Source organism: Astatotilapia calliptera, chromosome 22 (genome assembly GCF_900246225.1).
Source record: "Astatotilapia calliptera chromosome 22, fAstCal1.2, whole genome shotgun sequence".
Lineage (NCBI taxonomy): Eukaryota > Metazoa > Chordata > Actinopteri > Cichliformes > Cichlidae > Astatotilapia > Astatotilapia calliptera.
In genome coordinates, this window is record NC_039322.1 from 17991490 (window position 1) to 18243185 (window position 251696).

The window sequence follows — 251696 nt, forward strand, 5'->3', positions numbered from 1 at the left end:
GAACACCAAAGTAATTGCTTAAAGGAGCTTCTTCGACATCTTTAAGAGTTTTAAACAAATGTCTGTCCTCCTCCAGAAAATCTTATGTATGCAAACAGGCGTTGCAACTTCATATCTTGTGCGCGTTTTTTTTTCCCATTTTGACAGCGAATGCGCACCTGCGGACCACTTATGTGCAGCCGCGGTTATATAGCTCGTCATATTGCAGCCACAGAAATTCTTTTGTCCATGAAACCATAAAGCTGCACTTTCTTTTTGCCTTATAGTCTGATTTGTCATAACTTTTCCGTTTTGTGGTAAGCTTTTCTTTGGCTGTCACTTCTTCACCCTGACCTGTCTTATTTGGCTCAGCAGAACTAAAATTTATATCCCGCTGCTTTTACACACACTCACATAAGCTCAGCGATTCTCTGCGCGATCAACCTCTCACATGTTTAAGCTTGCTGCGGGAGATTTCACTTGTCATGTTTGCATAGTAAGCTAACGATTGATAAGACGATGTCAGAGGAATTGGTGCGCAAATTATCATCACTCACAGATCAGTGCTGTCGCTCTCTATACACAGTTCGCGCGATTGCAAAGTGAAAGAAAAAAACAAGCGCAAATTCAAACGCGATTTCAGTATGTCACATATTGACAGTGGCTCACCGATGCCAATGACATAATTACCCAGCTACATTTCCGAAAGAATGCAAAAGCATTGACATATATTTTTCCTTCCTACAATAGCCCGACGGGCAGGGAAGAGATAGATTTTGGTAGCCCGACTGGAAAAATCGCTAGCCCCGGGACGTCGGGCTAGCGATATTGCGAGCCCTGTATCTGATTGAGGAATCACTCATCTTTGGAAAAGAGAGTTTATTACAGAGAAATGGCTCTTTCCAAAATAAAAGCTATACTATCCGCTTCTTCTGGGCTATATTCTCAGCAGCATATTGTAGCGGGTCAGGGCTGTTCGGGGTTCTGTTTGTACAGTTATGTTTTGTTTATGTTGCCATAGTGACGGGTGACGCCCTCTCGCTGCGACGGTGTGTCCTTCCGGGGTCAGAGGGCGCCCTGTGTGTTGTTGTTGTTGCTGCTGTGCGGTTGCCGCACTGAGCAGTTAGCTAGCGGCAGTGTTCTTCTGCAGATGTCAATAAACGGCTGTGCTCCCTGGCTAGCTCACGGGAAGCAAGACCAAACGACACCTCAGTCTCCTCCTTGTCTCAGCTCGCCACAATATTAAACATATCAGGTCCCCATAAGGAGAATCATGTGCTAACGGCTGTCTAAATGACTCGGGTAAAGTTTGTAGCATGCATGCTTGTTGTTTTTGTCTGCTTCCACTTGTCTTTGCACTAGGATGATGTCGGCGTAAATGTGCAGTCATATTCGTTGTGTTCCCACTAGTGCTGTCAGCGTTAATCTCGTTGAAATGACGTTAACGCCACAACACGGCAAATCTCCGTTAACGAGCTACCCCTGATCGCCCTGTGCGTGGGGCTAGATGGCCAACACGTTAACGAGCTAACTGCGCTAACCCACTAATTCCCACCCATGTAATTGAGCATTGCGTGGCACATCCAACATACTGTTTTACTTTAGTCCATGACGCGCTTACCTTCAGGGTCATATGTCACATGAAAACCAAAATAATTCCAAACGCCAGATCTGAATGAGGGTGGGGGAGGTTCAATTTTCCATGTTGCAAGGAGAGCTTAACTTCTGTCTCGCTAGCTTGCCCTGCGCTCTTCCTTCTGAAGATGCTGTCTGTGTTGAACGCTCAGTGGATCTGCGCTCAACACAGACAGCATCGTCAGAAGGAAAGTTGATAAAATAAATTACAAATTTTGTATTGTTCATACATATGCGAACCGAACCGAAAGCACTGTATCGAACGGTTTAATATCGATACGAGTATGTTGCACCCCTAATATATATATATATATATATATATATATATAATATATATATTTTTTTTTTTTTTTATTGTGTGTTAGTAGCAAGCTGAGGATTCAAAACACAATACTGGAAGTTAGTGTGATTTGAATGTCGGGACATGACACAGTCTAAATGTAAATGGATCCTAAAAACATTGAATGAATGTAAAACGGGGTATGTGGGGTATGTCTTTGAGGAGGGGGAAATTGGACAGTAGAAGGAGGGAAAATGAAAAGTGAAGCAAAAAATAAAAGTACAGATCAATCTGGGCAGGTCCTCTGTGTTCTGTATGCTCTGATGCTCCTAAAACTCTGATGTATAAAGAATAATGAAAGTAACAGCAGATCTGCTCTTTGTTCTTTAGACATGTATTGCTAATATCCATTTTGAAAATACTTTGCCAATTTTTCAGGATGGGAGTTTGTACCACGTCCACAGCCAGAAGTGTGTTGAGGCAATAGACAATACAGACAACGGGACACCAGCACCCTCACTCCAACCCTGCTCTGATAGCCTCCACCAGAAGTGGTTCTTTGAAGAGAAAATGTAATACTCCAACCCTAGGATATGTTTTTCTTAACCTTAACGGACGTCAAATGAGGTTGTGCTTCCTTTCAAACTTAAACCTCCTATAAATTCTTGCTCACTGGGTGAAATCTATCTGTATTTACTTTCTACAGTACTTACTGGATACTGCATATACACTTGTTGGGAAAACCAAGCCTATAGGACTATGCATTATTTTTCTCATTAAAGAGATGTTTGGAAACTAGTGCTGCTTTGCACATGGGAATATTTTTGGGGGGCTGTTTTTCATTTACCTACTCCACGCCTGTTGCAGTCTTTTAGTTTGCATGCAAAGCTTTACCCAGAAAGAGGGAAAGGCACAAAGAAAGCTGTGCATCCATATAGAAAGAAAACAGCGGCTTCATAAATCTGTCAGCAAACTCTGACCATCTTACGAGCTAGCATCTGGAATTGCAGTGATGTTCAGAGGCATGTCATGAGGCGTTATTTTATATTCTTGTCTTATCCTCTAGAGGGGGCTAAATCTCCTTTCTGTACATTCCCTTCTTGTATTGGGCTCTCTTTCTGAGTAGGAAGTGGAACAATTTTTCAGGTATTTAGTTGAGAGCCTTTTCAGGACATTTAAAGTGCTTGTCACTCCTTGCTACGTACCAGGGACTTAATAAAAAAAAAAGGCATTGTGCAAGTACCTAGTACCTCTTCAACGTAATCACCAACTACTGATAACAGGAGAATCTCCATATGTATTCTGTTCTTGTGTGCTTTGTAGGAATATGAATCTGAGGTAAAAATGGCTTAGACCGTTTTGCTAGCTTTTAAAATAATTTTTTTTCCCCAGCATAATTCTGTTTTGTGCTCTTTAATGAAATGCAGCTTGAAAAGACTAAATTATAGCCATAATTTAAGGATTCACTTCATGTGGTGTGTCAAGTATGTTTTTAAATGATTTATTTTAGAGATGAGTTTAATTATTGTGTAATTTTGAGGCAATTCGTATGCACAGACGTGGAAGCGTTCTCCCTTACGAATCGCTCTGTGGGGTTGCCCTGATCTCGTTCTGTGTCCATCTGTTAGGCTCAGAAAACTATAGATCCCTCTGAAGCGCCGCTGTGGTCACTAGTGTGGCTGCCCTGCAGGCTCTGCAGGGAGTCCAAGGGGAACACAGTGGAGGAGCAGACGGTTGTCGGTGTCTTCAGGCTGCTGGGATGCCAGATGGTTTCCTGATTGATTCTCTGGTCCTCTTCAAATTCTTTATCACCCCTTCTTTCTATGTGTGTCAAAGGTGTTCAGTGGAGGGCTTATCTTTTGGACTCGCGCCAGCCAAATCCTCCTCAGATGAATACTTGTATACTTGTGTGCTTTGGGTTTGATTTATGAACATAAGACATAAAGAGCAGAGTTTGTGACAGCAGAAGCAGATAATGGAGGAGATTGAATGAAGCAATTTGCGACCTTTTTTCTCACCATTAACCTTCTCAGGCTGTTTGCCCATCAGTCTGAAAGGAGTTCTGTTATAAACTGATGTTAGGGGACTTTTGTGCTGAAATGGATTTTTGTTATTGATTGAGAATATATGCTCATAAAATGAAAGAGTAGGAAAAGAAAAAGACATTTTATACAGTGTCATTGCTGTGACTTGAGCAGTCAAGATCCCTTCTGTTGCCAAATTGAATGAATATAAGGCCTCAGTCACACAGGCATAAAGACCTGTTGGTGACCATCTGGCAACAACCGGTCACAAGGGAAAAATGTGTATTCCTCGACAGGTTGCAGATGGTTGCTGGAGGATGCTAGCAGTGGCTGTGAAATTGATTGCTAAAACTCCATGGAAACAGGCCCAAGAGACCGGTCAGTGAGTGAAAACCTTGAGTTTGCTTCGGTTGCAGGCAGTTTGTCGCTAGTTGGTTGGTAAATGTAATCTTGGCTAGAAATACTCACACACTATTTGTCAAGTGGTTGTGAAACTGTGACCAGTGTGACGCAAACAAGACATGGAGAACGTTTACCTTTAAAGCACCTTTCAAAAAATGTTAGTTGCAGTGGTAAGGCACAACTTTTTCTTTGAAGGCAAATGTTCTTTTTCTCTGGTTTGCATCACATTCTTTCAAGTTTCACAGTGTGTTCGCAGACAAGTCGGTGTATTTTATGAAAACTGACCAAAACAATTGCAAGAATGTTTTTGGTGCACCACCCTTTTTGAAAATAATCTGACCTAGCGACAGTCAGCAACTCCTAGAAACCTTTTGCCAACTAGTTGGGGAGTACACATTTTGTCTTAGCAACCAGAGGTTGCCAGTGGTTCACTGACCGGCCCCTTAGGCCTGTGTGATTCAGGCCTAAGATGATAAGATGCTACAAGAGTCTGCAGCTCTGAACGTGCATTGACAGTTTCATTGCACTGTGCAGCTTTTAACTTGAACCATCGCACATTTATTGCATATCAAGTCAGAAAAAAACAGTAGATTTAAAAAAAAATAATGGGTTTAAGTTTACAGTAGTCCATAAAAGTTTTTTTAAGAGTATGCATAGTACATTATTGTGTGGACAGTGCTAAGTGATACGTGAAGTGTACCAAATGATCAGTAGGAAACTTCACAAAAGGAGGAAATTTGACTCAGGACTGTATATGTTGTAAGGCTAAAACGGTGATAGTGGGTCGACCTGCTCTCCATAGAAGAGCACTCTATGCCTTTTGTAAGTTTGAAGCATCTTGCATGGAATTCATAGTCCACGGCAATCTTAGGCTCTTCTTTGCCTAGCTTTCCACGGCTTTAGTGTCGATCATGCATGATCGGTGAAATAGCCCGTTTGATGCATTGCTAATGCTTTATGTGTTAAACACTTAAGAAGTGGCAGCTCTTCAATTTTCCATCAGTTTACATCTTTGGCCTAAGTGGAGGGTAAATATTCTCTCGGTATTAAAAAGGGTTATTTATTGTCCCCTGTAGCCATCTGTTATTCCAACCATGCCCTATGTAGTAAAACATTTTTACTGTGATGTTATATTTTTGTATGCTAATTTGTTACGGTGCAAGCTGCAGCAATAACATTGATATTTTGAGAGTTTAGAGTTATATCTCTGCGGCAGGACATATAGAGTTTTATATCAACCAAATGCATGTCATTAATACAGATTTTCCAGGGATCTGTTGTAGCACTTGAACCTGTAAAGTGGATGATTGCATTGTGACCATGCAGCGCTATTGTATGATATCATGCAAAAAATACCGTCTTTTGGCCTTCCGTTTACTAATGTGGTAAATATGCACTAATAATAATGCAAGAATTCAAAGACCATGTCTGCTGTAATAATGCCGTCAGTAACTCCAGTGGCCTTATATTGTAATTAAATAATTGACGAATGTAATGAATGAATTGTTTTTTTTTCTTTTAATAATTAGTAGATCTAATAAATGGACTACATTTGATGTCATTGTGCCGGCTTTTTTTTAATATATATGTGTGTGTGTGTGTATATGTATATATATATATATATATATGTATATATATATATATGTGTATATATATATATATATATATATATATATAAATAAATTGTTGTGATTTATCATTTCCTAACATGTCTTTTTTGTCTTTTGAAATGTGTATTAACATTGGAAACGCTTCAACAAAACATACGAAAAATATTTTCACCATCTCCCATTGTCTTATCAATTAAGCTGTGACTCATCCACATCCACTATGATTAAAACAGGCTATCATTCACACGAAACTGCTGGAGATGCAAATCAAGATGCTCAGAGGATAATGAGAGAAGAAAAGGGAAGATATGGGGGGGTAAGTTTTTCCAACCATATCTGATTGGAATGATCACCAGCTGCTGAGCGAGATGGTAAAATGTTGCACCCGTGCCAAGTCGCTGTTGCCTTCGATATTGACACTCTGCCCTGCAGTCTCTCTCAATTAGTCATTGATGGTGCGCGGCTTTTTAGGATTACAGGGTGTGTCTTTGTGTCACTACTTGCAACTTTGTTTTTCCTTTTTAGGAAGCTTTTATATTCAATTAGACATGCTAACAATACACAACTTGTTGCTCTTTCACCGAAACAGAAAATGTAGTTCTATGCCAGTGTTTGGTGGGAAAAAACGGCACGAGACGAGCTTGTTTCTCTCGCGCATACTCTGATGGAAAACTTGCCAAAACGTCATATTCTGAAAATGCTGGCATGCCAGCAATCAGCTGCTTCCTGGTAAGAGCTGCAGAAGTCTTTGATGCTGCCGTCTCTGGTATTGTCTTGTCCTAATCTTTTGTGTACCTCTCTTTGAAATAAGTGGTACAAAATAGCCCTTTTGTTGAATTTCTGAAAAATTTAAAATGCGCCCGCAGTAGCACTGTATGTTGTCACAGTCTGTTCGCTCAGTGTAGAGCTAATTTTTGATCCAGTGTGGCATACATGCAGCACTACACTCTCTCACACCCCATATGTGTCTTTAATGATAATACAAAACAAGGCTCCCTGCGGTGCAAGTCTTTGGAGATGCTCAGGCTTCAGTTGTCAGGGATGCAAAAGAAACTATAGGAGGAGGAACACACACACACACACTCAAACACACTGATTGGAAGCCTTTTTCACACTGCATGTCAGTTTGGTTTATGTAATCCGCAATACCCAGAACGGCTCAGGAGCAGTGGCTGCTGGCAGCGTACATTAGATGACACACTTTCACTTTCAGGAGGGGCTCCAGACTGTGCGGAAAACATGTGAGGCCTAGATACAGAGATAGAATCAAAGAAGAAAGCAGCACGACGTCCGTGAAGTCTCTCAGTTGGTAAAATCTGTAACAACCAGCACCAACTCTTCCTTCACTTCAGCAGCCGTTCGTGCAGCGTTGTAGCAATATTTGCTTGGTCGTCTCATTTTCATTATCCTCGAATTCGGCTTAGGAGAGAGAAACTTGGAAAGTAATTAACTTTCCCAAATTTTAATGCTACAGAAGTACAAAAGCGTTAATGCAGCTGTTCAAAGACTTAATGCAATTTACTGTGCAGAAAATCAAGGCGAGCCGTCTTCAAATAAAAGTTAATGTGAGTGTTTAAAAAGAGTCTTATTAGAACACACAGAACAAGGAAACAAATGTTTGATGATACGTTTCTAAATACTTCCTGGGTCGAATTCACCAGTGTGCCTCAATTTAAAGCCGTTTCCAGCCTACTTCAATGTAAGGATCAAACTCCTCTAATCCACGTCTGTGAAATCGGCCAATACAGCATCAAAGGCAGAGTACTTGTTGCTTATTGGGCTTTAATCACCCCTACTGTTTTCCAGTAGAATTGGACTAGACCAAAAACTCGCTCAAGGAATATTTTAGTAATCTTGGCTTTTCCAAATGCAATGAAGTTTTGTGTGTGCGATGCAGTGATTTCAATCCAAGATTTACACACACAGCCAAGGCCTTCCTGGAGTTAATTGATAATTTACCAAACTTTCATTTTCCCACTGAACAATTTTTATGATCTAATTCTCAGTCTCAACTGTTTGAACATAAGTATAAATCATTAAAACCAGTAAAAGGGAATATTTGACTTTAATCATGAGCCACAGTTTTTCAATTATTGTCACAGTCGGAGCGAAGCTGTAAATTAGCAGACCAAAAAAAGACATGAGTGGACTAGGCATTCGCAATGAGTCACTTGTCACTTACACAGCTGATTCTGATCAACGATGCTCTGTTGCAGAGTGACAACAGGTGGTTTTTCTTTTCAACCATGATCGTCATGTTGAAGCTGTTCTTGATTTGATGCATCTGGAGGTTTTATCCACGGTGGCAGAGAGGGACACCCCCCCCCCCCCCCCCCCCCCCCATGTTTAAGGCTGACATATCTAAACTGTTTGGTAAATTGCCATGAAATTGGTTCCAGATATAATTGATGAATACTAATGACTTTGGTGATCACTTGATTTTTCCTGTCACCAGCAGGTCAATTTATTTTCACATCTTCTACATGATGGGTACACAAATTAAAGCTTAACTTTTGCTAAAGTTAGCCCTTACTTATAACTCTTGGATATAAACCTTGTAAAATTTTCCTATTTTACAATATAAAATGAAAATTTTAACATCCTAGTCCGAAACCTGCTTTCGGTGTGTATTATCTTTTGGAGCAATTATCCAAAAATTGTACGGCTTGTAACACCTTTTTAGGGGATTGTCATTCAGTTTCTGGTGAGTGAAGATCTAATATCATGTCAGGTACTTATTAATTAGCAGAAATGTGTGTCCGGGCCCTGTACCCATAAGGTCTATCAGTGTAACTTGTTGAACAACCTTGCTAGCATTAGCTGATACAGGTAGCAAGGTTATGATAACAGTGCTAACATAGCTATTTGTTTTACAGCCTGCAATCATGACATGTGTGTGGGGTTTTTTATAGGACTTTCCCACTTCAGAAATAAAATCTGATGGTTATCGATTTTGATGTGCAGTCAAATGTGAAAATTTAAATGAGCTGATCGGCTATGCGACCAAGATATTTTATGTTTTGGATTTTAGCCTAGCACAGTGTTTGAATTCTAATCATAAATTATAAGCATATGTTTTTTCATCTGTTTGTAATCACTTCATATGATTATGTTATGGCTTTTTTTCTTTTTCTTTTTATTATGGAACAATTTAAAAAATCTGAAAAAGTCTCTTTATTTATTCAGAAAACAGTCTAGATATATTATGCCATGAATATATGCTAGTGTCATCATCACTTGACTACATTTCTGTCAATGGATGTCACCACAAACACAAATACAAAGGACATATGTATTTGATTGTGAGTGTTTTTTTTAGTCACAGTAGGGCTTTACTTTGCGGCATTATTGATTTCCTGCTTCTCAGACAGAAAAAGGTCAGATTAGAGGTCCAAAGTTTAAATAGAGATAATAATGGACATTTGATCATTACATTTCTTTTTTAAAACTCTTTGTGCACAGTTTCATCAATACTGAATGTGTAGTTTAGAAATTGGCCATTTGAAAACAGGCACCTATCCTGATTTAGGGCATTTTCCATGGAATTTAGGTGTCAAAATGTAATTAATTAATTTCTGGCTTCAGTTAAGTTATGATCTTACTGTGAATTCTCACCTAGCAACATACCATGAAAACTAGCACCAACCAGCATCATTTTCAGATTCATCCATCCATCCATCCATTTTCTTCTGCTTATCCTTGTCAGGGTTGGGGGTGGGTGGGTCTAGAGCAGAGGTCCCCAATCCCAGTCCCTGCAGGTTTTAGATGTGTCCTTGATCCATCACAGCTGATTTAAATGGATAAATTACCTTCTCAACATGTCTTGAAGTTCTCCAGAGGCCTGGTAATGAGCTAACCATTTTATTCAGGTGTGTTGACCCAGGGTGAGACCTAAAACCTGCAGGGACACCGGTCTTTGTGGACTGGGATTGGGGACCCCTGGTCTAGAGCCTACATTTTCAGTTTCAGTTACTCCAAAATAGCAAAGTTTGACTACACCCATTTCAGAAGTGTTTTGGGCTGTAGATCAGTGCTGTCGGTCTAAAATGTTCATCTCTATTTACTCCGCAGAACTGTCTGCTGTATTTCGCTCTCCTTTGCTCCTCTGACATGGCCGTGAGCCTGGTGAGCAATAAATCTATTATTTTAGAGCCTTCGGTTTCAGCTGTGTGGCCAAATCTAGAGTAAAACACTGCAGTCGTGTGAGGCACATTTAATAACGACGAATTTTGCAGTTTGTTGTTGGCTTTGTAAAACAGCACAATAAAGATCGCATGGGATATTTATGGTGACACTGCAGATGGTTTTAATTATGAGAAGCACTTCCACGGTGGGAAAGAGGAGAACAGCACATATCACACCTGTCGTCTAATAAATGGAGCCTGTCACTCTGTTTCTCTCCCACAGCAGAGTGACGTGGGAGAGCCTAAAAAAAATAAACAGGTGTTATTTATAATGTAAATAACTCTACACTATACTTTGGTTCCTTTTTGTGCTCATTTTCTATGTTGAAGTCAACCCCTTCCGACTTTAGCGGAGTTGCTTCGTGCTGTTTTCTTTCCTGCTGGATGCCATGTTGAAGCCTGTCTAAGAGCAAATCATACTGAACAAAAAATGATGTTATTTTGCTAAAAGAGAACACCAGAGTCATATCAATTCACACGCCGGCAGACTGTGATTTTTCACAGCCTCCCCCAACATAGCCTACATGGACAGAATACCTCTTTAATGTGTTCCTACGAGATAAAATGCTTCCACAGGCGATTAACCATTCCACCCCACTCCCATTCATTTCACTTCATCAGATTACTTGATTGCTTGCTAAATGGACTGCCTCTCTCCTCCAGGAAAATACACTGTATGTATTTCCTTTGGACAAAGTGACAGAGGGTTGATTTATTTTCCCTCGCATACTGTGCTTTTAGGCATTTCATCAGTCTTAGTTCAGTTCAGTCAACTGAACTTCAGGTTTGAGCCGCGGGTTTATATAATTCCAAGAGATATTTTATATGTAGGTCCACACAGTGGCCCTGAGCTGTTTTTGGAGTTTCAGGCTGTGAATAGTGAAATTTTTGAACTGTCTCTACTTTATAAAGTATAAATGAATTAAACAGGGATTCGTACTTTTCTTCCAATCCAATAGTTGTTCTTCTACATTGTGGTTCAAACCCCACGGCGACACAAACACGAAGCACAGGGTAATGAATACCACTCATATATATGACCATGAAATCCAAGACTGGAAGTATGAGGAAGCAGCTGGTCGAGAGGCAACAAAATCCAGCTCAAAATAAAGCTCATTAATAATGAGGTTCTGTCTGTTATGTAAGTTAAATCTGTATAAAAAAACAAAAACAAAAAAAGGTAAGTTGCAGTTGTGTGTGCGAGTTAGTGAGCTTCAGAGGATCTGGTGAGCAGATTTTGTGATCACTTAAAAGACCCAGGCCAGCTGTTTCCTCCTCCTCCTCCTCAAAAAAAAAAAAGTGTACTTATTCCAAAAATATCAAACTAATTCAGCATGTAGCACACTCAAAGGAAAATGGATTATCTCTCTCTGAGCCAGACCATTAACGACCTAGGTGCAAGGCTATTGATATAATGTAACTCGTAGACTTGTGAAATTATGTGAATACAGCGCTGCTCAGAAAAAGGCCGGACAAGATCCCCCCGTTTAACGCTGTGCTCTCATTGTGTTCCCGAGAGATGAAATAAGTCTTACGCCTTGACGTGCTCCTGAATCCAAGTGCTAAAGACACTGACATTGCTTTTCACAGTGTATGATTAAATTGAATTCTGCCTTCTCTTGAGGCGCTTTTTCACTTAAGGTGGGGGAGGTTAGTGATGCAGGTCAAATGAACAGATCCCTTGCTGTCTGGGTTTATTCATGTGTGAATTTAACGCCTCATCACTTTGCAGAGGCTGCGTCAGCTGTGTAAGCTAATTGTGATTGTCTATCACATGTGGAACACACACGCAAACACGAGCATGCATGAGTGTGTGTTTGTGTGCCGACTGCAGCCTGACACGCTGGTCTCAGAAACGTGTTATCCGTGTTATGTTTTACTCAGCGGTCTGCTTGAGATGCGGTATTACCAGATTTAGGGCATATTCTGAGTGAAAATGTATTTTACTCGCAGGGAATTAATTATTGTAGTCTATTAATCTTATCTGTTGGTGCAGAGGCAATGGATAAAAACTGAGTAGGAACAAAAAAAGAAAGAAGTAGGAGCAGTCAAGCTCCAAGCTGGGAGATGGCTAATGTTCTTTAAAGGGAGAAGCAGCACTTAGAGTTCTTTAGCAGCCACCAAGTCTGGGAGGAGGGGAAAAGGAAGAAAAAAAAACTATCTCTACTTCTGCATAATTCATTGCTGATGTGGTGATGATGTGCTCGGTCAGACAGACAACCAACATACCCTGGCAATGGAAATGTAACTTAGATTGATACAGCACACACGGTGTTAATCATTTAAATCATTGAGCTGATTAATCAGATGTCTCAATGTGGTTATTCTCCCATAAATGATGCTTTTTTTGTGAGTATCCTTTCTAAATGAAGCAGTTTTTAGTTATTTAGTTATTCCCCCCCCACTAAAACTCCTTCTGCAGCTCTTCCATCATTTATGCGGTCATTTCTCTTGAAGTCCTAACATTTTAACATGCTCTTTTCTGTTAATAAGGGGCTTTCAATCTCATGATCCTCAAGTATGATCTGGCACAGATCATGAATGCAGCTTGCTGACAAAGCAGTTTGATTTATTTATTTATTTTTACAAAGGCAAGAAAAAGGCTGCATCACGGATGTGCAGCTGAAAAATCTGGAGCAATGCAAGGCTGGTGTAGCTCAGTTGGTTGAGCTGGTAGGCCTGTTTTTCTTCTCTCTTTTTCTCCCACTTTTCCTGTCTAATCTATTACCAGGACAGCGAAAGGGTTGAAATCCAATATATATGAATGGGTTTGAACCCTGACACCTCATAGCAGAGATGCGCCTCACAATTTCATAAATGGCACCGTACGTGAATATAAGAGTGTTTCAAAGGCCTTCTGTGCTTCTGAACTCGGCTGCATACAGATAGCACTGGTTGTAGACTCTTACCTATAGACTATAAAGGATGCTGATCTTAACACATGGAACCAGTGTGTTTGGCAGCAAAGCATTATGGGTGCAGAGTTCCATGAATGCCAAAACAGGGGGGTGCTCTGTCAGTGAGCCAAGTCACTGACCTTTCCAGCGTGCTGATCGATAAGGCTTAGCAATGCAGGGCTCCGGAATCCTCTCAGCAGAGAGACAAGAAGCAGGAGGCTCCCACTGTCAGATGATGGCTAATTGCCTTTGGTTGCTAACCTCACCTGTTCCTGCTTGGTGGGGGTCTCCATGGTATGACAGAGCCCCCCCTCCTGCCTCCTGGGTCCTTCTGTGGAGCGTGGGTCCCCAAATCGTGGGGGAAGTTCAATGCATTTCTGCTGGGTAACGTAAGATGGCATACATGGTGTAGATACTTTACACAAGCTCTTTACAATACAAGGATAGTAAGTAGTAACCATAATGTACTTTTTATACTTTTGAGTCGAATAAGCCTTGTGTAAATACTGTGCTGAGAAATAATGTGTGTTATTAAAGGGAACACAATCTCGCTGGATAGGAACATTTTGTACGTTCTTTTCACCCTTGAAAGCTAAACTACAAGTGTAGTGCAGAGGACGCAGCTCTTTATAAATGCCCAGTTCAGTACTCCAAAGTGACAGGTGAGCAATGCTCAGCGGGTAGTGGTATGTAAATGGTGCATGTAGGACCGCGCTCATTGAGCCCCGCATGCTGGTAATGAGCCTGCAGACATGTGGAGGAGTGGCAGCGAGCAGGGCCAACTCCTCTTACTGCCTAACTCTGCTTTCATTGCCCTGCTTTCATCAAGCTCAAGTGTCACAGCTATTAGACCTTTGTGCAATGTTTAAGGGGGGGAAGCTGAATGTGCCAGCACGGTTGGCTAGGTTACTTCCAAACTGCTTCCCACAGCAGCTCTTTGATTAACTACTCAAAATGATGATTAGCCTGAAGCATTTTGATTTCTTAAACATATTGCATGAATAAACGCGGTCCCTTTTAGTTTAACGTCTTGTGTGTCGCTTTGCCGATAAATCCCTCGAATGCGACACTACCAGTCCATGTTGCAGATTCTGAAGCGGTAATTCTGCACCAGATAACACAATGACAACTGCCTTCCACCGTGCACATGTGTAAACGAAACATCTGAAATGAAGTCTTTTTCTCAGGATGAGAACGATAAAAGGTTTCACTTCTTACATAATTGATTGTACAAGCGAGTGGAATCCACTTTCATGAGTCACCGCCTTATGTAAAACACGTGAACACACATTTTAATTCTTCTTCTGTTCTTTAAAGTCATCACTTTTGTTGTTCTGCTTTAAACCTTTAATGCTATTTGCCCTCAGATTTTTAAATCTGCGCCAGGGCTATTGCAGGGCACCTAGTCACATCTGTCTCTGGTCCTTGCAGATCCCAAACAAAGTCTCAGTAGACGTCAATGTTGTAAACAGGAAGTGTATTCCTTTCTCTACTAGGAAAGTTTCATGATGCAAACACACGCAAGATGTGAAATGGGGACACACAGTCTATTGAGTGAACACAGAGGAAGACTACGGAGCTCCTGCCAGAGAGTAGCCAGTGAGTGAGTGGCAGGTGGCCTGGCCCCAGGGACTCCTAATGAAGAGTCTGCCTGCCTGCTTATCGATCCAGCCACATCATCTGATCTGATGCCATCTTGACTGGCAGAATAGGGATGGCCTTAATGGGCACCTGGGGCCAGACAAACAGAAAACAACGTGCCTGTAATGTTCAGATTTTGATATGTGTTGGAGGATCGTGCGTTTACTTCCTTTGTGACTTGCTGTGGTGGCGGAAACTACTACGGAGCACTTGGAGACGTGCTTATTTGAGTGGGTGCTGTATTATATGAGTCACTTTCTTCAATGTTAAACCGCTTTCTCATCTTTTGTTGCAGCAACATAAAAAGACGAGGCAGCGGAGACAACAGCTGTCCACTGCCTGTCACACTGCAAGAATGCATTCCTTATCTACTGTCCGGCATAATCACACACGCTGTGACTGTGTAGCCACGTTTCCATCACTTCAAAGGGCATCACATCAAATTACATTATTTTTAAATTTCTTTTGCAGGCTTACTGTAACGCTGTCTCTAATGACTGTTAATAATCTCAACCCGTACCCTAACCTTAAACCACGTCTTCCTGAAAAAACTGATGATTTATGTTGTGGGAATAGTTTTTGTACCCCAGAGGAAGGTGGGTACCCACAATGTGACTGTGTGTACAGATTTATGTCATGTTCAGACCCCCAACACCCCCCACCCACCCCCGCCTCCACCGTCGCCACCACATGCACACATACACACACCTCTGCCATCACAGATGCTCCTTCAGGCTCATTATTTCTGGGACTGTCACTGTGTGGCATGCTGTGTTGGTTGGGTAATGCATCTTAAGCCTTAGCTATCAAATATGAATGAAGCGCTGACTTCCTCATCTATCTTTCATGGATTTCATTTGTTAAGCTATTTGCCTGCGAAAATATTTTTGGATGTTCCCTTACTGTTGTGAATAATGTGCTCGAACAGCAGCGGCCACTCTATTAGTGAACTGAACGTAATGTCCCGGGTTATGTGATCGTGTATATAGTTAAAACCTTTGCGTACATGTCTCTTCATCACTGATGAACATCACTGATTTTAACTATCACTGATAGGTAAAATGTTCATCAGCCTTTTTGCGTGGCGTCATGATTAAGACTACATAATATACAATAGTTTAATGTGCTGGAGAGTGTAAGTGAACAATTTACTCTGTCTGTGAGCTTGTCCCTTTTACTTATGCTGAGTGAGTTAGTTTGTGTCTCTTTATGCAATAGTAGGCTGCCTGTGCATGCATTTGTGCATGTGCCTTTGTACACCTTCTTGTCACTTACCATGCATTAGTGAGAGGGTGAATGAACTCAAATGTTTTATGTGCATACTGTTGTTAAACATGTTTGCATATCAGCTTACAGTGCTTTCGTGTTAAAGGGGAGTATCGTTCAGCATGTATTATGTATTTTCACTGGCTCACGACAAATGTGCCATGATATAATGCATGTGCATCGAATATAATGCATGTAATAAAATTCATTGTCCATCCATCCATCCATTCGCATCCGCTTATCCTTTTCAGGGACGCGGGGGGCGCTGGAGCCTATCCCAGCCGTCATAGGGCGAGAGGCGGGGTACACCCTGGACAGGTCGCCAGTCTGTTGCAGGGCCAACACACAGAGACAGACAACCATTCGCACTCACATTCACTCGCACATTCACACCTATGGGCAATACAATTCATTGTATTATATATAATAAACTTTATTTAATGAGCACCTTTCAAAAACGAAGTTTGTGTTTTGCAAGCTGAGATGGGAAACAGCAAATAAAATATTTAAGAGGAGATAAAGGTGAAACAACATTGGCTACAGGTACGGTATACATTTTAGGACATCGCCAGGTCTCAAGAAAAAATTTGTCAGGTGTCAGACAAAAAATTGTCAGGTCTCAGTTGTCAGGAAAAAAGTTGTCAGGTATCAGACAAAAAATTGTCAGGTCTCAGTTCTCAAGAAAAAACATTGGACATTGGAATGCCCAGTGCAGTAGCAAATCGCTCGTGCTTCACTGCACAAGCTGGACCCACAGAGTCTGCTAAGGTTTGTCACAGCCATATTACATCTGATATTTATATAAACCCATTTAGAGTGAGGTCCATGTAAATTTACCATTCTCTATTTGTTTATCTTCTGACAGCGTAAGATTACAAGTGTTCTCCAAAGCTTCCTTTGCCTGTTAGACGTGTGAATGCTGCAGACCATCAGGGAGTGTACGGTCCATCAAGCCCACAGAACAGAGCCGGACTGGAATTTGTCAGTTCATGAACTGATGGCATTCATTTCAATCCTGTTTGTAAGAGCAATCATGTGTCCTGTAGGTGCCATTGTGGATTGCTGGTCATAAAGATATCTGGTGCCAGTAATCAAAGAGACAATGCCCCAAGATAGATTCATTTCAATTATGCAACACCTTCGATTTGATGACAAGGACACACGGGCTGAACAGGTGAAAACAGATAAATTTGCGGTGATCTCCGACATCTGGACACGCTTCAACAAGAACTGTGCTAAGAGTTTCACTCCAGGAGAACACATGACCATAGATGAACAGCTGTTCCCTACCAAGGTTTGTTGTCCATTCACACAGTATATCGCAACCAAGCCAGACAAATTTGGGATCAAGAACGTGGTCATGAAACTGATGGAGCCGTTTTTGGATGATGGGAGAAACGTCACAACAGACAATTTCTTTACTTCACTGTCACTGTCGCACAGACTGCTGCAGCGCAAAACGCCGTTATGGGGCACGGTGAATAAAGTCTGGCATGAACTTACTCAACTTGTGCGGTGAATGCCTACATTTTGTACAAGGCATGTACAGGGTGGACAGGCAAAAGAAGATTGTTTCTGAGTCTTCTAGCTCAGGAACTTTGTTGCCGATTCATGTAGCACAAGGAAATATTAGCACAGACGCATGCTGCTGAAGCTGCTGCAGCTGCTGTGCCAGGGACTGTAAAGACAACGCAGTGCCAGTGGAATTTACGCAAATTTGCGCAGGGCTAGTAAATCTAGTAGTAGGGACTCGCACCAGGGAAAAAAAGGCTCAGTAATTCTAGTGTTAAGGTGTGAAACAGCTGTGTACTGCCTTTTGTTCCTGGAGAAGGTATTTAACTGAGAGCCATGCTAGGCTCAGGGAGACTCTGCTGACCGTCTGTCCCGCAGTCATGCAGGGACTTCATCAAGCTTGGTTGTCTGTTCTTTGTGTGTTTTGATTAAAGAATGTTAGCTACCGCTCACCGCTCGTCAGGCTTTATTTAAATGGAAAACTTCCACAACAAAATGGCGTTGTCGACATGATAGTCCATGTGGTCGCTGAACAACGGTTTCGTGGACGGGCTGATCACCCCTGAGGGAAAAGGTACCTTTGTCCTACCAGCTGTTGAAGCAAAGGAAATGGAGGAGTCATGGAGTCGTGTGTTTCAGTTACCACCGAGATCATCAACTTTGAGGGGACTCCTGCAGATGGGTGAGTTGTAGCTAACTTTGTATACAGTCATGAGGAGTTTTTTGTCTGGCCGAGCCGTGAAGTGCTTGCTGCTCCGGAGTTTGAGTCTCTGGGAGGAAAATCCTGGGGTTCGAGCCCCCAGGCTTGTGTTCGGTTCCGGTGTTGTGCAAAGAAAAGCAATCGTCTGCCAGAAAGTAATTGCAAAAACACCGGTCCATCACAGGGAACGGTGGTTCGAGTCCATTGTTGATAATCACGTCTGCACAATACAGTGTGCGGAGTGACGGTATTTTAGCACTTTTCTGCCGAGAAGGGAAGAAGGCCATTGCAGGGGACGCTCTGAATGTAAATATGGGATCTAGATCCAGTGGCGGCGGACGTTTCACCCAGCGGCCAGAGATAAAATTCAATATTTGACTGTATGGTAAGAAATGTGAGTGCAAGTATGTTGTGAGATGAAAGAGAATGGTTGTGTGGGAAACGTTGATGTGTGTGTAAAAACACTGAAAAATGGGGTTAAAAATCTTGAAAATTGGGAACAAAAATAAGAAAAGAAAAGAAAAGAAAAGAGAGGAGAGGAGTGTAGAAATGTGTGTAAAAGTTGCTTCCAACTAGCGGGAGAAGGTGGTACACCAGCTCCCCTAGGGTGGACACACACACACACAAAATTAGCAGAATTGTTGATAAAAATAAGCAATAAAATAGGAAGAGGGTTTGGTGTTTTTCAGCGTAGGGCAACTATAATCTCTCTGGGTTTTTAAGAAAAGGGAGTTCAGAACCAGAGAGGGGAGATGTGTTGTTTAAGGAATAAGAAGAATGATCAAAATGTCTCAGTGTGTCACTTGCAGGTGAAGAGCAGACCTGGATCAATTTTCCACGTGCAGCACTCGGAAGAAAATTATAGGTTAACACCATTAGAAACACTCAAGCCAGGTTTTGGCTGAATTATTTTACAGCTTAACTTCCATGTGTTTGTCACCCTGAGAACACAAGCTCCAAGAATCTCTCCCTGAAGACAAGAAATGCAGTTCCAGAACAACGAGATGGATCTCAAGAGCTCCCAGCAGCATCCTGAGCAGTGAAGAAAAGGTCCAGCAGCAGCAGCTGTGCAAGACAGCGGTAGCAAGGAGAAAATTGGCATCATCATGACTGGATGGATGGATGTGCATTTCCAACGAGCTGCAACTTCACTGTGTGTAAATGGACCTTTGAAAAGACTGCCTGAGTTGGACATTTCCCAGTTTTGGAGAAAATGGCAAGATGAGACAGTGGAAAACACAGGACAACTGATATGTCTGTGAAGGTTCTCAGTCATCCAGGTCATCGTAGTCAAAGAAGCTTGCAAAGAAAAGCGTCTGGACTTCTTTAAGTTGCTTGAAGACATTTCACCTCTCATCCGAGAAGCTTCTTCAGTTCTAAGGTCAAATGGTGGAGAGTCCCAGATATAAACCTAGTGGGAGTGACCCCCCACAGAGGGACAAAAGGACCCCCTGATGATCCTCTAATTGCCTGAGCCAAGGTGTGAAATTGGGTGTGGGACCCAATCAGCCAGGGTTTCGGGTGTCTTCAAGCAACTTAAAGAAGTCCAGACGCTTTTCTTTGCAAGCTCCTTTGACAGGACAACTGACTTTCACTGGACTGCTGCAAGGGGGGGAGATGAGATGAGACCACAGTGGAAGGAGCAGGGGAGGACATGGAGGAAGGCTGTTTTAGTGTGGGAAATGAAATTTGGGTTTAGGAAACTGGGGAAGAAAAAACAACTGCCTTACGTGGAGAATTGAAAAGTGTCTGGAGCACCGCAAAGAGGAGAGGTACACAAAAATTACACAAACAGAAAAATGCATTAATCCTACTAACACAAACACACATGCAATGAAGCTCATGAAGATCAAACAGTATTTTAAGCATGCATTTCTGTTACCATCATCTTGTCCAGTTCACTTAGCAGGTTAAGAAGTGATACATAGACTAGTGAACTAGTATTATTTTTGGGGAAGGATGATTGAATCATAGCAGGGATGAACAGAATGCTGCAGGGGGGGTCAGATGAGTGGAGACTAATAGATTATTGAGTTTCTTGTTCCTGATGTGTGGGGGAGGTCTTATCATGACACACATCTGGTTACATGGGAAGAAACTCATCATCTAATAGAATATTGTTGTTGTGTGAGGTGTGACTGGTGGATGAAAGTTTTGGGGATTTACTTGGCTGATGCATTTTCTTTTGGTACCACTTTGAACCTGCCAGTTTTGATCTATCATTCTAAGAGAGTACGCTTAGACAAGCCCTAAAACTAGGCCTTCATATTTTTTGATGTTAACAATGCACTGAGATTTTGTGTTTGGCAATTTTCTCTTCTAAAAGCAGGCCTGCAAGATCGGAATCGAAAGCGCTACACAACATGTTGAACAATCTCCCGAGCCCATTTTATTTTGGAGGAGCTTCTCCAAAATAAAATGGGCTCGGGAGAAAGCCACTTATTTGGGACAATCAGAAAACAAGTCCCTGCCAAAAAGGATTCACGAGATAATCCAGTCTAAATTGTTTTTTTTCTTTTTTGAAATGGCGTCTTTGCTGGCAGTAGAAACTTATTGCGTCACGAGAGGTTCTACTGTCAGCAAATAACAAATGGGGACTGACTGGACTGGTCCGGGGAAGCTTTCATTTTTAAATTGCAGAGACCGTGACATGAGGGATATGGAAGGATTGACTGAGGCGCAGATGCAGACCATGACCAGGAGAGAAGGCTTCAAGAGGACCAGTGAGAAGCAGGGACCATCTCCAGGACAACTGACAAACGACAGTGGACTGCACCACTGGGCTTCCAGGAGATTGTCATGAGATTGTGAACAGCAAAACCTTAAAATAAAGTGAAAGAGATTCGGCGTTGAGGAAGACAACTAAGGTGTACGACATGCTCTGCCTTAAATCTTCCGCGGCGTTGGAACAGAAACTGAGGAATGGAGAGAGCGTGCCAAGCTCCAAAGGTGACAGCGCAGAGGGAGATCAGCGTTGGAATTATGACTCTGTAAATGGCACAGACACCAGGAGCCATGACTGTGACTGGGAATGACCACCTCATGCTGTTCACTTTGCCATGCAAAGTATGTCCTCAAACTCGATGCTGCTGGGTCACTTCTTTCTCAGCAGTCTGCTCCAGAATCCCCTCCTGTCCTCGGCTTGCTTTTCTTTTGCCTTCAGCTCTTTTAAGGTTTTGTTGAGCTGCTCCTTGGCATCTTTAAAATTTTAACTGCAAAATGACCTGATGAAAACAGTACCACATGTGCTGTAGTGAAAGCTGCAGCTGTTTTATTGATAAAGTTAAACACAAAAAAACAAAAGGATTAATCACCCATGTAACTGTGTCACTATATATCAGCATTAACAGGACCTCAGTTTGTATCTCAGACCTGCACAGCTTCCGTTTTAAACACTTGATGTACTCAGCTGCATAAAGAGCATGTCTGAGTTTCTCTAACACAATTAAATAAAACCTGATGAAGGTCAAAGGTCACAGTTTTCACAGTTTTTTGCAGATAGTGTGTTATTTACCATAAAGTGATGCAGAGTTATTCATGCCAGAGTAACCAGAGAGGATCATATCTTTTTAAATATATAACTTTCTACAGGACTGAATATAATATCTTTATGTAAAAGTCCGGAGCCTCTGGGGAGTATCCGAGTATTTATAACATTACACAAACCAAAGGTCTCCATCACAGTGTTCATGAAATGCTGGGTTTATCCATCTTCTGGGGCGGGTCTATAGAGGAGCTCTGAAGATTTCCCTGTGAGGGAGCTGCTGGTGAAGATCATGAGTCTGCTTGATCAATGCGATGAGCTTCAGTGTTCCTGGTGTTTCTTAAATGATGCCTCTTTCAGTGGGTCAACAGAACTTCTGGCACAGGACAGCTGTGATGAAAGAAAGGGAAGAAGTTTCTCCAAACCTCTGGACCCAGAAACCCAGCTTGGTCCTGATGGTCTCCCTCACTAGTTTCTCTCCAGGGTGAATGTAGCTGTTATACATAATATGGATTATTATTAAATGAAAAAAACACATTAGACTACACTATTGAAACCTTCTGCTGCTGTTTTTAAAGTTTCCATGTTACCAGGATGTAGACTAGAGATTTAAACAGTTTTAGATCCATTACACTCAGTCTTAAATGTTAAAATCTCAAAGGACAGCATTATATTTTTGATATTAACAGTAACTCTGGGCTTCTGTGGAGTGTGTAGCCGATCTCATCGCTGTCTAAAAATGGATAAAAAAACCCAAAAGAAGTGCTGAATCCTTCAATAACACAGACCAGAGGTGTGGACTCGAGTCACATGACTTGGACTCGAGTCAGACTCGAGTCATTAATTTTATGACTTTAGACTTGACTTGAAAAAATGTTCTAAGACTTGTGACTTGACTTGGACTTTTACACCAATGACTTGGGACTTGAATTGGACTTGAACCGGTTTACTTGAAAAGACTTGATATTTTACCCCAAATATAAAATTTAACATGCATATTATATAGAGATTGAAAATGTGACGTCATTCACGGGTAGAACCGCAAAGGATTCTGGGAACTCGTGGCAAGAGGTGCTAGCGCACGCAGGCTTTCAATTGAAATCAGTCACACAGCGATAAAAAGAAACACAAAAATGTCAAGAAGCCGTTGTATTATTAACTGCAATAGCCGGTCGCATGACAGCCACGGGAAGCCGACGGGTAAAGAGATCGGTTGTTATCGGATTACGTCGTTGAAGAGAAATTGTTCGAGCCATGTTTCCGAAGTAACAAAGACCCGACGGATGGCCTGGATTGCAGCCATTCAAAGATCAAATATAACGTCCTAGAACACTCCAGCTCACAGGTTAGTCTGCTCCAAGCATTTACACAAAGGTCAGTCTGCTGTTGTAGTTAATGCGTCATTTTTCTTAACATAATTGGTGATATAGGTTACAAGCAAGTCTGGCGCTGAACAGAAATTGTCGTGCTATGCTCCTTTATTTATTGTGCATAAATAGTGAATTATCCTGACACAATATTGCGTTTCGCTTCTGTTATTATGGTACACTGACAAAAACACATACTTTTATTCACAGGATAAAACAGGTTTTTTGTATCACTAATTGCCCAGTACGATTACAGCATACAGTATTATTGTCACTGCTACATTTCTGTGATGGGTACCAGAAATTATTTCCACTACTAATTAATTACCGTTGAGCTCAAAGGTTATATTAATAAACGGTTAACGAATGTGTATTTATGAAGACGATTTGTGAGACTGGTAAACTTATGATACGTACGATGGTCTTTCGTTCTACACGGTGCATTTCAAGGTCCTGTACCCATCCGTCGGTAAACTGTACCTGGGCTTGTTGCAGTGACCTGAAGTTACTAAACTTCATGAGTGTATGCACTCACTCCAAGAAGCGTATAATTATAAATATGCATATAAATATGCTAAGATGAGATAGCTGACTTCATCTAACTAGCAAATGTTTTCCAGGCTACGTTGGTGATACAGTTTTTTTTAATGTGTATGATATTTTTGTCATGCGATTTTAAAGCCGGTCCTACAACCACATCCAAGAATAACATGCAGCGTATCTCAGAACTGTCGGTGAAAATTATTCTTGGAGCTAGGTTTAATTGAGCTGCATTTTAAAGAGGTGCAATTTCACAATTTGTGTATATTTTCTAAGTTCACTATTTTGTCATGTGTTGAGAAAAACACAGATTTTAAAATTACATGGTCTAATATTTACATTTAGCATAACTGCAACATTATTTTTTCGTTTGTTTTTTTTAAAGACTCGAAAGGACTTGAAATTCAAAGTTTCAGACTTGTGACTTGACTCGGACTTTTACACCAGTGACTTGAGACTCGACTCTGACTTGCCTGACATTACTTGAGACTTGACTTGAGACTTGAGGATAAAGACTTGAGACTTACTTGAGACTTGCAAAACAATGACTTGGTCCCACCTCTGACACAGACTATTAGAGTAGCAGCTGTCTGTGTGAAGCACTTGCTGCAGGGTTGCGCCATGAATGTATTCAGCTGCCAACAAAAAGCAGGACTCAGTGCAGGCAACTGCCATGAGTCTGACGATGTTGGGGTGAGACAGTCTCCTAATAAAACAGAAACATCTCCGAATAAAAAACAAAAAAATCACATTTCACCACTGTCGCTAGCTAGAATGAATTAGCCAGACAAAAATAGTACTGATTTGGTTTCGTACAAAACTAGCTTTCCTTCTCTGATATGTAACTTTCACAACATACTGTAACCGCAACTTAATATAAGAAGCAGGGGCAGGGTTGGAATTGTGACATAAAAAACCCCCCAAAGATCACTAAAAGAAATTTAATTTGTAATTCTAAATAAATTCTAAATGCATTTAGGACGTTTTTTTACTCACTTTATGTCTCTTCTTTTTTTCTCTCCTACAACATAGGTTACAATTACATTAGCATGACCAATTATGCAAATTAGGCAATGACGTCATTTAGCGACTTCTAGCGACTTTTAGGACAGCCAATAGCGATTTTCCTTACTGAGGAGTTGGCAACACTGGTCCCATTTGACAAGCCTCTCACTTCCGGCCTTTAAGCGGCCCTTGTGGACCGTTAAGGCTGTGCACTTTAAGGCTGCAGACCCTGAATTGTGTCGTTAGGAGCCTGAACCGCAGTAAAACTCTGGTGAGGTCAATGACCTTACGCTCTCCCACTGTCACACGTTGATGACGTATTTGGAAATCAATTCGGGTGGGACCAGTGTTGCCAACTCCTCAGTAAGAAAAATCGCTATTGGTTGTCCTAAAAGTCACTAGAAGTCGCTAAATGATGTCATTTCCTAATTTGCATAATTGGTCATGCTAATATAATTGTAACCTACGCTGTTGGAGAGAGAAATAACATCGCGGTAGAGACATGAAGTCAGTAAAAAACGTCTTAAATGCATTTAGAATTTATTTAGAACTACAAATTAAATTTCTTTTAGCAATTATTGTTTTTTTAATGTCACAATTCCAACCCTGCTCCTTTATCCGAGCTTGGACCGGCAAAAGTGACCCGAAACAGGCACTCTGGTGGAGTTATTGTGGGTGTGTAGTTTTAAACTTTGTGGTCCACAAAACAACATAACAGTAAAAGAACTGACTGCGTTACAGTCAGTGCAGGAGCCCTGCCCTGATAGCAGCTGGGGGAGGGCTATCCTCCGCCTGTGAGCGCTTTGGCACGGGCGAGGTGCCCACCGCAGCACCCGCTGCTTATTGAGAGTAAGAGCGATACGAGCTTTCATGTCAAAAAGTCGTCATAAATAAGTCTCTAATAACGCCAGAAAAAGTCGCCAGATTTGTTGCTAGTCACGTTTCAGAAAAAAAGTCGCTAAGGTGGTCTGAAAACTCGCTAAATATAGCAACAAAGTCGCTAAGTTGGCAACACTGGGTGGGACATGACAACACCACCACCTGCAGGAAGATTTTCTCTCTGGTACCTTGTGTTCTGATACCTGACAACTTTTTTCTTGAGAACTGAGACCTGACAATTTTTTGTCTGATACCTGACAACTTTTTTCTTGAGAACTGAGACCTGACAATTTTTTGTCTGATACCTGACAACTTTTTTCTTGAGAACTGAGACCTGACATTTTTTTGTCTGATACCTGACAACTTTTTTCTTGAGACCTGACGATGTCCTAAAATGTTCACCGTATACAGGAGTACTGGCAGCACATGGAGATTAAAAGTGAAGAACAATTTTTTTTTAATTCAAGGCAAATATAAAATAAATTAAAAATTATCACTTGGAGAAGGTGATTGAACAGTTACAAAGGATGATGTAGTAATAACTCAAAACCAGCACAGAGAAAGCCTATGAAAATATGTCTTTATGAGGGATTTAGAGGACTAGCTTGAGCTTGTTGATCTCATCTCCTCAGACTAGTAGTTCAGAAAAAGCCTGGTGTGGGATGACCAGCAGAGCCTTGGCTGAAGACCTCAGGTCATGACCATGGGTGTATGTGAAATACAGTTTGGTATGAGCTCTAGAATCTTTAAATCAGGTCTAAAATGAACGGGTAGCCACTGAAGAGAAGCTAAAATAAGAGTGGATCAGGTACAGTTTGTATTAACTTTTTTGGCTCAGGCAAGTGTATAGTGACTTGTAGCAGTTTAATCCAGAGATAAAAACATGTATCAATGTCTCCGGATTTATTTTTGATGAAGCTGAGCTTAACTTACTAAAATAACATGGGTGAGATAACTGACATGCTTATAAAAGCTGAGGTGGTTGTCAAAGACACCAAGGTTTTTACAATATTGGCCTAACTTCATTAGTGAGGAGCTCAGATGTTTAGATGTGTGTGTGTGGTTGATGCATCAGGGCCAGTAACTATTACAGTCTGTGCCATCCAGCGTTTAATATCTCAGATCATTCAGAGCATTTAGTTTAGGAATGCTACTGTGGTTTAAAGAGATGAACAGCAGATACAGTGTGCAAACAAGTGGGATGTCGGCAACATGGCTGCCCAGAAGTTTTCTATAAATCTGAACTGGTGAACAGATCGTCAGCTCGATAATTAGGGCCCGGGGTGACCAGAGAGCACAGTGAACGAGCTCGTAAGAAAGCCATCCAGCGTCTCAGAGTGACGCTGAAAAACTAGTTCATGCTTTTATTACTTCCAGGCTGGACTACTGTAATTCATTATTATCAGGATGTCCAAAAAACTCACTGAAAAGCCTTCAGCTAATCCAAAATGCTGCAGCAAGAGTACTGACAGGGACTAGAAAGAGAGAGCATATTTCTCCTGTTTTGGCTTCCCTTCATTGGCTTCCTGTTAAATCCAGAATTGAATTCAAAATCCTGCTCCTCACATACAAGGTCTTAAATAATCAGGCCCCATCTTATCTTAATGACCTTGTAGTACCATATCACCCTATTAGAGCACTTCGCTCTCGCTCTGCAGGCCTACTTGTTGTTCCTAGAGTATTTAAAAGTAGAATGGGAGTCAGAGCCTTCAGTTTTCAGGCCCCTCTTCTGTGGAACCAGCTTCCAGTTTGGATTCGGGAGACAGACACTATCTCTACTTTCAAGATTAGACTTAAAACTTTCCTTTTTGCTAAAGCATATAGTTAGGGCTGGACCAGGTGACCCTGAATCCTCCCTTAGTTATGCTGCAATAGACGTAGGCTGCCGGGGGATTCCCATGATGCATTGAGTTTTTCCTTTCCAGTCACCTTTCTCACTCACTATGTATTAATAGACCTCTCTGCATTGAATCATATCTGTTATTAACCTCTGTCTCTCTTCCACAGCATGTCTTTTATCCTGTCTTCCTTCTCTCACCCCAACCGGTCGCAGCAGATGGCCGCTCCTCCCTGAGCCTGGTTCTGCTGGAGGTTTCTTCCTGTTAAAAGGGAGTTTTTCCTTCCCACTGTCGCCAAAGTGCTTGCTCATAGGGGGTCATATGATTGTTGGGTTTTTCTCTGTATCTATGAAGCGCCTTGAGGCGACTTTTGTTGTGATTTGGCGCTATATACATAAAATTGAATTGAATTGAATTGAACATGTTTGGTTTGATTATGTTGATCATTCCTAGTATTCCTGATGACAGAACTGACCATATGATCATTACTCAGTTTAACCCCCCTCTAGCATGGAAAAATCAATCATACAATTATAAAATTATTTATTTTGCAATAATCACTAATTTATTAATTTATTAGCACAATAGCCTAAATTCATCTTTGCTCAGTTGCTGATATAAATCATAAAAATCCCCCACGTTTGACATTTTTAAATTCACAACACACAACAAATGCTATTTTTTTTCTGTTTCAGAATGATTCACAGATGTATTAAAGCATAACCTGTCCACCCCGTTGCCGCTATTTACAGTATAAACTTGTATTTCTTGTAATTTTGATCATATAGTTGAAAAGGTTGTGCATCACATGAGTAATAATGGCTGACTTAAGCACAAACGGTCCTTCTTCTGCTGTTCATCCTGTTGCTGTTTGCACAGTAAATATGGGCACACAGTAGTAGGAGGGTTGGTCATTGATGTGATATAAATATTTCTAATACTTTATGGTTATTATTTTTATTTAATAGATTTGTGGAACTTTTAAACCTTTACAGGATTGGACAGGGTTAGTTAGGGATGATTCAAATGTCAAGTTCAAAGGGCATTTCATCTACTGAAATTTTACTTAATTTACTTTGTAGCCATAAAATCAAATCAAAACTGTATTTTAGAAAAAGTTCACAAGTGTGGCATCTTGTTTTTAATCCATCCTCTCTAAGGCCTTTGTTTGTAAAGTAGCTGATCACAGAGACTGTAATGGATTTCTAGAGACAAAAAAACATTACGGAGCCATTAGGATGAAATCATCAGGAAGCAATCCACAAGCAATCAGTGATCAATATACGTGCTGGTTCTCAGAGGCGTTGGGGCATGTCTTGTGTCCATTAATACAATTTCCCCAAGTGCTCTTCATTCACTACATCTTTATCACAGAGAGCCACGCCGATCAGCCCACACATAAATCATCCAGTGGGTTTTAACCCCTTTAGAGCACGCACCTCTTTGTCTTGCTGGATGGAAAGATGGTTGTGTATAATTAATGCTGGTGGGGTGAGTCGAGGTGTTAGGTCTTAGAAATCTGCCGCACACCCCTTCTATCTCTGAGCATGTGCGCTGCAGGGCGGCACATGCTCACGCATCAGCATCTGTCATTAACTTGACCCAGAGAAATGCCTTGATTTCTTTTCCTGTGCCTCTTTTGTCTGCAACTTATTCTCCAACTCTCTCTCATTTCCCCCTCGATTCCTCCTTTTGAACTCTCTGCTCTCTCTTTGCTCTTCTCCTTATCGCCCTTTCACTCTCCTACAGTACACTTCCTACTCAGAATTTGTTTGGTGAAGAATATTATGCTTGCGATGAATGTGAGTGTGTTCATCGGATAATATATATATATATATATATTCTTTTTGCTTGCCTTTGTGTGTTTGGATCTCTTCATACCCACTAATTAGAATGACAGTTTCTATTAATAGTTTGGGGCTAATGTGCAAAAGCGTGACTCTGGCTTTCTTGTGAGCTCGTTCACTGTGCTCTCTGGTCACCCCGGGCCCTAATTATCGAGCTGACGATCTGACATCCGACCACTAAAACAGAGACGACACATTGACATATTGTCACATCCAACTTTAGCCTGGATCTTTTTAAACTTGAGGTTATGCTCCATTCCACAGACTGGTTTTATCTTTGCTAGTCGTGCCTAAGAATTTATGAACGTTTGCTTAGAAACTGTATGATAAAACTGGGTTCTCCTATATCTGAAAATCTTTGAACAGAAAATTCATTGCTTGTATATATAATTAATAGTTTGCAGATTATGCTTTCAGAGAATTCTGCATGACGGAAGAGATCAATCAATCAGAGATAAGAGGGCAGTGGACAGTGGGTGTGGTAGCCTTTCACTAGCCTATGTATTATTGATTTCATTCCAAATGTGGTATGATAATACTGCTGCCACATGTTGCTATAGTAAGTATGAAGTACACTCATTAGCATACACATATACTGAAAGGATGATATCTTATTTTGTGGATCCAGCTTCTGTCTGTTTTCTTTGTCCAAAAGCAGATAATTTCCTTGTTTTCCCTTCAAGAAGAACCTTTGCAGCTATCATACACACTTTTTGCAAATCCATGGTTCACCGTTACACCAAACGCAATATTTTGATGAAAATACGATCTGCATATTTGCTTTGTATACACAGTCACATTTACTTGCGATACGTTCAACCTTCAGGCATGTGGAATTGCTGTTAAAATGATCATCTTTGCTCTTGGAGCTCCTATGCTGTAGATGACGTTAGAAAGATTCATTGTAAGTGTGATTATGTAAGACACGGTTCTTGCTATTACTAGGACTTGACAGTAATCAAAATAGTGTCCTCCCACAGCACAGCTGCAACTGAAGCTCCTTTGAAGGCAGTGGCCTACTTTATGCAGTCTCTTCTCATACTCTTGATTTAATTTCAGAATGGAATAAGAAAGGCTGCGATAACCCCTTTGACCAGGACAAATGTAGCCTGCCCATTCAAGATTATCTCTCCAGGGTGCACAGCAGAGAGCAACCTTTAAATCAGAAACACACAGTGTATTTTTTGGGGCCATTTGGAGACAATGGGCCTGCAAAATCCTACAGGCTTTATTTTCTATAGTGGTGTTTGTTCAAGAAATTGGCCACACTGCATGTCATGTTTTGACACTTTTGCTGTAATTATTACATTCAAGCTACCAGGTGCCTGGGCTGAAGGAAAAAAATGTGTTGCCATATCAATTCAACCATTACAAGGTGGGCAAGTGGATGAGAATCCCCTTATTTTCTGGGAAAACAATTCTGTCCTCCTCTATGCATGATTATAGAGATAACCATATAACATTAAATAATATAATATGTGTACTCTCAGCTGTGATGGTGATTATATGCGCAAAACAATACATTCTGAAGTTTGGAAAAAGTGGACTCCCCCTCATGTGCTTCACAGTGGTTTGGTCCACTGCCTGCCATTCCTAAACTCCTATACTTTGCAGTGATGAACCTCTAAAACAAAGGGTTGTGAGACATTGTTCTTATTGCCTACTGTTCAGTAGCACAAGTTGAAACCAGACTGCATTTTGTCAGCTTCATTACCTCCCAGTTGAATCATGCAGTTGCCATATTGTTACAGGGTAGCTACGTCTCCTAATAGTGTTTTTGTAGGTAGGAGTTCCGCTCACAATTAAAATCATTATAATTTGCTGAATTTCCAAGCAATTTCTAAGTGATTTCCCTGGTATTTATTTTTGATAGAATTCTCTAATTTCCAACACCCCTGCTGGCCACATATCTAAGCATCTGTTTTTCTTGTTGAAGATAAATAGCAGCCACACTGAAAACCCCTGTAGGCCACAGACAACAGTTGCTGCTGAATAAAATGCTATATATTTGTTTTATGTCTGCAGAATGTGATAATATTCCAATTCTGGCAAAATGTTACTTATTTCCCAAGTTGACTTAAACCAAACAAACGCCTGTAGTGACACTGGATCCTGTGATAGTACTTAAAATTATTCAAAGGGTTTCGGGAAACCCTGGCTGATTGGGACCCACACCCAGTTTCACACCTTGGCTCAGGCGATTAGAGGATCATCAGGGGGTCCTTTTGTCCCTCTGTGGGGGGTTACTCCCACTAGGTTTATATCTGGGACTCTCCACCATTTGACCTTAGAACTGAAGAAGCTTCTCGGATGAGAGGTGAAACGTCTTCAAGCAACTTAAAGAAGTCCAGACGCTTTTCTTTGCAAGCTTCTTTGACTACGATGACCTGGATGACTGAGAACCTTCACAGACATACTTAAAATTATCAACTATAATACATTATAGTAAAAATAATACTCACACAGTAAAAATACTAAACTATTACACAAAATTATCCTGGTTTGCTGACAAACAGAGGAAACCTGCTCATGTGTAATGGAGCAAAGCCCTAACTGTACGCCCCAGTTACTTTCGGTGTTTAGTAGTTTTCTCTACCTTGATATCTACGGGCTGATTTATGTTTCAGCTGAATCAAAGTCTTTAATGATAATGCTACCTAACAAATAAGGATATATTAGAACTAAATTTAGCAGTTCTAATCTATTTAATATATATATAAGTATAGTCACTGTACTGTGCAAAATTTTACTAACTTACTTACTTAGTTCTTTGCTTGGTTAGCTGTTTTAATTCTTGATATTAAGTGTTAAGCTAGTCACATTAGCTTGACAATTACTATCAAGTTTTAAACCTAGCAGTGAGATTGATCTACTGCCAACTGGTAACATCTTTTTTGTCCTTCACCCCCAGCTGGTCTCAACAGATGCCCCTCCTCCCCTGGTTTTATCAGAGGGTTCTTCCTATTAAAAGGGAGTTTTCCCTTCCCACTGTCACCAAGTGCTTGCTCATAGAGGGTTATATGATTGTTTGGGGTTTACTCTCTGTTATTGTTGGGCGGTTACCTGACAATATGAGGCGACTGTTGTTATAATTCGGTGCTATACAAATAAAATTGGATTGAATTGAATCTGTCTGATGAATTCAGTCTAGCTACCTTTGGACTCTTGGTATATTATACAACAGCTACTGAAAAGCAATTCAGTGCATTTAGACAAGTAGACATGGCCAAGACATCTTACTGAAGTTCAAATTGAGAAGAATGGGAAAGAGATCTAAGTGACTCTGAATGTGGCATGCTTGTTGGTGACAACAAGGCAACATTCAGAAGGTAGCATCAAAATTTGATGTAAACAACATGAAACCATTGGATCCATCCTGCCTTGGATCAGTACTGTAGATACAGGTTGTTGGTAAAATGTATTTTATAGCATTGAGTAAAAGCACCTTATTTCAGCATCACTCTGTCCAGCTTTAGCTTGAGTCAATTCTAAGCCGAATGGCTGCTAAAAGTGAGGATATACACAGCCCTATAAGACCAGTACCCTTAGCCCCAGGTTACAAGGCCGTGTCCTGCTGTTAGTGGTCTGTAATCTGATCACTACATGGTGGTGTGATGTTTAAATTCAGTTTCTTGTATTTCAAGACAGCTGCATTGGATTGGATTAATGCAGTTATGAAGAACCTAAAAGCTTTTTTCTTGAACATTTTAAAATACGCTTCTTTTATGTATTCTTTAACCTGCTGAAAACTTGGTGTGCCATGGGCCTAAACTATCCCTATATGAGTATATTTACGAATGGTTAATATTATCCTTGTGGGATATTTTAAAGGGACTTATTGTGCTAATTTCATTATCTTACTGTGAGCCTTGATGCAGGTTCTCAATTAATTCAGTGTCCAAAAAAGCTTTTTTTTTTAGCTCCTCCCTTTCTTTCTATTAATTGGCTGCCCCTCGCAACCAAAAAGGTTTAAACAGGAAGTAGTTGGGGATGATTAGAGCCAGAACTGTTTGCCTGCGATGACCTTTTGACTGCAAAGAAGGATATCCACTCCCACTGTGATTACACAATACGAAAAACTGCCTGAAGTTGAGAATTTAAAGCAGTTTGAAGCAATAAATTGCATGCACATATGCTGGTATAAATATTTTAAACTTTGCCTATGTTTAATAGGAACATACACCACTGTAACAGTATGCTACAGAAACTAATAAAAAGCATATGGTCACACATGACATATACAGTAAGTGGGTAAATCAAGGTCATAAGAAGTTTCAGTGGCAAGTTTTCCAACAAATCCAATGCGATACATGCCTTTTTCTTGAACCCAGAGGGAAATTTCTTAGTTGATAGTCTGTGGTCTTTTCATGTTTTCCAACTTCATAAAACATGCATTCTCTACTGCCTTGCATGGAGCACGCTGTGCTGAAAAATCGCTCTTCAACTTGTTGGTATGCATGGAATTTGCAGGACTGTGACTGCAGATTCTGAAACCAATTATTCAAATAGCTGCCACTGTAACTGGCAGGGCAAGCGTGTCGAGAACAAGGGAAAGAAGCATCTCAGAGATTCATAATAAAATGTGCCCTCCCTATGCAGTGGATTTGCATTCTGAGATAAAGTCCGTGTCCTTGGGTTGGAGTTTTAAAATCTGTCATATCTGGGATGACTCGAAACCACGATGCTGATCTGGACTAAATGAAGGTCTGCCCTATCTTTTGCTTCCTGGCATATCAGTGCAGCCTTTTCATGGTGCTGTTTTTATGTTCAAGGATGTGGAATGTGATGCCAAGTTAAACTGAGCCTCTATTACTTACAAATAGAAATTAACATAACAGCCCTCTGCGGTTAAATGGTGAATTAGGGACAGGATGGATGGATATGTAGCCTTTCCACCTTCCCCCACTTCAGACTCTGCAGAAATATTCAGTGTGATTGAATTATAAGAAAAAAAAAGTTACTGATTGGGTGTCCAGTAAATCAGCCTTAAGTTTAGGCTGTTTGATTTCTGCTTTCTTACATACAAAACTGACTCAAGATATACTCAAGCACAACCATATGAACTATTTATCTCATTCTGAATGGCTGGCATTTAGAATTCATAGAGCATCCTGTAGCATATTGTCAGAGTTTTGGTGAGAGATGTCCACAGGCCACCCCATTAATCTCTATTAAACAGGGACGATGTCAGCCACATCTATATCTGTGTACGTGGATTGGATGATGCATTTGAGAGACTTTGTAAATTTGCATAAAAACTTGTTTTTGTTTTGTTTCCTGGTGATCTCTAAATGCATTATTACCCCAAACCAAACAAATCTGATATAGTCAAACACATTCACCCTACGCAAAAGCTGTTGTCCAAGCTGTTACATGTCACTGAATCCGCAGTCATAAAATTTCATCTTTGATTGCTCAAGTACCAACATCTGCATAATTATTTCACTGCGTGCCCTTCATACCGTGCGAGTATGTTCTCATTAGTGATGATATATTGGTTTGACATCTCGCTTAGTGAGGACGGGTAGATTGGAAGGCTGTGATTGAAACCTTAATGAATGATTCATAATCAGAAATGAAATGTACATTTTCATTTGGGAATCTGCAATCATTAGCTGGACACCCCATTAGCCGGACAGCATTTCTACATTTGGAAAAAAGAAAAGTAGCAATTTCTATGTAGAGGTCTTGATTGATTATACCTGAAAATGTCTGTAGGCACTGTTAAAATATAATCCATATTTTATTTGCAAATTTCCAGCACATGTTATTTCCAGTTGAAGTACTTTTTCCTCGCCTTGGATTTAAAGAGTTACGTTGCTCATGGATTTGAGGTCCACATCATTTCTACTGTACTTCATATTTCATGTTTGAAGCCATCTCAGTACTGGACGGTTGTTTTGAGCGGAGGATTGTTGTTTTGTGCAAAACAAACAGATGGGCCAGTGACTTGACCTACTTCTTCATCTGGACTTCTGAGTAGAAAAAAAGGAAAACTATCAAGAAGAGGGAAAATACAGCGCTGTGTGGATGAATGCAAAGCATATAGTATTTATTATTTTTGATTTAACTCACTTCCTTTATTTGAGCGTTTTCTTGACTGTTTTGTACTCTTTTGACCTTTAATTGGAGCCAACTTGAGTTTTTCTTCTATTTTTAGCTCGTTGTTGATTAGCTTAAATGTGTCTGACCTCACAGGCCAAAAGGTGGGTCAAAACAGTAATCAGCCTCAGACAAAAAATGTGTTTTACTATTGGTGTTCCCACAATTAAGATGTCTTATTTTAGGTAAACATTTCATGCAAATCATATACTGGTCAGAAAGACAGAAAGAGAGAGATGTAGATTCCAGCATTCCTCCAGGGCTATAACAAATTTCCTTTGTGTGACATGTGATTGGAGCTTCTTGGACTTGTAATAAGTGACCCATGTTGTAAGAACTATGGTCAATATGGCAGAGGCCTATTGACCGTGAGAGTTCAATGCTTTAAATCCATAACGGTGAAGGAAATTGGCTGTGTTAAGGCGTTAGATTCAGATCATGATCAGGAGTGTTTTCTATGCAAAGCTTATTTCATACTGCCCACTTTTTGATGCCAGCTGAGCCTACAGAGGGAGTTCATTTGGAAAGATGTAATGCTTTCATGTGGTTTATTTTAATGCTACTGCTTATCTGCTTATCCTTGGAAGGATGATTAAAAATACGGAATTACCAGCATTGTTTAAAATGGGAAAGACCCGCATGTTTTCAGCTGTGTTGCACTTTGGACAACTCATCATGGAAGTAAAGCTGTTGCCTCATCCCCGTTGTTTTGCAAATGTAGAGCAAAGCTCAGTTCGCACCTCTGACTTTCCAATGAGACAATATTCGTGCCATGCGCCACATTGGGAAAATACATTATATTCTCATTTGTGCTTCATTCATATGCTCCTCCCCCCCCCCCCCCCCATTTTTTTTTTCATTTTTTAAAATGTAATGTTCATTGTAACTGTGGATGTGATACTGTGACTGTGTAGGTCAAACTGCCTTTGTTTTGAGATACGTTTGAAGCTGATGACTTGAAAGGCCTCCGTATTTTTTCCCACATGTGGTGAAGAGTTACCCGCGGCAGCATATTCTCTTCTCTTCCCACGCGTGTTTAACAATACCAGGAAATGTGCTGCGAGCTATTGCGTCGACTGGCTTTTTTCTTTTTTATTGGGGAGGGGGAACCACTTTCCTTTCCTGCCGGAGAAATGTAATGTTTGCACATATTGGACATGAATAAGAAAGCGTATCCTCTGCCCTGAGGCTGTACAGGTAAAGGGCTAATGTACACGTGACAATGGAAGAAGAGACAACTTCAGCTACGCTACCGCCGAATGCTATTCCGTACCGTGCGCTGTCCATGGTGCTGAAATACTTCCTCGTTACTCCAATATATTGCAGTGTTTTCCAAGTATTTTACATATTTATGTAGTTATTTTTTTAATTATTGTTGGTAATAATAATAATAATAATAATAATAATAATAATAATAATAATTCCTCTCACATCCATCCATCCATCCATCCATCCATCCCAGATTCTGTATGTGTTGTTTGTTTAACAGTGGTTTCCAGACTGACGCCATCATATCACGAGGTTCGGCATTCCTAATGAGTAACTAAAAATACAAGAATTACTTTTGATGTCACTTGTGACAGTACAATTCACAGCTACGAGCCTCCACATGCATACACCTCATAGGTTTTAACTGGCCTGCTCCATGCATGTCTGACATGTGGCCTGTCTCTTAGATGTAATAGCCCAGTAAAACACCCTCGGCTGTCAGGCCTCCGACGAGTCTGTCCTGCATAAAACCTATGCAGCCTTCCCACCACGCTGCTGTATATCCGTCTCACCCTCCTCCCCTTCCCTTTCTCGTTTCCTCTCCTCCTCCACATTCAGTGCTCCCTCTTGCGCGTACGGTGAGCAGCAGCAGCGGCAGCAGCAAAGGCTTCAGCGCTTCTCTGACGCACCATCGGAGAGGAGATTCACAGTCCCACAGGCTGTCAACGCAGACGCTCTCGACATCTCCTCCCCAGACCTCTGCGGTCAAGCTTTCAGCATCAGCCTTGTTTGTTTTTAGTCTTTTCCCCCCATCTCCCTCCCATATCTTGACATTTGTCCGCCTGAGCGCCGTATTTGGTGGGGATGCCCACAGTTGGCATCTCTTGGCTGGGAATTTACTTCGGAGTTGATTTTGTATCTGCAAGAACTGTCAACACGAGTGATTAATTTGTATCCCGAAATTGCCAGATTTTTTTAAAATTTTTTTTTAGGGGGGGGGGGGGGGGCATCCTTCAGAACATTTTTTGTTCTTTATACAAGTGGTTCAGATTAAAGGTGAAAAGGGGGGGTTGTAGAATGAGAGGGTTGTTTGGACAGGAGATCGTTTGGATGACGGACACCGAGAGGCAGTAGCTCTCCCTCTGCAAAGCGAATCTCTGCGCCCTTGGAATATTCTCACAGAGGCACGGTTACACAGTAGAAATATTTTCTCAGTTTGCAGTCGTAATCCACGGGACGAGTTTGCCCACTGCAGGGGCTGCTGCGGCTTTTGCGTCTGTTCTGTTTTGAATTCATATCTCCTTGACGGACGGGCGCGTGAGGATCCCGGACGAGCCCGAATTTGCAATGCCCGAGCAGTGAGGGCACGGTGGGATTTCATTTGGTCACCCTGTACAGTAGCATGGCTCCAGCCCGGAGGGACTGCAGCGGCTGGGAGATGTTCCTCCCGACGGGATGTCTGCTCCTCTCTGTTTTGCTATTTCACCCTGCTCTAACCAAGGTGTGCAACGACCGCACCAAACACGGACAGGACAACAGCTGGTTCACCAGGGACGGGGAAAACTTGCCCATAATGGTTCTTATGCCCATGAACGAGTCGGCCCTGATGAGCAGCATCAGCCAAGGAATCGAGCCGGCGGTTCAGCTGGCCATCCAACACATAAGGGAGTCCGGGAAGTACTCGTTCTCACTCATCACCAAAATATACGACACCGAGGTAAACATGCAGACTAAATCTGCTCACTAAGCTGCCGCCGGCTGGCTCGGGCGTGCTTGAAACATTTGTATATGGCTTGTATGTGTGTATTTGCCTATGTGGGGGCGCGCGCGCGAACAGTCAGCTTGTGCACGTGTGTATGGCGCGCGCATTGCCCCGCAGAGCTCCACCGAGTGTCCCTCCAAAGGGGTTCTGTTATGCTTGGCATCTGCGAAGCCTCGTTGTTTTTGGCGAAGGTGTTTTTTTCTTCTTCAGTGCGCAAAAGTCAACTGTAGGTGTGCCCCCCCACACACACACACTCACGAACATGATGTAGCCTACGTGTCTGCCTCGTCCTCCTCATTTTAGCTGCTGTCGCTGGTAGTTGATAGGGCATTTAAAATGCAAGGTGCCATCACAAGGCTCTGCTTTATCTGGGTACTCTAGAGGCACACTTTTCAATGCTTTAATGGTTACTGCAATCTCTGCTATTCGCCATCACCAACCAGTGATTTAACGTTTTTTATTTTAAATGTTTTTAAAATCACAGCATCCGATCTTTGTTTCTGCAGTGGCCACTTTATAAGCGGGCTTTCAGTCATGAATCAGTGTAGCTTTCTAACGATTAAAGGGGCTGGTTCTCCTCGTGCCTGAAGATGGCGGTAATTGGTTGTACGATTTCTCCTGAATCCTGGCACCCTTGAAAAGAGCAGAACATCACAGTGTTCAAGCTCCAAATTAAGATCAATTTATTTGATAACGCTAACAACTCCAGCTGAAGTCCTCTTGAAGTTGCCAAAAGTGTAGACAATAGCTTGTTCTCCATAATCTATTTACACTTCAGTTATTTGACTCAACAGTATAGTGGTCCTTTAGGCTTAAGTAACGTCTATGCTTTTGAGCGCACACTGTGCAGCTGAGGGGTTTAATTTACCATCAACCTGCTTCCTTGATAGTTTGTCAAATTTCTATGAATTTCAGCGAGACAAGTAGAGGTTGAATGAACTGCAACTCTATTCATCTGTTTTATAGGTCGAGCCAGATCTGTTTTATTGTGCCACCTGTCCCGCTGCCTTAGAAATCAGCAGGTTTTCCTTACCGTGTGGGCACAGGTGTGTCCATGTGAAAGAGCACGCGCATCTCTGTTGACAGGGGTAAGCCCTCAGAGGCGCATGTGCTCAGACCTTGGGATTAATGTGCTGTTATGAGAGTTATGATTTTTCTCCTTCTATTCCCCTGGAGAGAAAGATGAGCTGGAAGCAAGAGGTCAGTGGGCCAGCCTGACACATGCTTGCTGGAAATGTCTGGTAGTGATGCCAGCTTTCTAATACTGGGAAGGCATGAGAACATTTTTATTTGATCACTTTGTGGCCAAAGGCTAAACTCCATTGCTCTATAAAAACCCAATGGCATTTCAGGGTGGTTTTCCCAGATGGGGCAAATGAAACTCCCAAGTTCTGGTCATGTTTTTGAAAACGACTAAGTAAGACTATTAGATGCCAGCAGTGAAACTTCTGTATTATTCTTTTAACAGCAGATCTCATAAATGCGTTGTTAAGCTGCTAACAGACTGCAGGCATCCTTGGTTGTAAAAACTAGGAAAAAATAAAATTAAAAAAGAGAGAAAAAGAATGTCCTCCAAATAGCTTATAGTATATTTACATGTGGAATCATGTGGCTCAGGACGCTGTGGTTAAAGTAAACAAGAGGCCAAGTGCAAATTGAAGCATATCACCGCTACTGAATATTCTTATTGTATGTTTGCAGAAAATAAAGAAACTGAGACTTTGGGGAAAATATGATTCCACTAACATCTGAAGATATAAGATGCTATTATTGTTTGTGAACACTTGTTTGTGTCTGAACAATAATAAGCATGTACAGCTAGAGAAGACCTTTGCCTGGGAGGGGGATATCACTGTAGTGCTGATTATATTGCTTTCACCCGCTGACTCACTTATAGGACCAATAATGTGACATCCGTGATGGTTGTGCTATTGCCTATATATGCGTTTTCATTGTACATTTCTTGCAATATCATTTTTAACTTACACACAAAGGAATGACCTAAACACACACTCACAAACAAAGGGATGGACCCAACTTTCCACCAAGCACATGCTTGTCAGAAAATAATACATGCATGAGTGCGTTTGTTGCAGCTAGCAGCAGGCCAAGTGTGTGCCTGCGTTGTGCTTGTACACATGTGTCTGTGTTTGTGTGGGCACTGGGATTTAGCCCTGCAGATGTAAGTAATCAGTCCCCGAGCACAGGCTCTTTATCCCTTTATCCCCTGTCAGTGGAGCCATGGGTTAACTGAGCAGGCCTGGTCCATCCTTGTGCAGTGTGGGGCTGGGTGGTGGTGGTGTAGATGACAGTGAGGCACTCAGGAGCTGTCCTGCAGTAAAAGGCCGCAGAGTTGAGGCTGGTGAGCTAGTGTTTGGTGGATTGAAGAGGCAGCTAATGGAAGTAGAGCAGATATTCTGCCTTGGTGGTTTCAAATTAGTCTGATCAGACTGACAACCAACTCTTGAGATGTTTCAGCAGCACAGACAATTCAGCAGGCTGAGACAATTTCACATGAAAATACAGCCTTACTTAAAAAAAAACAAAAAAACAGAGCATTTGAGGTAGAAAAGAAGCAGGATGGATTATATCAACTAGAAGGCTTAGCGGTGGAGCAGGAGTTGGTCCTTTACTGCAGCTAGATGTGTGAGTGTGGATTTTTAGTGTAACCATGGACTGATACTGTAACTCTGCAGGCTTAGAGGATCAAAGCTTTGGAGAGGACAGGAGGCACTGGAAGAGGATGGAAGGGAGACTTTGGGCAATGAAAGGGTTCTAGGCTAAGCTACGCTAGTTCACCGGCTTATAGGATGAGTGACAGGCCCTTGAGAGGGGCCACTCAGGGAAATATCCCATTTTAGCAGAACGGTGATGGAAAGTTTTTGAATTGCAGTGACAACTTTTATTCAGCTTGAATCGTATGAGACAAAAAGCTATAAAATCAACAAGGCAAAGGTTAATACCGTGAAAATTCTAAGTGAAGCGTTGTGAATTTGAAATAATTCATTCATACACACTTAGAACTCTAGGGTAATCGCTGGACTTTGATACCTATATTCTTACAGCGAAGAGTGAACTCATCAGTAGAAACACAACGACAACGAGTTTGTTGCAGTTTGAGATGCGCATCTTGACCGTGTCCAGTGCACCGCGTACAGTATACAGCTATTTCTGTTCTGCTAGAAGTGACCTATGTTTAGAGACGCCGCACACAGCTGCAGTATAAGCCGCTTCCCCTTTTCTTCTCAGAGGGCTAAATGCGACATGTCACATTTAAGCTTGTGATGGCGAGCCCGAAACCACAGTACAGTAGTCTTGTCCACGGGATGCTGAGCACCCCCACCCCCCGCTTAGTGTGTGTAAGGCATTCTGTCATTTTGTCACAAGAAGTTACGTTTTCAGTGAAAAGCCATTTTCATAATGGAGGTTACTGTTCTGCTAAGCATAGGTCTTGAGTCAAAGCGAGCTGGTTCAATGCTGATACTCTTGGTGGGGTTGAGGAAAATTTGTTTTAGCAACAGCTCTTTGTTTGTTTTGTTGGCCATTTATTTTTGTAGTTATTTGGGGGAGAGCCTCTTAGAGTACCATCCAATGAACTTACTGTTTCACACGCTGAACTCAGCTTTAAGATTCTTTGTATAATAACCTTACACATACAAATGAAGTTCCACCTTTAAAAGTCTTGTATTTTCAAAAGGGGTCTGATGTATGCCATGTGTTATTTAAATGTGTGACACCTGCAGCATTTAGTGCCAAAGTGGTGACCTGGGAGGGTCAGCAAAGATTGCCTGTCACCATTCCTGGGAGAGGGTGAATGTTCAGCGTGAGCAGGGAAAAGCAGCATGTGGCAGTTCTGGCGCTCTCTGGGCATATAGAAAGTGCTGAGTGTGGTTGTATTCACTGACCCGACACAGATAGTGGGGATCAATGCGCAGCGGCCCTTCTCATAGAACGAACAGGATCTCAGGGGAGAATCAGAGAGTGAGGCGAGAGGGAAAGAGATGCGTAGGGCTGTTAGATGGAGATCCCGAAATAGGATTATATCATCTTCTGTGCAGGAAGAGGAAATGGCCAGCCTCTTAATTCATATTGGATCCTAATGTAATGCTGTTTGCATTGTTTCTGTCAGGCAAGTACTTTAATGGCTATTTGGGAAAAAAAAGAAAAAAGAAAAAAAGAGAGAAAGCAATTACTGCATGTAATGAGGTATGCATAATAGATCCGTAACAGGCTCCAAAGATCTTGTGTTACGTATATCCCCTCAGAAATTGATCACAGTGTTTTCTTTATTTGAATGTTTTCACACTGTGATTTAACAAAATGAAAGAAGCATGGGTCACAGTTTAATAAATATGCCAAATCTGAGCATTAATTGCTGACCTTTGTCTGAGTCAGCCTGCCAGTGGCCTGGAGGGCTTGAGCGAGACAAATAGCAAATGTGAACTTTCTTGATGAAAGGCTCTTTACGCGCCCCGAAGCTGGCTTTACAACAGATATTGTGACACACAAGTACACACAGAATATTTCGCATAAATGAAACACACAAAAAGGCATGCAGCGCATTCACGCCTACATATGGTCACGGCTGTTGTCGATTGGCACCCCTGCAGCACTGCCTGAGGTCAGGATATTGTAGTCACTTGAGCAGTTAGACATGAAGTGTTGTTCATCTCCGGAAAAAGGAAAATGGACCCGCGGGTTCATCAGACCGAGTTATGCAACGTCAATTTGGGCTTTTCCTTGACAGATTTAAGTCTCCTCCCTGTTGTATTTTTTTACTATCAAATGGTTGGAAATAATAAGAAAATGGAATGATTTCTGTCAAAGAAAGATAGCACGCTCATTGTCTGTTATCCCTAGAATCATGCTTACTACCATGTTATTACCCCCTAAGGACCTACTGTGAGCCAGGAAAAGCCTTGGAAAATCATTTAAAAAATCTTTTGTACCATGCATCTTAAATACACTGAATGATTAATGTAAATATTTGTCAAAGGATGCAAAGTTTGCATGAAAGACAATAAAGAATGCCTTTTTTTGAGCATCCACACTCCAGAACTTTCAGAACTACTTGTTCCCTGTGCCCATCTCTTATACACCAACACTTTTTAATCACAATGGACCTGACCTTTTGACCACACTTTTCTGCTTCTCCCAGATGTTATTCCAAAGCTTACAAAGAGAAAAAAAGCCCTGTTTGACTTCTTCTTTTATCTGGTACATTGCTTCACACAGACCTCCTTTCTAATGTCTTAATTGCACAATGCTGTATTTGACATTGCTGGTGTTTTGACCACTAAAATTCAATGAGCGAGTTCAAGTGTGGCAAAAACAAATTAGAGCCCGCAGCTTGCATTTGCCTAGTGCAGATTAAAGCATGTTTGACGGATTCTTATTGTTTGCGCTTGTGTGTTGCTAATTTGATGGCGTAAGAGAGCTTGCACGGTCTTGTATATATTGTCTGCGCTTTCATGCTGCTTTTATGCCCGATGCGCTGACCCAATCAGGCTAATCACGTGAGAGGCAGCGGCGTAATTCCATTGTAAAAGCACTCTAAGCAAGTCCTGTTGGTTGCTTGCAAAGCAATCAGAATGTGTGTTTGCACTTGAGTGCTGCTGGAGGTTGGGGAAAGGATGGGAAATAGTCTGTGCACTGGATGTGTGGGTGGAGGTACTTATGTATATCTCTGTGGTTGGTGAACGTGATTGACCGAATGGTGATGGACTGAATCACCCCGCGCTGATATTGTTAAAATCAGGCACTTACACTGGAGCCTTCCACTGAAATAGAACACAGCAAAACTGCTGCTGTTAAAGGCATCAGGCATCACATTGTTAAAAGTATATTCTTGTTAATTTAGATCTTTATTAGCACACTGAAATAGAACATATAGAGCCAAGTAGCCTATTTTTAGTCCAAGATTGTTGATGTTGTAGTCAGTGGACTGTGCTGTAGTGTGTGCAATCATTTTGGTGTTCCATAAATGGGCATATGCGAGTATATATCAGTGCAAGCACTTGGGTAACCGTCTTTACCAAAAACACTAAACCCCAATAATGATCTGTCACTATATCTAAATATACTCTAGCATTGTGTGTCACCTTAAACAATGAATCCAGCATCTAAATCTGCATACGTCGCTCTGACTTCACTGCATCTTAATTACAGCCAGTCGGAGCGGTGGTGTAGTAAAAGCGTTAATGAATTCAGCTCGTGATAATCAATTAGTTTTCAAATTAATTTGTCATTGTCAAATTTTAATCTTCCTTTCTTTATGCCTTCCTATTGTGCTTTCGCAGCAGATGCTATGATGAGACATCTGTTGGCATGCCCCCCTTACTCATCTTTTTCTTTCTTTCTTCAATGACTCTACTGTCATTGAGATGCACAATGACTCCAAAAGGTGGCAAACCAGGCATCTGGTTGCCATTAACATTAAACAAACAATTTCAGTACAAACCGTACAGCTGAATGACGGACACCCAGGAGGTAGAAAATGGGTGGGAGGATCAATGGGGAGGTGGGAGAGGCAGAAAATAGTGACTTGAGGAGGAGGAGTTAAGGGAGATATAGCGTGAGGCGGCTAAACGGGAGAAAAAATACAAGTTTAAAAAGCTGGGAAATGGATGAAAATCTCTCATCTTTATTCAGTGCTGCTGAAAACACTGACAAGATGGCTGCTGCCATGTTGAGCACAACACTACGTCAGTCTGTCTGGCTGCCTCTGCTGGTGCATCTATAAAGTTGCCACTGATCACCAGCCAAGCCATTTGCGCAGGCAATTAGCACAGCAAATGTTTATCTGCTACTGTACTGCAAACTGTTTAAAAAGTCACTCTTAGCTCCCAAATGTGGCGTGCGCACGATGGTTTCTGCACTTTTTAGGTTTCCAAATAATACTTAAGATGTTCTAATCTATTTATTGATCCTGTTTTCTGCAAACAAAACCTCAAAAGAGGACCAGGAAAATATGTGTTTGCGTGCTTATGGTTACCAACCCCAAGAGAGGTTTCTTGCTGCGGCACGTCTGGAGAATTTCCATCACTAAACGGCCTCGTATGTATGCAAGGGTGACACACATAAAATTCCTTCTCTTGTAATTATTTCGTCTTTAACCCCCCCAAAAAGCAGACCGTGACCAAGGTCCTACTACTGCAGATGACCTTTTTAAATAATGACTTGTGTTCTGCCCAATATCGCCCTTGTCAGCTGTTATTATGCCTCAATCCTGCAAATTTTCCATCCCCTCACTCCATCACTGTCGGCTTCTCTCACTCCTCATCAATCCTCCACCCCCTCACGTACGCACACATACTCACAGACATCGCATTCACCTCCCTGTCTTTCTCCCGTGAGTGGACAGAAATGAAAGGATTACCGTGGAATGGGTGTGCTGTTGTCATTAGAGATTGGACAAATACTCTGTGCATGTCCCTGTCTGTCGCTCTCTCAAGGGGACCCAGCAAAGAGCAATAAGCAGAGAGAGTCTGTCCTTTCTGCTCCTGTAATTACATTAAAGCTCGTGTAATTCTTGGCCAAAAAGCCAACAAAATATTGCCTGCGTCTTGGGAGGAGATGCACGCATGTGGGTACACAGTCGTGTGACCTGGCCTAAAGTATGCCCGCCATGAGAAAGTGACTTCATACAGGTGGACGTTTTCAGCCACTTCACGCCAAAGAATAATAGCCTTTCTTGCTTAATCGCCATCTACACTTGCAGATAGTCTTGCAGGCTTTCTCTATCATGGCTGCACATACACACACACACACACACACACACACACACACACACACACACACACACACTAGACTTGATCAGCTACTGCTGTTGCACTAACAAAGATAATATAAAAACATGTTATTGCAAGAAAATGTGTATTACTTGCTGATAACCCAGCACACTTGACCAGTTAAGAGGGCAGGACTATGTACTATGAAGCAAGTTCGACTTGGCTTTGCGTTAGCTAGCTCAACAAAACATAAAACCTAATAACAGATAATGGATATCGAGTTTTCTGCTTCGGGCTCTCACATAAAAGGGGGCATTTGAATCATGTTCCATACAAATTAAGCTGATAGTCCATTAAAAAGGAACAGGTCATGGACAGTTATAAAGGATCTGAACCCCCCCTCACAAAAAACAAAAACAGTAATTCGTGTGCTGCAGATAAAGCAAGAGAGCAACGCAGTGGAAGATTATCAGTCTCGTTAAATAAGTTAATATATTGATTTTACCAGTGCACTCTCGGTGCTGGTGTTTATTTCTAACGTGATAGCTGCACATTAGAGCTCTGAAACATTAAACTGGATCCATTTAAACATTATCTCTCAAGAAGTGCATTTAGGTCTGATACTGTCATGAAGTCAATATTAAAAACATTTTGTTTTGTTTTTTTGCCAAATCAAAGTAAAATTGATCTTATTGATTTACCACACCCTTGTTACTAATGCATGGCTCAACAGGTTGGCATACTGGATATAAGCTATTCTCTCAGCTGAGAATCTCTGTTACTGTTGGAGTCTATTATCAAAAGATAAGAGAAAATGTGGCACCTTGTGACCCTTGAAAACCAAAAGTTTCAACATAACCTGTTAACATAATGTTAACATAAGAGCATAACTTGCCAAAGAGAAAGAAGAGCTGCCCATGTGACATTGAATTGTCTGACTTTATGCTCAGCACACCTTGTTAAACCATCAATCTCTCTTCGTAACACGGCCCAAAGGTCCAGTGCAGTTTGGTCAAAACGCTTTGCTCAAATGGCGTTTTAATACCATCTGTTTCCACACAATATGATTATTTATCCACGTGATACCATCATGAAACATATTAGTGAGTAATTGTTGTTCTCCAATGGTTCACATAGCTTTTCTCGCAATGTTCCAGTAGAACACAGCAGTGGAGCCTATAATGGAAGCCTACTACTGTTGAAAAGCAATTAAAGAATGCCATTAAACTATTAAACAATAATGTGAATACTGAACTCTATGATGTATACATTGTATACATGATGTATACATGATGACTCTGGAGAACAAATTATGGTAATATACAGGAGACTAGGAGAATTTTCGCATCAAATTTTTAAAGTGGTTGTGAGCAATAGTTCTCTAGTCTTTCTGGAGGTCTTTCAAGAACTTTGAATGCCCTTCAAGAAGCCTGGAAGACTATTCCTGAAGACTACTTGAAGAAATAACAAAGTGTTTTGTCGTATATACTGTAATTCCATTTATGATTGTACATTTTAAGTTTTTTTCCTCTATTTTCCTAGCAAAATATAAATAAACGAGGGCTGCCTTAAGACTTTTGCACAGTATTGTATATTAGCTTTTTGAACAATATATCATGCTTCCATTTCTTTTGTGTGCAGTTTATATTTTGTGGCCATCAAACATTGTGGTTTGGCATGTTTTTCTTGTAATTGATATAATTACATTTTGACTTATTACATGTGCTGAAAATGAGCACTGAAAATGTAACCGTCAGGATTTGTTTCAGGTAGCGGACTCCAGCGTGCATCCACGTGCCACACTGCACATCTCTGCTCGGCAGTCTCTGATACACATCAGACCTTTGTCCATTTGCCGTCCGCACATGGTGGATACTATTTCCCCATCCGCGATTACTGGGCCCTGTTAGCGAAAAGCAGTTGGTGAGCCCATTGTGAGCCAAGAGCGATAACAACAGACAGTAGAATCACAGATGTAACCTGCGCACACACACACACACACACACACACACACACACACACACACACACACACACACACACACACACACACACACACACCCAGCCACTCTGCCTAAGTGCCCATGCACAGTAGCAATGGTATACACATCTGTCATGCCCATCCAAAGCAGGCAATCATGTCGTATGCGATCACAAAAGGCTGTGCAATGATGATAAGAGATTATTTCCAACCAGGCTCTATCTGCTGTGACTCAGTCCTAATCTTTGTGCATGTATATGTTTCTGCGTGTGCGTGTGTGTGCACATGTGTGTGTCATCATGGATGGATAGTTTGATAAATGAATAGCAAAACAGATTACATTGTTCTTTCTTATGTTGTATCAGTGGAATTGTGTTTTGTCAGAGCGTTTTGCTTTAAGCATTTCCATTTGGCAAACAAACCCCAATGCACAGCCTCTCTCACACACACATACAGACACACACACACACACACACACACACACAGCATACCGTTACTCACACCATTGCACACTGCCGCTACACTGCAAAAGTTGCTCTTGGCTGCTCTACATGTTGCAATGAAAAAAAAGTTAATACATTGCTAAACAAACCATGTTACAGGCAATAGAGCAGGGACTGAGGCTGTAAAGAGCAGTTAGTGTTACAGAGCTTGTTGCTGATAGATCGGGATCGGGGCCCTGGTTGGACTGACCTGCAGTTGCCCGTCTGACTAATGAACTGCTACTGTAAGCCAGGAGCCTTTTATTACCCTTTTTATAGAGAGAAGAGGAGCGGCAGTGTATGTTTTTACCAGTCGGCTCATTCCTTTGCACAAATGAACATACACGTGCAACAAACCTAAGCCCAGAACTGTTGATCGCTCAGGCTTTATAAAGAGCCTAAAATAAACCACAGACGCGATCTGTTGGGAAATGTTGTCTCAAACTGAACCTTGCAGGAACATCTTCGAGTCAAGTGTTTGTTCAGGTTTTGTGTACTCACATCGATCACGACAGAATGTGTGCGATTAGGTGTTAAGCAGCAACCTAATGCTTCATAACGTAAAAGGATAGTGAAAGTGATTTTTAGTGATGAAGCTGAGAGCCACAGATGTCGGCTTTTTAGCATTCAATCCCAAATGCTTAGATGTACTTTGGACCAAATCTACATGGTGATTAAACCGAATAGATGCAGGCAAATATTTGACCAATGATCAAGGGATAGAAACACTAGTATCCTTGCCATCTTAGAGTTTCCTGTGATGCTCACGTCGATCAGCAGTCTGTCTGGACCGATGGATTGTCGACTTGAGCAAATGTCTTCGGATATGCAGGATGCAAACGAGCGCCTTTTTGACGTCTTGCAAATAAATTGCAATCTCAAGAATCAAAAGGACCCCACAGTATGCTCTGGAGGATTCAGTCTGTACTTCAAGAAGTGCACTTGAAGAAGATGAGTGCAATCATGAAATGCACTTTCTGACCTAGATTATGTGTAAATCATCCTCTGAACACTGAACATATTCTGAATCCTTACACTAAAGTATAAGCGTAAGCATTTGAAAGCCCTTTAGATATTAATATATGTATATGGATAATATTAATTCATACCCACACATTAAAAAAAAGCTGGATGAACAACAACTAATGCATCGACAGTTTCAGCAGATTTTTTCACATCATTTCTAAAGACCTTAAATAACACATTGATAAGCAGGATTTAAAAATACTTTTAGAAAGTTTAAACATCTAAATATATTTCTATGTTTTTAAAAGTAAAATCAGGAAATGGTAATTGACATGTTTAATATAGACTGAGCGGATATACATAGTATAATCTAATAAGCCTCATCTCAGACGGTCTTATCTGGTGATAACACTATTTTCCTGATTAGATGCTCTCACTTCCATGCTGATTTCATGCCTCCATCCAAATGCAGACCAGTCTTTGCCAGAAAGCAGCTCTTCTGTTCGTGTGTATTGATTTCATGGCTAAAAACAGGGTGATGGCAGAACGCCTGTTCCATTCTTCCTATTGGGAAACATCCAAGAACAACTGCTGCCACCCTTTTTGCTACGACTTAAAAACGGGCAGCTTGTTGGCAGTATGAATTCACCTACACCTTTTCTTTCATTCATTATATACCATCAGCTAAATCGCATTTTAAGTAGTCCTTTAAATGTGTCCTATTTTCATTTGATATCTGACAGGACATTTTTCAATAGTATTTCATAGCCGCAGTGAAACGCCTTAGAAATGAACTCCTGGGGTTTTCACCAATGCTGCCATAGAACTGGCCTTGTCAGCCATCTTTTATTAAACCCTTCAATTATGTTTGAAATTGTAAAGAAAATGATCATCTTGGGTGAACATCACTAACGATAATCACTCAGCTATATACTGTAAAGCAATTAAATCCCCAAGGTATACAATAAATCGAAGTGCTGAAGTGACATAAAAGTAAAAGTTCATTCTGGGAGGAAACTGGCGTTTTACAGTGCAAGAATCTCCCTGTCATGTATCATTCCTGCGTTTCCTGCTGTGATGGTTATTTGGCTTTCAGAACCATTTATTGCCTTAGATTGATGTGGCCAATGAACAGGGATAGCTGGTTAGGCTGATGACACCCCAAGCTGTGAGAAGTAAGGATGTCTATCATGTTAATTCAATAGAAAGCAGTTGGATAGTGAGTGAGATTTCATTATTCCAAGTAAAGGATATAATTCAAGGCAAAGCGCAACAAGCTGCCTGTTCGGTCAACTGTGACATTCTTGGAGTTGCAGTAGTTTTTACAGTGTAAAATTTGCAAACCAAACAATCCAAATGCTAATTTTAAAGGTCCTCTCCATGCCAGGGGCTCTAGTTCCATTTTGCAGACTCTTTAAAAGGAAAAACCAACTCATGTCCACTCTGAGCTACAGTTCATGTTGCACTAATTACTACCCTTATTAGTATTCTAGTGGAACATCAGCAATTAAAATAACCATTAAAACCAGAAGGATCTCCTGCAGCGAGGCTTAAAAGAGGAAAACAGGAACATGTAACATGTATGTTTTATTAGTTGTTTCCAATGTTCAGCACACAAATGGGTAAAAGGTGTAATATGTCTTTCGAACGTATGTAAATTATGTTGAAACGGGGCATCGTGTAGGGGAAGCGCTCTGCACATGCCATGCGTTTGTTCGTGAGGTTGGTAAACCTGCTAACTGCATATACCGCAGAGGTAGAGGTGGACGTGATCACAGCTGATGCACGTCGTCTGCTCTACATAATGTTGGAGCTTTGATCATACAACCTCACACTTAGTCCGCAAACAAAGGCGCACGGACCCGAAAGGATGAGTGTGTGCTCGAGTTTTTGTGCGCTCGTTGACAATCTCTGAATTTTACAAAAAGCAAGGCACACTATCCAGAGGTTGTGCGCATGAATATTTAAAGGTGGCATGCTAAACAACTCTCCGGTGCTGACCTGTTGCTGCGTGTATTCTTATTGAATAAGTAAACGTGCCTCATATTTACAACATCACTGCTTTTATGATGCATGAATCAGAATTATACATGGTCCCCGGTGGTTGTTGGCAGCCTCCCTCTACATAAATATTATCTGTGTGCCCCGACTCTGTGCTGCTCTGTTGACTTGCTCTTACACACAAGGGAGCTTCTATTGATTTCTAGAAGGCCTTCATGGTGACTTCTTAAGCTAACAGGAATCGCATTTTCAAAAATGGGCCTTCCACTGCTGTTTTTGTTCAAAACGCCTCCTTCTGTGCGTGTTTCCTCAAGTACGCCGCTATTTAACTTTACTTAACTTTAGCCAGTGGATTTTCCTGTTATTCGCTCTAGTTTTGTGGAAGAGGCTTTTATGTGTCACATTTTAAATTTCTTGTCGCAAAGTGAACAAAAAGTGGACTTAGAGTGTAAATAAAAGGAGGCACACTGTAATGACAGTATTGCTATTGTTTAATAGTTGTACTTTAATGTTAAAAAACAAGTGTTAAAAGGGTTAGACCTAGGTTTTTATAATGTTATTATATTGAAATATGCCTGCATACTCTTTTCAAGCTGTCAATGACGTTGCATCGAAGAGGGAATCAGCGTTAGCCCGGCTGTTCCTCGAGGCAGAGTGTGTGACAACGGCGGCAAAAGGACTGCGGGTTCGCGACCATATCTTTCTTTCTTTTTTTGATGGAGGGCAATGGTAAATGCCAACGATGTCTGAAAAAGAAAGGTCTTCTAATCTCTGATGGTACATGGAATAAGCTGTGACAGATGGAAAAAAGCATTGCCAGCCACAATTTATGGAGGCGAAGCTGAGAGGAACAGAGTTAATACTAGGAGAAAAGAAGGTGGCAACATGGAGAGAGGCAAAGCAAGGCATGACTGGAAGCAGAACTACTAATTTGAAGTGTAGCACTGTGCCAATAAGCTAGTGGTACTATGATTATCAGGTGTGCAGTAAATTTGGCAATCGAGCTTCCGGTAAAGATTCAAAATGAGGTGTATTTGATGCTTAATTTTCTGGTGATTAAATGCAAAAGTAAAAATACATGCAAAAACAAAACAAGGAAAGGAAAGGAAGAAAAACAAGGCTAAAAACATCAAAGAAAAACCCCAAAATAATGAGAAAAATTGCAAATCTGGAGAAGATTTTACCACCCGTAGCTCCCAAATCACTGTGGATTTACAGCTCTTCAGTCTGAACATATTAGAAGAGAAAGTTTTGGGTGAAGTCATGTTGCATGTCACAGCTTTCTCCCACCACAACAAAGGCAGACCAAGAATAATGTTAGCGCCTATTTAATCAATTTATTCATGAGGGTAATTGAAATATTAACACGGCAGGCTCGACACCTGAGACCGAATGTCTTCAATGCTCAGATCCTGCTCGACTCACTGAGGAAATTATGTTTTATTTACACACGTGACACCATCCCTTGGACTGTTTGAAATTTGATTTATATAAGATATCAGTTGTTAAAGCGATCTAAATAATTTAAAGCCTGAGTAATGGTGAAAACACAATCTCAAGTGAAGAAGAAGAAGAGGAGGATATGGTGGGGTAATAAGCACAAAGAGCACAGGTGAGGAGAGGAGAGAAGATGTGATGTGAAGACGGTTTAGAGAAAAGAGGATTTTGGGGAGAGGAGGATGGTAGCTTAGTCAGAAATGAGCGACAGCTGGATGTGACTGGTATGAACACAACCTGGCATGTTTACCCCTTTCTAACGCCACGAGAGCAGCGCCGGAACAAGGCAGTGAAAATCAGACAGAGGCACAACACTTTTGCATCTGAGAACAGTTTGATGCGAACACACCTAGCCTTCTCTTTTCAGGCACATGGCTTTAGGTTCTCCAACATTTCAGCATCCGTGTGTCATTTTGGGAGTTAATTGCACTGATATGCGTCTGTGCGTGTGGTGTGCACGGTTGTCTGTGCCTCTAAGGTAGTCATTTGGGGTTGCTGGCTGGGGAGCGAAAAGAAACAAGACAAGTGTGTGGAGCTTGTTGAGGGGTGTTCTCAGACAGGCGTGGGGAGGGGGGCAGGCCTGCAGAGGATTGGGGTGGAGGGTGGGGGAGCTCGGAGGCCATGTGCTGCTACTGTCACATGTCGCGCTTGGCACTGTAACGGGCGAGCGGTAGGCGGGCGAGGAAAACACCACCTACAGGGACTGTGGGCGTGGGGGCTGGATGAGCAGGATGGCTGCAAAGCTGGCGTTTATTCCTCAGGCTTTATCAGAGGGAAAAAATGAAACGCGGGGAGATGGATCTGCCACTAACAATTATAGTAGTAGCACTCTCTGCCTGTGCGTGCCAGAGAGAGAGAGAGAGAGATGTATTCCTTACACGTTATGCGTGGTATTGAAGCTATGCATCACCTCGCATATTGACATACACATTTTTTCTTTGTTTGTATTTTTTCCTCCAAAAAACTGGCTTAAAAAATGCATTTAATTAATTTAATTTTAGTTATGATGCAAATGCACTTGCACTGTTTTCTGGTTTTATACATGGATGAGGTTGCGTTACCAAGTACATTTTGATGTTCAGATTAACAGTCCTTCATAGAACACTCTTTATTTAAGCCTGCCTTTAAGCGTAGGTTCAGTTTTTTCACAAAAGGAAAAACTTCTCTAGTTTGGGATTTTTATATACGCGAACAGTAGTTTCTATATTATTTTTCTTATTTGGCATTGTGTGAAAAAACCAAACCAAACCAAAACAAGAACTGTTCCCTTCTTTGAAATGTACTATTAATAGCAGGACCGACAGGTGCGGGGCTTTTTAAATGATGCCCGGTCTCATTTAGATCAAGAGGCATCTCAAGTAAGATCAAAGGAACACAGACACATGTAGGCTCAGTGTGTCACAGAAAAGGGGGAATATATTCTGTATGTAAATGAGTTACTTCTGCATTTCAGATTCACTTGAGAAATATCTAAAAATGGATTATAAATACAGAGCGAGAGCGAGCAGCAGAGAAACACAGCAGGATTAGGAAAAGTAAAATTAAGAAAGAGGAAAACATGGAGCTCTATAATCTCCAGAGGAAGCCTGGCTGTGTGTGCATTCATGCTTTTCCTGAATGTAAAGTACATGTCAGTACGCTCAGTGTGAGCAGTAATACACAGAAGCGCAGACGAGGTTCCCATAGAAACACCTGCCTTTTTTTTAAACCCATAAATGCGAACAACCCTCACTTCTTTGAAGACCACCGTTTCCCCATCACCCTTCCTGCTCGGTGTTTGATCCTCTAGGCAACCAGCAATCCACACCCCCACACTTGTATTACAACATCCCTTGTTCCCTCTTTAATTTCTTCACCCCCATCCATCCCTTTGGCTGCCCTTCCCTCTGCCACCTCTTTTTTGGTAGTGATGAATGTCTGCTGAGTGTGTTGTACAGCAGCCTGGAGGAAATATTCTGCCACACATCAAGATTATTAGTGTTTAAGCCAAGAATCCTCATGCTGTCATGTTTCCTGATTATTATGTAAGTGATTGATTAACCTAATGCAACCCTTTTGCTGCCACCACTCTCTGTGGTGTCATTTTGCAAATATTTGCCTTCTCCCATTGCACTATGTGTTAAAACCTGTTGCACTATTGATTAACACACCCACAGAATCAATGCCTTTAAAGTAATGCTCCTTTTGTTCACATGGGTCACTGCTAGAGGGGGTGGCATTAAGAGGTCTTGACTGATTATTTATTAAGCAATAAATACAGAGTGTATTTACAGTTTCAGAGCATTAATGTCCTATGCACAGTAAAAACCCCAAAAAACAAGCATTTAACTGTACAATAGATTTTTTCTATTAAAAATACACATTATAAAAAGAGAAAGAGAATAAATGATCATTAAAAAACAGAAACGACTGTAAAGAACAAGACTAAGAATAGAAGAAACAAAATAGAAATTGAAGTTATGCAAAATATATATTAATAAAATTAAAAGAATCTAAGCTGCAACAGAGAGCACTGTGGAGTCACTCCTCTTTTAATTTATTTTATTTGCTTCCAGGCAGCTGGACATTGTTGTAATTCTTAAAATGATTTTGTTCTCCAGACTTAATGGAGGACATTGGCTGCTTTGTCACTCATTTTCAGTCCCGTACCTGACCATTTTCAGAGGCTGTTTTCTTTGTTGGTTAAGCGACTTAATAGTGACCTAACTCAAGGGATGAACCAGTGTTGTGTCTACACATGACAGATATGTTTGCAAACAAAAACAAACAAACAAACAAACCAAAATGTTATAGCCCCCATTTTTTAGTGGAATTTATTAAAAATGATAACAGTTTAACAGGCATAAAAATAGAATGTTTGCATGAACAAGGTGAACCCCAAAGAACTATTAGCATGGTGCACAGAGCATCCTAAATGATAAGATGGCATGTCCTTGAATAATAGGAAAAATTCCAGCAAAGATGTGACAAATCTTGTGTTTGTCAAAACTTTAACAAAAATGGTCTCAGTGGAAAGGATGCTGCCAAGAAGTCGTTTCTAAAGGAAACAGGGAAAAAGGCCAAATTACACAAGAACTTGATTTAAAACCATCGGTGACAGCTCTCACAGACTGATAAATCCAAATTTTGAATCCAAAGTTTCATGATCCATGTGGGCGATCATGGCTCAAGAGTTGGGAGTTCGCCTTGTAATCGGAAGGTTGCCGGTTCGAACCCCGGCTTGGACAGTCTCGGTCGTTGTGTCCTTGGGCAAGACACTTCACCCGTTGCCTACTGGTGGTGGTCAGAGGGCCCGGTGGCGCCAGTGTCCAGCAGCCTTGCCTCTGTCAGTGCGCCCCAGGGTGGCTGTGGCTACAATGTAGCCACAGCCTCACCAGTGTGAGAATGTGTGTGTGAATGGGTGGATGACTGGATATGTAAAGTGCTTTGGGGTCCTTAGGGACTAGTAAAGCGCTATATAAATACAGGCCATTTACCATTTACCAAAGTTTGATTCAAATCACCGCAACTGTGAAGGCGAAGCCATCTGTAAAACATGGTGGAGGCTCTGTCATGGTTTGAGGCTGTTTTAGGGATCCTCTCCAAACTGATGAAATTATGAATGTGGAAAATTTATTTTATATTTTACCATCTAGAAAACATCTGTTCCTAAAGATGCTAATGCAATAAAAAGCATACCTAGACAGAAAAACTATCAGTCATGGATTGGACTCCCCAGAGAACAAACCTCAACATTATTGAAGCGGTGTGGGTGAGGCGAGGCTGCTGGACACTGGCACCATCAGGCCCTCTGACCACCACCAGTAGGCAACGGGTGACGTGTATTGGCCAAGGACACAACGACCGAGACTGTCCGTCAACCTTCCAATTACAAGATGAACTCCCAACTCTTGAGCCACGATCACCTGAAAATGTTTTTTGGCAATTAAATTTACATAATAACCCTCCAACTGAGATTATCACATTTCCAGTATACAATTAAGCAGATACAATCTCTGGTGTCAACAGAGGTCAGTAATGATAATAATAATAATAATGAATGCGACTAAACACTTGGCAACATCCTTTAAAATGGGTAATTTTAAGCAGCTGGTCGGCACCGAGGAACATTTGTTGTTTCTTGTTGCGTGTCTGCGCTCCTGTGCTGGGATTGAAAAGGAAGGAGAGAAAGAGATTTCTTGGATTTAATCTGCTTCTAACTTTCTCTGAACAGAGCATTAAACTGCTTTGCAAAGTCTGAGAGAGAATCACTCTCTTTCTAATCTGCTGATTTGGCCCTTGGTGAGATTAGTGGGTGATGGTTTAGAATGAGACAGAGAGAAGGCTGGAGAGACATGAACGCAGAGAGGGATGAGGGAGCAAAGTGAAGTGAGAACTGTGGGAAGAAATAAGACAAAAAGCTGGAGGAATACTTTTAGTCTTCATTCAAAATTTATGAGATTTTCATCTGGGGTGGGGCTTTTGGTCAGTGGGTTAGTGGAGGTCACACTAACTTGCTCTCTTTTAATGAAGCTGTTGACACCACACTTCCTTACGGCTCCCATTCACACAGCTGATTAATTCTACAGGCTGAAACTGTCACTCTTATTATCACGGCCATAAAACTCGCTGTGTTGTGCAGTTATGGCTGACAAACTGCGAGATATCTCAAATATGTTATTTTCTCGAGCCCCAGACAACGGTCTTTTTTTTATGTGAAATTACGATGAGTGTCTCATATAAATACATTTTAACCATACTCATGTTGCACTGCTGTTTTCATCCCGAAAGGCAAAATTTGCTGCGGACTTATCCTTGGACCCCGATACCAGTGATGGATTCAAGTTTTGACGACCGCACTGAGTCGAGAGTTTCATTTATTTATTTTTTATCACAACAATAATTCTTTCTACTTCATCACTTATCCCACATAGCCCAAAAACATCAAGGTGGGTTTAAGTTCAAGCACCTCTTTCATGCTTTCAAAGATTCACAGAGTGATGAAGGGCTCTATTTTTCATGTGTGGAGGGGAACTTGAGGGACAAATATGAAATGAAAGGATATTCCTGGGGCTTTCCTCCCCTAGGGGATCTGGCTAAGGTCCCCCCCCCCCCCCCACACACACACACTCACTCCTCATTTGTCAGCCCTATTTGTCTTGCCCGGTCAAGCCCATTCATCTGGCTCACAACTGCCATAAGTATGGTAGTGCTATATATATGTGTAGCTATGATTCAAAGCTTGGTCTTATTACTCGGTTGCACTACTTGAATGCATTACAGCACAAACACAGCATCTCTTTTTTTTGCCTGTGTGTCTTTACATGATTTTCCTAATCAAAAACACAGAGCTGTACACCCGGTAGCAGCGCCAGTATCTAACTAGACTTTCCTTTGTATCTCCTGCCAAAATATACCTTATATACACATGCCAGTAGCTCCGTGCATGTTCAGTTGACTCCGTCTTTCATCTATACTCATATTTGTGTGTTTAAATAACATACAGTGTATCATTTCTCTCCACACAATACCCTGGGTGTGCAAATTGCCCTTTGCATAAAAACATGAATAATGAAAATCTGTAAATTTTCTCTCCCCCCTCTTCCTTCAGCATGGCTGTTTGAAGCATGGCTAATATGAAGTGTTTTTAACCTGCAGGGCTGAGAGATAGGAAAGCTCTAATGAGCCAGGATTGCTACTAAAGTGTGTTTTCTTTTGTCTGTGTGTGTCTGCCATCATACATTTCCTTGGTGTGTTGTTTTTCTGGGCATGTTTTGTTTTGTTCTTCGTGTGTGTGGAAGGCAGACGATCTCTCCCGCAATGCTTGGGCATGACAGTTAGGAGGGAGGCGAGCGTGTTTCTACCAAGCCGTAGTCCCAAGTTTCATTAACTCAGTCAGTATCCCAGAGCAATGTATCACAAGAGAGGAGAGAAAACAGCGAGAAAGGCACGAAAATAGTAAGGGGGAAAAACAGCGTAAAAAAGTAGGAGGGAAGACAGAGGGAAGAGTTCAGAAGATAATACACGCACCTGAACCCAGCCGGAGGGGCCCTTTGCTGGCAGCTGAGGTTGTAGTTACACCACACGCACACACATGGCCGGAATCAAGCACGCACACCCCTCGAAAACTCTTTCCCGCTTACACAAACACACACTCTGCTCAAACCCCCAACAAGCCGGGCCCCGTTCCACACCAGTGGCTAAAAAGACGGGGAGCGCAGCTGACACTTGTGCCGAGGAGAGGAAGAGCAAACACAGCCAGCTCCCCCTCCCTCGCTCCTCCCCTTCCAAGTGCTGCTGATGCTGCTGCTTTTATAGTCCTCGCTCCTTCTGCAAGTCATTTAACATTTCATAGCAGTAATGCACGGCCCTCTCCTGGGTTGAGAGTCACAGCACTGGTTTATTCATCAGACCTGAACAATTTAGCCAGAAGTGGATAGTCAGATTTGAGGCTGGAGAGAGAAAGAGAGGGATGTTGGTGCGTGTTAGTGATTTATGGCTGCTGCAAACAGAGAAAAAAAAATATTGCTTTGCTAAAGCTACAAGGACCGCAAAGTCAGATCATCTTGGTTGTGGAAAAACCGCACTTAAAATAATCTCTTTTAAAAAATTACAATAAATTCATCATCTTTTTATATCTTCACAATTCCCCTTTTCATGCTCTCTAATTAGCGCCCTCCTGTTTGTCCTCTTCTCTCTTCATTGTTTTTTCCCCCTTCTTCCAGCCTTCTCTGTCAGGAGGAGTATGGGGAACTAGTGTTTTCTCATTAAGTTAGCACAACACTCTAATATCTGTCCAGATGCCCATTAGTCCAGCAGCTTGGCCCAACTGATGAGAACACAGATCAGAGGGCAGACAGTCCAAGTCCCCACTGGCTCTTGTCTGATAAAACATCCTGTTTCTCTAGTGATGTCGGAACGAAGCACTCAGTTGCTTGTGACGAAGCCACAAAGAGGCATCTCCAAAGGGCTTACAGAGGGGTGGGAAAATATTTTCCATGCAGATTGTTGGGCTTACCGAATAGTTGACACAGAGTACTCATCCTAAACAGCATGGCACTCATTTTTGTTGTTATTCCAGCAGTAAAACCCCACCATTTTTATGTTTCTGTGTTACTGCTAAATGCTTATTTCCAGTTCTTTTTACTCTGCAACATTTTTACCACCCTACTCCTGCGTATCCTCACCTTTGTGAATAATTTTAAGTTTCATACTTGGAACACAGAAGAATCCCTGTAGTATTGCACAGTGGGGGGAAAATCCTTACAAACAGATTGCATTTCACTAAAAACAGTCAATCAGTATCATATCTGTTTGTATTGCATTTTTATCCACCTCCTTCAACCACCTGCCTTTGCCTTTTTTTCTCCTGTTCTTTCTCTGCCTGATCTTGTGTTTTGTAAAATTTTCCATCCACCTATTCACTTCTGCTTATCCAATTCAGGAATTCATATTTACATATATGTATATATATACATATATACATATATTAGGGGTGCAACAATACTCGCATCGATATTGAACCGTTCGATACAGTGCTTTCGGTTCGGTAAGCATGTGTATCGAACAATACAAAATTTCTGATTTATTTTATCAACTTTTCTTCTGACGATGCTGTCTGTGTTGAGCGCTCAGTGGATCTGCGTTCGACTACTCTGCCCGCCTAGGCTGCACTGTCGAGCGCAGATCCACTGAGCGCAGCGCAAGCTAGCGAGACAGAAGCTAAGCTCGTTGCAACATGGCAACTGCCTCAACGCTACCCGAAATTGAACCTCCCCCACCCTCATTCAGATCTGGCGTTTGGAACTATCTTGGTTTTCATGTGTAGCATGACCCTGATGGTAAGAGCGTCATGGACAAAAGTAAAACAGTATGTTGGATGTGCCACGCAAGGCTCATTTGGTGGGAACTAGTGCGTTAGTGCAGTTAGCTTGTTGACGCCGTCCAGTCCCACGCACGGGGCGATCCGCGGTAACTCGTTAACGGAGATTTGCCGCGTTATGGGGTTAATGTCATTTTAACGAGATTAACGCTGACAGCACTAGTGGGAACACAACGAATATGACTGCACATTTACTCCGACATCATCCTAGTGCAAAGACAAGTGGAAGCAGACAAAAACAACAAGCACACATGCTACAAACCCGAGTCATTTAGACAGCCGTTAGCACGTGATTCTCCTTATGGGGACCTGATATGTTTAATATGCTGCTGAGAATATATCCCAGAAGAAGCGTATAGTATAGCTTTTATTTTTGAAAGAGCCATTTCTCTGTAATAAACTCTCTTTTCCAAAGATGAGTGATTTCTCGATCAGATAGATTTTTTTTTATTATTTTGTTGTTTCAGCAACATTAAATTTAAAAACTGTACTTTTGAGTTAAAATATATATTTATAATTTTAATAAATGACAAATTAAAAAGGCATGAACATTTTTTTGTATCGAAAAAATATTGAACCGTGACACCAAAGTATCAAACCGAACCGTGAATTTTGTGTATCGTTGCACCCCTAATATATATGTAAGTAAGTAAGTAAGTAAAACTTTATTTATATAGCACCTTTCAAGATAAAAATCACAAAGTGCTTCACAGAAGCTAAAACCTAAAAATAAAAATCAACCAAAAGCAAGTTTAAAAAGATGGGTTTTTAGCTGTTTTTTAAAAGCCCACAAGAGTCCACAGATCTCAGGCTCAAAGGGAGAGAGTTCCACAATCTGGGGGCCACAGTTCCAAAAGCTTTGTCGCCTTTTGTTTTCAGCCTCGTGTGTTGGACAACAAGCAAGCCCTGGTCACATGACCTCAGGGACCTGCTGGGAATGTATGGATGTAAAAGTTCACTTATATATGTTGGTGCTTGTCCATGCAGGGCCCTGAAAGTCAAGGTCAAAACCTTAAACTGGATTGTGAATTTAACGGGGAGCCAGTGCAGCTGAATCAGCAGGGGTGTGACATGGGAAAACTTGGAGGACTTGGTCAGAAGCTTTGCAGCAGCGTTCTGAACAACTTGTAGACGCTCCAAAGAGGCTTTACATAAACAAGTAAACAAAGAATTACAATAGTCCAGACGAGATGAAACAAATGCATGAATGACAATTTCTAATTCGGAGTGCGATACAATGGGACTCAGCTTAGCAATGTTTCTCAAGTGATAAAAACAGGAGCGAACCAAAGATTTTACATGGGCATCCAAAGTCAGAGCTGAGTCAATACTAACACCAAGGCTCTTGATAGATGGTTTTGCAAATGTAGCAAGTGGACCCAAGTTTTCCATAACACTAGGTACAAAATTTTTAGGAGCACAAACAAGAACTTCAGTCTTCTCCTCATTTAGTTGAAGAAAGTTTCCAGCCATCCAACATCTAATGGAATCTATGCACTTATGCAAAATCTGTAGCTTGGAAACATCATGGGGCTTAAAGGAGATATATAACCAAATATCATCTGCATAGCAGTGATATGAAATGTCCTTAAAAGTGCTCAATAAGTGTTGAAGAAGAAGTTAATACAGTAAGAACAATAAAGGCCCCAAAACTGAACCTTGTGGCACACCATAGGCAAGAAAAGTAGAAGAGGAACTGTACTTAGAGGTAGCCACAGAAAAGGATCGTTCATGCAAATAGGATTCAAACCAGTCCAAAGCAGCCCCTGATATACCCACCCAGTGTCTCAGCCTATCTAGCAGAATATGATTGTCCACAGTATCAAAGGCGGAGGTCAGGTCCAACATCAACAGAACGGAGTATTCTCCTGCATCACATCTCATCAAAATGTCGTCGGAGACTCTAAGAAGTGTAGTTTCAGTAGAGTGAGCTCTACGAAAGCCAGATTGGAATTTATCCATAATGCTGTATTCATCTAGAACAGCTATAAGCTGCTTAGCCACAACCTTTTCTAAAATCTTAGAAATGAACGGTAATTTTGAAATCGGTCTGTAGCTACTGAGAAGAGAAGCAGCAAACTTAGGTTTTTTTTTTAACAGTGGGTGAATAACAGCATTCTTACAATAAACAGGGACCTGACCAGAAACCAGTGAGGTATTGATAATTGTGAGCACACAGGGACCAATAGACTGAAAGACATTGTATATATATACTTGCAACAAACTCATTTTTTGCTCAGCTCAAACAGCGTCTTCAATATGTTTACACATTCAACTAACAACCCTCCTTTATCCTATTTTTTTTTTTTTTACCATTGTCTTTATTTAATTATTTAATTACTAATTCAAATATTATTGTTACTGCTGTCAACACTTGAAACTCTGCTGCTCTTGTTATTATTCATAATTATACTTTGTGTTGTGTTATTTTCAGCTGACAGTAATGACATGCATGCAAGTTTTGATGGTTTCACTTTATTGGTTCTTCGTTGTGTATTTCCACTTTAGGCTGTTGTCTGTATTGCTCTGTTTTTGCTTCCTGGTTTTTTGATATTTCACTTTTTGTCTATGCTAGGTGTCAAACTAAATAGGGATGGGGGAGAATCACCTTGGCAGACATCTTCTTTTTCTAATTCCTCACAATTCAAAGTGTCTTCTTGAGACAACAGAGACACTGAGGGCAGGAAGCGAGGGACTGAGGCAAAGATCAGTGGGAACTGGCATGGCAAAAGGAAGTCAGCTGGGACCCCCAGAGCCTAGTGATTCATCACCAAATGAATAAACCGCGTACACAATCATGCATCCATCCACGTGCGCACACAGATTCATATAAGCTAACGTGCACGTGGGAAGACGTGCGTGTACTGACAGACACAGGTTCTGTTTGTAGGATGTCAGGACACATCACTGTCACGGCTCGTCTCCGTCCTTCTCTGAAAAGAGAGGACAAGTCTAAATTGGAGATGGAGCCCGCGATCTGTTTTTCAGTGTCATTCTTTGTTATTGGTTCATTGGTTTGCTTCAGTCGACCTCAACATCTTTGCAGTAGCTGCGAACCTGCAGTGTTTTGTGTTAAATGCATGTTTTACAGGGGCAGGGATAGCTCAGTAGGTAAAGTGGTCGCCCCATGATCGGAAGGTCGGCGGTTCGAATCCACTTAACGGCTACCCTGAGGTACCCCTGAGCAAGGTACCGTCCCTACACACTGCTCCCCGGGCGCCTGCTTAGTGGGCTGCCCACTGCTTCACTGAGTGAATGGGTCAAATGCAGAGAAAAAAAAACAAGTAATTTCCCCATGGGGATCAATAAAGTATCCGTTATTATTATTATTATTACATTGTTAATATGAAGAAAGCCAAGTCTATTTTTCACCATTTCTTTTACTGTAGAAAGATTCTATACTATAAGTTATTTGTCTGTCTCTGTCGTATTTCTTTACAGCTTTTTTGTATTGCCAGAGATTTCTAGTTGCTCGGCGTACTTACTTCCTCCAATTTATGTGTGTTTCTGCTCGTCATTTCATCTCGCGGTGAAGCAGTTGTGTTAACGCTTCTTGTTTTAAAATGCGCTCTAAAAATAAAATGACTTGATTTGACTGAAGCTGAGGTCTCATTTTCACGGACAGCTAAAAAACAGAAGTAACAGGTGACGTCAAGCTCGCGGAGCTGGTTTTGATGACGAGTTGAAACCAAAAGAATAAAAGCAGAGATTTTCTTTGACACGTGGAGCTATAGCGTGCACAGAGGCACACTTTGTGTAGGCTCATTTCCTTCCTGATGAAACACACTCTCTTGAAACATTTTTACTGGTGATGATTTGTGATAGAGGATATTGTTATCGATCCCTCTCTATGCCTCTGTGTGTGCGTGCGTGTGTGTCTTTGTATGAGTCATGCATCTGATTGTACATCCCCTGAGAAAAGCTTTTGAGATGTTTCCGTTTATTTATAACAAGTGCAGTGTACACCAGCCATGTTTAACCCACAGAAATGGCCAGAGAAGTCTGCCTGCTTTAAAAACCAGTTCATATAGGGTTTCAACAGCATGCAGTGATATTACGTCATTGGTTGCCACTGTCTATATGCAGCCTGGAAATAATGGTCCGTGTTTCCAGTCACACATTATTGGTCCCTTTCCAAGCTCATCATCTCTGTATGCTAACAACTGTATTAGACAGTCACTTGCAGCATCCCCACTCTGCATGCGTAGTTGGATCAGATATACTGTGCACTAAGTGCCTTAGGCTGACTTCGCTCTTCTCTGAGACCAGACCTGGTGACACCATAGAGCACAGAATGACACTTGGAAACATTAATGCCAAAAAGTGTCGCATGTGTTCTATGTAAGGCGCTTGTATGTATAATGAACAGGATTACATTAACATAGCATTCAAGTATATGCATGTGAGAGAAGCTAGAGCATCAGCACTTTGAACCTGCATCATCATTTGGCCATAAAGAACGTTTTAACCCTGGGGACTGGTAAACTTCTCTGTGTGTGACTAACATTACTTCACTGCAACAAACAACAGAATAAGCATTTTCAGTCACTTCGTCCAACATCAAAAAAGAGCAACCTCAGGCATCACGAGTCCCAGAATGTCTTGTAAGCTACAGCTTTCTTTTGTTGTAGGTGGGATTTATGTTTGAAGGGCAAAATGAACATACTGTTTTTGAACCTACTTGTGAAAAAGTCAAGGGAAGTGAGATCATTTCAAATGAGCATTTGTTTTAAGTTGATGTACGGGGGAGCGTGAAAAAATGTGCCCATGACAGAGGATCTCCGAACCTGCAGATTGTGCATGAATAATTTGTGGAACATCACACAAACATGAGTTCAAGGTGTTGATGTGACCCCTCCAATATTTCCCAGATGTCACGTCTAGTCATGCATCTGTGCTGGAGATCAAGGCCTAAGTAGAAAAGGCTGTTCTGGCGGCACAAGGTGAAGAAACACGATATTAGTCTGTTGCTTTTAATGTTGTGCCTTGTTGTTGAACGGCCTGTCATTGATAAACTGACACTTAATTAACAAGAAGAAAAAAAAAGGAAACTCCTGGGTTTCTGTTGCTTCTGCCTTTTTTTTGCACCCTGCTAAAGGTTGCTAGCTGGCTCAAGCTGACACAACAGCCGTGTTCAAAAAACAAAAACCAACTACAAACAAGCCACGCTTAATTTTATTGAAATAAAAAGATTAATTTTAGCAAGATAGCACTTTACTTTCTTAATATTGGACATTATTTTCATGGATCTTTCCCCCCTAGTCTTCTATGCTTTGAAAATGCATAGGTATAATAATGCATTTTTCATCTATAGTACAGTGCAGATTAATTTACCCTTTTTTGTGTCTTTAGAGGAAAATTTGGTTATGATCTCTCCCTCATGTCTGGCTGATGCATGGAGTTTATAAAGCTTAATGGCCAGAATATTGCAGTACAGTTACTGAGCTCACTGTTCGAGCGTGGGGACAAGTTTACGGTGTGGACAAGGCAGAGAAACAATTCTGACTGACAGAGGAAATTGTGTAAAATTAACATCTTTATCTGCATTTATTCTTAGACATAATGGCCACGTATCCAATTCTCAAGTTCTGAGAAGGCAGTTCTCTGTCCAAATAGTTTTTGGAAATGCATACAGGCCTTTGGTTGACTCACAATAGGTGATTATATTTTCCAAAGGAATGACATCACAGATTAAAGTCTACAGATAGCGATTGTTACAGTGAGTGGGCAGCTTCATGTGCACAAAGTCAGAATATCGATCTCTGTGCGTACATATGTGCGAGAGTGGGCTGCAGTGATAACAGTCATGGCTCTAATTGCCAGTGCCTCTGAGCATTTCAAACATTTCTGGTTATCGGCAACAAGCTCAGGCGGCGCCTGTGTGACAAACACCCGTGTGCAGTTTTGTGATGAGTTGGTTCACTTAAAATATTTTGAACTTTTGCAACCATGGAGACGGCAGCATCCAGTGAAATTTTTATTTTTATTTTTTTTGGAGGGGGCGCTTTCATTGTTACTCACGTTCTTTCTATCATTGCTGTCAGCCTCTGCTTTCTCACACGCAGAAAAACCCGCAGACGAGAAAAGAACCCAAAACACGTCAGTGCACGTCACGCAACGCACACACGCGCGCTTAACAAAGGCACAAACACATGGGTGCTGCAAATGCCGTCACACAAAACCCTTTCTCCTAAACACCAGCAATGCAGTTAACCCCTTCAACAGGTTCTCTGTTGCCATGGCAACGTGCTGCAGGCTGACCGAGCAGGATGTGACTAAAAAGAAAAAACCCTTTTTCCTCGGCGACCGGTGGAGACATCCAGAAACATCAGATGGCTCGGGTGCATGTGTTTGTATTTGCGTGCAGAAAGTGAATGAGCTCATGTGTCAACGTGTTAAGTATCTCATCACTTCCACCAATGATGAAACCGGCCGTAAGTGAGGGGCGGGGTTGTTCCTTTGTGACTGACATTACTCTTTGTTCTGTGAAAAACAACCAACTCGCATGCACGTTCAGGCAATCAGTGGCACAGTTTACCCTTGTTACCCCTCCACCCCCACCACCTCTCCACCCCAGTGACTGTGGCCATCATTATCTTACCACTGGTTAGTTCGAGCAGCCTCGTGCTTCTTCTGCATCTCTGTGGATGAGCGGATGCGAGTCAGAGAAAGACAGAGTCATGAGCCAGTTCCCTCTGTATTCTTCTCTCCCATGTTTCTGCCCACGCGCTGCCTTCCACCCACATTATCGCAACAGCGATGGAACTTTTCTGCCTCCTCCCTTGCTCGTTTTCTCGTTCTCTCTTCATGTTCTCTTCCTGTCACGCTTCCTTCCACTATTTGCACCTTTTGTTTCTCGCACACTCTTTGTTTGTCATTCCTGAACTCTACCTTCTTCATTCTGACATTTTTTTTCTTTGTTTAATTCTGTCCTCCATCCCACCCTCACGCTGTTTTTCTGATATAGAGCACATTAAAAAAAAAAAACATTCTCTGTCTCTGTGTGTGTTTGTGTGTGTTTGTGTGTGTATCAACCATTTGCCTCCTTCACAGCAAAACTCAGAGATTGTCTATGAGAATTTGGAGTCTCCACTGTCAATGGAATGTCGTCACAGTACTTCTGTTAAAGCTTTTTCTAGTAAAGTAACCTCGAGATGGAAAAAGCATCATTATGTGATACAAAAGGGAGGTATATAGTTACAATATTCAACTACAGAGCTTTTTTTTTTTTTTTTAAAGCCGCTAGTGTGAACATATAGCTCTGAATTTCAACAATACACATTTTTCCACAACACAGTAGCTAAGCTCAGTCCTCAGTACAATAGCACACAACCCCTACAATATTCAGCAACTCCATTACGCTATCAGAGCTATAGCATCACGAGTGGGTGAAAATGAGACGCGAGCAGTTTTATCCGATCACAACCCAGTGGAGGTACCTCATCAAAGGCCTTCTGGCCTGGCCTGCTCCCCTGGGGGCATTGCCATCCTCCTGGAGACACATCAAACACATGAAAGAAGAACCTCCAGAGTTGCACTCCTTTCCCTCCATCACAGGAGTCCACATTTATCATCATAGCTGAATGGCAGGTATTTCCAGTGAAGCTTTGTGAAAAAAAACTTGCTGGAACGGCCACAGATTCTTTTGTGTCGTTGTGTTCGACTTTTATGGCGCTTTAAGGCACGACTGCATATTTAAATGCAGCTTTCACTTCTGAGTTTGATCGGATCAGCAAGCAGAACATGAATGTTTTCTTCAGCAAGTCAGAAGAGCCGCTGAAAGAAAACAATTCTACGCTTTGAAGAAGTGAAGCTGTTTGTCTTTTTCTTTTCTCTAGTTTTTTTGAGCAGCACAGATTTTTTTTCTATGCTATGGTTTGTTAGGAATGATGCAACAGTACGTCTCCTATCCACCCGTGCCGCATATTCGTAGGAACATCTCACGTGCTCCATAATGTATTCTACCATAATCTCACCTGCAGTGTGCTTTCATATTGACATCTGTAGCAAACATTCACAAGGAGGGGTGCAGAGATGCAGCCATCTTGGACTCAGTGGTGCATGCCAATGTCTGCCTGATGAGTTCACAGAGGAAGCAGTTCATCTTCCTCCACTGTTATTTTATTCATTACTGCTTGTCGACGAGGGGAACACACACACACACACACACATGAACACATGATGGGCAGATAAGCAGCAAACAACACAGTAAACATCTTTATGTAATGTTGTGTCCCCTCTTATCTTTTTCCTCTTTTTAAAATCTCAGTTTTTTGTCATTATTTTTGCCCCTTAATGGTTATTCTTGGTTATCTGCTTCATACATCTCCTATTTATATTGCATGCCACTTAGGCCCATTACAGATGGTTGAGGCTTTTAAACACGTCTTTAAATAGTAGCTCTGAAGCCGTCTGAGGATTAAATGGAAGTATAAGAACCCTGCTGCCTGCGGTGGCGCTTGTCTGCTTTGTGTTTGTCTCGTATTCTGTCACTTTGACACGATTGCCTCTCCTCTCCTTACTTGTGGCGGGGGCAATTAGGAGTGAACCCCCGGGCCAGTTGCCGTTGAGGATTTTCGGATTTTCTCACTTGCGCAAACAGCGTGAGGTGCACGTGTGCACACAAACTGAAATGCAAAGAGGAAAAGGTGGCAAGCACAAAGGGGCAGCAGAGCACTGTGTTCAAGCCCTTGAGGTGTCGTTATTTCAATGTTGCTTCTTTGTCTTGGTATGACAGGTTTCATGTGAGGGGCTGTTGGTTCACTGCGAAACAAAACAAAAAAAAAAAGCCACTGGGCATTGTGGAGTCAAGAGAGGAGGTGAAGAAGAGAAGGAGTGTTCTGTAGCTGCCTGGTAGCCCATGCTTACCAGAGCTCAGCAACACTCATTAAGCTGAGCTGCCTTTGCTGTAAAAGTTTGGGAGATTCAAACCAGAGGAGACTCCTAACCCTCCGCCTGCAGGCCAAAACACCCTCTGAATTAGATTATATCTCCCTGGCTTTTTCCTGAGATGTAAATAAGTTTTGATTTGCCTTCACTGTGGTCAGGCATGCAGGGTCATATTGTAAGAGCAGTCTAAGGCTGCTTTTAGAGAGTGATACTCTGCAAGGTAATGTGCTGAAATGTTGGACTTAAATGCAAACAACAGTCTTCAGTTAAAACAATTAGCGTAGCTCTGATTTGGATTGTTGTTAAATTGCATGCTTGCAATGAGTTATATAGACCTGGATGATACCACTCTGAGCCTGTTTTGCCACTCACTGAAGTACAGCAGAAATTCAGAGATTTTTCTGGTATTTTAAGATCTTTCCAACATTAAAAAGTATTTTAAAGCTCTTTGTCTGATTAAAAAAATGCTTAAAAAGTTTTAAAAAATCAGCCAAAAAAGGAGTGCGTGAAAAAAAAAAACCCCAATGTGTTTGAAATAGCATGTTTTGTGCTTGCTTTACTGACCACTACCTCCTCATGCTGTTAGCTGTGACTATAAAGGTTGTCATTATTCTTCAAAGACATGAAAACGTGTGACTTTTTTTGTTCTTTTTACATGAAATACAAGCTGAGGTATGCTGACACGTGTATTGTTTGCCGTGCACAATATCTACACATTTCATCAGTCCCTTTCCTTTAGCTGTGAAGTTTTTGTCTAGTTGCATCAGTTCCTTCTTTCATTATCTGACGCAAGAGCCGAGCGTGAGCCTGTACGCCGGTTTTACACGGCTCGACTTTGTACCCATTGTTGAGTAAAAGCTTTTTGTTTCAGAGCGTCTGCCAAAATTTGAAAAGTGCGTTCATTCTGATTGACTAGAATATGTTCTGGTGACACTGCTGTGAGTTATTAATGTCCTGTTCCCACATGTCAAACAACACAACCTGCATCTGCAGTTTGTTGAGTGATTCAGATTGCCATATTGCTGTCAATGATACAGAAACAGTCGTGCAGTCACAAATTTTAGGTGTGAAAAAAACGATGTCGATCTGATATTCATATATAGCTACAGAAAAAACACAAAATATGACCCCACCTTACTAAACAGACTTTTTATTTCAGGCTGAATAAATAATATGATGGCTGTTCAGTCCGGAGCTACACTTACTGGAAAATATGTTAAGAATAAGGCTACGTTCACACTGCAGGCCTTAATTGATCAAATCCGATTTATTTTTCTGGTTGTTCACACTACAAATAAAATGTGGCAGCAAACGCGCTCTCGTGTGAACGGTTCACGGCCCTCAAAGCGGCCCGCATGCGCAAAAGAAGACGTCACACACAACGCGCGCTGTTTACGGAAGTAAAAATGGCGGCTACAGAGCTAGCAGGTGTTGTTGCAGCAGTCTGTTTCTGCACAGTCTGCACCGACAGAATTTAGACAAATTAATTAGAGAAAGAAGGACACTGAGAAAAAAGAGAACCCGTGCTTTAACAATGGTCTTGTTTTGAGCAGTGGCTGCTACCTCCGTGCAGAGGTATATATGGACACGGAGTCATCTCCCCATATGCTAATCAAGTCCAAAACCTCAGTTTCTGTCCATTGACTCGCTCCGTCTCCAGTTTCCGCCGCCATGCTTTCTCGTTTGTCTTTTCTGACGCTGATAATTGGCTTCTGTCTTGTGTCAGTGACGTAAAAGACGGATTTAATGAGACATGACCATTCAAGCAGCAGTCGCTTTCTAAAACATCAGATATGTATCGGATTCAGTACCACATACAAAAGTGACCTAGATCGGATTTGAAAATATCGGATTTGTGCCGTTCAAACTGTCATACCATGATCGGATATGGGTCGCATAGGGTCAAAAAAGTCGGATTTGAGGCGCTTTTGCCTGCAGTGTGAAGGTAGCCTAAGTCACTTAAGATGTGGCATGTACATTTCACTGCAGAGATCCATATGTCTAAATCCAGGATCATATATCTTCTGTTGCTTTATTGAAGGCAAGGCCAAGAATGCCGAGGAAGGAACGGATTCCTTATTGATTTTTCAAATTTTTATTTTCTCTTTCACAGAGAGGTCAGAGGTCAAGATGTCAGCACATGCAAAAGGACTTTGACTCCTTTGTTTGCTAAGATGATATGTAGACAAATCTAGTAAATTCAATACTAAATAGGTGCATATTACACATATATTTTAGGAGTTAAAAGTGCAATTTTCTGAGAGCATGTGCCCAGTGTGACATTGTTGGTGTCAGTGTGTGTTGACTGTCCATCAGTGACACGCTAGGGACAATACTGAAATATGAAATATGTTTCCCTCTTGCTTCATTCCCCTCCTATGCACACACATCTCTGTCTCTCCTATATGCAGTCCTGCTGACTTTTGTTGGCACAGAAACTGAAGGCGGCTAGCACTATTTGATTTATTTATTAGGTGGCATTCGATGCTGGCCCTAAGCCTGTCTTTAAGCCTAGCCTCTTACAGTGTATTCTTATTGACAGCATTTGTGCACTTTATTAATATAAAATTTTGATATTCTGACAGATACGAATCCCCAGAGGATACCTGTAGTTTTCTACTTTACCAAAAATATTCTCTTTACTTTTATCTCCACCTTTGGCAGGAAGACAGTGATTGTTTGTGCTGTGGCAGATTTCTGATTTTCAACTGGAGTTTCAAAAATGCATCTTTTCAGGACTACAGCGAAATACTGTGTGCATAGATTGCACTTTTTAACATTTACTTAGTTTGGATCTAATAGGTCTGGCAAAAAAAAGAGGTTCTGATGACACGAGAAATAATTCTCCTGCACTGTCTCAAACTGCACCCAGTACTGAAACAGTACTGTGAAAAACCTCGCTCTCAGTGATGGGAAAACATGTGCAGTGATTTATTGAAACGTGTGGAAAGTTACTTGGAAATACAGCATATAAGGGATGTTTTTATATATATATGTTTGGTATGACTAACTTTATTATTTAACACAGCTTGAACTCTCTTAGAAAAGTGTTTCTGTCATGTCTCCAGGCTTCTTGGAGAACATTCAAAGCTCTTCTGTGGATGTTGGCTGTCTTTTATACTCATCTCCATCAAGATTATCTCACACTGCTTCAGTAATGTTAAGGTCCAGACTCTGGGGAGGCCGATCCATGACTAATAGTGGTCCACTGTGTGTTTTTCTATCCTGGTGTGCTTTTACTGCACTGCTGATGTGTTTGGAAGCATTGTCTTGATGAAAAATAGAAGTCGTTGCAATCAGACTCTTTGCAGATGCTATTGCATGGTGGATTAAATTCTAAAGGCACTTTTCTGCATTCAGAATTTTAACAATTTTAAACAACGGCCAACAGCACTGGCTGACGTGCAGCCCGAAACTATGACAGAGCCTCCACTGTGTTTTACAGATGGCTGTAGACACTCACTGTTGTACCTATTTTGTAACAGCTGCTGCAGCAGAATTGAACCAAATATTTGAAATTAGGATTCATCACTCCATCGGACCTGTTGGTACATATTAGTTACCTCATATAATGCTGAGGAAGAACTCAGCCTGCCGTACACTTACCTCCGAGTAGATTAGGTGCACGGTAAGGTCGTTGGGAGCTTTTCTCCACCTTATAACGAACAACACACCTCTTTCTTTCTCCGAGACTCTAAAAGCCACGTAGCAGTTAGGGCTGTGAAGCAATTGTATCATTTTATAATATATACAGGGCCCAGATGTGCCCTACATGTGATCTCAGTCCTCGGGCACAGAGTGGGCTGCCCACTGTGGGTCTTGTGGGTCTGCCCACAGTTCCCCCACACAGGTCCCCTAGGGCCTATATTTGCTGGGGTAGAGCTTCTGAGCAGCTGACAGACACGTATCACCTGGGCACACGGTGACGTGAAATACCACAGTGTTAAAGGCCATCCTCTCTGCCATCTTTCCGACTGACTTTAACTTGCGCACCGACACGACCATAACATCTGATAAATTTCCCTGTTATGCAGCAGCTTGCCAAGGATTCAGAAGGAGACATTGCAAATGTTTCAGAGATTTTCTTTTCTCTCTATTTTTGTCAAAACAAAACGACTTAAACTGCAAGACTCACTATAAACAGATGTACAGTTATTAGAAATAAACTGGATGAATTGATTAGCTTTATCTCGTTTATTTTTTCCAGTCTTGCATTAAAAGCTGTCCTCTATGTGGTTTCTTACATGCAATTTAAAATTAGCCCTTTTACTCTCTTTTAAGTAATTCACACGCACACACGCATGCAGTGATGCAGTTACAAAGAGTCACTGGCGATGACTGTCATTTGTGGTCCCCTGGGTGGATCAGTGGTCAGAGATTGGGATGTAACAGAGGGAGACTATAATTGTGATCTACTCAATTATTAATCTATGGATGAACTCAATACCCGGAGTGAGGCGGAGAGAATGCTCGGTTGACAGGAAACATAGCTGTGAATCTCTAAACGAAATGTGCTTTCAGAGCGTTTATAAAGGGAACATTACATTCTTTCAGTAGAATTTCGTGTCCTTAATTTAATTCTTGGATGTACGGTAATAAAGCCTTTACAAAAGTCCTTGTAACATTGCCCCACTGTGCAAAGGTAACATGTCTTGATTGCTTCTCTATTGTCAGGAGGCATGCCGGCACTTATCTCACCAGTGTTCACTTTGTAACCTCACTATTCAAGTCATTCAGCTCATCTGGCAGTAGAGTGTATCTTTAGAGATAGCATCGCCAACCAGCCCAGCTTTGTTGATACGAAACAAAATAATTCTCTCGCTTTTATTTTAGCTGGACTTGAGCTAAACTGCGCATTTCTTACAAGCTCACTCACACCGGCACGTATTCACTAAACGGATTATAACTGCACTATAACTTCATAAACATCCTCCAGAAAATGAGGAGCCATCATGAATGTAACCGCCAGAGATTGCATTTTTATCCCATGTTGTGTTTACATACCAGCAGAACCACCTTTGATGGGATTAGAATCACTAAAGATGTGCTATAGCCAGCCTGGGAAGCTGCTAGCAGGAGAATGTGCAGGGATTTATGCATTTTTGATGCAGCGTGGGGAGGAGTGGAACTCTGAAAACGCTGCATGACCTACTTAGAGAGCCATGGAATTCAGACGAGTCGTCATGGCACAAAAAAGGAGGAAAATCTTTCTCTCACTTTCTGTTTGTGTGTATGACACAGTGATGTATTCAGAGTGTGCGCGCCCCTGTGCACTTTTTTTTTGTTGCCTGCTGGTGTTAATGAGCAAGGGCTTTCACACGGTCGCACATACATAAAGTACGGAGTAACCAGAGCGTGCTTTCACTGCTTAAATTTCTCCCTTTACTTTGCATTAAAGTATGTGTCCTGCTTCATTGGATGGAGCTTAGTTCAAGCCATTCAGCCTGTTTTATTTAAAAGCCTCTGTAATAAGAGCCTTCTGACATCCTGCAACACTTCTGCCCACAATCTACTGAGATGGCATCTGGCTGGCTGTAGACAGGTGCATACACACACACACACACACACACACACACACTGGGCTAACAACTGCTTCTTCCTCTGTCCCCATCTAAGGGAAAAATGCAATTTTCTTTGTGACATGGCCTTGTACATAAATTAATTTTCCTTTGCAGTCTAGGCCCTTCTCTCCCTCCTCTTCCCATCACCCCTCTCTCTTTTTCTTGGTAGCTATGGAAACACAGTATTGTACGTCAGCTTCTCAAACCAGACGGCATTGTCCAAGTGCTCGGGCTGTCACATTCCTGCTTCACTGTCACCCTGTAGGGCGAGAGAAGGGGTCGGGTCTCCAGTGGCTTTCCAGTCACCTCAATGGAGGCTAGTCAATAAGCGATTCATTAGAAAAGACAAGCGCTCACAGTCAGTGTCTTTAACTGGAGTGTTTATTTGGTCCGGAAATTAGCCATTGTGAGACAATAGTCGACCACCTGGTTGGATGGTTTGTGTGTATGCGTGTGCATGTGTGAGTGTTTGTGCGTTGCTCCTCATGATTGATGATTGTTTGTGGACACTGTTGGCATGGCCCCCAGCTTGGTTAAATATGCACTGGTTGATGAAGCCCAGGGCTCATGTTGTTTGTGTGTGTGCGAGTGTGTGTCTGCATGTGTCAGTGACAGGGAGTACACGTGTGCTAGTATGTGCTAGAGGCTCAGTAATGACTTGGTCTTAAAAAAAATCACATTTTTTGAGTTAATAACAACATTCATTCTGGTAAAGCAAAAAATCGGTAAAGGCGTTAAGATTAGTTAGAAATCCCTCGTACTCGTTCTGCATGCTGCGCTTCACATCTCTATTTTCTCCCTCTCACCAAGATGTCATCATCCATCACATTCAACAACCAATCTGCAGTCCTCTGTGCTTTCCTGCCACCGACTATTTAATCAGTTCTTAACTAATGCTGATGATTGATAAGCACATTTGCTTTCCATATTACACCAGTCCGCTCTTTCAAAACACCCTTTGAAAAAATAAGGTTAGGTGATTAACTAAAAAACTAATTGGACCGAGCAGAAAACTGCAACGCTGACATCTAGACAAGATGCGTTAATGATGCAACGCTTGCAGCCGTGACCCTTAATAACTTTAAACCTCCTGGAGACCAGAGGAGAGAGGGAGGGAAGGGGCAGACGAGCGGTTGCGTGCGATAGTTGAAACAGAGAGAGCAGCGGGTGGCACAGGACTAGAGATGTGAGAAACTGTAAGACAGAAAAAGAGAAGAGAGGATAAAAAAATGATGATGAAAATGAGATCGTGAAAGAAGACTTGGTGGAGGAGAAAAGTTTAAAGAATGAAAGATAGGTCTTAAATATACAAGGCCAGGATTCCTGGGAGGCGGCGTTGTGCTGTAACAAGATTGATGTGCGTGGACAGAAGGATCCTTAGGCTGCAGAGAGGGACAGCCTGAACTGTGTTCTGCTCTATTGTACTAAGCACAGACACACACACACACACACACACACACACACACACACACACACACACACACACACACACACACACACACGCACGCCTCCATGCACCCACTCACAGTTTTTTGAATCCAGCTCTACACTACACTTATGCCCACACTTGCCAGACTCCCATCTGTCTTCCGTGGAATAAAAAGTTGACTCTTCTTTAAAAAGTTGTCAGTAGATGGTCCTCGTAATTTGGAGTAGGATGACTAATCTGCCATTGTCTGTCCTTTGAGGCCTGACTAAATGTCAACAGTAATGTCTGCATCTTTCTTCGCTCGACGGGCAGCTGTGAAATAACCAGTAGTAAAGTAATAGGAAGGACTACTGGCAATGTCATCTGGACACAGAGTCTTAAACACGACTTGTGTAATAATTAAAAGTGCCTTTCGAAGAGACGAAGCTAAACTAAATTGCGAGTAAATTCCCATTATGGGTCACATGTTAGACATTAATGAAAACATCGTGTCAAAATCGTGATAGGTGAAGCTGCAGAAAAGAAAAGCGCATGAACTGTTTTGAACTCCCCTGTTTTTCCTCGCATCATTTAACCATTTACCCACTCTATTCTTCCTGAACTGATTTTAGTCTGGCTCTGGAGCAGCTTTTTCCGGAATAACCCAGGTGGTGTCACAAAGGTTATCTCAAACTAGGAGACATTGAGTTAGAAAGATCTGGGCTGTGGTCGAATAGTCAAAATAATGACTTCCTTTGTCTTTTTTCCTACGTTTTCTTAACCCTGATAGAAAATGTCCATGAAAGATGAATGAAAGACGTGTCACTTCATTGCCAAGACTGTAACTTTAAAAAAGGGCAACATTAAGCTTACCAGACACATCGATTTATTTATGGTAGAAGAAGAAGAAGCACATCACATGATGATCCCTGTTGAGTTTTTGATTTTCACAATGGTTGGATGGTGTTTAGCTTCAGCATGAAGTACAGTGTTATCGGCTTTCCTTTCATAAAAGATCCAGTGTATCCTAAGTTTAAGGAGGTAACACTGTGCACTAACAGAATGATACTAGCTCTTAACGTAGCTGCCACACAGGTACTTCCAGGTCACTTCACCCAGTTAGGGACCTTCCTAACCAAAACTGACTATTTGACTGCAACCCTGCATTTTTACCAGACTGATAAATCTAATTTACCCTTCTTTAATAAATTGCTGAAGTAGTCTGAAGTGTCTTAATTTGCACCATGTGTTTTCACGTCCGGTAAAAAAATCATATTGACAGTAACTTGCACTTTAGATACAGTATTCTATAGTTTCTTAGAAAGTGTAGTTTAGCAGTGTTAACCACAAAACCTTGGCTGTCATGCTAATGTCCATAAGTTGAGTTGATAAATAGGCTAATTAGTTGAACAAAACAGAATTAATACACAGAAATTATTTGACATTTAGCAATACATTGTCATACAGAAGGACTGACTAACCTTTAAACATTGCCATATATTTGTATAAGTTAGAAGTTTTCTGGTGGCTTGTTAACTTAACTGCTACATTTAAACTATGGAAAACATCAAACCTGGCTCTTCAGCTTCACTCTCCAGGTCATAGTCTATTGGGCAGTTGAATTGATGCAGACCGCCTTGTTCGTGTATCTTTTCAAAGTGGTATTTCACCTCTTTTTCCTTATCTAATGAGTGAAAGCGAGTGACGGTCTGCACGTTTTGCAGACAGCATTATATGAGGTAAATACGTTGGAGGGGGCTTATAAAAGTGGAGGCAGGGACTTTTAAATGTGAAACGTTTGAAAGCAAAGGGCAGCAACATCCAGGAGGACTTGTAAATTTTTCGCTCTGAGAGATTCATAAAGATTGCGAGGCTGAGGCACTGGGATTGGATTGGTTTCATACTTTCACACAGTTGTTGTCCATAAAGCTTTAATATCCCCAATTGACAAGACATATATGAGGAATTTTATGTGCTCATTTTACAGGCTTTTTCAGTTGACAAAAACTCAAACATTATCTAACAACTATCTTGAAGGGTAACAATTTTTCATGTGGAGTTCATTTTAGGTTGTGCTGTCAGCGATAAAACAAATAAAAGCTGATACGAGAAATGCCCTGATCCAAAACTGAGCATGGTGCAATTTGTAGCAGAGAACCTCTCCCGCCTCCCCTAAAAAAAGAAGTGTTACCAAATTTGCTGGGATGTCCTCTCTCTGCCGTAAGAATGGACAGATATTGCACTGTTAACCAGAACTGTCCTCCTTTGTTCCACCTCTTTCTCTTTTACCTCCTCTGCATTACTGAATTCATCCATGGGACAAAGTGAAGGGTCTTTGGGGGCCACAAAATAATTGACTTGATAATGGGCTCCCTCCTTCTTTCTTCCTCACACTCTTCATCCATATTACTCTTCTCCTTTACTATTTAGCAGATTCTTCAGCTGGGGCACCAGCCTGCATGCCCAAGTATCTTTAGGTAAGTATTCTTGGTGTGATGGATGCGTGAACCTTAAGTTAAAAGTGCTTAGGCATAGAAAAAAAGCACTTATTTAATTGAAAGTGCTTTGAGTGCTCACCTTGAGTCCAAAAGTGCGTAATACCACTGTATTTTCCATCATACTCTTTTCCCTGATTTTGAGGGATAACACATATATAGTGAATGAAATTTATACATAGAATTCAAAACAGGACAAAAATAATATATTTTTATGTGCATGAACTGGCCAATCACTCAGCATAAGTACTGTATAAAAGTCTTCAGTCACCCTGAAGTTGTTTATATTTTGCTTCCATGGAGACAGATTTTTTTTTAATTTAAAAAAATGGTCTCCAGGATTTCTCAAGGTCTTCCAGAGTGTCTCCGTGGACATTCATCTGTTTTTTTTTACCTGACCACTTTTAAAAGAATGATTTTTGTTTGTCAAGCCACTTAAAAATGATCTGTAAAGGATTCAAGCATAAAAAAGGCGCCTAGCTTATTAGGAAAACAAGTAATATGTCTATATATAATAGACAATTTCGCTAAAAACCCATTATATCTTTATGCATTTGACAAAAACACAAAATTTGTTCCCATTTCAAGTGGAGGACAAAGAAGCGGCAGGCCTAATAAACTATCTACAGCAGATGAACAGTATCTGAAAGTCATGTCCTTACAAAATAATAAGTAGAAATCCAGCGAAGCCCTAACATAGGATCTGAGAGATGCATCTTGCCCTTCATTTTGTATGTATGACTCACTGAAACTTCATCAGAAATGGTCTCAGTGGAAGGGTGGCTAAGAAGAAAAGACATAAAATCAGCGGCAACAGGTTTTTGGTTGGAATGATCATTAATATGTATTTGTCTACAGCTATCTGCGAAACAAAGAAGAGCTTTGGGATGTCTTTCAAGACACCTGGAGTACTGAAGTCTACTTAAAGAAACTACAAGAGACTTCTATGTATGTCTGCAATGGTTGAACCTATTTTGCATTTTCTAACAATAATTAGAGAAACTAGGGGTGGCTTAAGACTTTTGCACAGCGCTATAAATATTATACATATATTTAAAATCCTTTATTGAACTACAAAGTAGCAAAAGGAAATAGCTCTGTGTTGTTATTAGCGCCCTAAAATCTGTGCACATTTTCCCTGTAAACAAACTGCATAATGAAAAAGAAAAAGTTTGATTTTTTCCCTCAGTCCTCCCTCATCTCATCTGCATCCATCACCTCCTCGGGGACTAATCATTTGAGGTGGATTTCACTTTGGTCTGTCCCTCTCACTGGGCAGCACAACATGTTCCAGCTGTTGTCAGGCCTTGTCGAAAGCACAACAGCCTGTAATAGGCTTAACACAGCGTCTGCTTTCTGCTCTGCTCAGATTGCTAATAAAGGTGCAATGTGTTCACTCTGATTTTAGTTCCATTGGCCAATTTGAGGTTTTCTCTGATTCGTGAGTGAGCAGATGTGCGTGTTATTGTTTGTCAGAGATTAAAATTTTGCATGAAATTTAGGTAAGGATGATAATTTATCTAGTTGGTTTTGTTTGAGGATGAGCATGAGCACAGAGGGAGAATTTTGTGTGTGGGAGTGAAGGAAAGTGAAAAAGAGCGAAAGAGACTTGTCACCACTAAAGAGGCTTCCAACATGCCATCATGGTTATCCTGGTGGCCATCTGAGCTCTCCAGAAAGCGAGAGATAGATTGACTGCAATAACAAGAGCCAGACGGCACAGAGAGAGGAGGAGATGGAGGGCAAACAACTATCAGCTTGAGCAGCCCAGTCAGTCTCTAGCAGTGGATTTTAAAGGCCAGTCTCTCCCCAGACAAGAAGTGGGTGCCTCAGTTTTTTTCCCTGTGTGTTGCAGGCATGCATTGTTAAGGGAACAGATTGAGGGGGGAAAAAAGCCCAACTCCATCACTCCTTCCTGCTCTCAGTTTACTTCATCCACTCTCACTCAATCAATGTGTACTCTGTTCGGATACTCCGGGGCCTGCTGTTTAAATGTTACCACAAGGAGTCTTGCCTATGCTTGCAGCATACTGAAGTCATCTTCATTCTCTCCACTTGTTCCCCCTGTTTTCACTTTCTTGTAGCACTTTTCCAAGTATCTGAACGAAAGCTTTGTCTGTTGGCTCCCTAAGACTGTGAATTACCTGTCAGCCTTATCTTCCCTTGGTCATTTAAGAAAGAGAAAGAAAAGGAGGCATGGTGGGTGATGTGTTACACCCCAGTGGACCTCTGAATTGCCCAAGAGTTCAGTGATGGGGAACAAATCGCTCTAGCTTCTTGAAGATCTTAGGTGCAGATGTATCCTGGAGAGATAAGCAGCAGGAAACACTGACCTTAAATGACACCACATGAACTCAAAGTAGCATGTGGTGAAGATATTATACCGTCACTGTCTTTATGCTGAAATTGTAGGCCTTCATTGGACTGCTGCAGACTAATTCAGTGCAGCAGTCCATACTCGTGATTCTTCCTCCTCTTCCGACGGTAGCTGGTATTGACAGCCATGACAGTTTAGAGGATTAGTTGGGTTTGTACATGGTGAAAGAGATAATCTTCTTTAGATCTGACCTATTGGGTGCTAACTCTATAGGGCTTTATAATGCCAAGCATATGTTTTAGCAATCGCTGGATTCATCCTGGCGCACATTTCCTCTCCTGGCTCGGGGATGTGAAAGTAATTCAGTGTGGAGTGTGTGCAGGAGGCAGCTGGTACAAGAGTCCAGCTTCTTGCATGTGCTGTGCCAGTGCTGGATGGACAGGAAAGCATGCTGCATGAGGCAGGCAGGGTGGATGTGTATCTGTGTACCTTTAAAAGGACTTCAACAGCATGCTACAGTAACACTAAGAAAAACAGTGGTTGTAGACCAAAATGCACAATCAAAATTTCTGCGAGAGCTTGCAGTGAAATTGCGACCATGCTGCCTTTGAGATGTTTGCTTTAAACACTCACAGCTAGTTGCTGTCTTCCAAGCAATTTTGATGCATCGAGATGGCAATAAAATAGAATTGACATGGAGTCAGTCTGCTCTCAGTGTGCTGTTGATTTGAGGTTGAATAGGGTCATTTTACATTGACGTTAGGATTTGTGATAATACTGCAAATCGCGAATGTGCTGCTGTCTAAATACACAGAAATTCACAATAACCAAAAGTTCACATCAACTAACTAAGAGTCCAGCTCTGAATTATACTTGCTTTAACCCTCTGTAACTATCGACAGATTATGGCGTAAACAGGCTGCGACGCTATTATGCAAGGTTTTGATTAAAATTAAATGATGCATGCAATTTATCACATGGAACAAGTAAAAATGCATTTTACCGTGACACAGAGAGAGAGACTATTTCCTCACAGGCTAATTGAGTGAGTGTAGTTTATGAGAAGCACAATAGCGCAGGCTAATGACATCGTACAGAGATCAGCAAGGACGAATATCAGTAGCTTTGTGTAAAGGCCATTGTGATGCAGATGTGACAGTGACAACGTGCTGAGATTTGACAGAAAACTTTGCTTTTAGGACTATAACTAGTACTGTAACCAGAATTCAACCAGTTGTCAGGAAGCTGGGTCAAGTCCCTTGTTATATATGGTTATTTGCAGTCCTTTGCTGATCTGTCTGAGATAGATTGCAGCCTGTCCAAGTTGGTATGTGACTCTTTGGAGACAGAAAAACTGGTCACCCAGAGGTTGAGGGTGTTGCATTTTCAACCTCTAGGAAACCATGAACAATGAAAAAAAATCAGTTCAGTCACCAGGCAACCGCTGATGAAATATGCATGATGCTATTGTAATAACATGTGCATAAACTTAATTCATAAAGCCATATATTCTGAGGTGGGAGTTTGCTGTCAATGATCACCTGTGCTGTTGACCTTGTCAGGAAAAAATGAGCAGTAGTATGAGCAGAGCAGAGCAGAATGCTTCTGACATCAGATCAGGCTCTTCCCTCTCTGTTTCTCTCTATTGTCCTCTGTCTTTATCACTCGCCCTCGCATGTATGTGAATGTGCTATACAGGGCCTCAGGTTGCTGATTTGGGTTCAGTAAATTGCCATTAGATGAGGGACAGGTGCAGCTGCCTCTGGAGCGTTAACAAGGCATTTCATCATGGTTAGCTCCAGCCTGGTGCTCTGATCAGCTCTTGTTCTATTCTCAAAAACACGCATATGCACACCTACAGACGACAAGCATAGATACACCTTGGTGGCCTCTGCAGTGTCTTCCTGCGTGTAGTGACAGTGAGTTGGAAAATTTCACTCTCAAGCGTTTAGCTTATTATGCTTGTAGAAATGTGGCTGGCTCTTCGTAGGGAGGGCAGGTTAATTTACCTGTGGAAATTAATTAAGGAGTAATTAATTATCACTTAGGAATTTGAGTAATTGCTGAGCCTTAAAAAAAACAGTCCCCAAAAGTGATCTTCTTTTTTTAAATTATTCCTGAGTTTTTTTTCTATTAAGGTTTATTAAGTGCATTTGGAATCATATTGTAAAGTGCCTTAAAAGGATGTTATATACTTCCTTTAATGCTCTGTAACTATTGCTGGATTATGGTATAAACAGGCATTGATGCATGCTCATCTTTAAAGGCGTGCTATTACCCAAGGTTTTGATTAAAATTAAATGATGCATGTAATTTATCACATGGAACAAGTAAAAATGTATTTCACCATGACACACGGAGAGGCTATTTCCTCACAGGCTAATTGACTTTAGTTTGTTACTAGCACAATAGCAGCAGGTTAATGTCATTGTACACTGAACAACAAGGATGAATATCAGTAGCTTTGTGTAAAGGTCATCGTGGAGGGGATGCAGTAGTGACAATAGTGTTGAGGAGCATTTGAAATAAACTGGTCTTTCTGTAATATACTGTCAATGGAAGGGTTGTGGTGCAATCTCATCGCACTGAAATCTTAAATATTAATCTGAGGGAGAAGATTTTTGTAAAAACAAATGCAACAACTCAGACTATTTATATATCTTTAAAAATATTTTCTAAATCCAGCAAGTGAATTCAAACACCTGTGAGGTTTTCGTGTTTGTGCTGTACGAAGGGCGCATGTTGTACGATTCTGTGATCAGACTGATATGCATCCCTTGAGTCCCATTTCTAGGTTCTTCTGCCATTAACCCCCACCCCACACCCAACACCAACAGCACACAAACCTTCCTTGGCTGTCTCCCTAGGCAGTCAAACAGATTACTACGGACGTTAACCCCATCGATCTGCTCCGAATGGCCTCCAAATGCCAGGAATTAGATTTCAGACTGGAGGAGAGGGAAATAAAGTGCTGTAGTATTTCTTACTGCTCTCCTACTGAGTTAAGTGCTGCTATACTTTCCCGTTGTAGCAGTTTTGGAGCTTATGTATGTTTTACATGAGAATGATATCTGTGACAGCTTTTACCCTATTTAGAATAAACTAGCATCAAAGATACAGACTCCATCCAAGTCCTGGTGGAAGCAAGTCTCACCACTCAGCAGCCATCTTTGAAATGCCTCTGGGCAGTTATTTGGGAATTTATTTTAAACACCCTACCTGAAAAAATGTGAAATGTCAGTGTCTGTGGAATGAAAACGGATTGAAAAAACACTTTTCCGCAGAAAAAGGGGAAATGCTGTGCTATTCATGAGCACAGTTAATTAGGCTTCTTAAGTGTAAGTAAGCCATGAGAAGTACGACACTATGCTAACAAGTGGATATGCAAAGTTGTGGACCACCACCGTTTGTCTATGCAACAAAATGAGTGACTCTTTGGGGGCAGGGGCTGGATAGCCGCCATCTTTGCTGTTACAGTGTTCTCTGATAGATTTCTATTCACGAGTTCTTGAGTGCCACGTCTCTACCAAAACCTGTTTGTAACCTATTAGAAAGCCTCGAAAAAGTCATCACTATAGAACAGAGTTGTGCACAGAGAAAATGGTTGTGTATTGGAAACGAATGCCATTATGAGATTCAAAGATTTTAAATATAATCACTTAAAAACTACTTTAGGTTTGACATTTAAATTTACTTTTTCCCTACTTAATGGACTGTAGGCAAATGTGCATTGTGTGACTTCTAAGCATCACAGAGAGCCTGTGAATGAATCTCACGCTCACGAATTACTCTATTGTGAGCTTATAATGGAGGGCAGGCTCATAACACTGGTTGAATGCTTTATTAGTGTATGGCTAATATCAGGCTTATACCTCTTCTCTCCTGTCTTTCTCACCCTCTATTCAACTGCTTGCTTCACCCACCATCACTTTCACTGTGTCGTTACTCTTTGTGGCTTATTATACTCGGCTGCCTCTCCTGTTTATCCTGCTTTGTCTGTCCAACTTCTACGGTGTTGCTGGAGATGAATAAGTATTGATTAATGTCTGGGTCGTTGTGCTACCTAACGAGAGACTAAATATAGCCGTTGCTACAACGGCCCTGCCGCGGCACCTCACTCATCTAGCGCACAAAAGTGTGAATAGTCACGCCGTTGGCATGACAACACACTGGTCAAGGCTCTGTGAGCAGAGCACAGTAGATTGCGGGCATGCATGGCCTTCAGATTTAAGAGCACATGAATGAAAAGTGGAAAGCTGAATGATCAGCTGATGAAGTAATTTGCTGAAAGAGAAACAAGCCTCAATCAATCGCTTAAGTCATGTAATTGTTTAAGCCATTGATCAAGCAATAATCCAAAACACTCTTTAGTCCCAGCTGCTTAATTTTGCAAGTTTGCAAGATCTTTGGATATTTGTGATAGCTAGGAAAGAGAAGCAATTTAGAAATGTTCTTTGTTTGTTTGTTTCTTTCACAGTTTTCCTTCTCCATGCTTTACGGTGGTTGCAGTTCCTCCAAAGTCAAACTGAGGCCCACTCCAAAAAAAAGAGCAAATCCTCACAGATTTCCAGATCAAACTTCTTAATTCGAAGCAGAAATAAAAATGTTGACAGCATGGCACAAAAGCAGCTGTGGTTTTACAGCTAATATCCCCCTTTGTGTCACCTTTATAAGGAGGCAAGTTTTTCTGTTATACCCTTATCAGGACACAGCTGTTTAACTGTAAGTGTAAATGATCGCTCTCCTGCTAGGTATCACCTCACCTATGTGAACATTGTACTGCTTTCTGGTGTGGTTTTAATATAGCTACAAATACTAGCATTTAACTAACTGTGCAAAAGGACTGTGCAAAAAATCTGTTTGGGGGGGTCATTTTAGCATGTTGCTAATATATCATGCATAATTCAACCTAGATAGTAGATATAGATTTGATTTGATTTTTATGAAGTTAAAATGATAGGATACTTTTATAAAGTGTAACAGGTGTGTAAATGCGGAAAATATACCTCATACATACCACCTTATGATCTATTATCTTAGTCTGGTGCTAGGTGGTAGCTAGGCAACATGACTATGTCATAATATTTGAATTAGATAAGAACTATTAGCTCCTGCTGGTCCAAGAGGAGTTTTCGGGCAAAGAAACACGCATGAACAAAGAACTTGTGTGTTTTAGTCAGATGTTACTCAAATATTTGTTGATATTCTCAAATATCTTCTCTTCTGGACTCAATGCTAAAACTGAGGATTCAGAATATGAGTTCATAATCTGGTGGGTGACAACATGGAGGCTACGTTAACATGCTCTTGTCTTAACCAATGCACTTTGATGCATATGTATGCACATGTACTTGTACACAAGTAGACTGTGCTGTTGTTGCAAGACAGTTTTATTTGGTGCAGAAAGACTAAAGAACATTATTCTTTGCCACCTACAGTACATTGTCACTTCTCATAATAAATCAGCTTAAGCCTACTGTATCTCCAAGCCCTATTGTGCTCATGATGACAAGTTTAGTTGCCCACATTTCTTTTCATGTTGCTTGGTAACCAATTAAAAGTCACAATCCTTCAGTACCAGCCCACCTTGTTATGGCCAGATGCAGGGAAATGAATATTTTCTTTAATAGCCTGCTGTTTCATTCAGCTGTATTGCGAGGATAAGAAATACCCACTGTGTCTAATCACATCTTCTCCCTCTCATTTCACTCGAGGCATATTTGCAATTGTGTCTATTTTTGACCGCCATTATAGCATGGATTTTTCTCTACTGGGATGCATAGAGGAAAACGTATCTCTACCAGTTAACTGTCATCTACTTTAAAAACAACAAAGGCAACAAAAGAGTCTGAGTTGGTCCTAGCACATGATTAAATCCTACTGAATGCAAGAATGTTGGTCCAGCAGTTGATGGTGCGACTTACAAGGAAGTTGTTTGTGTCCTCCACTGCAGCTTGACCTGGCAAATGATTTGAGGTGTCCCAGATTATCATGTTCCTATCAAAAATAAGGGAAAAAGAAGAACGAAACCATGGATACAAGGGCAGAAATGATCACGTAAAGTGAAGCCATGACACCTGCAACACAACTTAATAGCCTTGTTCACGTATCAAAGCATTTGTTGGTTAGAAATCTCATTCCTTCACATTCGATTTTCAGTTTTTCAATCTGCGTTGTGGAGCGCGTTTGCTCAGTGGAAAATTTCATTCAGTAGCTGGTTGATGGCTAACAAGGTCAAATGACTCTCCGGATAAGATGGACTGTGTCAGAGGAAACAAATACAGACATATACACACACCACCTGCCAGTCAGTCACTCCATCTCTGAATTGAGTAGCAATAATAGAAGATTGAGGTTTGGAGTGTTTACTGCTGATAGGAATATCATTACAACTGTGGAAATCAAAGAATCGCAGCAAAACCGGTTAGCCAGTTCATATAACAATCAATTGAAACCTACACAGTGTTTTTCCCTCTTTGCTCATTTTTCTCTCTCTCCTCCTTTCACACAATCTTTTCCTCTTGTTGCTATAGTGACGTAAAATGGCTGCATTTTGCAGCGTTGGGCTGGAACAGGGGAACGCTCCTGCAGCCTGTGAGCTACATTGTTTTACATTTGACTTATCACTTCCTTTCCCCGTTACCATTACTGTTTTTACAACAATAACTAAATACAAAGATCCCCTTTCTCCATGACTTCATCTTCTCTCTTCATCTTCTGCCTCGCTGTAGCTCACGACGCCTCTCTCTGTGTTTGCAGTGCGACAATGCCAAGGGGCTGAGGGCCTTCTTTGATGCCATTTGTTACGGGCCCAAACACCTGATGATCTTCGGCGGCGTCTGCCCCTCTGTAACATCCATCATTGCAGAGTCCTTGGAAGGATGGAATCTGGTGCAGGTAGGAGCTGTACTCCATGTCATCATGCACGAGTGTGTATGACTGTGTACAGTATGTAGTCTTAATATCATGTTATTACACGTGAACTCCTGTCTACACACTTTAAAAAAAGAAATCTGGGTATTTCCAGGAAACCTGACTTTGCTTAGGTTCTAGAAATTCCTATTCTGTAGGTGTTTTGGTGGACAGATAGGTCTTAAGATTTCAAAGGGGTTCCAACTCATAGCTTAATCCTTCATTAACCTTGCCAGGGTGAATGTCTAATTGGCAATGCTGTAATCCTCGAAATCCCCCTCCCATTTTACAATCAGAGGCAGAGTCAAAATGGTTTGAACCAACAGTACCATGACCAAAAATCAGTTGTGAAAAATGTGAGAACCATTTTACTTAACACTTAGGCTTAAGTAGAGGAAACACGTTATAAAATGATTGTCAAATCATGAGACAGACTGATCACATTGCAGTAAAATGTTGCCTTGCACAGGTGAAAAGATATATTTTGGGGTGTTTTATGATTGGTATGAGCTAAAGTGTTTTGGCCAATAAACTTCTTAGGCAATATAATAAAAGTGATCCTGTCATACTGCTTCCTTCCAATTTCTAAATAGCATTTTGTGCCATTAACTGTTGTGAGTTACGTGTTGTGGTTGCTCAGTGTGGATATTAAACGTCACTAATTCTTGTATCGGGAAAACTTTTGACCCCCAGAGTTATTGCTTGTGCCTACATTTGCTCTACCAAAGAGGGGAAACGCATGCTTTCAAAGAATACAATTCATTGTCTGCAAATGCTGCAAAGGTTATCAAGCACAGATAAGAAAGAAGTGGAGTTTGTGCTTGGAAGAGATAGTGTAATTCAAGAGGCTGTGTTTTGAACTGAATGTCACATTACGTGGAATATATTTCCTCCATTTGCGGTTGCTGTGAATGCTTTACACAGTCCGTTTTTTGCTCACTGTCTTGTTCGGGTCACTCATGAGTGAAAAGAGTTAGGAATAAAAGGATGACTAATTGTTTTGGGGGGTTTTTTACGCTGTGTTTGCTTTCTTTTGGTGGTAATGATCCCAGTTGAGAAAGATGGTTCAGGTCATAGTTGAATGTTAAGTGTTTATCTGTTGGTTTGCATGTATGTCTAATTGCTTATCTATTCACTTGCTTTTTTTTTGACAGTGATACCTTAGAGATGCAATCTTCTGCTCTGCAGAACACTGTGTTGGTACAGTTTGTTCCACAGAGCACTTTACCAAGTAGCCCATTTTCTGCTGTCATTACAAAGAGCAACACCAACAAATTCATGTCAGCCTGATCCCAAATGCACACAGTGACTATGTCTGAATATCACATAGCAAGTGACTGGGAGAGAGTTTTAAATGAATAGCTAAAACCAAAGCAATCAAATAGCCTTTTCTTTTTGGGACAGCAGACATGCAGGTGCAAGGAAACTTTGATTAAATACATTTTTCAATCAGCATCTGTCCAGCATAATACTAAGACTTAACTTATCTTGTTACAGGTGTCTTTTTAAAAGCACGAGTCATAATTATCTGCTGTTTTTTTTTAAATTAAAGGATCTAATCTGTGTGCATCTCTTTATAGGCAAGTAGGTGTTTATATATAGAATTGTACATTCTCGTTTGTAGGTGTGGTATCAGAAGTTGAGGTTACTGTTCTCAGATGCGAGCTATCTTTGCAGGCCTAAGCTGCATCCTCATTAGAGTATGAGTCATCAACCAGCCATACTGTGAGCTGGAAATCTGCTCAATATTTGTCCCTGGACATAGAAAACACACCACATAGGTTTTGTTTGTTTTACAGACCCTAAATGCAGAGTAAGGTGGCAGCTTTCTATTTCGTTAGCTGGAGCGTGCATTGAGGTTAGTTAGACACAGGCCTGTGTGCTCCTAATCAGTGTTTTCTGCACACGGTGTTTGTGTATATGCATGTGTGTGAAACTGAGTGAAGGCTTACATTATTATGAGAGACATGCAACTTGTTTGGTGGTATTACTTCAAACTAAAAACAGGGGTTGAAAAAGAGGGATTGAAAGGAAGGGTCTAACAAAGGGAACCCAAAGAGGAATGGGAGAGGGGATGAGAAATGATGAAACGAGAAAGGTTTGAATCCTGCACCTCACAATTTTTAATGTGCCATGTCAATGGGAGTCTGTTTTTAAAGCTGTGAATTCTGTCACCCTGCTTACTTATTACCAAGCCCTGGCACTGCTTCTACAAAACTTGAGCTGGAGAATTTTCCATCGTGATTTTATGGGCCAGGCTTAACAAGCTCATCATTTCCACATCAAAACAGGGAGCTGGCAGATACTATCTACAGTGGCGATAGCTGAGAGAACAACTACTCCTGTAAGAAGCTTAATCATACACCCATAAAAATAGCGTTCAATCAGTGTTGATGCCTAATGAAGTCAGCTTGAAACGGCTCAACAAAAATAAACTCTGACTGCACGTCCTTTCACTGCAGTCTACACGCAAGACTTGGATGTACATACTTGCATTTAATGCAGAGCAGATGTAGATCAGTGTTTATAATTTTTAGCCAGAGATTCAGTAGCCAGTATTTTCTTATTGGCAATCAATAAAATGGTGTCTACAAACATAAGAGACCTCCTGTAAGAGTGTTAGGGATAAGCAGAGTTATGAAACGATGGAGGAAAGAGCAAAAAATATTCAAGAAGCCAATTTGTACAGTAACTTATCTTCTCTGCGCAATTTGACAGTTTATCCATGATAAAGCCAAAACCTCAAGCCATGATCCCTTCAAAAATAGTTTTCTGCATTCTGTGTTACAATTTAATTATCAACTTTCCCCCTTGCAAATCCCGAGAGCTCAGTCAGCAGAAAAGTTCCACTAACTGTTCCTAGTATATCAGTCTGCAGAAATACCACAAAACGAATGAGTGCAGACCAATGCCAAGATAGTTAAAGAACATAAATGTCATTTTTTGTAACTGTTCCCCTCTCAAATCTGTTCATTTTTAAAAATACTTAACTAAAATCAGACAATGGGATAACACTATTAGTGGCTGTGGGTGCTGTGTGATTATCACCTGGTCTCTGCTTTGCAGTTGGACAGACTTTAAATAAAAGGTAGACGTAGCCACCATAATTTCACCAATTTGTTTGAAGCCTCAAACTGAATGAGATGCAATGACTGAGAAACGTATGCACTCTCATATAAGTAGCCACTTATAATTGACAAGGTAGCCACACCGTAAAGAACACCCTGCTTCGGGGTTATTTGACTCTAAATGAGGCCATGAAAAAAAAGCAATTGAGATTATGAACTCAATAAGAAAATGTTTACTGATGTCATAAATCCAGTGAGAAACTGGGTCATTTTTCCAATATCTAATTTTTTGCTCTCAGAGGAGTCGACCCTTGCTGCCTTTTAAAAGGCCCAGAGTGAGACTATGTCCACCTTTTATAAAAGCCTGGTGGTCAGCGGTCCCCTTTAAAATTTTAAGAGTCTTTTGCTGGAGGTAAATGAAAAAAAAAAAATCCAGCATGTATCACATCTAGATGGTGACAAGTCTGCTAGTAGCATATTGTTACCCTTTTCCTGTACAGTACTAGAGGACTGATGCGTTCAGCGGATGTTTGGATTCTGACTCATGGCTCGTGTCGGAGATGCCTGTTCGCCGACCTCCTTCCCCAAGCGGCTTTGCTAGGCTCTTTATTTACAGTCACATTTTGTAATGCGTACTGTACATGTGCTAAAATGACTGCCCAAGGAAATTAAAATGGTGGATAAGAATACTACCCGGGCCAGTGGACAGATGGCGTGGAATAGATTGAGGGAATGATGGAGGAACAGACAGGCAGGGGCAGAAAGACTTTAATAGGCTAAAATTGAAATTCAAAGAAGCGGGGCAAGACGCAGCTGCGTTTGTGAGCCGCTATCAGCCACAAATGCAGCTGATTGCTGTGTTTTTATATCTGTGAGACAATGGATGTTGAAGCCATCTTCTTGGCAACCATCTTGGTGAGTGATTAACCTTGTGTTCTCCTCACCATGAAATTATATAATGCCAGAAAGCATTTGGCAAGGTTTTTAAATAGTTGCTGGCACAGATATCTGCAGCATGCTCTTCACGCTCTCTCTCTCCTTTTCCCCCCCATCGTTTTAAGTTCGGAGGTCTTTTTTTGTTCTTCGCAGCAGCAGTTGCGCCTATTTTCTGTAAATGGTTCACTGCGTGCCAGGAAGTAGCCATGGCCCATCCTGGCTCCAGTTGCTTGCCCCTGCTCACTCACCAATTAGGCCTATCAGCGGTCGCACTGTTCATTTTTCAGCCACGTCAAGTGTGTAATGAAAAATTATGCTTCCTGATCATTTTGCCTCTTGTAATTTGGTCGAGAAAGAAAAGACAAAGGAGCCCCGTCCTTCATAACTGATAAATCTGATACATGTTTTAGAGCACAGCTTTGGTGACATGTTTTATATGTTAATTGCAAAGCAAACTAGGTTAAACATGAACAGAAATCCTACCTCACCATTAGCTCTGTCACTGTTTTTAGATGAGCTATTCCCCAGTGTCCCTCGCCGTGATGTAAAGCGCTAAACCTGTGATTTATTTATCTTCCGGGGACACTGAATAATGAAGTCAATATTTTGGAGGAGGAAAAAGTGGATGCGCTTTCTGAAAGTATTTTGGTCAAGACCTGGACATAGAGCTAATATTTACCCGCATATGAAGCTCATTTTTCTTCGGCATCTTCCATATTGATTGGCAACGCTTCATTAAACCAGGCAATTTAGGGACACAGAAGTTGCATCCCTCCTTTATGAGTGCAGCATTGTTGTCTTTTAAGGCTGCACTATCTCTTTGGTGTCTTTTCCCCCCCCAGTTTTATTTTGTTCACTCTCCTTGAGTGCTACACTGGGTGTTTCAATAAAACATGCGATGCCTAGCACTGCAGTATTCTGCCTTACTTACGTCAAATCCTCCTGTGTACCGTATCAATATTTCATCACTTTCAGAGTTTAGGCTAAAATAACAGAGTGCACGGGCAGAGCTGGTGTGAGCATCACAACAGATCATCATATATCGCAAAATTACACGTGTGAAGTCCAGTTTATTATTTCGCCCGTGTTCTGAGTGCGTTCTTTGTTTTAGTCAGTGGGTGAGTAAAAGTTTCATGACTTCCCCAAATGCTTTCTGCTTGCTAAGTAGTAGCACAGTCTGATTTCTGATCATCAATATCTTCCTTGATGTTGGGCCCTCGTGAAGAGGACTATATGAGAAAAAATTACAAACTGCTTGACAGAACAAAAAAGGCGACACCCGGGGGAAGTAAGAAGTGGTGTCCCTCACTCTCTCTGAGCCAAGATTAGATTTAAGTTATTGCCTGAACTGGCCGGAGAAGCGCTTGACGTCACTGTTACCTTTGAACGGACAGAGGCTTGATTCTGTTGTGTAATGCACAGGCCTATATGTGGAGTTAACATTTGGAAAACGAGTGGGAGGATGAGTCAACAGCCTTTGTCATAAGCTGTGAACTAGTCCAGATTTATGGGACAGACTGCTGATGAGGTTAAACGAAGGAAATGTTGACATTTAAAGCAATGCCAATTCTAAAGCAAAACAGCCATATTCTCAACAGCTACTTTATTAGGTACACCGTGTCAGCACTATGTCGTACTCCATTTTTGCCTTAATTTGTCATGGCACAGATTCAACAAGGTGCTGGACACGTGCCTCAGAGATTTTGGTCTGTATTGACATGATAGCATCACACAGTTACTGTAGATTTGTCATTTACACATCCACGATATGAATCTCCCATAACACTGCATTGAAAATGTGCTCTTTTGGATTGAGATCAGTGACTGTGGAGGTCATTTGAGTGCAGTGAACTCATTGAAATGTACAAGAAACCAGTTTGAGATCATTTGAGCTTTGTGACATGGTGTGTTATCCTGCCGGAAGCAGCCATCAGAGATGGGTTTACTGTGGTCATAAAGGGATGGACTTGGTTAGCAATAATAGTCTAGTAGGCTGTGCTAAGTGATGCTCACTTTGTACCAAAGTGTGCCACGAAAATATCCCCTATGCTGTTATACCATCAGCAGCAGCCTGAGCTGTTGATACAAGAAAGGATGGATCTATTCTTTTATGTTGTTTACAAAATTGCGACTCTGTGATTCACATCGATACTCATTAGAGCGGGCAACATTTTTCAGTTTTATATTGTCCAGTTTTAGTGAGCCAGTATGAATTGTAGGCTCAGTTTCCTAATCCTACACGACACCCATTGTGCTCTTGTGCTGCTATAGCCCCTCTGCTTCAAGGTTCGACATGCTGTGTGAGATGCTCTCCTGCAAACCTTGGTGGTAATGAGTGGTTATTTGTGTCACTGTTACCCGTCTATCAGTTACAAGCAGTGTGGCGAGTCTCCGCCTGTCACCTCTGGCATCTTCACCCAGAGAACTGGCGCTCACTGGATATTTTTTCTCTTTTTTGGATTCTTCTGTGTAAATCAAAGTGATGATTGTGCAGGACAATCCCAGCCGATCAGCAGTTTCTTAAAAACTCATTCTGATGCCCAATTTGAACTTCAGCAGATCCTCTTGACCACAGGTGTCGAACTCCAGGCCTCGAGGGCCGGTGTCCTGCAGGTTTCATGTGTGTCCTTGATTCAACACAGCTGATTTAAATGGCTAAATGACCTCCTCAACATGTCTTGAAGTTCTCCAGAGGCCTGGTAATGAACTCATCATGTGATTCAGGTGTGTTGACCCAGGGTGAGATCTGAAACCTGCAGGACACCGGCCCTCGAGGCCTGGAGTTCGACACCCCTGCTCTTGACCATGTCTACATGCAAAAATGCACTGAGCTGCATGTGCACTTTGGCAGCTGGTGAGTGTATGTAAAAATAGGAAGACTTCGTATGTGTTTTTTCATTGAGTGACTGTGTCAGAGTTTCTGTAATTTGTCACCAGAGGCAACAACAACAACAACAAAAAAAATGGGGCTGAAGAAAAGATTAATTACATGCTTTACTGTGCATTAATCAGACATGCTTGGTCATGAATGCTGTGTGCTGTTGGAGAAACACCAGCATGTAGCGTAAAGCAGATCTCTCTCTCTCACTCTCTCACACACACACACACACACACACACACACACACACACACACACACACACACAGAGTTGTACCTATTCACAGTGTCGAATGCACGCGATTTGACAGGAAACGCAGTCATTAGTTAATTAGGAACATTTGTTGAATACGGCGCTAACGTGTTGCAACTGTTGGTGTCACATATTGAATAAACATGCTAGTTCAGAGGCACTCAAAAAGAACAAGAGCTTTGACAGAAGCTCTTGCTGCTTCTTTTCTTCCTGAGGAAGTGGAAACAACAAGTGGAAACAGTTCTTCTTTCTTGCTCTTTATCACTGACACAACTCTTCAACACCAAGGTCTACGAGACACATTCAAAAAGAATACACAATGAGTACATGCTGAATTCCACCCTGGCATTCGAGTATCATTCTCCCAGTAGTTTTCTGGTGGAGGGTGTGTAAAAAGAAAATCATCGTGTCACATTCATAGCACTAATGATGGTGCGGGACGTGCCAGCCACAAGCACCAATAAACAAACTAGATGCATTCATAGTTCGTGCTTGTTTTTGATGTTTCGCATAGGGACTTTAACATGCACACCCACCCACCCCTCTTTTTGTGTGCCCCCCAATCCCGGTTCTTTTCCCGTTTCTCACTTTTCTCTTTTGGGGTTTCCAGGCTTTGATATTTCTTATTTAGGTCATAGACTCCATAGCACTTTGAAAAGATAGCTGGGTGTATACAACTTTCCCTTCTAGATGAAAATAAAGCTTTGAACAAGAAAATCCTCTGATAAATTTAATTTGTTATTAATCTTTATCTAAAATTAATTGACTGTAATAACTTGAGATCAGACGCATGTAAAAGTTGACTCTGCTTTGATTTAGCAGGACAATATGCATCTTTTTTTTTTTAGCAAGATACTTCACTTTTTTAATCAGGCTACAATATAGTTAGTTTTTAAAAAGGCACCACAAGAGAGAACCTGAAGGAGAAATTATTTCAGGGCACAGTGTAGAAACAAAAAGAGAACTCAGCAGAAAAAACATACATTAGGCAACACAAACACAAGTATTTTAAAGATATTTTAGAGGGTAAAATCAAGGTTTATTCCAAAATATCAGCAAAAGAATGCCAGGAATACAAATAATTTCACAGTAGGAGTAAATAAAGAAGACAAACAAGTTTGGAAAAGGTTTTCTTAGTTGCAAAGTAGAGAAAATCCAGTAAAACCAATGTCATTAATCTATAACTTGCCTCTGTGGTTTATATCACAGTTTTGGATTATGCCTAATGTTGGTGTCTGTGTACCTCTTGAGGTGAACAACTTTTTGGTCTTTTCTTGAATCTAATTAATGGTATTTAGGCCGTTTTAAAAAACGATTTTTTTAACATTTCATGTAGTCAGAAAACCTTTACAAACCCCTTAAAAGAATGTTGTTACCCCATTCAACTCCATTTCCTTCAGTTTTTTTCCTCCACTTTAAGGACAGTTTAGAATCATGGAACCCAAAAATTTGTTGTTGGAAATTAGCTTCTCTGAGGCAGGCATTAGGAAGATCCTTTGAAACTATATCAAAAACAAGGGCAGACTAGCTGAGCAATTGAACATCAAAGAGAACCCAGCTCCATTACAAGCTATTAAAACCATAACGGCTGCTTGGAAAGAGTGAAGCTTAGAGGATCGATAAAGGGCAGTTTAACTGTCTGACACAGCTCACTAATATCTGAGGCATCAACTCTCATTCAGAGAGAGACTGAAGGAGAGAGGGGGGGGGGGGGGGGGATAAAATGAATGAGAGAGAAAAAAAATAGAAGTTAGTGGATAAGAGAGCGGAAATGGAAAGCGGGAAAGACTCTTATTACTGAGTGCTTTCCATCCTCCATTGCTCCCCTTTGTCTTCCTTCTCTCACCAATCCCTGATGTACAGTATTCTTGTACTGTGATGATATAACCTGATTTTACAGTAGAACGGCCATAAGCATAATTCTTTCCCTATACACACAGCACACATTAGCACCAACACGCTATCGAACTAGATGATGAGCATCTACTTATGCAGACGGGAAAACTGCTTTAACTTATGATGTATATATTTTCATTCCTGCTTTTAATTTCAAACATAGCAACATGTACAGCAAAGTATTGCACAATAAGCAGCTGTGCATGTGATGCTTGCACGAACCTATTATGCTAACTGCACTCAAACTGTAATATCACTCCCATATAAAATTGCACCCGTCTGAAAACTGATGAAAGTGTTTTGTTTGACAAACACCAGATCTAGGCAGAGAGGCTTAAAGATTCTCTCCACCTCCTTACTTGATTAAATTCCTTTTCCCTTTTTGTCACTTTATTCTGCCGTTCTTTCCTCCCACGCGATCCTCTTTCTCTTTATCGGGGCATCAGAATGCGGAAGCGTTAAGCCTCCTTGAGATTGATACTGAGCTCAATGCTATTTTTATTCCCTACTGGTGCAGTCATTGAATACCTTTCCTTTTCACCTGCGGCTACAAATGGAATCCAGTATGATAAGTCATGATAAACGATAATGTCTTTCTAGCTTTAGGCCACTTTAACTTATTCCCAAAAGACAAACACCTAACAAAATTGTGTAAACGCTATTTTCTGGCTATATTCGCATACAAAGTTACACAGGTCATTCATATCTTTGATTGTTTTAAAGATCGAATACCCTTTGTGTAGTTATTTCTCCAGTTTTCATCAATGCTAGTTCTTTTTCTATCTTAAATGATTCTGTATAGGTTCCATGGTGAAGACACGCTTCTCTTTAGGCTAACAACTTTTCTCGAATCCTACTGCCAGTTGGTGTCCTCTTTGAACAGCTGTGGCACTCAGGCTTAGATTCAGGCAGACAAACAATTGCTCAGATGAATAAATAAACTAGCCCATACTTGCACAGATGCAGAAGCAGATATGTGCATGTGCAATTTGCATGTAGACTGGCTTGCACATTTCCCAATGCCATCGCTCACATCACTCTCTCTCTCCCTTCTTTTCTTTCTAGTCCTCTTCGCTCTCTCTCTCTCTCGCTCTTTTTCCTCCCCCATCTCAGTCTTTCCTGTAACAAAAGGGGTCTTCCTTTTCAAAGGGCCTCAGAAAACCTTGGGCACAAAAAGCAGGAATTGCTATAATTGGCAAAAACGTGGTGAAGCGTTTGGCATGAGGAACTCTCATATTCCAATTATGCTGACAGAAATATGGGCTTGCACCATTTCAGAATGCAGACAAACATGGCAAGGAAACTACTCACTACTCATGAATAGTCATAACATGCTCTCTGCTGCATTACGGTGAGTTTAAGTGTCACATTTGTCAAAAGATTTTGCTTTGTAGCCACAGCATCACATTCACATGCAAATCGGTAGCATGATGTGCATGCTGAAAATGACAGGGCAGTTTCTTTGTGTAGCACGAAGGTAGACAACTTCAAATTGAACCCTTTAAAGTTTGCTTTATGGTTTCTACCTGATACCGTTATGTTGCTTTACGGCAGGCATTTCTTTATGATTCTATCCTTCACAGCATGCATACGAGATTGAAAATGTAACACATCTACCAGTATATTTCCCCGCGCCCCACAGAATGTTTTGGTTTATTTGAAGCACAGTAGCTACTCAAAATACACTCTCATGTCATCTGATGTCCTGCTGGAAGGTGAACCTCCGCCCCAGTATCAAGTCTTTTACAGACTCCAAGAGGTTTTCTTCCAAGATTGCCCTGTATTTGGCTCCATCCATCTTGGTGTGTTCAGAGTGATGTGCAGAGTTAGTTTTCTGCCACACATAGCGTTTTGCATTTTGGCCAAAAAGTTCCATTTTGGTCTCATCTGACCAGATCACCTTCTTCCACATGTTTGCTGTGTCCCCCACATGGCTTGTGGCAAACTCCAAACGGGACATCTTATGGTTTTCTGTTAACAATGGCTTTCTTCTTGCCACTCTTCCATAAAAACCAACTTGTGCAGTGCACGACTAATAGTTGTCCTATGGACAGATTCCCCACCTGAGCTGTAGATCTCTGCAGCTCGTCCAGAGTCACCATGGGCCTCTTGGCTGCATTTCTGATCAGCGCTCTCCTTGTTCAGCCTGTGAGTTTAGGTGGACGGCCTTGTCTTGGTAGGTATACAGTTGTGCCATACTCCTTCTATTTCTGAATGATGGCTTAAACAGTGCTCTGTGGGATGTTCAAAGCTTGGGAAATCTTTTTGTAGCCTAAGCCTGCTTTAAATTTCTCAATAGCTTTATACCTGACCTGTCTGGTGTGTTCTTTGGACTTCATGGTGTTGTTGCTCCCAATATTCTCTTAGACAACCTCTGAGGCCGTCACAGAGCAGCTGTATTTGTACTGACATTAGATCACACACAGGTGCACTCTATTAGCACTCATCAGGCAATGTCTATGGGCAACTGACAGCACTCTGAATAATTACGCACACCCCACTTTGCAGTTATTTATTTGTAAAAAATGTTTGGAAGCATGTATGATTTTCGTTCCACTTCTCACATGTACACCACTTTGTATTGGTCTTTCACGTGGAAATCCAATACAATTGATTCATGTTTGTGGCTGTAATGTGACAAAATGTGGGAAAGTTCAAGGGGGGGCGAATACTTTTGAAAGCCACTGTACATTTTTATTGCTATGCAGATGATATAAGAATGTCTTAAGAATGCAAGAATGTCTTAACACAATAAAGACCTGGATGACCTCCAATTTCATCTTTCTAAATTCAGATATAAATCTATTCCATGGGATTTTTTAAAATCTATTTTTTGTTCTGCCTTCTTCCCATCAGCCCCAACCGGTTCTGCTCGAGTTTTCTTCTCGTTAAAAGGGAGTTTCTTCTTCCCACTGTTGCCAATTCCTTGTTCACAGGGGGTTGTTTGATTGTTTGGGTTTTCTCTATTGTAGAATCTTTACCTTACAATATAAAGTGCTTTGAGGCAACTCCTGTTGTGATTTGGTGCTAAATAAATAACAGTGAATTGAACTGAATTAATAATGAATTTATGGAAATACACTTGGTTTAAGTGCCGCAGACCTAATTTCCTGTCAACAAAATCATTAATAAATAACAAAACTCAGCATAACAGATTTTCTGTTTAGCAAGTTGATTTCTATCCACATTGGAGATCTTAGTCTGGAATTTGTTAAGAAGACGAGCTGTCTAAACAGCTGCAAGAATACTGGAAGGTCTTCTACACACTATATAACTGCCATTGCTTTGGGGTATGTGAAGTGTGTTTTATATATAAATACCCTGAGTTGCTGGCAGCACTGCACAGTGCACTGTTTAAAATTTTAATTCAAACCTTTTAGTGGTTTGCAAGCAGGAGGGCCTGGGAGACAAAGCAGGGAGAGCAGCACAGCCAGCTCATTAGTGCAGAGTGGAGTTTGTCTGTCTTTGAACATGTCTCTCTCACACTCATCGGTGTGCCTACAATAAACTTACGTATGGCTATGTGCACAAAAAAACATCACACAGGTGCACAGATGATTCCGTGCCCAAACAAAAACACATGTACTGTGTATGTATGTGGCTTTTCTCATACATATACCTCCACATTATAACGCAAGCTGCCTTGTTGTGTATTCGCATATCTGATGACTGCTGAACTCCACAGGTTGGCAGAAGAAAAAAGGGAAAGTGGGGCAGAATGTTCTTAAACACTGAGCTCAAAATGTGCATATGGTTGGATCTCCTTGAACAACAACGCATATACACACACTCACAGACTCACTGTCTAGGTAGATGCATTCTCAGCTTGTACCAACCTTTAAATTTATAAATACCCCTGTGGTATTAAAAGCGAGTTTGTGTTTGATGTGGAGCTCTGAGCTTTTTTACATCCTAATGCATCAGAACTGTTTCCTGTCATGCTGTCTTCTGTTGGCTGCTGCTTTTTAGCTACTGCTATCTTTTAAAAACAAAAAATGACTTGACTTAGAACTAACTTCCATCATACAACAATAGATTTTACTTGATAGAACTTGTTTCAGTGTTATTTAGTGTTTTGTAATGTTAACCATGCTATATATTGGGTTTTAGCAGGTTTTGTCACATCTGCTGCTTTGTCTTCTTTTTTTAGATACATTTCATGCATTAAACATGGAGATAGTTTTATTTTTTTTGGTTCTGTTAAGCTGAATGTCATTATTTTATTCATGCATGAATAATTATCTGCGTCTGTTTATTTATTTTTAAGATTTAGCAAAAAAATATATAAATGGATCTTGGTTCTGGGTACAATATAAGACTCACAAACAACTGTAAGTTTTTAATATGATTAGCTTGTTGTGTGGATGCCGAAAGGCATCCACACTATTGTTTTCCTGTTTCTCTTTATTCTTTATCCTTTATTGTGTGGATGCCTTAATAGGCATCCACACTATTGAGTTCCTGTTTCTCTTTATTCTTTATTATTCCGGGTGTTTCCGTACACTTTTTGCCGTGGAACTACTCCCACAGTTTTCATCCGATTTTCGCCATTCAAACTTTAAAAAATTCTGCTCTTTCTGCTAATGCCGGCTATGACTTTTGGTGCTCATAACTTCTATACTTTTTGAGATATTGATTTTTTTTTTGCAATATTTTTTGCCCATTTCTGCCATATCATCAGTGGCCTCACTGATTTTCCTTGCCGGCTTGACCTGTGTTTTAGCTCAGTGAGATGAGCATCCGTTCTCAGACTGGGTGGCCCGGGTTCAAATCCCGCTTATGGCAACATTTCTTTCAGTCAATACTTAAACTTTTTTTTAACTCTTTTCAACACAAATTTAAGCTTTTTCACCCCTTTTCAGCACAATTTTGAGTTTTTTCACCACTTATCCTCTTTTCAGCAGAATTCTTCTGATTGAAGTCTTTTCAGCAAAATTTTGAGTTTTTTCTGCTGTTTTCAGCACAAATACCAGCTTTTTCAGCTGTTTTCAGCAAAAACCTCTTTTCAGCAGAATTCTGCTCATTCAACTCTTTTCAGCAGAATTCTGCTCATTCAACTCTTTTCAGCAAAATTTTCAGTTTTTTCTGCTGTTTTCAGAAAAAAACATTTTTCAGTTAAATTCTGCTGATTGAACTCTTTTCAGAAGAAATTTTGCTGATTGAACCCTTTTCAGCAAAATATTCAGAGTTTTCACCTCTTTTCTGCCCAAATTCTGCTTATTCACCTCTTCTGAAACATTTTCAGCCTTTCCACCTCTTATCAGCACAATTCTCAGCCTCTTCTGCTCATTTCAGCACAATTGTCAGTCTCTCCACCTCTATTTGTGAGAATGACTGTGGCGCAGTGAGATGAGAACCTCCCTTGAGTACCAGCAGGGCCAGGTTCGAATCCCGCTCCGGGCAATATATATTTTTTTTTTCAACTTTTTCAGCTTTTTTCAGCAGACATCCTCAGCGTAAAGGCATCCACACAGCATTTTCGCAGGAAATGCAAATTTTTCTAGTTATTCTTCAAGTTGCCACTTTCTTTGCCGCTTAACTACTCCCTCAGTTTTCAGCCGTTTTTCACCATTCAAACTCTAAACTGTTCAGCTCTTTCTCCTGATGCCTGCTATGACTTTTGGTAGTCATAACTTTTATACTTTTTCAGATATTAAGCTTTTTATGTCATTTTTTGGCCCATTTTGCTGAATAGGACCACATTATCAGTGTGATCACAGGTTTTGCTTGCTTGGCTGAGCCATGTTTTAGCTCAGTGAGATAAGCAGCCGTTCTCAGAGTAGGAGGCCCGGGTTCAAATCCGGGTTGTGGCAACATTTCTTTCACTTAACAGTTAAACTTTTTTAACTCTTTTCAACACAAATTTCAGCTTTTTCACCGCTTATCAGCACAATTTTCAGTTTTTTCTGATGTTTTCAGCACAAATCCAAGCTTTTTAAGCTGTTTTCAGCAAAAAACCTCTTTTCAGCAGAAATTCTGCTCATTCAACTCTTTTCAGCAGAAATTCTGCTGATTAAACTCTTTTCAGCAGAAATTCTTCTTATTCACCTCTTATCAGCACAATTCTCAGCCTCTTCTGCTCATTTCAGCACAATTATCAGTCTCTCCACCTCGTCTTTGTCAGAAAGATGTTGGCGCAGTGAGATGAGAACCTGCCTTGAGTACCAGAAGGGCCAGGTTCGAATCCTGCTCAGAGCAACATTCTTTGCTTTTTTTTTTTTCAATTTTTTCAGCTTTTTTCAGCAGACATCTTCAGCGTTAAGGCATCCACACAGCATTTTCGCAGGAAATGCAAATTTTTCTAGTTTAATATTATGCCCCTGTTACGGGTCCCAAGGATGAAGACCACGATGACAAATATGTTACCTGTAAAAGCAGGTGAAGAGCGGAGTAAGGAAGACACGATGCGTCTCTGCTTTCCTCGAGAACGTGTCTGAGGAAGCAGCGGAAGGTGGGCTCCACTTACTGCACCCCGAAACCCCGGAGCAAGCACCAAAGTTCCGCCCTCACTGCTTTCTAACATAAAATGAATCCCTATTACATGGATTTTCTATCCTCTTAAAGAACTGAAAATAAATACATATAGCAATGAAAAATGTCCCGTTACATGAGTGTTTACACAAAATAACATTAATGTGGTCATTCCCTCACAGGGGTGCCACACACTCCCCTACAACAAAAGTGGCTCCTGACACTTGAAACAAATTTGCACTTCCAATCTCTGCATTCTCGTCAAATTTCAGACAGTGAATAATCAAAACCCTTAAATTAAAACTTCAAGCACTTAGGAATGTTTGGTTCTCTAGGATTAGGTAACCACCGTAGTTTAGGGCTTCTTCCTAATAACTACATATGGGGTAGAGAAGAGAGATATATGGGAACTGGACGACCGGTGGGCCTTGGAATGAAGATAGGCTTGGTTGTGGGGGCCACAGGGTGGCTGAAGGCACGAGGTAAGTATCTACCATGTTTACAGTGGGCCGTGACTGGTATGTTGGATGACCTAGAGATGAATAGGTGAGCATTTGGCCTGGACGCCTGTGTCGGGTGGATCGCCTCAGTGGGGCAGGTGAGTTAGACTGAGAGTCTCCTACCTGCTCATCACAGCACTCATGTCGAGGTAACTCAGGTTCCACTTCTGACTGAGGCAAGCTAAGGGCTGCCGAACTGTTACTCCCCTCACGGTCACACTGGTGAGTCTCAACTTCATCTCCATTCTCAGGTGCCATGGGACCCCCTCTTCCTAATGGACCTCCTTTGTGGGCTCCAGCCACCTCTGACAGATTCTCAACAATGTCCTCGGCATCTATCACAGGTGTCCTTCGTCCTGGCTCTTCAAGATCTCTCGGGCTCAGAACAGATCCTCCTTCAAACTGAGCCTGCGTCTGCCTACCCGGTTCCAATCTGTCCTGGCTGACAGCCTGTTTCTCGGAAGGGACGGTTGTTCTGAACTCAGCCTGGATTGGTGGTACCCTCAGCCAGTAGCCACTACCCGGGTCATCATCTGAATCAGAGGTCTCAGCATTTTCTATCCGTCCTTCCCTGTCTTTACCCCTCACTCGAGCATTGGTCTGTTTGTGAGTCGATCTTAAGGTTAGTTTAGTTGGTTGTGGTGGGAACTCTACTGGCAAATCATTGACCAAGAGGAGCAAGTTCCGGTGCAGGGTCCGAGTCCTTCCCTGGTCATTACCCTCTGGATGGACGACATACACTGGGTTATCCGAAGCCTGTTCCTTGACCACATACAGTGGGGCAAAAAAGTATTTAGTCAGCCACCGATTGTGCAAGTTCCCCCACTTAAAATGATGACAGAGGTCAGTAATTTGCACCAGAGGTACACTGCAACTGTGAGAGACAGAATGTGAAAAGAAAATCCATGAATTCACATGGTAGGATTTGTAAAGAATTTATTCGTAAATTAGGGTGGAAAATAAGTATTTGGTCACCTCAAACAAGGAAAATCTCTGGCTCTCACAGACCTGTAACGTCTTCTGTAAGAAGCTTTTCTGTCCCCCACTCGTTACCTGTATGAATGGCACCTGTTTGAACTCATCATCTGTATAAAAGACACCTGTCCACAGCCTCAAACAGTCAGACTCCAAACTCCGCCATGGCCAAGACCAAAGAGCTTTCGAAGGACACCAGGAAAAGTATTGTAGACCTGCACCAGACTGGGAAGAGTGAATCTACAATAGGCAAGCAGCTTGGTGTGAAAAAATCAACTGTGGGAGCAATCATCAGAAAATGGAAGACATACAAGACCACTGATAATCTCCCTCGATCTGGGGCTCCACGCAAGATCTCATCCCGTGGGGTCAAAATGATCATGAGAACGGTGAGCAAAGATCCCAGAACCACACGGGGGGACCTGGTGAATGACCTGCAGAGAGCTGGGACCAAAGTAACAAAGGTCACCATCAGTAACACACTACAACGGCAGGGAATCAAATCCCGCAGTGCCAGACGTGTTCCGCTGCTGAAGCCAGTGCATGTCCAGGCCCGTCTGAAGTTTGCCAGAGAGCACATGGATGATACAGCAGAGGATTGGGAGAATGTCATGTGGTCAGATGAAACCAAAGTAGAACTTTTTGGTATAAACTCAACTCGTCGTGTTTGGAGGAAGAAGAATACTGAGTTGCATCCCAAGAACACCATACCTACTGTGAAGCATGGGGGTGGAAACATCATGCTATGGGGCTGTTTTTCTGCCAAGGGGACAGGACGACTGATCCGTGTTAAGGACAGAATGAATGGGGCCATGTATCGTGAGATTTTGAGCCAAAACCTCCTTCCATCAGTGAGAACTTTGAAGATGAAACGAGGCTGGGTCTTCCAACATGACAATGATCCAAAACACACCACCCGGGCAACAAAGGAGTGGCTCCGTAAGAAGCATTTGAAAGTCCTGGAGTGGCCTAGCCAGTCTCCAGACCTCAACCCCATAGAAAATCTGTGGCTGGAGTTGAAAGTCCGTGTTGCTCGGCGACAGCCCCAAAACATCACTGCTCTCGAGAAGATCTGCATGGAGGAATGGGCCAAAATACCAGCTACTGTGTGTGCAAACCTGGTAAAGACCTATAGTAAACGTTTGACCTCTGTTATTGCCAACAAAGGTTATGTTACAAAGTATTGAGTTGTATTTTTGTTATTGACCAAATACTTATTTTCCACCCTGATTTACGAATAAATTCTTTACAAATCCTACCATGTGGATTCATGGATTTTTTTTTTCACATTCTGTCTCTCACAGTTGCAGTGTACCTCTGGTGCAAATTACTGACCTCTGTCATCATTTTAGGTGGGGGAACTTGCACAATCGGTGGCTGACTAAATACTTTTTTGCCCCACTGTATATCCTGTTCTCCCAGTAGGAGCGTAATTTGCCAGGCCCACCCCGCTCGCCTAGGTTCCTCACCAACACTCTGTCCCCTGGTTTCAGTACCACTCCCCTCACCTTCTGATCATAGTACGACTTCCCCTTAGCACTAGCCGAAAGGCTATTTTTGGTGGCAACCTGATAGGCCTCTGTCATTCTCTTACGCCACTTTTCAGCATACCCCCCGTGCGACACTGGTTCAGTTTCCTCAACCAGGCCGAACAGCAGATTGACCGGAAGGCGGGGGTGACAGCCAAAAAGCAAGAAATGTGGGGAATAACCAGTGGACTCATGACGAGTACAGTTATATGCGTGTACAACCTGTGGGAGATGATCTTTCCATGTTTCCTTTTCTTTGTCTGTCAGGGTATGCAACATCTGCAGCAAGGTGCGGTTGAATCGTTCTGCAGGATTACCCTGGGGGTGGTATGGGGATGTCCGAGAATGACCAACCCCTGAGAGCTGCCCAAGAGTTCGGAAGAGCTCATTTTAGAACTCTCGCCCCTGATCGTGATGGAGTTTGTTGGGGAACCCGAAGCGAGGTATAAAATCATTGTAGATCCGCTCGGCTGCAGTCCGCCCGGATTTGTTCTTGGTCGGGTAGGCCTGAGCGAACCGTGTAAAGTGGTCGACCACCACCAAAATGTATTCATACCCGCCTTTGCTTTTCTCAAGATGTAGGTAGTCTATACAGACAAGTTCAAGCGGTGAGTTGGACTTCAGGTTGCCCATGGGTGCACGCACATGAACTGTGGGTTTCTTTTGTTTAATGCAACAGCATTTCTTAGTGACGTAGTCCTCTATGCACCTCTTCATGTGAGGCCAATAGAACCTTTCTCGTGCGAGATGGAGGACCCTCTCAGTACCGACATGACCCATCTGGTCATGAAGATGTTTCAATACCATAGGCTGGTACAGGAGAGGTAGGACTAGTTGTTTCCGTTCAGGGTGTTCGTCTGTACAAGATTCCACTTTCGAGGTGTAATCGGTCCCACTCGCGGAGGAGTTTACAAGCAGATCCTTCTAACGACCTCCTGATACTCTCACTGAGTCTGACATTAGACTCTTTAAGTCTGATGACCTCCTTCATCGTGGGGTCATCCCTTTGTGCCTGCATCAGGTCATCAGGTTTGACTTCCTGGAGAGCCGCGCCTGGCTGCAGCATGACGTCCTGGGAGGACGTCATGCAACTTCTTTCTGCTGGGCTACTCTTGCTCCCTCCCAAGCCGCTCTCACCACCTCCTGTGACAACTCTTTGGTGCACACTGACGCAAGGTTGTTCACATCCAGAGGAACGCGGGACAGCGTGTCGGCATCTATGTTTGTTTTTCCTGGCCTGTATTTGGTGCTAAATCGGAAATCAGACAATTCCCCAACCCATCGATGACCAACTGCGTTCAGCTTAGCTGTGCTCATGATATACGTAAGCGGGTTATTGTCTGTGTAAATGGTGAAGTGTGGTGCATAGAACAGATAATCTCTGAACTTTTCGCACACTGCCCATTTAAGAGCCAGGAACTCCAACTTGCCACTGTGCAGGTGGTAGTTCCGTTCAGCAGGCGACAGGGTTCGTGATCCATAGCCAATGGCGCGCAACTTCCCGCCCTGCTGTTGGTAGAGTACAGCGCCCAGTCCCTGCTCGGATGCATCAGTGTGCAAAACAAAGGGTTGGTCAAAGTCTGGATATGCTAGCACTGGAGGATGGACTAGCATGTCGACCAGTTGTTCCAGTACCCTCTGATGCTCAGGAGTCCAGTCTATGGGCGCCCTTGATGGCATTTGGGGCCCTTTGGTTTTACTCTGATGGCCACGAGTGGGCCGTTCTGAAGACTTGCTCTGGAGTAGCTCGTACAGTGGCTGAGCTATCCTCGAGAAGTTCTGTATGAAAGAGCGATAGTAGCTAAGGAAGCCCAGGACCCGCCTCAGATCACCTACTGTCTGTGGTGACTTGGTCTTCAGGGCCAAGACAGCCTCCAGATCCTTTGGGTCAATCCTGACGCCCTCAGCGCTAACTAAGCGCCCCACGTAACGAACTTCTGCTTTAAAAAGCTCACACTTCTCAGGCCGCAGCTTCACACCGTGGACCTGTAGGACCTGAAGCACTTTGCGGACCACCTCGACATGGGCTTCAAAAGACTGTGAGTAACAGAGGATGTCGTCAAGGTATGGTACGCAACAGTCATCCCTCAGCGAACTTAAGATCTCTTCCATACTTCTCTGGAAGGCGGCGGGTGCATTAGTGAGCCCAAACGGGATTCTCACCCATTCGTATAGGCCCCAGGGTGTGGTGAAGGCGGTGAGATGGCGGGAGCCTTCATCCACAAACCCCTGGTGGTAAGCCTTGCCTTGATCAAGGATGCTGAACCAGGAGTATCCCCCTAAGGTGTCAAGCAGGTCGCGTATCCGAGGTAGTGGGTGTCGGTCCGGAACCGTTTTCTGGTTCAATAGACGGTAGTCTATGCAAAGACGGAGTGAACCGTCTTTCTTCCGTACACACACGATGGGAGCAGCATAAGAGGACTTGGATCTTACTATCCATCCCTTCACCAGGAGGTCTTGCACGTACTCTTTAACCTCCCGTAGCAGCGGCTTAGGTATGGAAGTATATGCTCTCTGCACTGGTATGTCATCCTTTAGGTTTATCACCATTTTCAGATCAGGATTACAACCAATATCATTCCCATCCCTTGCAAAGGCCCTGCACTCGTCGAACAACATTCTCTCCACAATCTCTTTTTGTTCCTCCTCCAAATGTTCAAGGTTCACTGGCGGTTGCCATGACGTTGGGAGAGGTTCAGCTGGCTCCACCGTTACCTCGCGAACTGTTATGGTAGGTTGGGACTCGTTTGGGGCCTCGGCCTCCACAATACGTTCAACCGGCTGTAGGGTGCCCAGGGCCGTCTTCCTCGTCAAGGTGATATCATGTTTGGTGTCGTTACTCAGGGCAATGGCGACGTACAGCTTAGCTGGATTCTGTATTTCAACTAACCCCGTCCAGACATCCAACTGCTCTAGGGCCTGATTACCCTCATCAGCCTCAAACAGCACCAAACAATCAGGTGGATTCATGAATGATGGAACCCGGCACTTTACCCAGGTGACCTGTCCAGCAGGGATAATCACATCCCTTTCACCTGTTCTCAAGCGCCCTTGCGTCATGTTTGGCTCTGCTGTCTGGATGAAGCTTACGACCACCTCAGCTTTCTCAGGGGGAAGACAGATGGCATTGCACAGCAAGGTAACAAGAGTAGGTATCAACCGCTCTGGTTGCCCCTCAATGATCTGTTCCAAGACATTGAAACCGATCAATGGTTTGTCCATTGGCAAAGTACTGACGAGGACCGGAGTACTGACGGAGAGGCTGGGGTCTTCACCCCCCGGTAAGTTGATCATGATGGGTACCCAGCCATCAAATGGTATGGTTTCCCCATTGACTGCGCACACTTTCAACTCATCAATTTCCTCGATGATCTCTGACAGAGGTCGCATGACTAAGTCAGGCAAGTATCTGTCTTTCCAATCTCGACTTATGATGCTAACTTGAGCACCTGTGTCAAGTAGTGCTTTCACTGCTAAGCCATTCAAATTACACTGTATGAGAGCTTTCTTACCGATTAGCTTAGCAACTGCCCCACGTTTAGTGTGGGGTGTCATAACACCAGACGTAGCGAGTGCCTCACCCTGCTGCCGGTTAACTCCTGATGTGACTGGTGAGGGGAGACTGGGTTTGCTACTGTTAAGGCTAGGTTGGGTCCTCACCTCCCTTAAGCGCTCACTGTGGGGCTCTCTTTTGGACTCGGTCACTGGGCGCCCCGCTGCAGAGACCGGTTCACATTTCCCTGGTTCTTAGATTTTTTTAAGCAGCCAACCGCCCTGTGACCCTCTTCCCCACAGATGAAGCAATGGCAACAATCTGGACGGTTCTGTTCAACACAGTTTGGACACCCAAAGGTTTTGTCTTTTCTGTTTCTGGATCTGTTTTGTGAGTATGGGTTCGCTAGGTCTGAGGCTCGTGCTAGAGTCTGTTGTCTCATTGCCTCCACCAGCCCAGCGAGCTCATTAACTTTAGCTGTGAGTTCTTTAATCGGGTCAGTCTTAGTTATGTCAACTGGTCGGTCTTGCTTACTACATTCCTGGATGGTGTTGAGCTCAGACTGAGCACTATGCGCGTTAGTTGTGTTCTGTCGACGGGACGAGCCTATTCTCTTTTGCCTCTCACTTTCCTCACTAGTGATTCTCATTATGTGGCGCAAAATTGTTTCATCACTCACCTCTCCGCTTGACAACAGAGGTTTTAACTCTCGCCTAATGTCACTGTGCTTATACCCAAGCCCCTGGTAGACTGAGTGCAAGAAAACATCCTGAACAGTAGCTGGACTGTACTTTATGCCTGCATCAGACATTTTGGATGTGAAGAGGACCCGCTGCTTCAACCCTATCACCCGGTAGAGAAACTGCTGTGGTGTCTCACTCTCGTCTTGTCTGGCACACATTAATTCCTGAAAGAGTTCTGTACTATTTTTCTCTCTTAGGTGGGCCTGGAGGAACCCCTTCAGTTCAAGTACAGTCAAATCGTCTTTATTGATTAGCATATCTTTAAAAGTTCCAGGCTTTATTATCCTGAGCACTCCACGAACTATCTCTGCGTCAGGGAAGCCTTCTCTAATCCCCTCATCCATCTGTTTGCAAATGTTGTTGTAGCTAATGTCGGATGAATGGTCACCAACTTGACCCCCTTGTACTCTAAATTCTCTTCTCTGGAGATAAGAGAGGTCTCTCAGAGAGATCATCCCCTCACGAGTGGGCTGGGCCCGTGACTGCCCGGGTGGGTTGGGTTGAAATGGGTCGCTCTGTGTTAGGTTAGCTTGAACTAGCAAACCTGTTGGCTGTCGAGGTGACTGTTCAGTGGGGACCATTACACTTTGTCTCAGTTTTTTACCAAGCGCCTCATAGCTATTTAACATCTCCTGCAGCTCAGTGTTAGTGATATCAGAGATAGAGCTGGCTAGACCAGTCAGACTAGTTGTACCTGCAACTGGCGGCCAGTTAACCATGTTAGCTATCGTGGTCACCGGAACAGGTTGCGTAGGACTATCACCCATGCCACTTGAGGGGTGAGCTGGTTGCAGAGTTTGTGTAAGTGTCTGTGTAACAGGTGAATCTGCATACTCACTATCATCACATACTTGTCGATTTTCAATCACATCATCAATGAAGTCCTTTAACATTAGCAAGTCCACCATCCCACCATCTTCTGCCTCAAGCAGTGGCTTACTGTACATGAAAGAACTGATGTGGTCAAAGCAGCCCTCCTGGTCTGTTGCGTCGAGCTCTGGCTGACCCGGGTCCGCTGGACCCACCTTCTTAGCGACCTTGTAGAGTTCTCCCACTGACAGGGTGAGTAGGCTTCTCCTAATGTCCCACACTAGGCTCTTCCTCCCGCCCTCGGCCATGGCTGCAACTCCTTGCTGTCCCTCTCAATGGGCCACTCAGCACGACGATGGATCAGTCTCGGCTCCAACTCTCAGCTCGCTCAGCCAGCATCAGCTCGCTCAGCCAGCATCAGCTCGCGTCCTGGTCCCAGATGTCATTTATGGATCAGCCCCGACCGCAAGGTGGCGCCGATCCCGGACGAGCCCCCAAGATTTGTTACGGGTCCCAAGGATGAAGACCACGATGACAAATATGTTACCTGTAAAAGCAGGTGAAGAGCGGAGTAAGGAAGACACGATGCGTCTCTGCTTTCCTCCAGAACATGTCTGAGGAAGCAGCGGAAGGTGGGCTCCACTTACTGCACCCCGAAACCCCGGAGCAAGCACCAAAGTTCCGCCCTCACTGCTTTCTAACATAAAATGAATCCCTATTACATGGATTTTCTATCCTCTTAAAGAACTGAAAATAAATACATATAGCAATGAAAAATGTCCCGTTACATGAGTGTTTACACAAAATAACATTAATGTGGTCATTCCCTCACAGGGGTGCCACACCCCCATGGGTCATAACATGTTTGTTTTTTTGTTATTGCCTACAGGATGCTTCATATTCAGCAAGTGGTCCAATATTAAATGTTGTCTCCTGCAGCTGAAGAGGTCATACTTCATTTTTAGTTCAAAGGTGTCCTGTGGTACTTCACAGAACATCTGTGCGAAGACTTTTGCACTGATGATAGAACTTTCAGTCTTTAGTTTTATGGAATCAAGCATGAAATGTAGCTAGAATGTGACTGCAGTAAAACTGGAGTAATTATTCATCGTCCTAAATGATGATTAGTGTCAAAGTACCCTCAGCACTTGGACTGTTAAACTGCTTCCTGTCATGGTTAAGGTATTTCACTGCTGAAACAAGATCCACTACAGCAAACACTTTTGGATTAGTATCATTATATATATATATATCTATATCTCTCTATCTATATATATATATATATATATATATATATAGCATGCCGAGGGTCAGATCATGTGTACATATGCAAAGAAATTGATACAATGCACCAGTTTTCCAGTTTTCAATAATACAGAATGGATTTCTTTCATTAAATAACACACTCTGGTACTTATCCCCAAGAAACACTGTAAAAGGTTGCGAAGGAAGATGTGAGACGTGGAATTTCATTGGCCGTGTTACCTGATATTTACCACTCAATAGGTTAACGCCAAGGGGGGTCACTGCTCCCTGTGGAGTGGCGTCGTGCATTTTTAAAGAGAAAGCACACACTAACCAGCAGGATGCCAGCTTCCTCTCTCAGCGTTCGGAAGCGCTCATAAACACACCATCGCTGACCTTTACCTCCAATAAACACCATTAAATATGAAAAAGGACATAATTGAAAGTAACCACACTGTCGCTTTCTTCTTTTTCTGCATGCACACACACACATTTGCACACTTAAGAAAGCCAGAGCTTTGCACACATTACCTGGCTTGCTACTTGGCTGATAATAATAATAACAGTATTAATAGTCTTGACATTTTCTGTCATCTCATTAGGGAACACTGCAAACATCACACACAGAGACGAGCCTTTGATGGTACCTAAAAATACGAGAATACCTAACTTTACATGGTAAACTGACCACCCAGACCAAGCTGGTTTCCATCACCCGTCTTGCCTCCTCACCTCACGTTCAGTCCAGAGGGCGTTTTAAAGGATGAAGAAGTGTGCTTGAGACTAATCACAAACAATCACAGCGAGAGGATTCATAGAGGCAATCAAAAGAAACACTGGCTCACTGGTGAGGGTGAAATATTTATTTTGTCCATTGATTTGTTTTCTGAACAATTCCCTCTTTCACCGATCATCCACATGTACTGACTCCTCCCTAAACTCTCCAACTTGTTTTCATTGATCTGACAGGAAGTGAGTGTGACAGAGTGAGCTTGCATGGGGTTGGAATAGAAATTTCATTTGGGCTGGGTGTTTATCCTGCAGAGGTAAACTTTGATTTCAGGCTCTGTTGTGGCATTACTTCCTTTTCCCCCACTGGCAGAAAACAGAGAGAGTAATCAGCTTAATTGGTATAATTATGGGGTAAGCAGTGAACCCTTGAACACACGCCTCTGCTTTCCGAGACGGATATTGCAGATTATGGGGGTAAAGTTCTCTTCATCAGCATTTAGCTGGGTCTCCTTTGTCTATGAATGGGGATTATGTGGAACACATTTATAATAGAGAAAACAGATGATCCAATACAGTGACCAGTATTTTTTGTGAAAATTACTAAGGCCCATTTTTCCACTGTCACAATGCCATTAAATAAATACAGTTTATTCCCAAATAAAAAGCCTTGTGTTGACTCGTATTAGAGCGTAGTTTGCATAAATACTGTTTTACCGTGTTGCCATGTGTAAACAGCAATCTTTCTAAAGACAGACGAACCAGTCTGTAAAAGAGCAGGTATAAAATGCACAACATTTACAACTCACCTGAACCATTCCAATGGTGCACCACTCATTTAATGCTATCTCATTAGAACACATTTGTAATGCTACCCTATTCTGTCTTTGGTGCATCATATTCAAGGGTATTTCACGTTACTAAATGTTGGACTGCAAGCCCACCTCACGCTTTGTCTGTGTCTCTCTTTCGCTCTTTTTTGCAACCCAGGAGATGGAATTTTAAAACTTGACAGTCCTCTTTGAGCCAGCCTTTTGGCCCCTGCAGGTCTCTGTAAATTGAAAAGTCAGAGAGAGTAAAGAAGCAGGCAAAGGTAAGATAGAGAGAGGAAGGCCATGAAAGAGAGGGAGAGAGTTTTCTATATAGCAGGACGGCCTTTGTATTCCCCTATAGCAAGATCTTGGCCACTTCTTTTTCTCTTCTCTCTCGCTCTCGCTCGCTGCTCAATGAACTGACCCTCTGCTGCAGAAGCCAGATGCTATCAGATGTCCTCAATGAAGAATTCTACCTGTGTTGGAGGCAGGTCTTTGAAAATGAAATGAATCCCCGGACCGGTTCCTGTTTTTTCAGACCTCTCAAAAGCATATTTCACAGTTAAAGCTGCTTCATGGCCACCATTTGAAGAGTAATTGAAAATCCATGGCTGATTGACTCAGACCCTTGGTAATTAATTTTCCTTTAGTTGCAGGGCTCCAAGACCAGCTCTCACATCTGTTCTATGTAATGGTTCTTTTACCGCACTGGTACTATTAACATACAGTGGTTTAGGTCTGCTTTGATAAATGGATGGCTGATATCTACCAATTAACTGTTCCAAATATTACAGATTTAACATACTGAAGAGCAGACCAGTAGACTGTCTCGAGGAATTGCCTTTTGGCTGTGTATACCAAGTGGTTTATTGGTCCAGACACATATCTGTGGTCACCAGAAATTTGAGGGGCAGCACACTGTTGCCTCACACAAGAAGTCCCTAGGTTCCAATCAACTCTCAGGTAAGTCATTTTGTAGGGGGTTTCTATATCACCCTTGTTCTCCCAGCGTCCTCCCACAGTCCAAAGACCTGCAGTTAGTGGGGTTAGGCTAACTGGTGATTCTAAGTTGACTGTCTCCCATAAGTGCATATAAACACAAGTGCAACAAGTTATTCTTGCAAATATTATAGTAGTATAATAGTTGCATTTCTTAGGGACACCATCCCTATCATCGCTATTATCTACAAATCATACCAAGCTTCACAGGGACTTGTTTTAGGAAAGAACCTATTTTACATGGTGAAGTTTTCCTTCTTTCCCTCTGTCCTTTCCTCCTCTGCTCGATGTGTGAGAATGCCTAATTTGAAATTCTGTAGGCAGAAACTCACAATGTAAAGGTCTTAACCCTGGCTCATTTCCAGTCCTTTTGTTTAGTCCTCTTAACTTGACTCTTTTCAAGTACCTAATACCTCAGTGACTTATAGCTTGGTGCTCAAGGTTCCTGCTGCTCTACTGCCCCTCCTTAGGGCAACTGAACTGTTCTTCAAATGTTTCAGAGGGTTGGCAAACATCCACCTGTTTAGAGGCAAAGCAACAAGCATAACTGAAGGACATTTAGGTGAAGACATCATTGGAGTATTTAAATGTGAGAGCCATAGCTTAGCTGCTCTGGTGATTACTAGAGAGAAAGAAATTGCACTTTAGGTACAAGATGAGATACCACAGGGTAGAAGAATATTGTTGCTTTTAAATGGGAAATTGCACCCAGACGTTTTTGGGTTTATGTGACTTTGATACAGGGATCATGAAGGCCACCAAAATCCACCTTTATGTTCTCCACAAAAACAAGATCAAAGGAAATGACATCTACGCAAAAAACCGAAGAAGGAGTTACAGCAGTGATATCTGAGAGTTCAGCAAAAGGAGGAGAGGGAGAAACCTAATGGCATGTCTCACATTGATCGACCTTGGAGCCTGTGTCTTGGAGATGAGTCGCTGATATACGCAGCATGCTGAGTATGGGAATGGTCAGCATTGACATCCAAGTCACGTTTGCAACGGAGTGTTGTATGGCGCTATAATCACGGTCAGCCTATAGAAGAAAGAGACAAAGGAGGAGAGAGAAGAGGTGCGCGGCAGGCAGCTCAGCTGAAGGTCTTCTTCAAAACAATTGTGCTAGAATAAAAAAAGAAATTTTTCGGACTTGCTCCACGCAGTGGCTGACATTTGATTTTGTCGATAAAGACAACATGTAGTTATAACTATCATGTAATGGTGTGGGCGTATTTTCACTCATTATTTGCTACTTTACAACAGGTCTGCATAGGAGGCGTAACATTAAGAGCTTAGCAGCTCCTATTGAATATGTTTACACAGAAGACATCAGGCACAGTGTTGAACTTAGCTGTTCACAGACTCAGGCCAGGACTGGTACACAGGAAATTCAATTAAAATATGACTAGAGGTGCATTAAGGGGCATATCGCACATAATATACATGCTGTTTTGTGTTTTCTCTGTAGACACAGCTTTAAATATCTCACCAGCACTTATCCGCCACACTTGATACAGTACTTGTACACGGGGAATTTAAAGGCACTGCACATTTTCCCGTAAATGTTTTGCAGATTTCAGTTTTTTGTCCTTGCCAGTAATATTTTATATTCACGGCTCTGGGTACAGAAATGATGCAGTCCACCTTGAGTAGAGACTTCTGAGATTATAATAAGACTGACTAAATCATGTTTGTATTACATCTGGTGCATAAGTTGCACAGCTTTTGGGAAGTAGTTTCATGCCATTCTGTATGCGAACTATTTCTGGCATCCTCATGTGAGTTTGAACTTCTATGCGTCCTTTTGTTTTTTAAAGGCAGTTTCTTTGGGGTTGATTTGGGTAAATGTTGTCAGGGTATCAAGACTAGGTCAGGCTATTGAGGCTTAGGTTAGAAAAGCCAATTATCAAAGAGATGAGAACTTTATTATGACTGATACAAATGGCTAATTGAAAAATAAACCTAGTGTGACCTGCCTTTTGACTGTGATGGTAATTTGCATCTTTAACTTCTTTCTGAGGTATTTAAGCTCTTTTTTCTTTCCTTAGTATAATATATGGCATCAAACCTGTGTCAGGGTTATGTCGTTGTGCACATAGAGCAAGACTTTCCTCCAGAATAGAGGAACAAAGTTGTTGCGAGTGGCTCAGGAACATGTCGGCTAATTAAGTGCTCTTCTCTCTTTTGTAGTAAATGTTTCTTCTCTGTCAAGCCACATTTTTTTTAACTATATCTTGAGGGCTAAAAAGCAAAATGCCCAAAATAAGGGTCAATGTTTGAAATCTATTCGTTTAATGCTACCTGAGGAATTTGTATTACCCGCTGTTCCATTGTCTGTAGACTCAGAAAGACCTTTTACGAGTGACAGTAAGATTTGGATAATGCATCTTTGTGGCTCAAGTGGCCCTGGTGTTGCATGGTCCTATTGAGTTCAGACTCACCTCTGTCAAACCTCAAAGAACTGCGGATCCACGGAGGTGAGGAGAAAACTTGGCCATTTGCTTCTCTTAGATGTATCCATGTGTTGCAAAGGCAAAGGGCTCACCAGCCCCCAGACATGCTCCAGGGAGGTGGATGGTTCTTCCACTCCTTCAAAGCTCAGTCAAACTGAGTAGAAGTAAGATGCAGCGATGAGCTTAAGCTCATTGTGCAGCTCTCACAGAGAAATGTGTGGTGGCCCTGAAAAACACCAACAAATAGAAAAATGCTGAAAAAGGACAAAACAAATAGAAGTCAATTAAAACACAGAAGAAATTGAAATGAATTCCACAAAAGCTCCTAAAACCAGAAAAAAAGACTCACAAAACACAACAGAAGTGTTTTTGGGGAGACAATAAAGTGACGGAACAGTTGCTGAAGTGAAAAGCAAATAGCCAATCTAAAGTATTACATGAATCATGTGAAAAACACACATTACCAGCATCTTTTTATCGTCAACACTGTAAAATCCTCTGCTTCTTTAAAACATGCCTCAGTGCAATCCTTCACATATTTTAGTTCCTGTCACTTCTCCAGCTGTTACATCGCGTTATTGTCTCCACTATGTCTATTTTTTTCTACTTCCTTTATGTTTTATTCAACGTTTGGTGCTGTTTTTCTACTTTCTGGTGTTTTTTTAATTCCAGTGCATTTGACTGGATTTGAAATGCAAGCTGGGAAAACAAATTTATCTGCAAATACTTCTCAAATCTAAGCCACGTCCATGTCTTTGTAAATATATGTGTGTGTTCGATGACACAATAAAAAAACGAGTACCTTAGTGGACTGTAGGACTGTAAAGGTTCACTCTAATAACTCTATCACTGAAAACAATGAAAAGCCAAACTTTCAGATATTCTACCCAATATTAAATGCATGTATGGAAATCAATAACCCCAAGAAACATGATAAAACAGCATGGTTGATACCCACTACTGCTGCTAGTTTTGCTCCCAAGCTACATCCATTCATTGACTCCTTTCAGCTACACAGAGCCTGACCCACATCCACAACAAAAAGCCCCCAAATGGAAAACATAACCTTTTGACCTGTAATCATAATTCCACCAGTAAACAACCTTTCCCAGCATGGGTTCAAATAGTTCCAAAGGGTAAATTTAAAAACGTGTAGTACCTTTGTTTTCTCAAAGAGAATGCTTGGGGAGAAAACAAATGAAAAAATGAAAATGGAAAGAAAAATAGCAGTTTTTATGGAAAACACGTGTTCTGATAAGCAGAGTCGTTGCCCAAAGGAATGAACAGCTTTGGAGCTGAAGAGATAATCTGAAATTCCTTCTTCTCTCTGGTGAAACCAGCAAGTGTAGCTTCCCCTAAGGGTGAATTAGGTTTCACAGCAGAGTAATGCTTTTTGTGAATATCAAATAAAGGTACTAATATAGTCAGACAGCAGAGAGAAATGAGAAAAGGAGAAAGGAGATGCTACTCTGGAATATCATTTAAATGCATGCATGTTGCCTGTGTTAAATAGTAGTTTCATGTGTCAGAGAGGTGTTTTCAGTATAGCTACAACAGTGAGAACAACACTGGAAGTCACTTTTATTATCCTGTTCCTTTGTGAAGCTGCTGTTGTAGAAAAAAAAATACTCCGAGTAACGAAGATAGAGCCCTAAACGTGGTCTTCTTCTTTTTTTTCTTTTTTTTTTAAAGGACTATGTTATGTGAAGCGTGTAGGTGGCACTCATCAGACGATTATCGGATGCCAATGAGTGATCCAGGATAGTGCAGATGTAACCAATGGAAGAGCAGGAGGCGGATGCTCTTCAGTTTGCAAACCAACGCAGGTTCTTTCTTGTGCTCTCTAGAGGGCCATCCCTGGCGATTAAAAACAGAGGCAGTGTAGGAATGTACTAAACATGAAGAGGAGACATTATGTGATTTAAATGAAATTTAGCTTAATTCTATAAGCTAAAAGTAATTGTACAAACTGGGCAATCTGCTGATGATCAGCGGTCCAACTGTCTCATTGGTGTTTGAGAGGGGTTCATTCACCATGGGTCTAAGATGTTTTTGACTACAGAAAACAAACAAATAAACAAAAAAACAAAAAGGCTTTTGAGAGCTGCAGTGTGCATTGGACATGGGCTGAGGGCGATGTGGAGGAAGAGATGGAAAAAGCAAAGCAGAGGAGGTGGAGAGGAATGTAGAAGATACTTTCTGTGAGTTTCTTGATAGGCCAAGATTGGAAACAAAGCAAATACTACAGCAAAGTGAAATCCCAATAAATCAGCTAACGCAGATAGCTGCGTTTAATGACACATCAGGCTCAGTCTCAGTGGCTAATTGTGGACAGGATTTGTTAAGGTCTTTATTCTCTCACTGCATCTTAATTGTGTTAGACGCACCTTTTCTTTTTTCTTTTTCTGTAAATCACAGGCATATATGTTTTATGTTCCTTTATGATACATATATACTACGAGTAATAAGTCCTGATTATGAGGCAGTTGTTCAGTGTGTCATAAGATTTATACTATAACTATAGAATAAGGAGAAAATATGCTGTGAATAAGAGTGCAGACGGCTACGAATCAAGGATGAAATATTATATGCCAGTTTAGGTGAGGTCAGCTTAGATACTTTACTATAAATGGTGCATCAGTTTGTTTTGTAAAAGAAGATATGAATGAATCATTTCAGTGATGATAGTCACAGTCAAAGGGGAAGGAAATATCCCTCTTACTGTTACTGGGCAAGAGACCCTGACAGGTCGCCCAACCATCACAGTGCAAACTCAGAGAGACAGATAAACATTCACACCTAAAGCCAATTTAGAAGCAATGATTAACCTAACGTGGATATTTTGGGGCTGTGAAAGGAAGGTTTTCGGAACAATCCTTGCAGATTAGGAGCCAGGACCTTCTTGACCTGTATTGTCTGGCAAAGAGCACTGGTGAGACCGGGGCATGCTTACCTGTTTGGGGGTCTGGGGAGATTGGACCATGGATCTACACCTTGAGCTTTTTGTCTTGTTGGGAGAGGGCACTATGTTGGTACACACTTGGTCAGCAGCATCCACAAGCGTTCCTAGCACTGTAATGAGATAACCACTTCACCTAATGATTTAATAGTTCCTTTTCTAGTTGCCTGCTTGGACTTGTTACACAGAAACCCTGAAAACCAGGACACTACCCAGCCTCAGGAGAGTGTTGTCCCTGACTGAGCGAAGCCGCAGGGCACAGATCCCCTCGGGTTCTAGAGGAATAATCTGTTAACAGTTGCACAGCGTACCCATGTTTGACCACATTTTATTATACACACCTGTTCCCCAACCTTATTCAGCTCGAGTGTTTTTCTGGGCCACTGCGACCACACTCACACACCGTGGTGCTGATGGAGTCAGGCAGGGATGTAAGTGGATCAGAGATATCGACTCTGTTAGCAGTTTCATTTTTGTAGAGTCTTATTTTTTCAAAGATGTGTGTTTTTGTCTAGGCTTTTTTTGCGTGTGAATAATGCTTTGTGGATGAATACTTTTTAACTGACTCACTGCAGAATCTGTGCTCACAAGAATAGCTTTCAGGTCTTTAGAATGGATAGGGTGCTGTTAAAGGGGCCCTATTATTGAATGTAATGTAAATCTCTGCACGCTATCCACAGCTTTTTGTGTCTATTTAAAAAAAAAAACTTTTTAAAAACCATTTATCATTTGATACATGCTGCTGGTGAAAACTCAACTTTTCCTAGTGTTGTTGCTGTTTTTTATTGCTCACGTGTTGTGAGGAAATACCATGTGATGTGTTTATCGCAGAGCTAGTGGAGACGCATTAGGGTTAGCTCAGGTAAAATACTGTACCCAGTGTTTCTGTGCTAAACTAACCCCCACACAGCAAATCTTCAGCCTTCCTCTTTCCTCATGATAAATGTGATATGATGGAGTCAGCATGTGGTAAAACTCCATGCCTCACTCGAGATAGTCATACTGTTGAGAATCAACTCCCACGTACTGCATTTAACATTTTCACACATTTTTACACACGTCAATGGGAAAAATCCGTCACGTCTGTTTCATAAACTTTGAAAATTAATATTTATTATTGTTATATCCTTTATTTAGCCAAGAAAAAAGATCTTTTTCTAGAGAGACCTGGTCAAGAGGGCAACAGAAATTACAAACAGTGTCTTACCTCTTTAGATACTGGCCAGGTGCATTCATAAAGAGCAGATCACCACAATCCAGTGAAGGCAAAAAAGTTGCAGAAATCAAATTACTGATTACTGGCATTATGTTAACCTTCATAACATTCATAGGGCTGTTTTCTAACACCTAATTATGGCATGGCATTTAAGAGAGCACAAACATGTCCCTAAAAATTGCAAAATAACTGTTGCAATTGCATGAACATTCGTGTAATATTACATGTAATGTAACTGATGTTATGCATTCACTATTAATAAGAACTTGTTAGAGAAAAGAGTGAAATCACTTAGGTGGAAATCTGTGCTATAAATGCTACACCGTAGGTATAGAGACTTGTGAGTGATAGTAGGAGGTGCACAGGTAAACAGATTGGAGTGAAGCGAACACTCTGAATAAACTCAAGTTAAACAAACATGAAACAGCAACAGTAATTAACAGTCAATTACCAGTCAAAAGATGAAGAGAAGTGGGTCTTTCAGCAGGATAATCACATGAAGCCTACCAGCTGCTGGAAGAATGTTTATCCCAGTAGAAAGCTGAAGTCGAAGAGTTAAATTTCCATCCTGAGAAATTCAAGCACCTTTAGCAACACAAGACTTTACCTCCTGTACAGCTTGAAACACTTCTTTGAAAAGTGTTTCCCACATTTTTCCCTGTTCATATACATAGCAGTCACTTTAATAAGAGCAAACTACCATGAGCCCTGACCTGCACAGAGATTTTCTAGAGTTATTGAGGTCCTTTCCACTTGGATATACTGATATCTAAAGGCATGTTATACTTTTTTTTATCTCTTCCCCAGCTGTAAGCAGAGAAAGACTAGCCCTGCAAATCAAATTAGCTGTAGGATTACACTGTTTTACCTTTTTTGTGAATGGAAGTAGGGAGAGAGTGAAAGGGAACGAAAAAAGGCTCGGTGGTCTGAGTACTTTTAACTTCTGGATGATTTTTTTTTTCATGGATATATAAACAAATTACACCGATCCTCTCAGCACAAGGCTCGGGACAATCAATGGAACTCCAGCAGAGCGGCGGCACTGTAATAGACTTCATATTGCCTTACCTCTCTAATGGAATCCTTTGCATGAGCAACCACGTCTGAAGTCTGGTACCGACATCCACACATACCCAGAAATACAGTACAGGCAAATGAACGCGCGCACACACGCACACACATAGTGAAGGCAGAACAGTAATGGACTTATCAGACTGATTCAGTCTTGATATCTGAAAGTTAAATCGGTACCCCGAAAACATGTTTGAAACCTCAATGCCATCTGCCAAGTTAAAACTGATCCTGGCCTGGCACCACAGCAAAAACTCATTTGCTTTATGAATTCCTTAAACCAACCCAACCTTTGTCATCTTGTTGGCTGCAAAATCATTGATTGAGGAATTATAACTGAGACATATTTGGTGTGAGGCCTTTTCCAGATAAGAATCAGTAAGGCTTTAACGGATGTGCGAAAATACAGAGTCAAGATTTATAATACCAATAATCTTTATGAAAAATAGAGGAAGAAAACAAAGTTACAAGTGATATAAAGCATCTCATTGTTTAATGGAACAGAAAGCACCTGTTTCTCTTGTTAAAAGGATTTGGATCAATTTTGCGGAGCTTTAAGTGTTTGAGAAATCAGTGCCATCTCATTTTCTTATCCTGCTTTGCATGAAAACATCTTGTGTCCTTGAAGAGTGGGTGAAAAAATGCAGTCAAAACTATCTTATTATTTCCAGCATCATCCTCTGTCTTTAGCTGTGTTTTCTTTTCTATTCTCTCCTACGTGTTTTGTCTATTGTGTGTTTCATTTATTTGTGGCCATCAACAGCAACCGAACCAAAAAGCAAGGGTAAGAGTCACATCTGAAAATTATTCAGCTAAATAGGCCTGATAGATTCCTGTAAGTATGGGCTGTAAAAGCTTTCTTTAGAGGGAGCGGGAGAGAGAGAGTCTCCGTGTCTGGCAACTTAAAATATAGTAATTTGCGAATGCTGGCTGTCTTCAGTGAAATGTTTGCCCACTCACAGCAGAAATTGCCTGTGTGTGGGCTTCCCATGCACTGGCCATACATAACCTGCTATAGAGTGAAAATTACATGGTGCAGTTTATTGGCTCTTCTAGCAAATATTTTAATAGTTCACTGAGCATCAGTAAAGGTGTGCATTTCCTGTCAGGGCAAAGGGTTTTTTTTCCCTGTGAAGGATTTCCATGCCATTTCCTTATACAGGAAAATAAATCATCTAAAAGTACACAAATACAGTATATATTTGGTCAAGAAACATTAAAGAAAAATTAAAAATCTACCAAACCCTTAGAATTACTTAAAATATTTATTATAGTTTTTCTACAAGAAGAGTTTCACGACCCAAAACAAATAAATGAAGACATGCTGGGAGCCACTTGGGCAGCGCTGTGCTACCCACAACTCACCAAATATGTCTTACTGCAAACCAAAATGTTATATCTGTGTCTGTCCCAGAGTGTGTGTGGAGAGGACCTCACCAAAGGTGCGAGCCTCCCAACAACATGGCTCTTTGCCTTACTAAAGGGGAAAACTTGACAAAAACATATGAATAACTCCCAAGAAACCAAATAAAACAAAAAATTAAAAAAAATCTATTTTTTTGTTTTGTTAAAAAAAGAAACAAACTAAAAACACATTTTTAAGGCATTTTCCCCAACATAATTACAGTCATTAATTTATCACATGAAAACAGTTTTCTTACTCTTAGCATGAACCAATATTTAAACATATATAAAAACAAACAAACAAAAGCGTTGCTACAACTATTGAACTTCAGATATGAGGCCAGTGGGAGCCAGTATAGCCGTGTGATTGTTGAAGGGACATGGGTTTCAATTGGCCTTAGACCAGCGGTCCCCAACCCTGGGGCCACCGGTCCGTGACTCGTTTGGTTCTGGGCCGCGACAGTTGAGGCTCGGTTGGGAAATTTATGGTTTTCAGGGGTTTTATTGGTTTTTATAGTTTTTTTATTAAAAAATTGTTTTTATTTTATTGTCGGTTTCTCTGGGTCTTTTCCCGTGTGTTATGAACAAATCTTAAATCTTTTGGTACCGGCACTGGTTTTATTTTGTTGTATTTATCCACGACACCTAAAAGGCTGGTTCGTGAAAATATTGTCAGACATAAACCGGTCTGTGGCACAAAAAAGGTTGGGGACCGCTGCCTTAGATCATTTCCTGTGTTTCATTCCCCCTCAATTTCTCACCCTTTCCTGTCTAACCCTACCATCCTGTCAAAAAAGGCTAACGGCTACAGCTGTTCTTACTTTGACAAACACAGGGTTCAATATTTTGTGGTGACGGTGCTCCGTTAGATCCCAATGGCACCAACTTTTCTGGTAGAAAATCATCTTTATACTATGTGCTGCTTTTTTTCTACAATCAATTATTAATATTCACAATTACGTGTCTTTTTTTTTATTACAAAAGTGAAGAGTGAGTGAAGGTAAAACTAACAAGTGGCTCCAGACCCACCGTTTCCCTTTCAACAGTCAGGTTAATAGAGGACTTAATGCTGACTTTATATTTCTCGTTGCAGATATGAGAGGGATAATAATCTGTTTTATCACCACAACCTAAAACATCGAGAAGTGTTTAAACTCTCTCAGAAACTAGTCTCTTCTTTACAATCCCATCATTCCTAATTAAGTACCTAGTTAAATATTTAGACAGGTTATAGTGATTTTCAACCTGGTGGCAGATGAAATTCTGTATGTGGAAGAAACTACAAATTTAACCCCATTCAAGTTTCAGATTGATACTCTTTGGCAGGAATATCAGTTTATTTTATTTTAAAAATGATAATGTCATTGTTTTTTTTACAGTGTGTTCAGTACAACTTGGGCAAGCTTGTGCAATGTAATCCCCTGCCTCGCCAAAGGAATTGCTGTATAGAGCAATGCACAGGAGGAGGAGGGAGGACAGAAAGAAACAATAATGGTCTCTGCAGTTCAGCATCTGCTCATTAATCATTCATTGGCAGCCAAGTGGCAGCAGCAGGGAACACTGTGAGATTTCAGGTTACGGTATCAAATCTCGGTTTATAAATAGAATAGTTATGGAGCAAGTTGGCAGAATACCATCACTCAAAGCCCCCCTCCTCCCACAGGTTCCTGAGTATTCACAGAATTTTTTGTCTAGGTTTTGGCTAGTATGTAACCAGACTTTTACTTAAAAGAAAATTTTGTATGAAATATGTATGAAGAACATTTGTCTCCCTCTCTTAGACATTTATGAAATGTCACATAGCCGTTTTACGTATAAGCTACAGCTGTTAGCTAACTTTTCCAGCTGTAGCTTAAACGAGCGTTCTCTCCCTTCATTTCGCACCAAGTCATGTCAACGTCTGATGTGTACACGGCACCGCGATTGATAAGAAAATGCTTTCCCCAGTCTTGTTTGTGATAGCGATGCTTCACTGCCACTCATCTCCGTCGTTCAAGGACAGCCTGTCGGCTGATGAAGAATGGCAGAGTCCTAGAGTATAAGCTCATCTCGTGGCAGAGGTGATGAGAGGGGGATGTTCGATCTTTCCTGCCTCGCACTCCCAGAGACATGCTGGTGACAAGTGACACCTTCTATTGATTAATGCTCCATGGAAATGCCATATCTAATATGCGACGCAGATACACTACTACACTACACTGTACAACAAAAAGGCTCTTATGAATTAATTGTTGAATTGACACGGGACTGCTTCTTGCTCGTCTGTCTCATTTCACTTGCCGCTTGACTTAATGACTCAGTATTTCTACTTGGCAAATGTGATCATTTCCAGAAAGCCAAGCACTGAGGTTAGAATTAAGTCACCAGGTTTACTCCACTATTCAACCCGTGCCAGTGATGTAGCTTTAAGTGGGCAGCTTTAGGGATGACTGGTAACATTTTAACCTGAACTCAAACACTTTTACAACTCACCAGTAAGTGCGATGAGCAGCTATCAGCCTATTGATGACTAACTGAGGCATTAAACCAGATGTTTGAGCCTTGGAATTTCAATTATTCTGCTGTAAATTGACTCTGGTAGAACACCGAATTTGGTCCTCCTGCTATTTTCCTTCTTCTGTTCTCAGCCTTTTCAGTTTCTCTTTGAACATGTTGTTCTTCAAACTTTAGCACATGTCTTTGATATCTGGGTTTGGTAACGGGGGATGGAGGGCTTAGAAAAAGAGGTATTTCATACAAAGGTGAGATGTCTGTACATGGAGGTCTGGAGTACCTGCAACACGTAAATGAATGCTTCTCTTGGCTGCATTTCATTGCCAGCGCATGTGTGACTGAATGCATGCACGGGGCAATTCAAACAGAAGGTTGAATTCTTTCACAAGACTGGTTTAATGCCAATGCACATGTGCGCAAGATCAATCCTACTCTTAAACTTTAGAGGAAGAAATATTTTTAACCACACCACAGCTCCTGTTGTCATCCTTAGACTCTCTTTTGTTCACAAAGGTGCTATGCATCTGGCAGTCCAATGTCTTTGTGACTCTGAGCCAGATACAGATATGAAAATCAGAATCAGAAATAATTTATTAATCCCAGAGGAAATTGTGTAAGGGAAAGCATAAATGCTGTAAATGACAGTCAGAGATAAGACAAGCAAAGAATGAAAGCCACCGACCCCAGATAAGAGTAATGTGGTTGGGTGTTGTGCAGGGCCAGAAAGCATAAGCAGGACATCAGTCAATCAGTGTGTGTGGGTGGATGTACATGTTGGCTCCAACATTAGCTACAACATGATTGACATGTTAGAGCAGGGGATGCAGCAGGCCGTAAGCTGTGAGAAAAGAGACGACCACCACATCACTCAGCTGTCAAGAGGCTAGTTATTGGGTAAAGTATGTGATGTACAGTATCCTGCTACACGTTATGGCAGGGTCCATGTCACAGTCTCGTCTGGGCTGACAGCGTGAATTTATTTTTTCAGGACTATAAGGAGTCCTCCACAAATGACACAGACATTCTGCACAGTTTTTTGAAACAGGGTCTGCGTTTTAAAAAACAGGTCTTGCAACATTTATTTTTAAGGACATGTCGACCTATAGTGTCAGTACCGGAATACGTTGTTATCAGGCGTGTCTGTCAAACTATACGGAAAAGGTTGAGATCTTTTGAGACTCTAAGAAGGGTGGATGAAATATTTTTTGGATTCTGTGAACTTTTCAGTGAAATGGTGTACAGATTACTTATAGGAATATCAGGCAAACACATCTCATTTTGTAATTAGTCATTCCAGTTGATGTGTTACATTTTTATTCCTCTGTATGACAGCTTTGATAAGTGTGCAGAAGTGCTTTAAATTGGCTTCTTTCTTATGGCCAGTATAGGTCGACTCCTCTAGCTGCAAAAAAAGAAAAGTGTGATTGTTCCTTTCATCAGTCATCTCAGTAACCAAGTTTCCAATTAGTTTATGCTCAATGTAGTTTCATATTGAGTACAACTTGTTCAATCTGTAAATTTTGTAGATCCTCACAAGGAGAATAAAGTGAAGTAAGGCTTAGCCTGGGCCAGTCTTGTGGCTGACAAGTCATTGCAATCCAAGTGTGCAGTATCCCACACTTTCTCAGTCAGATCAACCTCTCAGCCAAATACTCAGCTCGAGGTTTGAACATGGGTGACCTCATATTGACCGAATTTCCTTGGAATGCCCTTGGAATTGAAATACGTTAAGGTCCAGTTTATGATTATTATTATTATTATTAGTGGTAGTAAAATTAGTTTTAAGGTGATTAAGTAATAGTGCTATTGACATTGATAAAACATTCTATTATTAATATGATGAAGGTGATGTGGTCCATGCTGCACAGCTGTATAAGTAAGTCAAAAGCCAGATGGTGTAAACTGTAAAAGGCTTAATGATAGACTGTTTGTATGTGCTGTGTACCTCACTATGTACTGACACAAAGTTTTTCAAGCTTGTGTAGGGAGCTGTAACGCTTGCGTGAACTTTCGCTTTCCTTATTGTGTGTGCTACAAGCACATCAGATCTTTCCTGGTATCCAAGCAGTAGTATGTTTTCCATCGTGCTCATGTTGCAGAGCTAATTTGCAGTGAAGTTGAGCCGACTGACTCCTCTCCATTAAACATCTAACTTACCCGACTAAAATGAGATGACTTTGCTGAGCTGCCTACTGCCCGTTTCTATAACTGGAGGAAATGGGTTGCTGTTTTTCTCTAGCACACGCTTGACTGAGCTATATGATGATCTGGTATGATGTGATCATATGCTTGTGTGCGTGTAGAGCAGTGTGACACGAAGAGCACTATATCTTTTCTTTTCTTTTCTTTTCCCCTTGTTCGCATCTTTCAGTCCTTTTGCTTTCTCTCCACTTTCATACATGATTCTTTTATCACCTCTCGCTTCTCGCTAAATTTCTCCACTATCTACCTGCAGTATTCTTCTTTTTCTCCCTCCTCCATCACATCCATAATGAATTTGGGTCTGTGGTCTGTGTGGGGTTCAAAGCTTCTCCTTACTGTTGCCTCCCCAACTGGGTGCTCCCATGGTGCACCAAATGCCTCTCTTGAATATTGAATAAACCCCACGACCACCTCCGTGCTTTCTAATCAACATCGCCACTATTTTCTAACTATTACTCTGCACGGGGGCCTGGTGCTCTGGAGGATGGATGGGCTTTGAATCTGTTGTGTTGTGAGTGAAGGTAGAGATAATAGACACAGGCAGGTTGAGCATTTGAGGTTGTTTTATGCAATTCCATTTTGATTACAAAGCCTTCCCTCTCAGCTATAGAAAGTACCTTTAGAAAGTACTTGATCAATGTCTCATACTCGATTGCATGCATGTACTTGATTGCTTGTATATAACATTCACTGTGGCCCCAGACTGCCCGCAGAAATAGAAGCTATATTATGCAGGAAATTCATAAAGTACTTCTTTTTGCAAGATCGCTAATATTGCAAAACATCCATATTCAGAATTCATCATTGAATATTTTGTCCAGGAGTGCTTCCTTTAGCACCATGTTGAATTGACTTTAAGCCGATTGATCGACTGAATATGACTGAATGACTGAATGTTAGTAGAGATCATTCATTGCCTTGTGAATGACTTTTGCTTCTAATTATATCTCACTGATATACTGACTTGTAAGGGAAAAATTATATAGTTAAACATTTTTACGTTGAGAGCAGTGGGATTTTTAAAACATGTGTTTTAGTTGTGCACATGCTCTGTGTTGAAATACTGAGCACTGCTTTTCCCCAACACTTGGACTTATTGATATCTTCACTTAACTTAACAGCTACTGGATCAGAGTTAAACATTAATCAGATAACATACATTTCCTCTAAGTGTGAGCCATATGCTCAGTTTTTGTGCAACTATATGTCTTTTTCTGTGTAGTACTCATTGGTGCATTCTGTCTGTTGTCCAAATCCACTGTTGGTACAAAAACACGCGAGGTATCATTGGTGTTGTTTAGCTATCATTCATGTTTTATCCAACTTCTCTGTGAAAGCCAAAGGCCAACCTCACAATTAGCACCAGCAGATCCTTTTGCAAAACAGTCCCACTAGGGACAATCAATCCTATTAGGCCTGCCAAATATAAACAGTTACACTCATGCATTTTCCTTATTTCTTATGGTGGTACGGCTATAATTGCACTTTAATTTGTACATCATTGATAACCAATCCCATGCCAAATCGGGAAAATGCATTGCAGATGATGCAAAGAGACAGTTTAAGAACTAACCAAGGTGATCTGCCCTTTAGTCTGCATTTTTATGTTGCTGCAGACACACAATGTGTTACAATTTATTAAGTTTCCAGCACCACATTCACAGGCTATCAACTTACCTTTCAGTTTTCATATTGTAACATATAGACTGATGCTGCTATCTATCTTTGATAGGCCAGCATGGCCTAGTAATATTGCATGACAGATATATCAGCCTGGCTCTATTACTATGTGCCCGTTAGCTGTAATATTCAGTGGCTGTGTTATTACATGGTTATCGACATAATATAAGCACCTACCTAAGCCTAAAATATTTGACTCCACTCACTTCACTGAGCTGATTGGCTCCAGAAAATTAGAGGAGAAGCAATGATTAGACTGTGAGCAACAGAAGTCGGACTATCATCGCTGTCACTGCTGTTAAGCAGTGAGCTGTGGTTTCTGGTGATTGGTTAGGGAAAATTAAGCCCCCTCCACCGTGGAAATCAGTTAACATGAAGGCAATGTATGAATGAAGATGGAAACAGAGTGAAACGTGTTGACACTTCGGTCTGGTATCAGGCAACAGAGAAACAACAAGTGACAGGCTGAGAAGTTAAGTGCCAGGCAATTAGATGCAGAAACACATATTCACTGAACTATAATGAATAAGCAGCAAAATTCCTATCTTGCTACCTTTTATTTTCTATTCTGGGCCCTCCTGTCATTTTTTCATTCAAACATGAACATAAAACTAGCTTGATTGTGCCTTGAATAAGTTCAAACTGAGAAGCAGCCAAGCTTTTGTATTCACTTTAAATAGACTGTGATAAGCAGCTGTGTGTTCAGAAAGTCTAAATAGATCACCACTGTGATGTATCCGTGATTCACCTCATCTTCAGACTAACATTATTTCTCAGTAGGGCCAGGCGGATCCCCAGTCGTGTTACTGAGAGCATGTGACCTTGTAGGGTGATGAGAGGAAGAACCTGCCGGGAGCCCTTTGCCACAGTTTTAATTATTTTGTAGTTTGGTGGGATCTGAAAGAAAGATGGCCTTAGTGTGATTGTTTGTGTCAGTATGTGAATGCATAAGCCTTAACCTGTCCATGATCTGAGTGTACATGCACACTGTAGTGTAAATCTGACATCAGTGCTCTCCACCAAAAACCCTTCTATTTGTGACGGTCCTCTTTTAAACCTCTTACATAACCCACTACTCTCAGATGTGTGATATCATGGAACTATTTTTGGTTTTTCCTCTGAAAAAGGCTAGTCAGAGTTAGACAAAGACTTGTCTATCCTTTAAATAATACGCTGGATAAATCCCTCTCATCTTTACACTTTTAATACACTGTCCTGAATTGCCCAAGCTCCAGTTAGCGGCAGCGCTGTCCTTAAATAATGCTGTGGTTCGTTGAAATGTCAGGAAAAAGCTAATGAACTGAAAACTAGAGAAGAAAAAGGTTTATAAAAAAAAAGGTCTTTAAAAAATAGTCTTCCAACCAAACAAAAAATGCAACTGAATAAATGCTAAAAATAAGTAAAATCAAGCCCTGCTCCTGCTTGCATGTGGACTTAAGCCACTTGCGTCCTTTGAACCCTCTGACCTGGATTCAGTGTGCAAAAAGAATTGTTTTTAAGAGAGTGTTAATATGCCTGATGACATGGTTAGACCTTGATATTACTGTTTGCTTTTCATGGCCAGTTTTTATTTACACTGAGAGGACCAAATGATTCTGTGCCAGCACTGAGTTTATTTAATAAAAATGATATTACACCTTTATTACTCAAACACATCTATGGCCGCGTATTTATGATCTCTAAAAGATCAAGTTTTACCTCTAAGAACACAAGAATGACAAATTGATTACTTGTAAATGCTATGTTTTAATTGCATTTTTCTGTGTGTTAACATGAACCGAAAAGCATGCTTTCCTTGTGAAAAGTGGAAAAAAAAAAGAATATTTTATCCCAAATGTGTTTCTCCGATATTTTTGTGACACCGAAACATGCTGACAGAATGATGCTGCATTGCTGATTTTTTTTTATTTTTTATGATTGATTTCATGTTTTGTAAAGCCTTTTCTCAGCCCTTAACTGACCTCATAAACTGATAATACCAGAGGGGTCAACGGTTACAATTGCTCATGACTCGATGAAATCTACCACTTATGTTATTTTCTCTCCAAACAAAAATTTATTGGTTGACCAGCAACAAAAGCATGGGTTTGCTGGTCTTTCTGTCAGTCTCCTGAGACTTTCTGTTAAGCGTTATAACAGATGAAGCAAAAATAAAATTGTACAAAGAGCACAAACAACTCCTGCAAAAGAGAATAACCCCTGTGAACCTAAAACACCTTGGGGATGGCGAAAAATGTTGCAGAGAAGCAATCATAAGAGGACTGGTTTAAAAATTCCATTAGCTCTTATTGTAGATCCGTGGACGTATCTCCCAGTGTGGGTGTACCAAATAGCCTTAGCTAAATGGAGATTAAGGCAATGCTGGAAAGACCCCTTGAAGCCCTTTAAGACTGGTGTGTAATTTTGGATTTAGCAGTGGTTGCGAGATAAAGGCCTTTCTTTCTGCCTAATTGATGGCTGTAATCCATGTGTTGTTTTAAAAACCTGTCTCACTGATGTGCGAACACAAACCCCTGTGGCTCTGTGCAGAAAGTGGTGATTTAGTGGGCCAAACTGAGGGTCTCCTACTGGTTGGAGGAAGACTTTTATATTTGGGGATCTGCTGTAATGGAAACCCTGCAATTTGGGTACTGTAAATGGGTCAGATGTTGTTTTTGTTTTTTATTTGCTTTTAAGAAGCACAAACCCTTTTCATCACATTACTGTTTAACCACAATATTAGGATATCCAGTCCTCTTTTAAAATTGCTTTACTTTTGAATTATATTTGACTTGATCTTTAAGTTACGCTCTCATATTCTCAGTCAGTTACCTTTAAACAATGCTAAAGTACATTTCCAGTAATAACAAGTCATCAGCAAGTGTACTATTATAACTGCAGCACAGCAACTAATGAAGAGTGAAGATGTCTAGAAGTGGATGGAGGCTTAATGAGAAGATCACATTCATCACCAAAGTTAGGAGGTGCTTGAACTCCTCAACGCTTTAGTACACTTTTCGGAAATCTACTGATGCACCTTTTGGTCTCAGTCAGAATAATATCCTTGGGTTGATCACTATCATGAATCACAAGTTCTGCTTAATCTCTACAAAGTATGTAATTAACCCTGCGCTGATTCATATCGCTCATTAAATTAACACAAATAGGACATTGAAAATAGAGCACACTGTCTTATTATCTCAGCTCAGCTGCTGGTGCCTAAATGTTAAAGTACCTCTCAAATCTCTGCTCTGACAGTTATTCATGGCTTTTAAAGACGTATGCACAATATCAAAGACATGCCTGTGTCCATTATTTAAAAGCCACGGTGGCGATGGTGTCACAATTTTCGGAATATAATGATATGATGCTTCCTGTACGGTAGTACTATACATTCAAACGAAATGTGAAAGGCTAAATTAAATGATAAAATGACAGGTCTTTGTCTGTGTGGGCGCACGCTGTTTCTTATATGGGAAATTCTAATGCTAATGCAAAAATTAATTACAGCCATGTTTGCCTTTGGATGAAATTTATGACCTATTGTTGAAAATGTGCTACAATGTGGGAGAGAGAGAATAAAACTTGATTAGCATAGAAATGACAAATGAAAGGTGGGGTGGGTGGAGAGTTGTGACTTTTGTTGGTAAATAGCTTGTTTTAGACTGAGAGGAGGCTTTAAATGGATATACTTGTATTTTAGAGAGGCAGCTGTGCAGGGGAAATGCATCAAGAACATGGTTTCATGAAACAAATTACTAAATAACTCTCAACTTTTAGTTATACACCCAAGTATACTGCCATATGGGTTATGCTCGCTTGCCACATCCCGATTTCATTTCATCAGCTATGGAAAAATACTACATAGTCGGGTCCACTTTGTCTTTGTGAGCCTTTGATTTACCAGAGATGTGCCTCAAAAATGCTTAGACTGCATCTGTTGACGCAGACTTGTCTGTAAAAAGGCAATTATTGAGTGAGGTTCAGCACATTTGATTTTTATTTAAGTGGGTGTCTGTGTGTGTTTGTCAGTGCTGATTCAAAATGCCTACATTTGAAGACAAGAAATGCTTTTAACTTACCAACACGGAGATGAATTAAATTGCTAAGCTGCTTTTCCCTTTTCATCAAAACGTACATAAACACATAAGAACGGGCACCCACAAATCTAAACCTACCATATTCGAGCTGCCGTGTGGTCCAGACTGCTTGAGGATGACAGACAGCTTCCTCAACCAACTGTCAACATCTCCCAGCGAAAGCCTCAGGAGATTCTAGGCATTTTCTAGTAAACCATTTCTCTTGCAGAGACCTGGTAACCCACTGCAGAAAAATAGAGCATAAACACCATTCTGATGTGGAGATGATGGTGTTAGCTAGGCCATGTCATCAGAAGTGAGAATAACTCCATCATAAGGCATCTCTACATTCAACACCAGAGAGAAACACGACAAAGGCTGACCTAAAAACACAGCATGGTGTCCTCTAAAGCTACAACACCATCAAAAAAGACAGACAAAAGTGAAGATCCTTTGTGTAATACTGCGCAAAAGTCTTGAGTCCCTACTCATTTCTTAATATTTTGTCAGGAACCCCAAACCATGACAGAAAATCCACCATGTTTTACAGATGTCTGTAGATGCTCACTCTTTTACCTCTTTCCTGACGTCCCACACATATCGACAACAGTTCGTACCAACAGTTTCAAATTTGGATTCATTAATCTATAAGACCTCTTGCCACTGATTTTCAGTCCAGTTCTTGTGTAATTTGGCATACCTCAGCCTTTGCTCCCTGTTTTCCTTCCTTAAAAACAGCTTCTTGACACATACCCGTGCATTGAGACTATTTCCGATGAGGCTTCAGTGAATAGTAGGTGGATCAACTTAAGGGAAAGATACATCTCTCGGGTACTTCATCAGCTTTTTGCTGGATTTCTTAAGAACATGACTTTCAGATACTGGTAATCTGCCGTAGACGTTTATTTATTTTGGCCTCGCATTTCTTCTTTTGTCCTCCACTCGTCCAGCTTCCTCAAAAAACACACTCCACGCAGTGCAGAGAGAGATATGCCAAGTTTTCAGCTAATAGCTGTTTGCGAGTCACTTTGTTGGTGCCAAAATAATATTTTATGCCTGTCAAACTGAGTTATCAGCTATTGAAAATGGAAGAAATTCTTAGTTTTTGCAGCAGACTGCTAGCAACAAAATACCTCAACATAAAGAAATGGGGGTGGAGGTGTGTAAAGAGCTTTGCACAGTACTCTACCTGTCCTACATGGCAGACAAATAGCATTCTGGACACTAGAAGACACATAAATACACAACCAGTATGAAAAGTCATCCATTTGCGGGTCATCAGTTCTTTATGAATGAGTGTCACATTCTCATGATTTAAACCCTGAACTGACAGCGGTCACTGAACCTGCCTTCCACTTCATAAGAGTCAACGACACATTCTTAAACAGTGCCACTAACAACAGTAGCTCAAGTGAAACCAACACAGTCTGACATTTTGCTGTCGGGATTACTCGTGATTGTTACGTTTACCCCTAACTGATGGACTCCATGCTCACTATATTACTTCTTCCTTTTTTCCATTACAGCTATCCTTTGCAGCGACAACTCCTGTTCTAGCAGACAAGAAAAAATACCCCAACTTCTTCCGCACTGTTCCGTCAGACAATGCCGTGAACCCAGCGGTGGTGAAGTTTCTCAACTACTACAACTGGAGCCGTGTGGGGACCCTCACACAGGACGTTCAGAGGTTCTCAGAGGTCAGTTCGTGCTGTTTTCATAAATATACTTTTCTTTTTTTTCCAACGCTGTTAATGCTCCATGTTTAGTATTGACCAAAAGTTCAAGCAGTTCACTAAAACAAATCCATCATCTATATCAAAGACTACAGTGGCACCACCTTGTCATAAATATTAAAACTAGGTGAAGTTCAGTGTATTTGATTGATAGTGAAAATACCCTTAACGGTTGGAATGAATACTTTTTCTTATTACATTTCTACTTATTGTGGATAAAATATACATTTACCAGGTGTGAGAGGAGTTAAAATCTCCCACTGGTCGAAGGATATGCACATAATTAATAACATGGCTTTGCATTATTGCCTTCAGCACTCTCAGTCCCAACAGGGATTCTTGTTTAGCAGGCATTTGTTCTTTTTTAAGTTTGCGCGATAACAGTGCTGTTTACCAGCGTTTATGTGTGCCGTCCTCCTATCGCCTCTCACTGGGAGACATGTTTTTATTTTCTGAAGGTAGAGGTTAAATCACAAAACAGTGACTATATTATCATTCAAGGAGATTTCCATCTTGGCTTATTCAGATGAGGAAGCCAGTAGAAATAACACTCTTATTACTACTTTAAAACAAATCACCACTCACATGTAGATGGATTAGATGGAAATTATTTAGGCTTTGTGCACTGTACAGCTGTCACTAATGAATGATTATTCTCCAGTCACATGAAAGGATGCACACTGGATTATTAGGGAATGTAAAGGTTAAAAAAAAGATGAACAAACATTTCCATCCACTGGTCAAGGAACAGATGAAGGCAGAACAAAACCAAAAAACATGACTTGTAGTTGAGGGCAATGTCCCAGTTTGTTGGCTCCACCTCCAGAAATCCGACACAGATTTTTCCACTTCTTTTGACCAAATGGAAGCGTCGTGTGCACCTCCTGTCTGTGCGTGTGATTGTGTTTTTCTCTAACTTACTAAAACGAATGAGTTGACATTCACATCCTGCTGCTCTCTCTAGCTCTCCATTTGAACATATATATCTGTAGTAGCTTCTGTGTATATAACTGAGACCAACCACACTTATATCCTTATTTTTAACACCCATGTCCCTTAGACTTCCGTTGTTGTAGTAGTAGTAGTAGTATTTATTTATTGTCATTGTCAAGAACAATGAAATTGCGTTTGGGGCTTCCATACAACCCAAAAAAAGAAGAAAATAATAAATACCCCTTAAAACCCAAGTGTACATATTTAACCCAGTGTGACTCCAATGCAATAAGACAATCCTTAGCAATAATGTTCGTAGAAATTCAGACAAAGACCTGAGAAACCGGTTGCAGTTCAAAAATAAATATAAATACAGTTTATTGCATGTATAAAGAGATAGTTCTTACTGAAGATAAACCAGCCCTCGACATCAAAGACGGTGACGCGCTGGGAAAATATTTCTAAAATATGTCCTGCATCGCCTCCAAAACTGAATTGCTGCTCCAGCTGGAAGCAAATTCTGAGAACTGCATGATATTTAGTTCCTATTATATTTACTACGTTCCATCTGTTCTTTTTGATGTTCCTCTCCCATTAAATACGCAGAATGCTGAATCCAGCCTACATTACTAGAGCTGGCAGAAGTAATGCATGGATAGATGAAGAACATTATCTGTGTTGACTCAGCACTTGTAGCTAACTCTCTTATGACAATGTTGGAGCTGAAATATATCTCAAAGCTGGAGGACGTATTTTGGAAGCTGTGGCAAGTTGGATTTCAGCTCAGGAACAGGAGGCGCACAATCGTTTGCACACCATGCAAAAATCCCTTCTATTATTAAAAGCAGCTAGCAGCTTTTTAATATAAGAGAAATGGGAGAAACAACATTCAAATTGATCCACACCATTAGCTAAAGATATTAAAAGCTTAAAATCATATTATACCAAAATGGATGCTAACTAGCGAGACAAACACATTCCTGTTTGTAGGAGGGTTGAACATTAGGAAACATATCGATTTATCACACGTTTGGAGAACTACACAAACTCATGGCACAAACATATCACGTCGGCAGCACAGGAACATTCTCCTAAAAGAGCCTTGTCAGAGGCATTGAAAGCATGAATTTGAGAAACATATTGTGAGCTCTTGCCTCCAGGCACTGGTTGAAAACAAAGTGCTCAGCGGCTAAAGGGTGGGTTGTGGAAGTGGGGGTGTGTATAAGAAGTCTCACTGCAAATCTCAGAGAGACCAAATCCCTTTATCGCTCCCCTCCTGAAAGCACCAAGGAGCTTAGGACGGGTGCAAGACAGACGGCACGATTCAATCAACCTGCCACGAGATTGGCCTCTAATCCCGATTTACAAATATGCAAGCATTGCTTCCGTACTTTATGATTCACACAATCCTCTGTCGAGTTCAGAGCTTACTGTTCTTTGGTTCATCGAGAAATTACTCCAGCTCGCTACCAGAAAAAGAAGAGATATAGAAGTAAATGTTATTTGAATAATGCAGGAAAACAGACATTAATAGTAAAAATGTCATTTTTACCTACTAATAACACTATTCCAGTTTTACATTTAATTCATAAACATTTTTATATGAATTTTATGAACTTCAAATAAATTATATGAAGTTCATATGTTATACTCTTAACCTTCACAACTGTTTTAGTGTCACTTGTCAGTTTAAACATTTCTTTCCTAGGATCTAAAAACACAGAAAGCCAGTGTCCTCCCACTTCTTGAATGTGAAAATATACAAATACACCAATACACAAATAGACAGAATCAGCACAAGAGTGGGCAGAGCTAGTCAGAAATATTTCTTGTGAAGATACTTTTTTTTAAAAGATTTAATTAATTCTTCACATTTAACAAATATAATGAGAAATTCTAAGCACTGTCCTAAAGAAAAAAACACGTATTTTCCACTTTAAGAAAGTTTCATACCTTTGCAAGCTGATTTTGTGGTTTTTGAACAGATTTTTTTTTTTTTTTTTTTTATCTTAGCCCTTGCAAAGAAATATGCAAAAACACAATTTCTTTGTGATCTATTAAAGTTGGATTTAGAGCCAAATTGATATTCCTAGAAGTATTCTACAGTACTGAATGTACCATAAATCATGCATGCGTGCACAGAGGCATTTGCATCTATGTAATGAGTATACTACTGACATTATTTTAATTTCCATCACCTCTACCCCAGCATTCATCACCCTGTGACATACTCCGTCCCCCTGCTGACCTACAGTGTGCTTTCCCTGGGAGACTGCTCACAAGGTTAATGTTATGTAACACTTGTTACAGATTCAGTCAGTGGCTTGCACATCACAGGCAGCAAACATACAGTATGGTGTCCCCTGAGAGTGTAACCTGTAAGAAAAAGCGTGCTCATCACTGTTATTTTTAGGCACCGGTGTAACACACACACAGACACACACACACATATGCATATCGACTTTATGGATGAACACTGACTTTCTACAATGGTTTGTGGCTCATTGTATTGAGAAATAAGAATAACAGAGTAACAAAGAATAACAGCTAATGTAAGTATTTGGGAATGAAGATGACAATCTACACTACACACACACACACACACACACACACACACACACACACACACACACACACACACACACACACACACACACACACACACACACACACACACACACACAGAGCAATCAACATTATTGAGACAGCCAGACAAACAGGGCTCACTCAGGAACAGGAGCAGCAATCACCTGTCAGTCAGATGACAGACCTGACTGAGAGCAGGATTAAGACTCTGTCCTCTGTCTGCACCCCTCAGAGCTTAAACGTTTAAATAAACTATGACGACTGATAACTCTAGCATACGTTACCATCCTAGCATCCACTCTCACTCAGTTCCTGTTTCATTATGTTACATCCCATAAACAGTATTCCTAGAAATGTTGTTTCCAAAGCACAATTAGGGTTTGGGAATAGCAGTGGGGTTATCATTGATGATGACTCATGTCTCAGACGAATTACTGGTATAGCCTGTTTGTCCCACAACTGAATAGACAAGAGATACGCTTTTCTTTGCATCAAATGACTCAATGACTCAACATGTGATTTTGGTCCCGAACAGCTTGGCGTCATAGAGTGAAAAAGTAATTCCCAAGATAATCCCACGGGTCAGTGTTAAGAGTAGCTGGCTGCCAGGTGAAGCTTGGTGATGCTGGAACAGTGAACCAGCGAAGAATGACATCATACAAAGAAAATCAAAGCTGTTGTTGACGTTGCCAAACAAGGAGGCTTGACCGTTTCTGAAACACAGTGGTTCACCGTATGTTTTTAATCTTCAGCTGATTTAAATATATATTTCCCTTTGATGATAAATAATTATGTCATATGCCCACCAGAAAGCGTACAATGGATTTTCTCAACATCCTCATCTCCCACAGTCATTTTGATATAGTTTCTGTTCATATATATATGATGCACATATTAGTATTGTGTTAATGTAGAGATATTTCTGCAGTCTATTGATTACTAGATAGTGGAAAGGGAGTGGGATTAAATAAGTTTATGCTTCTTCCTGCTCCTTTTTGAACATGAAAGTTATTTGTAGTTGTGGTTGCTCGTTTTCCTTTTGTTTGTTTGTCTCTTTTTAATTCTATGTTGTTGTACTTTTTTAACATGTTCAAAATAAAGATTCAATCAATCAATGTGCTTTCTGAATTCTAGTATTTTACATGCCCTGGGTGCACGTGACACTCTTTTTTTGTGTGCGTGGACCCATGCTCACAAGTGCAATAGGATTATTTCTCTTCTGCATTTGCTGTCAGGGATTCCCAGGCTGCCCCAAACAATGGTGGATGCTTTTGTTACGCAGGAAAGCTGCTCACTTTTCCCCCTCCTACTAGCTTTCAATCCATCTGTCCCCTCCGTCTCTCTCGCTCTGTCTAACCGAGTGAGTCCAGCAGAATACGGATGCATTTTTCCATCTCGGTGGAAGAAACACAAAATCAAACCAATAAAATCCTTTTGTGACAAGGGTTTTACTCCTGCAAGTCAATGGCTTTGTCTGTCAGCCTCTGTGCTCTTTGTGAGTGTATTTTGTAGTACAGCAGAAATTTTGTGCAACTCTCCATGTCTTGCGTGTGAGTGGTTGGTATATATTTTCCCAGAAACCCATTTGTGTTTGACCCACACACCTTTTACAAACAACAGGCTAACCAGCTGCTGTCCCTTTTCACACTGAAGTTCGTTTCCTTTTATCCTTTAGGATCAACACTCAACGCAACACAACACAACAGGACATTGTACCTCGTCCAGACCACCAAGCCAGTTGTTACTCAAGAGCAAAACTTGGTTGTATTGATTCACATCGGCCTCCCTGTTGTTTCAGCTCAGCGAGCAGTACATTGGAGAGAATGTTTGTACAGCAGTGAGTGATGTACAGAGTGATTTAGAGCTTCCTCCGGGGGTACCAGAGGAGAAGGCGATTATGAAAGCAGACATTTGGAGACATGAGGGAAATAAAGTTGAGGTTGTTCAGAGTTATTGATTTTTAGATGTCAGAAATCTTAGTTGATAGCACAAAACTGTTGTAATGACTAATTTTAAGCTGCAGTTGGCTAATTTTAACAGGAGTATCAATAGCAATAATACTGATAGTAGCTTTTACGGTTCAAATCCTGGCGCCACTTTGATCTAACGGGCTGATGATTGGCCGGTGCTTGGTATTTTGAGAAGAAATACCAATTTTTCACTAATTTTTCCACAGTTTTTATTTATTTATTTATGTCCCATCTACAGTTAGGTCCATAAATATTCGGAGAAATATACAATTTTTGTAATTGAGCCTGTCTCCTCCACCACACCATTCATATAATCAGTTTGTGATTGAAGTGCTGACTTTTCAGCTTTTAGTGAAAGTATTGCATTGTTTAGGAATTACAGCAATTTTTACACATAGTACCCCATTTTCAGAGGCTCAAGAGTACTTGCCAGACTTGGTCAGACAAAGTTTTCAGTATAAAAATTGTTTTTACTGTAATACTTTACTCCAGCCACCACCTGCTTTTTTCACTCTTGTATTTGAAAATCTGAAAAGCTGCTCTGTTGGGATGAGGCCAGGTGACTGACTGGGCCACATCCCTTTTTTTTTCTTTTCTTTTTTTTTTTTGCAGTATGCTTTGAGGCATTATCAATTTATACTATGAAACACTATCTGCTCAGTTTTGCAGCATTTTGCTAAATCTGAGCTGGGTGTATAGCCCTGTATACTTCACAGTTCATCTTGCAAAAGAGCAAAGATTATAATTTTTATCCAAATACTCAACTGAATCTTTGAAACACTGCAGTACAGTCTCTAAGTATTATTATAAGTCAATTGAAGGTGACACTGTAAGGAGACTTTTGTATAGAAATGTGAATATACAACCACCATGTAGCTGAAGCAATTTAGAACACATAATTACAGGATGAACATATTAAAGCACAGTAAGAGGAAACACACAGGACTTCTGTTAGCTGTTATATGTTGTCACTGCCAACTCTCTGACGTGTCAACATGGCTCTTGGGTTGGGGTGGAGACACTGATGGCTGCGGGGCATGGCCCGTGGACATCAGTGAAATCCAGCATGAACACCACAGGACTTTATACCATATTTTGACTTTTTCGACGTAGGTACAACTGCATTCCATGTCAGAGCCATGGTGTTGTCGTGATGTCTCAGTGTGTTGCCTTACTGGAACAGAGCCATTATTAATGGTATTAGTCACACCTGTGGTTTTCCTGCTATGAGAAGTCAAAATGTCAGCTGTGAAAAAGGGCTTTTCTAAAATTGTGGATTAAAGGAGGGAAGCAAGAGGGCTGACTCGTAGCATGTGTGTATGTGATGGCCGAGAAAAAGTGAGAGGCGGTATGATAAAACACCTCAAGCTTGCCATCCCAGTGGGGTACCTGCTCCATTCTCCATCTTCTCAGATTGAATTACCCACCATTCTACTGGCTCAATACATCACAGCAGACATACAGCTGCTGCAGATACATCTACAGCACTGCACATTTGTCTACTTTTTGTCAAGCCCTGGATAACCAGCGAAGATTATTTGAAGTGTACATTTGTTCTTTTGTGTCTTATTTAGCGAAAAACAAACTCATATCGCTGTGACAAATGCACGCTCGGTATATTGCGAAAATTACAACTCCTCATTGAACGGGCTGAGGCAAATCAGGAGGATGACAGATCTGATGTATGTGTCCGCCATGCTAAAATGACAAGCTGCTTGTCTTTCTGTCTTTTCATTCACAGTTCATGGTAGAATATGCATGCACCATTTCAGAACATTAGATGGCCTGCATCCATCTCACTTTATTGCTTTATAATGCTGTGTACAGAATACTATATGTATACTGCGACATGATTTCATCTGCTTTAAGCCAGCAGAAATATATTCACAGATTCAGTTTTTATTTGCATCTATCACAGCATTGAGCTAAATGATTGATTTTCTCTCTGTGATTTATGCATACATGATTTAATGAATCTAATGTTTAATATACTTTATAAAACTGCATTTCCTCCCTTTTTCCATATTTTTAATAGCTGCTCCGTCATAGTACCACAGTATTTGTTTCCTATAGGCTATGTGATTTAAGTTATTACACTGTTGTGAAGTTTATTGTGCAGTGTGTAAATGGTAACATTGTCTCAAATAAACTCTGGTAGGTTACTTAATAAAAGCACATTTGCACATTTGACTGCAATTGTCATGCTGGCTGATATTTTATGAGCATGTATAACTTATTGAACCTCTGACCACACTTACATTCTTCTACAGTAGACACAACTTTTTTACTACATCTTTCAGCATTGTCAGCTGTGCAAGCTGATAATATGAAACTGCACTGATGTGCCCTCATATGATCTGAGATGCAGGCTTTTGACACTGAGCATGGCTAACAAGTCAGATGAGAAGGGTGCGTTTTCTGAGAAGAATTTTAAATTTCAACTCATCTGACCTCAGAACAGTTTTTTTGTACTTTGCCTCAGTCCATTTTAACTGCGCTTTGGCCCAGAGTAGATAGCAGTGTTTCTCTGGTTCTTGCTCACATGTAGCTTCTTCTTTGCACGGTAGACCTTTAACCTGCATTTGTGGATAGCAGGGTGAAGTGCGACAGACAAATGTTCTTGGAAGTCTTCCTGAGCCCATTCAGTGATTTGCAGGACAGACTCATGCCTGTTTTGCCTTGCCCCTCGTGCACAGGGTTTTCTACAGATTCTCAGGCTCTTTGGATGATATTATGTATGCTGAGGAACATAAAGTTGTTCCACAGTTTTTGCAGAATGGGGAACCTCTGCCCATCTTTACTTCTGAGAAACTCTGCCTCTCTAAGATGCCCTTTGAATATACCCAGTCATGTTTCTGACCCATTGTCAAATAACCTAATTAGTCACAAAATGTTCCTCCAGCTGTTTCATTTTACTACCACTTACTTTTCCAGCTCTTTGTTGCCTCAGATTGCTGTCATCAGATTCAATTTTTTTTTAAATTATACATTTTCTCACTTTAATCATTTGATATGTTTGCTTTGTTCTACTGTGAATAAAATATGGGTTTATGACGTTTGGAAATCATTGGTTTTATTTAAATTTTACACAGTGTCCCAACTTTTTTGGAAATGTTTTTGTAATTTCTCAACAACATTTGTGTATTCTCTCTTTCTGTTTTGCAGGTGAGGAACGATCTCACAAATGAGCTGGAGAAAGCAAACATTGAGATTGCAGACACAGAGAGTTTCTCCAATGACCCCTGTGGCAATGTCAAAAAGCTGAAGGTAGGTGAAGCAACCTAGAAACTTAAGGAAATGATCCAAGACCAGTTCAACCTGTAGAATTCCCAGTTAAAACAAAATGACAAAATACCCATTAGGTTTTCATATTAGCTACTATTTTTCATACTGTGTAAAGTAAATTCTTTAGTATTTTATCAAGTGGATGTCTCCCTCTGTCTTGACAGTGGCCATTTAACCATATACATACAAACACATGCATACAAGGTTTTTTTGCATACAAATTTTGCAAGATTTAAAAAAAAAGGATGCATAAAATCGATATTTAAATACTGTCTAGTGCATTTTTAGTAGAGAGTGGCACAGTAAGAGTAAAAAAAATAGAAGTGAAGAGAGTGGAGGGGGAGTAACACTTTTTTCCCCCTACTGATATGTTGGTGGAATATATGACGTATACAAGATGGAGCAGGTTGAAAGAAACATGAGATGATGAGAGAGAAGAAGGAACAGGAAGATAAGCCGTCGTTCCTAAAATATATGTGTAAATCTGTGTCTTAAGCGCTGACATTTTAAGCTGACATCACCCTTCCTTGATCAACTCTAAATATGCAATCCACAGTGCTGAAATCTTTACGGAACAATTGGATCGGGTGGATGGTTAGGTGGATGGGGGGGGGGGTTCTTACACTCTAATGGGTCTTTTTCCCGCTCATCACACAACAGTGGTTTGCTGTCTCTCCAACAGCTACATAATATGATGGGGGAAGAGAGTGACACAGATTTTGTTGTCAAGGCTGGAATTTTGTTTCTTTGAAATATTCAAAAAGGAGACAGGCTTCGCTGCTGCTGGGCATTGTAACAGCCCTCTCAGTCGCTTTTAAAAAAAAAAATCTTTATCCCTCGTTCTCTGTCCCAAGTTCCCCGTTTATTGCTGGACAGGCTGACAAAAACAGCATCAGAAAACAAAGGCAGACACGCATACATAGCACTTCTAATTTTAGTAATCTTTAGTTTGAACACAAGCTAGGACCTCCAAGAGCTTTTTTATTTTTTGTGACAGAGAGCCAGTTTAGGCAGCTTGCATCCAATAGAAAGTCACATGAGAAAAAATGTCCTGAAATCTAAATGAAGACCAAAAAAATTTATTATTTATTATGCCTTAATTATTTATCGTACATTCAGAACTCTTCCCCCTCAAGTATGAGACACACCAAGGGATGGTTCATTTTTTGTTACACTTTACTTTTTTGTCTCACTGAGGTAGCAGGGTGTTTTTTGTCATTGTTTTTTTTTTTTTGTTTGTTTGTTTTTGTGTCCCGTTTGGATCTTTAGCCATCAGAATTGTTGTCTTAAGGCCAAGAAAGATGCCAAGCGGATTTATTTTACCGAGTGGATCATCATGGCCTTGCCATATTGGTCCATTTGATTGACCTTTATTATAATTATGTATTTATTTTACAAACGGGACAGACATGACTGGGGGATAGGACGGGGAGAAAGTGTCACGGTTCTGGGTCAGTTTCTAACCAGTGTTTTGAGTTTTGATTGTTAGTTTATTTTTTGAATGATTGTTGTGGTTTTGATTACGATTATTATTATTATTGTTAGAGTTCCATGCTTCTGTTTATTTGGGGTTAAGATTTGTGCCCTCATGTTTTGTGTGGGTTTAGTTTCATGTGTCATTTTCTGTCTGTCTCTCTATGTCAAGTCTGCGTCTTAGTGTGATGGTTTCTTGTTCCTGTTTTATTGTGAAGGTCTGCGTCTCTTGTGAGTGTGTTCAGTTTTACCTTTGTCTCGTCTTGTTGATTATTCCCAGCTGTGTCCACCACCTGTGTGTAATTCCCCTGTGGTTCTCTGTGTATTTAAGTCATGTCTTCCGTCATTGTAGTTGCTGGTCCGTCTGTGTTTCCACCCTGCTTCATCTGTGTGTTTCCCTGCAGTCAACCATCATCTGTTTCCGCCCGCTCTCATTCATGTCCAGGTTCGTGTTCTGTAGTTAGTTTGTTCCCAGTTTAGTTTAGTCATTGCTCCGTTCGCCGTTTGTCCATTTCCTTTTTGTGTTTAATAAACCACCCTCACACCCATACAAGTGCCTGCGTTTGGATCCTCCTTTATTTTCCACACGGCTCATCTCACTCGCCGTGACAGAAAGAATGAAAGAAAGAGAGGGAGAGAAAGAAAACCAGAGGGGAGAGGAGACGGTGAGAAAGTGGGGAAGAAAGAAAGAAAAACAAACAAAACACCTGGATCACCTGTATGGAGAAAAAAAACAGAAGAGAAAGCAAACAAAAAAAGAGCAACATAATAAAAAAACAGCACCATCACAATAATCTAGCTAGCAGTAGATAACAGTAGATACTAAACATTAAACAATATTGTGCAGCACACAAGATAGAAAGGTGTAGTCCGCGTCTGTGAACACCCGTGTGTACACCTGTGTGCACACCTGTGTGGATCAGCATGCTTGTATTCCAAAGGTTTCTCCATGTAACGATCTGCTAGGAAGTGTGGGGAGCCATAGCCCCATCCCCCAGGGTATGAAGCAGGTATGGAGGAGATCCAGGCCCCAGATATCCAGAGGCCCCAGAGTACGAGGACCCGAGGAGGACCACCAAAAGGGGGGGGAACCGTGCCACCCTCCTGGGAAGAGCTGAGTAGAGCCCCAAACGAGAGGTCACCCAGCAGCTACGGAGCAGAGGCCAGAGGGGGTTGCAGTGGTGTGCCCGTGGACTCTGCCAGCAGCCAGCTGTGCCAGAGAGGGCCGAGCTTCAGGCCCAGAGGCCAGAAGCCGGAGGGCATCCCACCCCCCGGAAGGGGCCCAGCCGGGCCACTGATGTGAGCCGGTACATACATGAGCGCCCAGCCCCAGTCGACAAGGACCACCAACACACCAACGTCTGAGGGCATCAGCCACCGGCAGGGAGTGTGGTGAGGGGAGATAGGCCTCCGTACTTTAGAGGGCCTGAGATGTACCCAGAGAGGTTGAGTCTAAGACCCAACCTGACATATAGACACAGACGAACAGGCACACGCGGACACAAACATGCATTCCCACCCCATATACACAACCAAATACTCGGCACTCACCCAACGTGTAGACAGACACAAATAGACACTGCACAGACAGTCGCACTCCCCAAACATACTCTATATCCCAGGTCCAGGTAACCCCGCCCCCAGAGGGGCAAGCCGCACCTAGACCCAGGAGATGTAACCCTTCTCTCTGGGGTGGACGCAAGCGGACCACCTCCTTATCTGCAGTAACAGGGAGGCCCCGCATCCCAGACCCCAATCTGACGGCCAGCACCTCCTCCCAGCCCCCCAGCCCTGACGGCTAACAGAACCGGGGTGAGTGAAGACCCCAAACCTCCCAATGCTCGCTCATATGTAGTGTTGCTGTGTGCTGTTCTAAAGTGCATTTAAAACACAGGAGAGCATGGTTCCTGCTTCCTCTCAGAGAGCAGCACGGCTCCTCCTGAAAACCCTTAGTGTCTATGTGCATTTAAAGTTGAGGGTAGGGCACCAGCGCCAGAGGTGGGTTGGAGTACACTGACCATCCTCTGGATGCTGTAGAACGTGCCCACCCCCAAGGCCCTATATGTATGTGTTATGTGAGAGTGTGAGTAATGTGGATGTCTAGGTTGCAGAATAAAATTGAGGCACAGGCGGCCAGAAGGGGACAGAGGGGGAGTGCCTCCCCTGCACCCTGGTGACATACCTGGACCCCAAGCCCTGCGTGTGTGGGTGGGTGTTGTAGAGCGGGAATAGGGAGGCAGCTGAGGATGGAGAGGGAAGAAAGGGAGGGGCAAGTGGCACCTCCCTGGGGCCAGCTCCCCCGCTGACCCCAGTAGGCACCCCCACACTCTGGAACCCACCAGCGCAAGGGGGCCCAGGCCCATCCGGACCGGAGCCCGCAGCAGCAGCACCGCCCAGCCCCACAGAGTCCGGGGCAGCCCACCCGACTCCACCCCAGAGAAAACTGCACCCACCCCATCATCCAATCATCTCCCAAACTACACAAGACAATAGACACCCAGGTTGGGTTCATTCTCTGCCTCTCCTATATCTCTCCCCCACCTGCAGAGTGAGCTCCTGTAGAGAGGAGACCACCTACAAAGATATAACAGCCTCCCCACCAGTTAGAGAGCCCCCTAGTTGGGCCGATGCACCAGAGGTCCCCTGCACTGGGGCTGAGCCCCCCTGCACCCACCCGCCCACAGCTCCGGCGACATTGTCATTGTTTTAATGACATTTTTATTGATATTAACTTTGTCAGGTCGTAAAATGATTGTGATCTAAAACTCAGACATCTGGCATGGACTTAGTGGCTTTAAAACCAACAAACTCACAGCCAAACCTTGTATTCAAAATTCTGTTTAACCTAAAACTAACACGACGGCACCACTTCTCAACAATAAACTAGAAGCAACCTAATCTCAAACCTCTTTCACCTGTTTGCTCAGTGTTGTACAACTTATACTGTAATAATACAACTTGTGTAGCAAATATAAACTAACATTTGGCTCTATAGACACTGTGGATCAGCTCAAGATGAATGGTTCACACTGATAGTGTAATCATAAGTTTGCCTATTTTGTAAGGCCTCTTATTGATACTCATGAAACTGATGAAGCACCTCTGCTGGCCCACATCCCCAAATGGCACAGAGCTGCAAAAAGAATATCCTGCTGCAGAGATCAAACACTAGAACCTCTTCGCATTCCATTTTAAAGACTTTTATTTTGAAATCCTCACACTGATAATTGTTGTTCAGTTATTAGTGCCAAAACTTCAAACGATAGCCTTGTGTTCACCTTGAGTGAATTAGTGATCAGACACATCCCTGCAAGAGTTTATATTTCATCATATCTGCACACCACACATGCGCTGCACAGTAATCAAACAGATGGGGGTACGGTTTTAGTAATAGCAACAACACGTAGCCCAGTACACAAATCACATCTCCCACTAGCTCGTAAAAGACCATCATTAGTACAGTGTTTATATGTGTGTGCGGTGCCTAATAAGCCTTAAAAGTGCCTGATTGGGATTACGAGTTACAATATTACTCAAACAGACAAATGACTGCTGTAAAGTTACGAACAACCCTGTCACAGATAAAGCAGTCAAGGCTGCCCTTAACACTATACCCTGATTCAGAACTATTATGGTAACAGTTATATAAAAGCTTAAGCAATGAGGGTAATTTGGGGCTCTGTAGTGCCCCAGTCCATCTGCAGTGCAATACAACACCATACACTCACTCATGCCCTTGCCCACAACTACACAGCGTTTTCATGTTGTTGCCAGGCAGGCTAGAATTTATACTGAGGCTGTGGCCCACGGCCATAGTTGGAGTCATTTGGGTTAAGTGCCTTTTCTTCAGGGAAGAACAGTGTTATCGAGTAGCTGCCGGCACGTGTGTGTGTTTCTCTCTCTCTCTCGCTCTCTCTCTCTCTCGCACACACACACACACACACACACACACACACACACACACACACTCTATCTATCTATTTATCTTTCTATCTATCTTAGCCTCAGGGTCTTGGAGGTAAATTTCAGTGACTGGCCGCTCCTTCTGATCTTGGAATGCATGACATATGGTAGCGACTGCCTGAGGGGTGACTTAATGAACTGTATTTGTGGGTTCCCAGGGCAATGGCAGTATAACACAGGTTGTGTGTGTGAAAATCTAGCTCGCGTTAGTCACATTCTACATTACACTTCAACCCAGACTATAAAACATGTTCATACATATTTCTTGAAAGGTACTGATATACAATTCTTTGCCATTTAGAGCTTCTATACCCAGCCTTTATTAGACGGATACATTTCAGAACTGCTTATGTGTTATAAGCAGTAGTAGCTACCCACATTTAGTGTTCAAGTATATTTTGCTAAGAAATGAGATCCTGTTATTACAAGGTAACTGTTACTAACACAGTTGTTCTTCCATTCAGTTTAATTTTCAGTAACAGAATTGATTCCTATCATTTGGGCCTGCATAAGTGTCAGGGTTCCTGGGTCGTTGACCCAGTGTTTTCTGTTTTGTCATGTTCAGTTTATTTTCACATCTGTGTTTTCTGTGCCAGCATACCGCCTGCGTATTGTGTTCCAGTTATTTCCATATATCATTAGTCAGACTAAGTTCAGCTGCGTACTCACCGGTTTCTAATCATTCATCACCCAGCGTGTATTTAAGTCCTCAGTTCCATCCGATCCTTGTCGTGTCATTGATGTACGTCTGATGTTAGTGTCGTCTGTATGTTCAGTTAGCCAGCCAGTCCTTTGTTCATTCATTCATTCATTCATTCATTCATTCATTCAGTCAGTCAGTCAGTCAGTCAGCCAGCAAGCCAGCCAGCCAGCCATTTCCTCCCTCTGTACTGTTTGCTCACTCCTTCGGCAATAAACATCCACCTTCACCTACCTGCCTGTGAGTCCAGCGATTGGGTCCTCCTTCTCTCGTCCACGACACTACTCCTGACAATAAGATTGCTTATAATGACAATTATGATAGTTTTGATCAATATTGATATCCCGATTATTTATGATTATTATCCATTGCCGTCCAAGCAGAACACTGCTTTCCCATCATTTCACATGATTTGTACGAATGTGAAATAAAATTGGTCCTCTTTCTTCACCTAAGCTCAGTGCAAACGTAGAAAACACATTTGAAAAAATACTTCATCTCTGCAGACAAATAAGGCGTTTTTTCACCTGGAATAAGTGAATATTCTAAAAGCAAAATATAGTTTTTCACTCTATTCCTTGCACCTGTGAATTTGTGGATCTTAACAAAACTTGTAGCGACCAATCTCTTTTCCCCGTTTTGCGTACAGTACAAAATAATCCAAAACAATTGAATGAAGGGAGAAGATCTTTTGTCCAGTAAGTGGAACATTTTCATGAAGCCCTCATTACTCATACAGGGAGTGCAGAATTATTAGGCAAGTTGTATTTTTGAGGAATAATTTTATTATTGAACAACAACCATGTTCTCAATGAACCCAAAAAACTCATTAATATCAAAGCTGAATGTTTTTGGAAGTAGTTTTTAGTTTGTTTTTAGTTTTAGCTATTTTAGGGGGATATCTGTGTGTGCAGGTGACTATTACTGTGCATAATTATTAGGCAACTTAACAAAAAACAAATATATACCCATGTTAATTATTTATTTTTACCAGTGAAACCAATATAACATCTCCACATTCACAAATATACATTTCTGACATTCAAAAACAAAACAAAAACAAATCAGCGACCAATATAGCCACCTTTCTTTGCAAGGACACTCAAAAGCCTGCCATCCATGGATTCTGTCAGTGTTTTGATCTGTTCACCATCAACATTGCGTGCAGCAGCAACCACAGCCTCCCAGACACTGTTCAGAGAGGTGTACTGTTTTCCCTCCTTGTAAATCTCACATTTGATGATGGACCACAGGTTCTCAATGGGGTTCAGATCAGGTGAACAAGGTGGCCATGTCATTAGTTTTTCTTCTTTTATACCCTTTCTTGCCAGCCACGCTGTGGAGTACTTGGACGCGTGTGATGGAGCATTGTCCTGCATGAAAATCATGTTTTTCTTGAAGGATGCAGACTTCTTCCTGTACCACTGCTTGAAGAAGGTGTCTTCCAGAAACTGGCAGTAAGACTGGGAGTTGAGCTTGACTCCATCCTCAACCCGAAAAGGCCCCACAAGCTCATCTTTGATGATACCAGCCCAAACCAGTACTCCACCTCCACCTTGCTGGCGTCTGAGTCGGACTGGAGCTCTCTGCCCTTTACCAATCCAGCCACAGGCCCATCAAGACTCACTCTCATTTCATCAGTCCATAAAACCTTAGAAAAACCAGTCTTGAGATATTTCTTGGCCCAGTCTTGACGTTTCAGCTTGTGTGTCTTGTTCAGTGGTGGTCGTCTTTCAGCCTTTCTTACCTTGGCCATGTCTCTGAGTATTGCACACCTTGTGCTTTTGGGCACTCCAGTGATGTTGCAGCTCTGAAATATGGCCAAACTGGTGGCAAGTGGCATCTTGGCAGCTGCACGCTTGACTTTTCTCAGTTCATGGGCAGTTATTTTGCGCCTTGGTTTTTCCACACGCCTCTTGCGACCCTGTTGACTATTTTGAATGAAACGCTTGATTGTTCGATGATCACGCGTCAGAAGCTTTGCAATTTTGAGACTGCTGCATCCCTCTGCAAGATATCTCACTATGTTTGACTTTTCTGAACCTGTCAAGTCCTTCTTTTGACCCATTTTGCCAAAGGAAAGGACGTTGCCTAATAATTATGCACACCTGATATAGGGTGTTGATGTCATTAGACCACACCCCTTCTCATTACAGAGATGCACATCACCTAATATGCTTAATTGGTAGTAGGCTTTCGAGCCTATACAGCTTGGAGTAAGACAACGTGCATGAAGAGGATGATGTGGACAAAATACTCATTTGCCTAATAATTCTGCACTCCCTGTAGTGTTTATTGGGTACCTGTCTTTGCCCAAATGAAAAACATTTGCGTTGGTGATTTCAGTGCGTCTTTGCAACCTGGATGAATGCACAGACTGCACAGGCTCGCTTGTGGAGTTCTTAGTTGATATTGGATGGTTCACATTAGCTTCCCTTGTTTTTCTTGGCCTTCATGCATTTATTATATCGCAGCTTTTGTTTGTATACCCAAACAAAGGATGATGATCAGCTTTAAGGGACAAACTCTTTGCTTTCTGCTGTGCCAGACATTGTTATTTGTTATATATCTTTTAACTTATTGTTACTCATCCAGACTAGTCCAGGAAACTTCAAGCTGCACGGTATAAAGGGAACACTTGATTTGCTATTGATGGAGCACACATGTCAAATATTGTGCCAAAATCATGAGATTAAAACTCAGTTAATTGTGTTTTTGTACAAGTTATATACACTGAGTTAACCTATATCAATATTATTTGGTTAGGTTTGGGACAATTTTATGTGTGTGTATTTTTAGTGGTGAGTTTAGTTTAGTTCTACTGTCTGTGGACACACAGTGTGATTGCATGTAGGTCTGTGCTTGTGTTTAGGACTACACATATGTCTGTGCTCACTAAATGGCAGAGCCTGATCTTTTTTCCCCACCATGAAACATGCTGAATTTCCACCCGGGGACTCTGAATTATTTACAGAGACAATTACCAGGCCATGTGCCTCGAATACTCAAGCAAGTTCAGCCTGGTTTGCAAGCAGTTCTGCCTGCTGACATTGTCTCCGTTCTAATAGAAGGACTTCGCAATTTGGTAATGCCTTAGCCTCTCAACAACTGGTTTGTGCCTCAGGTCCCACATCCCTTCTAGGTACAGATTAGAGGATTACACATAGTAATGAGTATGTACAGTAAAGTAAATACAACATCTCTGATTCTGTGTGTTTGTTAACTGTTTGGAGTTATGGTAGACTCACACACAGCAAAACTGATCCCATAGCATATAGACCCATGTAGTTTCACCAAAAGACAGCTGTGACAGCTTTTCACCATTAAAGCCAGGGAGTCAAAAGATCACAATAAAAAGCTTGCACGATTACATTAGGATTGTAAATTGAGATTGTATAATAAGATTGTAGTGCAGCATAATCCTGATTTCTTTCTCTGTTTGAATAAAGTTAAATGTTTCCATTTAAGTAAATACGTATTTTTTTTAGGACAACGATGTGAGGATCATCATTGGCCAGTTTGATGAGAACCTGGCCTCCAGAGTCTTCTGCTGTGTAAGTTTCTTTATGATGTTGCCTTCTGTTGTCTTGGCATTTTATTTTAAATGATAGAAATTGTCTTATACACAGTTGGCGCTATTAGTAAAATGCATTGTGTCATAATTATGAACAAAGCTGACATGCTTTTTTTAATCCTGTTTCAATAAGGAGTAATTAAATATATCATTAGATGCACAGAATTTGGACTTTAGATGGTTGGATTTCAAAGTGTCATTTTCCTTTCTTTTAAGAACAACAAGATTAGTTGTTAATCTGAATCTCTCTGATTTTCCATTGCTCCAACCTCTGATTATTGTGCCCAAACCAGGCGTATAACCTGAACATGTTTGGGAGTAAATATCAGTGGATTATCCCTGGCTGGTATCAGGGCAACTGGTGGGAACAGGCCAACAACACCAACTGCACCACCAAGAAGCTTCTCACTGCCATGGAGGGATACATTAGCGTGGACTTTGAGCCACTCAGCGCTCGGCAAATCAAGGGCATCTCTGGCAGGGTGAGTGACATACATCTCAACTACACTCTGATGTGCAGAAGGTAATTTTATACTGTATACTTAAAAACGTGATGTAAATAGAATAATTTTTGTCTGAAGGTCTTCATTCATAAAGCTTAGGGAAGTTTTTTAAGTCAAGTTTAATTTTTTTTAAATAAAGTTTGATTGTAGTTCGTTAAAGTAGGGCTGTAAACAAATTTTTCATTGATTAGTCAACGCTTATTTTTTATAACTCTTATCTCCACTTCCTGTGGGCAAACCTCCTGTTCTAGGCTCCATTACGTCACCTGCTCAAGTCTGCCCACCTGTGAATATCAACCTGTTGTCTCGTCCCTCAGTACATTAAAATAATGACCCAGTAAACATATAAATTTGAAGATAATCAAAGCTATTTTTAATATTTCTCAGGATGGTCAGAATAAAAATTAAATAAACATTAGAAATGACTGTTACTTACAGCTTCTCAGATGGCGTAGTGTTCAATGCCAATTAAACTATTTAACTAATTATATAAATAATTAATTATTGATAATGTTAGATGGAATTTGACGTCAGAGCTCCAGGGTGCCAGCTTTTTAAATGCTCGTGCACTGCAGTAGTGCTGTAGTGAAAGCAAAGCTCAGCTTTCCACAGTCTGCATTTAACTTTCTGTGAAATGCTTTGACATTTTTTAAAATCTTTGTTTCCATATTTTTTTCATCCTCCTGTTTTGCCATGGGTGCCATATTCTCCCTCTTTAGTACTGAGTGCTAGTGATGTGTCGCTCGCGAACGAAATGGCTCTTAGAGCCAGGTCTTTGACGTGAACGACGTGAGCCGGTGTTGTGCCAAAAAGTGATTGTCTGCCAAAAACTGATTTCCGGTATTTGTCAAAAAGCGATTGCTCATATTTAAAGTGCTATAAGTAACTTGTTGGGCTATAATATGTTAAACATATGTCAAATGCATCCCTTATGGATGACATAAAGTCATCTTGAGCCACAAACAACATTCGTGTAGCAAGATACAAGCCGCAATCAGTTTTTGGCAGCGACTTTTATATAACCTTTATTTATGCAGTAAAAAAAAATCTCATTAACATTAAAAATGTATTTTGTAAGAGTAAGTTGCCCAACAGGACAGCAGAAATGGCAGCAAATATTACAATAGTTCTGTAAAAATATTTTAAGTGGGGATAAAGGACCGGATTGGTTATAATGTAAGTACAAGTTGTAAAGATACTTAAAAAACAGATAATTTTTTAATTCTTTATGTAACCCCTTTGTATCCCCTGTTCACCGAAGTCTATTTACGAACATACGTAAAGATATTACACATAAAAAATACACAGAAACACTGGAAATCAGTTTTTGGCAGACAATCACTTTTTGGCACAACACCAAGCCATGGGTTGTTTTTTTTCTTTCTCTAACCCTCTCTCGCACTTCTTCCGCTTCACTCCGCATGCAAGCCTTGTGCTTTGCGCTGGGCAGAAGGGGGAGGGGCGGTAGTTACACACGCAGTAGCGCAGGAACAGAGTAGGAGGGAGAGAGAGAAAGAGAGCCAGGGAGAACAACGTCACATTAGAAAGGTATAGTAATCTAGTTGTGGATGATAAAGGATTCAGAAAGTTTATTCATGCAGGCCCGTATGACAGAGAATGTGCATCTTCTTTTGGTTTTCATATTGTAATTCATATTTAATTGTGTTGTGATTTGCAGTGTTTTGTGTTGTTTCACTTTAAATTTGTTTAAAAGGAAAAAGCTGAAAATTTAAATAGTTAAAAGTTGAAATGTGAATAGCTGGTTTTTGTATTATATGATTTATTCATTACATTTTATGTGGAGTGGGTAAATAAAAGTATATTTACGGTGGCCCCTAGAGACAAAGCACGTACAAACTTCAAAACACGTAAAAACTCCAAAACATGTACAAAACACAACAGAGGTGCTCCAAGATGCTAGGCGCAGTGTTGAGCTTTTGTTACCTAGTGGCTACACAAGCCAGCAAGTACCAATGACCTGATTTGGTAGTAACAGGTAAATGAACTTTTTTTTTTTAAATTATTTGAATATATATATATGAGTGCTTGTGTATAAATACACAAACCATACACATATGCTTTCAATTGTGTAATTTAAGTGATCTAGGTAGCTCTGTTTTGGAAGTTCAGTTAACTCTAGGAATGTGTTTTGGAGTTTGTACGTGCTTTGTCTCTAGGGGCCACCACATATATTTATATATGAACATATATAAATAAAACCACTTTTTTTTACATTAGTAATTCCTTTTGTGCATAATTGTATATTATTGTTAATAATAAATTAATTAAAGCAACAAAACAACCTGAAGAGCCGGTTCGGAGCCGGAAGATCCGGTTCTTTTTAGTGAGCCAAAACAAAAGAGCCGGTTCTATAAAAAGAGCCGGAAATCCCATCACTACTGAGTGCAGTTTTGGCCGACGATATAAGTGATACTGCCCCCATAGCTTCCTGTAGTTTATTGCAGTTACAAAAACAAATTTTAAGAAACCCAAATATTAGTATATGACGCTTAACAATAAAATTCCGCATCGTTTAATTTTTATAGTCGATGTTATCGATTATGCTGACAAATCGTTGCAACTCTACTTTAAAGTAGTCCTGTAATAGTGTTTTGAAGACTCTTTGGAGACAGCGCTTAATTTCAGAAAGACATCCCTGATGCATGTTTTTAAACTAGAGAGCTTAGCCTAAATGAATCGTGGGATCCAAAGTGCTCTTATTTCCAATTAATTTTGTATCGTTATTTGTGGCAAATGAATCATTTACTTTGGGCCACACTACAACTGTTCCAATGAGTTTGACTTAACAGAACAGTGTTTTTCCACAGAAAAGAAATAAAATCCTATAAAGTTAGGAGAAGGACACTTTCTCTGTTTAATGTCCTCTCTCTTACCCTCCTTCCAGACCCCTAAGGAGTACGAGAGGGAGTATAGCAGAGAACTTCAGCAGAAAGGCGTGGAGGCAAGCAAGTTTCATGGTTTCGCTTACGATGGGATCTGGGTCATTGCCAAAACGTTGACGAGAGCGATGGAACTGCTGCGGATAAAACAACGGCAAAACATGTACCACAACTTCACCGTGGACGACCGTGAAGTAGGAAAAATGGTGCTGGACGTCATGAATGAAACCAACTTCTTTGGTGTTACAGTAAGTTAGGAAGCGGGCTGTTGTTTAGTTTGTGAATCTATAGCACATAGCAGTGATAGTCTGACATGTGTAGAGGTGAAATTGATTTCTTTTACTTGACTCACTTTCATATGGTGAAGCTAGCACCATCAGACAAACTGACAAACAGAAAGACACCGAAATTCAATGCACTGTGTGTAGGCAAAAAGTTCTCCCTAATACTGGTTAAGACCAGTGGACAAGTAGAAAGACTTTTATGTATAAAGTGCATGTACAGACAACATCCCAGTCCAAAAAAGACCAAAGGTTTCTGAAAGTTTTCAGTTTTTCTCAGTTGCTTTGGTAACTTTCACATAACATTCTTAAAGATATATTTCCCACTCAGCAAACCCTCCAAAACATTGAATTAATTTGTGAAAATTGCATTTTTGCATTAATAAATTAGTAATAGGAACCAAAATGGATAAACTGCTTTCATAAAGTGTAACTTTATAGGTGTTTCTCACATTACCTACATACGTATTGCTTGGCATATCTGATGTGATACATCAACTGGTCGTAAGGAAAGAAATGTGTATTCCCTGACAGGCTGGTGAGTGGTTTCTGCAGTTTGATGGTGAAATCATGTGCAAAGAGGGTGCTGCACCAGAAACTTCCTTTTGACTATTTTAGTAGCCAGCAGATCGTCATGGTCACCCATACTTTGCATGGAAAATGCCAACTTGTCTGACTACAAGCTAAGTGGTGATAAATCTCGAAAAGGTGCTACACAAACTGGAAATAAAGAATGTTCCCTTTCAAATTAAAAGCTGTGCTTCAGCACTGCAGCCAACACCTTTCAAAAGGTGTGACTTTTACTCTGCAGGCATATGACCTCTGTCTCCAGTTTGTGTCGCAATTTTCAGTTTCACTGCCGCTCAGAGAGGAGCTGATGAGTATTTGCAGACACGTCGGTGTCTTCAATGCAAACTGCAGATGGCTGTGAAAATCTGTTGGTGATCAAAGCAACCGAAACAAGGTTTTTGCCAGCCTGTTGGGGGATGCACATTTTTCCCTAACTACCTGACGTTGTTAGATGGTCGTGACTGGGGCTTAGGCAACTCATTTCTCAGTGATTGGCCTCAACTTCCAGCAACTACTCACCAACCGGTTAGGGAATACACATGTTTTCCTCGTGACTTTTGTTTACCAGCCGATTTCTAGGCTTTTATGATTCAATCCTTAATCACTACTCTACAATGTCACATCTTCAACTTGCCAGAGTGCCAGTGGAGTCTGATACTTCTTTATAACAAACATATGTATATGTATGGCTACATTTGACAGATGATTTAATCAAAGTGAGTGTTGTATTTACTGTGTATTTGTTATTTTAAGAAATAGAGCATTTACATCTGCAAGCATTATTAGGAAACGAATACCTTTCCTCTAATGGTCACACAATACAGTAAACTAATTACAGCAACTGTATGTTACAATAAAAAAACAGTTATAGGAATGACTGATTGTTAGGGAAAATATTCTAAAACACTTCTTCAGTAAAGACTCAGAGAAGAGAAACACACAGAACTTCTTGCTAGCAAGGGCAGCCTCCAGACTGAGACTCGCACTAAGAAACTGCCCCGGTCTTTATTTATACTTCAGTGTGTGTGTGTGTGTGTGTGTGTGTGTGTGTGTGTGTGTGTGTGTGTGTTACTGCTGATCAAAGGGTCAAACATCCTTGGTCAGGAAGAGGGTAGCCTCCCCCTCACCCTAGATGGTTCACCCAGTGCTGGGTCGGGTGCTAAAAGACTGTGCTGCGGACCTGGCGGACGTCTTCACCTCTATATATAACACCTCGTTGTCCTGTTCACTGGTACCATCCTGTTTCAAAGCAGCAACCATCGTTCCCATCCCAAAACAGTCAAATGTCACATGTCTGAACGATTTCAGACCTGTGGCACTCACCCCCATTCCCGCCAAATGCCTGCAGAGACTGGTCTTTAAACACATCAGAGCTGCTTTTCCACCATCCCTGGACTCGCACCAGTTTGCATACAGGGAGAACCGGTCAACCGAGGATGCGATCGCCACAGTGCTGCACACATTACTGAAGCACTTGGAACACAGGAACACCTATGCACGGCTCCTCTTTGTAGACTACAGCTCGGCTTTTAATACCATCCGGCCATACAAACTCCGTCCCAAACTCCACCAACTGGGACTTAACTCCTCTCTGTGCAACTGGATTGTGGACTTCCTCACTAACCGTAGACAGAGTGTCAGAGTGGGTAAGAACACCTCTTCCACCCTTGTGGTCAACACCGGTGCCCCTCAGGGGTGTGTTCTGAGCCCTCTGCTATACACTCTCTTCACCCATGACTGTATTTCCTCCTGCGCGTCCAATCTCATTGTTAAGTTTGCAGATGACACTACAGTGCTCGGACTTATATCCAACAATGATGAGACAAACTATAGGACAGAGGTGCAACAACTAGAGTCATGGTGCCACGACAATAACTTGGTCTTAAACACCAAAAAGACCAAGGAGATCATTGTAGATTTCCGGAAGAGGGGCCATAACAACCATCTGCCTCTCTTCATTGGCAGTGAGGCGGTGGAGAGGGTGAGCAGTTTTAAATTCTTGGGGGTAACTGTGACCGAGGACCTGTCCTGGGGCAACCATATCACCTCAGTTGCACGGAAGGCCCAACAGCGCCTCTACTACCTGAGGAGACTGCGGAGCGCACACATTCCCAGATCTCTGATGTTGAACTTCTACAACTGTGCCATCAGCAGCGTTCTGACGTATGGATTTCTAGTGTGGTTCCCCAGCTGCACCAAGGCCGATCAGCAAGCACTCCAGCGGGTGGTGAAAGAAGCTGGCAGAATTATTGGAACAAGTCTGCCAGAGATCAGTAATATCTTCCCCACTTGCTGTCTGAGGAGGGTGCACAGTATCCTGCGGGACCAACATCACCCTGCGCGCCACCTTTTCCATCTGCTGCCCTCAGGGAGAAGGTACAGGTCTATATAGGCCAGAACATCCAGACTGGCCAACAGCCTGTATCCACAGGCTGTGAGGCTCCTGAACTCTCTGCCCCCCTCTCACGGACAATAACCATATCCAACTTCTTAATAGCAATGAACTGGTCTGCATTGGTGCATCATATCTTTATTCTCTTCCCCCTCCTGCCCCCCCCCCCTCTTTCTTAAATAGATAACTATCATATCTGATATCATATCTCACAGTACAATAATATTGAATGGGTTGCATTGTTGTATTTTGTCATGTTTCTCAGGTCTTTGTCTGAATTTCTACGAACATTATTGCTAAGGATTGTCTTATTGCATTGGAGTCACACTGGGTTAAATATGTACACTTGGGTTTTAAGGGGTATTTATTATTTTCTTCTTTTTTTGGGTTGTATGGAAGCCCCAAACGCAATTTCATTGTTCTTGACAATGACAATAAATAAATACTACTACTACTACTACTACTACCCTAGATAACACGGTGAGGAAGTCCTGCAGTTCATCTAAACAAAGAGCACTTAGACTAAAACAAACGTAACTACGTTAATCCTGCCATAAAACAATAAAACCAGGTACAAGCTCTCTCGTGCTCCCAGGACGTGGGGGTGCATTCCTGGGGTGCACCCCAAGCCTGCAGCCTGTTAGTGATCACACACAATTAATTATATGCCTCTAAGTATACATGGTTGAATATTTCCTAATACAAATAACTACATGCAGTATTCTACCATATGCAAACTTATATCACTAAAAGATTATACTGACTACTAAATACAATTTTCCATTGACATTCCCTCCTGTTGTCAGTAAAACTTAAAGTGAGATACCAGTTTGTAACATCTTGTTGTACATTTTCTGTCACATCGTCATTAATCACACAAAGTCTTCGTGTTCCAACAGGTCGGGGTCATTATCATCATCATCACTTGTCATGGCTATTTATGCAGCAACAGTAGAAAATATTATGCGGTTAATCATGAGTTTTATACATGGCAATATACACGTTACAAAGACACAAAATAAAAGTAAAAATATCCCAACTCCGATGAGTAGTCTTTTTAGCACCTGTAACCAGGAGCCAGTGTAAAGCCAAGAAAACCAGTCACTTGTATCACTTACATAGTCCTGATTTTGGGCCTGCTGGATCTGTCTTAAAACATTCAGGGCATCAGTCATGTTTGATGAATGTGCGTCTTCTTTATGTAAATGCAGCATGTGTTGTTGAAGAGGACACAAAGTCCCCTTTCTCTGCTAGTATCATAGAGTAGTTCTTCCCTGGGAGTTGGTCCAGGAACACATATAGTGTGGGGTATGTTGCCGTGCTGGGTAGATGGGAACAGACATAACAGTCTGTATTTGCCGATTCTGCTTTTGTTCTTTCGTGGATATAACGGTACCTGGCATTGTTCATCCACGGATGAATGTGGTCTTGCGTCATATCCCTTAGGTGAGAGTTGTCGTGTGTCCATCTTCTCTGCCTTCCTCCTGGTTCAGCTGTTTCCGGCACCAGCTGGGGTCCTGTAAAAGTGAGCGTCGTAGTCAAGGTAACCAAGAGGGTCCACCTTCCCATGGTTGCACACAGGTCCGTCACGCCTCGCACTTGGTTGCCCTAGAGTTGATCAGAGGCTGGAGGTTGAAGTGCGAGCTTACCCTACGGGGGCTCAATCAGCACTCCCCCCTCACCACTGAAACAACCAAGTGTGAGATTTCTCTATTGTGCTGTCTTGAGGGTGCCGGGCTTTCCTGGGACCTCGACCTCTTTGCAGTGGCTCTGATAAATCCAGGAGGGTCTCTCCGCTATTTTGCAGGCAGTTGAAATGGTCAGAAGCACTTGAATTGGCCTCTATCAACCCCCATCACCTCACTTCAGGCCTTCATTCTGCGGTAGGAATACTTATGACTCTTCTACTGTCCATCCTCTGCAGAAAAACACCTCTGTGGAAAGGGTGCTGGGTTCAGTTATCTTACTGCTGTTGTGATCCCAGCAGTCTTCAGTGTGCCATCGTATGCACAGTATAGTGGCACAGCATTAGGTGATGTTCATAGGAAACTGCTGTCATCACCACCATAGCTTCTGGTTCCTGTGCTTTCACAGAATCATGATGCCATCCTTAGATTCCCTCTGCGCTGTCGATGGAGCTTGGCACGCTCTCTCCATCCCTCAAGTTTTCATATTCCAACGCTGTGTGGGAAGTCTCCTCTTGATCTCCCGGAAGCTCAGTAGCACAGCTCTCTGTGTGATGTCCGCTGTGCTGAAGATGATCTCTGATCCTCCTGAAGCCTCTCTCCTGGCCTCAGCTCCCATCTTGTGGACGATCCTCTCAGCCACTCCTTCTCGTCATGGCACCTCACGACATCTACAAATTGAAAAAAAAAACAAAAAAAAACAAAACACTCCTCTCGCCACACGGCTTTCGCCATGTGTTAACTCCCCAATGAGACACGCACAAGAATGTTGCACAGTCTCAAAACATTAATCAGCAGTCACATGTTAAGCTTGTTTAACTCCCATTTTCAAAGATTTTGCTGGGCCGTCGCTGGCACGCTTGACTTCAGAGTGATTTACTGATACGGCCTTCGACTTCACCCTAACGGTGAAGCGGTATCAGTTTTATGAGATGAAACTCAACCGTTCTCCTGTCACCAGCACGTGAGCCTCAGCAAAGAAAACAAAAATGGAAGTAGTTCAGCAGCGTATTGTGCTGTAAAATCAACTTACTTCCAGACACATACACACACATAGACAGTTGCGCGCTAATTTGTCACGAGATAATTTCAGCTACCTCTAAAACTGGTCGAAACATAGTTCCTTTTGCCAAACTTAAACCTAATTTGTCACGAGATAATTTCGGTCTTTTGGCGAACTTAAACCCCCCTTTTTTTAATCACATTTCTTTAAACTTTTGCGGCCGTCTTATATACCAAAATAGTGTTTCTCACCCCTGACGTCCCACTGGTGATTCAGATCATTGGACTGAATCCCACCGCCGTGGACCAGATTATAACACCGGCCCAGACCCGAATTTAATGTCCTGGGGCTCTCTCCTCGTCCAAGAGGGCTGTGCACAGGCTTCGGTGCTGGCTCGCCACGGCGTCAGGAATCAGTGCTGGATCTTGGAACAGAGTCACAGATAACAATTCTGATATTTTCTGCTCCGGCTACGAAGGACCAAATAATGTTAGGGAAAATATTCTAAAACACTTCTTCAGTAAAGACTCAGAGAAGAGAAACACACAGAGTTCTTGCTAGCAAGGGCAGCTCCCTACTGAGAGACTCGCACTAAGAAACTGCCCCGGTCTTTATTTATACTTCAGTGTGTGTGTGTGTGTGTGTGTGTGTGTGTGTGTTACTGCTGATCAAAGGGTCAAACATCCTTGGTCAGGAAGAGGGTAGCCTCCCCCTCACCCTAGATGGTTCACCCTAGATAACACGGTGAGGAAGTCCTGCAGTTCATCTAAACAAAGAGCACTTAGACTAAAACAAACGTAACTACGTTAATCCTGCCATAAAACAATAAAACCAGGTACAAGCTCTCTCGTGCTCCCAGGACGTGGGGGTGCATTCCTGGGGTGCACCCCAAGCCTGCAGCCTGTTAGTGATCACACACAATTAATTATATGCCTCTAAGTATACATGGTTGAATATTTCCTAATACAAATAACTACATGCAGTATTCTACCATATGCAAACTTATATCACTAAAAGATTATACTGACTACTAAATACAATTTTCCATTGACACTGATCATCACTCTGTTTGGCCACAGATTCACTAGGTTGAGATTTGACTAGGTTCCTTCATATTTCCGACCTCTTATAACTTTGTTGTGCTCATGTTCAGGAAGACCAGGAAACACTTGACCCCTGTTTCAATCCAGGGGGTCAGTGTTGACATTGTGGAGGACTATAAATACCTTGGAGTACACATTGACAATAAACTGGACTTGGCTAAAAACACCACAGCACTTTACAGGAAGGGCCAGAGTCGTCTCTATTTTTTGAGGCGACTGAGGTCCTTCAACATCTGCCAGAAAATGCTGAGGATTTTCTATGAGTCTGTGGTGGCCAGTGCGATCCTCTATGCTGTTGCATGCTGGGGGAGCAGGCTGAGGGTCGCAGATGCCAACAGACTTAATAAACTGATCCGTAAGGCCAGCAATGTTGTGGGGATGGAGCTGGACTCCCTCAAGGTGGTGTCGGAGAGGCGGATGCTGTCCAAGATAAAGACAATGTTGGATAACACCTCCCACCCACTCCATGACATGTTGGTCAGTCACAGGAGCTCGTTCAGTGAGAGACTGAGATTACCGAAAAGCACCACTGAACGACACAGGAAATCATTCCTGCCTGTGGCCATCTCCCTGTACAACGCATCCACTTAACACACTGTTTGCTGCTACAGCTACACATGTTTCTTTTCCAACTATTTATTTATAAGTGACTTATGTATGTATGTATGTATGTATGTATGTATATATATGTATATATTGTACTATTCTTAGTTAGCATATTGTCTGTCTTGTCTTAATGTTGGTTTAAAATGGAGCACTGTAACAAAAAATAATTTCCCCCAGGGATCAATAAAGTATTCTGATTCTGATTCTGATTCTGATTCTAAAAATGTGTTACGATATTGATACTTATAAGTTATACCTGTGAAGTAGGTAGAAGATAAGTAGATGGGCTGTTTGGCATGTGATGGCTTACACAATAAAATCATATTATTCTTTCTGATAGTATTAAAAACTTCAACTGTGACTGGAAAACTGAGCCAAACGTAGAAGTTATCATGCGCATAAACTGTGTGGAATGTCAGAGCAGCGCACAGAGGTAATACAACACTGCTATGATCGTTCTCCTTGTTTCTCCTAAAGTGATGTCATTTGGTGCTGCAGAAACACTCCACTGCATTCAGGATTGATCCTGGTGGCTATGCTAGCTGCAAGCAGCGTGTATACCGTATGTGTGTGCTCGGATGCGTGAGTGTGCTCGCGCTTGCTTCCTATTGAGCTGTTACAGGATATCTCCTGTTCCCTTGTAAAGGCCACTCAATTATTAGAGGATGCCACACTGCTCTCAGCCTAGACAGCCGGTAGGCATGCAGGGCCTCACTCAGCAGCACATTACTCCTATTATATCATATTCATAACTGGGTTAAACTGCAACTGAGGATTAAAAAAGAATGGACTATGTTGGAAATTGCAGAGGTGCATTAGTTAGTAATTTTGCTCATAAACATCAATAAAGTCCAGATTAAAGATTCACAGGACAGTATAGTTGCTGAGAGAACGCTAAAGAAAGAAATAAAAGAAGAGAAAATAGCCTCAGTGAAATTCAGCACAGGCTCCTTATTATTGTGAGGCTCCTTTGTGACTGATGTCCCAGGGGGTATGTGTGTTGTAGGACTATATGCAATTTATTATTTCTCATCCCTCTGCTCTCATCTCTCTCAGTGCAGACCTAGTCCGGCCTGCTGATCAGGAGCAGGCTGACATTGAGGCTTTCCCGAGAGACTCAGGGAAGCAAAGCAAAGCGGGAATATCAATGGCCACGTAACATTTCACTCTCTTTTTATTCCAAGCACACGAACGAAGATGAAGTCCTGATGCTGTTTGAGTAGACTAGCAACCCTATCTCCCCATTCAAATGTATATCGATTTATATTGATCCTGCATGTACCTGTTCCCTGTGGAGCATCTACTTTACATTCTTTACTTTAGTAAATGTATTGATAAACATAAAAGGAGAAAATTGTAAAAGGAATTCAAATTTCTGAGTTTTTTTTCCTCTTAAAGTAGTAAAAGATGACAAATTTGAATTGAAATACAGGAACAAAGTTATTGTACATTACATCTAAATTCAGCATACTGTTTAAATATTCAATATTTAATAACTTTTGACTTAAGCGAGCCATCACGTCTGACTCTGTCAGTGAATCCTATGACCCCGAGAGTTCGAGTTTGCCATTACGAGGCAGCGATTTAGCAGCTATCTTTGTGAGGGTAGATACAATTAATCTACATGGTCTCATTTTGTTGATGTCCTTGCACATAGATGCTTCTTTTGCTAGTAAAATTAATTTTATAATACCAACAACAATCGCCGGAAGTTTACAACTGTGAGCGGGAATATTGTGCATATAGTAAACAGTGTAAAAAAAAAAGTGGCTTTGCAGAATAATTAAACGCATCCGTCAACAATTATGGCTTTTCTTTTAACGGATTACATGAAATTAGATCAAAGTGCGCCCTGTATGTAGCACACACGTAGCATATAGAAACCTCCACCCACACATGACAACGACTTAGGGAGGCAATTCTTCACTGCATGCTTCTTTTTATGTTATTTTCAAATTCTGATTTAAGAAGGAAGCAGCTGTTACACAACTCGCTCAATTTTGTTGTGAATTGCAGTGACTTGTGCCAGGTTTACAAAAAGAATAAATCCATGTGCAAGCACTGGTGAAAAGGCAAATTCTCCCTGTTTAAATTCTATGTATGCACGTGTGTGCTTGATCCTATAGGATAATACCTGGCTTGAGCCTTGTGTTTTTCCTGCTGTCACGATTCTGCGCTGTATGTACACACTCGTCTCGAGGGACTAAACTGTTCTGTGCGTGATCTCAGTCCTTCTGCTGAATCAGTAGCAGAGTCAACCGCAGCAGCAGGAGAGTGATCATCGAAGGCTCCATAGTATTGATTTGGAGAAGACGGCTGACATTAGCTGGGAGAGACCTCCAGAGCATAGAGTGCAGATAGCTGCAAGAACCAAGGAATGATGGACACTGGAATTCATGTGGGAGGGAAGTCGCAGCAGATTGTGATTGGTGGTTGACATGTCTGTGGGTTTAGGTCTGTTGCTCTTTTTTTATGTGGTCAGTGGTCATAGAGTTGGTATCAGTGTGTTTCCAAGTAATGGTGAGTAGCACAGCTTGAGGCTTGACAGTCACCTCAAACACAAATACTCAGAAGAGACAGCACGGGAGGGTTACGTGTATTTGTTTTGCCACTTTTAATGTGTGTGTGTGTGTGTGTGTGTGTGTGTGTGTGTGCATTCCCACCTCAAACCTCGAATTCTCACAGGATGTTACACCTGCAGCACACAGACTGACATCTCATTTGACCCCAGCACTCCTGTCACTGACAGTATTCTCACCTCAACAGACAAAGTGATACATGGCCGCCTCCACCATCTCACCTCAGAAAGACTTTTTTCACACACACATACATGTCTGGACACAGTGATTGCTCCATCAGCCACCACTGTGGCACAGCACTGAATTTCCTTTCAGTACTAGCCTAAAAATACCTGGCTGAGTCAATACAGTCTAGTGAGGTTGCCAAAACTTCATATTATCATGATACGTTGTAGAAAGACCCAAACAATAAGTTCATAATGCAGTCTTTATAGCGCAGACATTTACTGTATTACCAATTAAGATGATCAAAGTCTTTGTTCCTCTAAACATTTGGAATTCTTTGCATATTCTTGAGACATTGCATACACTTTAGAGGCGACAACTTGGGGGCTGTTAAAAACAACTACACACCATTTCACTGAGGTTTGTGATAGCTCCACTTTTGCTGATATGAAGGGCAATTATGGTGGTTATGCTAATGTTGAGTGAGAGCATGTGCAGCATGCAGCTACTCTAGAAACCTGGATGCATACACTTAGAGTCATTATGGGTTCAAGTCAAGTTCCCCTGTTTTCAACTCACATTGTCTGACCCTGTTTACACACCACAGTTATCTCAGTGTAATGCCTAATGAGCTGAACTGCATTACGCTGTACGATCCTCCTTAGGCTTCAGAAAGAATTGCGTAGCATATTGTAGAAAAGTGCTGTGTGTGACAAAAGGAACTTGTTAGCCTTGACAAGTCAGATTGACACTATGGTGTAAAATTAGCAGAGGATCTGTTTTACATTGCCAAGGTAAAAGTAGCGCTGGAGACGGTGTCCCAGGAGTATCTCAGACATGCATGCGTTATCGGGTGGGCACATGCATGCACATAGGCATGATGTGGCATCATTTTAAGTGCATACACATAGACATGCATGGATGTGCATACACACTCCTGCAAACATCAAAGATGCCACACAAAGACTCGGATTCAAACAGAGGGGTGGGATCTTGCACAGCTACTTCAAAGCTTTCCATCTTTTTGAGGCAAAATTGGCTCAGGCTTCCGTCCCCCACATTCCCCTCAGCTCTTTTTTAAATCTATCTATCTATCTATCTATCTATCTATCTATCTATCTATCTATCTATCTATCTATCTATCTATCTATCTATCTATCTATCTATCTATCTATCTATCTATCTATCTATCTATCTATCTATCTATCTATCTATCTATCTATCTATCTATCTATCTATCTATCTATCTATCTAATATAAAACCCAGTTAAATGCGTAATTAAGGACCTCTGTAAGCAGATGGTGGGCTGAATTAATTGAACAGTGTTGATGCATCAAGAGAGAGACAGAGATAAAGAAAGGATGGAGTGGGAAGAAGAATATAGAAGAAGAAAAAAGGGAAAATAAGGTGGAAGTCACAAAGACACAATTGGTTTGAATATGTCTTATGATACTGCCAAAAGTTGAATTTTGCTCCATCCTGTCTAAATTTGCCAGACACTCCCTGGCCTGAAACTGCTTATTTTATTCCTTTGAAGATGAAATCAGAAAGTTTCCATTGTTATTTTTAGCTATTGTCAGGTGGTTGTTCGACCAGTAAAAGCACACCTTGACAAAAATGCATTTCGGTCACGAACAGCTACAACAGCTTTTTTTTTCTTAGCCACAGATGAGATGCACTTAAAGAATCGTTTTTTAAACTGCTCTCTGAGCTCAGATTTGCACCACTGCTAAGTGAGTAAACACAGTTAAATCATTCTGCTGTGCTGACCCAATCTCGTTCCAAAGATATTAGTAAATGAATTGGCTGAAGGATAATTTTGTTTACTTCTATAAACAGATCAATTTTGGCCAGTTCTAATCAAATGAGATGCAGAGTGCAGGAGCCGAGACTTTTCCTGTCAACACTCCAGTATCAGGAAAGCACTGTGCATAAATTTAGTTGAAGTAAGCTTCTATTTTTTTTCCCTTTTTTTTACTGCTTAGTTCAATTTATACCTTAGGCTGCAAGATCTTCATCAGCGGAGTATGTTTTAACAATTTAAAATGGTTATGGAATGATTTGAGTTAAATTAATGATGTTATATTCTTCTTCTTGTGTTTCCTTTTTTTTCCAGGGCCAAGTCATGTTTCGTAATGGAGAGAGAATGGGCACAATAAAATTCAACCAGTTTCAAGGTATGTGTGATATCACCACCTGTCTCTTTTTTTGTTTTGTTTTTTTACTATAAATTAGGCTCCTGGAGTGTGTGGAGCCTATCATAGCTGACACAGGCCAAAAGGGAAGAGTACACTTTGGAAAGGGGACCTGTCACAGGGCCACATAGAGAGGGAGAACGAGAGACAAAAACACACTGTCACATCCACTCATACAGCCAATTTAGAAATGCACGTATATTTTTTCGACTAGAGGAAACTTATGCAAGCAGGTCGAGAGCCTGCAAACTCCACACAGAAAAGAGCCCAGGCTGACCAGGATGTTGACAAAAGTAGCCTTCTTGGTGTGAAGCAGTGAGGGTGGCTCGGTATACGGGTTGTATGGAAGCCCCAAATGCAATTTCATTGTTCTCTGACAATGACAATAAATAAATAAATACTAAATAAGTGCAAGTGGCCCACTTTTTGCTGCTTTTGTGGTTCCATCGCTCGATTCCCTCCACAGGCAAGGATGTGTTGGTGACAGAGAAGAAAACACTTTTAGAACCTTATTTCAATGCTACTAGCATAGCAATTAAGTATTTAATCATTTAAAATTTCACAACACAATATGTGTTATATGAGAAAAATACAGAACAAATTGATTTATATTTAACGCTCACTACATTTCCTGTGTCACACCCTCCTGTAGCCATCCACACTTATTCGTAACATGACTCCAGACTCTAGAAGTATATTGCTATCATTTGTTGAATGCGAATTACTCACATCTCTGTTCAATAAGAACTGAAGTTGTTTTGCTGTATTATCACAGCCATCTGGTTCCAATTAAAAGGCTGCCATTGTTCATACCATTGTCTATAGCTGCAGCAGACACCTATTCAGAAGAAAGAGAGGCTGAGAATATTTCCACGTTGGAAGTTAGATGCTTTGTTCACATATTTCTATTATTTTTCTGGAGAGAAAAATTTGCTGTAAGAACTGTTTTCCACAAAAATAGGCATGAATTGTTTAGAACATTTGTATTTCTGGTGTGGAAAGCTTCCACAGGACTATCTGTGTGGTCACATAAGACACATAAGATGAACAATAAATTGCAAAACTTTTAACTATGGCCTTTACTCCTTTGGTATTATAGGATTTGTGCACGGACATGTATATGAGAAGCATGCCTCAGTAGTCTTTGTCCTCATATGGCATCATCCTGAGGTTGTTTTGAGCCAATGGGGCCTGCTGAGTGGGAGAATAACCCAGAGATTGCATCTTGGTGCAGGGGATCCCCAGCTCCCAGGCTTCCCAGACTATATGTAGCACACTGCATGGCGCTGTTCAGTCTTCTCTGCCTCACCATCTTATCTTCCTGACTGCAGAGGGGCTTGATCCCTCTGGCAGTTTGCATCACACTCCTTGTGTGTGTGTGTGTGTGTTTCTATCCCTGACAGTTGAAGAAATATAAAAGGCAGTATATGAATGCACTTTCTGGTTTGTGTGCCTTTGTTGGTGATTGAGCGCAGACAGCTGTCCTAAAAAAGTGTATAGTTAGTATGTAATAGAGATGGTACGATACCACTTTTTTAAGTCCGATACCGATATCATAAATTTGGATATCGGCCGATACCGATATAAATCTGATATAGTGTGTTTTTTAATCAATAAAACGTTTTTTTTTTAATATCTTGCTGCATTTTGTATAAGTTCATACTAAAGTTTAAATAAACAACAACACTAAAGCTATTCTGCTATACCTGTATGCAAAAAATACACTCCACCCAAAATATTTCATAGTTCAGCAACACTGATCAATCTAATAAACTTAAACCTAGTCTATCCTCCCTATTCTGGTATTTTAAAGTGTACTTAGCAGAAATATTAAGCAACCAAACTAATAGGGTTGCAAACTCTCAGCAAAAAAAATAGGGAACCACCCCCCACCCTCCACCTCATGAAGCTTAATTGACGTAATCAACTTTAATTTGATGCAGTGTGAAAAAAAATGCACAGAAATAAATTATTTTTCAAGAATAATTAAATGGATTCAACATCTTTCTTCAACAGAATTGCAGACTGCACAGATGATACCTTCCCAAAGGAAAAAGTACTATAGCTTACTAGGATATATTAGACTTAATAGTTACTATATACAGTAATGGACTTCTATACATTTTACATCAGATTAAAACTTTGGGTGTAAGATTCAGGTAATTATTTATTAAAAGCTAGACATTTTAAATGAGAATAAGAAAGAAAAGTGTGTCTTTGTGCCCCATTTTCCCCGTTCATGCCTTATCGGCCCCCCTGGCTAAACTTTGCTAGATCCGCCCCTGCACAGTTACCAGCTGTCAGCTACGTAGAAAAAGATCCTGATGTAGAAAGTAATATTAAATAAATTCTAACAACAGCTTATCAAGCTTAAACGTGCTGCTGTTGTTCAGCCGCTGGTTTCCTCTTTCTGGTGCAACGTGGGCCAAAAACAAAGAAGAGAGACGGACTCGCGACAGAAAAGCCGATCAGCTGATCATTGATCAGTTTAACATTTGAAGTAGCAGCAGGAGAGGGAGGGAGAGAGAGAGGCAGTCGCTCCATGTATCGGTTGTTAAGCTTAACGCTGGAATGCTTTACAAACATTCAGAGATGAACTTACACACTTGCTTTACTTCTCTCTGGGATAACTTTCTCGGAGATGAAATGCTGGTTTGGTAGCGAGGCTACAAATACACACAACCGCTCTATCACGTGAGCACACTGCTCCAACGTGCTACGGTTATGAGGCGAGTTACGCCGTGTCGCAAGTTTTGTGAGGTGCTTTTTTGATATTTAATGGATCGGATTACATTTTTTTTATTTCTCTCCGATATCCGATCCAGTAATTTACATCAGTATCGGACTGATACTGATACGTAATATCGGATCGGTCCATCTCTAGTATGTTATAGGAAAAACTGCAGGAAAGTGTTATGTGCAAGTGCCCTATACCTGGGTTTAATTGGGTCTGAAAGTAACAAAGCAGTTTTTGTGATATTGACCACACTGCTTTGGGAGCTGCATGCAAGGAATCAAACTGATTCAAAATCATAGTAACTAGGAGTCAGCCTTTTATACACCCATAAATTCACTTAGCACAGCAAAATTCACTTAAATCATCAAACAATTATAAATAAGGATTAAATAAATACATCTAATAAAACTAACACAAAGAAAGTGTTTTTAAATGAACAGAAGATTCGTCTAACCATTTGGGGCATCACAGCTTACTTGGAAAAAAACTCGAATAGTGTTAAAAATATCCCTTGAAAAAGCAGTGGTGGTATATGATAATACAGCCTGTGACTTATGAACTAATTTCCCCAACATTTACGATGTAATTTATCTGAATTTGGAGTTGAGAAACAATTGATGCTGCATTTTTATGAGGAGAGTGTTTACCCTCCTTGTACAGCAGATTCCCAGTAATATTAGGATCCTCTGTAATACAGTCCATACCCCTAACAGTAATGTGTAATTACAATGTAAAAAGTGTGTGTGTGTGCGTGCGTGTGTGTGTGTGTGTGTGTGTGTGTGTGTGTGTGTGTGTGTGTGTGTGTGTGTGTGTGTGTGTGTGTGTGTTTTGGTGGGTGGGAGAGTGAAGAAGCAAGGTGAACTCATTACTAAAAAAAAAGTACACACAGTATAATTTTTGTCTTCTTTCTTTTAAAGGTACAGTGTGTAAAATCTCACCACTAAATGTCAGTAGATTGCAGATCGCAGTCAGTTCAGTTTGCTTACTGCTCCATAATTCAAGAGAGTAATCCTCGCTGCGGTGACCGCCGACAAATAAAATATTTAAGGATCAAAGTTTTTTGAGTTATAAACTGTAACTTTCTCTTATGAAAACGGTAGTTATGAATTGGATTGTTAGGAAGTGAAATCTGTTTTCGGTCACAAAAAGGAACCTTTCTAATGGTACCAGTAAGGCTGGTAAAATGAATTATAGTAATATGCCTGTGATTATGCTTTTGTCATCCAAAAGAGAAACTTTTTTTGTCTCTTTCATTTGCATTTTTGCTTCTTTGGTGAAGATAAATGTAGGTATGATCCTTCATATCTTGTATCTGAAGGTGCGGTGGTGGATTAAAATTTGAGTTTGGCTTACAAGTCCCTTGTCCTCTACTTTGGTGTGTATGGGGTTGGTTTATAGCCACATGCATAAAACGTGATTAGGTGAAACACTGGTGTCTATCTTGGTCACCGTATTCAAGATGGTGGGCCGACATAGCTGCCTCCACAAATCTGTGCCCCCTGCTTTGTATTATTAATGGATTAATTATAAGTTTGTAAGAACATATCAATTTGTTAGAAAATATAAGCAAGAGTTTAAATAACATAGCAGTACAGTAAAACCCCAAACCACAATGACAAATAGCAACATTAAAAATACAGGACTGGCAACATATTTCTATGCATATTCAAAATTTCTGATATGCAGAATTCCTAACCCCTTCTGTGTTTATCTATCACCCTTGTTCCTCACCTTGTTTTCCGTGTCTCTCCCGCTTTCCTCCATCAAGTCATTTCCTTATATTCGCATCTCTCACTATCTTCTCTTGGTCTTATGATACTGTATTTCCTCCACCCCTCTTAACCTTCACCAATCACCTCTTCCTCACTTGTCAGGGTTCGTAACTGTGTTACCCTTTTGTCACACCAGGCATGCAGGGACAGCCCCAGCTTGAATATTTCAAAAGGGAGCAATCCCCAACATGACCCTATCATCTGTTTTCTCCTCTGATCCTCCATTTTCCCCTGTCAGGCTTTCTTAGTCAGGGGCCTCGACGGCTTTTATTCCCACTCTCTCATGGGAATAAGAGATCCCTCTCTACTAGAGGTCTTGATCTCAGTTGCTGTACTTCTGAGTACAGATTTTGAATCAACACACTTACATGCATGGTAGATAAGGAACCATTATTTTCTTTTTCTGTAGAAAATGTCACACACATATATATATATATATGTGTGTGTAAGTTTTCTGCACTATACTAGAGGGACTGTTCTTCAAAACGTATTCCCTCATTTGGTGGTTTGAAAAGTGAAGTCTAACATGTTGCTCCAAAGTCTCCCACATGTGTTTAAATCTCGATCTGACTGCGAGGTCATAGAGTATGATTCACATCATTTATTCATTCTTACCCCACTTTTTAGTGACCTCTCCAGCGCTTTGGATCAAAACATTCATCCTTACAGCGAACCAGGATAGAAATGTTTTGTTACAGGATAAAAGTGATCACTTGGAAAAACTTTGTATTGAATTGGCGACAAATGGATTTAAACAAAACCAGAAAATGTCCCCCACAACAGAGCCACCATATCATATCAGTGTAAGGGGATGCATTTGGATTTCTGAATTTCTTGCTTTTCCATCATGTCTTGCGGGAATTTAGAATAAGAACAACCTGCTACTGTCAGCGTACCTCCAGGTAATAGTGTTTTAGCATAACTTTCAACTAAAATAGCTCTTAAGACTACTGTATCACCAGTGTTTTGAAGGAATCAGGAATTTTCTATTTTTTTCTGTTTGAATTTAACAGATCAGACATGACAAAAATACAGTTAACATGATTAAAGGCAGTCTAAAGTGAAGCTCACACAAAAACAAGCCCAAACAACCTTGATTACATTTACAAACACTGCTACAAAAATGGGTCAGACTGTGTTCATAAAAAGCGGTCTGATCCTTGGTAATCAGCAGAGAGAGTTATAGTAAAAGAGTACCGGCAATTTCCATTTTGTAATTTTCAAACCAGCATGAGGATCGTCTGTGATTATGATGCTGGTGCATCAGTGGGGGGAAAAGTATTTTTCATAATGCTAAACTGAACATTTTTTAAGGGTAAGTTTCAGAAAGGCTTTTTAAAAAATCATGTTATCATGCCAGTTATATCTTGGACCTTCAGGCAATAGATTCCAGCAGAGAGGCCCTGACTCGAAAATGCTTTAAATTTGTCCAGCCTTTAAACCTTTAATGCTAATTGCCAGCTCGTTATTGATTCTTGGACTCTAGTTGAACTTCTTTACATAATTCACAGTTCATAATAATCTTTATTTATTTCTAGGTGCGACCCCTCAGTTCATTCATTGTCTGAAACAAGCTGTTTTATCTCTTCTCCATTAAAACCAGCTGTCTTCAGATTGGCTGCTCTTTGCAAACAGAAGGTTTAAACCTCAGGTGGGCGGGGCTTCTGCATTTACTAGTTAAAGGGAGGACTCTTAGGCACATTTAGGTACTGATCTTTGGCACTGATACTTGGTATTGTACTAAGAAATGAACTCACTAAATAATAAACTTGCTTATTCTTAAGCAATTATATTCTTCTTAACTCATATTTCAAAGAATCCTAGGAGAGATAATCCCCTTGTTATTATGGTCCATATCATTCTTATACCAGAGATCTCACACCACAAGTACACAAGCTATTTGTTTTTCTTTTGAGCACTGTTGGTCATGAATGGAGTGTCTGTACAGACCGCCTTCAGCAGGTTCTCCTGCAAATCTTTAGTGATTCAGTTTCTACTCATCTCTTGTTTTCTAACATCTAGAATTTTTCTTTCTTTCACATCCATGAAAACCTGCTCCCTGAATTTGAACTGATTTTGCCAGCTGGTGTCTCCTGGAACTTGAAGTGTCTTGGTAGTCCCACTTTAAACCATTGCCTTTTTTGTGTAATAAAAAGAGTCCTCGTCAGCTTTTGAGACACCTTGAACACCTGTAACACTGAATGCTGGATGACTGTTTAAGTTTAAGTGCTTTCTTATGGATTTCTTCAAAGTTAAATTGTAACAATTTGTTATTCTAACATACTCCAAGGTAATTAGAACAATTATACTCAGGAGATGGACGGTAATGATATGGCTGTAATGGGGAAAAAAGCATAAAAATGAAAGAATATTAACTATGCAGGTGTTAATAATTTTGATATTCATTTTCATTTTTATTATTATCGAACTTCTACATTTTAATGACATTTTCACTGACTTTTCAATTGTGTTATGTTGACTAATCAAACAAAAGACAATTAAATGTCAGGCCACAGACTGAGCGACAGGTTGAATTTAACATCCTGCTGCAGCCATCCGTATTCCTCTGGGGACAGAATGCTGTGATAGCATTGCAGCCTTTGAAAGGAGGAATGCTGATATATAGTCCCTTCTGCTGTTTAGGACGCAGTCAAGAGAAATTAGTCAGTGGCCCTGAGTCACTGTGAGAGGGTTGAGAAATGCAAATCTTATTGCCTAAGCACATTTACTGCACTGTAAAATTGTCAAATAGTCATTTTCAACAATCGCTGATGGGTTGATGGGAAAACTTCAGGTCACTTGAGGTCATTTAGAGAGAAAAAAGAGCCCTGTGATGCTGCAGTAGGTGATGTTTGTCATTTTCCATTCAAGGGCATTGCTGCGGAAGAGTTCAGTGGGCCTGCAAAAGAGTGATAGCAGCGAGGATCAGAGAGATTTGACATCTGCAGCACGAGAAATTGCGGGTTGTTTGTAGTACTTACAAAGAAAAAAAAAGATCTGGATAATCTGTCCCCTCTCTCTGTCCCCCTTGTGTAATCTGAGTAATCTTTATGAGTGAGTACCCAGGTCTGTCTGACAAGGTTACGCTTCCTCCTGTATTACACCTGAGAGACTCATCGTTGCTTCTAAAAGAAAAAACTGTAAACTCTGAAATAGCTTTGTTGGAGCACAGCTCCGGAGAGGCTGATGGTGTTTATGGGGTGGGGTTACTGCAGTTTGCTATCCCCTGAATGTAATCAGAAAACACTACAGCAACCTGATAGTGTAATAAAAAAAATATAATTATTGTTTGCTCTAAAATAAGTAAGAGATAGACGTAACTACCCTTTGAAGTATGCTTTTTGCTGCATTTGTCAGGTTTTTATTTCTTTGTTTGCTGACTGGATTCTACAGTATCTGCTTTCCGTTAAACTCCTGGTTTCACTGACGTATAATACACAAGGAATTAAAACTATATAAAACAATAAGATCACTTTCTGGCCATTTTAGGGTGAAAATGAAAGCTGCCGTTTGAGAATTTTAAATGTAGGTAATCATGCTGAGTGTCTTAAAATTTAGTGTTATGGATATTTTGTTAAATCACTAATGGCCCTTGGAAAATCTTGGGGCTCAAAGCTCTCTTTGAGGTTGTATTACTGTGTGTAGCGATAGAGCTTAAAGCTGGGTTATTCACTATGTCAGATTAATGTGTGAATTTTATTTGTTCCTCTATCTCATTTTCTCCAAATGTGAAACACTTGGTCCAACATTTTATAAACCCAGCATGGTGCTTCTTATAATTAAAGAACCCATCCAGACGTCTGCAAAGATCTATAAAATATCCTACTTGCACTAATAATTTGTCTCTTTTTTTGTTCATAAATGAGTCCGATTTAAAAAATGAAATGTCGTCCTACCTCTGTAGATGAATGAAAACTGATATGTGTCACTGCATTCAGCTAACTTTAGCTACTGGATTCTCAGTGTATGTAAAAAGCAAGATTCAAGTTTCCATATCAGACTTCACTGAAGTTGTCTGTTGAAGCAGGCCTTCCACACTACTGCTTCTTCTTTCAGGCACAATAAATCAAAGACACGGAGACATGACTCTCAAAGAATGCTGAATTGAAAAGTGTGTCTGCAGCAGCAAAGGCATGCAGTTTTTATGTTCTGCTGACCATTGAAATTACAGTGACTTTAACTAATGCTCCACAATAACTGCCCAAAAAAGTGGCATTTCACATTGGTGCCAAGTTTCCGGAACTGAAGAATAAATCATTTGGCACAGTAAAGGTCAAACATCAAACAAAAGTAAAACTCACCAAAACACAGTTCTGATGGATTTTAACATGACTACCTGAATGATTACACATTAATTGATCTAACCAATTAATGTCATACTAACAATATGTCTGGAGGGATGGTGATGCCAGTTTGCCTGCTGAGTTAGTCAGAAGGTCATGGATGAATTGCTGTGATATCTGAACATCTACTTGATGTATTGGAACGAAACAAAAAATAATGAAAAGATTCCCACAGAGCCTCAGTGACTTTGACCTCCAGGTGACTTTTATTAGACCAAAACAGTGAGAAGGAAATTAAGGGTTTCTAGTGAAATGTCTCTACTACTTCTAGATGGAACGCAGATGTATTTAACACAGACATTCATTTTCCGTTCGTGGTCTTTGCATTTGAGTGAATGTCTCCTTTACTTTTGCACCATCATTGGGCCATGTAATGTTTTGGTTTCCTGAGCAATTATTAGTTCTCTTATCAGTCTCAGCTGTAAATTTTACAGTGCTAAATAGAAAGCCTTAGCACATTGTCAAGCTAAACTAAGACTGTTAACATGAGTAAAATTACTTGCTGAACATTAGCGTACTGTCATTGTGAACCTGCAGTGTCAGTGTCAGATAGAGCTGCAAGCTTTCAAAACTGGGTTTAACTGTATGCATTTTTATATGATGCTTGGAGAGTTTATTTACATATATTTATGTTGATGCCTACATATCTGTACTTTTTTTCTGTTTCAACAGAGGGACAGGAAGTGAAAGTCGGTGAATACAATGCAATTGCTGATGTGCTGGACCTCATCAACAACTCCATCAGGTTCCAAGGTATGTGGCTGTGTGAGGAATCTAAAACTCACTAAAGAAAATCTGTTGATTATTCCAATTTTTTTTTAACCAGGATGTTTCAGTAAAGACTAAAAACGTAGCAGCTCCTTTTATGCTCACTTATGCTCTTGAACCCAAACTCCTTCCAACTAACATAAATATACAGACCCACTCAGACAACACCACCACTCAGTGAAGGAACTCACCTCCCTAAACTGTTCTCTCACAGCTAAATTATTTACCAGTACATTTTTCTTCAACCCCTCCCATGTTTCCCTGTGTTGACATACTTTGTAATTTGTGCGATGCTCAAAGCCATTTTCTGAGCCTTTCTCCACATACAGAAAGTCTAAGACTGTAGCTTCTAAAAAGCTTGTTTCCACATCGCTGACCACAGTAAGTGGAAATATGTAAGATGATGCTATTACGATCGATTGGCATACTGGAGATAGAAAAATACAGCAAAAAAAAGGGGAAAAGAAAGTGCAGCATCCTAAGAGCCATTATCATAGAGACACTTAACTAGTGGAAACTGGGGGACCAGGAAATTATCTCTAAAAATAACCGGTGCTACTGCAGCATCACTATTCATTGGAAGAACTGAAGTTAAGACAGTTTTATTTTATGCTTTAGTATGATAAAATAACTCTTTTCCTTGTATCACAAACCTTCTTTCTTGTAGGTGTAGAGCCACCGAAGGATCGGACGTTTGTGCGTCTGCAGAGGCGCCACATCAACGTGCCGCTCTACAGCATCCTGTCCACCATCACCATACTGGGCATGCTCATGGCCGGGGCCTTCCTGTTCTTCAACATCAAGAATCGGAATCACAGGTCAGCACAAGTTGTACAACTAGCCAGCAAAGGTGAAATTTTTCAATGTAGAGTGGAAGGAAGAAGGTAAATTATGGACTAGTAGGAAGAGAGAAGTAGTGGTAGAAGAATCTGAGGAGACTGAATGGTATTGAAAAGAGATGGCACGATACCACTTTTTAATGTCCGATACCGATTCCGATATCATAAATTTGGATATCTGCCGATACCGATATGAATCCGATATAGCGTATTTTGTAATCAATAAAACTGTTTTTTATAAATATCTTGTGCATTTTGTATAAGTTTTAAAAAACAAGAGACTGAAGCTATTCTGTTATACCTGTATGCAAAACAATACACTCCACCCAAAACATTTTATAGTTCAACAACACTGATCAATCTGATAAACTAACTAATAGGGTTGCCAACTCCCAGCAAAAATATTAGGGAACCACCCCCAGCCCTTAATCGAATTAATCAACTTTAATTTAATGCAAGTATAAAATCAATTATTTTTCTACAATATTTAAATAGATTCAACATCTTTCTTCAACAGAATTGCAGATTGCACAGATGGTACCTTCCCAAAGGAAAAAGTACTATAGCTTACTAGGGTGTATATTAGACTTATTAGTTACTATATACAATAATGGATTTCTATACATGTAATCAGATGACCACTTTTGTTGTAAGATTCAGATAATTATTTATTCAAAGTTTTTAAATCACATAACAAAGAAAAGTATTTCTTTGTGCCCCCCTTTCCCTGTTAATGCCCTACTTGGCCCCCCACAAAACTTTGCTAGATCCGCCCCTGCACAGTTACCAGCTGTCAGCTACTTAGAAAAGGATCCTGGTGTTATTTCTCAGAAACAATTCATAACTTCCCTTCAACCCATTCATGTCACCTATAAGGTAAACCTGTTTCTCCATCACCTGTTCAGCTCTGATGATTCAGTAAGGACATCTCCTGGTTTCATCTTCATGTTTCCCTCTCACCAGATAACCAAACCGATATCATGACCAGCACTTTTTACAGCTGTGGCTCCAGCAAACATCAGCTGATACTAGAAAGTAATATTAAATACATTCTAACAACAGCTGATCAAGCTTAAATGCGCTGCTGTTGTTTAGCCGCTGGTCTCCTCTTTCTAGCGCAAAGTGGGCGATAAACAAACAAGAAAGACGGGACTTGCGGCAGAAAAGCCGATCAGCTGATCATTGATCAGTTTCATGTTTGAAGTAATAACAGGAGAGGAAGGAGAGAATGAGAGAAGTAGATGCAACTGCGCAGAAAAGACAGAATAACTCCAGCTTTGTGTCCATTTTTTAATTCTAGCTGAAGTACGGGACAAATCGCTTCCTTTTCACCTCAGTATGGAACTCCGATGGCCAGTCCAGCTGTGGCTCCATATATCAGTTGTTAAGCTTAACGTGGAAATACTATGCAAACATTCAGGGATGAACTTACACACTTGCTTTACTTCTCTGGGATAGTTTTCGCCGAGATGAAATGCTGCGGTTATGAAGCATGTAGCGAGGCTCCAAATGCTCCAACAGACCGCCGCCAGGTCTCGCAGACAACAGCCGCTCTATCACGTGACACATACTGCTCCGATGCGTCGAGCTGGGTTACTCCAAGTAGCGCGTTTTGTGAGGTAATTTTGTGATACTTCGGATCGGATTACATTATTTATTTCTCTCCGATATCCGATCCAGTAATTTAGGTCAGTATCGGGCCAATACCGATACGTAATATCAGATCGGTCCATCTCTAGTATTGAAATCAAAAAATGATGAAGCATGAGCATAATGATGAACTATTTCTGGAGAAATACTATTATTTAGCAGCTCTCACTTTGTATAAGATTAAACTCTACTCTATCATCATTTGAATCTCCTCTAATCCTTTATTCTTTTCTTTTCAGATTAATCAAGATGTCCAGTCCCTACATGAATAACCTGATCATCCTGGGAGGCATGCTCTCCTATGCATCTATCTTCCTGTTTGGTCTGGACGGAGGTTTTGTTTCTGACAAAGAGTTTGAGACCCTCTGCACCGTGAGTCCTCTTAAGAGTGTTCTCCTATAAATAAAATAATGAATAAAGGCAAGAATTTAAAATTTGCCTCAATTAAAAAGGAGAAAAAAATACCCATCCACTGCCACACCACCAAAGTATATTTTATTAGTCAAAAAAGAGATGCAAGCTTTATGTCTTTGTTTTAAATCAATTTATCAGCATATTAACCAAACATATTCTGTGAGCACTCGTTGGTTCAAGTTGATTGGTTTTTAAAAAAGAAATGGACTCAATCGTGTTCAGAGGAGGCGAAACCTTTATTATAAACAGTGTACACATCTTATCTGAATATGTGTATACAAATATGAAATTCTCTTCTGGCCATGTTTGCTCTCATCTTATGTCAGTAATGTCAAACTCATACAGCCCACTTTGATATTACGTGAAACTCTCCTTGCTGTCAGTGTAAAGGAATTTAACTTTTTATTGAATACCTCAGATATTTTAAAATAAGATTTATCATCGCAGTGTTTCTGCATGATAACAAAATGCTGCTGCAGTAAATGAAAGACAGCTGTCAGCGTGACTGTTTGGGCTTAAATTTGCAAAAAGTTCTTGTAGCTCTCTGACTGCCGTATAATAATAAAACAAAGTTTTTGTTATTTTACAGAATTTATTTTATTTTATTTATTCTTTTTGTTTTACTATGGATTTTAAAAAAAATAGTATATAGTGAAAAACTTTTCTATCATGTAATTGTTTATCAGGTGCTTAGTTATTTTGGTGTAGTATGAATGGGCTTTATCTGTAGGAAAAACGGTAAAACGTAGGAAAATACAATTAATAAACCGGAATTGATGTCCTCCTACACCTTCAGTGGGCCAGACAGAAGTCTTTGCTGGGTCACTTCTCATCCCCAGAATCTTATGTCATATAACGGTTTCTAAAGAATGGAAAGCACTACCAAAAGATGAATCGTATTCACATGTGACTGTGTGAAAACTAACAGAATCTCTCTCTGCAGGCCTTTTGTAAGCATGCTGCATATTAAGTATCTCCCCTCAGGTAGCATTACTGTGTGACTGTGTAGATACTGGATTAATTAAAGAGTTTTGATTACAGTGATAACTGGTTTCCACTGAGACACCCACCCTGTTCAGATATAGAGACACAAATATGCACATGTGTACCAAAGAGGTGTTAGGCAGAGCACGTCTTGAACTTCTGTCACCTGGTTCAAGCTCTGCTGCAGAGCCACAACAGAGTTTGTCACTTCAGACTTCGGGTGCTGCAGCAGAGGAGCACAGAGGTTTATCCATTCACTGCTACCGATCAATATCTGCTGGTTGCTTTGAGAACAAATGGCGTAATTGTTTTTTCGCTGTCTTCTTCTTTTCTTTACCGCTGTGCCACATTTTGTTGCTTTCTCATATGTGTATGCAGATATAGAGAGCTTGTACACAGATACACAGGTAAAAAGAAAATATGTACCGTATACAGTAATCAAATACAAAACATGAAATCGTGCACACAGGGTCTCTGTGGCTGTATTAGGGTTTTCTCAGTTATAGTTGCACTTGAAGCTTTAAAAACACATCAGCGGTGCCATTTGTGCCGTGGAAGTAAGAGATCTACATTTTGTTTTTCATTAAAATTGAAATGCGCTCAGGAGTGTGACAGCTTCATAGTCCAGGATGTTCTCCCAGAGCTTCAGAGATGGGAAATAAATCTGACAGCACCTTATTTTTAGAATGCTTCATAATGCTACTTTGAATGAACTTCTGGAGAAAAATGCAAATAGCTGTCAGATCAGATGTTGTTTCCAGCCTTGATCACCAGTTTATGACATGACACAATTTCATGTCTCACTGTTGTTCTGATAGGTTCGGACGTGGATCCTCATTGTTGGATACACAACAGCTTTCGGAGCCATGTTTGCCAAGACCTGGAGGGTACACGCCATCTTCAAAAATGTGAAGATGAAGAAGAAGGTATTGAAAAATATTATGATTTTTTGAAATATTTTTATAAAGGTAACTCAGTGGGTCTAACCTAATCCATTTTCTTAATTGCTTTAGCTGGTTATCCACCTTAGAGTTGTAGGGTGGTCTGGTGCCTATCCCAGTTACCACAAGACAAAAGGCAGGGAAGTACTCCTCACCACTCCATCCAGTCTATATCTTCTCATTTTTCTGATGTGATTGAAACATGGCCCACACACTCCTGCTTCATAGATTTGCAGTAATGATTCCTCCTCCTTAAAAACGTGGTTTGATTTTTCATTTATATTCAAATTTGTTTATATCAAACAAATCTGCAGCTTTCCACTTAAACGGCCATATGCTTTCTCGAGGTTTTTAACCTTATATTTTTCATGACATTACCTACATCTGTTGGATGGCATAACTGGCGGTTGATACAACCACAGTCGTATCTGTTGGCACATGACAGTCTTTTCCAGGAGGCTTCGCATGCCTTTTATAACCCCATCGCTGGTGTGTGGGTGATTGTATTCAGTGCATCAGTGCTACTTGTGCTTTTTACAAACTGAAAGACTGGCAGCCCCATGGCACCTGCTTTTAGAATCTTCTCTGTGAGAAAAAGGATCTAGAAATACAAATGGCTTTTTAAACATCTAACACAATCTGCTTTGCTGGCCCAGTTATATAAAAGCGGTGTCGAGCTCACCAAGTGTTGCAACTCTGCTTGGCCTTTTTGTATTTATAGACCTCGCTCTCCCCTCTGTTTCTCTCTCCCTTTCTCTCACCCTCTTGCATATTGGAGGACGTGTGGGTGGCCTGCCAGAGAGAAAGCAGGAAGAGAAGGAGGAAAGAGGAAGGATCGAAGAGTGGAAGAGGTTGGAGGGATGCAGGGAAATAGTGGCAGAAGGGAGAGACAGAAGGGGAAAGGCAAAGCGTGGCAGAGAAAGGGACAAGACAAACAACATGGCCCAAATGGCAAAAAAAAAGTAGGTTGGACTCTATGAAAAGAAAAGGGGGCGCCGAGAAAAGAGGGCAAATGATAGATTAAGATAAAGAGAATCCAAGAACTGAGGCCCAGTTTAGATTGAGTTTCCACTGCAGTTCAGTCACAACACATTTGTAATCATTTTTTGTAATGTGTGACTTTGGTCCCGGCCTTTTACATTTCTGTAATTCACTGTCTTTTTCAAAGTGATCATTTAATGAAAACAAAAGAGTTTTTTCCTCTCTGACCTTTCACAGCCAATTGTTTTGCTCCGTTCCCATCCTCTCATCCTCTTTCCCTTGCTAACAGAGACATAACAAATGTTTCTCCAGAAGTAGTATTCAGGCCCTCAGGGTGTGTTTTCTGATGGTTCAAGGCCTGGGTTTGTGTGAGCAGGACAGACACACATCCCACTTCACCCACACTGATTGAGTGCAGGGGCTTTGGCTTCACTAGAGTGATAGTTGCTGGTGGTGTCCTGAAATGTCTGCCAACTGCTGTCAGGGGAGGGACAAACACATCTTTTCTTCAAACTGTGGGATTGGAACTGCATCCCTCACTTCTTCCCCTATCCTCCCCTTCATCTTTTTTTTCTCTGTAGGAGAGCAGGGATTGTAAATCAAGGGTGAGCTCAATAAAGGTTCCACTTGGTGGGCTGTAGCTGGCACTTGTTCACTTCTTTAAAAGCTCAGTGCCACAGACGATGCAGAGAGAGGAGAGCCAATCAATGTCCTATTATTCCAAACACATAAACACAGATAAGCATACAGTATGTGCTCACAAAAGTCCCCCTGTGTACGAGCCACACACACATAAGTGTGTGATTTAAAACCTAAAAGTAGAGATTAAACATGTTGTTTTTACTGCTTCCACATTTTGATCATTATTTCAGGGATTAGATGGATTGCTTCCTAACTGATAAACATACATGAAAGATACAATGCACAAAATCACTGCTGCAAATATTGTTTTCTTAATTTAATAACAATGGGAAAACAGTGGTGTCAAGAAAAAGCAAAAATGGAGGATGGAAGTCATGCAACAAATATTTTAACTGTAAAACTGTGACTCTGTGCATGATCAGCTCCTCAAGTCTGACGTGTAGATAAGTGTAGACTGTGATTTATTTGGTCCTAACCAAATCTCATCTCTGTATCTGAAATTATTGATAGTTTTTAAGTAATTCATTGACTTTCAGGGTCTCATATCAATCATATCAGTAACCCTGTAAATTTGAATTAGCTCTGAGGCAAAATGTCCTACAGTCGCTAAAACAATGATTGGAGACTGCGGCACAAGCAAAAGTATTGTGGCCATGTGTAATTGGCTTGGAGTCTTGATGCCTTTGAAGTGACTGCTGCATGGACAGAGACTGGTCCTGCGTCCACTTGGAATCAGTTGGCAAATCTTCAAAGCAAATTTGGTGTTTTAAGATGGTGATGAAACAGCAATAACAAAGAATCAGTCTGCTTGTGATTAAATGAGCTCAAGGTGGTTACATGCAATCTGTTTCTGAAAATGCAGCAATTAACTGTGATAAATCGATGAAAACTGCAAATTTGTTGCAGTTTACAGACAAAGAAATTCACATTTACTACTTCTGTTCAGAGTCCATTGTAGACCTTGTAGATTTCTCAATATTGAACAGAAATTCAATAATTCCTCCACAAATACTGACACAGTTGCTGCAGGATGGCAAAATGGTATAGGCACCTAGCAGACCTGCCTTTTTCTAAGAGTACAATAAGAATATAACCAACTAGCACCTCAACTAGTTGTGTTGAGTTGACTATGCTGCTTTTGTCGACTATCTGCATTTGTACAGCAGTTATTTGTAACCTCTGCCAGTCCATCTGAGTCACAGGTTGCCTCCCAACATGCGATATGTGCTATCACCTTTAATCAAAAGCTGACACCCAGGGACTGAAGGTGTTGCACACTCAACCTTTGGTTACCACAGCTACTTGCAACCAGTTGCCAAATGAGAAAAAATGCAATGTAATCACCAAGGTAACCTCCAGTTTTTCCTAGTTGCAAAGACAGCCCTCTCTTTACTGTAGTGTTACTGAGGTAGATCGCATGGATAATGTCATGATAACTACCAGTGCTGTCAGATGTTGGTACTCTAAACATGACTTTAAAAAAATAAAAGAAGCAACCATCTATGTCCCCAGTACCATGGACTCACAACTCATGTAGAGGGAGAAAAGAAAATCTGTCTGTCTTTAGAAATCTTTTGCCAAGAAAGTACCGAACCAAGCAGGATACAGTCATGGAAGTGCCACAGAGGCAGTTTTCAGTAATGAAATGTATGTTTATATATACATCTACCTGTAGACAGATTTTCACACACCACAACACAATGCAGATGTGGATGCAACATAAAAATCATCCTGAAAAATCAACAAAAAGGATCATTTTAAGAACATAGCTCTGTGGTGGCTCTAAATTATTTGGGCTTTTTCCTCAAATTAGTAACTACAGCCACACTGGAGCTTTACTGGTGTGACTGGTGGAAAGAAAACAGACAACACTTCAGGTAATTTAGATTAATTAATGCCTTGGCAGAGTAACATATCACAGTTTAGCAGATGGTGTAGGGTAGAGTACATTTCTCAGAAATATAACATGTCTAATTACTTGTTAGATTTATAGAATTTTAATCAGTATATGTAATATATGTTGATTTTCTTCTTCATGTTGTCCTAAATGGCCCGAAGCAATGTGATAAACAATAACAGAGCACATACCTTGTTTTGCCTTGCCGACATACATCTGCTCAAAAGCACTGCATCAAAAGATGGCAGATCAAAAAACACAGTCCCATTATTTATCTTATCCTGGGCCCACTTATGGGTGGAGACCTGCACAACACTGCTGAGTTGCATCTGGGCTATGTGATACTCACCAAACACAGCCCAGCCCGCGTCCCCTGACCTTTCCTTTGATCTGCGGTTCCAGACAGTCAAACGCTATTATAAATAAAGATCACAAACAGGTCACAGCTTTCATCCCTCTAAAGTTCAGGGTACAAAAGAGGAGCTTTTGTGGTTGACAGCAGTGGCTCTTGTTTGGTGGATCTTTTCCACATTCTCTCACCACAAGGTAACAAAACTGTTGCTTGTTGGTGGCATAGTATTGACACAACTGAATGTCAACTCGTGGTTTACACCCCCGGGATGATTACAGTCTGCTAAATACGCTACGTGTCTTTATCGAATGTTGAACCAGGCCTTGGTCTTTTGGACTCACAGGCCTGGCTGGATTCCGATCCCAGCAGGTGGTCATTTGCAGTTAAATACATTATTACCAGACCCTGATTAGATGGTTAAAATGAAAACAGCAGGGGTCTAGGACCTCAGATGGGATGTGAATAACTCACTTCACATAATTAGTGTGGTCAATAAGAAATGCTGTCTGAAATGACACTACAGATACTTGCATTATCATATAACATTAGCAGGTGTGGGCTATTTAGCTAATAAAAGCACCTAATTTTCTCTTCCCTCTTCAGATCATAAAGGACCAGAAGCTGTTGATTATCGTTGGCGGGATGCTGCTAATCGACTTATGCATCCTCATCTGCTGGCAGATTGTGGACCCACTTAGGAGGACTGTGGAGGAATACAGCCTGGAGGTCAGTCATCTTGTCTAAACTTGTGGTCACTTGCAGCGCTTTTGGTAATGAAGCTTACCTTAGCTGGTGGGGAGTCTTGGTGACATAAAGTCTTGCTAAAAATGCCTGAGTGTTTTGAGTTTAACCAAACAAAATGTCTGCTATAGGCTCCTGCACGAGCATCTTTGTTGTGCCTGTTATTTTTGGGTCAGGATGTTAGCCATTGCTGCCTCCTGTGCCCATCCCGTGGCCGGACATTTGCCAGCTTGAATGGGAGACTTTGGCAAGCTCCACTGGAAAAGAGGCACTTGGCATCGTTTCATCTTCGCTGGAGAGTTGGCATGGCAGGGAGCAGAAATTAAAACTGCTACAGTATACTGTGACTGTAAAGAGACTGAGATTCTCTGAGATTGGTGCAGGATTAGTCTAGCTTTGCGCGCAATTGGCTCAATTGAACATACTGTAGCTCTGGCATTAGAGGTTGATGATGTGTGAAGTGTGTTTTCAGTTAGGCATAGCATATTAGCACATAACTATCAGTGATATTAAGGGAATCCACACATTAGCAAGGCAAGTGAATATTTCTATACTCAGAGGTATTAGTCGTTTTGGTTGAATTGGGTGATTTATTTTTTATTTCATATTTCTGTGTTGAGCATACTGCCTGAAGTCAGTAGGAGTGCCCATTTTTTTTTTATCACTGGTGCAGTGAGGACCCACTGGCGAAAGGATCTGGCTATAATAGTGATTTATTAATGAAGTATACAGCAGCTGTGGTTTAGGAAAGCTAATTGTTTGAGTACATCTGCTCACTTTGCTCCACATGAAACTTCAACCAGGGACACTTCAAGCTGTGCATGTTGTTGTTGTTTTTGAGAATATCTGCAAATATCGATGCAGATAGTCTCAAAATAGATGATAAATCAATAACATATAGATGATTACAAAATTCACTGGTTTAACCAAGTCTGTTAACCTAATCAAATTATCAGATACATAAGATGATGGAATATGTTAGGCCAAGGGATACTTCAAATCCATAATCCAGTTGTAGTTTTTATAATCTGAGTGTATTAAAGAACAACTCTTCACTCAAAAACTGTAGCCAGGCAAGAAATTTCAAGTGAAGATTTGTTTTTTCTGCTTAACTGGATATGGATATGAACATACTGGCACAGAATGTTGGGCACAAACACTTCACATGAATATTCCAAGCACAGAATGTTGCGAACAAGGACTTTGCACTAACATTCCACACGAACATTCTGCCCAAACATTCTGTGCACAGAATGTTAGGTACGAACATTCTGCTTGAACATTCCGCGAACAGAATGTTGGGTACAAACATTCCGCACAAATATTCCATGCACAGAATGTTGGGCAAAAACACTTTGCACCAACATTCAGCACAAACATTCCGTGCACAGATTGTTGGGTACGAACACTCCGCCCGAACATTCCGTGTACAGAATTTTGGGTAAGAACATTTCCCATGAACATACTAGCACAGAATTTTGGCCACAGACACTTTGCACGAACATTCCATGTACAGAATGTTGGGCACAAACATTTCGTGTACAGAATGTTGGGTACGAACATTCCGCACGTACGAACATTCTGCCCGAATATTCCGTGCACAGAATGTTGGGCAAAAACACTTTGCACGAACATTCCGCCTGAGCATTCTGTGCACAGAATGTTGCGTATGAACATTCTGCACAAACATTCCGTGCACAGAATGTTGGGTACGAACACTCCGCACGAACATACTCTCACAGAATTTTGGCCACAAACACTTCGCACGAACATTCCATGCACAGAATGTTGGGGACAATGACTTGGCACGAACATTTCGCACGAACATTCTGCCCAAACATCCTGTGCACAGAACATTCTGTGCACAGAATGTTGGGTACGAACATTCCTCGCGAACATTCCGTCCACAGAATGTTGGGTACGAACATTCTGCATGAACATTCCGTGTACAGAATGTTGGGTACGAACATTCCGCACGTACGAACATTCTGCCCGAACATTCCATGCACAGAATGTTGGGGACAAAGACTTGGCACGAACATTTCGCACGAATATTCCGTCCACAGAATGTTGGGTACGAACATTCTACATGAACATTCCGTGTACAGAATGTTGGGTACGAACATTCCGTACGTACGAACATTCTGCCCGAACATTCCGTGCACAGAATGTTGGGTACGAACATTCCGCGCGAACATTCCGTCCACAGAATGTTGGGTACGAACATTCTGCATGAACATTCCGTGTACAGAATGTTGGGTACGAACATTCCGCACGTACGAACATTCTGCCCGAACATTCCGTGCACAGAATGTTGGCCACAAACACTTCGCACGAACATTCCATGCACAGAATGTTGGGGACAAAGACTTGGCATGAACATTTCGCACGAATATTCCATCCACAGAATGTTGGGTACGAACATTCTGCATGAACATTCCGTGTACAGAATGTTGGGTACGAACATTCCGCACGTACGAACATTCTGCCCGAACATTCCGTGCACAGAATGTTGGGTACGAACATTCTGCATGAACATTCCGTGTACAGAATGTTGGGTACGAACATTCCGCACGTACGAACATTCTGCCCAAACATTCCGTGCACAGAATGTTGGGTACGAACATTCCGCGCGAACATTCCGTGCACAGAATGTTGGGTACGAACATTCTGCCCGAACATTCCGTGCACAGAATGTTGGGTACGAACATTCCGCGCGAACATTCCGTGCACAGAATATTGGGTACGAACATTCCGCACGTACGAACATTCTGCCCGAACATTCCGTGCACAGAATTTTGGGCAAAAACATTTTGCGCGGACATTCTGCACGAACATTCCGAATGAACATTCTGTGAAAAGAATAATGGGGACGACCATTCTGCCTGAACATTCCGCCCACAGAACGTTGGGCACAAGCACTTTGCACGAACATTCCGCACAAACATTCTGTGCACAGAATGTTGGGTATGAACATTCCGCCCAAACATTCCGTGAACAGAATTTTGGGTACAAACATTCCGCACGTACGAACATTCTGCCCGAACATTCGGGTACGAACATTTCGCTTGAACATTCCGTGCACAGAATGTTGGGTATAAACACTTTGCACTAACAATTTGCACGAGGTTCTCCAGGCTGCAGCTGAAGGAATAAGGCTTTCAAACAACATACCCTGTTAATTCAAAGGAACAACTGAAGTTGGGTTATTAATTTTGTCCTAATATTATTGCTTGATTAACTTCCACAGTCTTCCTAAAACATACCACCAACCATCGTCATAGATAGATTGTGAAGCTCTGTTTTGAATTATTGAGTTTATCACCACCATCACATACAGTAGGTGACTGCTATTGTTAGCTTAAGTGAACTCAGATGGCAGAAAGATATCCTAGATATTCTGAACCTGCGTAGTACTACAGGTCCCAGGTATGTTGAATTGAAAACACTATTTAAAAACAATCTGCTTTCCATTAATGCTACAGTGTATTATTCTCTTTATGTGTTGGCTAAAAACTCAGTGGAACAGCGCGATTACATTTACTTTACTGTTGCTTCTTTCAAATTACAAACAGGAGATTACGGCTAGTACGAAGATGACATTTCACCTAATGAGCAAAGAGTTCCACAGAGTTCTGTATGCAGGCCACAAGATGGCTAACTGCACCCTAGGAATCCTCAGAAACTGACAGCATTAGCTGCATACTCATTGACCCTGCTGCTAAACAGAGGTTGCCAGAAGTCTGGTGCGGTGAAAATCTGGGTCTGTTGTTGGAGACTTCTTTTGATCATCCTGAATAGATTTTCTTCTTGTTTGCCAGCTTGTTGCCAAGGTCCTGTGGGGGTGCAAAGGTACCTTGCACCCAATTTTGACTTTCTTCAATTAGATGAAAATCTTGTGAAGTGATAAATAGCGCTTATCAAAGAGTAGCAGGTCAGAGAGCCTCTCTCTCTCTGAGTCCTGGATAAAAAGATTCCAGTTTGCGAACCCTGATGAAAACATGTAAATTATATTGGCAGTATTATATTGGCAGTATTATTTGACTACTTCTGATCTACAATGAAAGGTATTTACACAACTCTAGAGAAAGCTGTATTTCTTTTGTGTTATATAGCCACTTATATATTTAAGCCTGCTGAAAGAGGAAAACAAAGCCTTGCTTAGTATTTGTGAATGTTATCAGCATGGGCAGCTGACTCCTTATGGAGTAGTCTCAGACTTTATGTCCTGGCCAGTGGAGGGTTGTGAATATATATAAACCACTGAGTGCTGGAGTCTGCATTTCCCCTGAGGTTATGAATCTGCATGCCTGGGCTGAGGCATAGGGTCCACAAACCTGCCTTGCCTGCCAGATTTCAAACACCGGCACCAGTGGACCCTTGGGGCTCAGCTGAGGGAAGAGACAGCCTGGAGCTCATCTGCACCCTGGGCCTCCAGGCCTGCCACGTGGGACCACAAACCAGAAGGCAACCCAAATAAACTGAAAGTAGACAAGAAGCAAAGAGAGGTTAGGAGATAACGATAACTCATCAATAGCTGTGGTTGTAACAATAATTTTAAAGCAAAACTAACAGAGAATATTGCTTTATAAACAGAGGCAGAAGGGTTTTAAGCCATGTACATAATGGCATAAGCACTGCAATAAATAACTCAGCGTTTCCACTGGGTTCAGTGAGGTGTTGGAACAGTTGGTGTTGTGATCTACTAGTATCCAATGAAAATGAAAGACAATTAAAAAGAAGATAATAATAAACAATGCAGAGTGATCCCATCATATTTCATTTTCTCCCCAGTACTATTACATTATCTCCTGCAGTTGTAGTCCAGTGTGTGTGCATACGCGTGTGTGTGTGTTTGTTTGTGTGTGTTGTTTCTGATCTGAAAGGTAGATTAAGTCTGACTGTTTGAGGGGATGGGGAATAGGACCGTGGTAAACGGTCTCCATGGAGCTCAGGAGCCAGTGACTGACTCACTAATAGTAAATTGCTCAAAGAGAAGGACTATTAGTTACCCAGTTTCCTGTGAACTACCGCATCATGCTTGGCCAACATTCTTTTTCGTTTTCTTTTTTTTCATTCCCTCTCTCTTTCTCGCTCTGTCTTTGTCAGAAACTCCCCTACACCCCCTCACATTTCACCTCTGTGGAGAATTGAAGTTGACCTTGGGTTCGCTAAGCTGTACCCACCTGCTGTATCCAAGGATACATTGTATGTCAGTGCAGTGTTATTGAACTGTCACGGTGCTACCTAGTTTGCCAGTTTTGCTGTTTGTACCACTTCACCGGAGGGTGTCTTTGCTAAACAACAAGCGTATTCAGTTTTTCTTTTTCTTTCTTTAATTTAATAGACACAGTCAAAGAGAGTGTGTGGCCAAAGTCAGTGGCTATCGCAGATTTTGGATGAAATGATTGGGCTTGCGATGTACATGGGCAACTTGGAAAAATTCAGTTCCGCAGGGTTAATCCCACTGCTGAATCTAGCAAGCTAAGCTTAATGAGCTACCATTCACAAAACTGGGCCATTCCCCTTTGCATCCTTTATTAGCATTAACAAGAAGATGAAACTAAAGAGGCTGACAATAGATCCTTGTGGAACACTTCATAAAACATCACTGATTTAATACCCTCCCAAATAAAAGTAAAGAAGAGCCAAGGATCGTGCGGGGAGTTAAGTCTTTAAGTCTTTCAAATGGGAGGAGAGTAACCTCACACCCCCCAGTCATATTTTATGGCTCCACTTCAAGCCTGTAGTTTTAATTGCACTACATGGATGATGGTGCTCTCCCAAAAAATGACTTTTGACCTTGATACTATAAGAAATTTTCCTCTGCTTTTACTATATACTATACTATGAAATAAAGACTCACATGCTGAATATAGAAAAGCACAAAACAAAACAAAGTGGAATGTAGATGGACTAAGATGATAATTACAGCCCTCCCTCTTAAACTTAATGTACAGAAAGCAGGAATTGTTCTGACCGCTCCCCCAAATATCCTGGGAATGCTGATGGAATTGTTGGGCTGCAGTGAGCAATTAAAATCCCTTCTGTGGCTCGTTAATAATTGTCCATTCCTTAATGGCATGGATGTTTCAGCAGCTGCTGGCTGCTAGAAATTAAGCCCTGCAGTACTGACACATGCTGTAGTGTCAGTGTACACACGTGTGGAATGTGGCAAGTCATACGCAGATGTGTTTTTGTATGAGTGCCTGTGTGTTTACGGATGCATTCATATCCACTCTTGTGGATCCAGGGTATTGTCCCCCCCGCATAATGAAGGACAAACTGTCAAGAAAGGATGATTAGCATTCTGGTGAATCCTGCCGCAGACCCCCTCTACTCTCCTCTCCTCTCCTCTCTTTCTTCCCCTCCCTCCTCTGTCGTGTATTTTTTTTATTTATTTTTTTGCAGCCTGGAAGCTGCTGCAAGCATCAGCGGGCAGGAGAGCTGCAAAAGAATATTGCAGTGTGGCATCGCCATGGCAACGGCCATGGTTCCTGACATCCATAACGCAGAGAGCGGCACTGTTGATTCACGAGACAAAAATAACGGGTTGAGGCACCCGTCTCAGCATGACAACGCATGCTGGGAAAACTTTAAGCATCCACACAGAAATACATGCCCAAGGCTGATAGATCGTCAATGGCTGATCGAAGCAGAACAGATTTATCAACACATACATATTCATGCATGCGGATTTTCTTCCAGAAGATCTCTGAGAGTTTACCTCTGCTTCTCTGCCTCTGCTGCCCCACCTGTATGCAGCAAGACGAGGAGAGAAAGGGGGGTGGAGGGAATTTAATCCCGGTGCTTTGTCAATGCACTCACCTGGTCCCAGTATCATATCATCGGAGGAGCAAGCAAAGTATGACTCACCACTAGCATTTAATGTGGAAATATTCATCTTTATGCAGCGATGATATGATGCTGATTAGCTTGAATGGGAGCCCCCATTATCAGCAATGGAAATCGAGACAGGGTCTTCACTGCCAGGCTCAGACAAAAGCAGCGAGGGTTAAGATGCATAACTAATCTGACCAGAGGCTAAAGGACGCTGCTATGGTCTTCATTATTTGCCCCAAACATAAATGCATTTGAGCGCTGTTTAAAAAAAAAAGTTGTGCTATGAAAATACATCTTAAGTAAGGCAATTACTCAGATTACACAGCCATTTCTCTTGGCGGGAGGCTGTAAAATGCCATCTGTTCTTGTAATACTTAAAAATGCTATTTTTAAAAGATGGAGAAAAAAAACATTTTTGTTAACATCATTTCTAAATAAAAGAGAGGAAAGGTAACCGCAGACAACAGTCACACTGTGGGCAACAAATAAGAAGGCCAGTTTTTGCATCTGTTGTAATTTCTATTAATAATGACATCAGACCAGTCTGACAGCAGGCACCTGCTATCAATGTGACTCCACACTTTAGAGTCACTCTGCAAAGCAGTCCTGGCAGTTTTTGCTGTGCTGTTTGCATTGCTACTGCCTGCCACTTGTCCTGCTGAATCATTTCACTCTTCATTCTTGACATTTGTCCCCATTATTTCGCTCCGTTGCATTTGACTGCATATGCTGTATTAATGTGGCATGTTGCATCCATCACCCCCATGTGATAGTAAATTGCATTAAATTATTCATTCATATGAATATCAAGTAGAGAGGTTAATACTTAATGTGTTTATATCCAGATTCAGACACAGACTTAACGAACACACTCGCACACACTCTCCTGCACCCACAGGTATAAGGTTTTCTCACATTCAGTCCCCACATTTCATTTCATGTTGTTTTTTCATCACCATGCGCTTATATTGTTTACTTTTTGAATTGCCTTCTACCTATGTTAGACATTTAACCATCAGAATCATGTCACCAGCCCCTGTTCTGTTTGCCAAACCTCCTTATTTATTCCATGACTCCCAGCCTATCCTCTACCCCTCTTCTGCTTTTCTTTATTTGTCCAGCTATTACCCTTTGGGAGTGTGCTAAAAAAGCAGGGGATGAAAAAAAGTGCTTTCTGACAGCAGTGCCAGTGGATGAAACTCAGGCTGGACTGAACCACTCTTTTTTTTTTTTCCCCATCCTCAATTTTTTTTACCTCTCTTCATCACCCCCTTTTCTCTGTCTCATTTGATTCTGGTGTTTCTTTTCCTTTTTTCTACTCTCAGTTCACCATCTTCTGTGTAGTTTCTCAATTCCACCTCTTCAAAGGGAGGGATCAACATCTGGCCCAATTCCGGTCAGGATTTGGTGCTGATGGGCCGAGTTGGGGAAAGTAGCGAGTGTGGCCAGAGGGAGTGAGACATGTGCCAGCAAATTTCCTTGAGTCAGAGAACGCGTGTACTACTCCAGTGGGAATCTGTGTGTCAAGGTCACTGAGGCTATTTGAGTTTTTATTGTTATTGGTCACCCTTTTTTTGCACCTTACATGGGTGTTACATTTATATGTATAAATGTATTCTCTCTAAACTCTGATTCTGTAGTCGGAGCAGCCTGTGGGTTATGTGACCTCATTAATAAAATCAGCTTTTAGTTGTGTCAAAAATTTCAGATCCATCACACTGTTGTGGTCAGACGATTGTTTTAGAAACCTCTTCCTCGTGGGTGCTCATTGATCTAAGAAAAGCTGCCAAGACTAAACAGAAACATTTTAGATTTATGTGGGCAAAGGTCATGTTTCTGTTTCGCTAGTGGTGTGTGTGGCTTCTACTCTGACAGTTAAGTCAGAGGTGTTAAACTAGCAGCTGGTTCAAAGGGTCAAATTCAGCCCACTGGATAGTTTTGCACAGGAATTTGTAACATAAGGAAAGATTATAGTATTTTTAGATTTAGACAAGGTTTTTTTTGTAACTATATATGTAAAATACTCATGCACATGTGAATACTTTATGACTTTCTGTTAGGCTCTGTAAATTGTAGAATATATGACAGACTGTGAATTTGGGGGAAATAGGCTTTAGGCTTATGGTTTTAGATTTTTTTTCATGTCTTGTCAGCTTTTATCCAGTGTTTTTACTTGTCTTGCCCACTTGAGGTCAAATTGAACTTTATGGGGCCATGAACTAAAATGTGTTTGATCCTCTTGGTCTAACATGCTTCTGCAGTCCTGTGAAAAACTAAATACAACTCCCAGTGATTCAGTAGCTTTTAAAGCAACCTTTAGCAACAATAACTTGAATTAATCATTTTCTATATAACTTTATTAGTCTCACATTATTGTGGAGGAATTTTGGCCCCCTCTTCTTTCAACATTGCTTCAGTTCAGGTCCCGCAACAGCATTTCATTTAGGTTGAGGGCTGGACCTTGACTGGTCCATCGTAACAACCTGCATGCATTCATTGTGGTGTAGATTTGCTGCTGTACTTCTTTGTCATGTTAGACGATTCAGTTTTGGCCAAGCTTTGGCTACTTGATAGATGGCCTTACATTTGACTGTAGAGTAGTTTGATAAGCAGAGGAGTTCATGGTTGACTCAGTGACTGCAAGGTGCTCCGTTCCTGTGGCTGCAAAACAAGCGAAAATCATCACCCCTCCGCCACCATGCTGACAGTTTTATGAAATTTTTGTGCTGATATGCTGTGTTTGGTTTTTGACAAATGTGGTTTTGTGCAGTGTGACCAATCGTCTCCGTTTTTTTCAGATGCAACTCTACAAGCTTACTCCATGCTGCCATGTTCTTTTTAGAGAAAATTATTAAATATTATATTATATTTATATTAATAATTTATAGATGTGCTATAGCTTATGATCAGTTTATCAAGTGCATTTTATTACTGGTACCTAGTTGCTACTTACCGTCTGGATTCCTTTGGTAGCAGTAAGGAACTTAGTTTTTCACATGCATGGAGTCCTGCAAAAGTTTCCTTTTTCACATGACTGTATCTTCCATCGAGCACCGGTTGTTTTCTACTATTTTCCAAAATGGACTCAGAACTAATTACTAGGGCTGGGTATCATCACTGATTTCTAAAATCGATTCAATTCCGATTCACAAGGTCCCGAAGATTCGATTCAATTCAATTCGGTTTGATTCGATTCGATGTGAATCAGGGAAATTTTGCCTTAGACAGTCAGAAATATTATAATTCAGATCATGCATCAGTACATTTCCATATTTTTATATCTATAAAAAGAAAGCTGACACTTGCGAGACTTTATCAAAGGTGTGAGCATTACAGCAGATGCCTTTGTGTCAAAGTAGCTGAGGATAAAACACAGAAAAACATGAAGGTGATTTTCCCGGCCTGGGATTTTATAAAAATGTTCTGCAGTAGATCAAAAACGAAAGAAAACCCTTCAGGTTGCTTTGTTGCTTTAATTAATTTATTATTAACAACAATATAAAATTATGCACAAAAAGAATTACTAATGTAAACAAACGTGGTTTTATTTATATATGTTTAGATATAAATATATACAGTGGGCCCTGGAGACGAAGCATGTATAAACTCCAAAAAACAGTGTGAGACTGTTTTTTGGAGTTAGACTTGTGTTTGTAAATGAACCGCCCCATGTTGTGTAGCTTTCTGGATTTTACACTTATTGGGTTACATATTTATTTATTATACAGGCTATACAGTACATAAAATCAAAATTCACATGTTTTATGTAACTAAAGTGTGTAATCATGTCAGCTACAGACAATAATTAAGTTATAGACTATATTTATATGAAAAACGTGTTTGGGGGGGAATAAAGGCTTTGATTTTGCCACCCCCATTTGATTTCTTTGCCACCCTCATGCCACCCTAAGAAAGTTTCTCTAGATGCGCCCCTGGGTGGAAGCAAAACAGTAAAAGTAAGAGGGAATTCATGACAATGTTTATCAAATGTGAAGTGTAGTTTGCTGCTTCTTTTGCTGCTGGTTCAGTGAATTTTGGTTGGAGAGAGATAAAACCTGCAGCTTCAGAATCTAGCGCAAAAAAAAATACGTATACACAAAGCGGGGACCCGCCGAAACATCAGAATCAGCCAGTCCGTGCCATCCGGTAAGAAAGGTGACATCTCACTGATTGTGATCCGTCGGCGGGTCCGCGCTTTGTGTTTACGTCTTTGTGCAGAATCCGTGTACCTGCTCTCATTTACTGTTTGGTGGTTGTTGAAATTTTGTGAGGTTTAACCTGAGATTCTGGCTTTTCGGGCAAAATAAATTTATATTAAAAAATCGATTCAGGATTTTAATGAACTGATATCACGTTATCCAAGCTAGAATCGATTTTAATCAACTAAGACATCTTAAAAATCGATGTTTTAGTTGATCCATTTCAGTCAACTGTTGATTATGTGAATGCCATCTGAAGGACACTATGCTCTCCTTTCACTATCAAAGCATTGCTAGAGCCCAAATCAACTCCTGTTTTGTATTTATTGCACTCTGGTTGGCTTGTTGGATTTCTTTTAAAAGTAAATTATACAGGGATTTACCAATGAGTGATCACAGGACAAGCAATGAGAGTCACAAAGTCTTCACTCATAATGAAGGAGAACATCATCTGCCGCATTATCCACGCAGCAGCAGCATTGCCAAGGTGGTGCTAATATGGGTTTTGACTCTCCTTTGTTAGCATTAAAGCTCTGGCTGAGATCAATGCTTTTTCAAAGTAAACCGGGTCATTAAGGGATAACCGCCACCCACCTAGGCCTCTTCTCATCGACCCTCTCCAGAGGGAAGCAGGATATGAGGGAGAGAATAAAAGGGAAGGGTACACAGACCTCACACATTCCTTGGTGCTTTGCATGGCTGCATGAGCATCTGAGAGTTTGCCTAATAGATAGGCAAGCTCTGTGTTGTTGCATGTATAATAAGGTGTTGTTACTGTGTGTGCTGTGTTATATTTTACTTGTGTTAAATTAGTGTTTTGAATGAATGACAAGGTGCTCTCCTCTAAGTAACTGGATAGTTAACTGTTGAAAAAGACCCAGTTGCAAGTGACTCTTTGACGATCACATTTCTGTGTACCCATTTCTACACATACTGTGCAGCTACTCTGCTGTACATGCTGTAGGTCCCGGCACAACATGGTGCCTTTGTCATTGGCCTGTTATTTTGTGGTACTCTAAGTAACTGTGTGACAGGTCTTCCCTGAGGGACGTCCTATTTCTATTTATAGTTATGCCTGTATTTGAATGTCCCAGCCAGCAGCAAGTTTAATCTAATCTCCACCTGGACAGGACGCATGCCCCAACCTATATAAAGAGTGCTGCATTATGTGCTAATGAAAACTCAAGCTGAATTTGTTTTTAGGGCCAAATGTTTTGTGAAGGGACATCGATTTTGCAACTGTGGTCTAAATGTTAACTGTTAATTAATTGATTTATGGACCAGAAAGCTACTGGAGCAAGCCAATTAGAAATTAAAGACCACTGATAGATTGAGATTAAGTTATTCTCTTCGTAACCATCAAACTGTGCCAGCTGATGAAAGTATATTGTGCTGCACTTGAACCCATATGGAAAAGATATATATAAATCTTATAAAGTTTGTATCTGTCTTGTGTGAAACTTGTATGAAAAGCATACAAGAGTGAAAACACATATAAGATCCCTTGGAAAATTATATAATGAAACTTGTGTGTTTTGTATACTTACTAAAAAAATATATGAAAGTAATGAGAAAGTGGCCACTTTCATGAGTAAATCATATATGTTTTTACTATTTCTTTTCCATATGGGAAATCATGTTTGTGAGAAGATTATGAGTGCACGCTGTACCTTCTGAATGTCTGAATATTCAAAAATAAATAAATCAATGGAGTTCCGCCTCCATGTTTCTATATTTAAAGCTGATTTAGCTCCACGTGTCTTGTCAGATATGTTAGCTCCTCTATGATTTACCCCTGCATAAAGCTGTTTGAAGTTTGAAAGCATTTTCATGTTTCCTGCGTTTTTGATTTATTTCCTCTCTGCTTCAGTCTGTTTTGGGAGGGGAAGAAGAGGGGAACCCGGACATCTAGCCAAGTCAAAAGAGGTTGTAGTTTACACAGGATTTCATCATTTTGTGAAGATTATTTGCCCAGTATGTTTTTTTTATGGTTTGGCAATGCAGTGGTATTTGTCTTGTGAGGGACAACAGTGTACTGTAGGTGTAAGCTGACAGCGTTATCGTTGAATCATGCGGGAGAGCACTCTTAGGACTGCTTCGCAGGTGCAGTATTTGTTGACACTAGCTGGTAAATTGGACATGTGGTTGTGCATGACTGAGCCTGTTCAAGTGAATCTGTCGAATATGGAATTCGTTGGCAGCATTTGCTTCCTTTTGCTTTCTGCTCCATCTGTATGTGCTGTGTGATTTCTCTCCCTCTCTCTGTCTGTCCCTCCCTTTCTTCACTCACCTCCTCGTGTAGCTGTTCTCGCAAAATAAGCACAAACAGTGAATTACCCCCGACCTCCACCGTCACCTGCACCTCTTTTACTCTCCTCTCACTCTTTTCCCGAACCTTTTTTTTTTTCTCGACTTCTCTCTCCTTGCTCCCTGGACTGCAGTTGCTAGGCAACAGCTGATTGAGCATGAGGGGTATGCAATTGACCAATTAGAAGTCTTTTAAATGAAAAGTGGTGTCAAGAGTTTCCACACTTACAGCTACGGCTTTAACCGCTGTAGTGTGGACACTGGTTGTTGATATACTGTCTGCATATTTGAATTTGCATGAATCTCATATGTACGCATACAAAATAATATGGGTATGTACTTCTGTGCATGTGTGTGTGCCTGTAAATATCACTGTTGAAGTGATTACGTCTGTTTTTGAGGCTTTAGTATGAAATAGTATGCTTGACTGTAATCTCACTTATGCAAACACTCAGCTGTAATATGCAGCTTCCCCTCCCTCGTATTTCTATCAATATTGTGCTGTCCGTTTCTTGCACTCTTCTGGGTTTCTTTCTTTCCCTTGACTCTTATCCCTTCTCACATTTCTTCTATCCATACAATTGGCCTTACCCTCATCTTTCCATCTTCCTGCCTCCCTCTGTCTTTCGTTGATACCAGAGACACCTCCTATCAATGACCAGGCGCATTCATCAATGCTCCTCGTCTGCTCATACACAGCCCTGAGGATTCCATTAAGGCTTGGTGGCTAACACACACACACACACACACACACACACACACACACACACACACACACACACACACACACACACACACACACACATTCACAGATTAGGGTAAGGCAGCTCTATCTCATCTGGCCAGGGGCACAGCTATGATTAGTTATTAACTCCAGATAGAGATGCAGCATTTGATGATGCCAGTGACTTTTTGTGATGGCGATGATGATGATGATTATGATGATGATGATGGTAATGATAGTCAGGATAGCAAAGATGATGATGATTGTGGTCCCAGAAGCAGTCAGGTGATGATGAGGGACACCTAGAGAGAAATTAAACGGGAACAGGGAATAACATAGACAATTTGCAGATATGCCAGGGATCAAATAAGAGTGCATGGGGCTATCCTTTTACTTGATCAGATTGGAATATTTGAGTTGTTATTGTTTAGTTGTTTTATGAGGAATAAGCTACCTGAAATTTGTCATAGCTAGACAAGTGGACTGACTGACTGAGGTACTTCAGTAGAATTCAAGCTTTAATAAATATGAGAAGACAATGGCAGGAAAGAAAGAACAAACAGTGTGTTTTTGTCACTTAGTTTAATGACAAATTTGTTGTTTGTGGTCTGATGAGTTTTAAGAACATTTTGTTTTGATCAGCACTACAGTTCAAAGTTGATTTTTATTTCCATTAGCAGTAATTGTGTATCATCTGGACAGCTGTGGTCTGAGACCTCCCAGTAATTTCATTTGTAGGCGTGGAGTTGGGGAGTTGGAGAGAGCAGCAAGAAAACTGCAATAGTGGGTTGGAGGTGGGTTGCAAAGCAGCTTGCAGAGAAAAACAAGGACTAAGTGTAGGCACACTAAAGCATTTTGAATAGCTTGCTCTATGTAAGACTTGTCAGCTTGCAAAATGGTATCAGCTGAGTAATCAGCTGATGTGGTCTGATGTTGTGATCAGCTATTCTGCCAGGATTACCACTGAGCTCAAGTTTGCTACCAGTCTAAACTGAACAGTATGCTTGATGCAGAAATGCTAATTACTTTCCTGCCACTAACCCTGCACTGCTAAACTGATACTACTTGTAAGAAATGTTTTCCCTCAAAAAAGAAAATGATGTTATAAAACTTAGAAAAGTAGTGTGTTTTTTTCACACCCTTTTCAATCTCCAGTGACCTAATACTATGGTCTTTATAGCTACTAATCTCTACTCTTTGTCTAGACAGCGTGAGACAGGATAGAAAGACCGACCAATAGTAGTCACTGTGACCTTTGCTGGCTTGCAACCCAGCCCTTGGCTAAGCTGAAAATACTGCTGCCAGGGATTGAGTCAGGAAGAGGATTGCTTTCTTTCTTTGATACATCCCAGGTCCTCAATCAAGGTGGTGCTTTTGCTGACTTTGGTGCGGGCTGATGTGAATGAATAATAAATGATAATCTAAATTCTGATAAGTTAAAGTAACAGCTGTGTTTGAGGTGTGAACTATGTTATGGTGAGATCTACTGGAGATTTATTCTTTCGCTAATTACTTTTCATGCGAGGCCACAAGCTGTTACAAACTGCAGCGACACCGCACTGCCTTGACCGAGCTGGGTTCACCTCAAGGACAACGAGCCACCACTGAGAGACTTAGTGACACAGTAAGGGGGAGGGGGCAATTACAGAAAGGTTAATCACTGACCCAGCCAACCCTCCAAATTTATGTACTAACACCTAAGCACACATATACCAGTATGCAGAGAAGTCAGATATAGAAGACGACCAAGGTCTGCCAGTGATGGGGAGCTGAGAGCACTTCTGTGCTGCTTGAACAAACTACCAGCACGGCCTGAGCATTATAGCCCAGGCATACAAATACATCCCACTAAGTGCAAAGGTTCTTTTACACAAGACCTTGAGCTTTTGGCACGCTGCAGACACTAGCAGTATAGAGACCTGAAGATAGTAGGAATGGGAAGGAGGGACCGGGGACTTAAGGGAGAGTGAAAAGAGACAAGGGCAGAGCTGGAGGAGAGAGAGAGAAGGCTGAAGAGCTACAGGGGGCACGGGAGCCAAAATGTGAGAGGTCTATACCAGCTAGAATTATGAGATGGAGACATTAGAGGAGAAGAAGTTGAAGATATGTGATGAGAGACAAAGTGAGACAGGGAAGGGGGGAATAAAGGGTGTCATGGCTACTTATCATCACACTGCCGAGGGTGACATTGATTAGCGCTTGCCATCGGCAGGAATCCTGCAAGCCAGTCGACGAGAAGGTCAGATAATTAAACCCAGCGCAGCTGCAGGAACCTGGCACTACGCCCGTCCTGCTCCCGCCTATAAATCATCAGCGGTAGCTGTGACAAACTATTGTTGTCCACATGTTTGCGTTTAATATTTGTATATAAAAGGGAGAGGTTTTAGATATGTATATATAAATATATATACACGCCTGAGTCATGTAACCCAGTTCTCCAGAGAGAGTCTTTTTTTCAGGTTCACTCACTCAGGATATATGTAGTAAATAACCCTCCCTCCTCTTATCTGTCTGTGATCTGTAGCATGTGGTGTTTGTGCGCATGTGAATTTCACCTCTATTTAAACTCTTTCCAACCTGTGATTTTATTCACTGTCATTTCCAAAGTCAACTCTTCAAAGAGTAAGTAGCATGGTTGAGATTGGATTTGACCTGTGTGAATTTTCCACTCACTTTGATCTGCAAGCATCTTTTTTTACAGACAAGCCTGCACATGCTGCTTTAACCGATATTAATAATGCTCTTTACATAAAAACGAGGGGTTGGTGTAGGTGATAGGAACAAAACACTGAGGAGGAAATTGGTTCCAATTAAGTGATAATCTGATGTGAAGCATTTTAAATGTATAAAAGCCACATAAGTTTCTGTGTTAACGTACCTGTGTCAAATTTATCATCTTAGCTTGGCAATGCTTAGGGTGTGTTTTACACCTGACTGCCTCCTGTCTTCTTTAAATGCACCATCCCTGCCAAAGAACACGTCTCCCACCATCACTATGCTGAAACTGAAAGTTATCCTTATGTAATGTAGCAATAAATATGTCCTATTTATTGTGGTCTTCTCACTTGAGTGAATGTGACAGGCTGTCCTTGTGCCTGGTTTCCCTCCCTTTATTTGTCTGTCCTCTGGTGTATGCAGCCACCTCTGCCATTGCAAACCTCCGGAAACACAAAGAGCAGAGAGCGATTATGAATGTCCCGGATCAATAAGCTCACAAGGAGCACTGGGAGGGCGGGATGTAAACTATATGGTGCTACTTGAACTATACCTCATCCACTTAAGTGTCCTACTGCCCTTTATAGTGCTTTTTTGCTCCTTTTGGGGGGTTTTGCTCTTCAGAAAGTCATTTATAGTTTTATTGTTAAATAATACTGGAGAAACTTTGCACGATCCAGTTTAAAATGGCCTTATTTATTTTGTACTATGGCTTGGTGTAGCCCCTCAGTTCAGCCACTATTTGAACTAAGCTTATCTACCCCTCCTTTCAGCTTACTTTCTTCTGATTGGCTCCTCCTCTCAAACAGAAGGTCTGAACAACATGTCAGAGGTTTCTTTGGGCTGAGATGATGTATCAAGTTGTAAGCTCTACCTATACTTAGATTTTTTTATACATATGGTGACCTCATTAATTTCAGTCTTTGGCCATATTTATTGACATCCAGCATGTAATTGTATGTATATAAGACAAAAAATTAGAGTTATATCCTTCACAAAGTTAAATACAGTACATCAGGAGAACGTTAGTGCCTCTACTCAGGGTGAAAACATTTAGCATCTTGCTGCAATTAGCATGAGATCTCCCAGTGCTATGCATCACAGATTTGTTATCATAATTTCCAGATTTAGAAACGAAACACATCGTCCTAGCTCCGCTTCATTTAACGTTATATGACAATATAGCTTAAGCCCATATGCTTCTGGCTTTTTTAATATGTGATTTTCACAATGGAATTGAGCAACAGCCGCATGTTGACATGTTAACTATAGCGGTCCAGAAGTAGATACGACTGCTGAAAATTACAGTCATTAATGACGAATTACCTGTCATGTGCGAACTGCTTGTTTATTTCTGTGTTAAATCGTCTGATTGCTTCTCTGTGGCGCATTGCACATTATCAGCTGCAGCAAGGCAGGCGGTCTCTGTGTGAGATTCGAATGGTGAGATGTGTCACTGTGGATTAGTGAGAGCGCGGCGACGCAGAAGGGGTGTTAGGAGTGCATAAAAGAGAGAAAGAGCAAGAAGAGGTGATGGCGAGAGGGAGAGCGACAAAATAGTTTGGAAATGATTAGGCAGGAGGAGATCTTTCCATTGCTGCAAACAGAGTCTACTGATTGTCAGTCAGTTTACGTCGGCATGTTCAGTGCACTGTACTGTACTTCTCACCTACCACTGTAAATGCATTGCATATGTATGTTTACAGAAGAGGTGTCGTTATGCTACAGGCACGCCACCTCCCTGTTATGCACATCCACACCCACCCAGTCGCGCTGACAACCATCTGTCCGGTAATTAACCTGAATGACATACTGTGCAACATTGACTGCCTTTACTGAAAACTGTGTGTGTGTACGTGTTTGCTCTGCCTGCCTATGACTTTATTTCTCCAGGCTCTGATCCTAATGGGTCTGTGCTCCATGCGTGACAATTTGTGTCCGTGTTCATTGCTGAGATGTAATCTGATGCACAGTGAAAACAAATAAATAAGAAATAAGAAATAACAGCGCTCCGTTAAAGCATTTTATAGTGCACAGTAACTACATGACAGAAGAGCAAAGACAGAGAGGACGTATGAGTGGAATCTTGTTTCTGAAGGTAAAAAAGCAAACTTAGTCTATACTGCAACCATAGGAGAGGTGTGTATGTGTGTTTGTAATATTGAAAGAATTACACAGCATTTTCAAAACAGTCCTAACAGCAGTGCAGTATTTTTTTTATATTATCTGCAGCAAGGTGTCAGGTTGCAAGCACCTACGGAAAGCTACATTTCTTGTTACTTCACTTATCTGCATCATTTTATCTACACATTGCCAGTATATCACCTTTTCTTATCCTAATCACTCACTAAGGAGGCAGCACTTTAGTATAAAGTGGAAGTTTTTAAATTTAGATTACAGATTCTTAGTTATTAGAACATTTTAAATATAGGCCTGAATGGTTAAAATCATACTAATAATATGCAGCATTTTTCTTGTTTCCAGCTTTATATACGCACACATTTCCTATGCATAAATACATATACAGTTTGCATTCCTTCACAAGACATACTGCTATTGATTTGTGTTCAGATTAAATGTGCTGCCATGTCCTCAGAATGAGATTCACGTAGCCGCAAGAGCCTGATTGGATTGGAGGATCGATAAGGTGGCAGAGAAATGGAGAGACGAAAGATGGGAGAGAGCAAGAATGAGAGGGAGGGAGCGAGATGTATTCGCTGTTCTTCATTACACCTATAAAAGGAAAGAAATGAGAAGTGGCAGCAAGGGAGTAGTAGCATTTTGTTGCGGCACAGTCCCAACTCGACCCTCAAGTATTTAGCGTCGTGCCTATCACAGTATCCACTTAAAAAAAAAGAAGTAGAATAAAAAAAGCTGTCAAAGAAAAGTGTAAACCTTCACTTATTACTAATGCATAGATTGAAAAGTACAAATTATGAGTGAGAATAGAATTAAAGTACAGGAATCATTTTAACAAGGGTCAAAGTGGGGCTGTTGTTTTATCTGCGGCGTGAACTTATGTTCCCAGCTGCAAAATGTGTTAGAGACAGGGGAGCTGGAACTAAAGTGGGACAGCGCCAGAGGAGCTGAGGTGAGCTTTACAGGGAGCGACAGGCAACGCATCAGAGGCCTCATCTGTCTGAGATAGCTGGGTATAATTAACAAGGCTTTGGTTTTTAATTAATCTGCCTCAATCAGAGTAGAAATTCTATTCTTACATTTTGGACTAAATTAATTCAAAGACACTCCAGCATCACATGCCCACAGATTGTGTGCTATAGACTTTTTTCTTTTCCCTTTGGACTCTCCTTGCTTTTTTTTGTTCCTAGTGTGAGTGTTGTTCTTTGTTTATGAACTTTACTTCTGCCTCCCTTTATTCCTTACAAGCTTTTATAAAATCCATCTACATTTAGATAAACTGATATGATCTAAATCTGATACTATCCTCCAAGGGTAAAAAAAAAAAATCATCATATGCTTCCCACATAATTCTAGTCACATTGTTGCCTGCTAGGGAATGCACTTACCCTGCAGTGCCCTCCAATGGTAGGTCTGTGCTGAGAGAGGACGTGGCAGCACCTGGTGATGGTCCCGATGGCCAAACTCAACCAGCTGAGCCATGAAAACAAGCACCATCTGACCATCTGATGATAATAATAATCTCTGTCATACTGCCAGTTCCATGTGGCCGGCACATTAGAGAGAAGATATTACTCTTCTCTGCTGGGATTTCTGCTATCATCCATCTTTTGTTCAACTTGTTAATGCTATATTCTGTAGATAGGCAACAATCCCTGGATGTGTAACCTCAAAAACTGCAACAGAATTCTCAATGAGGTGAAAAGAAAAAGAATAGAAAAAAAGAAAGAACCCTGGAGTGAAACTTAAAGGCTTCAAGGAATTGTTGTAACTGCTGACAATCTTTGGTCATGCAGCAGGGTGCTGTCCTGAAATTGGACAGCCGTCTTGGGTAGTGTTTTGTGGCATGATTAAACTATCTAATGTTACACACGAATCAACAAATGAAAAATCAACAACTCTATCAATAAAATGAAATCAAGAGCCGATCTCCTGCTACCAGGAACTAGATCTTGATGCTGATTTGATGCATTGAAAACTTCCTAGATTAGTTGCTGATGAGAGAGTGAATAACTGATTAGACACATGATATCCTGAACTTGTCTTTGCTTGTCTTTCCTAACAGGAATTGTCTGTGTACCTTTTTTACATTTTGACTGGAACGCAGCGATAGAGAAAAGAGCCAGTGGGCTTGTTTCCAGAGTTGTAGAGGAGATATTTTGGATTAGCAAGGAAAAAGGTTGAGAATTTGACAAAAAGTAAAGGTGTGCTTCAGTGTGCATGCCTGAGTGTGTGTTTCTGTGTCATCACAAAGAAGCGGGAAGCTTTTGCAATCTGATTGCGCTAAGTTTCCACCTTGAGGACAGTCAGTTTCAAAAATACTTTTTTGACTAGTTTCATTTTCAGTAGAAGACATTTGTGTGACCTCATCTAACACAAATATATTTTTATGCAACACATGAGTGTTTTTACAGGCCTCACAGGGCTGGAATCTGCTTCTCTTCAGGTATTTTATGGTCTAGCATTCTGCATTAATTACTTATTTATTATTTACATGCACATCGGCAGGCCAAAAACAACCATCCCAGTAATGTAATGATCAATACCTATTTTCTCTTTCCCACCTGAGAATGCACCTGCCCTCCGTGGCTCAGGTGGGATACTACTTTGCTTGGATTGGTGCTCTTGCATCATTCTTTGGAGTGACTGGTTTCTGTCCTTGGGGAAGCCAGCAATGGCAGGCCAATGACAGTTGAAGTAATTGACTGTCAAGCTCCTATGGATTTCCTGCCTGCTGCTGATGTAGCAGAGGGCTGATCAACCTGCACTGTATACACACTGCTTTCTGTCTCTCTTTCGCAAACACAAACAACGAAAGGCGAGAAACCTTTGCTGGCTTATGTTAAAGGGTATGTTGCACTGAATAGGAGTGCACGGAGATTGCTGCACGAAGCGCTGTTTGTGCTTTGTGCATTATTAGAGATGTTAGAGACATGGAATAAGAACGGTGCCTGTGTTGCTGTCCCTCCTTGGGCACCACCAGTAGCTAACCATAAGGTGTTGTGTTTGTCAGAGCCAAGTTTCAGCTAGGTGGAGAGATGCCCCCTGGGAGTGTTGACTCACCCAAGCTTATGTGGAAATGTCCATGTGCATGCGTGTGTGTGTGTGTGTGTGTGTGTGTGTGTGTGTGTGTGTGTGTGTGTGTGTGTGTGCGTGTGTGTGTGTGCGTGTGTGTGTGTGTGTATGTCTTCCATGCAGAGGCTGCAAGGTGCTGGCAGGACTGTCACATTAAGCCAGTGGCGTTGAACTCATTGTGTCAGCCCCTGCAGGCTGCTATTGATGCTCCTATCATATAACTTTCTCTTCCTTCTCTCAGTGTGACACACTGTTCACATTCTTGTCACTACTTGCCCCTGACATGTGTATGGGGGCATCTGGGGGGCACTTGCAATTGTTGCTCTGCAGCTGTGCCTGAGTGTGCATTTTGTATGTGTGCCTGTGTTTGTGTTTTTGTATGAGGGTGTGCGCTTCCTTCCTGCTCTCACAGAGCATCATGGAGATCCTGCAGAGCATTTCTGCATCATTAGGTCTCTCCCAAAAGTTGAGCACGAGGCTGGACCCCGCAGGCAATAGATTGAAACTAGGGAACGGAGAGAATAGAGAGAGGATAGGAATGGAGAAGGAAGCTAAAAAATGGGGGGTATATAGTAAGGAGAAAAAAGAAACAAGAAGGGCAGGTGGAGAACAGGTGGTGGATGCCAGGCTCTGCAATGCAAATAAAATTGTTAATCCATTTTTTTAATGATTTTCATCCTTTAAAATTCTTAATATGGCTACCACTGAGGTGGAATAATTGCATTAGGTCTAATGTCCTTCCACCTGCTGAGAGACCTTTAACAAAGCAAGTGATTACATAAGGTTTTCACATGGTTGGCTGTTTCACATGTGCCAAGATAATATTCTTCAATTCCAAATCCATGTGCAGCCATTGGACATTTTTTGCATTTTGACTGTACGTCAAGAAACACCTGAGTCCTGTAGGCGAAGCCAGCTGATGGAAGGGTGAAGTGGAGAAGGGATGCATTATGCTGTCTGCTCCTATTAGTCTCCACATGCAATCACACACACACACTTCAGTGCGTGAAGCAAGCAAGGCAGAAAATATCCATCTTTACACGCTGTTCAAGAGTGTCTTGTCACAACTTGGCTCGAAGAGAGATAATCAGGGCGACCACACATGGGTCACGGAGTTAAAGATTTATTTCAGTCCAAAAATCTCGGCCCTTGCCTACAGATTGTCCACATTAATATGCAAATATCTGTTTAGAGAAAGATATATAAGAAGACAGATTTTTTTTAATGGCAATGCTAAGGAAAATGTACAGGATACAGTTATCATGTTAACAAGTATGAAGATTATGAGAATGAAAGCAGAGTATAAAGCACAGTTCCTAGACACACATGCATTGACTAGGAAATATATAGTTAGTATAAATTTTTCCATCTGCTCCCTTGGTGAAGAAGACAAACACTTCTCAAAGGCCTCCACCACTGACGCAGTACAGTACAACATGATTCACTTGTGAATAACACAGCCAATTAAGCAGCCACAACACAGGGCTCATGGCAACTTGAGGCCTCGGAGGACTCAATTACTGTTCTCGGTTTGGAAGGACAGAGGATGAGGTAGAGAGAAAAATACGTATAGGGAGAGATTCCTGAAAAGAGGATAGTGTGTTCTCTTCATGCTGGAAGTACAAAGATTCTGCTTGGCACCCATATGCATTATGGGTGATCATTAATAATGACTACGTGTTCGAGGAGAATAACAGTTGGATTCTTTAAATAGGGAACTACCTTATGGGGATTTCCTGCCCCAGTTTCATCCTGTATAAAGATAAATGGATATTTGCAAATAGGTCATTTATAGTCTGCTTTCATATTGTGTGAAATCACTGTTGCATTTGATGTTATTAGGTGCTGGAGATGAATGTGTCCGTAAGCAGATTAAGTCATTCTGTGAACATAGTGCACTTGCTCATGGCGGGTTCAGATAGAATAGCTCTTCTCTGTTCAATTAATGTTTAACACGACAGGTCATTTCCAGTAATTTCCTGAGGAAGATTTTATATGATATATGAGGATGGTGTTCTGTCAGACACTGTAAACAAGCAGGAAGAGAAAATGAACGGAAATTAATTCCTGACAGCAAACCCCCATTTTTTTGGCACGGGTTTGTTTGACAAAGGATGATGGGAAATGTAGTGAAGCAGGTAGAATGGAAAAGGGTTATTGATGACATAATGATGGGCTTTTATTTCAGTGTAATGCGGTGTGTAATGACTAAGACTGGTTTACAAGAAAACCCAATGCCACCAAAGACTCTCCAGGTATTAAACCAAATTGTGAATTTTGTGCCTTTAGAAAGAAAGCGGGCAAAGGATCAAGAAAGAGCTGAGAGAAGGCTGAAAAGGGCATCAGTAATTGCAATCCTCAGTACTTCAATCAGGAGCTAAAGTTAAATTAAGCTTTGGAAATTGTGCAGGGCTATGTGTGTGTTTGTTGCTGGAAAATGTGGAGTAAAATATGTAGTGCTTGGGTGCTCAAACTTTCACTAATATATGGGACCTATGATTTAAAGGGACATTGAGGGCCAATCTGTCCTAGAGAAGAGCATATCTGAAGATGAAGTTTGGAGTCATCAAACACTGACCTGTCTGCAAACTGGAAAATGGGCCTTTTTTCAAGCACCAGGTGAAACATGGAGCTGAAAGAGAGATGGCGCTAAGGGAAATCAGAGTTGGAAAGAAAAAAAGAGGAAATTCTTAAGAGTGAGGTGATGTATGAGAGTAACTCGTCATATTAGATGGCTTATCCTTCAAGTTCTACGTGGCTTTCATTTCTCACTGAATCCACTGAGTTACAAACCCTGATTGTGGCCCTTCAGATGAAGAAGTCCACCGAGGTGTTAAAGGGGCGTGTCTTTGAGTGGACTGGATTTTAAAAGTTTAGATAATGGGGAGGGACATGTGAGTGGAAATTGTAGCTTATTTCCATGTTTCACATGTTAGCAATGCAGTCACTTTTGCCCCATACACAGAATGAGTTTAGACACAAATATCAACAATTCATCAATGCATCACAGCATCACGTGATCCCAGTGGTTAAATCCAAAGGCAGTCATTAGAAAAAATAAGTGCTTTTCTTTGTTCTTCCTTCACTGACCAAATACTCTCCTGTTTAGCTCTGACTGATGCTACAGCAGCTTCTAGTCTAGTTCTGCCATTTTTGTGCAGCCAGTGAGCTTTGAGTGTACCAGGATATACTTTAAGTTTCTAGATCACTGGATATTCTTATCTATGTATAAACCCAGAATATAAAATCATGCCTCTAAAAGGATGCACCTGCTTCCCAGCAGTACACAGATCTCATTAACACTATTCCCATTTCTCTGTCATGCTACCACTTCCCACAAGTACATGGAATTCCCCAGCAATGTACAAACTTCCATAATGATGAAAACGGCAGCAACAGCGACATAAGGCAGTTACAGTTGCGCCCAACATACAGCAACACAGATGGGCAGTTTGATGTAAGCTAGGGTTATGGCGGGGAGTTGTGTTAAAGAACAGCAGCCACATAAGCATTTGGAGCCTTTGATCGCAAAAGAATGTGAGGCTATACCGCAGCATTTGCATATTCTAATGAGTCCAACGTTCAGGGTTAGCCGCTTACACTAATGACGCGTTTAGCTCTTAATAAATCAGTTAAGGCAGCTCCCCGTCAGAGCCCAGGGAGCTGCACCAGTGTGAGTGCGTGCATATTTCATTATAATGTAGCTTTGTGTGTTCGTGTGTGTCATTGTGCCGTAATAATACGAATGCATTAGTGAGTAAATAAGTCTGTTTGGGAGCGCTCATCTACTTGTTTCTATTTTAGTACTTGTGCCATAATGTCTGTTTTTTTTAGACTTCACTTCACTTGTGCGCATGTGTGTATGTTTGTGTGACTTTCATGTGCTTAAATGGTGACAGTGGAAGGAGCAGAACCTTCTCTTAACATATTTTGTTAGGACAAAAAACAACATTGCATTTTACCTCTCAGACTGAAAATATGACCGATCACTATTGAGTTGTCTGTTACAATTTTACTTTAATTCATATATCACCTTTTACTATTTTCTCTTTGCACTGCATATATTAGTTAGCTTTTCTATATGTAACTTTATAGGATACAGTCAGGTTGCTCAAAAGCACTGGAGAAAGTCATCTAGTTATTTGATAATAATAATTATTATTATAATTATTACATTATTTATTTTTATTTAATTATTGCCAAATATTAACAAAGTAAACCTCTCTTGCACAAAACACCCAAAACGTATCACACTGTGAAAATGAATCTGGTGATGACAGTGCTAATAAAACGCAGCATTCTGCAGTAAATGTTTTAGTGCTACTAACCAGGGATCGCAGCACACTTCTGACTTTGTTGATAATGTGACGATTCATGAATTTTTCAATTCATAGCCCTCAGATGCTGGTAAAAATACAAATATGTGAATCTCAGGTAAAAAACGTTCAACTTGACACATGCTACTGATACAACAAGACCAATTTAATGCTTCAGATTAAAGCACACTCTTACACAGATAGATGATACAGCATCTACTGGTACCCGGCGGGGGGGATACAGGAAGTACAGGCTCCTGTAGCCACAGACAATCATCACTGAGAATATGAACCCATAACCAGTGGTTAATTTCTCTGCCTGAAGCTCTAGGTTTTTTTTCTGCTTTGTCGAGCACTAGCAGTTCAGCCAGTTATCTGAACAACATGAAATCAGTCTTTTGTCAAAATATTATTGTGCCCTTTTCTTTGCAAAGATGAGAACAACAGAAAGAAGGAAGGGGAGAAAAAACCCTTTCACAGTTTATGCCAATTTGGCCCAGTAGTGGTTAGAAGGTTGTTGGGCCACGGTTCTATCAGAGGGATTAGTCCTCAAATGGGATTACAGGCTAGTATGAAAAAAGGAAGAAAAGGGGGTGGATGCTCAAGCAAGCAAGAGAGCAGAAATATTGAAATGCAGACAGACACATTTAAGTAAAGAGATCGCTTTATCTTCATTAGTGGGGAAGTCGAAAGGAAGAGGAGGAGACTGTCTTAAGAGGGATGGAAACTGAATGGTGAGATGTGAATTCTATAGTTTAATGAAGATTAAAGACCGAACAGTTTAAAGCGTATGCATGTGTGGAGACAGCACAGAGGACAGTGAACTCGTGTTTCGTTATTTCTGTTGTTTTTTTCCCTCTTTCATTCCACCTCTACCTTCAGTTCTCCCTCTGAAGTGAGGCAGAATAATATCTGTGAAGATGCACTGGAGTGGAATATCCTAGTCACCCATCTGGTATGACTAGGACACTACAGTAAAACCCACACAAGCTCTTTCACCCAGTCACACACACACATATACACACATGCGTGCTCATACAGTTATATGGTGTTCACATATACTGTGAAGGACGGCTGAGACCCACAACTTGGAGTGCCAGCGGCATGTTGCTGCCCTGCCACCATGCCCCCTCTGCATGTAGGTCAGCCTCTCTGGGCCACCCCTTCCCTCCCTCAGCTATCTCCCTCAGCTCCTTCCTGCCCTTCCCTGATGGCTTATTTTTTTCTATACTTCTGCTCATTTCTCATTCTCACGCTGAGAACGTGCTGTCCTGTTTTCAGTAAGAGAGATCACAGTTTACTTTTGCTTTCACTCATGAGGTGGAGGGAAAGATTGTGTTTTGGGTTAAAATGTGTCCCTCAAAACAATAACCCTACGTACTAATGAATGATGCAGTGCATATAAATATGAACCTGCCCCTCCCTTCCTTCCCTCCCCATCTCCAGCTGCCTCCCTCTTCCCGCTCCTCCACAACCACCCACACATGCAGGGCCTTGGAGTGGGGGTATGTCACCAGGGTGCACCACCACTTCCCCTGCCGGTGGCGGACTCCCTCAGGTGTCGGTGTGTTGGTGGTTCTTTGTGTCTGGGGGTGGGCGTCCGGGTACACACCGGCTCACTCCTTGGCGGCCGCTTGTCGGGGCCTGGGGCCTGGGGCTCGCTCGGGCCCCTTTGGAGGTGGGGTGCCCCCGGCCTCTCGGCCTAGGGCTCGGTCACTCAGGCGCAGCTGGGGGCCGGCGGAGCTCACGGGCGCGTCACTGCAACTCCCCCTGACTTCTGCTCCGCGGCTGCTGGGCGAGCCCTCATCTGGGACTCTCCTCAGCTCTTACTGGGACAGTGGCGCGGCTGCCCCTCTGTTGGTCTTCCATGGTCTCTTGTGTTCTGGGGGCCTCTGGATGTCTGGAGTTTTGATCTCCTCCATACCCGCTTCACACCCTGGAGGACGGGGCTGTGGCCCCCCCACACTCCCTAGCAGATCATTACATGGAGAAACCTTTGGAATGCAAGCATGCTGATCCACACAGGTATGCACACATGGGTATTCACAGACGCGGACTAAAGCTTTCTTGGCTGCTGCCTCAAAGCACACTGTGCGCTGTCTATCTTGCGTGCTGCACAATATCGTTTATTACTTAGTAAATACTGATATCTATGACTAGCTAGTTTATTGTGATGGTGCTTTGTTTTCTCTATTATTATGTTGCTCTTTGTTGTTTGCTGTCTCCTCTGTTTGTTTTTGTTTGTTTGTTTTTGTTTTTTTTTTCTCCATACAGGTGACCCAGGAGTTTTTTTTTTTTTTTCTCTCTCTTCCCCCCCCTTCTCACCGTCTCTTCTCCCCTTTGGTTTTCTTTCTTTCTCTCCCCCTCTCTCTCTCATTCATTCCCCCTGTCCTATTTATTAAAAAAAAAAAAAAAAAAATGACAAAGGATGAACTGAAGCTCTGCCATCACGTAATGTCGCATACTGCTGTTTCTGATGTCATTTAGAAAAAAAAAAAAAAAAAAAAAAAAAAAAAAATATGATACCAACTGTCCTGTTTGACATTTTGGGAAAGACACCCATCTCTGTTAGCGTTGTTGACTTTACATCCACCTCTGCTGAACTCCCCTGGGGGTACCACAAGGCTCGATTCTTGGACCTCTCCTTTTCTCTTTATACCTGCTCCCATTTGGTGCTATTTTCCAAAAAGCCCCATATAACAAAATCCTTATCACCAATTTACACTAGGTATAAAATGGATCCTACTCTAAAGCTCAATACTCATATAAACACATTGGGGAAATGATTGCTTTATCCAGTTGAGGCTGGTGTCAAAAATCAACCCTTATCCATCCAAATCCAACCTTGAAACTCTAATACATTCTTTTATGTCTCATCTCTTTTGCTGCAATGTGCTTTTTATAGGAATGAGCCAGCCCTCCATTGCTCACCTACAGCTTGTGCAAAATACCCATGCTTGATTTTTATCTGGTGCAAGCGCGCAAAAGTGCATCACTCCAGTTTTAGCTTCCCTTTACTGGCTTCTGTTTTTTAAACATATCTCTTAATGATCGCGTCTCATTTTAATCTGTCTGAACTGCTTGACCTATGTGTCCCATCTTGTTCTTCCTAAGCTCAGCAGACTAGATGCTTTTACTGCTTCCAGTGACGCAATGCAAACTCAAAGAGCTTTAACAGTTGCAGCTCCAAAACTGTTGAATGATTTGCCACTATCATTCAGGCAGTCTCCTTCACTAAATCTTGCTTAAATACAGACTTTCACTCCCTGGCCTTTGACCCAGTGTGAGATGCTGACTGTGATTTTAAGTTACTCCTTTATTGTTTAACGTCTACAGCTCTTTGTGCCTCTTTATTTTTTACCCTCTGGCCTTTTATGTTTGGTGTTATTGTTCAGCACTTTGGTCAGCCCTGTTTTTGTTTTAAAAAGTGCTTCATAAATAAAATGGTATGGTACAGCATGATAAGGGCCTAGCCTCAGGATCTCAAAACTGAAGCTCAGGCAAGTTGCTTAAAACTGCATTTATGCTGATGGCCAGCAGTAGGCATCCCCTCTGGTTACAAAGAGTGAACCAGAAAATGGTCACACTGCTTATCTGATGTGACCTCAGTTCACACTGTGATAATTATGTTATGTTCTCATTTGGATGTTTATGTTACCATGGTATCACAGCTGTAAACAAGGTTAACTTTAAAAAAGTGAAGATTCTCTGTGGAGAAAAAAGTGTTTCCAGCTACTAGCCAAAGAGCAAAAGTCAGAGTACAACTCAAGTATAAGTTAGGCCTAAAGTTATCAGCCTTGGCTCAGGAGATAGAGCAGCTCCTCTATCAGGCAGAAGGGCAGTGGTTTAATCCCTGCCTCCTCGTGTCCATGCATTGAAGTTTCCCTGGGCAAGAGACTGAGGCCCCAATGCATCTATCAGGGGGTGAATTTGTGATCGTTAGAATTTGCCTGATTCATAGAGTAAGAAAGAAAATCTATGTGAATAGATGAATGTGTCTTACAGTAAATCAGTATTCATACAGAGTAAAATGCACTATGTAAGAACCAGTCCATTTACCACTGATTTCTGTCTTTTAGACCCTGACAGATGACTTTTGTGCGTCATCCCATGTTTGTCATCTGACACTCAAGTGATGAGCCACATCAAGTGACACAGTCAGGTGCTTTGCTGCCACAGAACAGCAAAGTGCCTGATAACCTCAGGATAAGTGTGGAAATGTCTGTTATTAATCTCATCACCTCTGTGGAGAGGTGAGATGAGATTCAGAATTACAAGCTTTCAGCATCACTCTATTTATGGCAGTATGACAAATGTCTTTGTTGTTGCTTGTTTGTTTGTTTTTGCAAAACACCGCATTGAAAAGCAGTCAGATAAAAAAAAATATGCAATTCAGCATTGGCAATACCCTGCATTAAAAACACACACGATACCCCCTGCTATGGCTTTCTACTCTTTTTTGGATATAGTGCACATATGTGTATCTATTTAAAAATTTATGAAAAAAAAGACATTTGGTCTATTTTTACACATACACTTAAATTTGGAGGGAAATGTAAGTATTACATTATGTATACAAGAAGGAAAATGGCAGATTTTTATGTGTTAAAGGCTAAAAAAGTTTTAAAAGTCAAATCCAACAGTTTTGACGATGGCTTTGTTTCTTGTTGCCAGTGTTACTGCAGTATCAGATCACAGTGCACAGTGTGAAAATATTTCTTTTTGGCTGCAGGTAAAATATAGAAAGTATAAGAATTTGATTGCCTAGAATCCAATAGTAACGACAGTTGCAGGCAGCCAACTGTTCCATTTAGGACATAAAATAAAACTTGGAAAAAGTATGTTGGATAATGCAGGATGAATTCCAAGATGTTGTGTTTAAAGTCCTCCACTCAAAACTTGTGTTTTGGTTACTGGTGCGTCTGATGCATGTTCAGATGGTAACTAAAACTCATTTTTCTTATAAGTGTCAGTGACCAGTTTGGAAGTTAGTCCTGATCTTACGGTAGACTTACAAAAGTGTTGTGTGAAAAGTTATATTGGGAATAAGCTTCCAGTGATGTGTCACAAATCATGATTTATTCATGCAAAGGTTGACATCTGGCTTATGCATGGATCTGTAGTTGTTTCTGTTGTAGGATCTAGAAATAAAAGTTCCTAAATGGTCTCTTTTTTTGGCATGAACTGGTGTCATCTTCCATGTCCGACTAGCTGAGCTAATTACCAACTATGCACTGCTTCTTTCTGCTTGTCTAAAGGCCTTTACTGCTGTTCAAAATTTCTTAGGGGGTTCATGAAAACGGTCCTGGCTCTTTCTCAAATGAGTTCCTACAAATTACTCTGGCGCCAGGATGTCTTTTATCTTCTCATCTTTTTGCCTTCTGGGGTTTTTGATGTGGTTTTTTCCACCTGCCACTCTTCCAATTTCTCATGCTCCTTTTTTTCATGTCTTTTTCATTCATTCCTTTAAGCACCTACATCCTTTTCACTTATGATCAGTATGCTAAATACTTCCAGTTGATTTTTACACTTTCCTCAGTATGAAATAAACTATATTGCAGTATACATAGAACTTCCTGGGTATCTCCAAAAGCCATTTTAAAGCTATAATTGCACAAAAAAACCCAACTATGTTTTCATGTCTGAAAACAGTGTATGGCTCACAGGATAATGTGTTTGTCTGACATCTCTATCCATCAGACAGCACAGTATCAGTGTTTCTCTCTCTGTCCCCGTGCCCAGGCAAACAGTTGGCTGGGCCGATTCCCTTGGCATCAGAAAGCCGTAATGCCACCCGCTGACGTTCAACACATTACCAATCACAAATCACAAAATCCAAGCAGTTCTATTATTACGAGATGTACATCATATAATATTGCTTGATGTTTTCAAATAAAGTTCAAATGTTCTAGTGTTATGTATATATATATATATATATATATATATATATATATATATATATATATATATATATATATATATATATATATAATATTTAATCTCTGCAGTAATCACAACAAAGTAATGTTAAAAAGGGATTAAAAAATGGCCACTGTAGACAGTTATCTTTTCACTAAATCCCATTTCCGGTGCTTTTCATGTCTTTTTTCCACCACAGTCATTTTCATCTCTTTTGCCCAACGTTACACTGACACAGACTGTTGCAGTAGTCTAAAATTCCAGCCAAGAGACCTATATTATTTTTGTCCTCATCTCTCCCTCATTCTTTCACAGTGGTGAAAATCTCCTGCGTTTTAATGGCTGGTTTGAGGGATGGAGTTCTTCTGTTCAGTTTTTACCTAATAGCTCATTTCTACACACATGCATACACAGCGCACAAACAGCCAGAATGTGCACAAGTTGGCACCCACAGTGACATATGTTTCACACTGACACACCTCTGTGTGAAGTAGCTGCAGGTGACAATGAGTGAGCTCTCCACCTCCCCTCACATACTGGTCTATCTATTCTTGCTGTCCAGTGGGCCAGAGGGCGTGATACAGTCAGATCGAGATCCATATCTTAGAACAAGCCCCAGTAGCTCTACTTTTGGAGTCATGGGAAAACAGAAAGGCAGGATTCTCCATGCGGCTGTAGTTTTTGTCTGAGCTCTTTTCATCTTTTAAACGACTTCAAAGGAACATGACAGTATTTAATGAGGGTTTAGTGAACAAGTGAAATTTTCCAAACACATCATTCAGTTTAGGTTTTTGAAACCTTCCTTTCAGGCAGCTCTGTCTTTTAATTAATTCAGTTCAGTATAATAATCGACTTGGGGTGGGGAGTGGGGGAAATAGACTTCTTTTTGAGATAGATAATTCATCACAATGAGCATATTCATGTCTAGTTTTATTTTTGTACAAGGGCTCATCGTTGTTGCGTGGTAACAGGAAACTTCAGTCACTTGCTGAACAGAATCCCGTTCATAAGCTTAGTTACAGAAGCTGGAAGACGAAATGGCCAACAATAGGAATTTCTAAATTTAGTTTTGTGCTTTCAAGTCTGGTTTTTGCCACTTGTGCTAGTGTAGTAAGTGAGCTACGACAATAAACAGTAAATGTTCATCCCTGTGCAAAACCATGACTTGTGTATCAGATAGTTGGAATCCTAATCTTTATCTCCACCTTTTCATAGCTCTTTCTGATTTCCTCAAGCTTTCCCTTTGAGAAAACAGGATCAGCATCATCTACTTCTCGATCTGTTCGTCCCCTTGATTACTCCACTTATTTCACACTCAATCTTTCCATCCATACTTCATGCTCCGGTCGTCTTTCCGTCGCACCCTTCGTTTCTTCTCCCCTCTTCTATCACTCCCTCAGTCGCTTCATCTAGATCCATCTCTCCATAGACAATCTGCCACCACTGTGCTCGCTGCAGCCCTCCCAGAGTGATCCCGTTAGAAGGCTAATGCTCTGAAAAATGACAGCGAACCGGCACTTTTACCGCCATCACCACCGCCTGCCGCCAACAGCCCTGTTGCCTGGCAACTCCCCAGACAGCTTTTCTCCAAAAGGCGAGAACTCCTGTCTGCTCTGCTGCGATAGAGAGCCAAGCCTAATAAGCATTATATCTCATTTTGTCTTATCATTTAGTTGTTAGTGACACAAGTTTGCTCGGAGCTGCGACTATGCAAAGCGCGCCGATGCAGAATGCGTCTCTCGTAGTGAATGAATAAAATGATTTGCAAGAAGTGTGACTTCCTGGAGCATTGTTGTTGGAATAAGAGGCTGCTCAGCCAAAAACACAAATATACAAAAATGACAAAGATGCTGGAGAACGATGGAGTAAAGCTGTTCTGTAGAAAAGCTCTCAAGAGGTCTGACAACATAGATCAAACAAAACAACTTAAAGGTTCGTAATAAATATCTGATATTTAGGTTCATTTTTGTCTATTCAAGCTCGTCTCTGAATCCTTTAGATCCTTTACACTGAGCACAGCTGCATTGGTCGATAAATTAAAGTAAAAAATCAGGAAACTAAGATACTTGCACTTTTCCGCATCTGTGCGTATTTAAATGTTGCCGCAAACAGTGCACTGCAACTTCATCACAGAAGCGGAACACAAGAGATACATAGAACGTATGCCAAGAGGCATTAATGGAGATGCTACATAATTCAGCTGCTGATTTGTACAAGTATAATAACACCATAAATTCCGAGGAGTTAGACAGTAAATGCTGTGAAATTACATCATGCATCGCCTGTTATGTCGTGTTATCGAATTAAAATAATGTCTTAATCGATCTTAACAACTTGTCAGCGGTCTTTTCTAAAACGGAATGTAACATCGCTGACTTTATCTGCTGGTGTAATCAGCATTTGTCTTTCATGGGCGGCCGTTACATAAATGTCTCAAGGCTTAGTCTTTACAGGCTGTTTACTGCTTGTGGATATTTGACATCAGAAGAACAAGGAGAAGGAGTGGAAAGTTAGATCAAAGGAGACTCATTGTTAGTTTTTTCACAGGCTTCATCAGATAATTTTAGGATTTTGTTTCAATATAGGTCTGACAGTACATAATTACAAAAATTGCTGAAAATGCTTCAAACATGTTGTCTTCTGTAAAAAAAAAGAAAAGAAAAAAAATGTATTTCACTTAAGCATTGTTTGTATCGTGCATACAAATACTGCCCTTCTCTGCGATGTAGTCAGCAGGTTGCAGATTGCTTGTTTTCATTGTTTAAAAACTGCATTACTTCCCATGACCGGAGATGAAACCAGTAACCTGCTACTGCCCTGCGACTTGGCAAAAACCAGGACATCTCATGCATAAGGGATGCACAGATATTCTCATGCTCACAGCATTACTAAGCTAAAAATAAAATGAAAGTAGAAGCTCCCTGTAGCTGCACGATGAAAATCTTAGGATTCCTTTTCCTAATTGTGGTTCCATGTAGAAAAAAAGAAGAAAAAAAAAAGCCTTTCTGTGCGTCATCTCCTGTCCCACTTTCCCGGGTGTCTACCTCTGATGGCTTTTAAAGCAGAAACCCCGTTCCATCAGTCCTTCACCTAAAGCTAACAAGAATCCAAAACTCAAGTCCCAGAATATTCTCAGACGCTTGCGACACGAACCACGCGGCTGCCACGGAAACTCTCAGAAGGGGTACGAGAGTGCTTTGACAAAGTGTGTGAACTCGCTGCCACCGAAGCGATCCTCAGTCTTCAGTATGTTTCTGCTTTGCGACATCAGAAGTTTTGAAGATTGTGGAGAAGTTGTTGTGGGGGGAGGGAAGGTTTGTGTCGTGTATTTTCTTTTTTATTTCTTTTTTTTTTTGCAAACCGTTTGCAATGTTTAACTAACTGCATATGTAATCCTGTGCAGAGCTGAACATTTGAAACAGAAAGAGCAGTGAAGAGAAGCTGAGTAGGGAACACTGTGGAAGTTGTATTTCTACGATAGAGGCATGGGAATAAAAGCTAGGAAACTGTACTATGATATAACTCACCAAGGATACCCAGAAATGATGTGTTATGGGCCCATTTTCTTTTCTTTTCTTTCTTTCGGGTGAGTCAGGGCACCTTTTTAAGCACCAATTTCCCATTTTAAGCCATCATCCTATAGAGAACCTCTAATATAAATTCATCAAGGTCAAGAAGGGAGGCATGAATAGCTGTAATCTAAATTAATGCAAGCTGAATGGAGAATATTCATGTCAGAATGACAAGTGCACAAGGTATTTTGGGGTGTGTATGTGTAGGTGTGCATTTGTGAATGGTTGAGAGCATTAATAAAAAGTACAGTGTCATAGGTATGAGGATGGAAACGAGGCAATCTTTTCAGTGTATTTCTTTTCCCTTTGTTTACTCTTCTTTTTTTGTTTCCCAGGAATTTCGATTATAGACTACGTTTCGTGAAAAATGTTATTGGGTTTGCTTATACACACATACGCTCACACACCATCTGCTGAGACATTAGACATGTCTAATTGCGAATACTAAACATGCACACACCTGGAGAGCATCATGGCATTGTGCCCGGCCTCGCCCCAGGTGTCTCACAGTTGATATATTAGAGTGGCCTCAGATGAGTCCATGCAGCCAAGCTAATGCTCTTATTAAAGGCTTTTCAAAGGTAGCGAGAGGGGAAAAAGGGAAAGGGGAGGTGACGTGTTTTAGCGTATTAATATCCACCACAGGTGCTAATTTGCTCTGCAAGTCACTCGTGTCATGAGCTGTGGCGAAAGACAAGTGGAAGCGAAGAGAAAGCTGGAAGGAACGGAGAGACGATGGCAGGATTAAGAGATAGCGTGACGGAGACTGAGTGAGAAACAAGAAAGAAAGGAGGAGGTGTAAATCACATTAATGAATAAGCTTCATTAGTTGTGCCCATTAGCATCCTAAGCACAGATTAATTTAACTTTAGCTGACTTTGGAGAGGCCCAGTGGCCGTGATGGGGAAACAGTTTGATTTCACACCTGGATAGCTGATCACAGACACCCTGAATTTGCAGGAGCATTGGATAGTCTGTATTTCCTTTGTGAAGTAAGCCACAAAGCGAAAACTAATGTGAGAACAGCCGAAAGGCTCACTGAGGGCTTTCTTTATGTAGAGCTTATTTAGAGTGTTTCTCTGTTGGTTTTATCATTTCTTCCAGTGACAGTGTTTGTCAATGCAATAGCAAAGTGGGTGGCACTCGCCTTGCCGTCACAGTTAAATGTTGTCTTCAAACATGTCGGGTTAATGTTTTGAAGGAACCAAAACAGCAATCTTTTCCTACTCATAACCAGGCGGTTATGAGTTAACAGCAATGTTTCAATCTCTGGGATGAGATTGGTACTTTTGTGGGAGCTGTACTCAGTTTTTTTTTCTTGTCTATTTGTTGTTTTGTCAACAGGCCGACCCCCAAGGCCGAGACATTGCCATCCGACCTTTCTTGGAGCACTGTGAGAACACCCACATGACCATTTGGCTGGGCATCGTCTATGCCTACAAGGGGCTACTAATGGTGAGGAAACAGGATTTCGTCAAATGTAAAGATTGATCTGCAGATGTGTCTGCTGATGTGGCTTGGATTTTCTTTTGCAATCTATCTCTAGTGTATACTTTACATTTACCAACAAGTCTATATAAAACACCTTTTAATCAGGAAAAACAAAGAAAAGTGCAGAAGGAACAAGAGACCCATTTTGGACAGACATGCAATAGATGATTAGGACAAAAACACAATTTTTGTAATTTTGCTTCTGTACGCCACAACACTGGATTGTTCCTCAAACAATGAACATGTGATTGAAGTGCAGACTTTCAGCTTTATTTTGATTTTTTTCCCTAAAACTTTAGGTGAATATTTTGGAGGATCAGGAAGGACCCTTCTCTCCAATACAAAGACCTGGAAAGAAAACAATCTTCAATAACACAGGAGAAGCTTTGATTAAAAAAGGGGGAGGAAATGAGAGTGGATAATGGCTTCCTTTTTTCCTGACTTTATACTTTCCTTAACAGTTTCAGAAAACAAATATGACAGAGTTTCTCATCTAACTCTTGAGAAGCTGAATGAAAGCACGCAGTTTGCAATATGTCAAGCTACTTGTTTCATTTGCACTTGTATGAGTTTATGGTATGACTGCCTCTTTTTCTAACTGCTACTGATTTAACACTTACAGACATTAAAGTAAATTTCTGTTTGGTTTTTTTTGTTTTTTGGATCAGCGATATTGAGTTACTTTAGACTAAATGGTTTTCTTCAGTGATTTCATTTGAAAACTCTGTGTTACTTTAAGCTCGTCAGCAGAGCTTCAAACTCTGAATGTGTAGTTATTATCAGCTAGCTAATAGCTAGATAATATGTGCTTTAAAATCTCCATGAAGAAGGAGAAACTGTATAATGCCTGCCACAAAAAGAGAGACACTGAAGATAGACCATTAAAGATAAGTGTGCTGCACATGTCCAGCTATACAAACACACAGTCAAACATTCATTCTAAATGGAAAAACAAGACCCAAAAATATTGGGAAAAAGCTTAAAGAAAAAGCTAATCTTTAAAACAAACCACAGATTCTGCTGATCTAATTCAGCTGTTACAAAGTTTAAGAAAACCTCTGTGGTCACCTCTAGTTTTAAAGTAAGAGCTTGGAACAGTTAAAAGACTCTGATCGAATAATCGAAGAGGCCAACTGCTGAAATAAGGTCTCAGCAGGTCTGCCTTATAGCAAGGAGCCTGGCTATGAAGGGCTTTGTATGCTATTAACAATATTTTAAAGGGAATTCTGAACTTCCACGGAAGCCAGTGAAGGGCAGTAAGGATAGGAGTGATGTGTGAGGGCTGAATAGTTTTTTTTAGCAGCCTAGCTGCTGCATTTTGGACCAGTTAAAAATGGGCTAGGGCTTGCTGAAAGACGCATGTGAAAAGGGAGTGAGTTGCAATAATCAAGACTGAAGAAAATGAAAGCATGTACTAAATGTTCCTCATTATTAGGTGTTAGTAAAAGCTAGATTCTGGTGATGTATGACTCATCTTAAGCAGATTGAAAGAATACAGAGTAGCCTGGCTAAAAATACTACCTAAAAGTTCCCAAAAAGGAAAGATGGAAGGAATGAGGAGATGGTAGAGGAATAAGCCAAGAGACTTTCTTGTAAAATAATAAGACAGGAACAAAGAAGTTTAGCGGTACAGAAAGTTAAAGTGATGTAATTGACAGGAGCCGTCAACTCCGCGAGGCACCGGGAGGTACAGCGCAACACCAAAACGTTTATGGCTTGAGTCATCCCTGCTTTTACATGCATGCAAACTCACATATGGACACATACAAGTACACTGCAGCCGTACCTGACATCCACATGCTCGCACACCTCAGGTGCACTAAGCCTCGATGACTGCTCTATTAATTCTTCTGCTTGTCATTCCACAAACTCTGATTTAGACTTTGAATAAGCAGGCAGCTCTCTTACACAGCTCACTGTGAATTATTCAGCAGTCTGCTGCTGCTGCAACAAACAATTCACTCGCACATAAAATTTTCCAGACGTGAAACTAACTGCTGTCTCTTTAGATTGTATCTCAGCCCTTTACCACGTCATCATATAATGAAGTTTATTTTTGTCTGCTTTCAGCTAAGTGAAATTACACAACCCCCACTCCATGAACAATCAGAAATAAATTAAGAATGAATAATTCTTCTGAAAGACCTCAGACAGAAATGTAAACAAGCAGGAGGAAAATGAGAGCTGCTTAAACGTCACTGATGGAGAAAGACAAGTCCAGACTTTCTATGACCAAAGTCATTCATTTGTTCTCAGATCTTTGTGTGATCTTCTCTTAAACATAACTCATATTCTTCCTTTTCTCTTCTCTTACAGCTGTTTGGGTGCTTTCTGGCATGGGAGACCAGGAATGTGAGCATTCCCGCTCTGAACGATAGCAAATATATCGGAATGAGCGTGTACAACGTCGGCATCATGTGCATCATTGGCGCCGCGGTGTCTTTTCTGACGAGGGACCAGCCCAATGTCCAGTTCTGCATTGTAGCGCTGGTGATCATCTTTTGTAGCACCATCACGCTCTGTCTGGTCTTCGTTCCCAAGGTCAGTTTTTATAGGACAGAGGGTGTGTGTGTGAGCGTGGCTGAAAGACTCTGCAATGACATAAACTAGAGCTTTTAATTATCACTCAGCTAAGTCCTGAAAGCTGAAAATGCAGCGTAAACAGTTAGGTGTTGATTTTTTTTTGCACTCATGCAATTTTAGAGTGCGAGAGTGCAGCTGTGACTAATGCCCATAACTCCACTTTCAGCTAATTACGATGAGAACAAACCCAGACGCAGCCACCCAGAACCGCAGATTAAAGTTCACCCAGAATCAGAAGAAAGAAGACTCCAAGACCTCCACCTCAGTCACCAGCGTCAACCAAGCCAACACTTCTCGACTGGACGGCCTTCAGACTGATAACCACCGCCTCCGTATGAGGATAACAGAGGTCAGCCAGTTACAGCTTCTTTGTTTTCATCTTTTAACCATTCATCACCTTTCAGACAGGACAGCGATGCAGTGGGCACAAAGAGTAAATGTTCTGTTACACTTTAAAAAAGATTTCTTTGACGATTTCTTCATCATTTTGGCAAAGTAGCATTTGCAGCAGTCAGTCACACCCAGACAAACCTTAATTTAGGTTCATTTCTGGCTGATAACCTCACAGTGTGTAAGATAGGCTGTCTGTGGATAATTAATGAAACCTTGGTGTGAAACAATAGTTAAGTGATGGGTGAGAATGTACTTACTTTAAGTGATCAACTGTAATACTCAATGAACTAACAGAACATTTTTTTCTGGGTAAAAAGTTGGACAAAGAGCTGGAGGAAGTGACCATGCAGCTGCAGGACACGCCGGAGAAAACTCCCTACATTAAACAGAACCATTATTCGGATGCCAACAACATTCTCAGCATACGCAACTTTACAGATGGCAAAGGTGAGATACTCGCTGCATGCTTTCATTTAGCCCTGGTCAACTACTGCCATACTGTTTTTATAGCTCTGTTTTTATATCTGTCTGACAATAAGCATTTGAGGCACATGGGAAATATCCCATATTAGTGAAAAATTGTTTCACTCACAGAACCATCTGTAGCAGGGGTGTCAAACCTAAAGCCAAGCAGCCAGAATCGTCCCTGATCCAGCCCACCGGACATTTTTGGAAAGTGTAAACGGGGGCATGTGTTTTATTTTAATTTTACAGCTTCTCCTAACAATAATGACCTTGCGCACAGCCATTCATACTACAGTAATGAGCTTTTGTTACTATTAACTGTAGAAATATTTTGTTTTTTGTTTTTTTAAATGTGTCCACAGTAAAATGAATGATTAAATAAATAAATAAATAAAATAGGGCGTTTTATAAGAATTTACAAAAAGTCTCTGCTGTATGATTACAGGACAGTTTGAGCAATGAGTTACCAAAACATTTTCTGTAATTTACACTGCAAAAAGTCAAGCTGACAGATTTCTTTGATTTACTACGGCAGCCTTTTTTTTTTATCATTTAAAAAAAACTGAGGTGCGCTGAGATGAAAGTGCACCACTTTTTCATATATTGAGAAATCTCAGAGATTGAATGTGCAGTTAAACGACTTTTCAGTGACAGAAAGTGGAGTTTGAGCGGTTTGGCCTATTTAGGATCAACGTAGGCTCTAAGCATCCGATGATGTGAAATGAGTTTGATATCCCTAATCTGTAAGTCACTTTAAGAGGCCACGCCTCTTTACACAGTGGTGCCACTATAGTGCATGAACTAGTTAGTTATTTAAAAAACGAACATTAATCATGAAGCAGGAAATAAGCTATAGAGATCAAAACTGCTTTTGTTTAGTTCTGTTGTAATGTATGCACTTTGATATCATGTTGTGATCGTGCACTGTGCTAGTATCATTTTGTGGTTCCGTTGTGTTACACATTAGCGAGTGTAATTTACATTTTAGTGGTTTGTATCACAATTTCAGGACTATCATAAAATCCTGAACTGGCTTCAGTTTCAAAGTAATCCTCACATACGTTATCTAATACTAATTCTTTGCCACCGTTACGGTGCATTTCCATATTCAGTGGTTTTAGTAAAGGATTTTAATTCTGCTTTTAGAGCAGCTGGATGAAGGAATATCTTTCTTTTTTTCCCATTGCTGGAGCACCTGTCAGCACGAGGGACACAGGAGCATCTGTGACGTCTGTAATGAGTCATGAGATTAGCTACAGCACCTCAGTACACGTATGCTCCACTGCTGTTTGTCAAATTTAGCACATATTGTAGTCACACGTCATTCTCGCCTCACTTTCAAACCCTGGTGTACACTCGGTTTTATACCTAATTATTTCTTGTTTGGGGCGTACGGTAGTTTAGTGTCTGTGAAACAAAGTCGAGAACCAGATAAGAGTAAAGAAAAGTTTGAGAGCAGGTGAGGTGAGTCATCATCGGGCGAGACTAGTTTATGGAAACACGAAGAGCAAATCCTAATTTGCTGAAATATAAAGATGCATGTCCCATCAGTCCTCCAAACTTCTGCCTGTGCTGTTTAAACGATGCATGTATGGCAGACATTATGAAGTCTGCTGCCTCAAATTGAATCAGCGAATCGTTACAGCCCAGCAGCGTCGCTTTGCATTAGGCACCATTTTAAGAGTCGCAGAGTGACGCTGATGTACAGCAGCCGGATCCAGCGTGTCTGCTGCACACGCCAGCACAAAGCTGCTCTCAGGGGTGTCTAATGGATCTGTCTGAGCTCGGGAAGGTAAAAGAGCACAACAGCTGCGCTCATTCTGCCAATTGGGAGCAGAGCGTGTTGGAATTGTTTGAGAAGTTCCTCATCTGTGAAAGTTCATAGTTACGCAGTGAACTGATGGCTGTTAATGAGCACATTCACACAGAAATGTGTGTAATGCTTCTTTTTGTGTGTTTTAGCGTATTCTCTGCCCCTGCCTTTTGTGTTTGTGCTAAAAATAAGTGTACGCCCTCCTGTCTGAAACTAAATATAGTTTGGCTTTAAAATTACTTTAAGTTATTTATTGATATTATATGACGGTGCCGAGGATACAAGGATAGATTTTATATAGATATGTGATAGTGGCTGTTGAATATGGAGCTGTCAGGCAGGAGGAAAAGAAGATCACAGAGGAGATTCATGGATGTATATAAGGATGGCTTTGGCTATCGCAATTTTATTTATGTAGCACATTTCTTTGAAAACAGCAACTACAACAAAGCAAAGAAAATCAACATCTATTACGTGTCAGCCTGGATCAAAAAAAGTTTTGATTCTGTTTTTGAAAGTATGCAGAGATGTAGCTTGTTTCAGTGGTGGGGTGAGATGGAGGCAAATGGTCTGCTGTGGTGATCCCTAAAGGGAGCACCTGGAAGAAAAACACTAGTGGTGGCAGAGATGAAGCAGTTGGAGACCTGGACAAAGATCTCTGGTGGAAATGGAGTGGAGGTGGGTCACACAAATGAGACTGAACAAGAGCCAGGACAGAGGCTGATTGGTTCACAGAAAGTTACCCAAAAAATGATTGGGCCAGTGTGATGATGACAGAGTTACGTTTGACAGTGATGTAAGGAATAGAGTAGCAGCTTGAACACCCAGGAATTCAGGCAGATGAGTGGATACAGTGTGAATCTTCCTTACTGAGCTTATTTTAGTTTGTCTATTTTAGCATGCGTGGTTTCAAAGGTCAAATCACTGGATCCCACAGTGTAGTTCAATTCATAAAAATGCATCATTTTACCTGTTGTTTTACACTTGCTGAGGGAAAAAATCTGTCGAAATTGGAGGCAGCAGCTGGCAGCTGACATCAGGTTCAGTGTAATGAAGTAAAATTCAGATTGTGTGGGCTCATAAAACTGGGTCTATTTTAAGACACAGCCTTTTCTAGTGCTTCCTCGCTTATATCGTCAAAGGAGCCCAATAAATTAGATATGTCAAAGAAGATGTAGGTTATTGGAAATAATTTCTTTTAAACCTTTCAAAAATTAAAAGATGATCAAAGTATATATGAAAAAATAGTTTTCTCTAAATGAGAAAATATTTTTATGTTTGGGTTACAGCGTATCAGCTGCTGGGTTGCTGAAATTCTCTCTTATGGAGACAATAAGAAAGAGAGAGCGCGCGTAAGGCGCTGCTCACAAATGTCAGCCTGACACACGTTCTGACTATAAAATCACAGGTAGTTAAGCTTCCTTTAAAGATCATCGGCACATAAACTTTTCCCAGCTTCATTCTACTTATGCTTGACGGTCATCATCATCATCACCACTGGCTTCTAACTGTAGTCATCAGTATTCATAAGAGAGCTGGTCTAAATGTATTGGGGGCTGTGAATGATTGGCTGTTATAAGGGAAGAACGCTGTGTCAACAGCGATTACGCTCACTCACAAAGGGTGAGACGCGACACTCCACCTCTCCCTCGCTCTAGCTGTCTTCATGAATATGTAGAAGCACATGGCGATGCTGGAGAACACCAGGAGATGACAGTTAAGGTGCGGTTTTCTGACAGGTTGACGGCCATGGCCTGATTTTAGCATGATAAGTTAAATGCTGTTATGTATAGATTAACAGCACTGAAAGAAAGACAAAATATTTTATACTTTACAGTGTTTTTGTTTTGTTTTTTTACTTGTGGAATATTTGCGAATTTTCAGGCTTTAAATACCATTAAATTATTTTTTCATTGAAACATTTTCTTGCCCTATGATAGGACGGTACACAAGGAGTATTTGCCTGCTTTTCACCTCACAAGATCCAATTATTCCTGTTTGAATTAATTCTTCTCAGGTTTAAACTATTAGATATACATTTTCTTTTTCTTCCAGTCCCGTTTAAGAAAGAAGACGGCTCATGTGGTGCTACTTAATGCAGCGGGAGTGTTTTTCTCCCTGTTGTAAAGAGATAGCCTTAGATTACTGGCACTCACAAACAGTAATGTTTTGGTGGCTGTGTGTTTGGTGGTAGAGCACTTAAGCCTCAGTCCTCAGGGCCAGTGGTTTGAATCCTGGCATCTTCAGCTGGTGACTCAGTGCACTTGTTCTGTTGTGATATCACCCAGTCCCCACTTCTGAAATGAATCTGGTCCAAGTGTTAGCGTCCACTTTCAAAGTTTGAGCAAAGCAGGTTTGTTTTTTGCATCTCTGTCCAAAACATAGTCTGACTTGTGTAATTTGTCTAGCATGCAGATAGTTGAGCGAGAAATTTTTGACTAGTTTTTTTAGCCATTTTCACCTGCTCCTTTTGAACTAATCTGTAACGTTAGTCTGCACATCATGCAAAAGCGGTCTCTTCATACTGAATGTCAACACACTTGGTTTAACTTCTTAGTGTCAATGAAGCATATGCAGTGAGCATGGACATCTGAGCTGACATGATCCTTCACAGACTAACTTTGCTAGGTGTGTGTTGACATACAATACACACCTAGCATTAGCTGATTTATTAGCATTTGTTGCTATTTTTTGCACGGTTGGAAAGCCCAATGTTAGGACTGAAGGCCAATGCCTTATTTGAAATCCTAGTCATGTTCAACTTACACTGACAAAATATGAAAGTCCAGGTGACAGCCTGCAATTTTCTTTATTGTCTACACATGTTTTCATGCAGATGGAGAAAAGTCGATACTGAAGAACCACCTAGAGCAGAAACCACAGGCGCAGTGGGGCTCCATGGATCCTTCCAGAATAAACAGAGGTCCTCTCGAGGATATCAACTCACCAGAACAGTGAGCTCTCCCATTTCCTTAGCCCCTCTACTCCCGTGTCTCTCCCCTTTTTTCCCTCTGTCTTGTCAGCTTTCTCATCAGACGACATGTCACATGTAGCACAACCACCAGCAGCTCTCAGGCAGTTGCTCTGGCAACAGAGCCTTATGAAAGCATGGACTGGCCCTCTACTTTTCTCTCCCACGCAACGCACATACCATCAACCACCAACATGCATATCACGTCACAGAGTGCAAGTGTATTCTCCAAGTATGCTGAACGTCCTGCAGCTTACTTACAGCCGGACACACAAAAACACACATGTCCATTTTGCATGCATATACACGCAGGTAATTGATTTGTTTTCTCAACTTTTAAAGGAAGATGAACTCTCAAAACATTCAAATGCAGATCTGCATTCACTTATTATTCATAAGGCAGCAAAGCTGAGGGATGTCAACTTCATCAATGGGGAGGGGGGGGGGGGACACTTCATGCATCATTGAGAAGTTTCCCTCCCACACACGTTTAACCAGAACCAGGAGAAGAATGCAGGATGTAGAGGGATGGATGGATGAAGAAAGCGGAGACAAGAGGCAAGGAGGATACAATGCAGAGGAGAGGGCAGTTACACAGAGAAGATGTTTAAAGAGAAAAAATATGTTTAGATAGATAAGAAAGGCAGAGATAAGAAGGAGGGGAGAAAGAAGAAGGTAGAGACTCGCAGAGGCTTATGTAACCACTGATTTACAGCCCGCATTGGAAGCAGCTCTGAAAATAGACAGGGAGGAGAACAGAAGTAAAGGAACACTTGGAGCTGTTCCCATGCCACATGAATGTTTGATCACATGGAGGGAAGAGAGATGAAGGGAGAGAAAGAGAAGAGAAAGAAGAGACAAATATAAATAAGTTACAAAAGAGTTATGAATAGAGAGAGATCGAGCTGTATAAATATTTTGTGGCATGAAAAATGCAGGGGTGTGTTATTGTGAAGTGTAGCACCCGTGTCCTATATGATATTCCAAAAAATATCCCGAAATTCCTTCATAAGCTGTTGTGTTTTCATCACATAAAGTAGAACGGGTCAGAATAACTGAAAGGGCCTGAGGACCATTAATATTTAAGTTTTCCTAATTAAGACATTTTACTACGTTTAATGCAGAACAAGCTTGAATCTTATTAGCCCCTCTTAATTTTTTACACAACCAAATGCTTATGTAACTTTCTTGAAAATGGCTGGCAGTGGCAATGGCTCTGGCGAGGTAGGGTGCAAACTGTCACACCAGGCGGAAGCATGAAATGTTCTTTTACGTCAGACGATCCCAGAAGCGACGGTGGAAAGAGGAACGGTGGATTAGGGGCTTAGTAAGAAGAAGAAGCTAGAGAGGAGGATGCTAAAGAATACACAGAAAACAATTAAAGAAATTGCTGAAGGCTTGTGGGAAGCTGTGCAATGCCAGATGCCAGTCTTTTATGATCCATCTTTTCTGTTCGCCATGTTCAGTTTCTCACTGTAACTTGATATGTGTGAAAGTGTGTAGCGAACATTTTAATAGTAAATCGAGCAAGACCACTGCATATGCCACTTCCAGACTGTGACAAAATTGTTGTATTGACAGCAACATCCAGCTCATATGGCCATATTGCTAAAACACAGCATTTTATTGAAGCCTTTCCAGGATCAGATCTGCCTGAAAGAGCTCCATTGCTAAAATTAATGAAAAATAAGATGCTTACTGCTTAGTGAGGAATTCAATTCCGTCACTAGCTTTATGGCTAATGTGTTAATTAATTTGTGGGGGAAAAAACTGCTGCGGTTGGTGCTGATAACCTGAGATGAACTGAATTTAGCTCTGCATATCCCATATGATGCTCAGATAAATCATGCAAGAGGAATCACTAAAAGCAGATGAAGTGCACTGTCCGGGGCACAGCTGCGAACGCACATTTGAACTTACAAAGACACTAATTTGCAAATGACAAATACTGACTCGGAACTCTGGCAGAGGGTCAGCAAGAGTAAAAATGGGGTAAATTCATTATTAGAAGCAAAATGATCCAGCCCTGGTTAGATTTATACAACAAAGCGATCCAACGTGATAGACAGACACATTGGTTCTCATTTATTAATATCTGTTCTTATCCCGTGCAGAAAACGGCTTACGCAAAATTACCATCAGATTTATGAAACGTATGTTCTCACCACTGTGGGTATGTCAGTAAATCAGAATCATTCTGAACCAACAGACTTGTGCAATCTGCATACAGCCTGATTATCGTCTCCATACTGCTACGCCCTGATATTTCTATATACGGAAATACATTTACCTTCAGGAAAAGACAAGAAATTGGTGACGTTGCGAGACGTTGCGAGAGAGAACCCTGCACTTCTGAGGCAAGAAAGAAACAGAAAGTCTGACTAAAGAAACTGAAACAGCTGTGTACAAAGAAAAGGCACAGCTCTACAAAGAGTTTCCATGAGATTCCAAATAGCATTTCCCCAGAGACACTCACTGTGACTCATGTGGGAGAAAAGCAAACAGATTACAAGAAAAAGAAGAAAGCAGGTGGAGGACAAGGAGCGTGTGATCTGTCAGCCCGAAATAACAATTTCAAGTCAGTGAAAAAAAAAATCCACATTCTTCAGCATCCATGGGATATGCAAAGAAATTATATTGTAAGTAATGACAAGAAAAGAAAGAGCAGACTGCTGACTATAACATAATACTTCAGTAAATGTGCTGTAATCACTGACATTGTTCCTTTCCTTCTCTATCTGCAGCATACAGCGTCGACTGTCTTTGCAGCTGCCCATCCTCCATCATGCCTACTTACCTTCCATAGGAGGGGTAGATGCTAGCTGCACCAGCCCTAATGGCAGCCCTGGTTCGAGCCCAAGGCACAGACACATGCCCCCCTCCTACCGGGTAATGGTCTCTGGCCTGTGAGCTTCATTCACTCCCCCACCTGGCTCTTTGCAGAGGAGACATATGTGATTCTTTTTTTCTACAATAGACTGATATCATCAGCGTAAGTGCGTATTTTGTCTCGGATCAAGGAGGACAGGGAGAGAAGGGAGGGGGGGAGGGGGGTTCACTCTTCATACCTCTTCACCTTGGTCTTCTTGTAAACTGATATCCTCAGTCAGGATGGGGTATGAGGAGACAGAGTGAGCACTGGATGACCCTTAAAAACTCCTTTAATTAACATCCCCTTGTCCATTTGCCCCCCCGCCTGCCTAGGCATATACACATATGCACAGTCAAACACAGATAGGCTATATACAAATACACACACATGCACAAATATAGCGACACCCCAATAGCTGTGGTGGACCAACCCTAATGATGTGTAGCCTTATCTGCTTCAGAGGGGATTGTCTGTTTCTGTTCCTAATCTGTTGTATGTATGTGCTCGCAGCAACACGTAAGTTTGTCATCTAACTTGAGTATTTCACTGCTTCAGTGACTGGATAATGGTTTGGAGATGAGGAATCTGCAAAATCCAACAAAAGGAAATCATCAAATTTACTGCTTTACCCTTTCCCAATCTTGTCCAGATATGTAAATATCATCATTTTTAACATTGATGTACTGTAAGCTTTGTATATGCTGTGAATGGACAATTAAGTTGGTTCTAAGCGTGAGGCTTATAACAGAGGCAGGTAGGCATGACAATTTCAGATGAAAAGCGTATAAAACATGGCATCCTACAAATTAGACATATGTATGAGAGATATAGATTTTTGTGTAACTGTTAATCAATTAGCTTGTGGGCAGCAAAGTAAGATACATCAAAGTCTGAGTCACCAAATATCAAAATGCACCAGTGCCCATTTATTTGAAATTTAAACAACTTGGTTCTTTTTTTATTTTTATTTTGTTTTTTCCACTTTGCTTATCTGTACCGCTGTTTTTTGTTTTCATCAGAGATTTCACATCAGACTTTGCATAAGCCTTCATATTTTACAGTCTGCTCAATATGTCTTCAGAAAGCATGTTATACAGAATATCAGTGCTATGCCTTTTTAAAAAGTCTCAAAGGCTGCGTATGTTAGAAAATAGAACGCCATGAGAGTGTTCCACAGATGTCGTTTATGTGTGTTAATACGCCAAGAAGTGCACACGCAAAGACACGCTCATATGAGAGCGCCTCATGAGATCGGGTGCTTTTCAGACACTGCTTTAGTGACGGGCCTGGTCTTATTGATCCCCACAGATTGGTCTCCATAGACTGTTAAGATGTCCGTCCGATCTAGCCCTTACAGCTAACCGGCACAGTTAAGGGCGATGGGGGAGTCAATGGCACAAAAAAAGGCACAAGACTCTGAAATGAATAAAAAGCTGCTTTGTCAGAAGAGATCAAACTCGAGAAGTGATGGTGGAAAGGATGTAGGTTTTCCGGTTCCACAGCTAGTCTGGATTAAGCGGGCTGACCTGAATTTCCATGAGTGGTAGTAAAGACAGTAAACACAAGGGAGTCTCAAGTAATAAGCCCCTACCGACTGTAGCTTACAGTTCCAAGACGGTGATGCCGCCACTGCTGGACACAGTGATACAGCACAGACACAGGGCTTTCTTCACAGATAATATCGAGTGTCATGAAAACCCACTTCACACTTAGCAACAGTGAACATACCTCGGTTGCTATGGAAATGTAATGTTCAGTGCCGCTGAACCGCATTGAGCACAACGGTCATCGACAGTTTTTTGTAAAACTTTCCTCATGCAGGAGAAAAGCAAGTAATGACTCCGGACAAACAAAGGACTTTTTTATCGAGCGTGAGAAGGTTTGTCCTCAGCATATTGTTTCACCATTGGTGTCTTGGTTTTTAGTTTTTAAGGCGTTTGTTGAGCGCTGTGCCTGTTGTCTTATATTGTAGCCTGCAGGACCCACAGTACATACACAGTGTGGTAAATGCGCTGACCCACAACATTGGCCGCACATCTGTAAAGTGTACAACGTGTCATAGATTAATTTCAATTCCATGCCTCGGTGAACGGGACAGTTTGGGAGTACTTGGCAAATACTCCACCTCAGCTGGAGTGGATCTCTCCTGCGACCGAGTTGGAGCAAGAGACAACCAAGCAGGGACCCGCCTGCTATGGGGACATATCACGGTGACTCCCCCCCTATGAGAGCTCCTCCCCTTCCAGCTCCTGCTTAGTACAGGAGCAGGGAAAACCCTGAGCACAGATACCCAAGGAGTCACAGCTTCTCCTGCACCTTTGCCAACCAGAGAATCACGATCACTTGACAAGTGAGTGAGAGACATTGTCAGAGGGTTGGTTCTTCCTTCAGGAGATAAAACAAACCAACCGCACATTTTATATATTACATTAAATGTGATTGTGTACAATTTGCTGATACCCTGATGATGGTGTCCATGTATGGAATATTTGGTATTTGGCTTTCTCAAGACGGCATGAAATAAAATGTATAATTCACAGAGTTACCTCTGTTTTTGCAACTGTTGTGACAAATCCACTCTGTAGTTTCATCCTCTCACCTGCGATTTGGTTTTACGTGTATTTGCTCATGGATTTAGGTTCTCTTAACCTGTTTGATCAGCTCACACACGTCAATGCCAAGATTCTCAGTGGGTAAACTCAACATCATCATATCGAATATGCTACTGGTTTAGCAACAATTCACCGAGGGCAATAAAGTGAAAGTAGTAGCAAACGATCAATCTTAATAAACCACTCCTGGCATTTACCAATTTATCAAATTACTTTTTTTTCCTTTTAGTCCATTCAAAAATACCAAATGCAGATCATCAGTTGTTGTTCGATATATTTTGTAAGGTGCCCTGATTTTTATTCTTTTATGAATCATTTCAATTCTTTTGAACATGAATGAAAAATTGTTCAGCAGATGCAATCGTGGAAGGTCAAGGGCTCATAAATTCCTGTAATGAATAACATCATGCTGATGATTTGTATTTGCCACAGGTCTTTTAAGTTTGAAGATCAAAGTGACATGTACGTATATATATTATATCGTTGTATGTGTCATCATCAGGGTTTCTGGAGAACACAAAACATACATGTCCAAAAATATAGTAATATGACAAATATATTAAGTGGAACAACACAGAGGTCCATACTGTTACTGTTTTGTCGGTTTGATATGTGGTATCACATGGCATTAAGTTCAATTAAGAGTTTAAAATGATAAACAAAACCTATGTTAAATGCAACATGTTTAAGAGGGGCAATAAATTGTTTTCTTATTACAGAAAGAATAGAGAACTATATATATGTATATGTAAAGATCTTTACGTACATTTTCATTTTTACATAGGAAAATGTTTCACAAAATGCCACAAGGATACTTGGAAGTCATTTTTTTTAATTTACAGTATCTGTAACTATGTTATGTACAGATGAGGTCTAGATATGAAGAAGTTGTATAAAATAAGTATCACACTTGGAACACCTGAACATTTTTGGAGCCATTAGTTGTTATGGGGGGGGACTTTGGAGAAAAAAAAACATTCTTCTTTTGTTGTCTGAATGTTATGGACAGCCTTTACTTTTCACATCATCATTAAATAAAGTGAGACCGAAAATCATGTATTGGTTGTTTTTATTTTCGTGCATGTCTTGGATGTGGTACAATTACAGTTTTATGGTACAATTTTGATTTAAAGATCAGTGGTGAAATCAGTTTATGCTTTTAGAAATGCTAGAGATCCAAAATACAGGTTGGGCCATTTATATGGCTACACCGTAATAACATGGGAATGGTTGGTGATATTAAAGTCCTGTTTGTGGCACATTAGTATATGCGAGGGGGCAAACTCCTCAAGATGGGTGGTGACCATGGTGGCCATTTAGAAGTCGGCCATCTTGGATACAACTTTTGTTTTTTCAGTAGGAAGAGGGCCATGTGACACATCATACTTATTGGTAATGTCACAAGAAAAACAATGGTGTGCTTGGTTTCAACGTAACTTTATTCTTTCATGAGTTATTTACAAGTTTCTGACCACTTATAAAATGTGTTCAATGTGCTGCCCATTGTGTTGGATTGTCAATGCAACCCTCTTCTCCCACTCTTCACACACTGATAGCAACACCAGAGAAAACTACAGAGTCCGACATTGTTTTGGCAAATTTACACACCGATTCAATATTTATTTTATTGACGTAACTGGGTGTCATTACTGCCGACGTGAATTATAATTTTACAGAATTTACGTTTACCCTTAGCCAGCAGTTTTAAATTTCCCTCAGTGTCGCCTGCTCTGGCCCCTGGAAAACAATTGGCTATGGTTGCCGGTGTCTCTAGCTTCACATGTCTGAGAATAGAATTGTCAATTACCAGAGTTTGATCCCCGGCGGGTGTGTCGCCGAGTGGGGAAAAACGGTTAGACACATGAACAGGTTGGTGGTGTACCTGCAGCTTCTGTTTAAGATTATGCTTCCTCCTTACCGTCACCCAGCCGTTCTCTTTCCCCTGCTGCTCGGGGTCTGCCGGGGCCTACGCTACCTTCGGCTGCACCGCCTATAGGGGCCTGGCTAGCTACAGGTGTATCAAGGGTGTGAAGCCGAGTCTCCAATTCAGTAATCCTGGCCTCCAGAGCTGCAAAGAGGCTACATTTATTACAAGTATCATTACTGCTAAAGGAGGCCAAGGAGTAACTAGATATCTGACACAATGAGCAGGAAAGTGCAGGAGGAACAGGTGAAGAGGCCATGCTGCTAGCGAGTCGGCTACAAGCTAAGCTAGTGAAACAGTAAAGACACAGTGAGTGAATACTTTGGCAATAAATTAAGGAGTGAGTACACAGAGAGTGTGCTTTGGATGAAGCACATGAAGATTATACTATGAAAAAAGAAGGTATCTAAATGTGTTTAATTAAATTGCTATGCAGATAAGCTACTCAAACACACCACTGTGTGTTGGAACAGGAACAGGGAGTGATACCCTACCGCAGAGAGAGCGAACACCAAGTGACAGCCAGTGTGTAGCCACCACAAAACACAGGATCTTCCTAAGTAGATCCTTGAGTAGCCACCTGGCCAGGAAACAATAGGTGCAAACACTAGTTGGCGACCTGTTGACCATGTACCCCGCCTCTCAACCCATGGAAGTTGGGATAGGCTCCAGACCCCTCCACACGACCGTGAATTGGACAGCGGGAAGAAGATGGATGGTTTCTTTAGTTCACTCATGGCCAAGAGTGTTATTGCCAGCGGAGCTGTGATTCAGAGTAATTTCTACCTATAGACAGCAAAAGTCAAATGTTGGGTAATGAATGTGCCTTTGAAGCTAATGCTATAATTACTAATAGCTATTAACCTTATGAACAGAGCTTGTTCTCCAGAATTAAATATATATTGTTATGTACATCAGGCTGTGTGAACGGTGACCCATGCTGTCGTGCATTTAAAAAATGACATTTTCAGTCAGTATTGTGCGATTTAGTAATATGTACTTACAATTTCTTAGCTAATAGCTAAGCTAAGCAATTATGTTGCTCATAGCGTTACACTTATCAAAAATCGCTCTGATGTTCATTACATACAGAAAACAAAACCTTACTGCCTTTGCTGCACATGGTTTGGACTAGATACAAACAGAATAACTTTAATTGCGAAGAAATAAGAAATTGCTGGTATTTCTTCCATCTCCTCCAGTGAATAGTCAGTAAAATGTAAGAACTGCATGTTCATAATAAATAACTAATAAAATCTCCCCTTTACTAAGGGTGTTCAATTCGTCACAGTAGGAAAGGCATGGGGGTGAACAATTAGTTGCAATACTGTGTCAGTGAAACACTTAGCATACACAGAATTAGCAAAAAAGGCCAATACCACTGTTGTGAAGACAACTGCAGAAACCTCAGCACTGCAGATACAGCAAACATTCAATTTGATTCCAAAGCACAAGAAAGTGTGGATGTGATACACTGGCCAGTCAACATCAAGGCTCTTATTGGCATGCAAAGGGCCCACAGTGAAATCTGCTGTCCTCAAACATGAAAGCAAAGTGCAAAGAATAAATGTACAAAGAAAAGTCTTGTACACTGAGTTTGATAAATAATTGAACCGTGAGAAGAAACCCAGTGGCACACAGGATGAAGGAGAGTGTGTTACTGACAGGGTCACAGTGTGTTTGTTTTTGCATTTGCATTTATGACTCATTTAAATAAGCTTGTTTATCATTTGCAAATATTGAGCCTGAACATGGTTGCAGCATTGTGCTCCACACAGAGAACCAATAGAGCAGCCGGTTGCGACTGTGGCTGACTGCATACCATGAACTGACTGTTCTACACCGAGTGCAGCCTTCATTAAGTCTAAATTAAGTCATTAAGTCTAAATGTGAAAAAGTCTTGCCTTCACTCTGCGGTCCATCTCACTCCAAACCATCTTGACTTGTTTTAAGTCAGGTGACTGTGGAGGACAGGCCATCTGGCCCAGCACTCCATCACTCTGCTTCTTGGTTACATAGCCCTTACACAGCCTGGAGGTGTGTTTGGGGTCATTGTCCTGTTGAAAAATACCACAGCATCCTGCCACTGCAGGAGCCATGTTGGTTCACTGTGCTTTCAATTTTGAATAAATGCCCAACAGTGTCTCCAGCAAAGCACCCCCACACAATCACACCTCCATGGTGGGAACCATGCATGCAGAGATCATCCGTTCACCTGTTCCACATCACACAAAGACACAGTGGGTGGAATCAAAGATCTCAAATTTGGATTCATCAGACCAATGCACAGATTTCCACTGGTCTAATGTACATTTCTTGTGTTTTTTGGTCCAAACAAATCTCTTCTGCTTGTCGTTTTTCCTTAGTCGTGGTTTCTTAGCAGCTATTAGACCATAAAGGCCTGATTCGTGCAGTCTCCTCTGAGCAGTTGATGTAGAGATGTGTCTGCTACTGGAACTCTGTGTGGCATTTATCTGGGCTGGAAGTGAAAACCATCTTAGGGAACTACATCATGAAGCTCACTTAGAGAAGGCCCAGGGTTTGCAGTGCTGTTAACAAAGGGTGGCTACTTTCAAGAATATAAAATATAAGAAATATTTAGAGTTATTTTTTATTTGTGACATGATTCCATATATCTTTATTCATATATTTGATGTCTTAATTATGTATCTACAATGTAGAACGTAGTAAAAATAAAGAAAAAACAATAAATGAGAAGCTGCGTCCAAACCTTTGACTGGTAGTGTATGTAGACATAATTTAGGTTTAATTCACCCAAGGCTTCACTTTTCCCCTCTGAAAAGGGTACTGTGCAAAAGTCTTTGGCCAGTGCTCATATTTTGATATTTGTTGCTTCCAAGCAGAAAGAATTTTTTTAGATTTTTTAAAGTGGTTTTCCAAAATCTTTTGAAGTTTTTCTTTGGACACCAGTTGCTTTTTCACTGATTTTCAGCCCAGCCATTGCAGTTGATATTTTCAGAGGGATGAAGGATTGAACTGGTGTTGTGTCTAACAGAATTTAGATATTTTTAATTTGTTTTTTAACTTGTTTCTTTAGGGACTTTGTTACTAGTGGAATGTCACAGAAACACAAAATTTGTTCTAATTTCTTCAGCTGAATCTATTAAAAATACCAGCGATAACATAGTCCGACAAGTATAAAATAGTATGTTGGCACCAACAAGGTGATTCACAAAGAGGTATTATATAAAACCTTGGCATATCTCAGCATGATGTGGAGTGTGTCATGAGAGCTCCATCTGGCCCTGTAGTTAATGTATTGTTAACTGAAGCCTCATCAGAAAATGGTGTCAGTGGCTGTCAAGATGCTTTCTCAGTTAAGTGAAACAAGGCTGAGGTATGCCAAATTACAGAAGAACTGGACCGAAAATCAGTGGTAACGGGTCTTATGGAGTAATGAAATCTGAAACTAAAATATATAGAGGAGGTCAGGAAAGACATGCAGCAGCAAGTGTCTACAGCCACCTGTAAAACACGGTGGAGGCTCTATCATTGATTGGGGTTTATTTCAGCCAGTGATGTTGGGGATCTTGTCAAAAATGATGAAATTATGAACACAAAAAGTACCATCTGAATTTGTTCCACCCTACAACATCATCTGAAGGCATCTGATTGACAAGTGCTTCATTTTTCAGCATGACAACGATCCATAACACACTGCCAATCCAGTAGAGGCATATCTGGATAGAAAAACGCACAATAAAACACCATCAGTCAACGATTGGCCCATCCAGAGCCCAGACCTTAACATTATTGAAGCAGTGGGGAAGAGAAAAAAAAGACAGCCAACAAATAAAGATGAGTTTTGACCTTCAAGACTAGTTAAAAGAATTACAAGAAAAGTTGCATAAGAGTGTTTGGGCTGTGTTGAAGAGCAGAGGTGGTCTTATTAAATATTGACTTAGAGGCACTTTAGAATTGTACAAACTCTTTTTTTTTTTTTTTTTTGCTTTACATGAAATATTTACATGTATGTTTGGACTTTTCAATAAATCACTGAAATTTAAGGAAATGGCTCACAACTTTTGCGTAGTATTGTCCAATGGACAAATGCTGGTTAAAAACTCTGTTTCTGATGCTGTTGAACTGTTAGCCACTAATTTACAAAAAATAACCTGTGGATTGTGTGAGTACTCTACTTTATAGAAAATCCCAGATTAACATGGAAAATGATTTGAGTAGATCCAGAAATCTAAAATTCTAATTTAAACATCATGAATGCTTAAAGACCATTTTAGTTTTTAGTATTGATCATGTAAAGATCAATACCGCTCTAGGAAAAAGCTATGGAGTGCTAAGTATTTAACTTCATAGATTCTAGCATGTGAACCTTTTTAGTTCTTGGAGAAAGTCTAGCAGTGTGCCTTGACCCTTACTAGGTAGTGTCCAGATAAAGAAGTGGTCCTGTTCTTCTAAATGTTGCATGAAAGCAAAAGCTGCATGTGTGCAAAAATAAATTGTAACTCTTCCTTTAATTCTCAGATGAGATAGATTTTCAAAGGCCTTTACAAGAAAACTGATAACTTTGCAATAACTATAATTGTTTTTCAGGGAACGTAGCAGGACATCAAGTGATCAACTGATGAATTGATGAATCAAGCTTTTAAATACAGCAGATGTCTGTTCTGCTGCTTACTGATTCAGAGATATCCACGCATTTCACAGAAAGGCTTTGGCAGGAAGACATGCTCCAGTGTGTGTAAATGCTTCATGACCTTCTCTCTTGTCTCAGCGGGATCGTGCTGTGCAAATGGAAGACAGATTGATTAAGTTGACCTAAGTGTCAGTGGAAGGGAAGCGTCTATGTATCCTCCTTCGTGTGATGGCTCCATTGCAGAAATTAAGCCTGGCTGCAGAATAAAATGGAAAGTATGCAAGCCAGTACTCTATCCAATTTATCGAACTCGTGCACACACATTAATATCATTGATCTAAAGATTGTAATAGAGAGGGACAGATACAGAAGAAATCATGTGGTTATAGCGACCGTGACGTCACCCACGAGTTTACAAAGTGAGCGTCATAGTGTATTTATAGATGACTTAAAACCAGCAACTAAACCCAATAGGAATTTGTTATTGAGGTCAATAATCAAGAAAAGAGTGAGTAAATTTCTTCTATGAAGTCTATTTTTCAGTCAGAGGTGTCGCCCTCTGCTGGTCAGACAATGCAGGATTAAGGCAGTTCACTTTTGAGACTCAAAGCCTACATCTGCCAAAGTGATAAGGACATTGGGACATATTGTCCTGATCATAATCACTTTAATGACCCCCTGACATTTCATCTGGTTCTACCACGAGGTGACATTTATAGCCTAGAGTGAAATTTCTAAACAACTCTTCTGTCTAGCATTGTCTGTTCAAATGTTCAGTCTGTCTGGCACTTTGGTTTAGGACATTCCCATCAGCTTTAATCTAATTAGCAGATGTTAACATGCTGTGATAGTGGAGGCAGGCTAAACTATATCAGCTTAAAATCAGAATGTTGCCATTAGCCCCGAGTTACCAAGGTACAGCGGAAGTACTTGACTCTTAACTATTGAAGTTTCATCTCATTTTATGTACAGCTGAGAGCTCTGCTAATTAATTTACTTATATTAAGCGGTGAGTAAAAATCAAAGGGTAGTTATTTTTTACTTTTTTTTCTCCAAAGTCCCCAAATCTGTTCAATTCAATGTTATATTTTACATAGTACCTATTTACAACAACAATCTCCTCAAGCAGCTTTATGTTGTAAAGCAAAGACCCTACAATAATAGGGAGAAAACTCCAACAATCGGATGACCCCTTATTAAGCAAGCACTTGGCGACAGCGGGAAGGAAAAACTCCCTTTTTACAGGAAGAAACCTCAATGCTCAGATGTGCAAATGCAAGAAATTCCTAACTAAGATTGACCGAAAATAAAAGCTTTAAACCTTATCTTAAAAGAGGGTGTCTGTCTACAGTTCAAACAAGGAGCTGGTTCTATTGAGGATGAGACTGAAAACTGAAGACTGCATCACATTCTACTTTTAAACACCCCGGAGTATTTTAATTTGATTCTAGATTTAAAAGGGAACCAATGAGGAGATGCTAATACGGGAAAAATATGTTCTCTCTTTCTGGTCCCTGTCAGTAATCTTGCTGCAGCATTTTGGATCAACTGAAGACTTTTCCGGGAACTTTTAGGACAACCTGATCCATGCATTTATTACCTAGAAGTAATAAATGCATGGACTAAGTTTTCAGCATTATTCTGAGATGGGATGTTTAGAGATATTGTGCAAATGCAAGAAAGAAATCCTAAATATTTGTTTAATATGCACATTGAAGGACATATCCTGGTCAAAAATGATTCCTCACAGTGTTACTGGAGGTCAAAGTAATGCCATCCAGAGCAACTATCAGGTTATGTATCTAAGGTTTTTAGAACTAACTACAATAACCACAGTTTTATCTGAATTTAGAAGCAGGAACTTAGAGGAGAGAGCGACCAATTCTTTCGCAAACATCGTAAAAAAATCTGTAGAAACACCTGCATGCCTGGGTGTTTGATTTTATACAGTTGTGGTCGTGGAAGTGATTGAAAACCTGAATTTGATTACTTGGATGGATGAATTAATACTTTTCGCAATATAGCGTAGAACAGGTCCTAGCACAGAACCCTGTGGAACTCCATAATTAGCACAATTGTGAGAACAGGGCTATTTTACATCCTATTAGACGTAATAGACTAAACATTCAAACCACTTTAAATTGGATTTTGTAATAATTATGTTTGGATGTAATGTCTGTATTTACAGAATTTGATCAATCTGTAGCCCACACCCATTGGCAACTAATTTCAAGTGTACCTCTCCATAAAAACCAATTTTTCTTTACTTTGAGGCGGGAAAATATATCAGTACCCTCAAGCAAACACACTAAGACATGACCTATTCAGAAACTTCGCCAAGTAAACAGTAGATACACTCTGCGCAATATTATCATTTAGACTGTGTAAAAAATAGTCATTAAAATCTGTGATTATTTGCCTGGGAGAACAGACTGACACCAAAGCATAATGATATAATCATCCCAAGTATTCCCCTGTTCAGTCCCTTTTTTAAAGCACTGGTCCTGAAGTTTCTTATTGGTTTATTTACTGAGTGAATGGTCACAATTTCTTTTAATTTTTTCCATTAATCTTCAGCATTAAAGGCTTTCTAGGTGATACTTTTAATCTGTCTATATTATATTATGGCAATCCACCTCAGATGAGTGATCAAGGACACGCTGGAGAAAACGTGCGCATATATGCCTCATGCATTAGTATGCTAGGCAGAACATTTAAGCCATAAGAGCTCTTACAACAAATGTGTTCTTGAAAATCCTTAACAAGATAATCTCTCATATTTAAATGGAAACATAGTGATAATGATTTAATTATTACATTATGTTATATATGATGTAGAAAATCTCTCGAGAAATGGCCGCCTTGTCCCAAAACCTCTTTTTACTTTTGAAAAACAGCCATTTCCTGGAGGAGCAGTGTGTAGCCTGGGTTGACTGATGCCTCTGCATTTACCAGGATATGTGATTAGAGGGAGAGTTATGGCCAGTAGTTACAGTCTCCTGCAGATATATTTATGGCTAACATATAATGACGGCACACCCGGATGAGCTCACAATAAATCCGTGACATGGAATTCTCCTGTCCTTGAGAATTCAGTTCTGATCCTCATTGGCCAAAAGCAGATGTAGCCTAAATCAAAATCTGGGTTCAAAACTAGCCCTGTTTAGATTTATCCATCCTTTTTTACCAGCATTTTAGCAGGTCATTTTTTGATTTGTGAGGTTGTGAAAAAAGCTCCATTAAACCTACAGTATTGTCCGTGACTACCATACAATACGATGTTTTCCAAACAAAAAAGGGTGAGAGAAGAAAAAATACAGATAAAAACTAGTTTGGTGAACACAGTGGGGAGTTTTTCTACTAGAGAGCAGGATTTTACACTCAGAAGTTTGTGGAAAACCAAAAACAGATACAAGTCAGAAATGTCCAGCCTATTACACCACCGACCAGAATCCAGGTGTACAGTGAAGGTAACAGTTATCGCTGAATTTGTAAGTTTACTCACAAAGAAACTAACAGTCTCAAAGGTTTACGATAGCTGAATATTAATGGAGAGAGACAGAAACTGATCGTCTACAACCTAGCAGGAATTCTGACTCTCACAGATTGGCCAGCAAGAAACTTGATGAGAAGGTGACAACTGTTGGTGAGATTATTCAGAAACAGAAGAAATATAAAATGACCTTCAGTCGCTCTCAGTCTGGCGAGCCCATAAGGCAAGATCTCGCCTCATGGGCTGAGGATGATCATGAAAGG

At 41.0% G+C, this 251696-nt stretch overlaps 2 protein-coding genes across 2 annotated transcripts in view; both read left to right on the forward strand.

The window, feature by feature from the left end:
* Positions 1-5876, forward strand: part of galnt12 (UDP-N-acetyl-alpha-D-galactosamine:polypeptide N-acetylgalactosaminyltransferase 12) — a 19015-nt gene extending 13139 nt beyond the window's left edge. The window contains exon 10 of the mRNA XM_026156674.1: positions 2333-5876. Coding sequence (XP_026012459.1) covers positions 2333-2470 — 138 coding nt within the window. The 3' untranslated portion in view covers positions 2471-5876. The remainder of the gene's footprint in view (positions 1-2332) is intronic.
* Positions 5877-37019: 31143 nt separating this feature from the next.
* On the forward strand, positions 37020-239762 carry gabbr2 (gamma-aminobutyric acid (GABA) B receptor, 2). Its single transcript, XM_026156284.1, has 19 exons — positions 37020-38118; positions 88110-88247; positions 136658-136828; positions 145519-145620; positions 155263-155328; positions 155642-155830; positions 158757-158999; positions 171253-171313; positions 180856-180936; positions 181619-181769; positions 183680-183812; positions 185657-185764; positions 190255-190377; positions 227546-227656; positions 230009-230233; positions 230442-230624; positions 230986-231115; positions 235783-235900; positions 238662-239762. The coding sequence occupies exons 1-19, from the start codon at positions 37804-37806 to the stop codon at positions 238825-238827; spliced, it is 2814 nt and encodes a 937-aa protein (XP_026012069.1). The 5' UTR covers positions 37020-37803; the 3' UTR covers positions 238828-239762.
* Positions 239763-251696: the final 11934 nt, after the last annotated feature.

Coding starts and splice junctions, on each gene's coding strand:
- gabbr2 (XM_026156284.1), top strand. CDS start 37,804: ATGGCTCCAGCCCGGAGGGACTGCAGCGGCTGGGAGATGTTCCTCCCG. Junction 180,937..181,618: donor CAACTCCATCAGGTTCCAAG/GTATGTGGCTGT, acceptor TCTTTCTTGTAG/GTGTAGAGCCACCGAAGGAT. Junction 183,813..185,656: donor AGTTTGAGACCCTCTGCACC/GTGAGTCCTCTT, acceptor TTGTTCTGATAG/GTTCGGACGTGGATCCTCAT.